The following is a 253,214-nucleotide window of genomic DNA, read 5'->3' on the forward strand; positions in this document are numbered from 1 at the left end:
GAAGGGGGGGAGTGAGGAAGAGGGTGTGTAACAGGGTATTAGGGAGGAAGGGCACAATATGAAGGAAGTAAATGTGATTTAGTGATTTAGTGTCTGTGTGGGTGCTTACCTGTGCTCTGTGTGGTGGGCTCATTCGCAGGCAGGTAGTCTTCATCATATGAGTCATCATTGGACTCGTCGCCATCCACGGAGGACCAGGCCCTCAGCTTAGCCTCTGCAATGGCAAACTGCTCCGCCACACCTGCAAACACACACGGACACGCATGAGCTACACATGCACACAAGCTATGACATGATTGGCATAGTAACAAGAAGGAGCAGCAAGGCAGTGAGCCTCCACGTCATGTAGCTGATTTTAATTGGCAGGTCTGACCGAGCAACAAAGCACACGGCGCAGAATAAGAAGGGACACAGACTGTTCTCCTTTTGCAGTAAATGCTGTTCGGCAGCCATTTAGCTCGTGTACTTCAAACAGATGTCACAGAGTGTGTGACAGTGTTGTTATGCAGGTTGCATTCCTTCCAGTGCCGAGGAGACAGTGAGTTGGAAGAAGCACAAAGATGAGAGTCTAGCACTGGCTAAATGTGTTTGCCTCTCATAATAGCAGGAAAGATCCATTATTGATCAGCACTGACATTTTTATTGAAATGACAATGATATCATTTCTTTATAAAATTAGAAAATATGACACGCATGTCATGATGCATTTAATGCATACTCATGATGGCAGACGGCTGTACATGTGTGTGTGTGTGTGTGTGTGTGTGTGTGTTTGAGTTTGTTGTTGATGTGACTCAGCAAGTGCCAGAACCAGTAAGCTATAAGAACCAAGTGACCAGTCACCAGTTATCATCATCAGAAGCTGACCAATCAGAAAGCCCTTTCTCTGTTTTCCTCATCATGTCTCTGCCCACTCTCATCATACCTTTCTTACAAATGTCTTTCTTGATAAAACACTCTATCCACTCGCCTGCTCATGACTACTGTTCGATTGTCTTTCATAGTGCATACCTGCCCGTCTCTTCTTATTAGAATTTCTGTCTCCTTCGTCTCCATCACCTCATGTCTCTCTGACTCTCTTTCTCCCTGCTCAATGCTCAGTATTCGTGCATTGTCTCCCACAGAGAAAGATCGATGATCTCATTCATCTTTCACTGTAACTTGGCCCTGAGCGTCCTCACAAACACTGGCACATGTACCAGCAATAGAAATAGTGTGGGCTGCTCTTTACTTGTCCTTTCAAAGTCTTTTTATAATTCCTTTAGGCAAGCATTAAATACAAGCTACAATAATAAAAGAACTTTAATAAGAAAAGTAAACATTTAGTTCAGATCAATAAAAATAGTATTTCACAAAATATCTATAAGGTAAAAAATACCTTATATGTGTTTAACTAAAAACAAAAATATAAAGTAAAATGAACTATAAGAAAACAAACTATAAATAAGTTAAAGAAAATGAGTACAAAATTATATAAAATATTATTCATTATTTATTCATAATGAGAATTATTAAATGTTATAATTACATTTATTATTAATTATCTAATTAATTATAATTTGTCTTTTGAAAATCTGAATATAATTCAAGATGCTAAAGTAAATTGACAACAGGAAAGTAAAACAAATTATTAATTATTAAATGTAGTTTAAAAACTACAATTTACATTCATTTGTAGCAAAATAGTGTAATGGAGGGTACCACAGGGTAGCATTACAATAGGTGAAGCACTTTACAACGTAGCATAGCACTGGGTAACGTAGCACAGAGTAACATAACGTAACAAGGAACAATAGCATAGTGTAAAATAACATAGTATAGCGTAGCATAGCATAGCATAACGTGCAATGTGTAGCGTGATAAAGCATAACATAACGGAATATAGCATAACAAAGAATAATAGCATAGAGCATAGCGTACATAGTATAGTATAGCGTAACCTGACATAGCATAACCTTTCATAATGTAACTTCACCTCGTTGGCGTAATATAAATCTGGCCATGCAGCTACAGTGCTGGCAACAGAAACTGGTCTGGACTCACTGTAATGAACACATACATAGTTTGCCACATTCTTCAATGATATTATATGGGGCGATCGTGGCTCAAGAGTTGGGAGTTCACCTTGTAATCGGAAGGTTGCCGGTTCGAGCCCCGGCTTGGATAGTCTCGGTCGTTGTGTCCTTGGGCAAGACACTTCACCCGTTGCCTACTGATGGTGGTCAGAGGGCCCGGTGGCGCCAGTGTCCGGCAGCCTCGCCTCTGTCAGTGCGCCCCAGGGTGGCTGTGGCTACAATGTAGCTTGCCATCACCAGTGTGTGAATGTGTGTGTGAATGTGTGTGTGAATGGGTGGATGACTGGATATGTAAAGCGCTTTGGGGTCCTTAGGGACTAGTAAGGCGCTATATAAATACAGGCCATTTACCATTTACCATATTCTAGGCACGTGTGAGTATGGAGATACTCTGCAGGATTACCTGCAAAGAATTCATGACTGTGTGCGTGTGTGTGTGTGTCTGAGCATGCTGGCAGAAGTCAGTCTATCGAAAGGACAACCCCAGCAGCTCTTTCAATTCTCAGCACGCCTCCTACACACATACACAGAAGTATATTCACAAACACCAGTGTGTTCTAGAGTAACTAGTTCAAATACGCACTAAGCCCACCAAATGCTCACTTAACACATTCGCACATGCCTGCTTAATGCATTAACACACTTGCTGACATTCACACAGTGTCTCCAGTCACCCACAGTAGCACCATAACAGACTACAAGGTGAAACTTGATAAACAAATAAAGAGAGTCAGCACAAGTGGCGGCTCCCTGAGATGAAGAGGAGTACAATGTGTAGTAATATCTCTCCAACAACTACCCCCACTGCTTCCAACTGTAATACAGAAACAAAGAAATGAATGAAATGATTTGAAGCTTTTATGTTTACATGCTGTTATCTACCGTTTAAAACAAAGCAAAAAAACCACTCTCTGGTATGTATTACAGTTAGCTGGCCAGGATCAACTAATACTATACAAATATAGTACTGTTTGAACTATATAAATAGTACAATATACAAAGAGTACAGGTTTAGTCCTGATAGTGTGTTGATCTTATGTATGGATATAATGCTTTTAGGTACCTCATCAATACACGTACACAAGACCATGAGATCACAAAGACAAGACGGATGAGTAAACAGTTAAAGAGGACAGAAAAAAAGAAGGCAGAACAGAGGAGGCACAGAAGAAAACCGCTCTGTTACGGTGCCACTAGCCGGGAGCAAAACCTTACTGTGCAAATTAACCTTGAGAGTCTGCATTGCAGGGAGCGAGCAAAAGAATAGAGGGAGAGTGGGCAGGAGGGGCAGGGTGAAAAAGATGGAAAAGAGGTAAGAGAAACAGAGGTCAGGGGGAGAAACATTTAAAGAACGGACAGCAAATAGGATAAGAGAATAAATACAGGGGACAAGAGTGAGTGAAAGAGTATGCAAAGATGAAGTGAGTCAGGGAAAGAAAGAGGAGACAGATGAGCTGTGGTGAGTGCGCTCTCTCTCAGAGGAACATGAGAGGAGGAGGAGAGTTAAAGACAACAAATGCTAACATGTGATCAGTGTCTGGATATCTTACCTGACCAATGACATTTGAGCCTCCTTGTATTTACACCTGGTATTAATGAGTGTTCTTGTTGTCTCAGTTTTGCCTGCTTTGTGATTACATCTCAATATTCAAATTAGGAAGGCAGGTGTGACTGGCTGTGGAAAAACAATCAGGCTGTTCCAGGAAAGCTCTACTTACCTACTCGACATAAGGAAAATAACATCTTAACCGCGGTTATGTCATTAGAGTTATCTCAGCTCGGGCTAAACTCACTCTGCATTACAAACAGCTAAAGTGCACAAAACTGTAAGCTCTTGTGTTTTGATTCAACTTTTGGAAGTCAGGGAATTTATCGCCACATTGCCCGTCTCATTATACAGCAGTGCTGTGCAGTACTGCAGCTCTTTGTTGTTCATCTGATACCAAGTAAATATGGGAGCAGCATTGACAATACCAATACAGATACAGATACTTTTAACCTATAAAGGCAGCTTATATAGCGGAGAGCAATGTGTCAGTATTTATGAGCTCAAGCTTCACTAATTTGCACATTTTAAACACATTTTAATGACCACTAAATCACTGTGATTTACTGCAATTACTGTGATTAGTACACAACAAAGTACACCTGTCATTTTATCATGCATTTTGAAAATTAGTTTTTTTGGAGACCTTGAATGTTTACATTGGGTCAACGTCTGTTGTTTAAATGTGCAATAGGCTATAAAATAAAATAGATGTGACAGTTTAACGCAATTTCAGTGAACTACAAATTGCACTTGGAGGACAGAAGCAAAGTATTAATACTAACGTGCTAGTCGTGATCTGACACCAATACCTGTGTTGGTATCAATACTATTGTTTTTCAGATCAATCCGCTCACATCCACTGTACAGTGTGGCTGATTTAATCCTGTTTGAGATCCAGCCACAAACCACTCTTCCTTCACGTGTTGCAATCAGCAATTGGTGCCGCAATGATATTATTAACGTACGTAACTCAGGCAAGAGATTAATAATAATAATGGATACTTTATTGATCCCCATGGGGAAATTACTTGTTTTTCTCTGCATTTGACCCATTCACTCAGTGAAGCAGTGGGCAGCCCACTAAGCAGGCGCCCGGGGAGCAGTGTGTAGGGACGGTACCTTGCTCAGGGGTACCTCAGGGTAGCCGTTAAGTGGATTCGAACCGCCGACCTTCCGATCATGGGGCGACCACTTTACCTACTGAGCTATCCCTGCCTTTCCCCGTGTTTACCTGATCACACTAACAGTGACGATGTTGTGTTTGACACAGCATTAGATGGAAGTGCTGGGGTGGAGGTGGGTTGCAAAAGCGCTTGCACAGGATGTAGGCTGAAGCAGCTTAAATAGCTGTGACATCTGAGTACTAACCAGCCATCAGCTGATTGGGGTTGATGTTTCTGTGAACAGGTCTTGTTTAATGCTAAATTGTACCTGCAGTGATTTATTGAAGTTCATGAGCATGCAAAACTGATATGCCGTAAATATAGTCATCATGAGTTTGCTGTTAAATTAGCCTACATTTACTCTTATTATGGTTTCTTGTGTAACTAATGCTTCATCATGACGTTTTCATATGCCCTCTTGCCTTAAGTCATTGTTTCAGTTTGTTACCAGTGCCTATGTAAAAAACACTCTCTATAACTTTTTATAATACATTATAAGAAACACAAAATCTTACCAGCAGCAAAGCGTGCCTCCTGCTCTCCTTCAGTGAGGTCAGAATAGGAGTTGAAGTCTGATTCCAGGGCCGCTGTAGTGTCTATAGGCTTGCACCAGCCTTTCCACTCTATTAGATGGGCTACTCTGCCCTGTGCCATGGCTGTAGGCTTCGTCACATGGTCCTTGACCACCTGGGAAATACCTATATGCCAAATATCAAGGATTAGACTGCAACATGACCTCGCAACGATCAGGTGTTTTCACCATGTACGATATCATGCAGCACTCACCATGCAGGGAGGATCGTGCTAACGCAGCAATCTCTTGAATAGTGAGAGCTCTTCTTGATTTTGGTAACATTTCAATGGTGTCGTCAACATTCACCTGAAACGGCAGAAAAGAAAAGAAAAGAAAAAAAATAAGAGTGAGTGAAAACTCATACAGTAGCTCAGCGTGAATGTGAGCCAGCTCTGAATACATCCTGCTATGAGTCACAGGAGAAAACACAGTGCTGCCTTTTGATAGAGAAGGAACTCCTGGATTCAGTACTACTACAAGCCTTTGTGAACTGAAGAATTTTCTCTTTACACACTTTAATCTGTGTTTTAATGAGTTGCACGCTGCACACCATCAATAATGTACAGCAGTTACTCCAAAGCTGGACTGTGCTTATGTTTAACCGACTTATGTAGCACGCAATAGCAAGTTAAATGTCCTATTTAAGCACTCTGGATGAGCATAGTGTTTGTTGAAGGGATGAAACAGAAGTTGCAGAAAAATACTTGATGCTTGGTCGCACTCACGTTAGCTTTAGTGGTTTTGCCTGCTGGCTAATTAGCAAACTAATAGTTCAGGTAACTGAGAAGATGCTTCTACAATGGAGGATTTAGCTATGCGGCTGCAAGAACGGAGATGGTTGAGGAAATGGAGCATTTCTATGTGTTTCACTCATATTTATTTACAGATTATCTCCAAACAGCTGTTACCCAAGTGAATCCCTCCAGTGGCATCAACTCTGTCAGGTAGATTTTTATTTTTTTTGACATAGTTAAAATTCTGTCTGTTTAAATGTGTGTGTGTGTGTGTGTGTGTGTGTGTGTGTGTGTGTGTGTGTGTGTGTGTGTGTGTGTGTGTGTGTGTGTGTGTAGACAGGTAATTTCCCCATAGAGAATTAAGAGAACCAGACTGAAGACAAAAGGATGGTCCCCTTCCTCCCTCCACCCCGTCCTCAGTCAAATCTGTCTGCTCTGTAAACTCAAACCACAGAGGGAGTATCGGGTGTTGACAAGTTCCTTTGTCTGCTAACTTTTTACAGCACGACCTGTACTCACGTGGGAGCACGTCAGCAGCAAGGGCTGCGTGCTGAGCTAATGCTCCCACGTTGTTACTTGATATGGGTCAACACACTTGGCTGACTGAGCAATTTGATGATTTCTTTTGTAAAAGGCTGAAGAGGATCTCAACAGGTACAGGTTGTCTCCAATCCCACTGTGACTCACAATGGAGCTGTCTGATGCTCTAGTTTCAATCATCTAAAGGAACAGCACTGGACTACTTGACCTACTATGAAAGCCATATTTCCCTTCCTTGTTGCAGTGAGTCACCAGTCTATGCAGGGTGCATCTGATGTGCAACGAACACTGGTGATGAAGTTAGCTCAACACAGGAGCTTCACCCTGACCTTGTCGTGTCAAGTCCACTTAACCGCAACAAAACAGCAGTCTGAATAAATGAACAACAAAACTATCTGTCAGAGGGGCGCTGTCACGGCAGAGGGGATCCCACACTCAAGACGTGCTAATCCTCCTGTGTTGCAGAGCTGCTCACAGATCGGAGGGAGGATAATCCGGAGGAGACGTGATACATGGCGTCAAGGAGCTCAAGAATAACATATGATGTTGGGCTTAAATTGGAAATCAGAAACGACCCACAGCTAAATATCTTATTTGCTTTCAAACAGCTGCTCTGAGAAAGTCTAACATGGGAGGATTTTATAAATCATTGGAGAAAATCCATCTCAAGAACTCATGTCTAACCCTGCCTCATGAATCTAAACTTCATTTCACAGCTTGTTTTTTTTCAGTGGAATATTCCATGATGATTTCAGGGGGATATCACTACCCCAACACGATGCGCTTTTTCTTATTCTGATAAAGAACACATGCTTTTGAAAAACATGGGTACAAGCTCTCTGCTTGAGCATGATCATGCTGACTGCCGACTCTGCTCCTCCACCGACTCTCTCCCTCCCTGCTCTCCCACTGCCCCACTGAACAGCAGAGTGAACACGAAGACATGAACCGTACTCAGAGCAGACAGGGTGCTCAAGACTGCTGTGCAGAATCTTTATTCAGTGCAACGTAGCACACATTTATATACCTCAGATATTTTAAATACAACTGACTGAGTTTTAATGTCAAAATCCTTCATTTTAAAGTTTCATGTCTGCAGGTCAGTGTACTGGCTACTGTAAGAACAACAGTGCAAATACGCACGTACACACATCACATCAGAATCCATAAAACCTCATGGTCTACTGATTGCCAGCAGCAAAGAGGCTGCTCAGGTTCACCTTTGGCTTTTAAATCATTGGTTAAGTGCTGTCTGTGTGAGCCGTGGCCTGGAGACAGCACAGAGAAAAATGCAGCGGACTCATCAGAGCAACTTGCATTATCAGTGCCTCTTTAACTGCATCACCTGAAAGCCTGCACACTGACATAAAAGCATACTGTGAGGTTTGATTCCTTTGTTTTTATTTAGTTTTTTCTTATTAAATTTTTTACAAAGATTGTCACTCCATTAAAAAAAAAAGTAGCCGTTGCCATACATATATCGAATAACTGCCACCAAAGTACATTTGCTAACACAATTTTTTTCAATCTATTTGAAATAATGGTGCCATCTGTGATTGTCTGATTTACCAGTGGAGAATCCTGTGCTCTTATTTTGAAAGTTCTGTTGCTGTTAAACCAGCTCTTCTTGTCCTGCTGGGCTTGTTATTGCGGTGGCCCTGGATATCTTTCAGCTCCTCCGTCAGGATCTGGGATTCCAACTCCACCATCTTGGACTGCAGTTTGTGAAAGGAGTTCTTCTTTGCCTGTGCTGAGAGCTGGAGGACCACTCTTACCAGAACCTGCAGCAGGTCTAAAAGTGGTTCACAGGGCAGAACTAGGGCTACCGCTGACAGCTGCAGTACAAGATGGTGGAATTGAACCCATTATCTGTCACAAAATACTTGGGAATTCAATTTTTTGCAGAGGAGAGCCTTACAAATGGTATTGTTTATTCACCACAAATAGAATCTAAATCTGTGGGGAAACACTGGAATGTGCTGCATTTGCTATTGTACCTGTGATTAAGAACCTAAAGTGGATTATTAGGCTTACCTGTTTCACTGGTCTGCAGTGACACAGCCACAGAATAACATAAAACAATGCCCCAGGTTTTCCAATAAGCCTGGCAGAGAAGCATTTTACAGCCATAGCTTCTGTTTTATGGGCTAATTGAGGTCACGTCACAGCAGAAATCTAACTTGTACCATTGTACTGGCCAACTGAGTCAATTACCCTGTTCTTGTTTACCAAATGTCAACCCCTTCTTCTGCCACCCATACATGACAAAAAAAAGTTGAGAATTCAAGCCCTCAGAGCTGTTAGTGGAACAGAGCGCTGTGGCTTCTGCTTCCACTTGTGGAAAAGAACCTGAATATTTTGACACGCCACGTTTCTACCGTCTTCCTCTTTTCTCACCCTCTCTCTGTCTGTTAACTTTTCCACAATGGGAACATTTCTATGGCAACCAGTCACCGTGGAACAATTCCTCCCGGCGTGTCTGCGTGCGTGATTCACCAATGATGTCACACACTCAGAACACCAACCGACAGCCAGATTAGAGACTCTCACACTTGGCGTCCTGCTTTCTTTTTACAGTAGACGCTGTAGCATTAAATAGAAATGTAGGATGCTGAAGCAGGGTCCGTTAAATGTGAAGCATTAGAGCACTTCCTCTGTAATATAGATGTGTTGAGCTCAGCAGTCCAGCCAAGCTGTCTCTCACAGTCTCCAATGTTCAATATCAGGCCTGCCCATGAAGAGCGAGAGGCTGCATTTCGTAATGGATCACTTAGATGCCGCTAATCAGTGCCTGGCTGGCTCTATGCGACACATCTTATTCACACCCAGATGGTATCCACTGACAAAACTGGGCAAGGTGGATTCATCATCACTCTTGTCATCTCTCAGCCAATTATGAGCCTGCTAACTCTCACTGCTGTTGCATTAAGTAGCTTGCTGTAGCTGAACCCCTTCTTCGTTCCTTATAGGAATCTTTTAAATAGGTCAAAGCATCGGGGTCACATAGATTAGTAGATTCACATTCAAGATGATATTTGCAAAACTTCTCAGAGAGAGCCGCTGGACTCACCCAAATTCCACTTACCTCCTTTTTTTAAAATATATGCCTGCCACACAAGGGCATCCCCCAAGGCTTTTTAGTTCTGCGAGAGAGCATGTCAAGCCGTGAGTCCACCTGTATTTTCAATTTTCAGATCAGAAATACAGATTAAAATGTGCAAATGTGTTCATCTTGGCTTGGGAATTCGAATGAACATCCAGGCAGATGCTCCAGTTGGGCATATGCGGAGCAACAGCGCTCTCCTTGCACGTCACTGAGATTTCATTTAAAATTCCTAATTTGAAAGAAGTAGCCACTAATTACCCTGAATGGCTTGTAAAATCAGTTGAAAACCAGCTGGTTAGTATCAGCAACAGCTAAAAAGGAGAAAAGAAGCCCAGGTTGAAATGCACATTACAGACTTGGGTGGCTTGATTAATAAGGTAATTATCAGAGCAGGAAAGGTTGAGGAAATCATTTTCCGCTTCATGTGGGGAGATGCAGCCATATCTGATAGTTGCTTCTGCAGGTTATAATCCACCAGTTTACTTAAAACGTGGCCCAGACCATACGTGTTCAGCCACAATTGTGCTGCCAGAGGTGAGCCTTTTAAGGCAGAAGATAAAAGAATAACACGTGAACTTTTGCAGCAGCCTGCCCTTTCACCCTGTTAACAATCTGCATCAGATAACATGACTGCCTGTTAGAACAGAAATAACAAATCAGCGCGAGAAGAGAGGAGATTACTGAAATACTTAATGTCAAATATACCACCGCTACATCTTGCATGACTACATCCAAAGTAAATACAGGACCAGTACTGCTGATAGCAACACTGATACTGATAGCTTTAGTTTATGAAAGCAGCATATATAGGGGGAACAGTGTGACATTATTTATGAGATGAATCATCATTAATTTGCAAATTCCGAACACATTTTAACGACCGCTAAATCACTGTGATTGTGATTACTTTCCATAATAATAAATTAACAAGACAACTTTCAGCTTTCAGTGTATTTTGAAACTGGATTTTTGGAGACCTGGAGAGTAATGTGCCATCTCTACAGCCCTTTGGGGTTGTTTAAATGTAATATAGGCGAAATGACAGTAAACACAAAAAGATACAGTGCACGTCTGAGGTATATTTTTCCATTTCAGTCCTACTTTGTTAGTATCAGTCTGATACCAATGCCAGTACTGGTATCAATACTGTGGATATTTGGACAAATTAGGGTGAGATCCTGCTTCTGTGCACACTAGTTCACTGTTATGATTCACTGGCAGACTTGAGCCATTGTTTCTTACACCTGTGAAAATGGTCTATAATAATCTTATTATTGTCAATGCAGAACCACTTTCCAAAAGAAATTAAGGTGCCGATAAAAGCTTTTGAATCTAATTAAACACATAGGCTACATGTCCATTTTGTAGAGTAGGCCTGGTCTCTTTAAACGGCGCTGCACCCTGCTGCTACTACATTTAATGTGACATTGTCTTCATTTGAATCGCCATTAGTGCCCATTAGAAAGCACTCAGAACTGTGTTTAAATGTCTAACGTGAACTCTAGCCGAGCTATCCAACAGAAGACACTGCACGGGGTCGTTATGTCACAAAAAACTTTTTTTTTCTATGATAAAGAGAGAATTAAGGGCACCTCGCTGAAGTCCAGTGCGCCCAAAGGTGCTGTCAGTATCAGCCTGCGCGCCAAGGAGGTCCGCGTGCTCCCCAGGAGCGCTAGGTCAGACAGGGAGCTTGCCGCGCTCCAGTCCACGCGCAACGAACCGTCAACCGCCACTGTCAGGAGGAAGAGAGCCACGTGAGGATTATATCAAATGAACATGTCAGAAAACAACTCCACGCCGCATTCTTGCTCCGTAAAGCGTTGAATAGCGACATAAATAATAAGCAAAAATGTGACACTATGACAAAGGCCACAGTAACGTGGCAATAAAGTGTAATTAATGATTCGTAACGTGGTTTTTTTGTCTTCTTAGTGCACTGGAGTTTTAAGGCTTAAGCTAACCTTGTGTGTTTCAAAGTTTCAGTCACCATGCCAACGTCATGCCTCCAGAGGGACCACAGGTCGGGCGCTCAGGGGTGATGACCGTATAAGGTAATGTGGTGTTCGCGTCTCACTAACTTTGCTTTTGTTTGTTTTATCGGAAAAAAATTTAAACACCGAATTTCCCTTTAACTACCAAATTCCTAAACACGCTGCAGTAAATACAATAAAATAAAATTGAAATAACGACCAGTTTTAAAAAGTAATAACAATAAACCCGAATGTTAAATAGTACAAATTTAAATTGAGGCCTTAAAGGCGTATTTACTGTAAGTGCTTTCCTCCTTATGTAATGTATACAAGTGTTGGGCTTCTTTATTGCAGCGCATTCTGAGGCTATAGTAAGATAACAAGAGGCGGGCGGTGCATACATTTCCATGCACTTAAAGCCATGCTATGCCATGCACACGTACGGTTCTGGCGGCAGCTCGGGCCTGTTAGATGTTTCATAAAGTCGGGTCTACTTTTTCGGATGAACTGAAGCAGAGAACATAAAAAATGAAATTGATCAAATTAAAAACTAAAAAAGCAGGAACCAAGGAGCGTGTCTTCTCGTTTGTTTTGTTTCGCTTTTAAAACATTTTTTTTTTTACGTCAGCCGGCTACGTCACGAACAAACAGAGGCAAGGCTCCGACTACGTGAAGGGCAAATGTCACCAAGCAACCTTCTGGTTGCAAACGTCACGGAACCGCCCGCAGACACGTGACTGTCCGCTTGATTGGGCGCGTTTAACCTTTCCATCATCTTCCCCTCTCCGTGACCTCACAGACAGAGAGTGTGTGTATGGGGGGGGGGGGGGGGCATGTAGGACCAAAGGTGCTCGTGTGCACGCGGCGCTGCGGAACATTTCAGCACCAGGACAGCTCCCCCCAACTTTGCATCGCTCAGCGTCTGCGTCCACGTGCACGCCCCCAGCCCACTCCAATCTCTCCAAATCAGTTCTGCACAAACGCGATTAGGAGGCGGGCCTTTAAATGTCAGTGCCCAGCTCATCTTTCCGACCCTTCGCTGCAGGGGAGGCGTTTCTAGTTACTGCCCGTGAAAAGAACAACTCGCTCGATTAGTCGCCAGCGCCCATCTCAAATATTGAATCCGATATCAGTCACCGGACTTCAGCAGTTTAGCGCCCCGAGCTCATGTTGCCCACCTGCTGAATTCAATATGCGCTGTTTAATTGGGTGTGATGAGATCGGATGCCCGATCGGGGGGAGGAGGGTGGGGGTGTATTGTATCGCTGAATCTAGGCCATCTTTAGTCGATGCGAGTATTGTTCAGAGGAGTGGAAGATGCGCACGTGCGTGTGTTCTGTGTAGTTTTCAATTGAGTTCCAGACGGTCATTTGAGCCTGCGTGGAAAGCTGTGCACCCTCACTCTTTTGCATTTGACATACACATGACAGCAACGAATCACCGGAAAGCCGCTCGGCGCCTGAAACCGAGCCCCGCACGCTGAGATGTTTGTTGATCAGCTTTGCTGGCCTTTAAACCCGCACGGTTGGTTTGAGCGACATTGCACAGACACTCACAAATGCGTTTTGCTTTCAAGCTTGCATTGGGAACGTCGCGCGTGTCAGATCAAGGCTGCGGTTTAAGTCGTGGCTGTGGATCAGAAATGCATGGAAGAAAAAACAGATCCACAGACACTGGTGATAAGGACGTTTACGGTCTAAAGTTTTTGGACCACTTAAAGCCCATGCGCACTTCTTACCTTACATTTATACTGCGAGACAGCCTTTTCTCTAACAATACAGCCTCAGGTATCAGTAGATTTCTATTAGAGTTTTAAAATACCACAGATAATAAAGTAACTAAAGCTTTAAATTAATGATGTAAACAGACTAACATATAAATACATGTAACTCACATTAACACTGTACGTGACTGTACCACGTTACATTCCACCACTGGAAGCACTAGTCCTCTCAGTGCTTCCGTGAAGTGGGCACTGGAAGATTAAGAGCATTTCGGCCTTTAGAAGCTCACGTTTGGAGCACGGCCATGACTGCGGGTAAGGTGGATGGGACTGGGGTCTGAATGAAAGGAAAGAGCACAGGTGGTGTAGGTTAGGGTGAAGAATAAGACTAAAAACATGTGGCGCATTTCTTATGAGGGGGGCTCACCGTTCTCCTCCGCGTGGGCCTAATTTGCTCTTTTTTAATCTTAATTAATCTTCTTCCCTTGACTGTGATCTATCTAAAAGGCAGCCTCAAGCAGTGTCTCCTCTCCCCCGTCACAGCAAACGAGCGCTGCAGTCTCGGCTTTTATTTGTATTTATCTGTTAATTGTGCTCCTAGGTCTCTGCTCGCACTCGGTCTCCTTCCTTCTCCTTCTCTCTCTCCCTCTCTTCCACCGTACTTTCCGTTGTCGTGGAAACTGTAGAAAGAGAGACCTCGACCGTGCATCTTTCCCTCTCTTTCTCTTCGCCTCTCTGGTGTCTTCGGGCTCTCTGACAGACTTATGAGCCCATCAACACAATTAGGTCAAGACCGGTGTGATGTCACACACGTTTATCCACAGTGTGAATGTGAGATGTGAGAGGCAAACAGGTGGCTGCTGCCTTAGCTGCACTCTTTGCTGGATGTGCGGGAACACCGTACCTGTGTGAGGGGTAATGGGACCGGAGAGGGGTGGGGGGGGGGGGGGGGGGGGGGGCATGTCATGTCAGTACGCACTCCGCGACAAGTGGACAAGGGGACATCAAATGACGGGGGGGGTGACCATTTCCACTGCTAATCATCTGAGTGCAGCAGATGAAAGAAAGCGGGGTTTAAACGGCTTTTTGTAACATCTGAATCACGAGGAGGAAAAACAACCACCGCGTCTGTTTACGTGTGGAGAATCGAGATCGATCAAGAATCGATGGTTGGATAGGTGGTGGGTTCGGATTTAAATTAATGGCTACAGAGTGGGAAACCCAGTTGGATAAATACACAAAGGTGGTGGCGGGCTGGAGGGCATCAGAGGTCGGGGGCACAGAGAACCGGGGGGCCCTGGGCAGCATTTAGCCGCCAGGCGAGCGGATGGGAGACACTTGCGGCAAAGGTGTAAACAAGCGTGAGAGCAGAATAGATGTGGAGGAAACAGGGAGCTTGTTTCTTGGCAACAAGCAAATGACCCGCCGCTGCATATGTGCCCCAAGATGGACTGATCCTGAGTTCCTTTCTTTCTTTAGAGAGAAATTTTGACTTTAATACCAAGAAGAAAATCACCCTGATTCCAGTAAACAAGCTGCCTTTTAAATCAAGAATTTTTCTTCAAGGTGGCGTGTGCGATCGCATGTATTCAAGAGAAAAGAAAAGCCATCCTACCTTACAACTGAACTGGCTCAGCGCGGTCAGAACCATCTTGTCCAGATGAGACTTTGGATCAGAGGAAATTAAAGTTAAATTAAAAAGAAACGCCGTTTCTTCCTCGATGGTGTCAAGAGCACCTCTGCTTGTCTTCTCTATCTCTGACTGGCGTGCTCACCCAAAAGCTTCTTGCAACTCTCGTAGCATCGCGATGTTTAGGCTGCAGATTCTAGCCCCCCACCCCCCATCCAAAACACGCACACACACACACACACACACACACACACACACACACACACACACACACACACACACACACACACAGAAACGCAGTCCTGCGCTCACACGCGCCATTAACCTCTGATAGAGTTGAAATTCCAGCCATGTAAAGCGCTCTGTGTGCACACTGAAGCTCCTTTACTGGCGTGCATATGACTCAGCAGCAATATCATATGCCTCCGCGACTCGGGCACAGCATGCTGTGCGTATACAAGCACCGCACCGGTCGGAAATTCGCTCTGTACCTGCGAGAGGCTGCAGCAAAAACATAAGCGTAAGAAAAAACAAATAAAAATAATAAGCAGGCTTCATTCAGCGTGCTTTCTTTGTCTCTTTCTTTGTTTTTTGAATGAAAGCAAATTCAAAATCTTTCTTACCAACTGGCGCTTTGGAGCTGATACAGCCCATATTTGCAGCTTCATGTAGAACCGCAAGCTATTACATGTGTTCCCCCCTAACAGTCGCGGAGCGTACCTCACTTATCTCTGACTCTCCTCCTTCGGAGGCTCCGCTGGGTTCCGGTACGAGGCGGCAGCGCACTGCTGTGCTCACACCGCTGCAGCGACGCCGAGGGCGGGGGGGAGTCCGGCCATCACTTCCTCTCCCTGCTTTCACTTTCTTCTGTTTTTAACTTGCTTCAAATCCACACACATAAAGTCTTTGTGCAGCTTTGCTGTTGCTTTCTTCTTTTCCTTCTTCTTCTTCTTCTTTATCACTTGAGTCTCTTAGACGAGCTCTACGTCACCTGTCGCAGGGTCGGGTCCTGAGGTTCAGCACCACAGAGGGCGGACAGCGCTCTGTCTGGCGGCAGCGGCATGGGTTTCAGTCCCAGCCCGGCAGCTGTGAGGGTCGAGTTCTCTCGGCTCGGTCACTGCCACGCCACGCTGTCAAAACAGATTCCCGCGCGTCACAGAACGAACCTTGGGAGGCACACACATTGATAGAAAAATCCCACGCTCGGCCGCTTATATACGGCCAAATCTGAGTTTCCGCCTTCGAAGTAGAAGCGGAATGAGACGTGATTGGCTGGTGTCACCTTACATGCCAGCCAACATGAGGGAGGAAGAGAGGGAGGAGTTAGCAGCGCGCACACAGGAGGAGGAAGGTGTCAGATGAGGATTTCATGTCTCGTCGTCTGTGGAAGAAGCACGATGGCAAATCTGGAACGTGTTGCATATGTCATCAGGTCTAAATAGGGAACGCGCACAGTGTGAAGCCTGGCGCAGGTTGTGATGTTACGAGAGCGACAAAAACCCACTTTTCCACCGACAGTCGTGGGGTTGGAAAGGTCGCGTTGGGTCTGTATGACCACAGACTGCATGTTGGTGTAGCAATGCAAACGTCCAATAACAGTAGCTATTTAAAAAAAAAAAAAAGCATGCAAGCAAATGGACAACTTTCCCGCACAGTCTGGCACGTTTCCGAACATCAGACCCACTTTCCTATACGCACAGCGCGCAGTGGTCCAGCTGCAGGCTCTCTGTGACCTCCAGCTTCACGCATCCAAATGTAGGCAAGATGTCAAAGAAAGAAAAAAGCCTGACATTTGTGCTCGTGCATCCTCAATCCCAGTTACCCGTTATAGAATCGTGCATGGGCAGAGAGAGTGACTAGAGCAGGAGAAAGGCATGTTGTGACCTATTTGTAAGCGACCCAAACCTGTCTCCAAGCGAGCAGGTTGGCGCTCAAGCATCTTCCCTTCCAATTTTCTCTTAACGCCCACCAGGACTCTAAACATAGACCCAGAGCTGCTGACCCACGAGGCCGCTCTACCTCCTGTTACCTCATATGGAGGAACAGCTCCATCATGGAGCTCTTTGAAATTCGTTTTCTATCCATCCCCCCCGAAAAAACGCCATGAAGAACGTCATGTAGAGATATTATCCACTGGATCCTTTATTTATTTATTTTTTACATGAAGGTAACTTAAAGGCTATTATCTATAAACTACATAAATGTATCCTGTAAATCAGCACTCCTTTCCAGTTATTTTGTCAAATAGGGGCACATGGGAAATCAGGAAATTGAATCAGGAATAAATGCCTAAATAAAAACTAAATACATAAACAAAGAAACTTGGACCTGGTTGAAAATAAAAGTAGTTATTTTAATTATTGGTTATTTCAATGGTGGCTGGATCTCATCTCTCCATGAGCATGGATTAGGAAGCATAAGGTGGTCACAGACCACACAATTAAACTATGGAGCAAAATGCAGACTGATTTCAAGTGTAAATACTCCTCATTCTGCCAAAAAAATGTAAGTAAAATATCTATGATGGATACATGATACATATTATGGATCAGCCACTGGACACCTCGAGCTCCGGCTTTACCTGCAACCCTGCCCCTCATATGCAGGCATGAAGGAAATGTTAGTTCTCTGTGTCTGGAACATGTGGAACTCCGACAGCTTTAGGAAAAGTCGCTGAGACATTTACTTTGTCACTCAGTTGGAGCTGTGCAGGAATACAGCCTGACTGTATGCTTCACACAGATCCCACGGGAGCATGTCCAATATGAGCTGTGTGCCTAAAAAGGCGCGACGGACACATGAGTGAATGGCTCGGTGTCATCATGAGAACATCATGGCTAAAAATGACCAACTTGTTATACAGTAAACACAAAGAAAGTGAATGAGAAACATCAAAGCATGATGCCTTAACATGTGCGGCATGTGTCACTTTACTCATCACAGAGTCAAACCGTGGGAGGACCGCCATTAGTCACACGGGCCTTTTTTTCCTTTTTCTTTTTTGCCTTTCTTTCTGCACGTGCACAGTCTTCTCGTGTTGTGTTATTTTTTACAGTTTGAACCGCAGAAGACTGCAATCTTCTGCACCCACTCTCCCCGCAGTGCAGCCCTCATCTCATAACACACACCGAAAAAGTTGCGGCAAATCCATACAGTGTGATGGGCCCTGTGCCTACTGTAGCTAGTGCTCTAGCGCCACCGAAAGGACGGCTGGTACACAGGCAGCTGTGGGAGCTGTAGGAGTGCGGTGAGAGCCTGTTGCGCAGTACAGTATGTGTGACTGCAGAGCAGTCCTGAACAGCTTGCGTGTCTCCTTTTCGTATGAGAACTAGTATCAGAAAAGTTAAACAGTTAGGAAACATGCAAGGAATAAATGCAAGCATGTGTTAGAGATGTTTAAACTGATTAAAATGGACAAAGTGTTGTACAGACAAGGCTGCTCTTTTCATTGAAGCATGTGAAAACACAACTTGACACATTTTAGATATAAAAATGAAGATTCAGAGTAAAGAAAAACAGGCATTCCAATCACATTTATTGTTGTTTTAATACCTGTTGTTTAGACATCTGTGATAGAAGCGGCAAAATGTCACTAAGAAGTTGGAGATTTTACAGTGTTTTTGCAGGCTATTGCAATCGTCACGTTTCCCTCTTTGATCAAAATGATCTGGATGATCAAGCGCATTCCACCTTTAAAAAAGGGGGAAAAAACTAGGGCGTGAACAGGATATCCATTCTGTTAAAAGAAGTGATCGTTTGTGCTGTGATCAGACAGAGAATGCCTGTTTAGAGAGAGCAGCCCCCTCAGCTGAAGAAAAATGTAGCCATCCTTTTCTTCAGAGAGCCCACGACAGCACGCAGAACACAAGGCGAGTGATGAAACAGAAGCTTTCTGCCAGCTTCAGGCTCTTGGGGCTGCAGATAAGAAGGAGATCTTGATAAAAAAGCTCAGCAGATTTAGTCTCATGCAGTAAAATGAGGACGAGACGGCATTGTAGAGCTTTGTAGAGCTGCCTGGCTGATTAAATGAAAAGCAGAGAAATGACCAAGAGACAGTTCTTATGTCCCAGGTTCTTGTTGCTGCTGTCTCAAGCTGTCCCATCCCCTACTGGGGGCTTTATATGAGAACCACTAAGCTCTGGAGAAACAGAGGATCTTTGATTATGTTGTGTTCTATTGATTATGGTGATATTGTTCATATGCATTCTTCTGCCACCACCTTAAAGCGTCTTGTTGTATATTCCAGTGCACAGTTTCATCACACGTGATGTCCCTTAATGTGAAAAGGTGGAGTGGTCCTCCTTAACAAAGAGCAGGGAGCAGCAGTATAACAACTTTTTCTTTTTGCTGTCACCACCACAAACAGCCAGGTTATCTCTGTTCTCTGCTTACATTTAAATACAGTGCAGCGTCAGACCACAGCTTACTGTAACATAGGTCTTAGAAAAACACAGGTTTTCACATTCTGTGTTGCTTACCAGTTGAACAAGCCAAAAACTTATGAAGTCCCATCTTCTGATTACATAATCCCTTTATGTAATCTGATTACATAAAGTGTTATCTGAATGTTTCTGCAATCACACTTGCACAGCTTCTAATTCTGAAAATATATCATAATGATTGTTTGTGCATTATATGTTTCTCTGCCTGTCCATCCATCCATCCATCCATCCATCTTCTTTTGCTTATCCAGGTCATGGGGGCAGCAGCCTAAGCAGATAAGCCCAGACCCCCAGCCACCTCCTCCAGCTTGTCTGGGGGAACACCAAGGCTTTCCCAGGCCAGCCGAGAGATATTATCTCTCCAACTTGTCCTGGGTCTGCCCTGGGGCCTCCTCCTGGTGGGACATACCCGGAACATCTCACCCAGGAGGTGCCCAGGAGGCAACCGTGTCAGCTCGTGACCATGGGTGAGGGTAGGGATGTAGACTGACCGGTAAATCGAGAGCTTTTTTTTTGCACTCAGCTCTCTCTTCACCACAGCAGACCGGTGCAGCGTCCACATAACTGCACCCGCAACACCAATCCATCTGTCACGCCTAGAAATTCTGTCCATAAAGAAATTCTGTCTGCCCCTTGTCCTTAGACTTTATATGTTTGTTTTGTGTTGTGTATGTTTGTGTACATGGGTTTATTCTTAAGATATAAACTGCAAATCTCAATGTAAGTACATGCTGAAGATAGGGACACACTCATATGTCAGTTGAATATCAATGCTGGATGAAGTTTTCTTGGTTTTCCTGCTATGAAAGTGGGATAAAGAACAGCAGAAAGTGCTGGTGCTGGAGCCTGTTCCAGCGGTCACAGGATGACCAGCAGGGTACATCTTGGACAGGTCACCAGAACCAGTTTAAATTAGGTACCAAACTATAATTTTAGGTTTGATGCTGTGTAGCTTCATGCTGCTTTGCAGCCAAAAATATCAGAAACAGCATGAACCTTTGTTATAAGGCACAATGGATCCATGCTTTCGTGTTTTTAGGTCAACCACAGCACGTTCAGAGTCACTTAAATCAATTTTTTGCTGGAGCCTATCCCTGCTACCATAGATGAGAGCCAGGGTACACCCTGGACAAGCTGCCAGCCTGTCACAGGGCTAAAACATAGAGACAACATTCACATCTATGGGCAATTTAGAATCACCAATTAACCCACAAACCCCCCTAAATGTATTTGTTAGGTGTACCTAACAAAATCAATGGTGAGTGTATGTGTGCAGAAGGAATAATGGGTACAAATCAGAGCCAAACCATTAAATAAGTCTAAATTTTCATCACATCTAATGTTTATATAGAGTATTGGCACACATTAATCATTACATATGATATCAGAGAATGTATGTTGCAAAAGGAGATATTGTCCCTGTTTGCCATGTCCTTTCTACTCATTAATAAACCTCACTTCCAGACAAAAGACAAAACGCTTCGTCTTGCATCGCCTCTCAAGCTGTTGAGCTTCTCTCCACCATATGATCTGCAAATGACTTTAATGAACGTGTGGAAAAGATGAGAGCAGGCCCGTCATCTAAAACAATGATGATGGCCTCAGGCCAGTCTAAATGAGTACAGGGAGAGTCAAAATCAGGTTCCACAAACTCCTAACCCCAACAGATGTCCAAAATAATTACTGCAATCTGTCTCCCAAGGATAAAAATAGGTGATCTTTACATATTTTGCAATATTAATGGACCGCTGTAGTAATGTCATCAAACCAACCCACCTCAAACCTCAATTAGCACTGCGGATGTTAGAGAGGATCAAAGGAAGAAGGAGGCATTTTCAGACTTGTCTCCTAACTGGTTATAAAATTAGTTATGAACTGGAATAATAGGCCTATACAGTAACAGGATTCTTTGGTGACTTAATGGGTAAATATGAAGACATATAAGAATATACAGCGCTAAGTAATTATCTTATGTTTAAATTCATATCCAGTACCACCAAGATAGACATCTTTGTGGTCTTCAAATAATTTTGTGACTCTACAGCAGCCAAGCAATACAAAAAACTATCTCCACCCACAGGAAGGACAAGAAACCTTAAAACACTTAACAACAAAGCCCGGTGTTCTGGGAATCCATCCTACCTGGAAAAACATCCTACCCAATGTTTCTGCACATGCGCACAACACCAAGGCCAAATTAACTACTTTTTCTCTCACCCATCCGGAATACTTCTTAAGGTTATGGTTATGGTTAGGTGTAGGGTTAGGTTTAATCGCAAGTCACCGTCAAATTACAATACGGGTAGGACGTTTTGTCAGAGTAGGATGGTTTCTCAGAACACCGGATCACAATATCACAGAGCTGGTGTGGGACTAGATGAAAAGACAGATGACACTGATGCAGTTCTCCAAGATGCTTGAGAAGCATTATGAAAATAGTTTGATGTGTTTTCATCAAACAATGTGTTTTCAAAAGTGCAGTAAACAGGACTTGTATGAAGTTAGCAAATAAAAGCTATTCATTGGGGATACTGAGCTGTTCAAAGCCAGAAACAGGAACAGACCAGAAACATTATCTCCTAGGTCTGCTTCTTCTAACTGGACATGTCTGAAACACCCAAGGCATTCAGGAGCCTTCCTATTCATAACAGCTCGCACTAACGTACAGTGACCAGATAGCCCATAATAACAGGGAGAATACCCCATAATCACAAACTCCTCACGGGATACCGTGATAGACTGTCGAATGCTTTGTCCAACTCAAAACACATATAAACTGGTTGCGCACAATCCCACGCACCCTCAAATACATTCATCAGGAAAAAGAGCTGGATCACTCTTCCATGTTCAGGAAAACGCAATGTTCCTCTTAAATATGAGGTTCAACAAATGGACACATTTTCCTCACCAGTTCCACCAGTTCCAAGATTGATGTAGCTTCCTGATCTGAAAAGTGAAGCCAATGTGAAAGTACCTTAAACCTGCATTCTATTTAACAACCAACAGGTCCAACTCCTGCTTTTAGCAGGAGTTGGATTCTAGTAATCTGACAAAATACCCTTACTTTTTTTTTTCTATGAGGTAAGTAAATACTTAAGAGGTGGATTATGATCTCAATTTCTATTTTCAAGTCTTGTTAAACACAGTATGATGCAATTTTATGGCCCCAGTTTGAGTCAAAAAGGAGGATAAAGCACAGTGTGTTTAAGGGCAGACCTACTTTGTTACTGGCAAATGTGTCGGTCACAAAACGGCTCTTAGAGCCGAATCTTTGAAGTGAACGACGAGAGCCGTGGGGTTTATTTTTCTTTCTCTCACCCTCTCTCTCGCACTTTTTTCCCGCTTCACTCCGCACGCGAGCCTTGTGCTTTGCATTGGGAAGAGGGGAGACACACATTAGAAAGGTATAGTAATCATCCACAACTATTTTCAGTTGCAGATGATAAAGGATTCAGAAAGTTTATTCATGCAGGCCCATATGACAGAGAATATGCATCTTCTTTTAGTTTTCATATTTTAATTTATATTTAATTGTGTTGTGGTTTGCAGTGTTTTGTGTTGTTTCACTTTAAATTTGTTTAAAATGAAAAAGCTGAAAATTTAAATAGTTAATAGTTGAAATGTAAATAGTTGTTTTTTGTATTATATGATTTATTTTTTACATTTTATGTGGAGTGAATAAATAAAAGTATATTTACGGTGGTCCCTAGAGACAAAGCACCTACAAACTCCAAAACACGTATGAACTCAGAAGCACGTACAAAACACAACAGAAGTGCTCCAGGATGCTAGGCGCAGTGTTGAGCTTTTGTTACCTAGTGGCTACACAAGCCAGGAAGTACCAATGACCAGATTTGGTGTGTAATTTAAGTAGCTCTGTTTTGGAAGTTCAGTTAACGCTAGAAATGTGCTTTGGAGTTTGTACATGCTTTTTGGAGTTTGTATGTGTTTTGTCTCTAGGGGCCACTGTATATATTTATATATAAACATAGATAAATAAAACCACTTTCTTTTACATTAGTAATTCATTTTGTGCATAATTTTATATTATTGTTAATAATAAATTCATTAAAGCAACAAAACAACCTGAAGAGCCGGTTCAGAGCCGAAAGAGCTAAAAAGAGAATCACTACTGGCAAATTGCTACTACACAGCAAATTCAAAAGTGTTAAATTTTTTGGTGTTAATAGTCTCCTTGCAAAAGTAGAGTTAATTTTACTCTAAGCAGAGTCACATTCTTTTAATGTAACTCTGAGGTGTAAAATGATAGTAGTTAAAATAGAGTGTTAAAAATGAGTGTTTCTCTGTCAAATCTGGAGGTGTTAAAATGGAAACATTAACTCCTGACCTCTTAACTCTGAACTCCTACAGGGGCTATGACACCAACAGAGTAAATTCACAGACTCCGCCCCCAGCACGGCTCCAATCGAAGCTGAAGTGAAGCCGTTTCAGAACATTTTGCTCTACATATTTGAGTTGTTTGCCATCCTTGGTAAGTCACTTTTTCAAAGATTGTTTCAATTGTTATTAGCTTTTACTTCTGTGGCTCTTTGGAGTTGAGACAAAGCTGTGTGAAAGGCATTAGCCATGTTGCTCGGTGATAGCATAATATTCTGTTTTAGCTAGCTGAAAGGTATTGTTTGCGGGCAAATACCACAGCCTTGAAAAAAAGCTTGCATGTGAATTTTCAGTCAAACTTTTGGTCAAATACACCTAAAACAATGTCTAGAATGTGAAATGTTGGTATAATGGTGCTACTTGAAGCCTGAAAAAAAAAAAAAAAAAAAAAGCAGCGAGCAAACAGCAGTAGCAGACGTCCTGACTGGATTCTACGTTAGCATAGATCCCTCCAGAGTTTTGTGCACACGGTTTAGGTAAAAATGAAAAAGGTTGAGGTTTTACATTTAGTTCAGTATTACCTGTTGCCTGCGTCCTTGTCTTTTGGGAAAATACTTTACACAAGTAATGGCTCAAAGAGGATTCCTTTTTTTTTTTTTTACTGTGCTGCAATTGTTTACTGGATTATTTGTGCCATTAATTAGTGTCAACTAATTTTTATTCGATCTCCGCACAGGATATGCTTGTGAAGATGGAATATGGGGGAGAGCAGAAGTGCGTTGAAGTTCCACAAAGGGATGAATGAAGGACATGCATATTGTATTGAAGAAATAAGTGATGAGAATGCTGTTATTTGCATTTACCAGCTCACCTATGTCAGACCTTTTGATAAACAAAATTCTAATGAAAGTGAGAACATGTACACTGTTACATCTTTCAGAAAATGTTTTGAAATTGTGGTGCACAGTTCAGAATAAATGTTTTTCAAAAACCATTGCATCTTTTTAGTAAATGTTTATTTCCAAAAGAAATTTCTAGAAGTTCAGAACAGTAAAATTCCCGCTTTTTAGAATGAATTAGAAGATAACTCTTACGTAGTTAAACTAAAATACTCTTTGAGAGTTAATATATAAACTCTTAACACCAAGTGTTAAATTATCAACTCCAGACAGATTTGGTGTTTAACACTAAATCAGAGTTAACGTACCAACTCTCCAAAAAGAGTTAAATTAACACTCTCTGGTGTGGACCCATATAGACACTTTAATAGTGTTGAAATCAAATCCGACAGTGTTAATTTGGACATGATGGATTTGCTGTGTATATGAGCATGCAGCGTTCCTAGATTTCTTAGATAGCTCCACCTGTCCACTCCACTGTCGCTCATCAAACCCAAATTCATGTTAGTTAGACAGAAGCTCACTCAACAATGAGTAACATCACGGTCCATTTTTTATTTCACAGAAAGTGCTTGCAAAGTGCAAAATAACCATTTTATTTCGAGGTTTCAGTAAATACATCTATGGATCATTTGTCACAAATATGAACTTAGGTGAAAGGAACAGTTTCATATTTTTAATAGATATACGTGTTTCCTCTTTCAGCCAAGAATTAGATGAGAGAAGCTAAAGTCAGCAGAAGATTTCATTAGCTTAGCACTAAGGCTGATAGCAAGGCTAGTTTCAGTAATGTGTTTGTTTTTGTTGTTTGTTTGTTTTGTTTTAGCCTCTACACAAATTCATCTGACTCCTTTATCAAGGATGCCATTTAGCACATTTTGCCAAAATGTAGACTTGTTTCTTTAATTATGCTGCCTGTTATGATCCGTAGCACGTTTAAAAATGTGAAATATAATGCAAAAAATATCAGCTTTGTTCACTTTGTTCTTAAAGCTTTCACTCGTGTGTATGTAAATGTGGCAGAGGGATTGTTTTTCTTTGTTTTACTGTGGAAACAAGGTCAGATAATGAAGATTTGTCATTCTGATAAAGCCAAAAATGTCAACAAATGAGATCATTGGTATGTTTAAATAATTTATATCAATAAACTCTCAGCCAACTGTCTAGGAAAGGACTGCTTTATTGGTATAGCCCAGGGATTCAACAGACTGCCAGTGCAGACGCTTGATGAGCTTACATTTCATAATAATTCTTTACAGTCACTGCGGGAGTGACAGTCCTCATGTCAGTTAATGATTTCTGTGACTTGATTCACTCTGTCCGATCACAACCCTTTGCAGGCTGCAAGATAACCCTGGTGCAAGAAACCACACTAGTGCACATCCGTGTTGAAGTGTCCTTGAGCAAATCACTGAACCCATTCGCACTGTTTTATGATGCTGACCTCTGACTGCAGATCAGATCAGCAAAGAAAATGATCTTACATGAGGACTGTGATGGCCAACAGCACGCTCAGGAAGTTACCGAGCAAAGCTGCTGAGGCACTAACTGCTCTGGCCCCGTTCTTGTTATATTCAAGGGTTATGTGAACCAAAGGTGGTGTAGTTTGCCCCTCACAGTGCCTTAGGTCAGCACCCACGCAGGCAGCGTAGCCCATGGCATGGGCAATATAGTTCTGCTCGTTGACACCCTGGAAGAGGTGGGCCATGGGTCCACGGGCCAGCACTGCCACATCCTCTCCACTGTGGGTTGTTGTATCTACGGGGACAGCTGCCTGCTGGATGTAGTCTTTAGATTCTGGAGAAGATAAGGATAGAGTACAAATGATTAGTCCTTTCAAAGAACATTAGACCCCATTTACACTTAAAACTGGTTTGATGAATGATATCAGCACCTGACTGGTGCATGGTAGTAGATCTAACATAGTGAATTCTGTGAAACAACGAAGTAATGACTGGGTCTTACTGGTGTCAACATTGCGGATGTCAGGGCGTGCGCCATTAACGATTTTGTGCCCAGGTCCATTGCCGTACATGAGCGTGGTATAAGGCAACATGTCACTTGCCCACAGTGGAGATTTACCTGGAAGACACAAACATTATTTTTGATTTATCTTTCTATTTCTTTCTGCTGTTTCTTTCTGCCTCGGAGTGCTAAACAAACAAAAACACACATCATGCGCACACAAACACAAGTGCGAGGCGGGATTGCTTGATCCCAAGGGTGCTGCGGGAGGTCTAGAGCTTGTTGACGATCTCAGCGTTTCTCTCCAGATGAGCCATTAGCCTGGCGAGTCTCCCCGCTGATGAAGAGCTCAGAGTTTCAGAGTCACATTAATCACTGCTGCACTGCTGCACCGCTGGGAGGAGGAGGAAGAGGGTAGAAAAGGAAAAGGAAAGAGGGAGCGCAAAGGTGTGAAAAGCATGACACGACCACAGATCAATCAATACAGACTCTGAAGACTGATAGTGATACAGTACAGTGATAATATGACTGGTAACAACTGGAGAGAAGGAGGAGCAGCCTCCAAGCCTGAGAAACAAAGTCCCAAACAGCGGCAGCTCCTTGAAGATGAAACATTTTTTTTGTTAGAACAGTGAAACTCTCTGTCTACTCTTGGCAACTCTCTGGACAGTTTTCCTCTGGATAGGTTTTCCCTTTCCCAATTACAGATTGTAGTGAGAGTGGGTTTTTGCAGAGCTCATCCATCTGAATACTGCAGTCAGAGGCGTAGCTGTTTTGACTGACAGACGTATGGCACAGGCTGCCCTAACTTATCACTGTCTGCTGGACTTCACTTTCATAAAGAGGAGTCACTGAACTCCATTCCTCAGTGTTGTGTTGCCATCAGTACCTTTTGGGATCATCTTACTACATATTGACTTATGTGAGACCGTCCAAGAAGTTTTGCTCCAGCTTGCTTTTGCTCCAGCTTGCATACTAGTTACAGTAGACACAACACCAATGTTGGGATGATTCTAGACCTCAAATTTATCACAATCTTTGTGTGCAATTTCAGTACAACAGGCTGCATATTTCATTCCTCAGTCGACCTAAATGAAAGCAGTTTGGGAAATTTGCTGGTCTGAAGCATTCAGGTGTGCGTTACCACAACGTCATGGAGGATAGACATCAGCAATGATCTTTGAGAGATCATTTCTGCTCATCAATCTGGGTTACAAAATCATTTCTAAACTATTTGAAGTCGTTGCGGTCCTGGGTCAGTGGCCCAGTGTCTTGATTTTGTATTGTTGTTTATTAGTCTGTTTTGATTTTTGGTTCATGGTTTATGAGTCCTGGTGTTTCTGTTCTGTGTTTCTTAGCTTGTGTATTCCTCTGCTTCTCATGTCACTCTGGTCCCTGTACTCTGTGTTCCCTCCGTTCTTTGTCTGAGTTGTCTTTGAGTTGAGTCTGTGGATTTCCTGTTTTATTTTGAAGGTTTATGTCTTATGTCAGTGTTCTAGTTTCGTTTCCTCTGTCTCGTTAGCTCTAATTTCTCCCGGCTGTGTTCCCACCTGTTCCTCGTTCCCTCATGTGTATTTATAGTATGTGTGTCCTCCAGTGTTCAGCGTCGCGTCGCGTCCTCAACTTGCTGTGTGTTTTTCTTTTGTGCTCCCAGTCTCTTGTCTTTAGGTTTTCCTAGTGTTTGTTATTAGCTTTGTGTTTTCAGTTTAGGTCTGTTTTTGTGAGTTTATATTTGGAGTTTCTGCCACAGTGGAATAAAGCTGCCTCTTTTAGTTCACTGTGAGTCCAGCGTTTGGGTCCTGTTCTCCTGCCTGCACACAGCACACCATGACAGAAGTCCATCTTCTACAGTGAGAAAGATTATTCACAAGTGGAAAACATTCAAGATAGTTGTCCATTTTCCCAGGAAATTCATCCTGAGTTCAGACAGCAATCCTCACAGAAATAAAAAAAAAATAAAATAAAATAAGAAGAAAGCTCAAGAACTACATCTCACCTCTTCAGACCTTAGTATTCAAAGTTGATGACAGTACAACCAGAAAAAGACTTCATAAGTATGTCTGATTGGAAGAATTACCAGCAGAAAACCTCTTTTTAATAAAAAGAAAATGGCAGCAGCTGAGCTTTGTAAAGTTGTGTCTGAACAAACTAAAGATCTGGAACAATCTCCTTTGGACAGGTGAGATCAAAGTGGAGATGTCTGACTAACATGCACAGCACCACATTTGGAGAAAACCAAACACAGCAGGTGGAGGGGTTATGATTTCCACATGTTTTGTTTCTGGAGCTGATACATTTTTGGAAAAAATATCTACTGAGTAGATACACAGTTTAATAGTTACCACTTGAGTGATGCACCTAAAAGGGACTCAGCTACTCTTCATCTTTATTATATACATCTGTAAAAAAAAAAATTATTCTGTGGTAAGTCAAACTGTATTTTATGAAAAAAAGGACATCTTTCAGGTCTAAAACCTTAAATAAAACAGAAAAGTGAGCAAGAGGAGAGAGAGTTGAAGAGGTAAGGAGCACATAAGATCAATAGGAAAGCCCTTTAAAGGGAGATTAACTGGTGAAAGTGATTGAGAACTTAGAAGGAAAAAAGGTAGAAGAGACGGTGTCATCAGTGTTGTAGATGGTAAATGGAAGACAGAAGAGGGAGAAAGCAGGGGACTGAAATAGAAAGGCAAGCAGGAGAAAGGCTGCCAGTAATGTGTGTTTACCCTGGCTGTAATTGCAGGGAGAGACAGCAGATGAAATGTCAAGCTGCTGGTGGCAGAAGCACACTGAAGCTGTGAGGATACAGGCACTAAGAGGCATCGCGCACACACACACACACACACACAACAGGCACAAATGCTGCCGCAGGTGTCTATTGTCAGAGTGGTTAAACACACCTGGAGGGGGGAATGGAGGCACAGAGTAAAGGTTTGAGGGGGAAAACAGAAAGAATTGTGGAGAAAGCTTAACTTACTGATACACTGACGATTAAAGAAAATCCTAAATTCTTTTTAAGCATTTTTTTCAGCAGGATTTTTTTTTTTTTAGATGAATGAATTGCAGTTCTGTTAATAATTACCCAGAATGCTGTTCCCACGAAAGGGGAAGCCATTGAAGGTAAGAGGCTGAGAGTGGTCAGCCATCACTACAGTGAGAGTTTCATGCTCTTCGGTGAGTTCGAGGCCCTTAGCGATAGCACGGTCAAAAGCAACCGCCTCATGCAGGGCCATGGAGGCCCGCCCAGCATGGTGAGCCTGGTCAATACGCCCACCTGTAAACACAAGGAAGGAAGGGGTTAAACATAACGGAGAGTGATGTACTGCCTTCTGGTCTTGGTTTTAGGAGCAGAAAAATAATTGGAAAAACCAGCATAATTTTAAAAATATCTCCTACATAAAGTGGCCATAATTCCTAAACAGTTCATGTAGTACTTTTATTTAATGTATATGTGATGTATACACACAACGAAAGCATTTTTTTCAAAAAATGTATTTTCCAAAAATGCACTGGGAAACAAACAAAGTCAAAATAAAGCAATGATGATCTATGTGTGTGCCAAAAGATTGATGATCTGACCAATCTGATTGGTCAGATCTGTTTATTCCGATCCAAAATATCAGAAAAAACTAATGCCTAAATTTGTCCAGCGGTCAGTGTGAATAGCTGCATTATGAACAGGTGAATCTGAAAATTATTTTTTAAGCTCTCAATATTCACACAAATTTTACATGTGCGTTGTGCAAAGGCAGAAACCCTGGACATTAGGAGATTACAGTTTCACTGATTCCCAAGAACAGTTTGCAAAATCCACAAATCACTGGATTAAAGTCTCATCAGCATCAAACGACTTGAGCTGCACTTGCCCAGAAGACTTAAAATAAACTTTGAAAGGTTATATTTAGTCCTAATAAACATCCAAACACCTTGCAAGGAAACAGTTAACTATTATTTGAATGAGTTATACAGTCTGTATATTTTCCCCCTGGCAGCAGGTACATTTCAGAGTTGAACCTTTTCTAAAGAGAGAGTGGGTGATTTTTTTTCTGCATTAGCACATCTCCCGCTCCTGTCCTCTCCACCGGCTATATTGGAAAGTAAAGTAGACCCGGCTAATAAGTTGTGATCTCAGCGAGCTGTCAGTGATTGGGCGCACCATATGTCCACTTCTATTTATATATTTGCCTCTTATTTTTAAAGTCATTGTGAAGACACTCAGTGGCACCGTGGAGTCCCCAGGCAGCTGCCTCAGATTAAAAGAGAGATAGACAAGGAGGCCAGAGAGGCAGCCGCGTGGAACGGAAACACACCATCAGCACACACTGCGGCAAACTCATTGAGCTGTATGCAGAATCAGTGTCAACAGCAGGTACACACCGTGCTCTGAGCCAATGTTGTCACTATGGCACAAAGATCAATTTATCCCAACCAAGCTCCTATGTTGTACGCATATTAATATTTCAGCAAACAACAATTACTTAGTTATTTATATATAACTGTCACTTGGGCTGGTTGGGTATGATTATTATGCAATTTAACTGATCCTTCTATTTTTAGTCCTCTCACAGGAATTTTTTATCCAGTGTTTGTTGGATCGAGTGATGCGAATGTGTAGAAAACAGATGAAGCTGCTGTCCTCACCCTCCACTAACAGGAAGAAGCCTTTAGGGTTTTTCTGTAGGATGCGGATGGCCTTTTCTGTGGTCTCGATGATGGACGGATCCGTGCTCGGGTCCCTCTCCTCCTCGTAGCGGAGATCACCAGGTTCGAACAGAGCTGGGGAGGAGAAAGGAAAATTGCGCTATATTTATCAGTGATCAGTGGGGGTGTAGTGGCAAGGAAAGTCCTATTTTCCTCCTACTACTATTACCACTGTTTTCAGCACACAGGAACTGATTAACCACACAGCAGGAGAAAACACAAAATATAGCAGCAAGCAAGCCCTCAGTCCACAAAAAGCACAATGACTGGATCCCTACACTTCCTACACACCCTCAAATACCAAAGGTTTACTGACAGCACCTGGTACTGAAAAAATATATTGGAGCATTTTCTGAAACAGAGCTAAAACCCTGCAAACATTTCAGCTGAATCAGAGTCTACCATTTTTTCTCACTGTCTAATATTTGCTGAAAAATAGTTAAAAAATGAAAGTTGTCCCAGTGTTGAGCTGTTTTTTCAGTGTCGCCTGGATGTTCTTGCTGGACTTTTTGGTAAAGTAATATTTGGATTTGAGAATCATTTTTTAAAATCCTTTTTTCAAATGGAACAAAATGAAAAAAACAAAACAAAAACAGTGTTGATTGAGAAAAGAGTAGGAAATCCAAGAGAGAAAAGCAGAGCACAGTTGGCCCAAGTTGAAACAGTCAGTCAGAGTTTTCTTAAATCCATCATGTGATTTGGACGCACTGGCGACTGTTGACTCCAGAGGGTTAATATTATGTACACTTAGTTAACTGAGTCACTAAATTATGAAGTCGGAACACAGAAAGAAAAGCTCCTAAGGTTAAGGTATTACTTTATTATAGACCTTTTAAAGACCCTAAACAAATAATTTGGATACATAAACCGCAAATAAAAACAAACGTCCAAACTCAAAAAATAAGTGACTGATAGGTTTGTAGCTTGAACCCATCCGCTGGAACGTTGAAGGCAATATAATTACACTGCAAAGCAAGACACAAGTAGGCAAAGTTCTTCATGTTACTCGTGCACGGGAGAAAACCGGACAGACACCGCTCTCTCGTCTGACCCTATTGAGGTTACATGAATATGCATAAGTTCATTAACATATGACGTCTACACACACTTGCCTGTGTGTGTGTGTGTGTGTGTGTGTGTGTGTGTGTGTGTGTGTGTGTGTGTGTGTGTGTGTGTGTGTGTGTGTGTGGACTGCTGATCAAAGGGTCAAACATCCTTGGTCAGGAAGAGGGTAGCCTCCCCCTCACCCTAGATAGATAACACGGTGAGGAAGTCCAGCAGTTCATCTAAACAAAGAGCACTTAGACTAAAACAGACGCAACTACGTTAATCCTACCATAAAACAATAAGACACGGTACGACCTCTCATGCTCCCAAAGTGCTGTGTAATACACACAAAGTTTGCAGACTATCAAGGATCAGAACCTCTACCAATCTACAACTAATTACAAAACTCTAAGCATATATAAGTAAATATTTCTAAGCATAAATGACAATCAACAATACAAATCTAACAGTGACACACAACCATGTTGATGCCTGACTCCACCACCGCTCCATTTAATAGAAACCACGTTTCTAGTTACATGTGAAGCAACAGGGGAATGCGCGAGGGAGCAAAGGAAGGGGAAAAAGAGAAAAAAACATACCCATGAGGTAGTCAGTGGTTTCAGGGTCCACAGCGTCAAAATCTGCTTTATTCCACACATAGTGGGCAACCTGTAACACACAGGAATACATATAACCATGGAGAGTGGAAGCAGAATACCAAAAGTGGTTGTACTTGTTATTAGTCACTGCATGACTCACCGGCAAACAGAAGGAAGCCGCTTCGTGTGCAAAGTAAAGGACACTTAACTGTTCTAACTATGAAACCTGCACCAGGTTTCTGTTCTTATATGATGCAAGTAATCACGTTTCTTATGGGAAAATAGCAGAATATTCATTTTGTAATACATTCACCTCTGGTATCTTTTGGCGAATAAAGTTTAAACAAAAACTCCCTGATACCTTATAATGTTAACGGTCTCCATTACAGTCAGATGCAGACACTGATAAGATCAGTCACACAACTGGACCCTCTTTAAACATATCAGGTCAAAATAAAAATCATCCAGTCCTCAGCAGGTCTTATAATAAATACAAATTTTAACGAAAGCTTGACATATTGTACCGTTTCATTATTTATGCAACAGAAATTTAAGTCAAAAGGCCAAAAACAGTGTGTGACAAACTAAGCACACCCTCGCCAAAAATAGTAAAGTTCATGACAAAACAAGTTTGCCAGGAGAAAACCTCTTCTTTCTAAAAACAACATAGCAGCCTAGCTCAGGTTTGTAAAGCTGCATCTGTACAAACAAGACTTCTGGAACAATGTCTGTTGGTCAGATGGGACCAAAGTGGAGATTTTTCGCAGCACCGCATTTGGATAAAACCAAAAGCAGCATATCATCACCTCACACCAACTGTCAAGCATGGTGGTAGAGGGGTCATGATTTGGATTTGTGTAGCAGTAAGACCTGGGTACCTTGCAGTCATGGAGTTAATAGTGAAATCCTCTGTATACCAAAGTATTCTGCACTTGGGTTCAGTTGTTATGCAATCAATAATCACACAGTATAATATGTCATGTGTTATTGATTAACAGATGTTGTATTTATCTGCTTTTAAGATTTATATTATGTCCTGACACATAAAACTGTAAATTGAAAGAGGGTGTCCTATCTTTTTAATATGACTGTATATGTACAGGTTTTTAGGTCTTCTGATTTCACACCACATCATACTTCTTACTTCTACCTGTTATTATGAGCAGAGGTGTTTTACCTTCCCAGTTTTTAAGTTCTGCCACTCTTTGATCAGGTCACGCCCATCCTTTCTTTCACCGTTTGAAAAGTAGTCTGTGGGGTATTCAGGGTCCTTGGTACCAGTAGGGGTCATGTACTTTCTACCGCCGCCAATGATCACCTGAAAACACATGCACACACACACACACACACACACACACACACACACACACACGCGAACATTTAAATCAAATTCAGCCGTTGAAAAGTTCAATATATACTGTTAAAAACAGAAGCGTACATCAATGTCTGTGTTGTTGATGAGCTGGAATGAGATATCCGTGCAGCCGTCCGTCTTAGCAGAATCAGGCATATCGGCATCACTGTACCACGTCCTGCTGGCACTGTGGGCGTAGCTGCCTGCTGGGGTGGCGTGTTGCACCCTCGTGGTTGTTACGATGCCCACAGACTTGCCTGCAACGTAAACACAGTAGCTTCCTGCTTAACACAGGTTAACAAAAAGCACTCTGCTCCATGCTCTATGAGCAGGAAGAAAAGTCATTAGTCGTTAGTCAAAAACTTTCTCAACTCTGAATGCAAAAGTTATCTTGGTGTGAAGTCTAGTAGATACAGTACTTATTGTCCTTTTAGTACTTAATTATCCTTCATCTGACAGACATTCAAAGTTTATGATCTCAGTCTCAGTGTGATAGCTGCAAGATGAGTGATGTGACGGCAAATTATCAGACACAGATACTCATGGCTTCATGAAGTGGTGATGTGAGATTACAAATCTCTGTCATGTATCAGAGGGATCAAAGTTCTTTATGCTCACTTGGAAAAAGTGTCCTGAAACTCAAAAGTCATTAAAGACATAACAGTCTGTAATGCGCACTGTAGGCGGCAGCAAATGGTTGATTAAACAATTAGCCAATCCACAGGCAATTAATCCAAACAATTAGGACAGCTAATTGTTAGAGCAATTTTTCAAAAATGAAAGAAATATGCTTGCAGGCTGTCAAATGTGAGCACTGAGCCTCACTTTGACACTTCACCATGGGGTTTAGAGGGGAATTTTGACATAGTTTTCTAGACTTGATGAATGAATAAAATAAAACTCCAGCTAATATGTAATTTTAATTGTGCAGGGTTATTACTTAAGAGAAAAAAGCAAAGATATCAGTGAAGAAAAAGCCTCCTGTGATGCCTCAGAGTTACAGTGGGGCAAAAAAGTATTTAGTCAGCCACCGATTGTGCAAGTTCCCCCACCTAAAATGATGACAGAGGTCAGTAATTTGCACCAGAGGTACACTTCAACTGTGAGAGACAGAATGTGAAAAAAAAATCCATGAATCCACATGGTAGGATTTGTAAAGAATTTATTGGTAAATCAGGGTGGAAAATAAGTATTTGGTCAATAACAAAAATACAACTCAATACTTTGTAACATAACCTTTGTTGGCAATAACAGAGGTCAAACGTTTACTATAGGTCTTTACCAGGTTTGCACACACAGTAGCTGGTATTTTGGCCCATTCCTCCATGCAGATCTTCTCGAGAGCAGTGATGTTTTGGGGCTGTCGCCGAGCAACACGGACTTTCAACTCCCGCCACAGATTTTCTATGAGGTTGAGGTCTGGAGACTGGCTAGGCCACTCCAGGACTTTCAAATGCTTCTTAGGGAGCCACTCCTTTGTTGCCCGGGCGGTGTGTTTTGGATCATTGTCATGTTGGAAGACCCAGCCTCGTTTCATCTTCAAAGTTCTCACTGATGGAAGGAGGTTTTGGCTCAAAATCTCACGATACATGGCCCCATTCATTCTGTCCTTAACACGGATCAGTCGTCCTGTCCCCTTGGCAGAAAAACAGCCCCATAGCATGATGTTTCCACCCCCATGCTTCACAGTAGGTATGGTGTTCTTGGGATGCAACTCAGTATTCTTCTTCCTCCAAACACGACGAGTTGAGTTTATACCAAAAAGTTCTACTTTGGTTTCATCTGACCACATGACATTCTCCCAATCCTCTGCTGTATCATCCATGTGCTCTCTGGCAAACTTCAGACGGGCCTGGACATGCACTGGCTTCAGCAGCGGAACACGTCTGGCACTGCGGGATTTGATTCCCTGCCGTTGTAGTGTGTTACTGATGGTGACCTTTGTTACTTTGGTCCCAGCTCTCTGCAGGTCATTCACCAGGTCCCCCCGTGTGGTTCTTGGATCTTTGCTCACCGTTCTCATGATCATTTTGACCCCACGGGATGAGATCTTGCGTGGAGCCCCAGATCGAGGGAGATTATCAGTGGTCTTGTATGTCTTCCATTTTCTGATGATTGCTCCCACAGTTGATTTTTTCACACCAAGCTGCTTGCCTATTGTAGATTCACTCTTCCCAGTCTGGTGCAGGTCTACAATACTTTTCCTGGTGTCCTTCGAAAGCTCTTTGGTCTTGGCCATGGCGGAGTTTGGAGTCTGACTGTTTGAGGCTGTGGACAGGTGTCTTTTATACAGATGATGAGTTCAAACAGGTGCCATTCATACAGGTAACGAGTGGGGGACAGAAAAGCTTCTTACAGAAGACGTTACAGGTCTGTGAGAGCCAGAGATTTTCCTTGTTTGAGGTGACCAAATACTTATTTTCCACCCTGATTTACGAATAAATTCTTTACAAATCCTACCATGTGGATTCATGGATTTTTTTTTCACATTCTGTCTCTCACAGTTGAAGTGTACCTCTGGTGCAAATTACTGACCTCTGTCATCATTTTAAGTGGGGGAACTTGCACAATCGGTGGCTGACTAAATACTTTTTTGCCCCACTGTATCTCAAGAGGTGCCGGGCTCCAGGTGAACCTTGCTGCTAGAAACTGCGTGGAAGGACACGACCGTTTCCAAAATGTTTTTTACAACATTAAATAGAAGCGTCTTCAAAAAACTGGTTCTCTGCAACATTCGCACCTGAGCATCGGTCTTTGGCATAGCGCTGGGGTCATGGCCATGACACTCTGCCTGTGTGCGTGTCATGAGATATTTATGGATGCTGATAACACTGGAACACGATAACAGTCAAGGTGCTTTCCCGTGTAGTAGATTATGCTGTGGTGGAACCTGAGGCTGCGAGCTGCTGTTGCTCCCTGCTCCCCGGTGGCCCCTGTAATACCACTCTGACAGGGCACTGCAGCTCACAGCAGAGCGCTCAGCTGTAAAATCAGGTTTTGTTGAGGCCGTGTAAGACCTGGGGGATTTTCTTTTGACAGAAGCTAGAACCTAAATGTGACACGCAGGGCCATGTCAGGTATCTGCCTGTTCTTTGTACAAGAGTCACACAATCCCATTTGTTGCTTCAATCACGGCATCTTTTAAATTCTTATCCTCTGAGTGTCATCTGTGCAGCAATGAGTTGCACTTGTTCACATGAGCCTATTGCCATCTGCTGAATATCACCATTACCATTAGTCTGTTTTATAAATCATTTGCTCATTATTATACATCACGTAAGCATTATGGTGAAATGTTATGGGCTTTTTCGCTTTAATCTTGTGGCATCTTGTTTTTAAACATCAGTTAAATTCTCATTTAAAGGTATTTTCTTACATTTACAATCATCTGCCACTAAATGTCGTCTCCGCCGCTGAATTTCCCGTCAACAAAAAAGCTGCAGCAGTGTTTTCTGAAGCATGTCAATTGAATAAAAATGCTAATTTAAATGTTTTTATGCTCTGCTTTGCGGTTCTCATCACCCACATTTTGTCATTTTTATGCAAATGTTTCTGTTTCCATTTTTCCGCCTCTGGCATAAAAAATATGGCGTAACCTTTTTTTAATTTCACTTACAAAGCTCTGACTGGCTCAACAGTTTTTCCAATTCAAATAAGCTTCATGGAGCACAGCATAAAACTTTTTTCCCCCCCAATTATGTTTCAAACATTCAGAATAGCTAGCCATCTTATGTTTCTTTTTTTTCATTTGACACATTCAACTAACTGCAGTAAAGTAAGCTTTTTGGTATGATAATGATTAAAAACAAAGTAGTATAGTTCTGTCGTCTTTTGACTCTTTGACCCAGTTAGCATCCAAACTGCTGCATACACGTGACTATTGTTCCGCATGCTCTGATGAAGGCAAGAAGTCCAAAATATTAGCACGTTTGTTGACATGGTCAGAATAAATAGGTGAATTTTAAATTTGCCCATTTTTCCCTCAGGTTTTGTGCTACAATCTTTATACATTTGGGCATTAAAGGATGTACTAATACTCCACTACTACTGCTTGGAGTTTTAGTCTACAGATGAAAAAATTCTTTTTAAAGATTCAGTTAATGACATTTCTTGTCTTCAGTGGCTCACCAGCATCTTTGGCCCACTTCAAGATGGACGTCACCTCGTTGCCCTTCTGAGTTCTGCATACTCCGTTGCGACCCGCCGCATTCACTCCAACGATGTTCAGGTTGGTTTTCACCCCACACAGATAGGCTGTGGCTGTGGCTGCGCTGTCTGCAACCTGGAAGTCCACACTGTAGGTCTGCACAGTACACACACATACACAAAGACACATTTACCATTTAAATATTTTCAGTATTGTCTCATCAAGCTCCCTTTACTTCTAGGGTTGTGTGGTGGTGCCAGAGTAATTGGGCATCTGGAGATATTTAAAAAATGAAAGGCTTCAAAGTAATTTTCCCTCTTCTGTAGGCACGTAGAACTCTTCCTTTTGTGAGCCATGGTTTCATTGCACCCCACTGAAGTATTTGAAATTCAGTTTTCAGTGCTACTGTGCTTGAGCCATTTTTCACATCTTTATATTTATTAAAACATGTGCAAACATTTAAAATAAGGCAAGCAGCAGCACGGGCAGCACGGTGGCACGGTGGTTAGCACTGTTGCCGCACAGCAAGAAGGTCCTGAGTTCAATTCCAACATCAGGCCGGGGTCTTTCTGTGTGGAGTTTGCATGCTCTCCCCGTGTTTGCGTGGGTTCCCTCCGGGTACTCCGGCTTCCCCCCACCGTCCAAAAACATGCAGCTTGAGGGGATAGGTTAATTGGAAAATCCAAATTGCCATTGTGTGAATGTGCGAGTGAATGTGAGTGCGAATGGTTGTCTGTCCCTGTGTGTTGGCCCTGCGACAGACTGGCGACCTGTCCAGGGTGTACCCCGCCTCTCGCCCTATGACAGCTGGGATAGGCTCCAGCGCCCCCCGCGACCCTGAAAAGGATAAGCGGAAGCGAATGGATGGATGGATGGTTTTTAAAAAAACTGATGAAATTGAAATTCAATTTTTAATATGACCACCTTTATTCTTCCACACAGCCTGAACTGTCTCGGGCAAGCTTATGTTCCTTTTTCTACCAATTGTCCCACTCTGCTTCTGTAATGTTGAGTTCTGGGCTCTGTGTCATGGTGTGTTTGTCTATCCAGGTATGTTTTTACTGCATTGATAATGCGTTTGGGATTGTTATCATGCTCAAAAGTAAAGCCATTACCAATCAATCTTTATTGTATGGTATTCTATGGTAAATCACAATCTGATGGTACTCTTTTGTGCAAATAATTCGATAAATTTTGACAACACTCCCAACACCACTGGTTGAAATCCAGCCCCGTAACATAAAAGAACCTCCATTGTGTTTTACACATGGCTGTAGTCGCTGTTATACCCTCTCCTAACCTTGTTAAAATACACCACCGTAGATACTGAAGATAATTTAAATTAAAAGTTTCAAATTTGGACTCCATATCTGTTACCACTGATTTTCAGTCCAGGTCTTGTACAGGGAGTGCAGAATTATTAGGTAAATGAGTATTTTGTCCACATCATCCTCTTCATGCATGTTGTCTTACTCCAAGCTGTATAGGATCGAAAGCCTACTACCAATTAAGCATATTAGGTGATGTGCATCTCTGTAATGAGAAGGGGTGTGGTCTAATGACATCAACACCCTATATCAGGTGTGCATAATTATTAGGCAACGTCCTTTCCTTTGGCAAAATGGGTCAAAAGAAGGACTTGACAGGCTCAGAAAAGTCAAAAATAGTGAGATATCTTGCAGAGGGATGCAGCAGTCTCAAAATTGCAAAGCTTCTGAAGAGTGATCATCGAACAATCAAGCGTTTCATTCAAAATAGTCAACAGGGTCGCAAGAAGCGTGTGGAAAAACCAAGGCGCAAAATAACTGCCCATGAACTGAGAAAAGTCAAGCGTGCAGCTGCCAACATGCCACTTGCCACCAGTTTGGCCATATTTCAGAGCTGCAACATCACTGGAGTGCCCAAAAGCACAAGGTGTCCAATACTCAGAGACATGGCCAAGGTAAGAAAGGCTGAAAGACGACCACCACTGAACAAGACACACAAGCTGAAACATCAAGACTGGGCCAAGAAATATCTCAAGACTGGTTTTTCTAAGGTTTTATGGACTGATGAAATGAGAGTGAGTCTTGATGGGCCAGATGGATGGGCCCGTAGCTGGATTAGTAAAGGGCAGAGAGCTCCAGTCCGACTCAGACGCCAGTAAGGTGGAGGTGGAGTACTGGTTTGGGCTGGTATCATCAAAGATGAGCTTGTGGGGCCTTTTCGGGTTGAGGATGGAGTCAAGCTCAACTCCCAGTCCTACTGCCAGTTTCTGGAAGACACCTTCTTCAAGCAGTGGTACAGGAAGAAGTCTGCATCCTTCAAGAAAAACATGATTTTCATGCAGGACAATGCTCCATCACACGCGTCCAAGTACTCCACAGCGTGGCTGGCAAGAAAGGGTATAAAAGAAGAAAAACTAATGACATGGCCTCCTTGTTCACCTGATCTGAACCCCATTGAGAACCTGTGGTCCATCATCAAATGTGAGATTTACAAGGAGGGAAAACAGTACACCTCTCTGAACAGTGTCTGGGAGGCTGTGGTTGCTGCTGCACGCAATGTTGATGGTGAACAGATCAAAACACTGACAGAATCCATGGATGGCAGGCTTTTGAGTGTCCTTGCAAAGAAAGGTGGCTATATTGGTCGCTGATTTGTTTTTGTTTTGTTTTTGAATGTCAGAAATGTATATTTGTGAATGTGGAGATGTTATATTGGTTTCACTGGTAAAAATAAATAATTGAAATGGGTATATATTTGTTTTTTGTTAAGTTGCCTAATAATTATGCACAGTAATAGTCACCTGCACACACAGATATCCCCCTAAAATAGCTAAAACTAAAAACTACTTCCAAAAACATTCAGCTTTGATATTAATGAGTTTTTTGGGTTCATTGAGAACATGGTTGTTGTTCAATAATAAAATTATTCCTCAAAAATACAACTTGCCTAATAATTCTGCACTCCCTGTATAATTTGGCATAGCTTAACTATTTTTTCCCATTTCCCTTCCCCAAGAATGGTTTCTTCCACCCTTCCACTGAGAGCATTTCTGATGAGGCTTTAGTGAACAGTGATCATCTTAAATTAGAAACAAATGGTCCTTTAACAAGGATATTTTTCCAGTTACAGACAGAAAACAGCTGGCTTAGCTGTAGCTAAGACTAGCCATGGTTCATAGCTAGCTTTACAATTAACAGTTAAAATTCATACACTGTGGCTTGTTTTGCTATAGAATAGCCCTTTATTGCCATTGTATGTGTATATAAAATTACAGAAGAATATACAATTGTCTACTCTAGTTTCTTTTAAAGAAGTTTACGGTGCACTAATTTTCTATGGCACAATAGATGTTTGTCTGACAACAAAGGCTATTTTTTGTTTTTAATGTCCCTACACACTATTTTCCTATCCTTACCTTTCCTGTCACTGATTTTTGATCCATCTCCCTGAAATTAATATCCTCCATTTTTAAGAGGCAGAAAAGTCCCTTTTGTCACTCACGTGAAAGTCCACAGTTTGAGCAATACATGTGACAGTGTTTTCTGCTTAAGTTGTTTTATTTTTAATATGTTTTTAATATAAAATATTGTATTAGTTGATGTTATTATTTAGGGTAAGGCATTAAGTCTAACAAGTTACAGGCTTGTATTTCTGGTTAGAAGAGTTACAGCCACCTGCTAAAGGCTTTCCAAAACACGTGCTGTAGACACAAGTTCCAACTGAAATACATTAGTTTAATAATATATATTAGTTACTATGAGACCAGTCTGACATAAGGCCCCTCACACAGAAACTGTATGCCTACAGGGCTGATTGCATTCATATTCAGTACTGAAAATCTAAAATAGGGATGCCAGACTCATTTCCATTGTGACCAGTGAAATTCCTCTTTCTGTCAGTGTAAAAAAAAGTTTAATTATAGAATTAATCATTGAGATATCTTAATATAAGAAAAAGAAGTGCGATTTCAACAGGACATTTCAGTTTTTCTACATAATAAAACATTGCTGCTGCAGTAAATGAAAGAAATCTGTCACCCCAACTCTTTTGGCTTAAACTGTAAGAAATCAATGAGTAAAATTACAGAAAAACTTCTGGCAGCTCATTTAATCTTCTGTAATTATAAATCAGAAACTCTTTTTTTGATATCTCACAGAAAGAAGTGAAAAAATAGGAACTTTTCTGTTCTGTCTTTTCTTAATTTTCTTCTTTTTCTTAATCTGCTACCTAATTACTTTGGGGTAGCATAAATGGCCCATGGGCGAGGTCAGTAAAGATAAAGCGTTAAAACTAATGAAAATACACTCAAAAGTCCCAAATTCCTTTCTTTATTTTTCTAAAGCTGTGCAGCTGGGCCAGAGTCTGTGTCAGGCTGATTCTGGCCCCCGGGCCTTATGTTTGAAACCACTGATCTAAAGATAGAGGATGATGCATATACTTAAATGACTTCATCACATGTCACACTTGTTTTGGGAGCACCCATAGTTGTACTGTGGCTGACGCAGCAGCTATATGGTACCATGGGTTCCTCTTTTTATATCATAATTATGTATCGATGTGTGTGTGTGTGTGTGTGTGTGTGTGTGTGTGTGTGTGTGTGTACCTTGGCCAGCCCCACATTGGGGAAGGTGTCCATGGTCATCACTGTCTCCTCCCCTGGCTGGTTCTCCAGCTGTCCCTTGAGAATACGAGCTGCTGTGAGGGTTGTGAGTCCCATACCTGAGGCCCACAGACACAAGTTCACACACTGTAGCTTTGATAAACACAAATAACTCCCTCCTGCATCTTCTTGTATTCCTTTAAAATATTTGTTTTCTATGCTGTAAATTGGTGGCTGAGCAAACAGAGCAGACAATGGATCTATGTATATAAAAAAGTAATTCAAGCACTCTTTACTTATTCTGCTTGTTTTAACTGTTCAGCCGAGTGAGGCTGTCTAATGATATTCGTGCAAAGGATTGACAGTGTTGTGTAACCTACCATCTCCAAGGAAAAACAGGATGTTCTTGGCAACGTTGGTGTTCAGCTTCCTGTCTAGTGCTGCCTGCAGTGTCTTCCTCGCCTGTGACCTCCAGAACTCTGAGTTCTCTTCCTCAACTTAAGGCAAACACAGGAGTCAGAGTGGTGTTTAAAACATCAGTTCAAACAAAAATATGCACTCAACACAAGCACCAGCTTACCTTTTATTGAAGCTTCTCTTACATATTGGAGTTCATCTGATCTTGATGCTGGTTGCTTTCAGACAAAACTATGATATAACACTTAGCATTTCCTACTGTAGCTGGAAATTCAAAGTGTTCTCACAACTGAAGTAAGTACACTAAAATAAACCAGAGATGGAGCGGACAGCAGGAAACAGAAAAAAGCTAAATTGTACATACCATAATAATTACTCAGTAATCGCTCATTACCTTTAAATTGGAGATATATGGGCACATAGAGGGGCCTTTTAAGCAGTGCACATTCATTATATTAAAAGGGTAACTGATAACTATAGATGAAGCTGCTGCTTAAAGACAGTTTATGTCTGGAGAGTAAATGTTTGGAGCCTATATTTGTTTCATTATACAGGATGGGCCATTTATATGGATACACCATAATAACATGGGAATGGTTGGTGATATTAAAGTCCTGTTTGTGGCACATTAGTATATGTGAGGGGGCAAACTCCTCAAGATGGGTGGTGACCATGGTGGCCATTTAAAAGTCGGCCATCTTGGATACAACTTTTGTTTTTTCAATAGGAAGAGGGCCATGTGACACATCAAACTTATTGGTAATGTCACAAGAAAAACAATGGTGTGCTTGGTTTCAACGTAACTTTATTCTTTCATGAGTTATTTACAAGTTTCTCTTTGTTCACAGCCATTGACATGTTGAAGAGGTTAACACGTGAGGAGCGGATCGAAATTGTGTTGATATCTGGTGAACGAAGTAACCGGGTCATTGCAGCAGATTTCAATGCAAGACACCCTACGAGACCACCCATCTCCCATGCTACAGTTAGCAAACTGCTTGCTAAGTTTCGTGAAACTGGATGCAAGAAAACTGTCACTAATGAAGAAACATCAGTGGCTGTCCTAGCTTCATTCAGCAAGAGCTCACAGCGTAGCGCTCACCGCATGTCATTGGAGAGTGGAATTAGTCGAACATCCCCTCGGCGGATATTAGCTACTCACAAATGGCACCCTTACAAACTCCAGCTACTGCAGCATCTCAACGAGGATGACCCAGATCGGCGCACAGAATTTGCAAAATGGGCAAAACAAAAATCGGAACAGGACCCTCAGTTCACGCAGAAGAGTTTGTTCAGTGATGAGGCAAACTTTTATGTGAATAGTGAAGTTAACAAACAAAAGCACCGCTATTGGTCTGACACTAACCCACATTGGATGGATCCCTCCAAGACTGTTGGAACAACAAAAGTGATGGTTTGGTGTGGTATATGGGGACAACAATAGTGGGTCCATTCTTCATCAATGGAAACCTCAAGGCCACTGGACATTTGAAATTGCTACATGATGATGTGTTTCCCTCTTTATGCACTGAAGCTGGCACGTTCCCTGAGTTTTTCCAGCAAGATGGTGCACCACCACATTATGGGTTCCAGGTCCGAGCATTCCTAGATGAACAGTTTCCTGGAAAGTGGATTGGTCGTCGTGGGCCAGTTGAATGGCCCCCAAGCTCTCCCGATCTGACCCCCTTAGACTTTTATCTTTGGGGCCATCTGAAGGCAATTGTCTACGGTGTGAAGATACGAGATGTGCAGCACCTGAAACTACGGATACTGGATGCTTGTGCTGGCATTTCCCCTGCGGTGTTGCTATCAGTGTGTGAAGAGTGGGAGAAGAGGGTTGCATTGACAATCCAACACAATGGGTAGCGCATTGAACACATTTTATAAGTAGTCAGAAACTTGTAAATAACTCATGAAAGAATAAAGTTATGTTGAAACCAAGCACGCCATTGTTTTTCTTGTGACATTACCAATAAGTTTGATGTGTCACATGGCCCTCTTCCTATTGAAAAAACAAAAGTTGTATCCAAGATGGCCGACTTCTAAATGGCCACCATGGTCACCACCCATCTTGAGGAGTTTGCCCCCTCACATATACTAATGTGCCACAAACAGGACTTTAATATCACCAACCATTCCCATGTTATTACGGTGTATCCATATAAATGGCCCACCCTGTAGTCTAAAAACACCTTTCTTAATAAGAGTTTTATTCTCTGACTCATCCGGCTATTAAGCAATAAAGCCTATTGACTGTAGGAAACTGCCAAAACACTGATGTTTCATACAACAGTGTGTTAACAAAGCAGCACAATCAGGTTCAAGCTGAAACTTTCTCCTGGTTTGACTCAGTTTGTGCTCTTCCGTGGAGTGATTAATACATAATGTTGAGGTTTTCAAATGGCCCTCTTTTCATCAAACAAGAATACTTTGATGAATTTAGACCATTCTGGGCTTGTAATCTACTGATGCTAATGCTCCAGGTACTCAGCTAGATAAAAGTAGCAGAATAATTTTAATATGTACTATCATAATTACAGAATGGATTTTTAAAATGCTTAATCAGCCTTTTAATTGAGTATTACAATGTGTCTTTAGAACAGGAGTGAGGCTCTCTAAAAACGGGCTCCAAAGTACAGATGCAGTTAAAAAAACATAATAAACACATAATGATTATAGATCCACAATCTTAGTTATTTACAAATTTCTGATCAAGTTAATTTAGTTTGACCTTGAAATATGTTTTCCATCTAGCAACGTTCTAAACCTTTGAACTGTAGCATAATTACAGTTTTATCTAAGATGCTTTCCTACTGTGAGTGTTTATAGCGCAACATGTTCCTGCTGGAAATCAGTATCTCACTTCAGGTGTAACTTTAAACTTGGAGAAAACTTCCGCCTAAAATTCCACAGATCACAATCAAAGCCTTGTTCGGCGCATCCTGCAGAGATCACTGTGAGCAGTGTTAGAAAGAAACTCTTTCGAGACTTGAATGTGTGTTTACTGCAGTGTTTGTTCGCAGCAACAGCTGTCACACCTCACTTTAATGCTCTCTTATCTACTGCAGTACATCTCTGTATGCTGTTAAACAGTTATTCTGATACAGTAGTCCATTAATTCACAGTGATTGCTGATAACGGGGAGTTTTGCGGAACTCCATCTGCACTCAAAGTGCTGACTTGCAAAGTTTGGAAGCTCCTGTCAAAAAACAACCGGGGACCATGAAAGGAAGGGTGGAAGGTGAGACATCATTAAGAAGAAAAAAGGGAAAGTGAAAAGAGGGTAAAGACAGAGCCCAAAGGGAGAAGAGAAAGGGACTCAGAATTGGTGGATGATGGAGTTTTAAAGCTTTTAAATAGAGAAGAAGTTTGATTCTTAGGTTAAAAACGGAGAATCATACATCAAACTCAACATTTTCAGGTCACTCTGATGTTATCGTAAAAAGACCTGCAAATCTAATAGTTTGTGTAAAAGCTGCAGAGTGAAGGAATGGGGGGGGGAAAAGCCTGTGTTATGAAGAGGTGCATTTTTGCTTGTGGGTGAATTTCTGCAGCTGTAACACTGGAAGAAAAAAAATGAAGTTCTGGTCGAAGTGGCACTCAAATATCAATACTGAAAGAAAGGACAATGGGAAAACTAATACAAGGACAAGTGGTCTACTTGTTGTGTGCTACCAATAGAAGTTCTGGGTTAGGTTTTTCAAGGTTTTTGTTTAAAGGTAAAGAGCTGAAATCTGAAAGGGTTTGAACAGTGTTAAAGGTCAAAACACTGTGTACTGTTTGGTTCATCAGCATTTGAAGGCAGCAGAATGAATGTACATTTGAAACGTAAATGAAATGCAAGCTTAAGATGGAAACAGTGGAACTGGTTTTTGATTAAACGCAGGTATTGATTCACTTACAATTAAAATGAACTTCAGCTGAAACATTTAAATGAAAGCAGATGAAGTGGGCATGTCAGCTGATGTGTAAAGTCTGAACGCAGTGGAGCAGTTAATTCAGGAAATATCACTGAAGCACTGAAAGGTTTTCAGTTGAAGGTTATAGTGCTTATTGTTGATTTTGTACATGGTGAACGCAGTTGAACAGCCATTTGTAGTGTAAATGCTGAACACGATTGAAATGACATTTAAAGACTGTGTGTGTTTGGCTTGATGTGTGAGCCCTGAGGTTCGGTAAATGTAAAACAATGGAAGCATTAGATGAAGAACATGCAGAGGCTGTTATCTGTCAAGAGTTGAGGTTTTTATTCACTTTTTAAAATGTGTCTCTATGCATAGACAATGGCCAGTGGGTAGAACAGGAAGTCCTGAAGCAAATATTGATTAACCGATATACTCACTAGCTGAAGTGTTCCCACACTGGTTGCAATACAGCAAGCAGTTGCTTAAATGTAAAAGCTGAAAATCAGTCAAACTACCCTGTGACACAAAAAGACTTATGAGCTGAATGGTCAGCAAAGTGTAAGAAACTGGTAAATAAAGTGACATAGGATAAGGTTTGAGCCAGATGTGGCAAAAGTACACACATTCAGTACTTAAGTAGAAGTACAGATACTTCAGCTATTTTTATCCAAAGCTAAACATTGTGCTATATTAATGTAATAATAAAATAACATAAGTAATTTCTATTAAGTGCTCCAGTATTTATCTTTGTGTACAGGCTGTGATCAGCTGATCTGGGACACTGCTGCTCTTTGTGAATATACAAACGGATGTGAGCAGATGCATGTGAGCATGAGTTCTCCTGGCTGATTTCCATTATCTACACTGACAGTACACTGTTTATGCTGTCTTTATGCTAAACAGTATCATCATCCTAACTTCAAATTTATCTTTGCTACATTGGATGTAACCCAACTCTGGCCATCAAATCACCAATCACACACTGTTCTTTACTTTAAATCCATCACAACACAGCAAACTAACCTGTTTGTCCTGGACTAACCTGCAGAGGAGTTTCATGTCAAACACAATGTCACATGTACAGACTCAATATCTGATTTAGAAAACATCAAAGCAGAAGAAAACCCAAAACAAAACTAAAACAAGAGTGCGTTTTCCTTCTTTCCTTACCTGTAGCAATGGATGATCCAAGCACCACCAACAGAAAGAGAGCCAGGAACGACCTTCTTGTGGACGCCATGGCCACGATCGAGATGGCAGTCTGCTCCTCTAAGTCTTGAATCAACTCTTCCACTCTAATAATACCCGTTTCCAATCTAACCTGCTGTCAGTCATATTTAACAGCATGTCATAAATACATAAACACCAATCAACCTGTGGCAGCCTTATATGACCCTTTGAGTGAAAAGAAATGTGTTGTGGTTGGCATGGAGGAGAAATAAGACACAAAAAAAAACATAACAAAAATATACCTGCAGCTTAAACTACTGTAATAATGAACCTATGAATATTTGTGGTCCTTGACTAGAGGACTCATTAAGAGTAGTTTTAATGACACCATTGAATTGAGCGTATACACGGGCATTATTTATGACCCTGTGACAAAGATCAAGGAAATGCATGCGAACATACCAATCAGCAATTGAAAGTTTGTGTGTGTGTGTGTGTGTGTGTGTGTGTGTGTGTGTGTGTGTGTGTGTAATTTCTAACCATAAATGGACTGTATCTGAGAGATAATGCAACAGAGCAATACAGTTATGTAAGTGAGAAAGACAGAGTCCGCCGGGACTGAGCTGAAAGTCAGAAGCACTCAGCCATCTATTTTCCAATGAATACATTAGCAAGAAGGGATATAAGTATCGACAATCATGTTTTATTTGATTGCTTGTCCAAAATTTCCACATCACCCTTCTGAGAGAACAAGAGGTAACATGGCAACCGATGCAGAAAGCGTGTTTTGCATCTTATTCAACAGGTGCCATGCGTCACACAGGTAATTTAATCACATAATGTTCCCTGCAAGTTCACTGATTAGTCAATGAGGCATTAAGCCAAGAATGCAAACCAATTTTAATCTCCTTAATAGGAATGGAAATAAAGTTTTTCTTCTTTCCTTTTTACATTTTTTCAGTAAATGAGAGCAAATGGAGGAAAAAATGTGGAAAGGGGCGTGGCATACAGTTTGTGTGACCTTGACCGATAAGAAAGAAAAAACTAATGTGATTTTTTTTTTAAATAACATTTGAAAAAGTTTTGAAAAGTGAGTCCCAGAAATACTGGGAGCTCAGCACCAAAAGTATGAGTCAGGTATCAAAGTAGGAAAAGATGGTACACCATCAAAGCAAACAAAGTCTGTGAGGCTTCATATTTAATTAAAATATCATTACTGATGGATTCTGGTCAGAAGCCAGAAAAAGAATGAGAAATGATAGTGAAGACACACGAGACCAACAGCATGAGCACGTAAAGCCTCAAATCCGGTTATCAGGAAAAACTTTTTAGTTTTTCTATAGCTAAAATTATTTGACGATGCACAGTATGCAATAATTCCAATTTAATATTTAATGTTTATTTTTTTATTTAATATTGGCCTCTACATAACACATATTTAATGTTTTTTACATTTACAAATATTTAATGGTTGGTTATTATTAATCTCCACTTCTCTTCCACGGGATGTCTTCTATCCTGTCTTCCTCCCCTCATCTCCAACACCACAGAGATGGTGGAGGTTTCTTCCTGTCAAAAGGGAGTTTTTCTTTCCTACTGTTGCCAAACAGCTTGTTCATACTGGGTCATCTGATTGTTGAGGTTTTCTTTGTTTTCTCTCTATTATTGAATTATGAATTGAATCACATAAACAGTAATTCTGCTTGCTCTTACTCATTTCCGTGTGTTGTTAAACATAATAAATAGTCAATGCAAATCATAGTTCATGCTAAATTGAGTGATCTGAAAATGTGGAGAATAAACTGTGATGTTTTTAATGGGGATTTTATACTGTCATTTTGAAAAATATCCCAGTCCACATGAAAAAACACACAAAAAAAATGTTTTAAAGAAACAATGTCAGTGCATGCCAGAACAATAGGCATAACTACCCTGAACTTTACACCTTGTAGGAATGTTAGCCCATCAGAAACCTACAAACAATAATACAGTGGCTCTCCTTTGACCACACGTGACTTTGACATGTAAACGCAGAAACTGAACATCTTGATGCTGGAGGACGTTTTCTAAAAAGCTCTGTTTTCAGTGAGCTAAAATGCCATTTATGTTTGGACAAAAGGCCAAAATGCATTTTTTAAAAACGCTACATTTACCAGCCTGTGCAGTTATGGCCTAATTGGTCAAAAATAAATGAAGCTGTGGTAGGAAAGCTTTATTAAATGGTCATAAAACTGTAAATCTAAATAATGCTAATATCAGTCTAATACATTAACAGTGATGATATTAGGATTCAAACTTAAATCATTTTAAATGCTACATAAAAAAAGTTTCTCTCTCATCTTCACTGTTTCCCTTTTAGCTAAACCCACACACTGCTATGTAGTTTACTATGCATGTAAAACAGTTGAATAATACCTGAACTTTGAGAGGTCAGTGTACTCACAGCGATTGAGACTGTGGCTGTTTGGCCTCCCAGATTCTAAAAATGACCATAATTTAGCAAATTAGTCAGCAGGAAGGTGTTTACTGGTGTCACAGAGCCATCAAGCCAAGGGTAATTTTCAGCTATTCAATATTTAAATAAAACCTGGTGCTGGCCATTAAAAAGAATGCAGGTATAAGGGGCTTCAAGGTGCTCATTTATTTGGTATGTTTGGATTAATTGTAGCTTAATTCATTTCACTGCCAGACTTCAGGGCAATTTAATGCTTGTGTTCCACATTTTGTTCTTCTTGAATCAGTTTTATATATATATATATATATATATCATCCACTTACACTCCTGAAATTCATATTTGTAACTTTTGTAAAACATTATTAAAACATTGTTTTGTGACCTTGGCCAACCTCTGCTTCATGAGACAGCAAAAACTGACAGCACCTCTGTGAGAAAAGCAAACTGTCACAGCTGAATAGGTTGATGCGGTGCGCTGTGCAGCGAGTCCAAGACGCTGACATGTTGTCACTGACGGTGGTGGAGAGATGCGACCACACTGTGTCCTCACTGCTGTGGGTCTCTGCGGTGAGCAGGACAGCAGGCTGTTGCACACACCCACCATCTGCTGTGGAGCTATGATTCATGACGATATGATGTCAGCTCATTAGTTTACTGTTGTGTATGTGTTTGAGTTAAACTCCAATGGTACCTGTGGGGGGAAAACGGGTCATGGCAGCAATTTGTAGGATAAAGCTAGACTCAAAAAATATTTAGGAACAAAATAAGTGGAACAAAATGAATGCATTTGTAATGTATAGATGGCACCGATCCAACAGTGATTTTGGCTCTCTATTATATTTTTAAAACGTGTGTTTGTTTGTTATCTGCTGCTTGGAGACAGTTTTAGTGTTTGAGAGATTTGCAAAAGCTGGCATGGTCACTCAATATAGTGAATGTGGGGAATATACACGGTGTAATGGCGCCCTCTAGTGTATGCAATAGTGACTATTACTGAAGTTTAATGCAACTCGCTCTTCAGACTTTAAATTAAAATCAGAGATTTTAATTTAGTTCAATTTAAATTAATTTATTTATTACATATTTTGACAAGTGAAAGAAAAATAATTTTAGCATTTATTCAAGAAGAGTATGAGATATAATATTGTATATTGTACAAAAAGCATGAGGATCTAGTATGGCCCCCTTTAGCAAGATTTATGAAAGGCATTTGGTGTTGTTATTAAGCCTCTCTGATGTTCACTTTTCACAGCAAAATTCCTTCAGCTGTGATATTTCTGACTTCAAATTTCCATAAACTCCAATGACATTCCAAATCTGGTTTTGGCGCTCTACTTTTTGTTTTTGAGCCAATCACTGGTGGATTTGTTCTCTGGTGAAAGCGTTTAGGATCATTATCCTTTTACAAGGTCCACTTCAGGTTCAACCTCAGTTTTCAAGCCATTTTTAGTATCCAGTGCTGTGACCCATGGTTCCTCTCCTGAAATGCCATCTTGTGTCTGAGCCACACAGATCTTAATCCTTTGATTAAAGGGCATTATCTGTAAAGGGCTGGTTTTCCCCATATGTTTAAGTTTTGCAGAACTTTCCTGGCACGTATTTTAAATTTGTGGAACCGTGTTGTGATTGTTGATGTGTCTGCTCTGACAGCAACAGCAGCAAGAGTCATCTGGGCCTGGGTTTCGGGGTCACAGAGACTTCTGCTCTTGGGCTGAATTTGTCAGGGCAGGCTGTGCTGAACAAAGCTGCTGGAAATCTGCCCTCCATGATGATGGTGGTGTGCAATCAAGTGATATATTCCACTGCAATTAGTAATTTTTTTAAATTTAAAATCCTTGCCAGACCCCCTACCACCCCCACCAAACAAAAGGCCCAAGGGAGCTCTTTAGATCTTTGTATGATGACACCACACACTTTACTGTGGTGGATATTTGAATAGCAAGGTTCTAACTAGCAGTCCCTGGAACCTCTGATTCTAATTATCATGGCTTAAATGTACTTTTCCAAGTGATTTTGTATTTTTGCATATTTATCTTAATATTTACTTGTCCAAACATTCAAAAGACAATTTAAATACATCCTCATGATTTCTATATATGGCAAAGTATCTGAAATGAAACGTCAAAGCAGGATGAGGCCATGGAAAAATCCAAATGTGTTCCCTGTGCATTCGAATGCTGTGTTTCAGTGTAGATATTAAAAGGGCAGACAGAAAAAAGTAACAAAATCCCTTTACATAAAAAACATCATCTTTAATGTCACTTTTTTGCAGGTGTTTATTTGAAAATCAGCACTTTAGATCTGCTTATTAGACTCTTGATTCCACATACAGTTTATCTTCATATCCCCAAAACCATATTTTTCAGGGTTTACCTGCCTCCATCAAAAAGAAAGATAAAATCTTAGTAAGATTTCAAACATTCAACAGATGTGCATACAAGTGTGTCCTATAAACCTTCATTTATAATCCATTTGCAGATAAACAGGAAAATACACAGCAGATGGATTTAAGATACAGCATCACTCAGATGTAAAATCTCAAGTGAATGTCAGACTAAGATCTCGTCTCCATACAAAGCGTCACCGCCCACGTTTCCCCTGACTTTGACGTGTGTTTGGAAGTCTTAACTGCAGACAGCTCTGGTTCACATGACTGACTCAAGCCTGTGTGTCCCATCCAGTCAGCAGCACCCTCAAACGTGCTGACCCACTGTGGAAAAAATACCTTGTAATGCTGTCTAAGGGTTTTCCCTCTGGTCCAACTTTATCTAGTCACAGTACCCAGAACAAACATGCTTTGGAAGGATTACATGGTGAGGAATGATGGTGTAACAGTGGTGGAAATGTCATGTGAAAACCGGTTCCAGCTGAGCGCGATCGTGCAGCTGAGGCTGGAGATAAGGCGGTACAACCCCCTCCTCCCTACGTGAGGCGGTGTGGTGTCAGCAGGGAGACGGCGGCTCTCCTAACACGTGTTATAAGATGATACAGGTTTAAAATGAAGGCCTCACTGTGGTTACACACAGATCGACTTACAGCCTACAAAAGGTGCTGCTGTAGGTCGATTGTGTGAAGCGCTGCTGAACAGAGACCACACTGACTTAAATGAATATAAATGAATATAAAAAAGGAGGAAGAATGTGGGAACAGCACTGCTTCTTTATTTGTACAGGCAGAGTTTGCTGAGCTTACACACTCTGTTGGCCCGAGTTGCATTTAGGAGCGGTCCAGCACAACCATACCGTTCTATTTCAGGCTGATGGTGGGAGGTGGGGAAAGAAGGCTTCACTCCACTCTGCAGCTCATATTAGTGTTACAGACTGAACTGGCAGCTTTCTCACAGTATGATATACAACCCCCCCCCCCCCCCCCCCCCCCAAAAAAAAAAAAAAAACACCCCACAGGATATAGCACAGGAACAGTCACAGCTTGTGGATTACATGATGAAAAAGGCAGAGAGCAGATTCTTGCAAACAAAACAGGGGTTGTTTTTCCTCCTCTTTACCGGAAGAACTAATCTGATCTGTGTGTATTTGGACCTGAATCACAGATCCAAAGTGAACATGTTCTCTGAATGTGAGATATTGAATAATAACTTCCCCTTGCTGTAAGTGCGGGGGGGTGTTTAGGGTACCTAACAGTTTTTGACACAACCCTGATACAGTTATGTGTAAAAGTAAAAGTAAAGGGAAAAATAAAAAGTGCTCCTACAGACTTTGTGTCACAAATCGTCAAACAGTGTGTGCTTTCACTGCAACTGCAATCAGTGATAAAAAGATTTTTTTTTAATTTTATTATTATTATTAATGATGCCCATCAGACAAGTGAATAAAATAGGTTTGGCTTATCTCGACACCACATCATGTGATGTTGGGTCAGCTTCTGTAAGAAATGTCTAGCTAGTGATGATGTTTAGCTCACAGAAATATGATTTGAACAAATGTGAATATTTCTACCTGCAGATCTTTGGTACGCCCACCTCTATTCTAAGTGCAACTGCAGTTTGAGATAATAACATAGACTGTATATAAAAGATGGAAACAGCCACCATGACACCACACAGTGGTTTCTGGCCTGTGCATTTTGGCCACTCCCGTGTTGGTTTTGTGGAGCTAAAAGTAAACATATTTGCATGAGAGCATAAAGTACTAATGTTATTACATACATGCATGGTAAGCAAGTCAATGCAACACAGAGACACATACTTATTGTAGCTCACTTTTCACAGTCCTCTCTCAGTCCTCTATAGCCCGTCTCTGATTGGTGCAGAACACAGCAGAAAGGCTGACGCTCACAAACAACAACTGTTCCTGCTTCCTTTCACCAGATCTCATTGAAATTCAGAGTCCACTTTAAAATCCTATTACTAACATATTGCCTATATTGCAGAGCCACTGCTCAGATCATCTGATCAAGATCTTTTAATTGTTCCATGCTCTGATTTTAAAACCAGAGGTGATCGCACCTTAGAGGTGGTAGCGCCTGAACTTTGAAACATCCTTCCTCAGCCTGTCAGGTCGTCTGAATCTGTCATTTGTTTCAACCAACTTCTGAAAACTCTTTTCATGGTTTAGCTTTCCTTTAATCTGTCCCCCATTATTTGGGGCCATAGTTTACACCTATTTGTGCATATGTAGGAATAAGGTGTAACATGTATACATATCTTTATGTGTGGCTTTAACTGAAATTGTGAAGCACTTTGTAATGTGTAATGTTTTTTGCTATACAAATAAACACCGAAGTAAAGGACTAGGCAGTAGAAAGCAGCATTCTTTTTCAAATATTTCCAATAATGCTCCAAAAGGCACCAACAGTCCAGAGGTTCAGTTTTATTCTAATTAGCAGTGATTAGCAGGTAGCAGTTAACCATGTTGATCAGCAACCATGGCCCTAATTTTAAAACAATAACAACAATAATGTTTTTGCACCAGGTTGGAAACATGCTTATTTCTGCTTATTTCAGCCTCTATTGGCCACCACAGGACCTGCTTTTTGTCTTGATTTGTTAGACCTGGAGTTTCCTGCTGATTATTTCAAATTCTAATTCAAAACCGCTCTAATGCTTCTATACTTAATGTGTTAGTGTTTCTTGGTGAATTAATCCAGGCCAGCCCTACTTTCCGGAGATCCCCAAGAAGTCCAGCTCTTTTCAGTTTAGTGTGAACCCCCTCCCCCCACTGGAATGACAGAACAGATGTCTCCTTGGTGTTTCTGTAACCTGTGTCCTGGCCTCTAGTTACATAACTTCTCCTGCTGACCACAGCAGCATTTCTCTGAGCTGCAGACTGCATGTGACACTCTGTCTCTGAGTTACTAATGTGTAACGTTACATCTGTCCCCTGATACATGTCAGCAGGTATCCCTGGAGTTTAGAGGCTAGCTGTTAAATGATTACCTCTAGGTCATATTTCAGGTTTATATGAGCTCCATCAGTTAGTGGGTCAGGCCACATCTGCAGCCGCTGCTTAATAATTAAACAATGTAAAACATAGGGAGGGAAAAAAAACAATAAAGCAATGAATTTCATTACTTGACAAAAAAAGAAAAAAATGACTTGTTTGATGTGCCGTTTCACTGTACTATCAAAGTAAAGCTCTTCTCAGACATGGATTACATGGCGGTCTGCTAAAGTGAGACCGCCTGTCAGACACGGGCCACTCAGAAATGACAGTTTCTCATGGCTTTGATGTATCGTAACATGACTGCCTCATTTTGATACTTTAATTACTAGAGATGCCACATCCTGAAAACCATTATTGAAATGGAGTCATACACTGAAGGTCAGTCAGTGGATCAACTCTCATTACACTCGAGAAAACAGGTAACAGCTCACCTGTCTGAACTGAAGTAGTCAATGCGATTTGCTGTGGGAGACATTAATGAAGAGATATTTCTGCTGTGAATTTTTTATTTTTAGAAAGGCCTGTGTCCACCACTGCCAACTTCAAGCAGATGTTTTCGTTTGCTCTGTGAGATTTGTCCTGTAATCTTCAGGTTTTTTGTGTATAGGAAAATAAAAATCAGGTTTAACTTGAATTCCAAAGCCACTTTTTAAACAAGTAAACCTCTTCAACTGCTCCTTAATGCAAATATCTAATCAGTCAATCACATGACTTATTGTATTTAGTCATGTAAACATGTTAAAGACAACTTGTTAAAATTCAAACCAAGCACCAGAGTAAGGAAGGAAGGTGATTTCAGAGACTTTGAACTAGAGTTGTTGGTCCCAGACAGGCTGGTCTGAGTATTTCAGAAACTGGTGATCTGCTGGGATTGAGCAAATAACACTGGTTAGCATCACAGCAAGAGCAGCCTGGGTTTGAATCTATGACCTGGCCAGGGTCTCCCTGTCTGCGTGGGTTCTTTGGCTTCCTCCTACAGTCCAGAGACATGCAGTTAGTGTGATTAGGTTAACTGGTTATGTGTGAAGGGCTATTATGTGTTAGCTCTTTGGCAGACTGCCGACTTGTCTAGGGTGTACCCTGCCTCTCGCCCTATAACAGCTGAGATAGGCTCCAGCAGTCCAGAATCAAATAGGCGGAAGAAAATGGACGGATGGATGCAACAAAGGTATGCAGAAGAGCAGAACGATGGCTGCCTCTAGCAGGATAATATGACATGTCACAAACCTCAAACTGACTTCTTGAACAATGATAACAAGTTCAGTGCACCCAAAAGGCCACCAGTCACCTTTGGGGTGATTCACACTCACAGTCAACAAATCTGCAGTCACCGAGGAATGTTCCAATCACAGGATCAAAGCGGGAAAGCAGCCCTGGCCATGCCACCACCTCCCCCGGCTAAAAACCTATTCATTCCAAAGTTTTTAGTTTTCTCATGTTTCTGATTCATGACTCGTGTCTCATAATGAAGCTCAAACTCAGGAGATAAGTGTCTATAATAAAGCCCTCCGATTTATTTTTTAACCTGAAAGATACTTATTTAAAAAAAAAAAAAAAAAAAAAAAAAAAATCAAACATCAACCACTACATTTCATTTCATCAAAGTGGCAAAACAGCACCGGCCTTGCTGCCGCCTCCGGTCACAAAACCACAAGCATTTGCATTTTCCTTTTTATTTGCAACCATCTTTATTATCTCTTCCAGTTCTGGATGTGAAAAGAGGCAATTATTTTCTTTAATTAAATATCTTTTTTAATAAAGTAAAGCAGAAAAGTATTTACAATTATTCAATTAAACTGTAATCAATGACTGGGGTTGGATATCACAAGCACCTTCTGCCAGCTGAGGAGAGAAAAATATAAATACGGGGGGAAAGACTGCCACATTGTTTCAGAGGAGCAGGGGAAATAGGGGTTACATTAGCATACTTTCTTTAAAAGAAAACTATTCATCGTATATTTACAGAACTCTCCTGAAATGCATTTCCACTCATGGAAGCAAAGAAAGGCCTTAGGATTCGTACTGTTAAACTTTTCTTAAAAGTCCTTTGTCATTAAAGTGGATTTTTGTCTGTATACTTTTTCAAGTTTAAAAAAAAAACAACCAAAAAACAAAAACACCAACCGGCTTAGAACGAGGGTGAAACCATGATCCCTCGCTCTTGCTCTCCCTCTCTCGGTCCACAGTTCGTTTTTGAAGCGCAGGAAACAAGTGAAACAGACACATTAGAGGTTGGGGTGGTGGGATTGAGTTGGGCTGGGGTTTTAAAGGGTAGCATCGCTGCCACCCCTGCAAGCAGCAAAATGGTCAATGTTCATTGCCCCTCTCCTCAGTGACAACGTCCTCAGAAAGTCCACAACCGTTGCATTCACTCATGACTGAAATGTCTCTTAGATGGCTCTTTTCTTTGTAGTTTTCAATTTTTCTTACAAAAAACAAACAAAAAAAACAAACAAAAAAACCAAAAAAAAATGAAACAAACCACCCTTAATCATCCAACACTTTGAAAAGGGAAACAAAAAGCTCTACATAAGCACGTCATGTAGATCCAAACGGCGGACATGTAGCATGACATCTGTCATGTCCACATGATAAAGGGTGAATTCATCAAAAATATAGATGTGAACAGCCTTTTAAAGTCTTCTGTTATATTTTCTGTCTTTAAGCAAAATGTCTTGAGCAGTTTTGCCGTGGCCACAAAAAGCTTTCTGAAAACAACCCAAAAAATAAAAATACTGAAGGAAACAGCATCAGAGCATTCCTACAGCTTTCAACTCTTCTCAGCATTCTCTCTCTCTTTCTCTCAAATCTATTCATCTCTTTAGTTAATCCTGTGTTTGTTTCAAAAAAGACATTCGGTTGCACAGAAGAAAAACAAGAAACTGAAAACAAACAAGAAAAAAAAAAGGATCGAATGTTCGATCCATAATACAATCTCTCCCAGTTGAAGAAGTTTTTTTTCTTTATTTTTTTTTCTGTTTATGCAGAAGGATTTTGCTGATTCAGCCTCTTGTGAATCATCAACAGAACATTCGCTCTCCCCATGGGTTTGCCCAGAACTCTCATCGATTCTCCCAGCAGCCCCTAGCTGTTATCGGATTCATCCTCGGCTTCGCGGAGCCACGTGAAGAAGGCAGTGACGGACTTCAAGGCCACGCCCTTCCCCTGCTGTTCGGCGGGGTCTTTGCTGGACTCCCACTTGTAGAAGGCCTCCTCTTTGATCACGTCTTCATCGTAGAGTGTGTCGAAGAACATTCGCAGCAGATCTGATGAGTGAGGAGAGAAAGGAAATGAGGAAAATGGTGAGAAATGAGGAAATGATGCTGATCACTTTCTTAATCTTTTAAGTTGTAGCATGAAGAGAAGCAGAAATCTGAATTTCAAAGCAGTGACAAAGGACAACCTGAGCCTGAATGAGCTACTTACTGGCAGGCTGCTCCATCTGCAACATGAGGGCCTGCAGAGCATACAGAGCCTGTAGTTCCTTCTGTTCGTCCTTCAGGTATTTCTGCAGGAGCTTCGCCCTCCGTTTGATCTGCTCGCTGTCAACCTTGTAGGGATTCTCACCTGTGTAGGAAAAGTTTCAAGAATGTTCACATTTCACTCGGACTACACCCTCTAGCCTGGGATATTTTCACACACTGAGTAGCAGCAGTAAAAGGTCCCAAAGTTCAGTAATATGGTAAGAGGACTTAAAGCCCATCAGAACTGAAGTGGACCAGGAAGTCTACTAGTCTACTTAGGCTAGTGTTAATAGTGTTTAATGTGAAGAGTGCAGAATGACTCACAAATTGCTGACTGGCAAATGCAGGTCATCAGCGCTCTGACAAACATGTTGGAGGAGGTCTGCTGCTCATCCAGGTTGGCCTACAAAAAAAAAAAAAAAAAAAAAAAAAGATCACGTTTATTTACGTGTGCACAAAACTGGAAAACACCATCCAAAATACGACGACCTGTCTGAATCAGCTCTGTCAGTGCTGCGGTTACGAAAGTTGCTTTGTTGAGAAACTAACGATGACACATTTTCAGGTTCTAAAAGTCAGAACCCACATGAGTGGATCTGAAACAAACCTCAATCCAGTCAAAGATCCTCTGGTTGTCAGCCCTGTCCTGGATCAGTCTGTCCAGCTGTCTGGTCAGATCTGCAGCGCTGAGCTCCTTCTTCTTGTCCTTCTCCGACTCATCGCCCAGTGTAAACTCCACATTCTACAGAGAGAGAGAGAGAGGGGCATCATGGTCATTTTTCACGACGTTTGTCACATCACATGCTATGAGAATATTTCTTCCTTTTATCCTGCATTACATTAAATGTGATGAGAGGATTGTAACACTGCATATTGGACTGGAGGATTAGACTATTATACTACTATTATTAATGGAACTCATTTAAGATCCATGTGTGGTATTTTAAGATCACATAAACAATGATGATACCTAACATTTCTGCATTTCTTCAGCATCTGTCATTACAGTGGTAAGATACTTTTTTTCTCACTTGGATCTGTATGATGGACAATGCTGACATCCTTAATACGCTCAAAAAAACAGAATTATGTAACACTAGTTCAAGATAGATTAAAAGAATTGAAGCATGATAACCCTGTGGAGGTTTTCTTTAACTGTGAACACAAAGTCACGTCCAGATGTTTAGTAATCAGACTCCTCAGTTAAGACCTGAGCTTTAGATTCTTGCTTTTTTCCTTCGCAGTGTTGAATTACATCGAGGATAACCACAGACAGAAGGCTGTTAATGATGAAGGCAGTGAGTGAACCCTCACCTTTTCTGTCACAAACTTGTTGACGTCTACATCCTCAGGGAGGAAGTCCTTCCACTGCAGGCCTGCCTCCCTCCACATTGTACCTGCCTTTTTATGGCTCTGATGGGAGGAAAGAGATGTTTGTACACATGAATAGATCTTAATCTTGTTTTTTTCTGGGACAAAAGTTTATGTATATATGCTAGCTTTTCAAAAACACAATATGACATAATAATGATCAGCTCTTACCATTCCTTTGCAGAGTAAAGTGAGGATGTGAACCAGCAGGACTCCAGCTTTGCCCAGAGGGATCAAAGGCTTTGAGACATCCCTGAAGATACATCAGGCAACCAATGAATTAACCATCAACAAATAGAAATATCCCATTTATTCCTCATCTGAAGTGTTGAGAGACTTAGCAAGTACTATAACAAACCTGAGAAGTTCTCCCATGGGGATGCCTCCCTCTTGAAGCATGGGAGTGATTAGCTCAGCCAGGTAGAGCCAGATATGGGGGATGTCTATCGCCATGTCTTCTGCCACCTCCAGGATTTCCTTAAGCCTGAAAAAAGAAGCACAGTACACGGACATCAAAGATTATTCAAGGGTTAAGAAATACAAGAACAAGCCCAACTTGACTCAGTAGATGGAATTATTAAGCAGCATCACACCATGCTGGTAGCAACATATGGAAACTCACTGCTTTTTGGCCAGGCAGGGGGTTTTAAGATCATGAAATGCTGAAAAATATTCACAAGCCTGACGTTTCCCTGCGGGCCGCTGGTAATGTGGAGTCCTGCTGGTCCAAACTTTACCGGTTAACCCAGCACCTCCCTGGGGGTTCTGTACTCACCCTTTGTAGTACTGCTCCTTTGGTAGGATGCCGGTCTTAATGAGCTGGTGCAGCAGCAGGCCCATATGCTCCCTGGCGATCGTGCTGCGCTCCAGTGTTGACTCCAGCCCGTTTCGTACAAACACAAACAGCAGCTGAGTGCTATTTATCTCCTGCACGCACTGCAGAGCCTCCTGTGGGGACAGACAAGGACAGAAAGACAGCAGTGAATCATAAGCTCCTCTTTTATCCTCTCATGGCTTTAAGTGTAATAAATAGATGTTCAGGTGTCAACAATGCAGACTTTAGATGATGGAAATACACTGAAACCCTCACTGTGAATAAGAAGACTATTAGAGCAGCATTAATTATAAAGTGCTTTAATTGGTCCACAAAAGCACTTTGTGAATACATTTCACATAAGCAAAGGTAAAAGGTAGTTGTTGTTTTTTGTATTTAATTTTAGGTGTCCTTGCTGTGTGTGTGTGTGTTTAAAAAGCAGCATCAGTATGTACCTTCATGTCGTTGATATGGAGGTACTCCTCAATGATGGCTGTGGACTTCTTTTCCAACTCCTCCTCGGTCAAGGCAGGCTTGGTGGGGGTCTGGGGAGGTGGAGGGGTGGCAGCTTTCTCCCTCTTCGCTGTTCACAGAACAACAAAAAGAAAGAACAGCAAATCAGATTTTAAGCTACATGAAGGGAAAAAAAACAAACAGAAACATTGTTTCCACAGTTATCTTCTTGTAAATCTTCAAACTGAAGTCAACTGAATAATGAGGAGCACAGCAGTCCGGCCAACATTTTTATGTTTGGGGTGGAGTTGATTTTTCCCCCCCTAACAACAACAACAAAAAAATCTGATTATTTGAAGCTTTCAGAGAATCGTGCACTGATGACAAAAAGAGCTGCAGAAGTCATTATGCGACTTTTAAAATGCAGATTGTTATTCTTAGAGTGCAGTAGCTCTGTATGATTTCAAAAAAAAAAAAAAAAAAAAAAAAAATCATCACCATCTATCTCGTCCTCTGAAACAGACCTTTTTTAACTGATCTCATATTTCATAATAAAAAACATCAAGCAAGCTGGATACCATTAATTGCAGTTTAATTTACTGGCACTGTCCCACAGATGCTGGGAAATCTGGATTTTTTCCCCCCTGCCCTTGCAGCAATTTTTTTCATTTGGGCTGACAGATGTGCTGTTCGTCATCTTCCACCTGTTCTTTTCCTTGTGGTCTCAAATAAAGAAATAAACTTTGATTACAAACTTTTTAAAAACTTGACCCATAGCGAGTTTCTCAGAAGAAACAATATTGAAAAACGTCATTATTTCAGACTTTATTTTTAAACTGTTATCACTCCCATGGAAACACTTGCTGGCTCCCTCCTTGGACCCAACCGCTTTTTTAAAGTTTCTCCAGTCTGACTATCTCCTTCTTTTTTGCCTCAGTGGTGCAAGTGATTACTGTTTTTGGTTGGCAGAAGCAACAATGCTTTTCTGGTTAATTTAGAGCGAGTCTGCTTCACTGGCGGTAAGAGCAAAATTGGCCCATGTCATAAATAAGAACGTTTACACGCACATATTAGTAAATGAAGGCCACTGTGCTCATACCCAGAGCTATGAGTACTCTGTACATGTCCTGCAAACAACATCTCTAGAAACACTAACTACATCATGGATGTCATTTTTTCATTCATAAAAAAAAAAGTTAATCTAGGGGCATGGACCCCTAACTTTTGCAGAAAGAAGTTTAAAATGGTGTGATGATGAGCCCAGGTATCTGAAAAGGACTATTTTTTTCAAGTCTGGTCTCCTGCTGTCTGATTTCTTTATTTAGTATTGTGAAATATTTTTTAATTTAAGTTTTAAATATTTAATATTATAATGCTTAAGTTATCTCAGGCAGGCTACCATTCTCTCTGCTTCTGGCCCGTTCTCTGCTGTCTCGGTCATCCGTCATGCTCGCCACACGGCGGACTGGATCAGCAGGGCCACGCTGCTCTCTGTCCCGACTCCGCTCCTCCTTCTCCCGACTGAAACTGCGTTTAGTGACCTGGAGCTGGTTTCGATCACGGTCGTCTCGTCGCTCGAAGCGGTCGCTGCCACGATCTGAGCGGTCGAAGCGATCACTTCGTTCTCGACTCAAGCTGTTTCTGTAGAGTTCAGAAAAGAAGTCGTACAATTGTAAAATACATCTCTACACACTCACACTATGAATACTGAAAGGTTTGAGCTGGTAATGAGAATTGTGTCCCTTTGCTCACCTCTGAGGAATTCTCTTATCTGTGTCTACTGAAGAGCCTGAGGACAAAGGCTGCTGCAGGGCTGAGAACCTGTTGAGCGTGCTGGTGGCTGGTCGGCTACCCGTCTCTGAGCCTGGGGATTAAAACAGGCACACGATACAAATTAAACTTCAGTTCTGATTACCACAAATAGATAATTCTTTGATATATAAACACATTTGTGGAAAAAACCTACCAGAATCTGCAGGCTTGGCACTTGTGCCACCGCTACTGCCCTTACCCCAGCTGCCCCATGTGCCTTTACCTCCTGGGGCAAGCAGCTGATTGTTGAAGTCAAGAACAGGAGTCTGAGAAGAAAAGGCTGTCATTAGAAGTCTGATATTTTCAATTGATTGTCAAAATGTGCTCACATTGTGTGTGAGAAGAAACCCCCTCCATCTCTTACCTTAGTGATTTTGCTAAGGCGAGAGGTGTCAATAGGTCTGTTTTTAGAGATGGGCACTGTGTTCCAGCCGTCATCCTGGGGAGAGGCACCACGCCCTGGGGAGTGGGTTCCCCTACGGCCTGGAGAATGAGGGCCTCGACGACCTGGAGAGTGAGGGCCCCGACGGCCTCCACCCATCCTGCCTCCTGAGCCTCCACTGGATTCCTTCTTAGAGATGAGGGCTTGCTGCACCTTCATCTGCTCCCTGTGTTCCTCCAGCTCAGCATCTTTGTGGATCTGGTCGATGGTCTTGGGACCCTGATCGCCTCGCCGGGGCACCCAGTTATTCTGGAACAAGTACAAGACAGAATTGTGAGAATGATCGGGGGAAACAACAACAAACACACACACACACACACACAAAAAAAAACGAGGATGACTTTGAAAATGTATTCTTTTTCTGTCCATGTCACCATTGTATGAATGAACACAAAGCAGAGCTTATGTACCCTTGTCATTTTGATGAGTGTCTCTAAATCAGTCCTCTTTATAACTACAGTGTTCACAGAACAAGACAGCGAGAGAGAGTGAGATAATCATTCCAGTCGCGTTTCTGTTTTTGTCTTGAAAGGAAATAAAACATGCAGTATGTGCTTCAATTAAACTGGGCCACTACACTGACACAGAGCAGCAGATTCCAGCTTGAAAAACACTGAAAACAGCAGGTTTTGTAGGACGTTGTGGGAGGGACTGGAAGCCTAACTAAAGGACTGCAACATTCCTTCAAAAGAAAGAAGCTTCAATACCACCAGACTTAACTGGCTTCAGAAAGTTGCACGTAATTGAGATAAATTGGGGGGGAAGGGGTGACAGGAAAATTATGAGGCACACATGATGACATAACATAGGATCACTCAAATCCTGTTACTTCAATTGAGAGAAGATGAATGGATGAATGAACATGCTGCTGTTTGTTGTCCCAGCCAATGGCACAGAGTAGCTCTGTGTTTAGGAGCTGCCCTGCATTAATGAGCTGAAGAAGACTTGTTTTCTTAGCCCATGTATGAGCCTCACACTGGCCAGAGCTGAAGGACCAGTGTGGGTGTCTCTGGGCTGTGGACAGCACCATGCAGGGTCACAGACCATATGCAACAATAATGGATGAGTTATGCGTAAAACTCATCGCATTAACACGATTGCACAATTCACAGAAATATAATCACCTTAGTGAAAACATAGTCCTCAACACACACACACACACACACACACACACACACACACTACTAAGTTAATGTCTAAAGTCCTTGTGTGACAGCACAAGTGATCATTGAGTGAGCCCCCAGAATGTTAAAAGTGGTTTCTTTAAAGCTAAAGAGAAATTGCTGCCAAATTTGTGTGAATTTTGCATTTTAATGAATTTATGCTAACAAGAACCAAACAAAACAACAACACACAATTACAAAGTAAGCAGGCAATGAAGGCAGCACTAAGTAAACACCTCCTGGGTTTTCCCAGATAAAGTTACTGCTTTTGTCAGTGTCTGGTGGAGTGTAAAATCTTCATTTCCCCATCACAAAGACAGTCTGACAGCATGTAAAGCTACTGAAATGTTCTGTATAAGAGTGCAAACAAACCAATACTGATTTGAATGACTTTAGTTTTCTTTCTGATCACAACCACATGCTACAGATTTCCCACAACTGAGTGGAAAAAATGTTTATTTTGAACTGTTAGTTTCCTGAAACATGCAGCAGCTCCTAATTGGGAACCCAACAGATTTAAATATGATATATGAAATCGCATTTTCTATCATTTTATCTGATTTAATAAAAGTGCCTGTAAAATCTCAAGTGTTGCATAGTGGGTCAGGCTTTAAAAAGCTAGATCTTATTTTTGGTCTACTCAAATCATAAAATGTTATAAATAAGCATTTTTTTAAAACAACGACTCTACAACCAGAGAGATTTAGTTGGGGAAAAGGCTTAAGCTCCAAATTATATATGCAAACAGCTCATTGAGTCCATATGCGACTTTGTTATTTACCCGTCGAAGGTCCAGCACATCCTGCAACATGAAACGGATCCTGGAGGTGGTCTTCCTCTCCTTTATTATTTTCTCCATCTGATTGAAGTATTGGTCCATACGAGGCTGAAGTGGGACACAATAGTTAGGTTAAGTGCATTTTGTGTTTATCAGTCAAAATTATAGAATCTTGGTTTGTATGCATCTCGGTCATCTTTCTCCAACATGTGTGTGTTTTGTACCTTGGCCTTCTCAAAGTCAAGGTCCTTGCCAATGGTGGACAATAGTCTGCACAGGCACTCCAGAGACTCCTCGTCATGGTTTTTGAGCAGCTTGACAATGCAGTCGTGCATGATGACCTCTGTGAGCATTTTCAGCTTGAACAGCTCACCAATGAACTTGATATTACCTAGAGACCTCCTCCTGGCCTTGTCCTTAAACTCTTCTAACTCCTCAAGGAGCCGCTGCTTCTCCTCCTCCTGGGAAACAAACACAAAAAAAGGCATTCAAAACAAGTACAGTTAGATGGATCTCTGAAACCTTTCAGATGTTTAACTATTGACTTGACACATGACTTCCTTTGTGCAAATAATACTTCACAATGCAGCATACATACCACGGATGCAGCTTCCAGCTCTTTCTGCTTCTTCTCGAAAATCTCATCATCATCCTTATCCTTCTCAAACTCCTTCTGGCATCGATTTAGCAGCAGCTTACGAAAATTTACAGTGGCTCCTGGTTTATCTGGAATTTCGACTCTAAGCTGAAAAAAGCAGAGAAAGAAAACACAAGTTAAGTAAATGGCAAAAGAAGACAGGGTGCAAGCTCAGTGTTGCAGTGGCTCCTCAGTCCCTCAATCCCATCACTAATTTGAGTTCATCACTGGAGACTCAAAGACATTTGTAAACTAGCAGTACGAGGATTGACACCACTGCAAAAGCATTGTTGCATCTGCCAACCCCAGTGTCAATCTATTACAAACCATGATGTCACTTTTGTGGTGGAGTTCGGGCTTCCTGCATTGCCAACAACTACATTTCAGATCGAACAATGTTATTTAAAACAACAAAAAACATATATACATGCGCGCGCGCGCGCACACGCACACACACACGCACACACACACACACACACGCACACACACACACATAAAAAATATACATTACAGTTATCTCACTTCAGAAGTTCAATTTAAAAAAAAAAAAAAAAAAAAAAAAAAAGGTGCCCTACAATACCCCCAAGACCCACAGCAATGGTCGCTTCGCTCACTGCTTAAACATTGTCTCACAGTCACTTTTATTTATTTCAATAAGGCACAGGAAGCCACTGCTGCAGTATTCTCTTGAATGTTAGGTATCATCACCCAGACAATACTGGCACATAAGTGCTGATATTAGAGGAGAAAAGTCAGACTTGACATATCGACAAATCTCGCGGTAGAGTTTCTACCGTATACCGCTTATACCGCCCACCCCTACTCTGCTGCATAAGTTAAACATCTAAACAACAACACTTCCATTGTAAATATTCAAGCATCTATATTGGGTGAGTCATCACTTACCCCCATAAGGCAGCGGCACATGTTGGCATAGGCCACAGAGAAGTCTGGTTCAGAGATGGCCTTTTCAAAGGTGAGGTCTATGACTCCTTTCAACCGCTCTTCTGTGTCAATGGTCAGTTCTGTTACTTGTTTCATGAGCTGCTGAAACTTTTGGGGGGTCAGTTTATTGAGGATGCTGCGCACCCGTTTAAACAGCTCCTGGGTCTTGATCTGCTCTGGTTCACTCTCGTCTACCTCCTCTGCCCCACGGCTGCGAGGGCTTTTCTTCACTGAAGACTTCCACGCCTTCTCTGCTTTGTTCAGCTGCACCTCATCACTGAGTGGCATGCTGCTGATGATTTTCCTCAGTTCTTTCCTCGGCATTTGTTGAGAGCGACGTGGTCCGCCAATCCCCATGCCCATACCCGGAGACTGTAAGGGAAACATCAAAACATGATTTAATTGAAGTAATAATTCAATTGGAAAGTGCTCGGTTACACAAAGAAAAATTGAACTCACTGGTCCTCTGCTTCCTCCTCCCATGCTGGGCCTGCCAAGGTTGGCAAAGGAGGGCGTGAAGTCAGGGCCGCAGTTCATTCCTGGAAGGCGACTGGGGTCGAGTTGTCGCAGAGGTGTTTTATTAGCCTGAAAAGACAGAAAGCAGGATGGGAACTTAATTACAATTTCCACTACTATGTGATCTAGACATGTTTTTTTAGTCTTATTTCACTTAGACTAGACTTTAGGGTAAGTCTTTGCACCTTGTCCAGGACAACATCACTGATGGCTGGTAGGCCCTCAGGTTTGTTCATACTGGCTGAGATGAACTGGAATCCCAGAAGAAACTCACGGTCATATTTCTTCTTCTCTTCTGTGTTTATTGGCATCCATTGTTCTGAAACAAACAGAAAATAGAAGATGTCTTCTTGTTAAAAGACATTTCACAACATATGAGAGGAGGAAGGTAGACCACTCAATGAATAAATTCTGTCAAGTTTCAGACACCCACCCTCTTTGTACTGATACTTCTTGTCAGTGGCAGTCGGCTTGAGAGGATCCGGCTGAATATTCTCAGCATCCAGCTTGTCCTCCTTGTCCTCCCAGGTTAAGTCTGCCTCCTCTTGGGCAGGAGGAGCAGTGGCAGGGGGCTGGGGCTCTGGTGCTGGGACTGGCTCAGGCTCTGGTGCAACCACCTTTTGCTGCTTAGTCAGAAAAATCAGTTTGGAATTTAGGAAGCTCATAAATATGAGCTTCATTAAGACATTACAGTAGAAATCAGCAACTGCAGTTCGTCTTATGTCCCTGGAAAGGGTTGATGACTAGTTTCTTTTTCAGCTTCAGTGGGTATGGAGTAATTTCAGATTAGTTACAACAGGCAAGAAAAGTATGAGAATGAATGAACAAATACATCATCGATCAGATACCTCCTTAAAGGCATCCAGGAGGTCTCCCACAGCCTCCTTTTTGTTTAGATCCTTCATTTTTCTTTTTTTCTTTGGCACAGACACAGCAGCTAGAGAAAGAAAGACAGGCAGCCTCAGATGAGCTCAAAAATACCGCATCTGACAGAAAATCTAAGGATGACTCAATTCTCAGTTTGTAGAAAGCAGAAACAAATGACTAAAATAAATCAAACTTGGGGAAGTGACTAACCTTGCATAGTAGTTTCTACAGGAGCAGAGGTGACCGTCTGTGGGGGAGGAGGAGGAGTGTCTTCCCTCTCCTCTGCTGTAGGAGGGGGAGGAGTGGGCACCTTTTCTGGGGTGTTGTCAGCTATTGAAACGGTCTCTGTAGGAGAAGAAGTCTCTTCCTTGGTGCTAGACTGGGGCACTGGAGTGTCTTCCTTAACATCCAGAGTGGCTGCAGGAACAGTTTCTGGAACCTCAGGCTGGGCAGGTGCAGCCTGAGGTGGTTCCGCTTCTTGAGCACAGGGTGCAGGGGTTGAATGTTTAACAGGTGGAGGTATGGCTTCTAGATATAGTCCTGCCTGAGCGACGTTTGCAGATGTCTGTATTATCGGCTGCTGACTGACATCTGGTTCAGCTATGGGGCTGTCGTCACGTTCAGCTGTGTTGACGGCAGGCGCTTCGGGGTCTTGAGGGGCTGGGAGCGGCAGCCCGTTGGGTAGTCGGAGCTCCTCAGGCTGTGCAATTGGAGACTCCAGAGGGTCCTCTAGGTGACTTGGTGGTAACGTGACCGACAGCCTTTCAGGTTCCAACTCGGCCACACCATTAGTGGAGGAAGGAGGAGTTTGGGGTGTGTCTACTGACGTCACATTCTCTTCTGCTTTAGTCTCCTCTTCCTTTGCCACCTCCTCTTTCGCCTCTGGTGCTTTATTGTCAACTTTGTTCAGTGCAGCAGAGGTGGGGACAGGATCAGGAAGGGGTGCAGGATAGGCAGGTATCTCAGGTGCTGACTGGGGAGGGGGTGTAGGTTCCTTGTGAGATGGAGGCGCATCCATCACATCTGGAACAGGAGGGCTCGGTGCAAGTGCAGAAATAGTGTTAATAGGCGTGTTCTCAGCTTCTGACAGAGGAGCAGGTAACGGGGTCTTAGTGTTCGTATCAGAGGTTTTAGCCTCTGTAGGGATGGAGTCGCCTTTGTGAAGTTCAGGGGTCTTTGCCACAGGTGGAGGTGTAGGTTTCCTTCTGTCATCTGGAGGGTCAAAAGTCAGAAAAAAAAATGACACAGTTATACAGTCCACATTCATGGTTTTACAATCAACACTGAATACATCGTTTCTGAAAACCTATAAACCGATATTCATCCACAGCCACGGGTCACCTTTGTGAGGATAATAAAGGTTTTTATGTTATATATCTACACCTCATTCAACCCCCTTCCCAAAATAAACCAGCTTCCCTGTTTTCCTACACTTGGGCGAGCCACTCAGGGATGTTAACAACTTATTTTAACTATGTTTAAATCCAGCAGAGAGAATGGCACCAAGCAGCATGGATTTACTAGGAAAATTCTCATCACTCTTAATTTGAAAGTGGTGCTTGATAGCAGTTGTGTGCACTTCCATACAGATAACCCTACTTAACCTTAGGTGGGAAAATTACAAAAAAAAAAAAAGTTCTGTTTTAAAGAAAAGACAAAAAAAAAAAAACCCCAGCACATGCGATGCTGACTGCTCAAGATTCACCAAGATACTTGTTGTTCACCACAGGGCTCCTCGATGTAGCTGCACACACAGACTAAAATATGTACAAACAACTGAACAGTGAAAATGAAATGCGTTTCAACTAAGAACTGCTTATGCCCACAGGCTGTGATTTAACATGCCTTATACCCACATAGATGGCTTGTTTCATGAATCAAGTTTGGTCCCCAGTTACTTTGGATATCTTGTCAAAGTAAAGAAACATTATGTCATACATAGCACAGGCTCTATCTTTCCTTTCTCCTAGCTTCTTTAAACAGTTATTGCTGTTTACTGGTAGAAGTCAATCTTAACAATTAAGTAATCACAAGATGAAAACATTAACTGGAATCATTTCATTTTATAGGTGAATTTAAGACCTATTCAAAGTAAAGAATGGTTATGAAAGTACAAACGGCTAAGCAGGATGCATACAAATAACAGTTATAAAATTTGTAGTAAGTAAAATATGTATCGACTGTGTTCAAGACTGCATGTGCCACTCACCTGGTCTAACCAGTGCTGGTGTAGTAGCAGCTGGGACACTCTCACCGTTGGCCTGGGTCAATGACGTACTTTCTGATCCAGATGTCTGGTGGGAGACATACACACAAACTGAAAGGTGAGCTTACAATTGAGGTTAACACATTTTTTTCCCATTTGACTATGGGGGGTAAAAAGGAAAAGAAAAAACAGGCTAAAATCCCAGCTGGTTTTAAAAGCCACGTGTCAAAGTGCCAGTCAGTTTAATTTTGACAGATTGTAGTGTATCACATTGGAAATGGCAATCAGCATTCTTTCCAAGCAGTAACATATGGACAGAGCATGTGAGTCAATTCTAGTCCTTTCTGTTTTATTTAATCTTAAGTTAAATAAAGCAGAAAGTATTTTTTCTATATTTTAATATGGACCCCAGAAAGCAGTAGTTGTCAGGTAATGTCACTTTCAAGTGTATGAGTTTTATAAAAAGCGAACAGTGTGCTTGTATGGCCGCTCTCCTGAGTACTGTTAGTTAAGAATGTGGCTCTGTGGCTCACCTGAGGTGGGGTTGGGGTGGAGCCACTACGGCCCCCTGACATAATCTCTTCTGTGATGTCTCGACCTCCTTGGTTTGGGTCTCTTATTCTGATCTGTGGGGGAAAGAAAGTAGATGAGCTACTGGTGTAAGTAAAAAGAACAAAAGATGAGGGTAAGGGACAGCAGGTAAATAACACAGACAACACTTTAGTTGAAACTAATTTCAAATGAAGAATAAAGGCAGGGGGAAAAAAACCTGCTTCCCATGGTGTAGTGCCTACATTCGTCTTTTTTCACAGTCCTCCCTTTAGCTCTTATTCACTAGCTTGCCTCATTGAATGAAAGCTACATTTCTTCACTGAGGCACACAAAATCCAAACTCTAACCACCATGCAAATTCCTCTGCTGCCCAACTGAATGTGCTTCAGCCTCTGAGTCACCAGAAAAGCTGTCTGACTGAGCGTGAATTAAATTAAGCCAACTTGAAGCTAAACAGCGAAACAAAATTCCACTGCTGCTTTAAGCCGTTGTTGTTGAAAAAGCCTGCTCACATGAAGGCAAAACACAATCAGATGTGACAACAGAATGCATTCCTGTGTACACACTGCACTCTTCTTATATGTTACAAACACGTGTTTTCTCAGTCACACAAAGTAACAATGAATTCAGGAGTCCAAATGCTGCTAACTTCAGTGACACAGGCCATTCCTAGAAAAGGATTAAACCGTTTGTAACACTTTTGCACTCTGACCTACTTTTGATAGTATTAGCTCAACCATGCTGACCTTTACCTGATTCAGCCTGCTTGCAACTCCTCTCCCAGAGTGCTACAAACCCCAGTGGGCCTCTATCATCCGAGGGCTGGAGTAACAGATCTGGCTGGCTTAGGGCTGGACTTTAAACCCCCACCAAAAAAAAAAAAAAAAAAACCAGGACAGTGGGTGGATAACAAGTAGCTCCTTCTCAACTTAGCTCCCACAATAGAAATCCAGCACGAGACAGAAGAGCTATACGGAAGACAGAGCAGGGCTGGGCCTGACTCTCAGTACGCTGGCTCACGACTTGACCGTTTCTCATATGCTAAACAGAAGAGGGAAAAAAAGGATAAAGCAACTGGCCTTGTAACGCTTTGGAATGTGCAAACCCCCGCCCACAGAAACTAACAAACAGTTAAAGGGGCCAGAGTGTGAAGGAGGGGCAATGGCAGGGAGAATGGGAGGGTTTCCAGGAACAAAAAGTTGTCAAATGAACAAGGGTTACCATAAGAAACTCCCCGTTTCCTCAATCTCTCTCCCTCGCTGTTCAGTCATCCTGCACACTCTGTTCAAGTTGGACTTTTTTCTGACTTTTGAGAGCAGAAAAGAAAATGTAGAATTGGAGCAGGAAGGGGGGGTGGGGTGCCACAGCAGCAGAGGAAGGCTGACTGTTTAGCCCTTCCGGCTCAAACGGGGGAGGAGACTGGTGGCCACGTGGAGCTGAGCTATGTGCTGACATGTCCTCCACCCCCCACCCCGCTGAACACTCTTTGACGTGGGGTGATAGTGAGAGCACACAAACAGGGGAGTAGAGAAAAAAAAAGGCATTTAGTTCTTGCAAGTCAGCTGGTATCCGATTTTTGGATGGAGACACCACTAGCAACAAACACTTTAAAAAGCTACAAACCCAGACACATACACACACACACACCACTACCTCTGTGTGAAGCTGCCTTTATCCATTCACAGTAGAACCTAATTTCTGTCAATGTGCCCTGTACAAGACACCAAATCTCTTGGTGCTCCTTTAAAGCACATCACTCCCGAAACTCAAGGAATGCAAGTCTTGTAGTGTGCACATGCGCACACACACAAACCCCACCTCTTTATATTAACAGCCAAAGCACAATGTAATGTAATTACAAGCAGATATTTTGTGTGATATCACCAATGACATTTATCATCTTGCAACCAGAGCTTCACATTTTGTGTGTCTCATAGATCACGTACAGTGGATCACTCACTTTTCAGACTGAGAAAAGCAGCAGGTTACACTGTTCAGTCATATGTAAGCATTACTGCAGATGTCTCAGATGTAAAAGGATGGTGACACTAGAGGGGCTTGAGTTCACAGAGACCTACCACATACCAGGCGAGGGCCATATTAGAGCACAGGGGGAACACTAGACATTCTGTTAAATCAGGGAATACATTGTACAGCAGCTCAGCTATGCAAAATAAGAAGTTGAAGACAAGTTTATTAATATCTTTTTCAATCAGTAAATTGAATTCAGTGTCCCAATTCAAGCCTTAATCATAAGAAACAACAAGGATGTTTCTGTATCCCATTGCATTGTGTTGAAACTGGATTACAATGACACACATACTTGCTCATAATGCTACAATATGTCTCCAGTGACCATAAATTATCCATCTATAAATCGTGCAAAAGCTGCAATAATACACTTTAGCTGACCAATACTTCTAATATAATAATATAATATCATGAAATCAAAAGGGCAACAACATTTTTTACTCATCTCAAATCCAGTTGCAAGACACCACCTTCATTATCAAGGACCTTCATTGGTAATGATGAATATGAAGCTTTCAATAACTTTAGCACATGGTTAAGTTCCCATGTCTTTAAAGCAGGGATTATACATGGGTCTGTTCGGGTCCCAGTGATTTAAATGATATCATCGCATGTGTGAGGGTCTGAGTAGACGTCTAAGTACCTGCTTGTTTTTTTGACTGCGCAGACACTCGTCCGTGTCCGTAACTGAGCATAATATCTACAGTTAATATCTATTTTTATAACAGCCACAACTTTTTTATAAAGTTGTGGCTGTTTTTTTTTTAAAGTAATATGTAGTTTTTAGTATGATGATAACATAAATCAGACGGTCATGAATGTCTATACTGTGAACATGTTACCAGCTGCAACAAGATCGTCAGGGTGTGACCACCTCCCTCTTCAGCATTTCAGAAATCATTCATAATTTTCTTGTTAGGATTGTTTGAGTGCTGTGTTCACTTTTTTATATAGTGTCTCCTCTTTGATAACTTCCAAGGATTGTTTTTTGCTAATAACATATGGTTATTTAAGATTATGTTAAGTCTGTCTAGAGAGACGTGGTGATTTTGCATAAAAGCAAATGTAATTGAGGATACACACAAGTCATAAGCAGGTAAAACACATATCCTGTATCACATGCATCTCAAAGCAGCACAGAGAGTTTGAAGTGTGGCACATTTTTGAATTAGGAATGCTGACTGTACCTGTTTGCGTTCCCGTTTGGTAGGGATGTGCTGGGCAGGCTGAGGGGGTGGCTGTGGTTGTTGAGGTGCAGGATTCATAATCACAGGTCCTGCCTGGACCGAGGGGGTGAACTGTGGCTGTGCAGGGTAGTAGGCCCCTGCTGTGAATCACAGACAGAAGAATGTAAACCAAGTCATATTGACTTAACATAAACACATCAACTTAAAACACATACCACTTAAATAAATACCTTGCTTCTGGTTACCAGATACTTTTTTGTATATTTTAAGAGAGTTTTAATTTTTGCTTTCATTTCAGATTCATTTCAATTAGTGTCAAGAGTGAGTTTGCTCACTTCAGTTTAACTATGAATGTTTAAACATGAATGTTTTAAAGCTTCCTCAGGCTGATTGTGTTGACCAATTTAACTGAACTTGTAGCCCTTTTCCCCTAGTACCTCCTTGCTCGCCTTGCCTTGACTTTTTTGGGGATTTCTGAAACACCAATTAGGTGGTAGTACCTGGTACCAGGTACTTTTTTTAGTACCTACTCGGCCGGGGTTCTAAGTGATCTGACGTGATCTAAAAAATGTGATGTCAGACTGCATGCCACTGATTAGCTAGTTAGTGGTGTCACACGATGTGTGATGAGAACGTCTCCTTCACAAAAATCAAAACCATCATTTTTCAAACCCAGCAATGATGGAAACGGCTACACAAAAAAACCACTGTGGTCTGAGAGTCTGTCAAAAAAAGACATACACCAAGCAGCAGGAACACCATCGCCTCGGTGTCTCCATTGGTGTGGTATCCGTGTAGCATACAAATGATGTCACAAGCTACACTGGTATAGCAACGCCATGCACATTAGGTGGTAGTCGATCGTAATGGAAAATGACCAAAATTACACCTATTTTTTGCAAGGATGCCATAACAACAATTACAGTTTTCAACTAATTTTCAACAAATCCATTTTCCCCAATAGCAGAAAAATGATTTTGTATAAAACGAATTAAGGAAAATTAAAAATTCTAACAACTCAAAAACATGATAAATGACTTATTCATGTAATGTAATATTAGGGTGAAATATTATATTTCAGCACTTAAAAAAGGGCAGATGTCTTAAACTCTTGCAGCTCCTTATTTTATGACTTTATTATCGTCAAGTATCAGGTGATTTTAATTACTTATTTTCCTTGGAATAAATAATTCAATTAAGTTCTTTCAGTAGAAATTTGCTGGAATAGAAACAACTGCCTAAAATCAGCATTTCACCAAATGCAACAGTTAAGCAAACATGGTACCAAGAAGAACGCCAAGTAGATTTTCAGACCATGACACAGCAGTCTGCTGTGTCAGCTCTGCATTGGTGATCTCATAAGGAATTAAATACTTATCACATTCACAAACTTGCCAAGAAAGCTGCTGCCAGTGTGACACCCTCCTAAAGAGCAAGCAAACGCTTTTCGCATACCTGGTCAATAATGTCAACAAGACAAAACCACTCAGTGACATTACCTGGCCGTGTAACTGGCCTCAGCTACAGTTCAAAATCAGGTGTAGCCCACTTTTACAAGAATTAGACTAAAAAAAACAAGAAGAAACCCCCCCCCAACTCTAAACTGAAGAGGCCTCTTATTCAGGTTGGGAGTAGCTAGCTCCTGCTCTGCTTCTCTCCCCTGCTGCATGCATTACAGTCTAACTCACATTACTGAGTCTGCATTGTTGCCCAGAAGCAGCACAGCCTAAATATAGTCAAAAACCCACACCGGCTGGGGGAAGACTGCGTGCGACATGGAAAGGGAGGGAAGAAAGTGAGCGAGAGAAGGACAGAGAGAGGGAGAAGGTTCATAAAAGCAGAAAGCCAGAAGGCGGAATGAGACTTGGACAGTATCCCAATACTGTAAATAAGAAACCTGAGATATGACTCAAAGCACAAAAGTTTAGCATAAGAGGGGGATGGGGGGCTGCAAAGAGACACCGTCTAGACAACACCTACCCTCAGAGTCCTCCTGCTCTCGAGAACCAAGGTTGCCCATGTTGAACTGCTGCAGAATGTAAAGACTGTACAGAAATACAATTTAGAGGGGGTTTTCTCTTTAAACCCCCTCTCTAACTTTCTTCCCTGTCCTCTCTACAGGTGCCCTCTCAGAATGACTTCTTTTAGTCCTCAGCCCTCCCTCTTCCAGCGTGTCTCCATTTTGCTCCTCCCTCTGACCTTGCTGATTCCTCCCCACCTCCCTCCCTCCTCTTGAGTATAGTGGCAGACAAACTAAACTGTGCCATTCCAAGTGGCTCTGACTTCCCTGAAGACTCCTCTATCTCTCCACCACAGGCATGTTATCTGATCTTTGGTTAACACATAAGAGTCAAACGGATTTGGTGTGTGTGTGTGTGTGTGTGTGTGTGTGTGTGTGTGTGTGTGTGTGTGTGTGTGTGTGTGTGTGTGTGTGTGTGTGTGTGTGTGTGTGTGTAGGGCTGTTTCTATGTATGTGTGTTTTAAGAAACACTCCACCACATAGATGGCTGCAAGGAGGCAAAATTATATTCTGGGATTATAACTATGATGAGCATAGAGCTTAAGAGGGCAAAAATTATTTAAAAAAAAAAAAAAAAAAAAAAAAAGCATTACTTCCACACATGAATCCATTTCTTGGCTCAAGACATCTTCATGAAGCAAGCAGCAGTGAAGTCAAGGTCCTCAGCAACCAGGTTTAAAGAGCCATGTCTTACAGTCACTAGACAGTTATTTTATGTCATGTGCCATCTGATTTCACGACATGCCAAGGGACTGTCAGAATGACTGATGCAACAGACACGCAGGAGATTATTTATTCATAATAAATAATTATGCCTGCTGAATTCATAATAAACATGAAATCAGCAGGCTCAACAGCCACACAGCTCATTCCTATGAGCTGTAGCCCTGCTGTGGTGCAGACTGACACTTAAATGCACTTTTATGTGCCATCTCAGTCAACAGTACAGAATGGGAAGTGTTTCTGTTAGGGTCAAACTATCTGGGTTTGTACAAGACGTGGGAGGGTTCAGTATTCAGACCACACATTTAAGTATTGTAAAGATTCACTCATCACTAAAACTCCACAGAAGTTTACAATCTAGTAAAGCATTGTCAGACTGTTTGGGCAAACGAAAATGATCCTGTTCAAACTCCTATAGAAGAGCTGCTATAGAAGCTGTATATGCCAGCGGTCTCCAACCTTTTTTGCACCACGGACCGGTTTGTGCCCAACAATATTTTCACGGACCGGCCTTTAAGGTGTCGCGGATAAATACAACAAAATAAAACTAGTACCGGTACCGAAAAAAAGAAGATTTATTCATAACACACGTGAAAAGACCCAGGAAAACAGAGTTAACGATAAAAACGATAACAAAATAACGCTGAAAACCGATAAAAACCCTGAAAACCATACATTTCACACCTGAGCCTCAACTCTCGCGGCCTGGTACCAAATGACTCACGGACCGGTCATTTGGTACCGGGGGTTGGGGACCGCTGGTATAGGCCTTTGATGTGTGTGATTAGGGAGGTTCTGAAGAGGTTACAAGTCCACAGGGCAAACACAAAACACAATTATGCTAACATGTTAACATCCCCACCTATAGTATCTTCAGAATTCCTAAATAGCCAAGAGGAAGCCAGAGAACCTGAAGAAAACCCATGTGTAAACCTTGTATATACTCATTCACTGTATATAAAGGTCTGTCTGTCTTTTTTTTTTTGCACAGTTGAGGAGCGTATCAGGTCACATTTCACTGCATGTTATACCTGTATAACCATGCACGCGACAAATAAAGAGTCTTGAAATCTTGGAGAACATGGAAGCCTCACACAGAAAGCCTCTGGTCGGCCAGGAAGTTTTGACTCCGTTTTCTTGTTGTCAGGCAATACAAAAACCTGCTACACCACCCTGTGCTACCACTGACACAGGGAGGTGTAGGAATACAGTTAAACTATAAGAATATGTTTGAACTTGCTGATATCATTCAAGACTACATCGACATGTCAAATCCTGAACGGACACTAGAATTCATTCTCTTGTCTGTAATCTGAAGTTTGAGATTAGTGTATTCTCCTGATTAAATTTTTCTCATGACCAGTAAAGTTACTTTGGATTGCTCCTTTAATCAAAAGGGGGACAAAACCCCAAAGGTATGTGTGCCTACTACCAGAACCGATCAAGGGATTGTTTGCTTGTTAGGCCAATGTGTACAAACTGTCCATAAAACAAATCTAACCATTTAAGGCCACTCATACTAAAAAGATCTTATCCTGAAAATGCATGTTAACAGTAGCAAAACTCACACAGAATAAATAACACTGGCACATTTTCCACACTGACTTCTCTTATAAGCAAAGACATGAATGTAATGGCCTGTTTACGGTCACCGTACTGGTTGTATCACACACCAAATGTGACAAGACCACTGTCCCGCCATAATTTATAGTGATGCCAAGTAGGGATGGGTATTGATAAGATTTTCACGATTCTGATTCCATTTTCGATTCTGTTTAACGATGTCTCTCTCATCATGGTCACCTAAATGCACAGTAATGGCAGATTTTGTAATAAGGCAGATCGCGCTAACATAATATGCACTATTAGTTGATTATTTACCTGCCATATTAACGGGAGAGGACGTGCAAACGTTACCGCTGCTGCTGGGTTGAGATTCACGAGTCCGGAGCGGAATTAAAAAACACGACATTCATTTAAGGTTATCACGTGTTTTGTGAGCAAATGCTTTTGCATATTCGTAGTGTTTCCTCCCTTAAATGAAATATCTACTTTGCAAGTATTGCAAGTTGCCCTGTTGTCATCTGTTCTCGTAAAGTATGACCAAACTTTTGAGCGTTTGAGCCGCTTAGGCGCCGTGTTTCCTGCCAGGTAAATGACGCTCCGCAACGTGGTGACGTCATTCGGGGCGACTGGAATCGATAAGGGAATCGTTTGCAAAAATGCCAAACAATTCCAAGGAATTGAAACAGTGGGAACAGGTTCTCAACAAGAACCGGGTTTCGATACCCATCCCTAATGCCAAGGGTGCGCCACACTTGCAGAGTGTGTGTTACCAAAAGTTTCTCCAGAAAGTCTCTGCTTTTCATGCCTTTACAACATCTTCTTCTGTGTAATTTGGAATGATCTGAGCCCTTGTTATGATATCAGGGGGAAAAAACAATATGATTATACATTCCAACACAGTGTGCCAGGCTACAAAAGTGAACAGGTCCACGACTGGCCAAAATGACATCAAAGAGTAGCTCGCAATAGCATTTGTAACACCATTTTCAGAGTGTGTTTGTTTGTTTTGTGAGGGTTACAGTGGTGGGTATAAATATGCCTTCAGTCAAACGCACACAGACTGCTGTTCAGAAAGGAACTGCAAAATATCTGAAAATATAAATTTATATATGCCAAACATGTGAATTTCCCATAAATTAATGCACAAGTCCACCAGACCTTCAGCCCTATACAGTTTAACTGTCCCATGCACAACCCAACATACACATACTCCACATTCAAGAGCAAATAGTGGAATCCTTCCTATGAGCAGTCTCATAGGAAGGATTGTGTTTTTACAGGTCTGCATTGAGGCCTCTGCATTCAGTTCAACAAAGACAACACATAGTTCAAATGCCTGGTAGGAGGAGGTCAGCAAGTTTGTTTCAGGGCATCACTAGGTTTTATGGTCCAATGACACACAGTTACCACTAGATGGAGGCACAGCACGGATGATCAGCAATAAATGTGTCCGTTGCAGCTATACTCAGTTGATGTGGAACAAAAGGACTATGAGTAAATGTAAAATGAAGACACTTTTGTGTGTATTAAATATAATCATTGAAGGCTTTTATACTGTGATATACATAAATTTTACCTCTATTGCTAAGTGCAGATTTCTAAGGATGCTGTTGTGGGCCCATTTGTACATAACCACTTTGACATGAATAGTCAGCAACTTTAAACTTTTTGGGGAATGCAGCCACACCCATCAATAGGAACACAGTGCGAGTTGTAACTGCTATTCATTAAGGTCATATGGTCCATGCTGGCTGAGAGAAGGTCATCTTTCCTGATTATTCTCTCTCCCACGGTCTGTAAAATTGTCACTGCTTTTTATAACACCTTATACTCCACTCCTGTTCATTCTCATTTCATGTTAGCCAGAAGTGTCTCGCACAAAGAGATGCATAAATAATGAGTGGGTGGCAGGGGACAAGATGAATGTAATTATTAGAAATCTCAGAAGCGTGTAGTTTATTAAGGGAAGACGGTTATTTTCTTGTAAACACTTACATGAAGACAAACACTGAAAGAGTAACAAGTCAGGATTCCTCAAAAAAAACAAAAACAAAACAAAACAAAGAAGACTTCAGCTAAAGGCTGATCACTGTGCAAGATGTGAGCAACTACTGAGGATTTAATGACATGTTACACAGCTCACTGGCTTCCTGTAAAATGTTGCATTAATTTTTAAGATTCTGCTTCTTACTTTCAAGTCTCTTGATAATCTTGCACTCTCATCTCTCTCCAACTTCTTCACATTGCCACTCCTTCCCATACTGAGATGCTCCTCCTATGCTGCTCTTACTATAACAGCTGTTTGTTTCAGCCAAGTAGCCCCGCGTCTTTCGAAGTCTTGCCCACGGCACAGTCACTACTCTGACAGTCTTACCATCTTTAAAGTCAGTCTTTAAACACATCTTTTGAAGCTTCTCTATTCCGTTTGATTTTAGTTTAAGACGTATTGACTTTCTACTATATGGTGTTTTCCTACCGTTATTTTATCTATACTTAAGATATACTTTTGTTTAATTGCTTCTAAGGGCTCCTTGAGTATGTTGAAAGGCACGTATAAATGAAATTTATTATTTTGGGTGGTGTTTTTTTCACTTAACATTTTCCTCTCCTCTCACCCTTCCTATTTAAATTTTGTTGCAACTTGTCCTTGCGTTTCATTACAAAGTGTACCATCGATCTTCATAATTGTTTTTCTCTCCAACTGATTTAGTTTGCCAAGTGTAAGAATGGTGCTTGTTACTAGGTGAGTGGCACAGATGAGACTCCAAGTAAAACCTCTTACCGTAAGTACCATATTCTGCAGGGCTTGTGCCTGGGTAATAGCCTGGGGTGCCCGTTGGGACTGGAAACTGCTGAGGTGTGGGAACGTAGGTTGGTGACCGGTACTGAGGGGGCAAACCAGAGAGCGGGTGGAAGATAGAAGAGAAGATAAATGGAGAAAAACAAAACAAAACATCATTAGATACAGATATAGATCATTAAAGTTGTAGAAGCAAAAAAAATGTGAACACTTTGGAATTACAAGGATTTCGTGCCAACCTCTAACATGGGCTAAAACTTGAATATTATAAAAACTATAAAGAATTCTGCCTTCAGTCTTTGGTTTGTTGTTCCCTCAGTGACTACAAGCAGCCTCAAACCATAATTCAATTCAATTCAATTTTATTTATATAGCGCCAAATCACAACAAAAGTCGCCTCAAGGCGCTTCATAGATACAGAGAAAAACCCAGCAATCATATGACCCCCTATGAGCAAGCACTTTGGCGACAGTGGGAAGGAAAAACTCCCTTTTAACAGGAAGAAACCTCCGGCAGAACCAGGCTCAGGGAGGGGCGGCCATCTGCTGCATAAGGATCCCTCCATGATGCTTTACAGTTGGGAGGGATCTGAATTGCAAAACTAATGTAATGAAAAAAGTAATCTGCTTTTTTGTTACTTCTCCAAATAAGCAATCCATTACCGCTGTAATGTTGCTACATTTTCCTGTTCCTTTTTCTTTCTATTTTTTGCATTTGTGCACTTGCTTTCTATTTTTGTGAAATGGGACACCGTTCGCATTTTGGAAGTATGTGTGTTACTATGTGGCTGGATTAAACTATGTGACACACAGCTTCAAAACTCTGGTGGTATGTTGAGGAGAAAATACTACATACATACTGGCTATGAAATAAGGTGAAATCAATACACTCAGGTGCTTTTCTCAGGACTTTGACATATTGGTACTCAAAAGAGGTTAGTGCATTATACAAGGCTGCCATCTTTGAAATGTAGTACGGCAGGAGACAGTTTGCCTCAGAAGTGTTCTTGTGTCTGAATATAATTGAATAATGACATTTTTTTGTCCTTAAGATGTGCAAACAGACAGAAACCAAACTGTCTTTATTTATAAATGAGAAGCACCTCTACAACCCAAGTAGCTGCAAATGGGTATCTCCAGACACCAGCACATTTTCACACATTTGGATAAGAAGACCAGACCACATTTTCTGAGTAATCAAAGTAGAAATCCTGGTAATTTCTGCAACAAAATTACAAATGCCTCTGCACCATTAACCACTTTGAGCAGTTTGAGTCACTAAGCCTGATTTTGTGGATGCAGGGTTTACAAAATGTATCTAATAAAAAAATTAATGCATTTTTAATAGAGCTAACAAACCTATATTTTCAATTTAATTCAATCTTATTTTTATAGCACCACCAAATCACAACAGTTGCCTCAATGAGCTTTATATTGTAAGATATAGACCCTACAATACAATGAAAACCTCTAGCAGAAACACACACACACACACACACACACACACACACACACACACACACACACACACACACACACACACACACACACACACACACACACACGTTGTGCCCCCTACCTGTGACTGTATGATGTAGGCAGGTCCCTGTGGCGAACTGGGAAAGGGCAACTGTTGCTGGGGGATCATCATCATTTGGGAGCCAGGGCCTGCCTGGTAGACATGGGTGGGGGTCACAGACCGAGGAGCACTGCTGGGTGGGACACCTCTTGGCCCACTGCTGGGAGGCAGGTTGGGCCTGTTGGGGTAGTAGGGCTAAGAAGATAGTAGAAAAGCAAAGGTGAAGCAAGTGTGGGTTGTGAAAAAGACAAGAAAAAATATGGTGTGATGGACCACAGAGAAGAAAGAAAAACAAAACAGGACCATTTGCTACCTCTCTGAAACCTCTGACATGAATAAATGCCCTTTGCATTATTTTATCTCTTGGACCCAGGGAAACTAGCTTGTTCAGCCTAATAATAAGCTCACAGTGTGTTTATGAATCTGTGGCTCGACTCCAACTGGAAACATATTGGCCCTGTCTGCCAGCAGAGATAAAGCAGCTAATGCTGGTTCATTCAGAGCCTCCTCATTGACATTCTGCTGATGGCCTGGGAGCTAACTGCTGTAGCTAGAAAAATGACACCAAGCCAACAAAGCACAACACTGCCAAATATTAGGCTCACACATATGCACTCCTCCAGAGGGTGAAAGAAGGGAAAAGTGGAGGGAAAAACTGTGAGGAAAGAGAAAACCTGAGTTACCTGTAGCGATCTGAAGCTTCCCTTCAGCAGCACAAGCACAGATCACACATAGACACACATTCAATAGAAGCAAGAAGAAGGTGGCAAGAGAAAGAGTGAGAAAAAGAAGGCACGAAAATCAGTTGGAGGAAAGCGCCCAGAAACCACCCGATCTTAGCTAAGCAGTGAATTAACAAGCAGCATGCAGATAAAAGGCACAACAGTGAATCCCAGTGAATCAGGCCTAGCTGCATTTCTGAAATGTTGGTGCAACATTTATGCATTTTATTATAAAGCATAACCCAAATGCAATTTAACTTTTGTCACAGTAAATTCAATATTTACTTAAAACATTAACTTCAGTTATCATCAAGTTAATTTTGCATTATTGGGCAATGTTAATTACATAAACGTAAAATAAACATAAAATGTTAAAAATATTATCATGTAGTCTCTGAATCAGGAACCACCAGTTTGTGGTCATTTTATTCCTGAAATCTTGGCCTTCTCACATGCATTAAAATGGGTGAAATTCCCCTCCCACCCTCAAGTTAGTCAGCTGTGCTGTTAGTACCTGTTGATGTATAGGCCGGGGCCCGGGGGCAAACTAGAGGAGGAGAGGCAGACAGGACAGAGATTATAGACAAAAGCTCAAACTCCATGCTTCACTCCCCACTAACAGGTTATTTCAGTTCTGTACGTTTCCAACTGGCGCTCATCATATGAAAATGGCTGTCATAGCATGTGCTTTTCTTAGCTTGCCCTATATATTTTTTTAATTATTTAATTTTTTTTACAAGGCTACATACAAAATATTATAGATCTGATATTAATGTATAAATCAAGCTGCCTTTAAGCTGATTGCATTTACTCAAATCAATCAGGGGCAGTAAGAAACAAAAGAATTTAGATCATGTAGATTAAGCTCCAATACTTCATAAGACATGTAATGAAGACCACAGTGACTGTTTACATTTCACAGAGCTGGAGGAAAGTTTGCAAACAGACATGCAGGCATTCTAAGTAGGGCTGAACGATATATCGCATTTGCGATAATATCGCGACATGATCAAGTGCAATTTTCTAACCGCAAAGGCTGCGATTATACTCTGGACATGTCCAAATTCATGGGCTGCATCCTCCTGAGGCCGCATTTGTAGACCGATTACGTCACAGCGATGTGCCGAAGGCTGTCCAAATTACTACCATATCCCAGAATTCATAGCGCGGCCCAGCCAAACTCCAGTTTCCAACAATGGCGGCCGCTACTAAGTTTTAAAATTACTCATACTAATCTTTCTGGGTCACAAAATAAACTTTTAACATATTTTCAGGCGAGAAAGTAGTTGTGTAAACATCAAATATCTGCTCGGTTTATCAAGATATCCCATATTTGCAAAAGTGCTTCGACGTTTTCAGAGGCGTCTGCTACCCACCAGCTCGACAGCTAGCCGGGAGCTCGAGGGTTACTGATGCGGCCGAGAACGGCACAACTCCCGGCACATCATTTTCAGATCACCGCGGAGTTTCGCTGCTCGGGTTAAACGTAATATATAAGTCACTTAGACAACCTAAAAATGTTATTGTTGGGCTTTTTTCAGTGTTTTGTTTGTTCGTGAGTAAATCGGTTTGGCTGAGATTAAAGTTATTAGATTAGATAAAATAAAACTTTATTAATCCCCCGGTGGGTTCCTCCTTGGTTTTCACACAGCTGACTAAACGTCAAACAGAAAACTTATTAAACAGAAGTATGAGACAGTTGAGAATTTACGCCAGTGTCTGGTTATATTTTAGATAGCAAGAAGCAGACGGCCGAGTTTATTAAACTCCACCGAGACAGCGGTGACGCAGATCAGAAGGCTAGACCGTCCAATTTCACGCCTTTAAATTTTAAAGGCGTGTTTGTGTGTGTGTTTATACAATTGCTATTATGTTTGCACTTTATGTGTAATGTTACTGACTGCAGAGATCAGTAAGATGTGTGTATTTTTTATTTATTAGTTTTATTTATTTAATATTATTTTTTAATTTAATGACTGTCTAGTAGTTCACAGATGTCGAAAAACTGAGTGTGGTAAAGCCACTGATTTTGTTTATGTATATTTCTGCAATCTGCACATTGTACTGACTTTCATTTTAATGTTTACACCAGGGTTCCTTGTCAGCACTTTATGCTCAGATGTTTGTAAGCTAAAAATAAACTATTGTGTATGTTCAAATATACTGTTGTGATTGAAGAAGTTAAATAAAAATGTCAGTCATCAATTCATGCATCACCTCATGTCATCATAACAGAGGTCTGTCTTCCAGGAAAGAACAGTTTAAAATTAATGTAATATAGTATTGGCCATACTATATGATGTATTGCTTGTCTTTGTTTAATAATACAGAAGACAAAGACCTTAAAAAATAATCGCATATCGCATCGCAATCGCAATATTGGGGCAAAAAATCGCAATTAGATTATTTTCCATAATCGTTCAGCCCTAATTCTAAGAACCCTATACGTTTAGGATAGTGCCAGTGAGTAGAAGTTTTGCAAAACTGCACAATAGCATTTTTACCCTGCGTGGTTTGTCTGGACTGATCAGATGCAAGTTAGAAATAAACAAAAATATTTGCATTGCACCACAAAAATGAACTTGTGTGGAAAGCAATGAATCCAATTTGTAAATTGTCATGCTTCTGACTAGATAATATGTTCCCTGATAGAACAGTCGTTTCTGAGGAGTGAGCAGGCCTACCTGTCGGGGTTGTGGTGTTGGGTTCATTTGTGGAGGTTGGGTGGCAAACACTACAGACGGGGGCTGCCCAGGGGGGAATGAGGCCTGCAGAAGACAGGAAGTGAGAACAACAGCAAAAGAGCTTTAAGAGAGCCAAAAAGGTGAGGCCGTAGAGTCCCACAACCGTGTAAAGGCTTTACTGTTTATATTACAGACATCTTTTCCGATTTATGTTTATGGGGTGTAGACAACTGGCAAGTAAGTACTTTATAGCTATTTTTGAGACAAAGTAAAAAACACACAAACACCAAAATAAATAAAATCACAATTAAAAATAACAGTGTTTAGCTGGATAGTTACAAAGATGCCGCAGGCTATTCTGGCCCCTGACAATATGATGGCAAGATAATAATAATAAGCTCATAGTGTGTTTATGAATCTGTGGCTCGACTCCAACTGGAGCCCATTTATAATATTCAAGTTTAAGCCATGTTAGAGGTTAGCATGATCTGAAAAAGACAGTCATAGACATCGTTCCAGTTAATTACTATGGAGGACATCAACTGCTGTGGGACTTTCCACAGTATTGTCAAAAAACACAAGACTTGCGTCTGCTGCAGCTGTCCTCTATCAGAGAACCTCTATTGTTGAGTGATCTACTTTTCATTATCTTCACAAAGCACTTGAACGACTGCCCTGTCTCTTTGAGAATACACAGTGAGAAAGAAAACCACACCCTTGTAGAGCCAATATGCAGAGTTAAGTAGCGTGGCATCTTACCTGTGAAAGGCCGGGGGAAGGGGCAGGGTGGGGAGTGGATGGGGGTCCCGTTATAGGCTGTGGTGCTTTATTCATTTCATGGAGCTCTGCATGGGGAGGCAGATGTGGACCTGTGTACAAGTCTGAAAAAAGAAATGACCAAAGGGTCAAACTGGTCTTTGGTAATTATATTACCTGCCATTTCAAAGGTCACAATGGTAACACTGTGGATTACATAGTGTATTAAAGTGGATAGCAGTTGCAGTTTACCTGAAGTCTTACATAAAAAAGTGAGAGCCTTCACTAGACTTACATTTATAAATCCTTTAAGGTCCAAGTGTCGTTACGCTGGGTATTTTTTTCCCCTAAAAGTCAAAGAGAAAGAAAAACCTTGTTTACAATGATCAGCTTGAATCACATTTTAAACTTTACAGCCACTACTTTTTAAACAGCTGCATTACAAACAGGCTGGAAAAATATATAAAGTCTACAATATCCAATTCCACACTGAATTATAAAGTATTTATCACCACCAGCACATTTGCAATGAAACATCTCTTGTTTTGGTTTAAGTACAAAGGCTGATATACTCAAAGATAAAGACAAAGAAACATAAAGCTAACAAAGCACTGAAGCCGTTTTTAACTTTAAAAGCTAGCCAGCTAACATTGTCCTCCATGCACTTTCTGTTTAATAGCACACGTTTTCTGAATGTGAAAATAGTTCAATAGCTTTCTGACTTGAAACATGTTACATTTCAATCATAGTGCTATGTAAAACTTGACTGTAAAATTAAAAATAATAATTGAAAAACAATAGCCAATAAATTGAATTTGAGCACTCGTTTACATTAAACCTGAAGTGTTATACCTCATTGTGTTGCAAGATAAATTAACCCCACTGAACAACCGCTAAGTACGCTAATATATCGTTTTAGCTAGCTCCTCTTTAGTATTAGCATTAAATACGCATATAATGATAAGCTTGACAGTTACAACAATTAAAAACACAGGTAAATGCAATGACCCACTACAGTTTTACCTTGAACAGTTCCGCGGACATCCGTGTAGTAAGTACCTTAGACACTGCATATGTTTAAGATAACATGCTAGGAGTGAGAAATAAACTGCCAGACTGTCTGCTATCAACAACAGCAGTCTTTACGTAGTAAGCATGAAGAATTCAACCAATGGCGTGTGCTGTTCCCTGTTAAAATATGCTAATTTCCCACCCCCGCCCCCCAGCGGCAGTCGTCTAACCTGTCGCTATGGACTCCCAACAGCCCTATTGGGCTTCCAGCTGTGAGGTTTGTTTTGTGGACCAAAAAAACAAAAAACAAAACCCAAAACGTATTTGTGAGTTGTCTGAATCCCCAATACTGATAAAGCAGCAGAATATTTGTGAAGGAAAAACAAAGGGGGGGGATTATTGATTGGGTGCATCCTAAATAAGTGGAGAAACTCTTCAAATGAATAAGTTTATATTAATGACAAAGAAACACTTTTGCAGATTTGTACAGTGGTCATTTAGTGACGCCACTATCACTATCAGCACTGACACCTATCTACTGTATTAGATCAATACTGCTAACCAAAGTTGAACTGTTTTAAAATTCAGGGAGCATGAATCAGCTCACACCTACCAGAACAATTCTGTGTACAACAACAGATTGCCATTGTCTATTGTTCCAACTGCTCAGTCTCTGAAATGTGCTCTCCATTTAGTCTGATCACCACATGATGATACACTCAAACAAAACAGTCACCCTGCTGACTAAATGGTCATCTCCGTATGTCATACATAGTAAGATAGTAAGATTTCTCCCTAGCTTATAGTCTTTACTAATAATAAACGCATCTGGTATTCATAGCCCAAACACTACATTATCGCTATCACTGTCGCTGACACACACACACGCTCTTTTTACTGATACACATACAGAAGTACTCACACTCTGAGGCAGCAGAATAAAAAGCCTGAGTCATGATGATTCCGGATGTTTGTTTTTTTTTCAAAGAGGAAATCATGCTACAGAAATAGTTGTTATCCAAATTCAAATTCAAATTTTATTTATCACCACTGTTTCTATGACTATAACAATACATAAATGCAAGGGGACAAAAATCTAATCAATTTCAACAAAGAGGATTTCTATACAGGCAGGTGAAATCCCTGACATTGATTGAACTATTCACACCATAGTGGAGCTACAGAGCTTTAAGGAAGGCAGCAATATAAGTGAGGAAAGAATGCAGGAGGGAGATAGGTGGCAGTTCACAGGCTCATCCATAGAAAGACTGTTAGGCTTAGCTGGGCTGGCTTGAACCAAATGCTAAGTAAACAATCTCAGGGCTAAAAGAGAGCCTAAGACTAAAAAGCTACCTACTCCAGTCATTTTGCATCACACTGAAGCCGTTTTCACACATGTGCAGCAGCCCTCAACTTTTCAGCACATCCCCAGACAAAGGTGTGAGTGAGAGGGCAAAATCTCTCTAGTATAAGATCTATTTGATTTCAGACTGTGATGTTGTGAGGAATGTCCAGGTAAAAGTCTGGTAAGATCATAGTGAGCAAGCGGCCCCGTTTCCTGACACACTCTGCCAACATCATGTCTAATACTATCACTGCATGCACCATGTCAGAAAGAGCATCTGCAGATAATGTCGTAAACCACATTATCCAACTCCAAGACTCCAAGGAACATTTTTCACAGCAGTTCAGACATTATCTGTCTATACCAACAAGCACAAAGACACAGATTACACGACTAGGAAAATAGCCATTCTCCAAATCTACAGCTCGCTTCATACCTCTGCGTTTTGCATGAAAAACGAATAACAAGCTTTATCAGATGACCATGAAGAAAATAAATTCCATTATTTGGATGCATTTCTGGTCCTCCATTTCCTTAACAATATAACATTATAGCTTTTACCAGACTATCCTATTTTAAGTAGGCAATAAGATCTCCATGGGGGAAATATGGTCTATATTGCAGTTTGAATCGTGGCTTCAAAACTGTTACAACACATGAAAGTCTCATACACTGGGTATGCAACAGTAGCATGAATTAAAATTCAGATTTTAACAGCATAGCAGCTGCTACCAGCACATGTAATTCTTTAATTATGTTGAATTACCACCGGCAGTTTAACTTCATATCTTTGTTTTCTTTCAGATAAGGGTTATGTGATAGAGGGAAGGATATGTAGATACTTAGAAGATCCAATCAAGCAGCAAACACAAACTGCACTGTTTATAACAGACTCACTTTCTGTCCACTGACATCAGTCAAGTGAGCTCAGCAGCATGTCTTAAAATTGTATATAATCCAGTAATGAATTGCTGAAATTAGTGTTCACATATTAAAATCTGAAGCACCAAAAATAAACCCGGGAATAGCCTACTGTACAAGCAAAGATCCCAGTGGTCGACCTTTCTTGCAGGAATGTGGGTTTTTTGTTTTTGGGTGGGGGTGGGGGGCAGAGGAAAGTCATCCACACCGCCACTGAACCCCACCCCATCCCCTTATAACACACAGGCCAGTCATTTGAGCTTCTCTGACATGCAGCACTGTGGAAATTTAGCCAGCACGACTGACAGGGAAACATGCTCCTTCAACGGTTACGTAAGCTTCTGCTGTCAGTAACCAAAGTTTGCTGCTAGTGAAGTTGGCTGTCATGTCTCCTATAAAGGGCGTAACCACTGTCTGTGTTTGAACACACATGATTTAGACTCCCTTTACCCAGAGAGACATTACTGTAAATCAACTGTTTACTGAACCTATAAAAAAACCAACCCCGCCCCCCCCCCCCCCCCCACCCCACCCCACCCCGAAAAAAACCCACATCTGCACTTAGAACTAGACAAACTTTCCTGCCTGGGGGAGACAGCGGTGGAAAAAACAATCAAAGATACAAGAATGCAAGTCACTTTTTCATGCCTGCAAATACTATAAACTAAACCACTCGTCTCTCAGGCTTTTGCACAAAGCCTATTTGCAAATGCACATGACCTTAGTAACTTAACTTTTGTACACATTTTATTGGCCTGACGTTTGTACCTGTCACAGTGAGTGACTGTGTAGTCTGTTGTAATAACGCAGTTCAGAAAGCTCCAGCAGTGGTAGGCTTCGTGGATCACTTTAATGCTCGACGACTATAGTTTTAATTCAGTATGCAAAGACAACAACATGCTTATTTTGCAAAGTTGTGTTTTTGTTCTGTCATTTATAGACAGGACCAACACACTTAGAAGAAATTAGGTCAATATTCAAGTTCACTGACCTAAGCAGAAAGGTAACAGGAAATAAACTCTGTCAGATTTCCTCCTGTACTGTGCTGCTTCTCCCAGAGATAGTCCACAGATTTAAAATAGCACTTACATAAAGTTAGGGCATTTACAAGAGAAACACTCAAAGCAGAGGCTTATATATTTAGAAAAGCCTCAGGACTGAGTTGAGATAGATGCAGCCACAGCAAACGACCAAACCACAACCATGCTGGTCCCCTGACCGGGAAACCAAAGGACACTGCACACTCATTGCCTAATGCTTTATTACAAGCTACTGCTGTTTTTCTAATGAGAATCATAATTTATAAAATTAACATAATTCTGTATTTGATAAAATGGTGACTGACAGGAAAGCCTTTAAAGAGGTCATAGAGCAAGGAAGCAAAGGGCTGTTTTCACAAACAATTCTCTACAAATGGACCCTTTCGTAAACATGGGAGTCACACTGTGTTGGCCATTAGAAAGGCCACAAAGTATGGAAGTGGATTTAGACCACTTCCATACTGGCTTCATTTCAGACCAGGAAGTTGCATCCGTTTTTTTTTTTTTAAATACCGTTTTTGATTAGGAGCCACAGGAAAAGCTGCATTACCACATTTTCCACAAATCTGCTCAATACAACTTGATTTATACAATCCCCATTGAAAGCTCACAGCTTTTTACCATCATCTTGTTTCTGCTTCTCCTTTCAAGGGTCGCCACAGCAGATCATCTGCCTCCATCTTACCCTATGCGTCACACTGACCAGCAACAGGTCCTCTTCCACTACATCCATCCTCCTTTGAGATCTTCCTCTTTTCCTCCTGCCAGGCAGCTCTGTATTCTACATCCTTTGTGCAGTATATCCACTATCCCTCCTGCACACATGTCCAAACCACCTCAATCTTACTCGTCGCTCTTTTTACTATTACACTTCCTTTTTTTTGTTGAAGCCCTAACCCTGCTCATACTTTTCAAGTTTATCTTATTAGACATTATAAATTTCCATTCAAGTCACTGTTTTCTCAGCCTGGTTAATAATTCCTCTGACATTTTTTTTTCTGAAGTGGAGTGAATTAAACAGTATGGATGAAACAAACAAAACAATACTTTACAGTCTGTACTCCGCTGTTGACACTGACCAATAATCATCCCATTTGAGCATCAACAGTCTGTGACAAGCAGGCATCCCACTCTGACAATGATGAACATACAATTAGAACGTAGCTGCAGTGACACAGCATCACGCCAGCACAGCCTGTCTCCTCCCTCCCCTTCTCGGTCCTGTCCCCATGTTCCTCTGGTAACATTCTGCCAAAACCCACACATGCCCAGTCTCCAGGCTTTCAAATTTCACAACAGGATGCTCGGCAGTATCCTTATGTTCGGCAAACTGTGAGTAGCTGGCTCCATGTGTTTGTCTGCTGTGAGTTTTATTCATTTCCTCCAAATAAAGCTTGTCTGAAACCACTGCATATCAAATATGAATGTTCACTGATAGAGACAAGACAGACAATAAACACCTGCCTGTATTAGCTATATAGACTGTATGCCATCTATAAGAAACAGCATCCATTTTGGACCCACACTCCCAGATAAGGTCACATGGTTGCAGTCCTTAACATCAGCCTCGTGTTTGCTGCAGTAGACGAAGTGATCATCAAAAGGTTTAAATGTGAACATACCACCAATACCAGCGTTTGACTGCCCCCCACCATATATATATGTGTGTGTGTGTGTATGTATACATATGAATGACACAGATACTGCAGAGACATTTACACCAAGCTTGTCAAGACAACGGTCTGTCCAAACTGTGAGACACTTTTGCTTTGACACAGGGGCGTGTCAAGTGTTTACGCGTGCGCCAAACACACGGCAAATTCATCTATTCCCGTGTTATTTACAGTAAACGCATATTCACGCACAATAGAAGCTGCCCTAAACATCTGCAAATACAAACCCGCTGCTGCATGTTATGCAGTTAGCCATGCTGCTAACTTTCCTAGGCCCAACCTCGATCTACCACGTGGTTTCTCCTGCTACTGGCGCGACGCACAGCCCAGCTGCCGGCTTCACGCCAGCCACACCTCAGCCGACAGCACATATGACAACCATCTATTTCACGTACGGCACAAAGCATAGACGTCCAACAACGTGCAGAGGAGGCAGCAATGAAGACAAGCGTGACACAGGTCGGATCTAAGGAGGAGAAATACTAACCCGGTCGAGCTGAGCAGGTGGCTCCTGGTTATTAGCTCGTTGGTTCAATAGCTGCTATAGCTTTAGCTATATGAGGATAAACTGCGCGGCAGTGATGCCAGTGGTGTCGTGACAGTGATGGATACTGTAACTAACCCGAATGAGTCAGACACCTCAGTTTCACTTTGCAGCCAAACATCTCGCTCAGTTCTGACAACCTACCTACGCTTACACCGGTGCAGTACAGGGGATGCCGAGAGGAAATCCCAGATTCTCGTGTGGCTTATTTCCCACTGCAGTTGACAAGTTAAAAGCACAGTGATCCATCTACTCAACCACTCAGGCTCCAAAACACATTGTCCAATTTCTCTCCATTCCTGGAATTGGAGTTGTAGCATTTGTTTTGTTCATGAAGAAAAAGACTCTTGCTCCATGTATACATCCAGATCTTTAAATCAGCTTTACATGCTTGCCCAACCCGGCACCAATCACCATCACATGGTTTCAGGTATCAAGCTCTCAGTATGCATGTTATAATACATACATTAAATGATTACAGTGATCTCTTTATGTAAAGCCGGGCAGTCAAAAAGGTGTAAAGGAGTTCTAATACTTTCAGTCGGGAGCTTGGCACTTCGGCAAAACACGCCTTCACCAGCCAAAAGTGGTTTCGCTGCTCACGTATCTTATGTAGGCTACTTTGTAGCTAACCTACAAACGGTTCAATAGCTAGCAGGAGAATTTACGTTTACCGGCGAAACAACAGAACTGTGACACGACAGTCTGTCTATCACTTTTCTTATATGATATAGTACACATAACATAATGTGTGTCCCCGAATCAAACGGGCATGTAAGCAACTTGGCTGTCTATCGAAATGCTAGCTTGCTAGCCGGACAAGCTAAAATGAAGAAAGAACACCCACGTCGCGTTAGCATGGAATGCTGGCGACCAGCTAGCTAGCTAATCCCTAAAAACACAGCAGGAACACCATCCAGCAGAAAGCACTCAATAAAGTCACAAGACACAGCCAAATCACCCCACTAAAATGTGAAAGGTAGGTCTGAACGTCCCACCAGAGTCTCCATAGAACAGAGACGTAACATTTATCTCAGATATTAAACGTTTCAATAAAGAATTTAGCTGAGGATCGTGGCGTTACCTTTCTCTCCTTGAGTCCGCGGAGCCGGACGGACGGAAAGTCTTCCCGGAAGCCGGTACCTAGTAATTCCGGCAAAATCCCATCACGTGAAAGTTTCCCAGTGATCATGTTCTGAACAATAATGCAAAATCTTTAGTCACCAGTGTTTTCTCTACTCTTCTTGTGAGTAACAGGCATCCATTGGCTTTTTCAGTGACTATAGTAGGCTGACGTTTTGACTTGGTTCAAACTATTATCATGGCTACTCTTTTATTATCACATAGCAATAAGAAAGGCATTTAAATGGAATAAATACTATAAATAATAATCTGCTTGAACTGGTGTTGGCCAGAGGGGCCGATGGCGCGATATGGCAGCCTCGCTTCTGTCAGTCTGCCCCAGGGCAGCTGTGGCTACAACTGTAGCTTGCCTCCACCAGTGTGTGAATGTGAGAGTGAATGAATAGTGGAATTATACAGCGCTTTGAGGTTCTCGAAAAGCGCTATATAAATGCAATCCATTATTATTATTATTATTATTATTATTATTGAATAGGTTTAGCAAGAGAAATAAAACATTTTGCTTCTTAATGAAAGAAAAAGAAAAAAAACACAGTCACAGCATTTCCACAAACTGGTCGACGTTTTTATTACTGATTCAACCTTGTACAGTACTGTAACAAAAACCAAAAAGAAAATCGTGATGCTGAATACACACTTTTAAATGCTTTTATTAAAATGAATTTAACAGTTGGCGGGGGAAACACATGTGATGAGGATTTTGCAGGATTTTAGTCATTCATTTGCTGATGTTGAACAGGTCCCACTTTATAAACTGGCCTCAGGTCAGTCAAACAGCTGGTTCAGTACATGTGGGAGAGATGGATCAAAATTGGAGCAATGAGGAAACCATCTTTATGTAGAGAGGATGAGGTCCCAGTATGCCCTCCCTGTGTCATACCAGTCCAATTAACCAGACCCTATCCATCCATTTTTAATGATTGCTAGAGCTGGGCTGCAGACGACAGATGAAGAAAGCCAGGCCTGTCTAGCCCTTTTCCAGCCATGCAATGAACAACTAATTATAACAACTGCCAAGAGCCATGGAGGGCTACCCTTAGAAACACGAGAAAAGGCCAGTGAGGACGGGTGCAGTCTAGGTTTCATAGTTAGGGTTCTTGCGGAGGATGACAAAGCCCTCCAGTATGGGCGTGACGGGCAGGTACTCCTCTGTGGCCAGCTCTGCCCTTTCTCCATGAGCCAGCAACACTGGCGTGGTGTGAGTCTGGAAACCTGTGATGGCCTTAGGCTTACCTGCCTGGCCCACAACATCCACAGCCTGTAGACAGGTCAGAGAAAATTGTGTTAAACAACCATGTCCATTTTTTGGCTATTAAATTACATACCATTCTCCACCACGCTTCTATTCTTAAAAAAAAAATTTTCTCTGAAGAAAAGAGCTGTTAAAGTTCTTCTTGCTTTCAGCAACTCTCAGAGAAAAAAAAAGACAGCAGAACCTGTTCAGGAGGGAATTAATTACATGGGTTAGTAGGATAGGTAATCTCATCTTTCTCTGAACACAGTTTGAAACTTTATCTGTGGTGCTTTGTGTTAGGGAGAAAAGACAGAGTCAATAAGCTCTGCAGACTTTAATTGTCTCAAATAAGTTATCCCAGGCTTTACCTGTCCAACTCTAACAGACACAGGCAGCGGTCGGAGTTCCTCATCGAATGTGACCAACATACGTGGCTGCATGGCTGCTACCAGGCCATAGAGAATGTAGTGAGATTTTCCCAGGATTACTGTAATGCACACAAGACACGAGGGGATGTTAGCACAGGAGACTCTCGGTTCAAAAAAAACTTTCAAATTACTGACTAATAATGGATGTGTGCAGCTGAGTGGGAGAAAATTAACTCACTGTTCTTGACGTCGAGGAAGGAGACGAGCACAGTGAGCAGTCCCGCCACGGCAACCTGACTCATCAGCTGCCTGTCGCTATGGTAGGGACAGAGTGTGAGTGTGCCTTTGCCCAGGTGAGTCAGACCCTGCAGAGGCAAACACAGCAAAAAGTCAATAATTACTCTAACACACACACGCAAGGCGTGCACGTACACACAAACACACACGCACTCACACACTTTTCCAAAAGTTAATTTGAGTCTTGTACAGGGTTCCTTTTGTTTTGCCACACACCTGAGCCAGTCGGACCATGAAGAGATTATTGGGATCTTTGGCGTGATATTGGGCCAGCTGCCGCAGCATGGCTGCCAGTCGGGCATTATTTGTGCCTGAGGAAATGGAAAAAATTAAGAGCTGTTAAACTTGTAAAGGGCATTGACACCGGTGGCACTCTCAGTCGAGGAGGCATTGAAAATGCCAACTAAGTAACATATACCTTCAAGCATTCTGTGAAAATTTTAGTGAGAAACTTTAGTCCAGTTAGTTTTTCGGATAGCTGGCACATTAGCGTCTTAACCAATTAGCATGGTTCTGCAGTACTGAGCAAGATAATGAACCATTCTATGCAAGCTGGGACATCTTTAACTGCTACATGACGATGTAGCAGTGTAGTTAAAGATTGAGCCACACGTTTTAGCTGGATTTACAATACAAGTTTGTTATGAATAATATGGTGAAAGGCTTGAAAAGAAAATATTTGATATCCCATGAATTGAATGCATGAATTCAACTGCACTCAATTTTAACTGCTTTCTGTATTTTTGTTCATTTTGGACCAGTTTATTATTCTACTTATAACTGAATTGACTAGGAAATTAGCTACTAGGAAAATCCCTTGGACACAGCAGCATTGTTTACAAATAGCCAGCACAGGAAGAGATCCTAGTTCTAAATTGATCTATGATCTCAGTAAACATTTCAAAACTGGGTTTTTGGTGACTAATTTGACAGTCAGTAATTTCAAGTCTTACTTAATGCAAAAAGATGCTTATTTTGTAAAAGGAGTCTCATTGTAAAATGAAAATAAAATGCACAACAAAGCAGGCTGAGGGCAAGGCAGTTTTCTGTAATTTCTTTAAGTAGTCCTCAGGAAATGTTCTCCAGGCTTCTTTAAGGCTCTGGGGAGGCCAGTCCATGACTAACAGTGTGTTTTTCTATCCAGATATGCCGCTACTGCATCAGCAGTGTGATTTGCATCATTGTCATGCTGAAAATGTATGCTGTTTCCAATCAAATGCTTTGTAGTCGGTATTGCATGGTGGATAAAAACCTGACAGTACTTTTCAGTGTTCATAATTACATCAATTTTGACAATATCTCCATCAGCACTGGCTGAAATGAAGCAACCATGACAGAGCCTCCACTGTGTTTCATAGGTGGTTGTGGATATTCACAGCTGTACCTCTCTCCTGCCCTCTTCTGTACACATTAACAATTTGAACCAAAACCTTCAAATTTAGATTCATCCCTCGATCAGACCTGTTGCCACTTTTAAGTCCAGGTCTTGTGTTATTTGGCATATCTCAGCCTTTTCTCCTTGTTCTCTTCCCTTAAGAAAGGCTTTTTGATAGCTACTCTTCCACTGAGATCATTTCTAATGACACAGATGACGTAGTAAGTGGAGGTGCCAGATGTATCTCTCAGCTCCTCTATCAATTCTTTGCTGATTTTTTCCCCTTATTTGTTAAGGACATGATTTTCAGATACTATTCATTTGCCGTAGATAGAACAAAAAATAGCAGGCTTTTAAACTATCTTTCACTTGTCCAGTTTCCAGAAATTATTTAAGGATGATAATATTTAGGATCAGATTTAGGATTGGTGTTATTAAAATAACATTCCTCTGAAAATGGTCAGGTACAAGGCCTGAACAGAAAATGAGTGAAAAAGCAGCCAATGGCCAAAGAAAACTCTTCAGAAAGCTGGAGAACTATTGCTCAAGATCATTTAAAAATATTACAAGTTTCTTTGGAAGCGAAATATCAAGAAATGAGGGGCGGCTCAATAGTTTAGCACAGTACTGTATAATGGCAACCATTGTTAGTTTTCATGATTTCATATTGTTCCTAAACTTACCACTGCCCACCATGCCCATGGCAAAGATGGAGTTGTGGGAGACCTCGGGGTCAGCATCATGGGAAAACTTGCTGAGGGTGTCCAAGATGTTCAGACGCGGGTTAGACACAGAAATGAGCGCAAGGGCCAGGGGCACCGCTCGCCTCAGGGTGGGCTCACCGTAACGCAGCTGATAAAATGCAAAGAAAGAAAATGAAAGTTCATGACAGCATAAATCAGGAATATACAGGAACAAAAACTGTGTTTCTAAATATATGAATTGCCTACTTAGGCTGTTGCACCCTTGTATACAAATGACAGAAAGGAACTCTTTAAGAATAAGAACAAGAATCAGGATAAAAGGAGGAGTGATGTGAGTGAGAAGAATCAAATGCAGAACAGAAGTCAGTGCAGACTTGATTTTTGAGAAAACATGAATTTTTCTCACAGAGATGGTGAGATAAGGTAACAAAGCATTCAGCAATGAAACTGAAAAGATTCACTGCCAGTAAAGTAGTGTAACTGACCAGGTGTCCAAATGTTCGTAGTGCCATCTCTGAGCCAATCTCCTCTCCCATGGCAATAAGGGCAATACCAAGAACAGCCACACCCTGACGGAGTAAACAAAGTATTCAAGGTTTTATTCCCCTTCCACCCATCTAGGAAAACAGATAAATAAAAAGAACTGATGTATGATTATAAGGACTACAAGTCTGTCCTTACTTGGTGGGAGCCCATGTCAGCAGCAGTCTCCTTCTTGTCTTTGTCCTTCTTGTCCTTCTTATCTTTGTCCTCCTCTTTTTCCTTCTCCTTGGCTTCATAATGCTCACTGCAGATGTGGAGAAGCTGTTGCACCTTTAGCACATTACCAGATCCTGGACAGAAGAGGAGGAAATTATAGCAGTGAAATATAACTAACACAGTACATAGGTCTGCAGTAGGTGTGTGGTAAGCCTAAAAGACTAACCTGCATATGCACAAATATCCACTAGCGTATTGGCAAAACTGCGGAAAGGTTCAGGGACAACCTGCAGAGCTGCCAGAGTCGTCTCAATTGCCTCTCCTTTCCCTAAAGCCAATGAAATGACAGCAGTTAGAGAAGCTGACCAGGAGGAAAGAAATTATCCACTAAAATAAGAAGATTTTATTCAGCACAAAATGATTCAGAAAAAGTTGTCAAACTTTGAGAAATTGTGCATTTTATTTTCCTGTGTTCTCCGCAAATGCATACCCAGGTGGTTGAGTCCCAAGCCCAAAGGCAGCCAGCGAGCATATGTGTCCTTCAACTCCTGTTCGTTCTTCTCCATGATGGTCTGGACAATGGTGGAGGTCACATCACCATTACAAGTTCCTACTGCGATCATACCACATGCCAGCGCCGTCACACCAACCACCTGAGGATTTAAGACACACAGAAATGATACTAATCTGATCCTCCTTAAGAATAGGGAGCTATATAGAAAATGTGAAGACATACCTCCATGCTGGATTTAGAGTCTCCCATGACAGGGAGAAGGAGAGACAGGACATCTTCTCTGTTGGAGCCAGCATAAGCAAGACCCAGTCTGAAAAAAAGAAGAAAAGGAGCAGGACATAATGTGATTACTTAACATTCAAAGAATATAAGACAAGATATCTCTATGGATGGTTTCTACAAGCATTCTCCTCACCCAAAGATGGCTCCTATCCTCATGATGTTACTATTGTGGAGGACGTAGTCAGACAGCAGGGCAAGAGCTGGATCACACTCATTCCTTACACCTGAGTTTACAATGCCACAGGCCAGAAGGGCACCAGACTGCACAGACAAGGATGATGCATGAGGAAAAAAACAAACAAAAAACCCCCAAAAAGTTTCACTTTATACCTCTCCCAATTCACAATAAGCCTGAGGATCACTTATGTTGTTCACAGAGTTAATTGTTAAAACCAAGTCAGTGAAGAGTGAGTTCTTTATATAACTGCCTTGCTATAAAAACAGTGCTACAGATGCATTACAAATGTCAAAACAGGACACTGATCTGTATATAAGGAAAAGTTTGACGTGTCCTCTCAAATATATCCAAACTATACCTTGATGTAGTCTTCAGAAGAGTAGAGGTATTTGTCAATCTGCGTCAGACCACCATCTACATCCCACAGCAGGATCATACCCAAGGAAGCTGCAGCGCTCAACATGCCTGAAGACAGCGGCAAATAAAATGTGCTGAAGACTGCCAGAAATGCTCACAGATATATGATTGTGAGATTGAAAAGTACCCAGTATAGCCACAGAAGCCCTCCACCTTTATATGCTGTGTGTGCTACGTGTGTTTTCTCATACCGTGGTCCTTGTTCTTGTACAGCCACTTGTTGCCATCATCTGTGAGGAGTTTATCTTGTCCAAAGGCTGCATTCACAAAGCCGTTCACAAAAGAAGAAGCCAAGTTCATCCGGGCCGAGTCCACTTGGGAGCCACTGCCTCCAAACCCTGCCACATACAGCACAAAGGTGATGGAGCGTGGGTACATTTAGCTCAACTTAACAGTAAATCACAAAACACAGATCGTATCAAACTACCTCATTTTGTCTTTAATGATGTGAATGGATTTAAAGAACCAAACACCGGCCTCTTAAAGTGAGCCAAGAGTGACAGATAGAGAGAGATATAGAGATACAAAGAGAGCAACAGAGAGAGAGAGAGAGAAGCACTTTTGCATTCAAAAAGAAGAGGATCCAGCTTTCTGTCTGGTCCACTTCAGCTCTGATGGAGATTTTTGTGAAGTAGTCACTCTTGTGAGTCATCCAGTGACGTCACTCCCATGATTGGAGTTTTTTCGGCTCAACTCAGCTTGGAACCCAAGGTGAAGAGCTACTAAAAAAAAAAAAAAAAAAAAAAAAAAAAAAAAGGTACCTGGTACTAGATACCACCACCCAGTGGAAAACCCTAAAAACTGAGTCGAATTAAGTCAAGTCAAGCTGAGTTGAGTTGCCAACTCAGTATTAGGGGAAAAGGGGTTTAAAATTTAATCTTGTCTTGCACGCCAAAAAGCCAAGGGCTGGTCCTGTTACTGTACTGTCATCACTCTGCAAGTATAGATCCTTCCACTTAAATTCTGAAGTTCATCACTGAAGGGTCATATAGTTTTTATGTCAGAAGATTTGTTACTAGAGCAGGGCGATATGACCAAAAATATTTATCACGATATACATTTGAAAATTTGCGATAACGATATAACTGACGATATAATTGACACTAGACAAAATACTTTACAACTCCACAACTTTATTAGTGCAAAAAAACCAAACAAACATCTATGTATTTTCACTTAAACAAGCAGCTGTTTTTTATGTACAATAAAGTTATATAAAAATTCAAGAGTGCAAATGCAAATTCCTCGCTGACAGTTTAACCAAAAGGCATTTCCAGTGGAAATTGGCCGACATATCCTCAGCATAACCATGTATAATATCCACAAAACTTAAAAAGAGGTTATACACACACACACAATACGGTAATATTATGTTGAAGCACAGTACGTATCACTCCGCGAGGCTCCTCCCTACGATAGCCGTAATGCTCTGACAATCCATCAAGCGGTGCGGGTTCGTAGCTTAGCAAAGTCGTACTAAAGCATTTGACAGATTTTCCAGCGCCGTGTACGACATAAAATCATTTCAAGGTCAGTAAACACAACCAGAATTCATACATAAGGCACACGGGATTATAAGGGGCACTGTCAGCTTTCAGAAAAATCAAAGGATTGATTTTAAGTGTGCCGTATTTTCCAAAAAACAAGGTAATAACGACGGCCCGCTAGCATGCTCTACCAAAAATAGTGCTTTGATGTGCATCTGATAGACGAAAGCTAAACCAGTTCCACATCACTGAAGTTGCAGCATTTTTACAAACCAATTCTGGTTCATGCGTTTCATTCAACAATCCGCTTTCGTCCTTCTCATTCTCTGTCGCCGCCATGCTTTTTCCGCCATGTGCGTATGAAAACAAAGGCACTGCGCATGCGCGTTTTACCCATATTCTATCGCGATATTTCATTTTCTTATTGTTGCCCAACATTATACTGGTATTACCATGAACGGTATGATATGGCCCAGCCCTATTTGTTACCTTCTTATTTTTCATTCTTTTTAAAGAATGAAAATGAGTATATCAGTCTTCAAATTGATATTCCACCTAACAGAATAGAAACAGTAAACCTTTTCACATGTACTCACTGTTGTTTTCCAGGTGTGTTTTGTAGATGTCATCTGGTACTTTGGGCTCCATGATATCCAACTGGGGAAGACAAGACAAGTTTGTTATTAATAAAAGTAAAAAGGACTGAGTCATTAGAGAGTGAAGCTGTGCTTAGGGTATAATCCTCCATCTCCCTTTATGAATCATAGACCATTATTCATAAAGTGCCAGTGATGAGAGTCATTTTAGGCTTTTCATTCAGTGCTTTCACCATCTATTTGTCACCTACTCCAGAGGAAATTTATTCTGCCTCTTATCCTCTTTTTACAATTTTGGCATTACATTTATCTACAGTTCATCTCAATTAAATCTTCAGCAACAACCTTTCTACAAAAAACCTTGTGTTTCCTGTTTGTATAACTGATTCCACATAGTATAGACAAACAGTTTTAATGTGGAGGGTGGTACATTGGGGCCTTTCTGGGTACCTGAATTTTGATATCAAAAACTGGGCAGCAACAAGATTAGATGTTGCTGACCATATCATCACATTACATACCGTTGTTTCTAAACCTTTGAAAAACATTTCCTCAAAGTTGTTATTAATAACTGAAGTGTTGTGCAACGCAGGCGACAAGTTGTTACATGATAGGATGGATCTAAATAAGCTGTCATGATGTGAAAACTGGGCAATCAAAACACTCAATGTTTGACTTGTAAATTGCAGCTTTTTGTTGCCATTTAAGTTTTATTTGTACAGTTTGATCAGAAGTTACCGTCACTCATAATAAGGATGAACGTCACTCATAATTTTGAACTTTGCGTCAAACTGTTTCTCCAGGGTGGAATGACAGCATGCATGTTTATTGATTTAAAGAAAAATTACTGGCTTCACAAGGTGAATTTATTTTTTGGGGTGATTTTTTTTTTAATTCATTCATTCATCGAATTTTTATGACAGTTTCATTCTAATGGAGAGAGACTGAATATGAACAAAAAAAAAATCCAGCAAAAACACATTACATTGAAGTTATAAATTGATCTGCATGTCTGAGTGATATAGGCATTTCATCCTCTCCATCCAACCAGAATTCTGGGTCTCACAGATCAGCTGTGTTTCTATGTGGTACACAGATTACAGTCAATCTATCTTTTATTGCTACAAAGCACACTTGAGCACAGAATCTATTTCTTTCATTCCAGCCTCTCCACCACCATTGGCAAGAACAAAAAGCTGTCAAAGGATGTCCGGAACAAGATTGTAGACATGCAACAGGCTGGAATGGACTACTAGACCATCAGCAACAAGTTTGGTAAGAAGGTGACAACTGTTTGAGCGATTATTCAGGTATGGAAAAAAAAAAAGACTGTCAATCACCATCAGTCTGGAGCTCCACGTAAGATCTTGCCTCATGGGTGAGTTTTACCAGAAGAAAGGTGGTGGATCAGCCCAAAACTACACAAGCTCACTAACAAGCTCGTCAAGAAAATAAGAAACTTGAAGAGGAGTGGGCCAAATTCCCTCCTGAGATATGTGCAAACCTGGAGACCAACTACAAGAAATTGCCACTGTAAATGCCAACAGGTCATGTCTTGCTTGGGGATCAAATACTTATTTCACTTAATGGCATTTTTGCTGTCGCTCTCCTTTAAAATGAAAGTACCATAACTATACTAGATTGTTCATTTCTTTCTACCTGAGCAAGCTTACAAATTCACCAGGTGATCAAAAAATTATTTTCCCCACAGTTTCCAAACATCTGACCACAGCTGTATATGCATCCTTATGAGCCAGAGTGTATCCCAGCTGTTTTAGGACTAACACATAAAGACAGACAACCATTCGCACTCACATTCACACCTAGGGCAATTCAGAGTTAACCCCACTATAAATAAAGCTGGAGTACCCAGGGAGTACGCAAACACGGGGAGAGCATTCAAACTCCACACAGAAAGACCCTGGCCTGATGGTGGAATTGAACTCAGGCTCTTCTTCCTGTGAGGCAACAGTGCTAACCACCATGCCACCCCTTATTGAACAATTCTCAATATATTTCTTAAACCTTAAAATACATTTCTTTATAACCTCCTGTCCTACCTCTCTAGCCAGGGCCAAGAAGTTGCTGTTGAGCTGCACATTTGACATGATCTCAGTCAGGTCTTCATAGTCCTCTACATCCTCATTAAGCTCCAGGAACATGCCATGACGACCCAACATGAATGCCATCTGTTTCTGGATGACTCTGGATAAAACAATAAAATTACAAGGAGTTTGTGTTTAATGCACGTTATCCACTAATATCTGACTAAATTACTTTGATATACCTTTATAGAGTTAAATATATATGCACACTCAGAAATTGTGTCAGTAAGTTTTGCACCTGTGAGAACCAACATGATCATGTTGGGTCTTTAAAGTTAAAGGCAGAACTTTAAAGTTCTTACATGTCTTTGCAGGATGTGAAGATGTTTTCGACAAGCTCCACATCATTGAGCATCAGGGCCAGGCGCAGGGCTTCTGGATAACAGTTGAACTTCCTGAAGATGTTCAAGGCACATCTCAGCAGTGCCGAGTTCTCTGGCTCAGGAACGTAACTCACACAGCTGAAGAAGTGAAGCACAAAGTTAAGAGATGCTCATATTCCAGTGAAAAATCACTAATTCATATTTATACTATACAACATGCTAAACTAAACAAGGTTTGTGTAGAATAGCTCAAACACACCTGGTGAGGTAGAGGCAGACTTTGCCGTATGCGTTTTCATCAATATAGTCCTCCAGCATGTCCAGCCTCTCAATCTCCATCAGCAGGTCACATGCCTCGTGCTCAGCATTGTGGGCCATGTTGTAGGGCACAATCTCCTTCACTAGTTTCAAAAGCGTTTCCTGCTGGGTCTTATCATTCTCCTCTACCTCCTGCCACTCTTTAGCCACCTCACCCGCAAGGTGTCTGAAAGACAGACAGAATAGTGACTCCAAACAGACTCACCAAAAAATGAGGCAAAGGAAAATAAAAATGTTTTCCACTTATTCATCAGAAGGAAAAACACAATATCTGTCAAGCTTTTGTATGAATTCCTTTCAGTATCAAATCAGACTTTTGGTGCAGACACCAAACTTAAAATGCAACTAATTAGACCTCAACCACTAATCCAAAGAAATCAGTAACTAATAATTTGGGAAGTGGTTAGTACTGACTTTTGCACTTTTCAAAAAGTTCCAAATAAGTGACAAGTTTCAGTTTCATTAGCAATCAGATGGTTACATGGAACATTCTCAATTACTAGAAAGTGAGACAGTGAAAAAGTGGAGCTACAGAGCTGCTGCAAATTCTACTGTTAAAAAATGTCAATGTTGAACAGTAAAAGCACATTATTGTGAAAGATATGTGGAGCTGTGGCTGCTCATCTCTGACTGACACATAGTGGACAGCAAAGAGGCAGTACTATGCTGAAGAACACCAGGGTGAACTGAAAGTATATTTCTAGAGCTGACAGCAGCTGTTCCTCTCACTGTAAGCAAACCAAAAAACCTTAGTGAACAGAGAGCCAATTAAGAGTCCTTTATGAAAACTTCAACATGTCTAAACATGTAAACCTGAACTCCTCAGTTAGATCATTCCAAAGCGGGGCCCTTTACTCAGCAGAAAACTTGTGGCATTCGCAGCACTCCACTGTAACATGTCTTACCTGACGTATTCATGTCCCCAGGAAGCCAGCTCTTCCTGGGAGCCCACTAGGCGGTACTTCAAACACTCCCTCTCACCGCTCATGGTCATAGCGAGCACTGATACAACATCAGCACAGAAGCGCTGCAACAACAAACATGAACACACACTGTTTAAACCCAATACTAATGTTGGATATTTTTCAAATGACCCACAATGTAATTGAGCACTTTTAACTAACCGTTCCATTTTAATCACACATTCATACAGCATTTCTATTAGGGCTGAACGATATATCGCATTTGCGATAATATCGCGACATGATCAAGTGCAATTTTCTAACCGCAAAGGCTGCGATTATACTCTGGACATGTCCAAATTCATGGGCTGCATCCTCCTGAGGCCGCATTTGTAGACCGATTACGTCACAGCGACGCGCCGAAGGCTGTCCAAATTACTACCATATCCCAGAATTCATAGCGCGGCCCAGCCAAACTCCAGTTTCCAGCAATGGCGGCCGCTACTAAGTTTTAAAATTACTCATACTAATCTTTCTGGGTCACAAAATAAACTTTTAACATATTTTCAGGCGAGAAAGTAGTTGCGTAAACATCAAATATCTGCTCGGTTTATCAAGATATCCCATATTTGCAAAAGTGCTTCGACGTTTTCAGAGGCGTCTGCTACCCACCAGCTCGACAGCTAGCCGGGAGCTCGAGGGTTACTGATGCGGCCGAGAACGGCACAACTCCCGGCACATCATTTTCAGATCACCGCGGAGTTTCGCTGCTCAGGTTAAACGTAATATATAAGTCACTTAGACAACCTAAAAATGTTATTGTTGGGCTTTTTTCAGTGTTTTGTTTGTTCGTGAGTAAATCGGTTTGGCTGAGATTAAAGTTATTAGATTAGATAAAATAAAACTTTATTAATCCCCCGGGTGGGTTCCTCCTTGGTTTTCACACAGCTGACTAAACGTCAAACAGAAAACTTATTAAACAGAAGTATGAGACAGTCGAGAATTTACGCCAGTGTCTGGTTATATTTTAGATAGCAAGAAGCAGACGGCCGAGTTTATTAAACTCCACCGAGACAGCGGTGACGCTAATCAGAACTAGACCGTCCAATTTCACGCCTTTAAACTTTAAAGGCGTGTTTGTGTGTGTGTTTATACAATTGCTATTATGTTTGCACTTTATGTGTAATGTTACTGACTGCAAAGATCAGTAAGATGTGTGTATTTTTTATTTATTAGTTTTATTTATTTAATATTATTTTTTAATTGAATGACTGTCTAGTAGTTCACAGATGTCGAAAAACTGAGTGTGGTAAAGCCACTGATTTTGTTTATTTGTTTATTTCTGCAATCTGCACATTGTACTGACTTTCATTTTAATGTTTACACCAGGGTTCCTTGTCAGCACTTTATGCTCAGATGTTTGTAAGCTAAAAATAAACTATTGTGTATGTTCAAATATACTGTTGTGATTGAAGAAGTTAAATAAAAATGTCAGTCATCAATTCATGCATCACCTCATGTCATCATAACAGAGGTCTGTCTTCCAGGAAAGAACAGTTTAAAATTAATGTAATATAGTATTGGCCATACTATATGATGTATTGCTTGTCTTTGTTTAATAATACAGAAGACAAAGACCTTAAAAAATAATCGCATATCGCATCGCAATCGCAATATTGGGGCAAAAAATCGCAATTAGATTATTTTCCATAATCGTTCAGCCCTAATTTCTATACACTTCCAAGTACTTTGTCTACCTCACATTCATGGCCAAATAACCCGTCATGCATGTCTTTGAACTGTGGGAGGAAGCTGGACAACACGGAGGAAACCCACACAGGTACAGTGAGAACAAGTAAAGGTCATCCAAAAAGCCCCAGCGGAGGCTGAACTTGTAACCCTCATGCTAACCACTCCACCACCTTTCTTTCTTGGCTCTTGACGGAGGCCGTTGCTTTTTCTCCTTCTCACTCTCTCTCCCTTGTCTTTCCTGCTTGGCTTCTCATGTCTTTTGTATAGTCTTGCCGAGAAGCCGGGGCTTGGGAGAGCCCGATTGTCCTGCGGAGACATTTACTGCCGGATACTCGATGGACGTTGCGTCGTGTGTCTGGTGACACTCTCGATGGAGGACATTGAACGACATCTACCAATTCGGAAGTTCTGTGTGATTGGAGCTGGCTTGGACCTGGCTTATCAAAGAACAAGAACCGGCTACAGCTGTTCAAAATCCCATAAGGCTGGCGGACATGATCGGCAGGGCTGTGAGTACTCAGACTGTGTTTACTGAATGGAATATGGATAAGATCTTGGAGGTGGCACTGCAACGGGAATTGAGAGACCTGGTGACTAGTGACGGACATTAGACCAACTGCAAAATTGGAGGCATCTTAATTGCCCCTTGGGGACTGTCATACATATCATTAAAAATTCTTAATGGTCTCGTGCAATGCGTCAACCTTCTTCCTCTCACATCACATTTATTTTTATATATATATATATATATATATATATATATATATATATATATATATATATATATATATATAAGGTGGCCAAGAGTCTCACCTTGTTCTCTCCAGGGGCCATGCCCTCATAGATTTCTTTGAGCTTGCCATAGTGTGGGCGCAGGAATTTCAGGGGTTTAGGTACTGAGGTCATGGAGGTGGTTGAGGAACGAATCTGTCTGCGCAGTTCTTCTAATGCAGGACGATACAGTGCTGTGTTTTCCTCCTGCAAATGTGAAAAAAAACAACAACCCAAAAATATTTTTACTTTGTAGGAATTTGTTTCATACCTCAACACACAAAGAAGTTGGAGAAATGTGAATACTCACACTCAGTCTCTCCACCATCATCTCCAAATCCTCTTGTAATTGCTTGTCTTCTTCTGACTGAAATAATATGAGGACAACATAAGAATGTCATAAATCAAATCCGTAAAAATAAAAAACATGACTCCTTAAGACCTCTCAATACTGCCGATGTTGCATATCAACACAATACATTTGCTTAATAAGTGTCAACTGTTGCCAGTCAGTGAGTATTATATAAACCGCTTGTTTTGGTGCAAGCTCAATCATTCAGTTCGGAAATCCCAAAATGTTGGGATTTCTTCCACTGAATTCAAGATACTTGAATTCAAAGTCCTGTATTCAGATTTCCAAGCAGAACTCAAGATGACATTTCTTTCTGTTAAATCTTAATAAAATCTTATAAATATTCAAGCCCATCAGTGGCGCAGGTATGTATTACTATTTACATACCACCAGGCATTGCTTAAATATGAACAGGAATGTGGTTTTCTACTTTATAATAATGATTATGTGTCTACTGAATTTGTCTAACAATGAATGTATGCCTTTTAAAGCTACTGTAACATATGGTTTACTAATAATACTATACTTTAATTGCGAGTTATATATATTTTTTCAGCATTTTTAATTTGTACACTTTTGTTAAACCCAATAGCATGTAGTATGCACATTATAACTATGAAGAAAGCAAATTTAAGTAGAGTCAAATTCTGTTTGTTTGCACAAACTTATCTAAATAAAGATGCTGAATATTCGGAATAAGAATTCGCCTGTCCACGTTTGCACTGGATTTCACTTAGCTTTCCACTAACTGTAAAATGTAAAGTCAATCTAATTAGTTCTCAGATATGATATTGCAGAATAGATGGGATTTTGCTGCGTGAGTTTCTGTGACTTCACGTTAGCTGCTGTGTCATACAGTACGTCTTCCAGTACTAGCCGAACATGCTAGCAGAGCTACATTAATGCCAGCAAAGACAGCGGACATAACAAGTAGCAAGCTAACGCTAGCATACCGGCTGATGTAGGCTAGGCTAAAATTACCTAACGGAGGTTATTAGCAGCATTTTAAAGGCCCACAACGTACTAATAAGTCAGACTGGTGACATTTCATATGCTTATTAATTGCAGTCCAGTAAATTGAAGCTCGGTAGACTATCTTAAATCCCACTAACTTTTGGCCTGCTCGACCATGTTGTCAAAGCGACAGTGACTAAGGCAAATTAACACGTCTGGCTCGATTACATTTCAATGAATGAGCAAAATGCCAAAATGTACCAATTCTTGCTCCTCTTTCTTCTCTTTATCCTTCCCCGAGGGTTGCTGGGCCTTCTCCTTGTCCTTGTCCTTCTCATCAGTCTTTTCGAGCTGCTTATTCTCTTTGTTTTTTGCCTCCTCCATGGTGGTGGCTCTGTGAACTGTTGGTTAGCAAACGGAAATGTTCAGAAAGCAGGAGAGCACCTTCTTCGCTACAGAAAATCTGTCCTGGTTTCACGTTACCGCCTCTACTGGCGGCGGGCTGTCGTGGTCGTTTGTGAGTACTTCAGGTCCCGTAAAACAGGAAACAGATACGCGAAATTTCATGGTCAAAGACACGAGAAACTGCGCTATGTCACTATTTATTGATAGCTATAAGCATGCGCCACACTGTAGACGCATAATTATTGACGTCAATTTCACAGTGTTACAGTGACCAAAAATTTGACAGAGTTTGTGTCCTTTACACACCGTTCTGTGCATTATAGGTGGCAAAACATATGAAAACAAAACCCAAACAATTTAAAAATATATTTAAGGCTTAAATAAATAAGGTTTTCAATTATATGCGAAGTTTGTAAATACACAGGCGCTGTGTGCGATTTTAAGATGAATGCTGGTATTTCCTATTTTCTGGGAGTTTTCTAAAGTAGCACAACTTGTCATATGACTTCTCTGCACTATATCACATGCCCTTCACTATTTCCTTCTTTATTAGCACTATGGCTTTTCCCACGTTCGTGGTGCTCCTTTGTCAGGTAGCCGTGTTTCTGTCTCTCTGTGTTGTTGGAGAGGGTCGCTACTCCATTTTCAGGAGGTTTAAAGAAGCACAGGACACCAAGCAGGGATCTCCGTTTGAGGAGCAATGGTTCCCACAGAAATTGGATCACTTCAACGGCGCTGACACAAGAGTGTGGAAGCAGGCAGGTCTACATGTTGGTTTATATGGACGTTTGTTTGATTTAACTGTGTGGTCTAATCTTGTGCAGTTGGACAAATGTGTCATAATGCATGCATCTGTCACGAAAGATAAAGCCTTTTTGGCTCATTTTACTGCAACCCCACTGATGTGTTTATTTTTTTTACTTTCTGAATGTCTCTCACTTTGTTGTTCCCTCTCAGAGGTACTTTATAAATGAAGCCTTCTACAGGCCTGGTGGGCCGGTGTTTCTGATGATAGGGGGAGAGGGCCCAGCAAATCCAGCATGGATGAAGGATGGCACTTGGCTCACCTACGCTGAGAAACTGGGAGCACTTTGCTTGATGCTGGAGCATCGCTTCTATGGAAAGAGTCACCCTACAGTGTATGTTTATCCCTCTCTTTATGTCCTGTTTATGAGAGAAATCTCTATGTCTGTGTGGTCATCTGTCTTGACAACTCAGTATCCAACCCTCAGCTTCACCCTGTGCAGAGGGTAACACACACGTTTGCACTGCTTCAGGTTCAGCAGGTTTAACAAAGCTATGAAAACATTTATTGCCATGAATGCATTCCTGATATTCTTGCTCTCAAGTTTAACCGTCTGCAAACCCTTACCATAACCGAAACCTAATTCTAACTTGAACGCTAAAACCAAGTCTTAACCCTCAGACAGAAGGGCTGTGACTCGTGGTTCAAAATTCACAAAGATGGCCGTACACACAGAATATTTTGATCATTTTCACTATATCATCTTTTTTTAGTTTTCCTGTGACAAATGACTCTAACAACTCAATCATGTAGCAGAAATGAGTGGCTCTCAAATCCCATGTTTAGTGTGAGTTAAAGCCGGCCTATTTTTAGAACAGGAACTCCATGATTACCCGCATGTGATAAGGTTAAGGGACATGTGTGAACTGTAGCTGAGTAAAATAACTGACTTCCTTAAATTTCAGCTCAGCATGAACAAAAATGATCAAATGCAGAAGTGAAGCAGTACTGCACACCAAATATGTTATACCAAAATAAAAAAATAATGTTGTGGGTGCAAAAACTGGTATTAAAAATGTCAGGCTTCCTTTGTTTATGCACCAGTGAGCTGTGTGCCTTTCAAGTGGTTAACTTCAGTTTGAATCTTTACACAGGAAGTTTCTGCCAGAGCAAGGTGCTCTTAAGTATGGCTAAATCACTTTGCACAGCTCTTTGCAGGTTTTCCCCAACTCTGGTTGTGCACACTGTAGGATCAGAACAAATTTACATTGAAACCACCAGCTGAATTTTCTCAGCTGGTTTTATCAGCACCACTAGATGGCAGCACTGCAGTGTGCCCGTAGCCCAGTCGCTAGATAGAACAATGTGGTTTGATACTGAATGCTTACTCTTTTCTTTTAGGGACCTCAGCACAGACAACCTGCGTTTCCTCAGCAGTCGTCAGGCGCTGGCTGACCTAGCACACTTTCGCACCATGATTGCCGAGGCCCGAGGGCTGACTGACAGGAAGTGGGTGGCGTTCGGTGGGTCCTACCCAGGCTCTCTGGCTGCTTGGTTCAGGCTCAAATACCCCCACCTGGTCCATGCCTCTGTGGCCACCAGTGCACCTGTTTATGCCACAGTCAATTTTCCAGGTAAGAAGAGACATGATGTAAAAAGCCCAAACAGTGTAACAAAGCCCTAAATAATGTTGTCTAGTCCTGATTTTAGAATGTGCCGAACTCCATTTAAAACAATCTAGGATTTGAACATGTATATGCATTCAGGAAACAAAGTGGGATTACCACATTAAGGATACGCTAAAGTGTTGTTTGTTGTGCTTCTCAGTATTACATTCAGTTTCATATAATGTATGACACACTAAAAACACACTGCAGTATCAACACCCTCACCAAACACACGAAGCATCAAATCGAACCACTCGACAAATTTTCTAGCTTCGGTCAGTGTCTCGGAACTAAAAGGCTCAGACACATCAGAGATGAGAGCTCATTCTCTATCTGTGTCTGTGTTGTATTTGGCCGTCTCCTTTGTTTTTCTCCGCAAGGCTGCAGGCTGGAATCGAGGTCAGAGGAGCTTTTGAACATGGATTTAGGCTCTTCCACCCACACATGTGCTGTCTTTAAGATGCTATCGCACACATTCATTAGAAATTCCTTTTGGATTTAGGGACATGTGAGAGACAAAACACCTGGGACCAATGGTGTACTTGCATCAGCCATCTCTTTTGTCCTGCAGTAAGTTCGTGGTTATCATTTCCAGCACAGCACAGCAGTAAGTTAGAAACTACCAGTAAGAGGTTGGCTTTCACTTAAAAAGGGGGGGAGAAAATTCCTGGATTGTGTAATGTGGAGTTTCTCCTCTGAGCTTTTAGACTTTTCATAAGCTGTGAAATTCACTCATCATTTCACTTTCAACCTCACTGAAACCCAAATAAACACTCTCAAACATTTAAATGGAACTGGGTTCACACGCTGTTTTGAAGATAAATTGGTGCCTCTAAAATGGTCCTGTGTGTTTAACCAAGAGCTTTTTTTCTTTTTTGTGTGTGTGTATTATTGTGGTCTTTTTATAGCAGCCCAGGTTTAAGTGTCCATGCACCCTCTGCCTTTTTTTTCTTTTTCTCTCTTTTTATTTTTTCTTTTTATTTTTTTTCCCCAGAATACTTGGAGGTTGTTTGGCGTTCGCTGGCCTCAGAGAACACAGAGTGCCCATTGCTAGTGAAAAAGGCTTCGGATGACCTCGTCGAACGCCTGAAAGACCCCAGAACCTATGAAAACATCACCAAAGACTTCAAGTAGGTTACATTTGCTCTCTGGAAGTGATCGTGGCTCAAGAATTGGGAGTTCGTCTTGTAATCGGAAGGTTGCCGGTTCGAGCCCTGGCTTGGACAGTCTCGGTCGTTGTGTCCTTGGGCAAGACACTTCACCCGTTGCCTACTGGTGGTGGTCAGAGGGCCTGGTGGCGCCAGTGTCCGGCAGCCTCGCCTCTGTCAGTGCGCCCCAGGGTGGCTGTGGCTACAATGTAGCTTGCCATCACCAGTGTGTGAATGGGTGGATGACTGGATATGTAAAGCGCTTTGGGGTCCTTAGGGACTAGTAAAGCGCTATATAAATACAGGCCATTTACCATCCTTCTGTTTTGTTATTTGCCGTGACCAGAGGAGCCCTTAACTTGAGGCATGTTATATAAACGGAGTGTCCAGTTTGCAGCCAATTACAGAGTAAGCCTTCCTGATCAGTCTGGCAGACCACAGCAAAGCTGACATCCCCTTACTTCTCTAGTCTGATCTTATTCACATTGAGAACCAGATGATTCTTCCAAAGTGTGTGTGTGCGTGCGTGCGCAACAAGGGTCATCTTGGGTCAGAGTCAACAGCTCCAGAAGTATTGCCTCAGTTTTCTGGATGAAGCTGGGCCGCTGGAGGGTTTCTGTGTGGTTACGCACAGAAATGTCTCACTGTATTTCCTTACATCACTTTATCATTGGGTTTATTGTTATTACTGTGGCTGTCTAAGATTTCAAGGCTTAACATTACTTAAAAAGAGTAAGTAAACAAAAACGCCTCGGCATTTACTTTTATTGGGTTATTTTCTCAGCCCTCTTATTACATTATTTTCTTTTCATTCACTTCCATTATTCTCAGTTACAAACATGAAGTCATTCTTACCCGTGCCATGTGTGCAGCCTCTGATGTTATTTTATAGCCTGTATTTGAGGTTTTTATAGTGACTGTCAGCATGATAAATAAGCAGTGTTGAATGGCGTCTTCAATGGCGTGGGCAGTTTTGCAGAACTTGTGCTGTCATGGGGACTTGCGAACCTGCCCATCTTTTTATTTCTGCTTCATGCAGACATGTCCTCATTGCAGGCAGAGGTCACAGGGGTGGTTTGGAGGCTTCCAGCTTTAAAACCGCAAAATATCAGGCAAAGCAGCGCTTGCGTCACAGCTTGAGCATGGAGGAAGTTTTGGTTCACTGCACACACAAGGGAGTTGAGTCCAATAAAATGAAAAGTGAACACTTAACTACGTACATCCACAAACGCACCTCAGTAAGGTACAATCACTGCCGTGATTACTGTCAGCTTGACAGACGGCCCTAATCATTTGCATGGATTGACTTTGAATACATGAATACTTGATTAAAAGGGAAGTCAGTTCTTTGGATTTACTTCTAGCTGCATATTATAGAAAGTAACACCCAAACACATGCTGTTGGCTAGCACTTTACTATTGTCCTCCCTTTATTTCTTTTTTTCCTCTGGTTTTTCTAATTTCTTCATATCCTTCCCTATTCCCATGTTTCTTCTCCTCCAGTTTGTGCTCCAAACTACAGATCCAGACAGACATGGACTCTGCCTATTTCCTGGAAACGCTGGCTGGCAACTTCATGAATGTGGTCCAGTACAATGAAGACAACAGGGGGTTTGAGGTGAGGGGAAAGCCAAACTGTATTGGGGGAAAGAGCCAGACATGTGGCTTCTGGAGTGCTTCTTGATATCCTCAGTCCAAAAATGATAACCATCTAATATGTTAGAAGTTGTACAGAACGAAAACACTTGTTTACAGGAAAATTTGATATTATTTTGCAGAGGGCACAGCATTTATCCCCTACTGCCCATTTTCTCTGAGCTTTCTCATTGTCATAGATCCACATAGGTCCAGTTAAGAGGAGGCTCTCCCTTTAAGGATGAGGTCGGTAAATGATGGACAGAACACATGCATAAAGATTTACACCAACATGCCTGCAGTTGACTCTGCAGGACAGGCACAGATGCATATCTGTAGCTGTTGTTCAGTAAGTACAAACGGCTTGCGTAGTGTTTGGGTGTAGCTGCTCTACAAAATGTGCCCAACCACGTATTTTTGATACCGTTTGATGTGAAAAGACATCTGATATGGAAAGAATTTTTTAATTAAGACATGATTTATGTGTACTGACTAAGCACTGAACAGGCTTTGTAGCTATCAGGGCCTGAGTTGAATGCAAGACCACTATGAGTCAGGGGTGTAACAGGGAACCGGGCAGTGTGCTGAAACATGATAAACCCTGCATTGTCTAACAGCGAGAGGCCCAGAGATGTTGCCTCGGAAGAATTTTTCCAAGGTTGCGTCGGGGACCTGTTGCTTGCTTACTGTGTCTGTGTGTTTATATAAGAAGTGGGGCCTGGCTTGTTGCTCTGCAAAGTGGAGGCCAACAGAGTAGATAACAGTGGATGGTGGGAGGGTTTGACTTGTTTTTAAATGAAAGAAGCCAGTACGGTGGTGTTTGGTGCTGGTGCTTTTTATCTGAGATTTGCTTGTTTTTTAGTGGAAATATTTCTAGCATAAGATGAAGCCCATGGTCACGATAAATGCACAGTAATGCGCAAGAATCTTAAGCCACCCCTGTATCTTTATATTTTGCTAGGGAAATGGGTCCAATGTGCAAAAATACAGTATATAAAACACAGTTTTCCCAGTGCTAATCAGCTTCAAAGTCAATATTTGGTGCTTTTTGGCACTTTTATTCTTCAGCACGGTCTGAACTTTCCTCAGCAACTTCGTGTCTTTTCTGTAAGATTTCAGGAACAGGATACAAATCCATGCAAGTGTGTGTGATCAGCATTCTGTTGTGGTACAGCAGTAAACATGTACAGCCTTTTAGTAGAAGTCCCATTGTGCATGATTTTTGTCAGTTACTTTGGTTACTGTACTTTTCACCTTTTCCTCACTTTTCTTTAAAAAAAAAAAAAAAAAAAGTGACTCCCCATCCCCTCTCTGTCCCCCTGGTGCCTGGAGGAGACGTGAGTCCGGTTACCAATAAGCTGATGTGAAAAAGTAACAAAAGAGCCTTTGGTCTCTCTGGTTTCCTGTCGCCCCAAGCTAAAGAGACGCTTATAAAAGAACTGAAGGGAGCGTCGGGCCACATAGTCCACAGTGCTAGCAGACAGGCACAGCCCACAGCTGCCTTCTCTGACACAAAGGGCAGAGAAAACTAGCAGGTTTTGGGTACCGCTGAGGAATTTGGGTAAGAACTCGGGGTGAGGTGTAACTCAAGCAGTAGAGTCACAGCAGTGGTTTTATGCTTAAGGTTGTCAATAGGGTGCTGTATAAAATGCAGAAGGACCTTATGTAACGGTACAGCTTGTAGCGCAAGTACAAATAGTTTGTTTTCCTTTTCTGTTTTTTCTTTTTTCTTACATAGAATAGGGGATGGTAATCACAGGTCACTTAGGTGTTGATTTTTTCACGTAAGCACCACTCTGATCACTGCCACCTGTTTGCTCCTGCAGCCTCACTCTGTCAAAAAGCGCTCTAATGGAAGCATTGAGACACACTGAATGTGCCATTTACCAGAGTAGTGCTGTCTCGAATTAAACACTCATCAGCACATGTCTGTGGGGAACAGGACTGCCTCCTGATACTTGCTTTACCATGAGTGCTGAAGATGTGTCCTCCTCGTTTGGCTCAATATCATTTGAGCCCTTCCTTTTTCCTTTTTAGCTAAGATGGTAGCTGCTGAGTTCAAAAACTGTAGGGTATTCCAAATTTGACTTTTGACTGCTATAAAGACACCATCCAGGTTCTGGTAGAGCTTTTGATGTAGCTTTACTTGATAATGTTAATACCCTCAGGCACTCAAAATTGCCAGTGTAATTTTAGACGGGTGTATATGTGGACCCAGAGTGCTGGACAGCAACCACTCAAAAGCCACAGTGTTTGTGCTGATCATAATGGGCATACATGGAGCAGGTCGCCACACGTGACAGAAACTGCATCAACGATGTCCACTAATTGTACACGGCTAGACTTGTGAGGACAAAGACATGAATATATTATGTGTGTTTGTCCAAAGAGAACAGGCCACTGAAAATGCAACACAGATATTTTCCTCCACAGATGTGTATCCAGACTGTAAAACATAAACTTACTGGCTTATTCTGCGGCTTAATTTTTATATGCGAAACACTACACAACTGCCAAGAGTTAACTCTCATTTGCATAAGATGAAAGGTTTAGTTAACTTTCAGCTTTCTTCTTTTGTCAAGCTGCTAGTGAGTCTCTCACCGCCTTAAATCCCAGAGTGCTCTGTGAAGACATTCTTGCATGTTGTTAGAAGATGCCTGGGGGCGAACTCTTTCTCACTTCATGCTGCTGGCCTGTGTGCCTAGGTATTCTTTGTACTATCACCTCACAATTTTTTTTTTTTTTTTTTTTTTTTTTTTTGGTCCACTACTTTGTCTAAGATTGCAATATCACAACAATTGGGTGAAGATAATATTTGTCCTTTTTAAAGGTGGAGCGCATTAGCAACAAGAGCCTTTGTTGATTAGTGTGTATTACAGGAACTGATTCACAGGATGGATTTCTTGCCAGTTGGCCTCATCTCAGTGTCACCATCTGGGAACTCTAAAATACCCTGCCCTTGTCCACATATGAAATGAATAAATATTCATGTTATGTTTTTTGAGGTTGTACAAAATATTTAAAAGGCCATCACACCGCAAGGTCCTTTCAAGAGCTGTTTTGGACCTTCTGGTAATGTCAAAGTCAAAATAATTTCTAATTCAACCTTGATCATGTGTTTTGTTTTTGGGGGTGTGTGGGATGGGAGGGGGGTTAAATGTGTTTGCTTTTCCAAACACAACTTCTCGCTCAAGTGTTGTGCCATACCAGCATGCGTTTTAGTGTTTGACAAATGCTGACCAAACTTCATCTACTTAACCACTGGAAAAACTGCCACTTTCTGTTGGGACCACCTTTTAGGATGGGGGTTAAGGATTTCCTATTCACATCCACTTATACACTCTGTATTGTATTGTAGGAGCTTAAATCTGGTCTTGCAGCTAGTTGTGACCATATTAGGGTATTCTCTCTCTGTGACTCTGTTTTTTGTTTTTTTTCACCCTCACTCTTGGCTTTATATGACAAACTAAAGCCTAAAGTTATGGCTCAGAGATTATTTCCACATCTATTTTCTTCCACTTAAATAATCCAGGGGTTGGAGCCTATCTTAGCTGTCACACAGCAGGCGGTGGGGTACACCCTGGTCAGGTGTGTGGCCTTGAGTGGTGCGGTATGGTGATAGTCCTAACAACAGCGCCACCGTCCCTCCCTGTATTTGTGCAAACACTGATTTATTTGAAACTTTGGTCAAGGGTATAATAATCCAAAGTAGCCGCTCTGAAAAATTTAAATAATATAACTGCACATCTTGCCATCAATGTTGAGAAAACAGTGTTTCTATGTCATCCTAACCATCTTCTTTTCCTTGTGGTGTGCTGTGATATGTCATTAAAGGGTGTTACTGGTACCAACATCACCATCAAGGTGCTGTGTAGTGTGATGACTGACAGCTCACTGGGAGACCCTTACGCCAGATACGCAGCTGTGGCCCGTCTCATGATGGAGACCACCTCTATGAAATGCCTGGACACTAGCTTCAGCAAATACGTCAGCGACATGACTAACACATCCTGGGATGGACCAGCTCCAATAGCAGGTGGGTGTGGACGCGTCTTCCTTGGAAGTGGTATTTGGTTTGCTCATTTTTATTTAGCTTTAGCTTGTGGTCCTTATGAAACAGATATTTCTGTACCTTGCAATTTTAGGCTGTCTTTTGTTGTTTTGTTAGTAGAGTAGTTTATTTTTGTTGTTGCACTTAAGGGAAACTGTCATGTCTCATCGTGACTTTCCACTGTCATCCAACAATAATTCAGGAGCACTGCAGTAGCCTTAGGAAATGGAATAGAACAGTCACAGGCTTGTTCTGGCATGTGGTTACTATGCTGATGGAAGGATTTGAACAACCAAAAGAAAAGGAAAAAAGCTAATTCAGGAGTATTGCTTAACTTTACTACTAAATAAATCCTGGCATAACATCCCAAAATAAGGCTGCTTTTTCTAAACGAAGTTTTCACGAGGGTTTAAAGTTCCTATATTGTATCCACTTTTTAAAAAGTTAAATTAAGCCCGACATGTGCCCCAGAATATCTTTCCAGTTCCAGCCAAAAGTGTCATACGAGTCATTCCTTTTGCCGTGGCTATGTATGCCGTCACGCTTTCTGTTTTTGTAGGTTTATATGCCAAAGCAAACGGAACACAAGTGAGCTGCTAGGTCTGAATTCAGGAGCTCAGTTCTTTTCTACTTGGAGGTGGTGCTTTTACCTGTGCTGAATCACAACTGGCTGCAAACCACAATAGCTCGTTCAGAGACTGTGTGCAGAGAAAAGAAATATTGAGTTAATCTATTCCATTTGTCGGTCTAAAGACACACTGGAGATGTATTTAAAAACAGGGAAGTGAATCTGGCACCACTGCATCCCCTTTAACACCTGTGGTTTATACTGCACATAATATGGAAGAAGAAATGCACACATGATGTTGGAGATAGATGTATGTGTGTGTGTGTAGTAAAAATAGCATTTTTGTCCAGGGTCGCATGTTTCTGTTGTCAGCTCAGACTTCATCAGTGGGAGGGGTGGAGGGTCACAGGAACAGGATGTGGTCTCTTTGAAAAGTCTTTGGGATGCGCTTTCATAAACTTCCCTGCCCACCTCTTTGTCTTGGGGCTCCAGTCAAGTTGTTTTCGGTATTTATTATAGCTGAATAACTGAAAATGAATACTTTTTTTTTTTTTTTTTTTATCAAGGTGATTTTAAGATAATTATTAGAAATGCTGGCTCTAATAACATAATGTGTATAATGCTAACAAGGAAATGAACATGCTATTCATGGGTAGATTTTTGTGTATTTCTTGACAGGGAGACAGTGGGTCTACCAGACCTGTGCTGAATTTGGATTCTACCAGAGCACTGATTCACCCAACCAGCCGTTCGCTGGCTTCCCTCTTGTGTGAGTACACCAAACATGGCCAGTAAAGCTCACACATTTAATTGCATATTCAGTTGTCATTCTTATTGGGTTTTTTTTCTTTTTCTTCCCATCCAGATATTTTCTGAAACAGTGTACAAACTTTTACAACATCAGTGCTGAGCAGGTGGCAGAGGCTGTCACACAGACCAATGAGTATTACGGTGCTTATGACATCCGCTCAAGCAGAATTGTGTTCCCCAATGGCTCCATTGACCCCTGGCATGCCTTGGGGGTCACTCAGGACATCTCAGCTGACCTACCTGCGATTTTCATCAAAGGTGAACAAAAATGATGCATAATGAATTTTTATGTTAAGTTTGTTTTACACTCTGGATACACATTTGTGGGGAGAATGTCTGTTTCAAATCATGAGATCAGCATATGTCCAAATAATCCCTGTTAACCAAAAGGTCGGGCTGCACACTGCTCTAAACATCCCTATTGTCCTTTTTTTGTTTAAATGATGTCTGTGAGAGCGGTGGTCCTGGATATGGTCATCTCAGGTATACATCTCTGGCTGTGAACACAGAAGCCACAACCACCTGCTGTTTAGATCTTCTGTTTGTGAGGGACAGCCAGTCAGAGTTTGGCTCAAAGGAACAGCAGGCTTGTAGAAGTGGAGGCCCCACATAAGATAAAGAGTTCTTTAAACTGTGAATCATGGAAACAGAGTTTAACAATATAACAGTGAAGCTGGAAGTGAGCTCCCCTTTAAGTAAACACCTTACAAACTGTACATCAGATTGCACTGATATTTTTTTTTTATTTTTTTAAACACAAGTCCACACTGAGACTGAACTATGTTTGTGGTTGCTTTACATTACATAAGCCAAACGGCTAAATCAGAGTAGAACAATGCTTTACTTGTTCAACTCCAATTTTATTTGCTGGTTAATTGTGCTTGGAAGTCTTGTTTCCATCTATATTTTTTTTCTTTTTTGTCTCTCTTGCATGCCTTATCCACTGTTTTTTCTTTCCCCGATCCAGGAACCTCTCACTGCGCCAACATGTACCCAGCCAGGAGTGACGATCCCCCACAGCTGACCCTGGCCCGTGACCACATCTCCTTACTTCTGCAGCAGTGGCTGAAGCAATGACTGAGAGCTAAATAAGCCAGCAGTGGCTTTGCAACTGAAGCGTAATACTTTCAGGTCACTGAGAGTGGGAGAAGAGTGCTTAGCTTCCTGCCAAATTTCTGGTTGATCTGAAATTCTATTTTGCACAAGAATCTTTAGGTCCAAGTTCAGGTTTTGAGCTCATAAATAAAGTTTTCTTTTTTCTTTTCTTTTTAAAAAAAAAAATTATTTCTTGTATTTGTGGGTACTTTGTTTCAAAAATGTAATCTTGCAGAATTAGAACAGTTTTTCTTAGTGAGTTTATAATGTCAGGTTTAACTCTGTTAGGCATATAATTGATTTATTAGGTTTAGTCATCGGTAGCCTGGATAATTGCTGTAGTTAATCAATTTTCGTGTGGAAAAGCTGTTTGCTTTTGGAGACAGCACTTGCTAAATCTGAACAAAATGCTTTTGGCACTGAGAAACTTCAGCTTCCCCAGAAGCCTTTAAAACATTAATCAAGCTTTCAAAACCAAGGTTATCGACCTTTCACTTCAACAGAAGAATGAGAGTCCTGTTTAAACGTGCAGCAATGAACCTGCAAAACCTTTTTAACTGGGAATTTGATGAGAAATGGCTCCACTTCATGTCTTTGTGTTCCACAAACATGCACACATCTGGTTTTGTTCAACAAAAGTTTAGTTGTGTTTGATAAGAGTGTGTTTAAAACCCAGCAGGAGAAGCGTGATTATCATCTCTAGTTTGGCCCAGAGAGAGGTGCACTGGAAACATCTCAGGCTTCAAGTTGCACAATGGGGTTGGGTGGCAGTGTTCTTACGGTATGTTGGTTTTTTTTGTTTTGTTTTTTTGCCTTTGAAGTAGATGGGTTTGGCTTAAAAATGAGTAAGAGGAGAGACGTAGGAAGACACAATTGTAGTGCACAGCTGTGGGTTCACTGACCTTCTCAGAATTCTCCCAACTCAGACAAACTGACCCACTTTGCCTAACAATGATAACAGTCCCATCTCTGCATCTGGACATGGAGGACCCTCCCCATTCCAAACACACACTCAGCAAAAGCTGTAGCTCAGAACGCAGCCCCACTGTGGGTGTCCCATGTTGTATTTTTACAGCCTTGATCTAGTTATTTACTCGAGGCTGGGAAAGGAACTTATTAAACCCAAGGTTCAACCTAAAAAATATACAAGTGAATTATAAGGTTATGTGACAGATCACTGTCCAGTGTGTCGAGGTAAACATTTATGATGTCTTTAGCAGTAATTACTCACACACTCCCCCTTAATCCCCTGTAATTCAAACCTTCAGTAACCTACTCCTAATCCTCACTTTGGCAGTAGCAGGGATGTAATTGAAACTCAGCCTCTTCTCAGGTGTGTTTAAGTGTGTGTGAGACACTTTCCAGCTGCATACACCCATCAGAAAGAAAGAAAAAAAAAATTCTCGTATGGGCATATATTTTCCAAATTCTCTGTGAAATGTAGTTTGGATAAATATAACTGGAAAAGACTAAGCAATAGTTAGTCTTAGAAATATTTAGGGACACTTTGAAAGGGTCTACGTAGTAATTGACGGTTTTTGATGATGTTGATATTCATCAGGATAAAGTGTAGGCTCTCCATAATTCTCCATTTCATATGACAAAACATCACTATTTTTGCACGTTTCATACTGCTTTTAAACATTACCACACTTCCTGATGTGTCAAGTTGGATGGCCAAGCCATCACCGGACGTAGCTTGATGAAGGTAATCATTATCTAATCTCCTTTTGCTTATCGGAGAAATGTGAGCTACAACTTTGCTAAATTATGAGGATACATCTCATTTTAAATTATGAGAGTTTAAAAACGACAATCTTTAGGGTTTTTTCTGACCTTTACTTTGAAGGTGTAGCGGACGCACATCCGTGTTTGACACAGACACGGATGTCTGTTTTATGGTCGGCTGCTCGGTTGGAAGGCGGGGTTCACAGTAGGATAAATTCTTGTTTGGAACTGCGGTGGAGTCACTAGTAGGTGTAACTTTCTACAGAGTAAGAGCTCTCTTCGTGGACTTTGGGGGTTAACTACTTGAGTTGTCGTTTGAACGGCAGCGAAAAAGCGGACTAATACCAGCTGCAATTTCACCTGCGGGACAAGTCTAATCGAAGCCCCTCGGGTTAGGTAAGGAATAGCGTTTTTTGTGTGTGTGTGTGTGTGTGTGTGTGTGTGTGTGTGGGGGGGGGGGGGGTGTTTTTGTTTTTTTAACGGAATTTTATTTTTAAGCGTCAACACACGTAGCTATTTTAATTGACTTCAAGCATTGCATCTAATTCAAAGAAATAAAATAAGAAAACATGCCCGCATCCTAGCGGGAAAATATTTTGTCGTTTTTGTTTTTTCAAAGAACCAAATGGAAGTTAATTGTCGTTCTGCATAATTGTAGTTGTGTTCACGTGACCTGTTTTGTATTGTTTTTGTTGTTTTTCTTAAAGCACTTTAAAACTGGACTGGTAGTTGTTTAAATGTTTGACGGGTGGGGGTCACCTCTATTGCACAAATTAATAAGTTAATGTTCACGCTTCCTGCGATTTCCTCACCAGATACAGTTGCGGAATATTGTGGCTGAGTGCGTCAAACTTCTGAACACGGTGTTTTATAAAAGCACTCTGGTTGATCATTTGAAAACTGCATGTTAAATCCATTTCCGTGTTTTCTCAGCAATATTATTATTATTATTAACAGCACGCCCCAGTTGGTGAATAAACGTGGCAGCTATACAACTTGCCTTAATTTATGTTCACACTGCAAATACTGCACCTCTTCAGTAAGTCCTCACCGAGAATTGAGTCTGGCTCTTGTGGCCAGTTTTAGGCTGAAGCATTTTCCCCAAAATGGTCCTAAATCTTATTTTGAGCTCAAATTAAAAGGAACGAAGGGTGCAGTTCAAGTGTTCTGGCTAGGGATAGCTTGTGATGTTTAGACACAGTGAGTAAGAGTTAGTCAGACCTTGCAACACTGGATGAATGATTTTGCTGCTTTAAGAGGGAGTAAAGGTATATGTGTTTATTCATGAGTCACAACCATCTATTATGGAAGTGGTTTAAAAAATGCATGCAGTGGTAGGTGACTTCTTCAAGTAAAATAAATGTCATCCTAATTGCCTCTCCTAATGTTTATGTAGGTGTTGCAAGTATCAAAATGAAGCACATGTCCTTATTGTGCCTCTGTGCATTGGTGGCCTTGTGCAGCCATAAGGGGGTGCTGTCCCAAGCACCATCTTATGGTGAAAGGGGCTCTGATCTCGGCATCCAGGTGTTTCAGCAAGTAGTTCATGCCAAGCCCCTGGAAAATGTGGTGCTCTCGCCTCATGGGGTGGCTTCAATCCTTGGCATGCTGTTATCTGGAGCCCACGGGGACACGAGGAAGCAAATCCTTAATGCTCTCCGTTACAAGAAAAATGGTAAGGACTATTTCAGGCTATAGATGTCTTCTGAGTCCTACAGTTTTTAGCCTAACGTATAAAAACCCTGGGTGGTGTTGAGGAACAGTTACAAGTTTACCTGGTTTGCACAGGTCCTTACAAGATGTTGAAGAAGCTGCATAAGAACTTGACGGGCAAAGCCAACCAGGACATCGTGCTGATCGCAAATGCTATGTTCAGCCAGAAGGATTTCCCCATGCAGGAGGCTTTTGTGACTTCCAACAAAGAGAACTTCCAGTGTCAGAGCAGGAGCCTGGACTTCAGCAGCCCTGATGCAGCAGCCGATGAAATTAATGAGTGGGTCAACAATAAAACCAAAGGTAACAGTGGCTGTCAATTATAGCTGTATACAGAAACTAAACTTCCATCTTTGAATGCAGTTGAGTCTCAGAGTGTAGGCATTCCTTCCCTAAAGTGGGTGCAGAAGGACTGGTTTTACCTAAGGAAGGGGAGACTTCTGCATCCATGTTTTGGACTTTTTGTATACTTGGCTACAAGGCTTATTGTCACCTACAAGATCGTTTTCCTTTTCTGCATGAACACATTGAAAATACTGCAGGACTGTTCTAAAACGTCTGACTTGTTAATGCACTAAATTTTCTGCTGTATTGATTGGTTGCCCCTACATGCTGATACAGTTTTACCTTCTCTGTCTCAAAATAAATACAAAAGACATGACGTGTTGGTTTTTAAATCAAACCTTGCTGATGGAATAATGCTCCTATGTTTATCCAGGTCACATCCCCAGCTTGATCAAAGCAGACATGCTGGATCCTGCTCTGACCCGTCTGGTCGTTGTCAACTCAATCTACTTCAAAGGCTTGTGGAAGTCTCGCTTCCAGCCTGAGAACACCAAGATAAGGACCTTCACCCGGGGCGATGGAATCGATATTAAAGTTCCAATGATGTCGCAGCTATCAATCTTTAACATAGGTGAGTGGTGATGTGAGACTAAGCATTTAAATGCGTCTAAAAGAGCAGTCAGTGTTTTAGATAAATCATGATACTAAAAAAAGGCCATATTATTCTACATTACTATCAGCCTATATTGCTTTCCACTGCAAAGCAACCTTTAGATACATTTTCGCAATAATTAGAAAGCTCTTCTGCAACATTGGCTACAGACTAGTAAAAATGAACTGGCTACTATGAATGCTTGTGCTACAAAGTCTCTCTTGGCTTATCAACCGTTACATTACTGTGGTGTGGGGTTTACAGAAGTTCAGTTTTGTCAGCACCATATATTTGTTCTATGTTACTAATGTAGTTTTATGATTTGAGAGTTCAGAATAATTCCTATTTATCATATACTGGACCTTGGTGCAGCTGCTCAGCTCATCCATTGTTGGAAACGAGCTGGTGTCCCTCTTCTCACTGCCCTTTTTAGCAAGCCTTCTTGTGATTGGAAGAAGAAAGCTCACCCACTGGTGAGTGGGGCTTCTGTGCTCACAGCCGGCACGGTGTATTTTAAGTGACCAATCTGGCGCATTTGCATCATGCAGTCAAGAATAGGAAAAAAAAAGCTGGGAAATGGCATATTTAGAGCAGCATGAGCGTTTGCCTTTCCAATTTTTATATACTATGTCCTACTTATATTACACCTTGTTGACCTTGTTTAATAGGAAAACCACTGCATCAGAGTCAGTTATTTGTCACAGAAAATAATGAAAAGCATAACTTCATCATAACATTGGGTTGGTTCACTTTTCTTTCAGTACCTGATGCTTCTCTGAACTTTACCTTGTACAGCCTTCATTGATAATAGACCTCATCTGCCATCATCTACTGCCAAATTATTGCACTTCGGGTTTATTATAATGCAGCTGCAGTCACTGCCAGTTTATGGTTCATATGCGAGTTTGTGTTGAGTTGGGTTTTTTTGTTTTGTATTTTAAGGACTTGGACATGCCACTTCTGTAGGATATTATTTAGTCCTGTGTGAAATGAAATGATACACCAGTCAGAGGTCTATATTTAGGTGACTTGTCAGAGTTGTGGTGGCCCGCGAGTGCTGTGGACAGACGCTCTTGAACTAAGGCCGTGTTAAGCTGGAAGTTACGGATATCTAACTTTCTTCAGTGTCCTAAAGTGTTTTGAGTTTAGTGTTGATAGTCTGTTGCTTGGATTATTGTCTTCAAGCTAGCAGGTGGGTCCTAAAGAGAACACTAGAATGTAGTGGTTCTGGTACAGTAATGTTTTATGGCTATGATGGCATTTACACTTACTTGGCAATCTGACTTTGTAATAGGTAGGTTGGTGTAATAAGCATATACAGCCTGAAAATGGGAGGGAGTCTTGATACCTCTGGTGTTGTACTGCTCTTATGTTATGTGCTTTGATTCAGCTCCACATTTGCTGTTCTTGTACATCATTCAAGAGTATCTACTTGCACAAAAAGGTGATACTTAAAAGCTATAAAGTGCTGTCTCAAACTTTAAGCAATGTTAATGACATATTTGAATTGAGTGAAATGCTGAAAGCTGCAAAAACTGTACCATGCATATGTCTTATGCTATACCCCCTTATTAGCTAATTTAACACAGTATTCTTACAGTTGGTGTTCTTCGTGGGTCTTTTCTGGGAGAGTATGTTTGTCCTCAGGAAGCCAGGGATTTTCTGCTTCCAGACAAAATAGAAAGTGATAACCATCACTGATTACCATTGTGGTTAAACAAAAACATTTACCCACACAAATTCAGAGTTGTTCAGTGGAAAGTCCTGGCAAAATCTGGAGTTTGGCAAATTTGCTTGTTAAAATAAAGTAAGAAAGAACTGGAGAAAAATCCCCATGGGATGAAACCTGTTTTGTCATTCTTTTTTCTTTCTTTCTTTCTTTCTTTTCTTTTCTTTTTTCTTTTCTTTTTTTTTTTTGTCACACATCAAACACTTCAGAATGTGTTCTGTTTTATTAATGTCTTTGCCTCGAATTAACCTTAAGCTGATGGATGGGTACTGGATTGAGCCCACAATGGAAATTACAGCAGCAGCTCAAAGTACATACAAACATATGCTGTAGTACTTAACTATAAACATCAAGTACTATAGCACCATACTGAAGGCCTCATAATGTGAGGTAATACAAAGTTATACATGCAACAGTAATTAAGTAAAATAATAGGTTGATGTTTTTGTTGATCTTAATTTCCTTAATTCCCCCATAAAATATTTTGAAAACCTTAACTTTCTTCCTTCTGGACCATTCAGTATAAAACGATGAGCTTCGACTGGCATTTATAATTTTCTGTGGGAGAGCAGAATTCATGTTTCTGTTAATAATGATAATTAATGGTGACTGTCTTACAGATAGTTTAACTTAAAACTCATTGATCCAGGAGAAAGTTTTGAGGGTCATCATGGTGTGCTGTGCTAAAAGGGCAATTACAGATGTGTGTGTGGCGTTCGGTACTTTTAGTGTTTACTTGTCTTTTAGATTTTATTTGTATTTGACCATTGTGTACATGGTAAACTTCATTATTACGAAAATGGTGATGGCTGGTGCAGGGTTGGTAGAAAGATAATGTGGAGGGGATGGAAGTCTGTTTTGCAGCATTCTAACTTCAGATTTTTGTATTCTGCTAGGCCTAGCCTCCACACCCCAGGGGCTCAAATACAAGGTAATTGAGCTTCCTTATCATGGCAACACCATCAGCATGCTAATCGTTCTCCCGTCTGAAGAGGACACCCCTCTGTCTCGTGTCATTCCCCACATCAGCACAGCCACAGTGCAGAGCTGGACCAAACTGATGCACATGAGGAAAGTCCGCCTGCTCATCCCAAAGTAAGGCACAAACGCACATAAATATAATGTCCCTTCAAATTTGATACATGGTGACATTGTCTGTTACGTTGTGTTCTCAGGTTTACGGCTGATGCAGAGGTGGATTTGAAGGATCCACTTTCAGCTCTGGGAATCACGAACATTTTCAGTGAGGGCAAAGCTGACTTCAGACATCTCAGTGAGTGAAAGCAGAGTCACTGCAAACCAGACGCTGACGCATGTTCTCTTGCACCGCCACAGTATTTATCCAGTCTATTTAGATATGAGCAGAGCCTGGAAGTATGAATGGATTGTTGGCTGTTTACAGAGAGTCACTGATGGCCAGTAAGGAGCTTGAATCGTAGTTGACTGTGAAATGCTGAATCACTGCTCCTCTTGTCTTGCCATTCATCATCTTCTTGAAAGTTTGGAATGAGAAGAGATGGGGATGAAGAGCTCTAGTGCCGCCCTGTGGTGTAATTGGCCAAGAGTTTGTAGGATTTTCCCTAGGAAAGTACCCCATCAGCTTTCCAGCAGATGGGGATGCTCTATTGCCATCATGTGGTGTAGCTTACAAAGGACTATAACATACTTTTATATTTATGCAATCTATGTTGCATGTGGAAGGTCTGGTTCATACAGAGAAAGCAAAGATGATTGCGTATTGTCGTTTCCTCAGGTTCGGAGCCTGTGTATGTATCCAAGGCACTCCAGAAAGCCAAAATAATCGTGAATGAAGATGGAACAAAAGCAGCAGCAGCCACTAGTGAGCATTTGTTCAGTAAGCCTCATCTTTAACTTAAAGTTTCTCCCATGTTTTAACAATGTTCTGTTTTGTGGGTTTTTTGTTTTTGTTTTTTGCTTTTGTTTAGCTGCTATTTTGTTGGCCCGTTCCTCCCCACCCTGGGTTACAGTTGACAGACCTTTTGCGTTCCTCATCAGACATAACCCGACAGGTACAGATTTTCTTCCATTTCCACCTTAAAATGCTGAAAAATGTTTGATTGTAAAGCACTGCACCGTGACGAGTTCTCCTTGCGTCTGTCTCCAGGTACCGTCCTCTTCATGGGCCAGATCAACGAGCCTTGAGCCCAGCCCCATCATCAACCATAGCATCATTTATCACAACAGGATATGCTTATACACTGCCATGTATCAGAATACAAAGTAAACATAAACACACCCCTACATATACAGAGCACACTTTGCTGAACATGTTTGTACAATGTGGATATATGATGTGATTTGTTTTAAATGTTGCTTTTTATGTTACTTATTTTCTGTATTGCATAACATGCTGTATAAAATGTATTTTGCTGACTAAATTTTCCAGTTTTAATTTTTTTGTATCCTTTTTTTGAATTAATGACATTTTTAAAAGACTTTGAATGTCAGTTGTGTATTTTCTCTTCTCTGGAGTAGGATAATCAGTTTATTTATCATGTCAGTGTTTCCGTTTCGTGTTGTAACTCCAGTCTGTATTACGTTTCACTCGTAAGTTACGGCAATATTCATGCCGTTGCAACGGTTTTGCATTTGAAATTATTCTTTCCCTCAGAGAGAAAGTCTTCTTCAAACTTTTGGGGTGAGGTGAAGGAATAAATACACATTCATAACATGAGTGATTTTTGACTGGCTTATTTTCTGTAATCCAGTTAGGGAAATAATTTTGATCTCTCTCCCCCCCCCCCCCCGCTGAATTTGTAAGTTTGCCCAAATAAATAGAAATCAAAAAAACACTTTGCATAAAAGTTATACATTTATTTGGATGTTATTGAGTGAAATAAGTATTTGATGTCCAAGCAAAACATCACTTAGTAATCGGGGGAGAAACTCTTGTTGGTGTGCACAACACTTTCTTGTAGTTGGTTACCAGGTTTGCACACATCTCATGAGGGATTTTGGTCTGCTCCTCTTTACAGAAACTCTCTAAATTCTTTAGGTTACTTAGCTGCTGCTTAGCAACTCCAAGCTTCAGCTCCCTTCACAGAATTTCTATAGGACTTAGGTCTGGAGATTGGCTGGGCCACTCCATGTACTGGTTCTTTAGCTACTCCATTGCAGCCTTGGCAGTGTGTTTCAGATCATAAGTTCTACACAAAACGAGTTGAGATCAGGAATCTCTAATGCACTGAGTGTAATCAAATCTGTGGGAGCCAGAGTTCAGGCTGGGCTGTAGGGGATGAAATACTTATTTCACTCAATGACATGCAAATCAATGCGTAACTTTCATGAATATATTTCTGGATTTTCAGTTGCTTTTCTTCACTAAAAAAATGAAAGTATCATAAGATTTGAGACTCTTCAATTCTTTTGAAATGAGCAAACTTATACATTTAGCAGGACATCAAATAATTATTTTCTCTACTATGGTAGTTTTACATGCATATCTGAATATTATGGTACTTTTTTTTTTTCAATTATAAACTCTGGCAGTCATATATTAGTAATTTAGCGGATCCATCTAGTTTTTAGTCAGCGCCACCAATGTACTTGAAAGCTTTTCATTATTGAGGGTCATGGATGGCTTGTTTATACAAGTTCCACAGGAAAAATTTTTTTTCTGTATTGGTCATGTGGGTGCCAATAAAACCCAGGGTAAAAAGTCTAAATCCTGTGTTACATAAATGAATTAAAATATATTTTACAAATTGTTAAAACCCTATATATCATTTACAATAGGACAAAGACACCAATTTTACCATATACAGTACTGTGCACACTCTACTGTATCTCCTTGCATGTCTACATGATGTCTCTGTCTTTTTTTTTCTTTTGTTTTCTTTTCCTTTTAAAAAAAAATATAGACGCAAATGGTAGCATATACAATGAGCAGCAGTGAGATTCAGTAATACGAGTATACAGAGTCGCCATCATCAACAATACACCAGAGGCTATTAAAAAGTCTTAAAAGAGCAGGTCCTGTGCTGTGATAGAATATCAAACCAGACTAGAAACGACACCGGTGTCATTATCGTGTAGAAAAGACTGCAGCTGCTGGAAGAACACTTTCTCTAACCGTTGGATAGACTGAGACTGGTCTAAAATTAGATGGTTCTGCAAGGTCAACATGTATTTCTTAATAACAGATTTGTATTGGTTTTACTCGTTTTAAGAAGGTTGTCTACGGAAGAGGATTAGGGCCACTGGGGGGAAAAAAGTGGGAACGTCTTTTTTTTTCTTCTTTTCCCGAATTCTGAATAAAAAGTCAGAATTCTGAGATTAAAGTCAGAAAAGAAGAAAAAAATAGACGTGCCCAGTGGCCTTAATCCTCTTCCGTAGGTTGTCACTGTCCCTGTCATTGAACACATATTTGTAATTGTTGGTGGCCCTATTACGTGAAAAAGTCGTTTAAACAGACGAAAGGGAATTATATGTGATTTACTTATAGTTTGGTTTAACTCAGCAATATTAGTTAGTGTCTCGTGGCACTTGGTTGCTTGTGTTGTGATCCAGCATCTTGAAAAACCAAATAGTCTCTCATACAGCATTTATAAAATTCACAGTCTGAATTCGTTGGTCGCATTCCTCACGTTATTACGGTGATCCCGACAGCGGCTCCGGGTGTCAGCTGATCCTCCTTTACTGGCGAGTAAGGAGGAAAATCAGCTGAAGGAAAACACTCCTGGCTAGTTAAAACCATGGCTGCGGAGATTCACTCGAGGCCCCAGACAGCTAGACCGGTTCTGTTGAACAAGATCGAGGGACACTCGGACGCTGTCAATGCAGCCGTTTTAATACCCAAAGAAGATGGAGTAATCACGGTTAGCGAGGACAGGTATGTTTACCAGGCAAGCTAAGTGTAGCCTAATACTAGCTAGCGGGGGCTCGGTATATTTACTGGTCTTTAGACTCATAATACCTGGTGCACTGGCTTAAGAAGGACAGAATAAAGATAATAAGCAACGTGTATCGCTTTGAGAATATATATTTTCTAGGCTTCATAATAGCTGAGGAGAACGTAGGAGGGTGTGGGGATAGAAATGCACTCAGAATCTGAGTTCAATCCGGAAAATCTCTGGATAATAGTAATGGACCTAATACGAAATGTAAAAATAAAGCTTCTTTTGTTCAGTATGTACCGTTTATTATTACTACTCGTGGCTTAATATGTGTAAAGATATTAAAACTGCTTGCAATGTTGTGCTTGCTAGCTAGCTTGCTACCGAGTACAGTAAACATTACTGTCAAAATGATGCCTTCAAGTGCTCGAGGATTTATTTGTCGAAATGGAACCCATTTTTGTAGTAATCGAAGTGGCTGTGATTTTTTTTTTAAATTTTTTTTTGTGGACATTAAATACCACACTTAGACATGTTAGATTTTAGAAAATGCATGCTTGGTCACAAGTGTTAAAAAGAGACTACATCCGCCTTCAGAGTAAAGGGAACTCAGTTAATACGAATAATGTTATACAGTACATATGAAAAGGAGAAGTTGTGGGGTGTTAAAACGGGTTCCTTCAAGAAAGCTGCACAGACGCTGTGTTTCATGTCTGTTTTTCTTTTCCTCGCAGACACGTTACTTGCTAGTAAGTGAAACTGACTGAATTCCCTTTTTAATGGAAGAAAAAGGCTGTGGGAAGCGTACTTTGACTGCACTTGAAATGAAAAGTGCTGAAGATGCAACAGTACACAAGAATTCCGCAAAGCTGCCCAGTTTCCTATGTAAATGGCACGTTTAATGACTGAGTCATAAGGTGTTACAGTGGAAAGAATCACAACCAAATCTGCATTAGAAGTGCTTTTGTTAAAATCAGGTTCCAGATGTTAGCAGGCCAAAAGAAGATCCAAGAAGTGGTTTAATGCTAAGTTTAGCTTTGAGTCACCTCTTCTAAAATGTGGTTTTATTTGTGATCTCAGTCAAGCATGAAGTCGGCATCACTTCTGGTATTAATATTACTTCTGACAGTCAGGTCTTGTTAAGGTACAGAGTACTTTCCTCCATGGAAGGTGTTAAGTTGAATGTCATAAAATACGTCCTGCACAGAATGAGAATGTCGTTGCTTGTAGTTAACTGAACACTGGAGAGTACATTAAATGTTCACCTGTGTGACATATTCCTGCAGAACCATCCGTGTGTGGCTGAAGAGAGACAGTGGTCAGTACTGGCCGAGCATCTACCATACAGTCTCCTGTAAGTAACGCTGTATCACGCTTGGGTGAGACTACTTTGAAATGTCATCAGTTACTGATTTTATTTGACATGGCTGTTTCTCCCATTAGCCACGTACTTAACTGCTGCAGAATCAAGAGTGCCACAAATGTTGTTTTTGATCACATATTCTCATATATCTTCGTGCGTTTCTTACGAGTGCATTTTTATCGCTGCTGCTTTGTAATCAGATCAGGTTGAGGTTTTTCCTGATGACAGAAGGGTTGCACTGCTCATGAACGTGTCTGTGTTGCACATTTTTGAAGTTAGAGAGACGGCGATGTTGCCAGAGAGGAATTTTAGAGGGATGACATCTACTGCTCGATTTCATCTTGATGCAATCTTTCCTGTCCTCACAACAAAAGAGGCATGAATTAATAGCAGTTGGTCTTTATGAAAGAACCTTTTTCTAATTTGAATCCTTCAATAATTTAAAGCTACAGCTGAAGTCAGAATTAAACAAATATATTCAGAAACTGCTGACAGTTATTTTCATCCATTACCCCCCTGCTCTGACTGCATTTACAGCCATATAATGAAACCCCCTGTGTGTGACGTTCCCGCTCACTGTGAATGTCTTCACTTCTTTCCAGCTCCATGCTCTTGCATGTCGTATCACCACGACAGCAGACGCATCTTCATAGGCCAGGACAATGGGGCGATTGTGGTGAGTGCAGCTAACCCAGACACGTTGGCTTCATATTTTCTTTGTTGAATCTGGCTTTAGAGGGTTTGAAGAGTTATTTAATTTGAAGTTATTTCCGTTTGTTTGCTCGAATTGCAGGAGTTTCTCATCTCCGAAGACTTCAACAAGATGAACCACGTGAAAACGTATCCAGGTGAGATCATGAGATAAGAAAATTAATAGAAGAAGTAGAGTCCAGTTTGAGTGTACGAGGCTAATCAGCGAGTTATTCGACTTAAATTAAAAGGCCTAACTCTACATGGTGGATTATTAAACCACAGATGATATCAAAATCGAAGGCAATGATGAAGTGCCTTAAAACTGCATTCTTTTTAATAGCAACCAGGGGCATTACCTGGCAGGTGAACAGGTCAAAAGGTCTTCCGGTCGTATAGAAGTCTATGGGACAACAGCCCTCAGCCTTGACTTGTGTGAAAACTTTCCTGATGATTTTATGGCCTAAATTATTCATTTCAGGTCATAATGAATAACACATTAAGTCCATTTTTAAAAATTCTGGTCATTGTAAGTTGCAGAAAGGAGGCTTATCCAGGGTATCGGCTAATGACTTGTCAAAACACACTTTGTGTGGTTTGACAGTCACAGAACAGCCACACAGGGGGAGCAGCATGCGTTTATGTGAGAGGAGCAGTGTTTGCACAAACATGTCTACTTTCTGATGAACGAGAGCAAGTACTGAACATGGAAGAGCCACTGAAACTAAAATATCGATCCTAGTATTGATTCGATACCAATATCAGCATTGGCATCAGTACTGTTGATATTTAGATTGGTTGCCCCTCCCCCCAAATAAAAAGTTGTCAAATGATTGCTACTTCACTCTGTCTGTACTTTTTACACATCCATTTCCCTTTTCAAACTTCAAAAAGCTTGTAAAAAAGAACTTGTCAGTTTCCGGTTAGTGGACACTATGACACAGCAAAGGCCCTGACTGACAGCTGGGAGGTTAATAAGTGAGGAAATGAAATTGAAAACTTTCTTGGTTGGTGCATGACTCACCTGATTAAGAGAGAAGGAAAAAGACAGTATTACAAATGTGCCATGGCTTCAGCCGGTCCGGGATGTCAACAGCCCTTAGCCTGAGTGAGTCATCTGTTGCAGAGATGCTGCAAATGAGCTGTCAAAAAGAGAACTGATGACATGTGGTTTGAAAACTACCGGTGTATTATCAAATAGCATCACCCACAAAATATTTCTTCATCGCAATAAGAAGTCAGAAGGTCAGCCCTCCACAAATGCACATTTAAACTGTGCTAATAGATCCAAGTGGAAGGCGTTTCAGAAAATTATTTTGCTTTGTAACACAGGCACCTTTAAACTGTTGTTCCACTGTGATCTTCATCTGCTGTTATACTGCCACTGTTGCTTGTTCCTGTGACTGTACCAGCAGCTATTTATCCTCCTCAGCAGGCTTGAGCCAGCACATGTCACCACTATAATGGTCCATCTGGTTTCTACCGTTCGTAGCACAATCAAGCTGCCAAGCCTGACCGGCAGCGACAGAAACCCACAGTCAGTTTAAACATACACGAGGGCTGTGAGCCATGCACAGTTTAGCATCATCACTGGCAGGCAGTGTTCATTTCCTTAGAGCTGTACACGAGAGAACATTGACCTCTTTTAACGTCCTTTATGCCAGCACGTGTTCAGTCTGCTTCTAAATTTTTGTAAAAGAATGATTTTAGAAAAATCTTTCCTCTCTGGACTTCAGTTTAATTACTTAGCAAAGTCTGTGCTCCATTTATTATGTGAGCGTGTTCACCGTGACCTGGTGAGGACATTCTTATTTGTCGTTATTAGTCATAATAGATGTAATAGCCATTACATCACCAGCACTCAAGTCACCCACAGATTACAGATTTAAGTAAGTAAGCTAGATGGATTTAGGGGATAAAAATGTTCCTCTAGTTATGCAGACAAGACAAATGCAGTAAAAAGGAATACAGACACAGGAAATACAAAATGGATAGTAACGGAGAGAATTAGTCATGTGGTCATGTGCACTTGGATTAGGCAAATATGACTCCCTTCTGAACTTTATCAGTGATGTTTTACATTTCTATCAGCCATAAAGATAATGGCAGTAATAAATGAGAAGGTTATGGCATTTTACATTCAAAAGTTCCAAGGGTTAGCTTCACTGTGACGTCTATAAAAAACACACACACAATTTAATTCCATAATTCAGGCTCAGAAGAGGAGTTTGAGACTATTTTTTATTTTATTTGTCTTTGATTTGGTAACACTGACACTTGATTATTCAGTTCTGTACATGTGAACTTTACTACTTAACAGAAGAAAACGGCAAGGCAATTATTCTGATTAGTGACATAAAGTGATTTGATTTAAAGCTGCTGTAGTCACCATATTTATTTTTTCAGTGATTTAAATAAGCACACAATGGTTATTTCACTCATCTCACCCAGGTCATTTGGAAAGATTTTTTTCCTTTTTAGAGAAGGTGTAGAAAACATCTGGAATAAAAGATCCAGAAATCTTAACCTTACCAGAAGCCCTTGAAATTGCAACACAGGTTAATGTTGTGAAAGTAGGCCATATATATTCTTATAATACCTTTCCTCTGTCCACTTTATAGTTAGTTTATGTTCTGTTGCCATTAATCAGTGCTGCTTTCAATATACTTGGAAAAACCTACACATGGGCACATAGTATGTGGGATATATTGTGATTTATTTGAATGTAGCTGTTGGCCAGTTTGAAACAATACAGTACAACAGGAGTAGTTGAGCCCCTGCTGTTTGCAAAGGCTGAGATGTTGACTGCAAATTGTTTGAAAGGATTCGTTTGTGTGGATTACAGGAACACTAAGCAGAACCTGTGATTGGATCAGGACATAAAGAGAGCAAAGTCTTCTTTTTGTCATCTACATGCATTGTTGCTCTTTAGCACTTATTATGTATTTGTTCTTTGCAGCCCACCAGAACCGCGTGTCAGATATGGTCTTCTCCCTGGAGAGTGAGTGGGTGGTGAGTACCGGCCATGATAAGAGTGTGAGCTGGATGTGCACCCAGAGTGGCAGCATGCTGGGGAGACACTACTTCACTGCCTGGGCCTCCTGCCTGCAGTATCCTTTATTCACTGAGTGTTTGTGCCGCATTTAGAGTACAGTAACATGTAAAGCCAGTTCAAGCCCTGACTCCTCGCTCAGATACGATCAAGAGACGCAGCACGCCTTCGTAGGCGACCACTCAGGACAGATCACTCTGCTGAAGCTGGAGAGGCAGACGTACTCCACCATCACTACACTGAAGGGTCATGAAGGTAAAGGCATACATGATACACACAAATGTCGCTTCCTTGATAAACAGGCACCAAATACCAACATTTATGCAGCAATTAAATACATAATTCCTGCCCTCTTTCTTGTTAGAGCTATTTTTTTTCCTACCAATTTCTCATGTGTGATGATATTCTCTCGAGGTCCTTCTTGTTTGCGACTTTTTAGGGGAGTTCTGGGTTATCTCTCATTAATATGCATCCACAAGCTTTAAGAGCATCTTGCAGTCTGGAGATCTCGGTGGATAAACGTATAGATAAATGAAGCGATAACTGTATTGACTAGATTTTCTAGTCTATATATGTCCTAAAAAACATTTAAAGTCATTCATTGTAACAGAGCTTATAGCACAATCAAAAACCACAGAGCTTTCATGTAACAGAAGTGTGGTTGAGATTTTGAAAATGTAAATCACAATCTTATAATTATTAACTTGTTAGACATCAAGGAGACCTGGATCAGGAGAAAAAATGGAAAAACGTTGGCTTATGTTGTTTTCCTATATGGTACTGTAAGGTTAGTGCTCATATATTGGGATATAAGTATTGTATTGAGCATAGAAGCTATACAGAAACTAAAACGTCAGTATCAGCTCTTATTGATTCACATTATTTAATTCGTGATACCCACTAATTTGGAAGTTATCAAATAAAAAACTTCCAAATTAGTGACTTATGGCGAACAGTTGGTGTTTTTCTTGAGCTGAATCTCTCATCAATCACTGACCGTTGGTCGCCCCAGCACCAGTACGGGAAGCTGCTCCTGGAGGTGTAAGTGACGCAGCTGCTTGCACAGAAGGAACCGCACCAGCTGTCAGTATCATACAGGCCTGGCTTCAAAATCCCCTCCAGAACTCATATCATATCACCAGGAATGTAATCTTCCTGTTCTATGACAGCTGCAGCTGGCACAAAAACAAGTTCCATTTCTCTTCCTCTCAGGAAAACTGGTCTCACACAATAGTTCACCATGTTTACATATGCTTAAAACACCAGTTTGCTATAGTGAGAGTGAGGCAGAGACGTCTCCCCGTGTAACGTAAGATGATCTGCTCCTTGAGGCGGGGAGGGGGGGGGGGGCTAAGTTAGTTCACTTTGCACAGGTAAAGACCAAACGATCAGATGACCCCCTATGAGCAAGCACTTGGCGAAAGTGGGAAGGAAAAACTCCCTTTTAACAGGAAGAAACCTCCAGCAGAACCAGACAATCAGATCCCACTGCTAGATGACAGACTAAACTGTCAGCAGCTGTTTGTGGAGCTGCATTGTTTGTGCCATCTTGTGTTTGACCTGTTGTTGCATGATGTTTTCTTTCAGTCCACTCAGAAACAATGACAAGAAACATGTCCACTCACAGCAGGCAGGTAAACGGAAAGAATGATCAACAAAGTTTAAAAAAACAGAAGTGGCGCTAACGGAAGATGTAAACACGTCATAGTTTACAGCACTACTGCTGCTGTTTGCCTTTAAGAGGCAAAATTCATCATGTCGAGTATAGCACTAAGCTGCAAAAGCCAGACCTTTGTTTCTCATTTCAACAGCAGTTTTGTTTTGGCTGGTTGATGATGATGGTGTTGGTGGAAAATGCCTTCTCACTTGCAGCTCTACAAATTCCTGTAACTGCTTGTTTTAGTTGAGGCTTGGCAGCTGCAATGTTTTCATGCTCATCAGAACCACTCAGTGGCCACTTGAGGCTTTTTAGATGGGAGAATGACTCAGTTTGTATCAAGATGCAAATGCAAACGATGATCTGTGACTCAGATGAGATTTGCAGTCAAGGGGCTCAGTGTCCTTGTAGCTGTGCCAAGAAAATGGATCGCACAACAAATTTGAACTGCCGAGACACTTGGCTGTGTGAGACAAACACTTCCCTGTGTTCTTCTTTGGGTTTTTGATAACCAGGCACTGAGTAAAATATGTGATCCTTTCAGAGCCTGTTTTTATTTATTTATTTATTTTTAGCCTCAAACATGTTGCCTGTGGTATAGCCAGGTGGAACAGGCAAATCACACGATTTTAGAAAACCTAAAAATACAAACGCTTGCATTAAACCAGTCTGAATCTTGTTACTGCTCTCTTTGATCTGCACCTGTGCTCTGGTGCTCATGGTTACACATGGTAATTGGACAGATGGTGATACATATTAATAGGTGGGCTCCAACTGTGCACAAGCCCCAAATATTTAATGGAGATTATGTTCCATTAAAATTGGAAAAGACAACATAAAGGTCAGATGTAATGTCAGAGTCATCGCTGATATTACTGGTGTTAGAAGTTGCTCTATGTGGCTTTCATTTGGCTCAATAGCACAGAAATATGTAATATGTTATAGTGGTAGTGCGTGCTTATTAGACAAAATAATTAAATTATAGCTGGAGTCATTAAGAGAGTCGTGCTGTAAAATGTTACTTGGAACTGGCTGCATTTCTCCCAGCGGGCACTGGGTGGAGCCAGCAGATCGCACCATGATCCTGTGTCCCGTTGAGCTCCTGGCAGAAGATGGAAACACGTATAATGAGTCTGTTTTCTTTTGCATCCAGGTAGTGTAGGAGCGCTGTGGTGGGACCCAGTCCAGAGGCTGCTCTTCTCAGGGGCCTCCGACCACAGTGTCATTATGTGGGACATCGGAGGCCGCAAAGGACGAACACTGCTCTTGCAGGGGCATCAGTAAGTTATAGTGTCGCTACATTCAGGCATGGGATCCCAGTTTGCTGTCATTCTGCTTTTTGTCAAAGATGTGGGAACTTCAAAGTGAGTTCGCAAAATGGGATGTTGATATGTGAACAATTCTTCAGGAATAAAACTCCACGTCCCTGTTTTTATCCTTTTCAAAGCAGTGTCTATGTGCAGTACACTCTGTAACCGCATCCTCTTGTCAAAGGCAGGTCTCGCCTAGTGTCAGTTGCAGCTTTCCCCAGGCACTGTCACCATTTTTATCTCCTGTCTTCATCCATATTTTACCACCTCCCAGGTACAGGAATTATCCACAAAGCCCATGTACACTGATGCCTATCAGAGCCAGTCTCAAAAGACCCCGTTGTTCCCTGTCAGGATTTGCAGACATTTATCTCTCAGACACCCATAAACTGAGAGTTATGACACACTACAGGTCTTAAACCCTGTTGTGGATCTGTATCTTTTTTTTCCTTATCCTGTCCTCCAGTTTACTTGTATATCAATGTCGGCCTGTTCTGCTTATTATAGGTTTCCATACACAGCTTATACTTGGCCGTGGTGCAGCCTTCAGTTCATAAACTCTGTGAAGCAAGCTGTTTTAGTTCTCTTCCTTTTCCCTCTAAGCCAACTTTCATCTGATTTGCTGGCGCTCACAAGCAAAAGGTTGAACAGCAAGTGAGGCTGTTGTCGTCGTACCCTGAGATGATCATATCCCTTGTTAGTGACATCGGTCATATACAAGAGTAGTAAAAAAGAAAATCGTTTCCACCGGTGTTTCTGTCCACCAGGTGAACACTTGTCCACTATTGTTGTAGTTGTTAAGATATGTATTGTCTTGTCTGTATCTTTGACTCCTTTAGCGAGCGCGTTCAGGCTCTGCGTTACCTCCAGTTGACCAGGCAGTTGGTGTCATGCTCCGCTGATGGAGGCATCGCAGTGTGGAACATGGACACGCAGAGAGAAGAGGTTTGAATCATAAGCCAGTTTTCTCTGTGTGCACTGTTTTAGTATTAGATTGTTGCTATCAGTGGTAAAGAGTTTAGTCGCTCCTTTGTATTTTCATCTTAGTCCTTGTGTGAATGCTCGAGTGTCTCTGTGTGTGTAATGTTAGCCTTCGAGTCTGTCTGTCTGCAGGCGCCTCAGTGGTTAGACAGCGACTCTTGTCAGAAGTGTGAGCAGCCTTTCTTCTGGAATATCAAACAGATGTGGGACACTAAGACCCTGGGACTTAGACAGGTAGGTTGCTCATGCCTGTGTCCTTAGCATTTTGATGTCCTCATTAGTCACAATGTGATATGAGCTTGTTTCCTGTGTGCAGCACCACTGCAGGAAGTGCGGCAAGGCCGTGTGTGGAAAATGTAGCTCCAAACGCTCTACGTTTCCAATCATGGGCTTTGAGTTCCCGGTGCGGGTGTGTGATGCCTGCTTTGAAACCATCAAAGAAGAAGAGTGAGTTTAATTTTGTGTAGTATTCACATTATATAACCCCTTTACCAGATTAGTGAGGGAAAGTAATGAAATGCTGTCATTGTGTGTGTAGTCGGACACCGCTGGCCACGTTCCACGAGGGGAAACACAACATCGCTCACATGGACATGGATCCATCGAGAGGCCTGATGGTCACTTGTGGAAGTGACCGCATTGTTAAGGTCAACAACAGTTCTTTGATACCAGATAATTCATGCATGTGAGCAGGCTGTGTTAAGCACAGAGCCTCTGAAGCAAAATGCAACCCAAAGCAAATCAAGCCCACAATCTAGCTTTACCTATTTTTTTTTTGTATATGAAAACATTCATATTTACAGGCAGTCCTATAAAACCTTTCAGCATTATAAAAAGCAGCATGCAAAACCTTTTTAATCTGAATTAGAGCCTTAAAAATATCATTAAAAAACTGCTTTTAATTGGACTCCTGATTTCACACATCCGCTAAAACCAGCACTACATGTGACATTGTGCAGAGCTATGTCATGTTCATCCTCCTTCCAAAACAGATCTCCGTTAAATCTGAAAAACCTTAGATCATAATCTGTGTGTAAAAGATGGAGATGGCCACCATGACGTCACCCATTGTTTCACAGACTACCTCTGAGTTTGGTATTTTGGACATCTTGATTTTATAAAACTGGACATGGCCATATGTGTATGGTAGAACTGGGAGTTATTAGCTAATGGTGGGGGTGGCTAATTAGCAAGAGCAACACATAATATACTGAACTATTAATGATTGTAATTAATATTGTATTGTTGTATTTATGGATGTATTGTATGATATGTGAATTGTTTTGCTATTGTCTCAACAGCCGAGAGAGCAGTATATATACTGTAAACCTGAGAATGACTAAATTAACAACAGATTTGATTTGGCATATGAAGAATAAGAAACCAAGCTGTAACTTAAGTAACCCCACTAATTTTGGCTATCATTGTAGAAAACGAATGATAGCTATAAATCTCTGCATTTTGCCATTAAATTATTTATATTTGGCTAAAATTAGTACCACATTATACACAACTTACTGTCATGGATGGTGTTAGCTGCCAATGGTTTTTGGTAAGCTACTAGGATTTCCACACACCTTTCGCTAGCGGTAACATTTGCAAGGCAGATGTGGTTAGCCAGCAAGCTGGGACATATCTACACTACATAAATTAAATGATTAATTGAGTTACTAGATGTTCGAGACAGTGTTCTGTTGCCAAACATAAGCAGTCCCTCTATAAATTGAATGTCTGAATAGCTTACATAAAACATGCTCTCTTCTGAGTAATGTTAGCTTACCGTTTCTTGATATTTGTTTTTATTGCATTCCAATTCTAAGCTACTGTTTACTAATGTTGCTCACTATTGATGCTGAGATTGGAAGAGAGGCATTGAGCCAAGGCACTTGAAAACATGTTTGAATTTTCAAGAAGAAAAGAAAATCCTTTAAATTTCTCTGGTTTTAGATTCTCATTAGCAAACATTTGCAACTTTTTTGTCATATGTGATGATATTAATGCAATCAAAGCTTTAGAAAGTTCATGTTTTCACTTTTTGCATATATTGTCTCAACATTTTTGAATATCTGCCTTGCTTGAAAACCTTCTAGCCTGTTGTCTTGGGTGTTGTGTACACTGTTGTGGAGTTTGTGTTGTTTCATGTTTTCCTTACTTCACATCCACATTTATCTGTCCTGACATTCTTGTTGGCTGTTTGTCTCCACAGATATGGGATATGACACAGGTGGTTGGCTGTAGCTTAGCAACAGGCTTCTCCCCACGCTGATTGGCCAAGGCCTCTACACAGTGGCCCCACTGGCCCTTCATTTGCTCCGCCCATTCTTCTAATGTCATGGAAACCCCTCTGTACAGTACAGCTCCCCTTCACGCCTGAGATCTTCAGCTGCAGCCAGGCTTCTGCTCGGTGAACGCGTGCGTGTGTGCGTGAGTGCGTGCGTGCAGCCCTCCACATTCTTTTTGCTTCTCATAACAATCTTTTCTTTAATTTCACCATCAGTCTTACATCAGACTGTGTTTGACTGATTTGATGCTCTGATCTGAAACGCCACCCTAAGCACAACGAGGGCTGTGTGCGTGTACATGTGTGCATGTGCTCTAACAGGTTCTCCTAAGAGACGAATGGTATTGATATCAGTGTTTACATTCAAGTATATCTGATTGCTTCTTTTGACAAAGGTCCTTTTTTCCTTTTTCTTTTTTCTTGGCCTTGAATTGTATGTGTTTCACTAAAATGCTGACTAGCCATTCCTGTGAAAACTTCCCTTGCTTATTAGTGTGGCCCACAAACTGCATATCACAGCATAGCATCTGTATATAGCCCTGTGTCACGTGTGTGGAGCTGGATGCTTGAAATGACTCTCTCTGTCTCTGATTTCTTTCACTAGTTGGCCTTAAATCACTCTCAGGAGGTTTTACATCAGTAGGTTGTCACTAGGCGGGGCTCTGTTGATGTCAATTTTACCTTAAATAAATGTGTAATGTGAAAATTAATAGAACAGGCGCTTCCGTGAAGGATGAAGGAAATCTCTTGATAAAATATCTCCCAGGGCATTTGATGCAGCTGCGTGACATCAGTGACCAAGCCTCCGTCTCATCGTCTCAGGTGAAGGATGGAAAAGTTGGAAACATTCATATGAACGGGCGCCGACAGCCACAAAGTCCTGTCGCCACCATTCCGAGGAGCTGCGTTACCGTTTGAGATGTGATTAGCATTAGCTTTGTAGGTTAAATTCCCTAACGTCATGCTGGTGCAAATGAGTTTTTCAAAAAGCACAGGAGCATGCCACCTCTTAGATATGCGTCGCTTTCTTTGGAAAATATTTAAAATTGTGGTGTAAAAATTGATTTCCTGCCACCACAAAGGCTCTTGGGTACTAGACAGGTACTCTAAACTAATGTAGCACTTAATGCTGACGTGCTGAATTTTTCTCCAGCTAAATCGAGGTACAGCTGAGTGCTGCCTGCGTTCCTTCAAAAGCCTTAAAGAGAGAAGGACACAAAGCCTTTTTAAATGGTTTGCCAGTGCTTATGACTGTTCACTCGCGCTCACTCTCATGCACTCATGTCATCACAAAGCTCTCGTTTCCTTTCACCCTTTCTGATTGTCCCAGATTAAACACAGATGTGCATCTGTACATTAAGGATGTCTCATAACGTTCTCAGCACTGCACTTACTTGCACAATGGTTGCTTTTTGAATTAAAGAAAACATTTTTTGGTAAGTTAATCTGTGGAAGTAACGATAGCTTAATTCCATGTAGCATCCTTGTAAATAGCGGCTAATATCCCCTCATGTCAGACTAACGCTTGCCTTATTGTAAGTGGACAAATGAACATTATGTTGGAACTCCTGATTTCAAAATGTACTCACATTCCAGTTTTTTGATTATGTAGTGTATATTTATATTTGTAGTAAAGTATTTATCAGTTATCAGTGTAAATGGATCCTTAGTTTTCTTTATTTCCCTTGTTATAAATGACAAACTAGACCTTCAGTAAAGCACATGCAAACTGGCTAATGTTGAAATGATCTGTGGTGTTGGATCATGTAGTATTTTACATGGCTACATGGATGGAGATTGATTGGTTTGGGATGATTGTTATAGCAAAATAATGTATGATTTACATGCACACAATGCTATACTTGGGGTTAGACTGATAGCTGACAATAATGTAAAGCTTTACAGGAAGGGTAATTTATTTTTAAATGTCAGCATACATATTGGGTTCTTTTGGGATTTATTTCTTCACAAAGTGGACACAGAAGCTCTGCTATAAAACATGACTTAAAATTTGTGCACTTATTAAAAAATAATATTATTAAAGCTGCGTATTTGTATTTTGTAACTGGCAGGAGCCAAGCTGAGAGGAGAAGAGTCCAAAGTTAAAAGTTTTAACATTAAAACTACGTTTGACCTGAGAGGTCAAACACATATACTTAAGGAAACACCAGCAAATAGTAAAATGTCTATTTGACATTTAGGACCAATAGAAAAATTAAAATATCACACACAAGTCAATGGAAGTCTTTTTTTTGGGGGGGGGGGGAGAATCTCACAAAACTGAACAAAAACGAAATGTTTTTAGGGACACAGTATTGTGATGGAACAGCTGCGGAAGTAAAAGGTTTGTTCTGAGAGATGCTTAAAAGAAACAAAGGGTTTATCTGTGACCTGAGGAAAAAGATGAGGGGTAGTATGTGTTTTAATCACATATTCATAAAATACTGTAGATGCATGTTTGCTTTTAGCTGTTTACTGTTAGTTTGTCACCTCCACAGCTGGTCCGTCTCCCCAAAAACACTTTTGTTGCGTTTCTTTTGTTTTTTGAGGTTGGTTTTCTATAGATTTTTTTTTTTTTTTTTACCTTTTGCACGTTTTTTTTTTTCTTCTGTTGTATTTTGTGTGCTTTTGCAGTGTTTTTCGCTTTTCCGGTGTTTTCTTAGGTTGCTGTGCCTTTTGACCTCTCAGGGCCACTGATTTATTTGTTTTACTTTCACACCAGAATGAAAAGTGAACAACACTGGCATGTTGCTGACCGTATAATCCAAACTTTATGCCCAAATGTAATTTAAACCAGCGGTCCCCAACCGTTTTTGCGCCACGGACCGGTTTATGCCCGACAATATTTTCACGGACCGGCCTTTAAGGTGTCGCGGATAAATACAACAAAATAAAACTAGTATCGGTACTGAAAAATAGAAGAGTTATTCATAACACACGTGAAAAGACCCAGGAAACAGAGTTAACGATAAAAACGATAACAAAATAACGCTGAAAACTGATAAAAACCCTGAAAACCATACATTTCACACCTGAGCCTCAATTCTCACGGCCCGGTACCGGTCCGAGGCCCGGGGGTTGGGGACCGCTGATTTAAACAACAAAAAAAAAAAAAGGGGGGGGGGGGGCTGAAGAAAATTACCCTAACTTTTGTCACAACTGCAGAAAATAGCTATAGAGACCAGATGTTTATTTCTGCTGTAAAGTTGTCCATTCCTTCACGGGGGTCTGTGAGGACAGAGCCTGCCTCAAGTAACCATTTGAAGAACTGGTTTCCTTTTTTTCAGCCTTAGGGTTTTTCTGCTTGTAATTGAGTCATTACTAATGTGATAACCTCAGTGCAGCTTAAACGTGTATTCACTTATTTCCAAGGCTGTTGTTGTTATCTGAGCCTCTGTGGTATCAGAAATGGGCAACAGCAACTGGCTGATGAGCAGTTGGTCAGTGTTGGCAGACTGTTCTTTCAGTCCTACCCCAAAGTATTGTTAGGGGAAAAAAAAAACACCACCATGATTCATTAGGGATCAACAGGGTTGATGGTCCTGCTGCTGTACAATTAGGAATCAGTGCTCTCCTTTCATTAAAGTCTCCTCCAGTCATTAATTCTTATCATGTCTTCTGTCTGTCAGAGGCACGGCAGATGGGTGTTAATAGTATGAGAAACTCCTGGATTCTTTGTTTGCAGAAATGGCGAACAAAGTAGATCTTCAACAGTGCCAGAAGCAAGCTGTTTTTTTTTTTTTCATCCTGTGGTTAATGTCTTAGTTCCTTTTCTTTCACAGTCTTGAACAGGAGTCATTTTTGTTGTTTTTAGTTCAGCAAACACTAAAATGGATGAGAGGCCACTTTAACATGTAAAACGTGACTCATATTCCACAACACCACCACCCATAATATCAAACTCTGTAAGCTGATTTCTGTCTTGACTTTTTCCTCTTTCAACTGCTTGTAAAAGACACTTGCTGTTCCAAATAAGATGTTAATATCTCCAGATAACTGTATTTTGAAATACTGTTGACAATACGGAGCTGACTTTGGTCTCTCTGTCCCCTCTGGCCAGAGCACAGAGAGAAAAATATGATGCCCAATAAAATATTTGATATCTTTCTTTGACTGTGGGTTGTTGGGTTTTTTTCTTTCCACTTGTAAGAACTGTTGAACAAACTCACAGAAAACGAGCACTGCTGTTCTTTATTCAAGCAAGCATTTACAAGAAAGTCAAGTGCAGTCACAGTAAGTAAAACAGTTTGTTTGTTTTTGGGGTTTTTTTGGGTTTTTTTTTTTTTTTTTTTTAAGGTGCTCAGCAGATATCACCAAATATAAATCTACAGATTTTATTGCATGTGTCAAGTGATGCTGCTGCACTGTGTCTAAGCTCATAAAGAGTACAGCACAATACCAGTCTGGGTTCAGCCTGAACATTACAAAAACTACACTACAGTAAAGCAAATACACAGGTTACTTACAGAGCTTTCAAACACACATGCTTACGTTGTAAGTCATCAGAACACAAGCAGGACACTGAACCCGTGGCTGGTCGTGTGTGACTTTGGTCCCATCAGATTCCCATCTGATCGACAACTTTAATAAAGTCTCAGTGACAGGTTGTGCTGTCTGTGCTTTATGAGGGATCTCCAAATCGACACAATAACTCACTTATAAAGGCATCACTATCAAACACTTCTACAATAAAGTGTTTAGTTCTTATGAAGTCCAAAAGACATAAAAAAGCTTCTTTATTCAAGTAGTAATAAAGCATTACAAATCTCGCTAATCCCTTCATCATCTGTGACTTTAGTTTGGCATTATGAGGCTGGGATTCCCAAACACATCTTAGCACTCACACTCCTACTTAAAACTAGCGGCTACAGATAGCACTGCCACTTTAAATGGGCACTGAAGATTCATTCTTACTCCATCACCTGGGGAACTTTATCTGTTCTGTTTAAAAAAAAAAAAGAAAAATCTGAGCCCAGCCTCAGTCGGTGTAAACTTGTTGCGTTAGTGTTGTACTGGTCTCCTGCCTACTTAGTGTGACTGAAACGTCTTGGCTAAGTCCTCCAGTACAGACATTAACTTTTGTTCCTCCAGAGGGGAGCTGTGGGTCCAGGCCAAAGGCAGGTGGGTGGACACCATCTTCCGGTCTGTTGCAAACAAACACACACACACACACACACACACACACACACACACACACACACACAAACAAACACTAATGTTAACATGATGGGTTGCACTTACAAAAACTGTTGTGTTGTCTAACCAATGGTTTGATTTTCATGTCAAATAAAACTGATTTCAATTGTTTATCAGGGGGAATATGAAATTAAATCAGCCTTCATATAACCTGTCGTGGAAAGTCAGCACATATCCAAACGCCAGCCTGGTCTTACCCTAAAAGTATCCTGCACCCCTTTGACTAGTGGTGCTAAACTGTTCATTGATTTGTTCATGCTTCTCCTTAAATGCACACCTTAATTTTCTCTCTGTGAGTGTACACATTCCTCTCACTGAAAGAGATAAGTGTGGCCTCCAGACACTCTTAATGCCCCCATGCCTTGCTCTTCTTTGACTCAAGCTAAAACCCATCCATCCCTTTGTTTCTGCTTCACATTCAGCTTCTTTGTCCTTTCTCTGTAGCAGCCAAAATACAATGTTGACTTCATTGGGATTTTTTTCCACTCTCATTTGTTGTGCCTCTCTTTGTTTCTTCATCAATTTACACTATATTACAGTCGCCTTGATCCTTTGGCCCTGGATAAACACAATTTATCACAGTAGACTGATGTTTGCACCTCTAATTCAAACAGGAAAGTCAGCATCAGACTGAAAAATGGCATTCCTTATGGGAGAGAGGAGTGTGTGTGTGTACGCATGTGTGTGTTGGGAGACGGTTGTGGTGGTTATGTCACGATCCCATCGACCTTCTAGTGTCTCCCAGTTCTGACCTGTGACATAAAAACAATCACAAAGGAAGTCACACTTGGATATACACCCATAATTCTGTAAAACAAATCAAAGTTTTCACTCTGTAATAGAGAAAATGCACAATTTTCCCCTCACTTGTGAACTGATCCATACTCATCACACCTACACACACAAACATGTGAGTCCAGGTGCAGAGTCTCCCACTGATAAAAGCCCAACAGGTCAGAGGGAGTCTATAGACCTGCTGGCTCCTTCTAATGGATGTGCAAGTTAACATGGGAAGTAACATGGCTATACATCTAAACATTTACACTTGTGACCACAAAGGAGAGATCGATTGCTCCTCCTCTGTCTGCACTCTGCGCTTCTTGTCACAGAGACTCAATTAGAGGCTGACAAGCTGAATGTGAGATGTGACATTGGGATAAATCATTGGAATGGCATGGAAATGTTTCTCATAGAATAGATGAATGCCATTGCAGTCAATCCATCAAATGATGCCCTCATGGATACATGAGGCCGAAAGATCATATTCTTGACTCTGGCATCTACACTGATGGAGACTGGATATTTAAAACGTAAATGTCTTGATAATGAAGGTTGGAAGAGAACCTGAAAATGGCCAACATTTATTTGTCACCCTTATTAAACAGATGTTGGCCTTGGATGCAAACCAGCGGATAACAACCTTGGAGCTTCTCTGGCATCCCTTTTTCAACCCTGGCCTCTCTAAGAGGTTCCCATGTATTGACACTATAAGAGAACACAGAAGCAATCTCCAGCATTGCTTCTTTGACCCTGGGCAAACGTGACAAAAACACAAACTGAGGTTAGAAAAGGATATTAACAGCAAATTACACTGCAAAAATTAATTAAGCTGCTCCAATAATGATCACTTTGGCTTTTGTTTTTCAATTTTCAATTAGGAAATCAATCAATAAATAAATTGGATAATAATTGTTGTTTGTAATTCTTTATAAATACATTGCTACTGTTTAGCCTCCTAGTAGACATACCTGTGTTATAAATGTGGAACTCCTCTGATTTTCAGAAAATGTGACCTCAAGTCAAGTTCACTGAGATTTTCAGTAGACGAACCATGGTATTGATTTAAAAATTCTACGCAATCACAAACTTGGGTGTCCACAGCACCCCGCCATACACCAAACTCAAAAGATTAAGAGGTGTTTTTTAGTTTTTTCATAAAGATTACAACACACAAATAACAAAAATGGCAACATTGTTATTTTTCACAATGCTATTTTGAGGTTATCTAATGTAGTGCAAAAAAACAAAATCGAACAAACCCAGATATTAATAATTAAAATAAATAAGGTATATACTACATACTATATAAAATTTTCGTGGTCCACTATGGTGTCAATGAAGAGAATGAAGGAGTTAAGTCATTTTTATATGACCAGCTACATAGCCATAGAGTGACAACATGCTTTTATGACAGCTGTGAGTCAAATGAATTTTAATGACCAGAGAGCAGAGGGAATAGGTATGGTAGTAGCAGTGCATGTGTTTGTGTGCACAGAGGGGGAAAAAAAGATTAAGATAGATAGATAGATAGATAGATAGATAGATAGATAGATAGATAGATAGATAGATAGATAGAATTTTATTTCAAACATGCAAATATAATTGAAATAACAACAGAAAAAAACAAAAAACAAAACTTAAAAATCATCAAGTTTTCATGTATATATCTATGTCTACAGAATGCGTGTGCTCGAAACTTGACATTAAAACATGTCAATCAAAAAAATTGTGGGAAAACTGATTATTTTGTACTGTTCAATAGTTTGGACATTCCTGCAAAGAAATCTGCTCTACTAAAAAGAAGCTTTTACTGACCATCAGTCATAACATTGGTTCAGGCAGGCTCAGCCACAATCATTGACAGTGAGCTAACCTCATTGCCTGTGCCAGTTGATACTCTTCTAAACATCCAAATGGCAACTATTACATTGGGAAAGGTGTTAAAACCGATTTAGCCAGCCCACAGGTGCAGCAATCCTGCAAGCCACTTTGTAACCCACCTTCACCCTGTCAGCCACAGCAGGAAATTAAGCATAATTTCCTGGTCATATGTTCTGTGCTGTGGTTTATGTGCTGCTCCTCCCACCTTAGTCTCTCCATGCATGCATGAGTGGAGAGCTCCCAGAATAGAGCCATGTCAGCAAAAATATATTTTACTGTACATATATCACAATCTTAATTGTTCTGCTATCATTGATATTCTACAGTCAACAGTAAAGAGCAGATCCTTCAGGCTGCCCCATGCCACTACAGTCCCAAACTTTTGATTTTCGTTCTTGTCCAAGATCCTGAAGAGACTAGTTCTCTCCCAGCTCCAGGCGTACTTGGACACGAACAATATTGCTGAGAAATTTCAATCTGCTTTTAAGCCATTGCATAGTACTGAAACGGCGTTGGTTAGAGTTCTTAATGATATTCTTGTAATTACTGATACTGGACGCCCTATGGTCCTAGTTTTATTGGACCTCTCTTCGGCTTTTGATATGGTGGACCATAACATCCTATTATTAAGACTTGAGCACACTGTGTTAGGTATTAGAGGCACTGCCCTTGACTGGTTTAAATCATACCTCGCTGACAGGTCCTTTTCGGTTAACTTGGGCACCTTCTCCTCTTCCTCTGCACCGGTCTGTTGCGGTGTACCTCAAGGATCAGTTTTAGGCCCTATTCTTTTCTCATTGTATTTGCTCCCTCTAGGCGCAATCTTTCAAAAATACAATATCGCCTTCCACTGTTACGCCGATGACATACAGATCTATTTTGAACTTACTGACGACCTTGCTGTGTCCCTGCACTACTTTCAAGAATGCGTGCAGGAGGTCAAAGAATGGTTCCTGAGTAATTCCCTCGTTTTAAACGATAAGAAGACTGATTGTGGTGTTCAACAGTAAAATCCCTCGTGTCCAACTTTGTGCTGCCCTGGGTCCTTTTGCTAGCTCTTCCTGTGACTATGTAAGTAACTTGAGTGTACTGCTGGATAGCTCGCTCAAACTCGATAAGCAAGTGTCTGCTGTAGTAAGATCTAGCTTCCACCAACTGCGCCTTATCTCTATTAGTCAAATAGGTCACAATCCATGACCTATTAGTCAAAAAGTCTAGGATCCAACTGATCAGACTATGGTCAAGCTTAAAATGATTATAAAGCCTATCGGCAAGTTAGGAGGGCTGAATCGTGTTGAATGCAAATGAGAAGTCAACAAATAATAATCTTGCATGAGTGTTAGGGTCCTCAAGATGCTTATACAAGAAATGCAGGAGTGTGACAACAGCATCCTCCATGCCTCTTCCTGCATTATAGGCGAACTGGAAGGGGTCAAGGTGATGTTCAGCTGACATTGAAATCTCTTTCTTAAGTATCTTCTCAAAGGTCTTCATCACTAAAGAAGTCAGAGTCACAGGTCTAAAATTATTCAGTACCTTAGGGGAACTGCCCTTAGCAGCTGGAACAATGACAGCATGTTTCCAAATCTTAGATACTGTCTGTAACTCTAAAGAAAGAGAAAAAATGTGATTAAAAAAAAAAAAATCACACTCAACTGATCAGCACAAGTTTTCAGTACCTGTCCACAGATGTTGTCAGGTCCATGACTCTTACTCTTAGTGTGTCTAAAGAGATTAGCTACACCCCTCTCATCAATACAAAATGATGTGAGAATGGCAGTCCTTTCTCTTAGTGTACTCGTTTGCATAGAACGATCAAGATTCTCAAAACGAAGATTAAATACTAACTATCTGCCAAATGTTTGTTGGAGGTAAACCCATCTAAGCAAATGTTACAGCTACCCTTCGTTTGTAGCCCTGCCAAGCTCTCTTAAGGTTATTACTACTGAGTTCTGCCTCAATCTTATTTTTGTACCTCATCTTAGGCTTCTTTATTACAACCTTCACCTCCTTCCTCCTTTATTACAACCTTCACCGCCAGCTCTGTTCTAGGATGCCCTCTGGACCCAGTGGAGGTGGTGAGTGACAGGAGAATGGCGGCTAAGCTGTCATCCCTGTTGGACAACGTCTCCCACCCCATGCAGCAGACTGTGACAGCACTGAGCAGCTCCTTCAGTGGGAGACTGCGGCACCCACGGTGTGGGACGGAGAGATTTCGCAGGTCTTTCCTCCCCACTGCTGTCAGACTCCACAACAAAGACTTTAACTGAACAAACACACACATCCATACATATGCAATAACACTAAGTGCAATAATCTTTTCTGGCATCGTTGTATTTTTACTCAGTTGTATATAGCATTCGTATTCTATTTTTATCTTATTGTATATTTTTATTCTATTTTATTCTACTGTATATAGTATATTATTTTATTCTATTCTGTACAGCTGTGTACTGTATTTATTCTTATTGTATTCTAATTTTTGCGTCATAACTTTTGCACTGTCCACTTCCTGCTGTGACAAAACAAATTTCCCACGTGTGGGACTAATAAAGGTTATCTTATCTTATCTTATCTTCCTCAATATCCTCACAGGGGAAACGTCAACCTCATTAAAAGCAATTTTCCTTTTAAGAATCAGATCCTTGATGTCTTTGGAGAGCCACGGTTTGTTATTGGGGAAAGTCTCTCTCTTAAATTCTCTAGATGGAATCACAGAGTCTTTACAAAAAGGAATGTAGCTACAAACCACATCAGTAAGTTCATCCAAGTCACAAGAGCTCTATTGAAACAAGGACCAGTCAGTGCAATCAAAACACCAGCAAAGGGCAAGAGAACTGTCTTTTGTCCAGACTTTTGACCGCTTCACACAGACCATCTCCCTCTTAATCACAGGTCTATAAGCAGGGAGGAGTTGAACAATGTTGTGATCTGAAGAACCTACTGTCGGTCCAGCCACAGACTTATATATCCCCTTAATTGGTCCGTAACACAAATCCAGCGTTTTATTATGCCTTGTAGGACAGGTGACATATTGAAATAATTTTTTCAGTGATTTCTTAAGATTACAATAGTTAGAATCACATAAAAAAAATTAAGTTAGGAGGATCCAGAGTGTTTGTGAGACTGAACAAAGGGTAGAAAATCCCCATCTTGGAAAAAAACACATGAGAAACAAATCAGGTGTCACAGGCTGGGTCTCCGACCCAGCACTCTGAGTTTTCTTTGTATTTTTTGATATGTTATTAGTTTTTGTGTTATTTCCTATTTTGCCTTTAGTTTAGGCAGTTATTGGTTATTGTTCCTGGGTTTTCTATGTTTTGGGGTTTGGTATTTATTCATCACGTATTAGGTCTGTTAAGTTGTGTTGTCATGTTTAGTTTTAGTATTTCCTGTTTTATTCTGACAATGTCATGTGTTCTCTGTTAATTGTATTTAGCTTTTCTCTCCTGGTCCTGTCATTAGGTTTATGGCTGTCAGCTGTTTCCCCATATGTTTCCACTTCCCCTGATTCACCTCATGTCTGTATTTAAGCCTTTTGTTTTCTTCATGCCATTGTCGGGTCGTCTGTTTATTCTACCCTAGTTCTAGCCTGGTTCTGTTTATTTTGACCTCAGTCTTAGTTATGGTTTTCGCCTGTTATTCATCATTAGTCTTAGTCATAGTAATTGCTGGTTATTTTCCATCACAGTTATAGTTTAGGTTTTGGTCTCAGTACCGTTTAGTGTTTTTGTTTCTTAGTGTTTTGTCAGTTTATTTTGGTTTCCTGGTTTACACTTGCCGTCATCAAATAAAGGATCACTTTTCTGCTCAAACTTTCAACTACTCGTTATCATCTGCTCTTGGGTCCTGTTTCCACACACCTCAGCGCACCCCGCCGTAACATCAGGGAAACAATCTGTTCACTCACAAGTTAAAAACAAGGTTAAAAACAAAGTTTAAAAAAAAAAAGGTGAATTTAAAAAACAACAAAACTCCCCCCACAAAGTTAGAAAACTCAATAAACGCCTGCCGTAGGCCACCACAAAAGCAGCGCCAACACGTACACCAACACCTCAGATATGTCTGAATTTCAAAGTATATGAGGTGGCAAAAGCTCAAGCAGGCAGTTGTTACCATACCATAACTTATTTATACAGCACTTTAAAAACAACACAGTGTCAGTTACCCACTGAGGCCATAGTCAGCAAATAAAAATTAGTTTTTAACCTGGATTTAAAGACCAGCACTGAAGTAGATTGCCTAATGTGAAGAGGACGAGCATTTCAAAGCTTCAGGGCCACAGTAGAGAATGCTCCTCTAAGTTTTAGCCGTGATTTAGGGACTGAGAGCAACATCTACTCAGCTGACCGGAGTTAATAAGGAGGGACATAGGGCTTCAGCAGATTGGACAAATATACAGGTGCGAGACCAGTATTTTTAAAAAAAGCTGTAAAATAATTTTAAAATAGATCCTAAATTCAATTGGAAGCCAGTTTAAGGAGGCCAGAACTGGAGTAATATGCTCAAATTTTCTTTTACCATTTAAAAACCGTGCTGCAGCATTTTGCACCAGTTGCAGGCATGGCAAAGTGTCTTGGCCATGCCCTATTAAAAGGGAGTTGCAGTAATCCAATTAAATTAATTACAATTTTAAAAATTAGAGCCATCTATGGCTTTCTTCCAGTTGTTACAGCAAGTTGCTGTCACTTTTGGTTTTATTATTATGAAAATATTATTATAAGTGCAGTATGTATGTCTAGTTTGAAGAGTGCTGTCAGACAACAACCTTTCTCTTCAAGGCCGCTAGGGACATTTTGTGAGTGTGTGTATGAAAAAGTGCATCTGTGTGTGAGTGCTCCTTGGTGGTATCTGGCACCAAAGCAGTCCCCTCCAGCTGCAATGGACACAGGCCAAATCCACACATACGCACACCCCATGCAGCACATTCATCTCACTACTGTTCAATACACAATTCAGCTGTGCTATTCTCTCTGTCTTACCAGTTTACATTCCTAAATGGAAATCTTGATCATTTATTTTGGATTTTTGTGTTCATATTAAGGGGAAAAAAGAATTTTGCACTGTAAAACATACCCTGATAGAAACGTCCACTGGGGTTTTTGACAGCAGCCTCAGAGACAGACAGCCACACCACTGTGTCGGCGCCCTGCTCTGGGGTCCGCAGGCTGTCCTTCATGGATTGATGAAAGTCTGGCATAGCATTGGCCACTGCTGGGAAACACACACACACACACACACACACACACACACACACACACACACACACACACACACACACACACACAGGTAACAGAGAGCAAATCAATTTAAATACGCACACAGATGGAATACATCTAATGCTTTTGTAAATTGTGTAAGCATTCGGATGTTACTTTATGTGAGTGTACCTGGAGTATCCACCCAGCCAGGATGCATGACGGAGAAGTGGATGTTAGTGTGAGTTTTTGCCAGCTGCTCTGTCATCACCACCTGCTGCCTCTGGAACACACATCATCAAGCACGTCTGAGTGCATCTAACATCCGTGTACTTCAATGATCGACTGTGAACGCCCGTCTTTGTCATGTGATGAACCACACCTTTAACACTGCAGGTGATACTTTTAAGTCAAATATCCAACTGCCAATCAGGGCTGAACCCAGACGTTTGCTCACTGGGTAAGTTTTCAGTTTTGAATTCTGCAATGCAAGTTTAAATTTTTAAACCACTGATATAATGTGGATCCTAAATCTATTCATAAATCATCACTTAATCATCTGTCAGCTATACCAAAGATAAATATGTTCTTTCAATATCTGATTAAAGACTGTGCTTAAAATTGTCATATTCTGATACATAGATACAATGACCAGAAGACTAATTATACTCTTCTTGTTTTCACTCATTTTCAAACTTTTCAAACTTGCTCGGTTCCTGGAGAACTCAGACAGCTGAAGGACGTTAAACCTGACCAGTCTTGTCAATTGTGACGAGTAGATGCTTCCAGTTCAGATCTTACTTTGTGCTGGGCGTAGACCATGGTGCCGTCGTAGCGGCCTCTCTCAGACTGCAGGTTTCCTGTCCTGAGCTTCTGCACCAGCATTCCACCTGATGACACTGTGATCTGAACACAGGGGAATGAGAATTAATCTGTAGACACCCCCCCCCCCCACCCCAAATATTCACAAGTTTCCTAAAACCCAATGTTACAGCTCTAAATGCTTTGTTTAGTGAGCAAAAATGTACTGAAACCAGATCACAAATACAGAAACCGAAATAAACCACACTTATCCCAAATCCTCTATTATCACTACAACTGCATTTAATCCTGCATTAAGTGTTGCCGATCTAGTATTTTATTTGTCATTGTGTTACTGCAATGTTTACTTGTGCGAATCCTTGTTCACCTATTAAATAGCCCTCATGCAACAGCTCGGACTCATTACCTGATTATTACACTGTCCAGTTATGTTGGCCAGAGCCTCATATTTTACTGACTGTTTCTGAAAACAATATACAATACTGTGCAAAACTCTTGAAACACTCCTCATTTCTTTTTGTTTTGCTTACAGGGACCGAGACATTTCCTGTCATTTTGAAAAGTGGTCTTGAGCACAAGTTCTTCAGCATTCTGAACTTTTTCTTTGGACATTGGCTACTTTTCCACACATTTTCACTCTAGGCTTTGTAGATGAGCATTTTTAGAGGAGTGTTTTTGTTGTTGTTTGTTAAGCCACTAAACAGTGAAATATGAATCTTTCAAGAAAAAAATGCTAATAACACAAGGGATGAACCAATGTAGTTGAACAGAATGATTTTAAATTGCATCTTTTGACATTTTCTTACTAGCAGCTTGTCAATTAAAAAAAATAATGTTTGCATTTTTTAATCGAATCTACAAAAAAGTACAAGTGTCCAGCGTGTCCTTAAAGAACTGAGGAAGCTAGACAAGTAGAGGACAAAAGAAGCGACAGGCCTAAAAGATGTAAAGCAGTATATTAAGTCATGTCTTTAGGAAACAGGAGAAAATAATCTAGCAAAGGTCTGATACAGGACCTGAGGAATGCATCTGGGGCTTCAGTTCACTGAAGCCTCATCAGAGGTGGTATCACAGACTGTCAAAAAGCCATTCTTAAAGAAGGGAAACTGAGGGAAAAGGCTGATGTTTCATGGTGGGATCATATTGACAGACAGTAAAACAAAGAAGAGCTTTGAATGTCCTTTAAGAAACCTGGAGAACTATTGCTTAAAACTACTTAAAGAAATTAAAAGAGAGCTTGCCAAAGAGCATTCAGGCTGAGTCCGAGAACAAAGGCAGTCATATCAAATACTAACTTTCCAGCTTGTTAGAATTTTGCACAACTGAGGCCTTATATACTTTATTTGGATGTATTCTGGCACAAGGTTCAATAAATCACCTACCTATGTCCCATTTTCCAAGCAAAATATAAAGAAAGGGGTGGTGACTCAAGACTTTTGCACAGTATTGTAGGAGTGAATACTTTATGTGGACCGACAGTGAACATGGGTTGAATGATCAGACTCACCACTCTGGGGTCCACACTCTTCTCCAGCAGTGGAATGAGACTCTTGGTGAGAATGTAAACCCCTGAAGAAGACCAAACATTGAAGTACAAATTAACTATCTTCCATTTTTCCCTTTCATCAGACTGGTCTTCATACCTCTTGTCTGATCTTTGACTCACCCAGGACATTAGTAGCAAAGCTTTTCTCAAGCCCCTCTGCATTCAGATCCCTCTGGCTCATGATGGCACCCGCATTATTGATCTAAAACATATCAATATATGATCATTCAGTGGTCGCAGTTGCCAGGACCCCCCCCCCAAAAGACTAATATGTTGCTCACCAGTACATTAAGAGACTTGTACTTCCTCTTAAAACCCTCAGCAAACTCCCAGACCTTCTTGGTCTCAGACAGGTCGAGGATATGAACATAGACCTCCTGTAATGACGCCAGACATTTAGCAGAATGAATATCAATGTCAACTCTGGTGTAAAACTAAAGGTTGTTTGTGCAAGTCTATCTTGTTGATGAAAAGAGAGTCACACTGTACTTTATTTCCAGTCTCCTTGACAATATCAGCCCTTGCCTCCTCAGCTTTGTCCTTATTCCTGCACACCATGTGGATCGTTCCACCTGTGGCAAAGATCATAACATAAATCATGGTACTAGCAATGGAAATAAGCAGTTGAATACAATGACAAGATAAAGAAGGACCTTAAAATCAACCTTTTCCTGAAAAATTGAATGAATACTACAATCTTTAAATATAAAGTGTGAAAATGTGAGAGTGAATGAATAGTGGAATTGTAAAGCACTTTGAGTGTCCAGAAAAGCGCTATATAAATGCAATCCATTATTATTATTATTATTATTATTATAAAAGTCTTTTAAGGAGCATCAATGTGCTTTGTGGCCACTATTTTGGAACTGTTTGCTTCCTTAAAACCTGCACTTGAGAGTTTTACTCGATTGTGAATGTACTTTGTTTTATTATTACTCACATACAACCCCACTTCCAGAAATTTAAGACTTTCCTCATTTTGAATTAATGACAGCAACAGTCCCCTAAAAAGGTTAGGAGAGCGCAGCAAACGGCTGGAACAGTAAGTGGTACTAAAAACAGCTGGAGGAACAGTTTGCAACTAACTAGGTTACTTGGCAACAGGTTGTTACATGATTAGGTATAAAAAAAAAGAGCATCTTAGAGACGCAATTACTCTGAAGTAGAGTTCACCAATCTGGAAAAAACTGTCTGAAAATTGAGGAAAAATTTGAGAATTATTTTCCTCAACATAAAATTCTAAAGTTAACTATCTATTCATCTCCAGTACATGATATCATAAAAAGATTCAATGAACTGGAGAGCGAGATCTCTGTCAACAAAAGCAGTGCTGGTCAAGTTACTTGAATATAGTAATTTGCTACTAATTACTGATTACTTAGGGTGACCAACTGTCCCCTTTTCCCTGGACATGTCCACTTTTCATGTTCTGTCCGGGGCTTCCGGGGGGATTTTTGAGATTCATAAAAATGTCCGGGTTTTCCTGTATTCAGAGGACCCATGTGTGTGACGCCATCCCCGAAACTGCTGCTTTGTGAGCGCTTGTTCTGCACTCATAGACGGGACAGACAGCGCGCACCAACACGCCTAATGATGTTTAAAAGATCCCAAAGCGCAAGTGCATCTTTTCAGATGAACTGCAAAAGAAATTTCTCTCGTACCGGCCATAGCTGGACTGGCCATCGGGCATTTGCGCAGTGGGCCGATGGTGATTTTTTGTTTTTACAGCCGATGGTTTTGTTGTTGTTGTTGTTTTGTAACGGTATAAACAATGAAAGGTGGTGGATTGGCCAGATGCTGACCGGTGTGTAAAAATAACTCAGTTATTTGGTGGTGTCTATGGCGGAGCTTCCACAGGGGCCAGCAGGTGGATGAGTGTCAGGTGAACTGAACTTCGGGTAAGAAGTTACGACCTGCAGTCTATCTGGGTCAGATATAAACCAAGTTCAGGTGTAGTTTATTTTTGTTGTGCTGACATTTTACAGTCAGTTACAATAACTCGTACTGCGTACTAGCTAGCATGACGGAGTTTCTATACAGCTGGGCAGGTGCTATAATGTTACTGATAGTGATATGATATCGGTTTGGATATGTGGTGAGAGGGAAACATGAAGATGAAACCAGGAGATGTCCTTACTGGATCATCAGAGCTGAACAGGTGATGGAGAAACAGGTTTGCCTTTTAGGTGACATGAATGAGTTGAAGGGAAGTTATGATCTGTTTCTGAGAGACAAATAACACCAGGATCCTTTTCTATGTAGCTGACAGCTGGTAACTGTGCAGGGGTGGGTCTAGCAAAGTTTTGCCAGGGGGCCAGGTAGGGAAAGGGGGGCTCAAAGAAATACTTTTCTTTCTTATTCTCATTTAAAATGTCTTGCTTTTAAAAAATAATTATCTGAAATGTATAGAATTCATACATATACCAACAAGACTGTGTACATCACTGTCACAACAGCGTTTGTTTTCATTCAAAGGCTTTATGGCTTATGGCTCCTATAATACCTGGTGGGCCGTTCTCTAGTCAAAATGCCCTGGTCAATTTTTTGTCCCAGTCCAGCCCTCATACCAACCCAGTACTGGTAATTTTTAATGCAGATGAGGCATTATTTCCGTACCATTATTTAATTCCAGAGGTTTTTAAGTTATTTTTTTGCACTTGTTGACTTGTAAAAGCCTATATGACATATTTTATTTCACAATTAATTAACCGCACAGAGAAGGCATTGTTTAAAGTGTCCTCTTTTTTGGAAATCAAAATATGGTCACCCTATGATTACTTCTCCAAGAAAGTAATGCCATTGCTTTACTAGTTACTTATTTTCAAAAGTAATTAGTTACTTTATTACTTAGGTACTTTATTACTTAGTTACATTTTAAAAACATGATACACAACCTGAATACGTAATAAAGCAATAGACCTTTCAGCCTAATTCTGTTTTTTCTGCAGAATCTGCAGAATCCATCATATAAAATCAAATCAAATGAAAGTCTCTTTTTAAAACTTGTTTTATTAGTTTTAAACTTTATGCACATTGCATCAAGCAAAAATTAAATTATATGCAACTGTCTTTGACTTGGAGAAATTCTTTAACCTTTAAACCTATTTTCTACATATTCCAGCATATAAAATATTTTTTTTGTGTGTTTACACTCACTCTTTCAAATAGATGCAAGTAAAACAGCAAAAAATAAATCAATCAAAGATTCAGCAGCACCAACTCCTGTCACCCTTAAGTCTTCTTTCACCTGTTTAGGAGGAGTGGGGTGGGTGGAGGTTTGCCCGGTGCTGCAGCGGTCATGTCAGTGGGGGGATCCGGGGGTTTCTTTGTGAATTTCACATTCCCTTGACACTGTGCTAGGTGCTTTCTCAGATTAGAAGTTTAATTTTTCGCTGTAGAAAGAAGTTTTCTTCCCACGCAGAGTTTACATCAGACGCTAATGTTTTTGTCACTTTTTACAGAATCAAATTCAAAGTAATGTCAGTACTTTCAAGCTTTAAACACTGCATGGTTGTACTCTCTCCCGCACTCCATATTATCCATTGTTGGTCTACACACGTCTGTTGCTGCCATGGACTTGCGTGCTTGCACGTCATTGTCACGAGACACTCTCCCAAACAATATCACGGTTTAGTAACGCAGCGTGCTTACGGGAAAGTAACAGTAATCTAATGACTTTTTGGAACAGTAATCCCTTACTTTACTTGTTACTTTAAAAAAAGTAATCAGATTCTCTGCACAAAAGACAAGACATAAAATTATTATTGGATGTTAATCCTCAGGCCCCCAAGGACTGCATTAAAAACCGACTTCATTCTTTCGTGGATATCAGTGGATCAGGAACACTTCGAGAAATCACTGTCTATGATCACAGCTCACTGGAGGTTAAAGTTCTTATCCAGACAATGTCTTTTTCAGTGAAGGCCTTGCATATTTCAGCTTGACAATGTTAAACTGCATACTGTTACAACAGCATGGCTTTATAGTAGTAGAGTGAGGGTTGTGAGCTTTCAGACCTTTTCCCAGCTGAAACATTTGGAGCATCATGAAAAGAAAACACAGTCACTACACTGTGACAATCAACTTTTATGTGGCGTGTGGCTGCCATCAAATTCAAAATCTTATTTATCTTAAAATTATGCATCAGTTTAAACAATTGATGTTTAAATATTTAACATCTGTATTTATGAGATTTGCAAACCATTACATTTTATTTTTATTTACATTTTACCCCAACGTTTGTGTGTTGTAAAACTACAAAAAAAAAATACTTGAGTGTTTTTTAGTGTTGGAATTGGAATTTTTAAAAAATGTGGAGTTGGGCCTTTTATGAATTCACAGATCCATATGGATATGCATGTTGCTTCTTTCTCTCAGCGATTTTACTATGTGTTGCTTTCCTGTCTGCCATGTTTGGGCTGATTTGTAGACAAACAGGGTCGTAGGTGTGGTACCTCTCTTGGCGATGGCCATGGCAGTGGCTTTTCCGATGCCACTGTTGGCTCCTGTTATCATAAAGGAACGTCCAGCCACAGACACCTCCAGGTCCTTCTCCACAAACCGCTTAGACGCTGATAAGAAGGCATTCCTGTAAAACATCAACACCTACAGCATTTCATATATATACCAGCTGCCTGCTTATTTGCTGCTGCCATCAGATTTAGCTCTGCCTCTGTGTTTGAGGGGTGAGTGTTTGAGATCATCCTGCTGACTGTAAATGTCCTCACAGCTTTACTGTACAGATACAATGAAGGAAAGTGTGTGCCTGGCATCGTCTCTGTCAAGGAGAGGTTTGGGATGAGAGTGATGGCGGTGACAACAGCAGTCATTTATGAGTATGCGTGTGTCTAAGCGTGTGTGCCACCAAGGACCTCAATTCCCCCCATTGTTAAGGGCGGTCAAAGTGGGGCATAAAGGGGACAGGCAGAGAGAGAATTACTGAGGTTAAATGCCTGCTCTGTTCGATGGTGTCATGCAGAGAGCTATTAGTGCAGGGTCAGAGCGGGTTGTCGGGCAGCTCTCTGGGAGAATAAGATAACACAGAACAAAGGAGAGAAGGGAAACAATCACGAAAGCACCTCTTCAAAACACTTGGCTTGCTGTGTACTGATGAGGAAAGGCATCTCGGGGCTGCAATAGATCACATAAGACTGATAAAGCTCTTAGAGCCCTGTTATTGTTCAAAAACTGAGTTATGGTCCTACAAACCTCTTGCTTAGTCACTATAAAGTGTACACTGATTCACAAATCTGTGATGTTCAGGGGTCTGTTGCTAAAACCTTCCATCTGTGATCATAAACCGCGACTTAAGTCTGCAGCCTCATTTTCACACTTTCAAATGTCAAACATCAAAATTGATCATTAAGATAATACTGTAACATAGTAATACATAGTGTGCTGTAACACTTACAGTTAATTCACAGGAATGTACATTCACTTTAACATTAGGAAGCATTTAGCAGCAGCCACCCCCTAATCTATTCATACTTTACACTGCTTTCAGTGGGCGTTTCTTACTGTCACTATGGTTTTGAGTAATTATAGTTTTGTATTTTCTTATTAGTTTTTATTTTTATTTCTTTTTAAATTCAGTTTAATTTCAGTTAGCTTCCAGAGTGTTTTTTTTGTTTCAGTTTACTTTGTATTGTTAGAAAATGCTTGGTTTTGATTATTTTTTTATTAGTTTCAGTGTTAGTTTTAGTCTTTATGAATTTATTTTATTTACACCAAATGTCAGAGGTAAGGGTTATTCAAATCAATTTAGATATTACAATATAAACAGAACTTTTTGAAAACAGTCGACACAAAAGCTCTTGCACACACCCGAAGCCTCAATAAAAACGTCCATCAAACCCTCATCAGGCAGTTTGTGATACCAAATTTTACTATATTAAACTTTAGTTAGTTTGAATGCTTTCAAAGGTCTGGTTATCATTTTTGTTTTAGTTAACTAAAAAGGTTTTATTCACATTTAAGTTGATTATAATAAGCTTGCTATAAATAGTTTACCATCAACTTTCAGTCATTCAGTTATAAGAAAAGTCTGAGTGCTGATCCTCCACACAAACACACACACTACTGAGGATGCACAGCAGGACAGTCACAGACTCTCTCCGGCTCCCACAGCGCACACACAACAGGACAAATGTCTTACCTGGTGAACTCAGTCACTCCCTTCAGGAACCAGGCGGAGTTGCGGTACAGAGACATGTTGCTGCTCTGGAAGCCTCTCGCTGTGCGCCGCTCACTTCTCCAGCTTTTACCGTGGACCAAAACCACGTGTAGCTCGTGAATAAACATTAGCGGCCGCCCAGCGGCAGCACTAAGACATTACACCAGCGGACAGTAACGCTTTACCCTAACCCTAAAAACCTCATCCCCCCAACCGGAAGACAGTAAGAGGCCTCGAGTGAAATACTCAACATAAAATATTCAAATTTCAATTCAATGTTATTTACACAAAACCCCAATAATAATTATTTCAAGGCACTTTATATTGTAGGTCTTAGTGAACCCTCTAACAGTCGGAGGACCCCCTGTGCGCAAGCACTTGGCAACAGTGGTAAGAAAAACGACAAATTAAAAGAAAAAAAAAAGATTTATCAAAAATGACAGTTTTAAGCCTAATCTTAAAAGTAGAGAGGATGTCTGTGTCACAAATCCAAATTGGGAGCTGGTACCACAACAGAGAGCTCTGAAAGCTGAAGGCTCTGTTTCCCATTTTAATAGATCACTTCCAGAGTGAAGTGATCTATTGGGGTAATACAAGACGGTGATGCTTAAAGAAATTGTAAATATACACGAAAATATAAAATAGAAATATACAATACCCCCCCCCCCCCCAAAGACATAGGTTACCAAGCAGTCATCATGAATTCCGCTAACTGATAGCTAGCAAAAAAAAAGCTAGTTCTTTCAATTTACAGTTAGGTTTAAGGTAGCCGTGTTTAAAGGGGAAAAATGTCTGATAAGTTAATAATACTGAGGAGTTACATTAGTTGATACTAAGGAGAAAAAAAATACACAACAATTATGAGACAAAAGTCTGACAAAAAAAACCCCAACTGACAGCCTGCTACAGAAACAAAGAACTATGACATTTAGCTATAAGTTAAAATGCTGATTTAAAAGGAAAATAAACTGAAATGGAAACAGAAGCCATAGTTTTAGCTTTTCTCTTATATTTGTGATTGAGTGACCCCAAACTTTGCTTGACACTGTTGCAGTATGTAACAGAGGCTGCAGCTTACATTTCCCACCAGGCTGAAGTGTACTTTATACCCCACCTGCAGCCCTCTGCCTGCTCACCTGTCTGAGTGCGCCAATCAGCAGCTGCAGAGTAGCAGGGCGCGGCTCTTGGCTGGAAGAAGGTGGGAGCGGCAAGGATTTCTGGGTAGATGAACAATGTCGCTACACTTGAGAGTGCACACGATCCTGCAGTAAGTGAGAGTACTGGGATTCTGCGATTACAGGGCTTAATTACAGGGCTACAGGGTTTCATTTGGGCGGCTTACAAAATGGTAAGTAACCTGTGCCCATAACTGGATGTACTGAGGTGGCTCTATCCGCTTATAGGCAATGAAATGCATCAAATTATTGGCTCAGTGTATCCAAATTATTGTTTGTGTGTGTTGTTTGCTTCGTTTCTTTTTTAACCTGAGATCAGCAGATTGTAGGTTATTTGGATTTGTATATTATAGCTGTATAATCAGTTAATAGCAAGAACTTCCTTGTTCAGAGGTCATGAAATCGGTAGGCATGGCCCAAACGTTTTTAAGAAGTGGAAATTAGAGGAGAAAAAATTGTGTGAGCCCTCTCCTCCTCATGTTAGGATAACTAGACTTTGGGTAAAGCCCAGATCCAGTCAGACAAGTAAATGAATGCAAATCTGTGGTGCTTGAGTTTCTTTGGTATTTACACAGCATAGAAAATAATTGCATCAGGGTTAAAAAGTGTCTGATTCAGCAAGTATTGTTCCACACATGGCTATTTTTACTCCACACGTTCTCATAGTCACCTTGTTGCAGGTAGAAGCAGTGCTTTGTGCAGCTACACCCCAGGGCAAAGAGCTTTCATTAATTGCTGTTGCACAACACAACCACTATATTTACTGTGTTATTGCACTCAAAGGTGATTTAGAGGTGTTATGTCTCCCTAATGATCTTTACACATGTCTAGTTGGCAAATGTAATTGCGGTTTGGCACAGCCACATGCAAAGGCAGGTATTACCGTTCACTGCTTCGCTCTATGTTTGTGTTTCTCTGAAAAGCTACACATTAACCACTTTTTAGCTACAAGCAATGTGTTTGCAGGGCTAAAAATGACTAAACCAAAGTCACTGTTTTCTGCTCTTCCATCCGCTTTACCTTCAGATGCGCTTTCTGTTGCTGTTCAGTCGACAGGGGAAGCTGCGACTGCAGAAATGGTTCACGCCATTAACAGACCGGGAGAAAAAGAAGGTGATCCGGGACATGACGATGCTAGTGTTGGCTCGTCCACCACGTTCCTGCAACTTTCTCCAATGGAGGGACCTCAAGATAGTTTACAAGAGGTGGCGGCACAACACACAGCTCTTTATTGCTTAATGGTTAACGTGCATGTTGCCTTTGCTCATACTTCAAAATTGCACACAGAGCGAACACACTTGTTATCAGCAGATAACGTCAAGATCTAGATAAACACACAGATCACAGATGACCTAGATTACAGGTGGGGAACACAGTCCAATAAGGAAAGATTTTTTCTATATGATGCCTTTAATGCCACATTTGTATTGAGACTGGCCTTTATGGTAAATGTTGAGAAATTCACAATAGATCCAGTAGTTATGGAAAAGAACGGACAAGAGCTGTTAAAACATCTACACATGCTGTATTTATTTGGAGGTTCTTCACCTTTCTTTTGTTTGATATGATTTCTGTCCTGGAAAGATGCAACCAATCACACTGATGTTGAAAGCACACCCTCTTTCACTTCTAAGATTTTACATATCAAGGCACATTACACGTCATTATTTACTTAACAAACACTATGCAGATTCTCTCTCTCTCTGTCGCCTGTAGCAGCAATAATTTGAAATAATGGCTTTCTGTGTGGCTTTATTAGTGTCACACATTGTTGAGGAGGATTTTGGCCCAATAACCTGCTCAACCCCTGAGCTACAACCACCCACTGCTTATCTGAATCATATAAGCTCATCTAAACTACCATAGGGTAAGAGGCAGGATACACCTTGAACAGGTCTCTAGTGTGCACCACCCCCAAACCCCACCCCTGTGCATTACAGCCATATATCGCCACTCCAGTCTTGTCTGTCAAAAGGACATTGTTTGACAAGTATTGTGGTTTGTCCAGGCAGAACTTTGCAAACCTAAGTTGTGCTGCCATGTTCTTTTTAGAGAGAAGAGGCTTTCTCCTAAAAAACCTTCCAAATAAAACATACTTGTTCTTTCTAGTATCTTTCTAATTGCATTGACCTGAACTTTGATATTTAAAGTTAAATGCCTGTAGAGTCTGAGATGTAGCGCTTGGGGTTTTTTTTTGCAGTTTCTGGCCTATCAAGACTGATGAATGGTTGCAACTTTTGTGGTCTTTGTGTCACACTTTGATAATTTATTCCTTATGGAGAGTATGCTTTCTTTACTTAGAAAGAATGCTGTGATCATCGGCTGCAGTTCTGGGGCGATCGTGGCTCAAGGCCATTCTGTTGCTATGCTTACCTATGCACTTTTTTCTTCTTGAGTGTGCCAGGTTGCTCATTTCAACACTTAAAGTGCTTCTGCTGTCTCTCTGATGGACTTGTTTGTTTTTGCTGTCCAATGATGACATGTTTCACTTGCATCTTGAGAGATTATTTGATTGCATGTCATGGCTTCGCAGCCAAAGTTCCCAAATGCAAATTTACCTTGGAACCAACTCTTTTACCTTATTCACTGGTGAAGAAACAACAAGGAAATAAACTAACACGTGTCCATGAAGCACCTTACTGGTCAGCTGTCTAGTTAACTTTAGTTAGAAAAGAAGTTGCTTCATACACTGCACAGGACCCACAAACTCCCAGGCCTCTGATAGAGGAACCAAGCTTAAATACATATATACATATTCAATTCAATTCAATTCAATTTTATTCATATAGCGCTAAATCACAACAAAAGTCGCCTCATAGATACAGAGAAAAACCCAACAATCATATGACCCCCTATGAGCAAGCACTTTGGCGACAGTGGGAAGGAAAAACTCCCTTTTAACAGGAAGAAACCTCCGGCAGAACCAGGCTCAGGGAGGGGCGGGGCCATCTGCTGCGACCGGTTGGGGTGAGAGAAGGAAGACAGGATAAAAGACATGCTGTGGAAGAGAGACAGAGGTTAATAACAGATATGATTCAATGCAGAGAGGTCTATTAACACATAGTGAGTGAGAAAGGTGACTGGAAAGGAAAAACTCAATGCATCATGGGAATCCCCCGGCAGCCTATGTCTATTGCAGCATAACTAAGGGAGGATTCAGGGCCACCTGGTCCAGCCCTAACTATATGCTTTAGCAAAAAGGAAAGTTTGAAGCCTAATCTTAAAAGTAGAGATAGTGTCTGTCTCCCGAATCCAAACTGGAAGCTGGTTCCACAGAAGAGGGGCCTGAAAACTGAAGGCTCTTCCTCCCATTCTACTTTTAAATACTCTAGGAACAACAAGTAGGCCTGCACAGCGAGAGCGAAGTGCTCTAATAGGGTGATATGGTACTACAAGGTCATTAAGATAAGATGGGGCCTGATTATTTAAGACCTTGTATGTGAAGAGCAGGATTTTCAATTCAATTCTGGATTTAACAGGAAGCCAATGAACGGAAGTGAAAACAGGAGAAATATGCTCTCTCTTTCTAGTCCCTGTCAGGACTCTTGCTGCAGCATTTTGGATCAGTTGAAGGCTTTTCAGTGAGTTTTTTGGACATCCTGATAATAATGAATTGCAGTAGTCCAGCCTGGAAGTAATAAAAGCATGAACTAGTTTTTCAGCGTCACTCTGAGACAGGATATTTCTAATTTTAGAGATGTTGCGCAAATGGAAGAACGCAGTCTTACATATTTGTTTAATATGTGCGTCCAAGGTTCCTCACAGCGTTACTGGAGGCCAAGGTAATGCCATCCAGAGTAAGAATCTGGTTAGATACCATATTTCTAAGCTTTTCAGGGCCGAGTACAATAACCTCAGTTTTTTCTGAATTAAGAAGCAGAAAGTTAGCGGCCTTCCAGGTCTTTATGTCTTTAAGACATTCCTGCAGTTTAACTAATTGGTGTGTGTTATCTGGCATCATGGACAGATAGAGCTGGGTGTCATCTGCATAGCAGTGAAAATTTATGCTATGTCTTCTAATGACGCTGCCTAAGGGAAGCATGTATAATGTAAACAGAATTGGTCCTAGCACTGAACCCTGTGGAACTCCATAATTAACCTCAGTGTGTGAAGAGGACTCTCCATTTACATGTACAAATTGGAGATCTATTAGATACATATACATATATATATTGTTGGGTCTGTGTTTCCACAAGCCCAGCTACACCCCCGAACTAAGACCTTACAAATTTAAGAAACACAATGACACATTCAACAATTAGACTTAACATATATATATGTATTTTTATATTTCACCATATTGTATTGCATTCTTGTTTTATGACAACATTGTAAAAATGATCACAATAAGCTTTTCTCTTCCTCCACTGCAGGTATGCCAGCCTGTACTTCTGTGCTGGTCTGGAGGACAAGGATAATGAGCTGCTTGCCCTCGAGGTGCTGCACAGATATGTTGAGTTGCTGGATAAATACTTTGGAAACGTAAGTAGAGTTGGATGCCATGGCCTACAACAATCCAGAGGTTGTTAAGGGGCTCTTTTTAAACATCATCCATCTTTCTCAGTTGTCCCTGCACCTCTGCTAAGATGTTCTCAATTATTTTGGCTAATAACAGCTCTGCACAGGTTGACCTAAGTCACCAGTGTTATAATGGAAGTTATGCAAGCCTCTCAAAATTCTTCTCAAATATTGAAAAGATACAGCCACCGTGTATGGACTCAAGTATGTGATTGTTGGACACCCTGACTACTGGCATTTTTTCTCACTCAGGCTAAATTGGTTCAGCTTTTTTATACATTGGGTGATGTCAGGTGGCAGGCCCTGGCTCACAGCCTGTGTTCAACTTCTGCACATAGATACAGATATGTTGAATGGAAGTTGAGTGCACTTTATGTAGCTCTATCAACTTCAGTTCAGACCCCTTGATTAGGTTAAAGGAGCTTAGTCTAAAAATCAAGTACACAGAGTAACTGTGGGTGCCTTTTTAGGTGAAACAGTGCAATGTGGGGTTTTTTTTCATGGTGAGGACAGTAAAAACTCCCTTGCTCAAGCTTGTCAGACTCCCTCTAGTGTCTGTAATCTGTCGCTGCTTCAAAACACTTTGAAGCACTCCTGATTTGACTAGACTTAGAAATCAGCTGAACCTTCTTATTTACAAAAACCAGCCAATGAGAACGAGTGGTTTGCGTTCTCAATGCAAAACACTGGGAGGTTAATTTGTTTGGGAAACAAACTGGCTTGACAACAATATATAAAAGTCTGCATATATGTATTTATTTTTCCTTGTAATTCTTTCTTTCTTTCATATATTTGCAATTTCTTTCGAAAATTTAATGAAATTTAATTGGTGGTTTCATCCACTTAATAACACTTAAATAACTAAATAAGTATCATTTAAAAAATAAACTGATAGTTAATTAAACTTGAGTTTGTAGTTTGAGAGACATAGATGTTTATTGATCGGTAAAGAGTTGATTTGTAAAACATGTATCAACATTATCTAAATGGTTACAGTCACAGCTGATGTTCATAACACATTTTTTCAGGAGTGCATACAGATGAGAGAAAAATGATCACCCACCTATGAAATTTTACGTTTTTATCAAATTGTTTTTGTAATATTTAAAATGTACATTCCATATTCCATAATAGTTATTGTGTACAACAGTATGTAATTCACAGAGTTATTTTTTGTACACACCCTAATGATTTAAGCTGATTGCAAATGATTCATTAACATTATTATCGTTTGATTGTTTATGGTAAAACAACTATTCAGTGAAGTGTTACGAGATGTATTCATTTCTCTGATCTGATGCATGCTGTGTCGTTCTTTTTCAGGTGTGTGAGCTGGACATTATTTTCAACTTCGAGAAGGCTTACTTCATCCTGGATGAATTCCTCATGGGAGGAGAGATCTTAGAAACCTCCAAACTGGCCGTGGGTGTGTCTATGGAGGAGGCCGACACACTCCAAGAGGTATATTAAGCTTTTGTCAAACATTTAGCTAGTGCAAGCTTTTCCCTGACTCTTTGAAAATTCATTCTTGTGTCACCACAGACGATGGAAGAATACATGAGCAAACCTGCCTACTGAGCCAAGAGAGGACGGCGGATGGTTCACATTTGAAAGCATGAAGCGAGATGTTTATCGCTTGGCAGTAAAGACTCTTTCAGGGTAGTGCTGTGGTCATACAACAACCACAAACCTGGTGATATTTTGACTCAGGTGTGAAGAATAGTAATGATGTTTGCATCTGTAAGTGCCTTTGAAGGCTCATATTTATTAATCTCAGGGTTTCGTGACAGGTAAGTGACTGAAATGAGCCAATATCACCTTTTTCACTTAGTATTAGTTGTTTTGTGACTTTATTAAGACCAATGCTTTGTGTGGTGGTGAGCAAATGGAGAAACACTAGACAGTAAGGAAAAAAATAAAGTCAATGCTTTATTTACCTCAGCTATGTCACATATGACCACATTTAAGAAAGAATTACCAAAAAAAACACAAGTGAATCTAAAGGATCCAACACTGGTTTTGATTGTGTGTGCGTTGAAATGTAAGGCTGGTGAGACACGTGTACTCATTAAGTGTTGTTTGAGCAACCAAGTCATCTGGAAAAAAACAAAAATAAAAACATCAAGAGAATGTCTGAACACTTACATTTCTGCTAATAAACAGGAACGGTTGTAAACCTACAGAATAACTAAAGTTGACTGCATGTTTTATTCTTCAAAATACTTTATTTTTCTTCCTTCCACCAAAACAATAGAGAATTATGTATATATATCTACAGCCTGATTTATATTCCCGGGGCAGTTTTGGCATCGCTTTCCTCAGTTTCTGGGTTCAGATAGCTCAGCAGTTTCATCATCGCCTCATTCTCTAAGCCTTGCATTTGAGCGTTACTGCCCCTGTCGTCACCCTCAGACGGTTTCTTTTCCTTTGGGCTATTATCTGAATCCATTTGATCAAAATATTCCTCCATGGCCTTTTCAAAAGAGCCTGTTGCGCTCTGACCAGCTTCCTCCCGCTTTTGACTCGCCTTGTTGTTCCTGTACGCAGGTTTGGGATACTGTGCCAGCATCTGAGCAGCTAGATATGCTGCCAGTTCATCCTCATCCACGGTGTCATCGTAGTCATCTTTGAAAGTGCTGGGAAGGCGCCTTTGCGTGGGAGTGGATTCCCCAAACACTCCCGTAGGCTGACTGTGAAGTCGTGACAGTGAGCCTCTGTGGTGCTTCTGCTTCCTGATGGGATTCTCCGCAGCTCCCAGCCCCAGGATTTTAAGGATCTCTTCCGTTCTTAGCTCCTCTGGGGTCTTTTGTGGATAAGGCAGCCGTCTGTTGTAGAATTTTTCCTGAGGAATGGTGTTTATCTTCTTTGAGGATATCTTAGAGAGCGTAGTTTCTCCTCTGGCTAAACCATTGCTCTTTTGCGACTTGTCCTGATTCGTCAAGTCTCCTGTTTTCAGCATGTCCAACAGGTCTTCGGGTGGGATCTGGTATTTTTGGGAGATCTGAATGAGTTTGTAGATGACCCGTGGATCTATGTTATCTCTGTACTGACTCTGAGCCACCATCCTCACCGCCCTCTCTCTTTCCTCTTCCTCCTCTAGCTCTCTTTTCTGCTCTTCCTCTTCCGTTTTCTCCAGCACCTTCAGGAGGTAGTAGTCCACCAGATTTCCTGCATCATCCAGATCTTTTGACCTTTTAACGGGGTACCCTTCACCATCCTCCTCATCTTCATCCGCATCAGCCCCTTCGTCATTGTTGTCGATGTAATCGAGCCCTCTGTAAGCCTCATATTTATTCTGCCTCTCCTCCTGCTCGTCTTCCTCTTCCTGTCCTTCTAGTGGACCCCAGTCTGTCAGATCCCCTCCTATATCGTCATACGCTGCATTCCTCGCATTAAACAGATCTTCATCTACATCATCCTTCTCCATGTTGTCCTCCTCATCTAAGCGTTTATGTGTGGTCTTTGGGCTGGTCAGCTTGTCAAGTTCATCAAAAACAGACTGCAGCGTGGCTAGGTTCTGAGGTGTGTACTTCTCCTCCACATTCTCATTGGTACGTTTGTATGGGCTGTCATGCTCCAGCCCCTCCTCGTCCTCTTCCTCATCCCCCTCACCTTCCTCCTCATCCTCAAACATTAAGGGCAGCTTCTTGTGAGGCGTGATGCTCTGTTGTTTCTGCTGCACGTACACCCTGTGCTTCATGTCTGTCCTCTCTGCGCTGGGACGAAGCAGAGCAGGCTTGGAGGCCTCCGTCTGCTGGAGCGTGCTGAGCACAGCCTGCAGCAGCTCTTCACTCTTATCCTCCCTTCCTTCCTCGTCCTCCTCTTCCTCATCTTTGCTCTGTGTAGGGTTGGAAGCAAGCCTCACCATGGCACGCAGCTTCTCAGCATCATCCATGTGGCCAGCATCGGCAGCTGGAGTGAGAGGAGGCTCCACATTGGTTCTTTGACGGAGGCTCTCAATGAACTCCAAGGCTTTCAGCATATCTGCGTTAGGAACCTGGTGGACATTCCTACTCTCTGATTCACTTCCACGAAGTCTATGCGCCCTCAGTGAAGCCCCATGAATGCTGGAGGAACTGAGGAAGAGAAGGAGCAAGAGGAGGTTGGCAAAACAGACAAGGAAAGGTTTGCCTGTGGCAGAGGTCTCAGGGAGTGACGACATGGTGACGCCTGTAGATGAAAGACAAAAGAAGCACATGTCAGCTCTGACCTTTACACGGTTATACCTAACAGGTTCTCAGTGGTTACCGCTCTGGCATTTCTAAAATGCCTTCTGCTGTCATTGTCAATTTAAATGTCTGCTTTGATGATAACAGCGCAAACCACAGTGACATCTTTGGCGACACTGAGTCCATTTGTTTGTCTGTGACAGGGATGACTGGTGCTCTGATGGAAACCAGGTCAAACACCTTGGAATAAATGTGAAATGTCAGGGAAGAAACTATTAAATTACTGTTAGCCTTTTACATCCGCTCTGCTCTGCTGTAGTTAGAATCAGGGAGGGCGTGGGAGCGGTGGTGGGGCTCCCACTAAATATGATTGCCCTCCTAAATGTCATCTACCCCCACCCTTAGTAGGCTACATTTACAGAAGTACTTACAGATTTAAAGATTTTGGCCTCATTCACTCCTATTTCAGACTGTATTCTACTGAATTTGGGAAACAAATACTGCACTTCATACTCCATACCATTTTTTAAATTAACAAAAAATCCTGAAGACAGACAGAAGAGTGAATTGTTTATTTTATTTTATTAACCTGACACATTTCAAGTGTATGTTAATATATTTTTTACAAAGTAAAAATACGTAGTAGCCGTGACTCTGAGTGTAAATCACCGTGCAGGTCAGACACTGTTTGTTTTCCCTCGCTGATATTTGGAGATCACACTGGAATGTGCCGCCTGTTCGCCAGCAGCGGAACAGCAGCGGGAACAGCAGCGCCTTCCAGCTCCCGTCTAAAATCTCATTAGACATCGAATTGCTGCTCTCCGTGAGTCACGGCCCTTGTTGTCAAGGTAACCCGGTAGGGCTGATGTTCCCATGGAATCTCTCCTTTAGCCCGAAAACCTCTGAACAACAATTTTTTTGCATTTTCTGACCTTTTTATTTTTCGAACTTTTAAGTCCGCACATAAATGTCAGCGTTCATTAAATCATACTTACAGAATAATTTTATTTCTTTCATTTCATTTCTCTCACTAAGACAAGAATTGTGTCTCAGTGAGAGAAATAATAAGGACATAGAGAATAACAGAGAATAATAAGAACACGAGAAAAGACCAGAAGTGCTACGGCATCACAAGCACCATATTTACGTCTCCATCGGTTCTTCAGAGCTACATTTAACTTGCTCGAACTTCAGCAAATATTATGGTTAGACTAATGTTTACATTTGCAGCACTAAAAGTTACTCTTAAAAGCCACAGAGGCTCCGAAAATAACCTGGAGCGGCGCGAGAACAAAGACACTCTGCGACCAACACAACCTCTGCTCCTCAACATCTGTAGCGGCGCATCAGGTTGGCAAAAAAACGAAGCTCTTTTTAAACGACTGAAAAGCCCGCTCTCTGTTCGCGGCGAGAAAAGAGAAAAGCGCGTGCGTTAGACGGCATGAGTACAAACAACAGATAGCTCACCTCTGGAGTTCAGTTTCTGCCGAGGGTCGGGAGTGAGCTGAGCATCTCTCTGCCTCGCGGTGCGAGTCTGGATTTCAGGACCGCGGAAAGCTCCTCGCGCTATTAGAGGAACCACCTGACTCGTGCGTCAGAGAGCCAGGAGATACGCAACACACCCACGCGCACGAGTTCACTTACATTAAAAACGCCCAGCACGCGCACGCGGGTATTTCATTTGAGGCAGCCAAACAAAAGTGCTTCTGTCTCTAAATACGGACTGAAATTAGTTCGTGCAGCCATCATCACAGCTTATAATAGAGATGCATAAAGCCCCGTATTTATAGGGCTGCCCGGGGTATCACAGAGCGCGACTCAGGCGGTGTTTGAAATTCAGTTTCCTCTGAGAAACCTTATTGTTGTTGTTCAGATGTGGTGGAGGAGGAAGACCAAGCTGTTTACACTAACTCACCTTTTGAGGGTCCATTCACCGTTAAAATCCTAAATGATAGGGACTAAATGAAATCAGAATGTATGAGTTACCGTGTGCCTGCGCTGATTATATAGTGCGCTTATAGTGTGTTTACCAACAGAAAGTGTTGAATGGCTGCTGTCATTGTGTCTCTGCTGCAGCACAGAGGGACGGAGACAGTTAAAAGTCCACCGATGACTCACATACGGACTCCGCCAAAGCCAGAGACGGGCGGGGTGACAGAGGGACTGCGGAGGTGTGTGTGTGTGTGTGTGTGAGTGTGTGTGTGAGAGAGAGAGAGAGAGAGAGAGAGAGAGAGAGAGAGAGAGAGAGAGCCGTCAACCAGCGTGCACTATGATCTCTATTTATTTTTGGCTGCCTGTCAAATCTTGTCTATTATAAATCTGTGTGTGCGTGCGTGTGTGTGCAGTGCTTGCAGTTTCATTCATAAATCCACTGCTTTGCTGCGTTTGATTTCAGTTCTGGCTATCCTCCACTGACCGGGCTGTCTGACATTCAGTGGAGCTTTTCTTGTTTTTTCGCTTTGTCACAGCTGCAGTAAAACGGTTCTCTGGGTTTTTCAGCATCCTCACAGTCCTTCCTCACAATGACTCACAAAGCCTGACACAATGTAAACAATTTAATGTGATTTAAAAAGCCCAATTCTTCTTCTTCTTTTCTTTTGGTAAAACATTTGTCAGCACTTCCATTTTCAAGCTTTTCAAAACATTATACAATCTGCTTTAAAACCCTTTTGTGTTTAAAATGTGTATGTACATGGGGTGGGAACTGATGAGTCATACAGCATCTTTTCCCATTCATTAAGGAACTTTAGAGGCTCACTGTTGTCACATTCACAACTTCTAGAAGACACTGTCAGGGCCAAGGGAGTAAAAGAGAACCAGGACAAAAGAGCTAATTTTTATCTCATGCCTCCATCCATCCATCCATCCATCCATCTTCATCCGCTTATCCGAGGTCGGGTCGCGGGGGTAGCAGCCTAAGCAAAGAGGTCCAGACCTCCCTCTCCCCAGCCACCTCCTCCAGCTTGTCCGGGGGAATACCAAGGCGTTCCCAGGCCAGCCGAGAGATATAATCTCTCCAGCGTGTCCTGGGTCTGCCCCGGGGCCTCCTCCCGGTGGGACATGCCTGGAACACCTCGCCCAGGAGGCGCCCAGGGGGCATCCTTGCCAGATGCCCGAACCACCTCAGCTGGCTCCTTTCGATGTGGAGCAGCAGCTGCTCTACTCTAAGCCCCTCCCGGATGGCCGAACTTCTCACCCTATCTCTAAGGGAGAGGCCAGCCACCCTTCGGAGGAAGCTCATTTCCGCCGCTTGTATCCGCGATCTCGTTCTTTCGGTCACTACCCACAGCTCGTGGCCATAGGTGAGGGTAGGGACGTAGATCGACCGGTAAATTGAGAGCTTCGCTTTTACACTCAGCTCCCTCTTCACCACGACTGACCGGTGCAGCGTCCGCATTACTGCAGCCGCAGCCCCAATCCGTCTGTCGATCTCCAGCTCCCTTCTCCCATCACTCGCGAACAAGACCCCGAGATACTTGAACTCCTCCACTTGGGGCAGGAACTCATCCCCGACCCGGAGTGGGCACTCCACCCTTTTCCGGCTGAGAACCATGGCCTCAGATTTGGAGGTGCTGATCCTCATTCCCGCTGCGTTACACTCGGCTGCGAACCGCTCCAGTGCGAGCTGGAGGCCCTCACCCGATGAAGCCAACAGAACCACATCATCCGCAAAAATCAGAGATGAGATTCTGAGGCCACCAAAGCGAAAGCCCTCCGCCACTTGGCTGCGCCTAGAAATCCTGTCCATAAAAATTATGAACAGAACCGGAGACAAAGGGCAGCCTTGGCGGAGCCCATCACCCACCAGGAACGAGTCCGACTTATTGCCGGCAATGCGAACCAAGCTCTTGCAACGGTTGTATAGGGATTGAATGGCCCGTAGCAATGGGCCAGACACCCCATACTCGCGCAACACCTCCCACAGGACGCCCCGAGGGACACGGTCGAATGCCTTCTCCAGGTCCACAAAACACATGTAGACTGGTTGGGCAAACTCCCATGCACCCTCAAGTATCCTCGAGAGGACAAAGAGCTGGTCCAGTGTTCCGCGACCAGGACGAAAACCGCATTGTTCCTCCTGTATCCGAGGTTCGACTAGCGGACGAACCCTCCTCTCCAGCACCCTGGCATAGACTTTCCCGGGGAGGCTGAGGAGTGTGATCCCCCTGTAGTTGGAACACACCCTCCGGTCCCCCTTCTTGAAGATGGGGACCACCACCCCGGTCTGCCAGTCCACAGGTACTGCCCCTGATCTCCACGCAACATTGCAGAGACGTGTCAACCAAGACAGCCCTACAACGTCCAGAGCCTTCAGGAACTCGGGGCGGACCTCATCGACACCAGGGGCTCTGCCACCAAGGAGTTGTTTAACTGCCTCAGTGACCTCGCCCCCGGAAATCGGTGGGTCACACCCCTCATCCCCAGACTCTGCTTCCTCCCCGGAAGACGTGTCAGTGGGATTAAGGAGGTCCTCGAAGTATTCCTTCCACCGCCCGACAATTTTCTCAGTCGACGTCAACAGCGCTCCGCCAGCACTATACACAGTGCAGGTAGAGCACCGCTTTCCCCTCCTGAGACGCCTGACGGTTTGCCAGAATCTCTTCGAGGCAGTCCGAAAGTCTTTTTCCATGGCCTCTCCGAACTCCTCCCACACCCGAGTTTTTGCTTCAGCCACTGCCCGAGCCGCATTCCGCTTGGCCTGTCGATACCTGTCGGCTGCCTCCGGAGTCCCACAGGCTAACCAAGCCCGATAGGCCTCCTTCTTCAGCCTGGTGGCTCCCTTCACCTCTGGTGTCCACCATTTGGTTCGGGGATTACCACCACGGCAGGCACCAACCACCTTGCGGCCGCAGCTCAATGCAGCAGCTTCGGCAATGGAGACGCTGAACATGGTCCATTCGGACTCAATGTCCCCAGTCTCCCTCGGAATGCTGTTGAAGCTCTGCCGGAGGTGTGCGTTGAAGATCTCGCGGACTGGGGCCTCTGCTAGACGTTCCCAGCACACCCTCACTACGCGTTTAGGTGCACCAGGTCTGTCCAGCGTCCTCCCCCGCCACCTGATCCAACTCACCACCAGGTGGTGATCAGTTGACAGCTCAGCCCCTCTCTTTACCCGAGTGTCCAGAACATATGGTCGCAGGTCTGGTGATACGATTACAAAATCGATCATCGACCTACGGCCTAGAGCATCCTGGTGCCACGTGCACTTATGGACACTCTTATGTTCGAACAGGGTGTTCGTTATGGCCAAACTGTGATTAGCACAGAAGTCCAATAACAAAGCACCGCTCGGGTTCAGATCAGGGAGGCCGTTCCTCCCAATCACGCCCCTCCAGGTCTCGCTGTCGTTACCCACGTGAGCATTGAAGTCTCCCAGCAGGACAACAGAGTCTCCAGGTGGAGCACCTTCCAGCACCCCCCCCAGGGACTCTAGGAAGGCTGGGTACTCCGAACTGCCACTCGGCGCATAAGCGCAGATGACAGTCAGGACCCGTTCCCCGACCCTAAGGCGCAGGGAACAAACCCTCTCGTCCACCGGGAAAAACCCCAACGTACCGGCAGCAAGCCGAGGGGATATAAGAATACCCACCCCAGCCCGCCGCCTCTCACCAGGGGCAACTCCAGACTGAGACAGAGTCCAGCCCCTCTCCAGGAGACTGGTTCCAGAGCCCAGACAATGCGTAGAGGTGAGCCCAACTATATCTAGCCGGTACCTCTCAACCTCACGCACCAACTCAGGCTCCTTCCCCACCAGAGAGGTGACATTCCATGTCCCTATTGCCAGTCTTGGCAGCCGGGGGTCGGTCCGCCAGGGCCTCCGCTCCTGGCCGCCACCCGGCTCACAATGCACCCGACCCCTATGGCGCCTCCTGCGGGTGGTGGGCCTGCGGGAGGATGGGCCCATGTCTCCTCTTCGGGCTGTGCCCGGCCGGGCCCCATGGACTAAGGCCCGGCCACCAGACGCTCGCCCTCGGGCACCCTCCCCGGGCCTGGCTCCAGGGCGGGGCCCCGGTAACCCTATCCCGGGCAGGGTAAACTGTTCCCTCGATATTCTTTTCATGGGGGTCTTCTGAATCGCTCTTTGTCTGGTCCCTCACCCAGGACCAGTTTGCCATGGGAGACCCTACCAGGGGGCAAAAGCCCCCAGACAACATAGCCCCTGGGATCCCTGGGACACACAAACCCCTCCACCACGATAAGGTAGCGATTCAAGGAGGAGTATCTCATGCCTCCTTCAGCCTAATTACACCCTCCCTCATGGATAACACGCACACATGCACCCATCCACACACTGTGCCACTTTTGTACTGATAAAGCCCGAGCTGTCTGACTAATTGCTTGTGGTTGTGTCCGTGGAAAGATTACTGGTAAACAGAAACCAATTACAGCTCAGTTCCGCTCCCATTTCCACCGCCTGTCCACTGAAAAAGACAAAGTGCTTTCTCAGGTCAGATGACAAGTTTCTCATTGGCAATTAGAATTTCCTTTTTTTCATACAGCTGTGTTATGTCACACTTTTTCAAAATGGTAATTTATTTATGTCGTTTGTAACGTGGTGAATGTGAAACTTTTTCAAGCACAGGATTGACTTTGCCACACTGACTTCTAGCTCAGGTTGCAGTCTCATTACACATTATGTAAAATAATTGGGCTGAGTCTTTGTTCCAGCCGTCTCTCACAAGGGCGATTAAGTTTATTCTGGCGAACAGAAACTTAAGTGAAGAGGAAGTTTAGAAGGTTCTCTTTTACTTTAGTTTGAATAAAGATGGAAAATAGTAGGCATATAATAATATATTATCACTTCTACTTCTTATTTTTAATTCTTTGATTCTAGTGACTTTACAAAACAGTTCAAAGTGATATTTATTTTTCTTATACTTGACCTTGATGCAGCCCTTCACTTCATTCACTGTCTGAAACAAGCAGCAAGTTGTATCAATTATTTTATTTTATGTTTATTTCTGTAGAGACCACTGCGCTGATTGTAACTAACCAAAAGGATCTTGAGCTGGACATGTTAAGATTATCGCTGGGAGTCACCAGAATGAAAAGGATTAGAAATGAGTACATAAAAGGAATACAGAAGGACAGCTCAGGTTGAGTAGGTTGGAGACAAAGTTAGAGAGGGAATGCTGAGATGGTTTGGACATATGCAGAGGAGGGACATATCAGACAAAGGATATAAAGATGGACTGCCACCAGGCAGGAGGAAAAAAGGAGGATCCCAGAAGAGGTTAATGGATGTAGTGAAGGAGGACATTCAGAGGGGTGGTGTGACAGAGGAGGATGCTGGTTCGGATGAGATGGAGGCAGATGGTCCACTGTGGTGACCCCCTAAAGGGAGCAGCTCAAAGCAGAAGAAAAACAGACAAGCATGTACCATGCAACATACCACAGCATTCATAGCCTAAGCTAGTTAGGTTTTTCTAACTAAAAAAAAAGCCAAAAACAAACCACTTTTCCACAAATGCTGAGTGCACAACATGATTACAACTATTACTGCTGCTTTGGGCAGTAGGTATTTATCGGTATATATAAGGTATTTAATGCTAAAATCTTAAGCTTTCACAAATGTCAAATCCTAAACATTAAAGGTGCATCAAGATATTCAGCTAGATTTTTCAAATGTAACTGAAAGTTTTTAACATTCAGCTAAGCTACTGGGACAGTCTGAGACGTACTATCTTCAAGATTTATATTTTTGGCTGACTCATCGTTGTACCTTTGCAAGTCAAGTCATTTAATAGTTCAGAAGATTAGAAAGAAATCTTGAATGGATGGAGAATTTCTTGTTTATTTGAGCTATTTATTCCTTTAACTCAATGAATGCAGTATATGGCCTTATATATTACATTACACAAGGAAACTACAGAATAACTACAATGTGTAAACTGGACAGTAAAAGACCTGGTGATGCCATCAGGCGTATGGTGGAGTGTAAAAATCAGCAATTAAAGCCAAAATGGAAAAATAAAAAGCTTTAAATTAGATTTCACAGACAGTGGGCAAAACAAAGAACCTCTGTCTGTCAGATTCTTAAATGTTGCTAAATCCTGATTGGTGTACATATGTAAGTTACATCACCTTTTGTAAGCTGAGCCCACCCCCTTCAAACAGTACAACAGGACTTAAACCGCTTCTAGAAATGAACCTAAACTGCTCTAAATGTGGCAAAAATGTTGCATTTACAGGCTCCCGCTGCTCATGTAAACCAAATGACTGAGAAAATGTGTTGAATATAGTAGGTGTGGTGTTTGTGTGTGTGCCTTATAATGTTTGAGGGCACCTCTCTTCTTTTGTGCCTTTCCTTTCTGTGCGTTTGTCTCCTGGCGACTGACCGGCTGCTCTCCATTCATTACTACTGAGGCCAGCAGCCAATAATTCAGCTCCGTAACTCAGGTTTTCAGAAGCTTGGCAGGCACAATGTAGAGAGAGCGAGCGAGAGAGGCAGAGGGAGTGGTTGTGAATGGGACTTTGACGTCAGCCTCCCCTCTCTCCGGTCGATTATGTGTGTATCTGTGTGTGTCTCTGTGTGTGAATAGGTGAGACGCATCAGTTTTTTGGTCTTTATTGAAATGCATGATGTGGCACCAGAGTGTGTTCAGAGTCTCTCCAAGGCATTTTACAACACGCAGACATACAAAATGTCCCTCACCACGTGTGTCACCTTTCTCTGAAATGATGGAAACAATGAAGTCATTGGGTTCCTGAAACAGAACGTTTACAGCCTGCACATCTGCCGGGGAGGGTTACAGGAGATTGAATGTGAGCTGCTAAAAAGGGATCAAAGGATGAAAACCCAAACCCTGACATTTTATGAAATGATCTTTTTTTTTGTGGAACAACCATTAAAAGACCCCGAGGTGCTAATTTTGAAGTGCTTCACCTAAAAGCAGCATTTACGTAACGGTCCTCAAATCCATTTTTGTGAAAAGGAGAGCCCGGCTGCCGGTAGGAAAAAAAAAGGTGCTTTATGCATCTATAGACCCATGACTCACTTGTTTACTGATGCTTTGTGCAGACAGTACATCAGAAACAATCAAAGCACTTTGGCCATTCATGAAAATCTAAATGTAATTGGCAGGATCACATGACTGACACATATACAGGCTTAAAAAAGGAAGTAAATGATACAGGATGCAGAAGAGACGTTCAGAGGCACAACTAAGAAGTTTACACAGATATTAACACCAATTGAGGCTTCATCAGTGAAATTTCACATCCCACGTTCATTAATTATTATTAGCTTACATTTCTGTATTGCATTTCAGCCAGTTGGTTTATCGTATTTCAAGAAGTCAGCAAAACAAAACTCCCTCATTCTAAGATGTTATTTCACATGGATATCTTTAATTAACAGAATTTCATGTATGTTCAAATCACATTAATCACCATGACATTAGTGGCTTCCACACAAACATGCACCTTAAATTGCCCTTGATGGCAAACATAAAACCGACAGAGAAATATAAAATGTTTTTGCTGAACCAAACTTAACAGCCTTCCCTTCATTATGCATAACTTTAAGTATAAATTTTACCCTGTCACATTTAGGAACTGTTAAATTAGACCAAAACTGTTTTTTTTTTTTTATCATCATAGACTGTATAAAAAGATGGCTGTACCAACTATGACATCCCCCTTTCGTTAGTGAGGTTGATCGTTTCCCTCCGCTGCCACGTAGAGGTTATGGAAGTAAACGTGACATGTGAGGATGTCGTCGGGTGACTTGTCAGTTTGGCTCTGATGGTGACAACAATTTACAAAATGAGCATCGTGTTTTTTTCAGTAAGACCTGAAACAACTGGTTGTACCCATATACTCTCCAAGATAATTTTTATTGAAGACATAGAAAAGGGAACACGAGGCTTTTTCTTGGTAGTCTCTTAACTGGACTTGTTGTTGTAACCATTGGAGATGCCCCTAGTGGTGATAAAAAAGAATGCACGTTACAGGAACTCCAACACTTTTCAGCATCATAATCAGAGTTCATGCAGCAACAAAAAAGGAACATTTTAGACTTAACTTAAATAGACAAATAAACAGAATAAAATCTTTTTACTCTTTTCTGTGTATTTTACCTGGAGCAGCAATCTTTATTTTGCTGCAGTTGCTCCAGGTAAAAGGAGCTAACATGCTAAATTTGGTAGTATTCTTTGAATTCGCTTGCTTGAGAGAGGCTGTGACTAGCTGAGTGGGTTTATGGTGACACACCTGAGCATTTGATTTTAGCTTTAATAATTCCCCAAACAGTTCCTATTATTTGCAATTATTTGATAATATGTTACGTTGCTGTAACATGTTATTTATTTATGATTTATTATTGTGCCTGTTTCCGGTTGTTATTGTTTCGTCGTACTGCAAGCTTAGAAATATGGTATCTAACCAGATTCTTACCCTGGATGGCATTACCTTGGCCTCCAGTAACGCTGTGAGGAACCTAGGAGTCATTTTTGACCAGGACATGTCCTTCAACACACATATTAAACAAATATGTAAGACTGCGTTCTTCCATTTGCGCAACATCTCTAAAATTAGAAATATCCTGTCTCAGAGTGACGCTGAAAAACTAGTTCATGCATTTATTACTTCCAGGCTGGACTACTGCAATTCATTATTATCAGGATGTCCAAAAAACTCCCTGAAAAGCCTTCAACTGATCCAAAATGCTGCAGCAAGAGTGCTGACAGGGACTAGAAAGAGAGAGCATATTTCTCCTGTTTTGGCTTCCCTTCATTGGCTTCCTGTTAAATCCAGAATTGAATTCAAAATCCTGCTCCTCACATACAGGGTCTTAAATAATCAGGCCCCATCTTATCTTAATGACCTTGTAGTACCATATCACCCTATTAGAGCACTTCGCTCTCGCTCTGCAGGCTTACTTGTTGTTCCTAGAGTATTTAAAAGTAGAATGGGAGGGAGAGCCTTCAGTTTTCAGGCCCCTCTTCTGTGGAACCAGCTTCCAGTTTGGATTCAGGAGACAGACACTATCTCTACTTTTAAGATTAGGCTTCAAACTTTCCTTTTTGCTAAAGCATATAGTTAGGGCCGGGCCAGGTGGCCCTGAATCCTCCCTTAGTTATGCTGCAATAGGCGTAGGCTGCCGGGGGATTCCCATGATGCATTGAGTTTTTCCTTTCCAGTCACCTTTCTCACTCACTATGTGTTAACAGACCTCTCTGCATTGAATCATATCTGTTATTAACCTCTGTCTCTCTTCCACAGCATGTCTTTTATCCTGTCTTCCTTCTCTCACCCCAACCGGTCGCAGCAGATGGCCCCGCCCCTTCCTGAGCCTGGTTCTGCCGGAGGTTTCTTCCTGTTAAAAGGGAGTTTTTCCTTCCCACTGTCGCCAAAGTGCTTGCTCATAGGGGGTCATATGATTGTTGGGTTTTTCTCTGTATCTATGAAGCGCCTTGAGGCGACTTTTGTTGTGATTTGGCGCTATATAAATAAAATTGAATTGAATTGAATTGAGATGACTTACTGTGAATTTAACTTCTCGTGGTTTCTATAAGACAATCCTCTCATTCCTTCTCCACCCCCTCACTTGTGTCTATTCTTGGCCACTTTTAATCAGTCTTGTCACAACACATCACACAGCAGCACCGCTTTACCACAGTAATAGTACATTGGTGCATGATCTTTTCTCTTTTGTATTAAGCATATCTCTTTCTTCTCCTGCTTTTCATGCCCAAGGCAACTGCTGAGACACAGACAGAGATGATGATGAAATTTATTTTAAAAAACCCCAAAAAACAGATTAGGAGTAGTTGTCTGAGGGTATTATGGACTGGATACACTGGATTACTCTGGTGCATCTTGAAGCATTATTCTCAAATTATTGCTGCAAAGTTAAACTTTTAGGTTCACTGAGCTTTCACTGAGGACAAAGAAAAAAAAACCCTCAGACTATCCACTCGTTGCTTCTGAAATACAGTGCAGAGTCATGCTGCCTTTTCACGGGGCTTTGATGCTGCTGCTTTTGAATGAGGCTTCTGCCTCATCCCTTCATCTTAAAGCCACAGAGCAGATGTTGTGTTGTGGATATGCAGGGGAATATTTATTGTTTATATCCTCTTGAAAGACAAAAATAAACCTGCCCATCCCTCCTCTTTTGCCCTGCTGGTATATCTGTGAGACAATCTTTGTGCTGTGACACATCCAAAAACAGTGGGGATACTTATAAAGGAGCATTGGGCTAAATGTGAGGCTTCTCAAATAAATTGTAATGCATTACTATGGAAAATTTATAGAGAAGCAAAAGAGGGGGGAAGAGCAGAGAGGCTGAGCTTTGACTCCTGACTGTATCTGTAGGGATAAAGTTAAAGCTCTTGTCTGAGCTCCCCGGCTTCATGGTCTGCTTGCAGGGAGTGCACCCTCTGCTCCAGGGTCGCAGCAAATACCGGTTGGACAGGCAGGTATCACATGTAGGCACACATGCAAATAAAGATGGGCATTCATCCAGAAGCACATGAAAAACCATATTAGGCTAACACAGGCTGGCACTGACAGAATCCTGTTTTAGAGAGCTAAAGCGTAAAAATAACACGCATGCAAACGTTACATTATCAGCAGGGGGAGATTAAACATTTAAAGCCAAGAAGTTGGTAGTGAGTTAAAGATGTATTGTCAAGGTCTGGGCTGGCAGACCATGTGGAGTGGAAAGTAGTGGACCCAACTTCTACATGTGTGAAATGTGCACATTTCAGACATTTGAGAGGCGAAGTGTGAAATGGACACAGTGGACCGACCTTTTTATTATACCCTGTGCCATGATTTCGGTTTGCTGCTCATTATAAACCTAGCTAACCACTTGCGTAATATGAACTAGCATGACATTGACATAGTTTGAGGAGATGGAGCTAGCTTTCAGGTCTGAAAAGTAAAACCCATTATTAAGGGTTTTTAATCTGGATTCTTCACAGTAGTCAGCAGGGGGCGACTATTCTGGTTCCTAAAAGAAGTCGAGCAGTTTAGAAGCCTATTAGAAAATAACTCTTCAGTTCCTCCGTGTGCGACCTCAGTAAACACTTTGCCAAAGAGTTTATGAACTCATTCACTAGTTTCAAGCCTGAAGCCTGAAAATACACCTCAAGTGTATTTTGTGAATGATGACTGGGTCCAGAAAGTCGGATAAACCCTGATGTGGCGGCGTAAGCTTGTGATGTTCGGTTTCAAAGCTCACAGCTCAAGGCTTCATAACCTGTTGGTGACGTAATGCTTGCTATCTTTATTTTTTCCTAAAAAGGATACAGCTTTGCAGATGATTTGCAGGAGGATAACTTGTGAGGATTTTAAGGTATTTGCTTTTCCAAAGTCAAGAAATGTATTAAGTTAGTTATTGTCAGATTTGATTGATGATTCCATCTGTGAAATTTTAACCATTAAATTTAAAGTTATTGCTTACAACACATTAACTGGAAGAGAGTCTCCAGAATAACTGCCCACATAGATTTTAGTCTTTAATCCTGTGTTTCACTGAGTCTGGGGACATTCTGAAAGAAAAAAAGAAACTCTTCTTATCAATTAATCAGATCCAAATATAGAACCATTTTATTTGTCCTCATATTTGAATTAATTATTCTGAATTTTTCATCCCACTTGTTATTGACAGCTACAATTGGTATCAATATGCCATTTATGCCAACTGACCAGACGGCCCCTGATGATGTCGTGCTCAAGTGCAGCAGGATAACTCTCAGGTGAATGATGAAAGCTGTGCTTACCATGGTTACAACTTAAAGCTGGGTTATTATGGGAAAAACAACACAGGAAGCACCACTTCTAAACCGACTAACGTAAATCCCACACAGAAACACATGAAGCTACACGACTCTTTGTGTTAGACTCATGACCAGTGGTCAAGTTACTTGAAAAAAAGTAATCAGTAACTAATTACTGATTACTTCCCCAAAAAAGTAATCCCATTACTTTACTGATTACTTATTTTCAAAAGTAATTAATTACTTAGTTACTTTTTAAAAACACGATTTACAACCTGAATAGGTGATAAAGCGATAGATCTTTCAGCCCAATTCTACTTTTTCTACATAATCCATCATACAAAATGTAATCAAATGGAAAGGTCCCTTTTTAAAACATGTTTTATTAGTTTTAATCTTTTAACTTTATGCATCAAGCAAACATTTAATTATATGCAACATTCTCTGACTGGAAGAAATTTGTTTAATATTTCAACCTATTTTCTGCACATTCCAGCACATAATTTTTTTTTGTGTGTGTTTACACTCAGTCTTTCAAATAGATGCAAGTAAAACACAGCAGAAAATAAATAAAATCAAAGACTAGCGGTCCTTTTGCTCTATTTTCACCTGTAAAGCAGGAGTTGGGTAGGCGGAGGTTTACCCTGGTGCAGGTGTGCCGCGGCGGTCAGTGGAAGAATCCGCGAGTTTCTCTGTGAGTTTCCCATTACGTCATAGCGCACTCGGTGCTTGCTCGGAAGTTTAGGGGTTTTTTTCGCTGTAAAAAGAAGTTTTCTTCCCACACACAACGGACACTAATGTTTTTGTCACTTTTTATGGAATCAAACTCAAAGTAAGGTCAGTACTTCCACACTTTAAACGCTCATACTGTCTCCCGCACTCGATATATATTATCCATTGTTGATCTGCACACAGCTGTTGTCACGAACGTCGCACTTGCTTACGTCACTGTCATGAGACATTCTCGCAAAAAAATCACGGTTTTAGTAACACAGTAACTCAGCGTTCCTACGGGAAAGTAACGGTAATCTAATTACCGTTTTTGCAATAGTAATCCCTTACTTTACTCGTTACTTGAAAAAAGTTATCGGATTACAGTAACGCGCCCATCTCTGCTCATGACAATCATAAATACAGTAATGCTGCTATAAAGTAAAGTATATTTGTAATCCTTGGGGATTCAATGCCATGGGCACAAGTAAAGAAACTACAATGTAAGAGGAGTTATTTTGACTTGTAGACCTGTTTAAAATAAACACACTAGCATGGCAGCAACACTGGCTGCTTCAACCGTGTAAAAACTGGCCAAGGTCGTAGATGTTAAATATGGTCAAAACAAATACTCAAACACAGGACACAGACTTTAAAAAAAACAAACAAAAAAAGCAAATGGAGAACTTTAATTTAAAAAAAAGACAGAAAAGGAAAAGAAAAAAAAACATCATGAAAACATCATGACAAAAGGTGGCAGCAAAAACACAAGGTGAAAATAAACAAATAAGGGAAAACATAAAATCTTTTTCCAAGAGTGCACAAGGCAATGAAGCTGCAATAAATACACTAAAGTGACTGAACACAAGGGAAACAAATGAGGGCAGGAAGAAGAAAAAAATCAAAAGAAGCAACGCAAAGAGAGTAGCATAAGACCGGAAGACACCACAACACACGGAGGGACACGCGAGGGGTGCACATGAGGTGATGCAAAAAACTCACAAAACCGTAAAACTAACAGTCAGTGGGCATGACAGTAGAAGAAAAGGCTGCAGTCATAAGCTGAATTGTGCTTCTATTTCAGCTGAACACTGGGGTTTCAGCTCTCTTCGGGGCTTGTTGCACTTCTTAACCCACAGCGTTTACAACCTCCCCTTTTCATCCCTTTTTAAAAATATGTCTCAGATGCTGTGTCGTTTGCTTCCTCTTATTGATTCTCTCAATCCCAAAGCTCCCACAGCACAGATCTACTGAATATTTTATTATGAGCGTTTTCTTTTCACAGGTCTCTTCTGTCTGCTCTACAGATGACTTAGCATACCACAGTCATAGATGGGATAAACTGTATTGGCTTGTCAAAAGAGCTTGCAAAGAAAAGCGTCTGGACTTCTTTAAGTTGCTTGAAGACGTTTCACCTCTCATCCGAGAAGCTTCTTCAGTTCTAAGGTCAAATGGTGGAGAGTCCCAGATATAAACCTAGTGGGAGTATCCCCCCACAGAGGGACAAAAGGACCCCCTAATGATCCTCTAATTGCCTGAGCCAAGGTGTGAAACTGGGTGTGGGTCCCAATCAGCCAGAGTTTCGGGTGAGTTCATTGTGAAACCTGTCCCCACCTTATCATGCAAATTCCTGAGGTCAGATGGCCCAGGATGTGAGTGGGCGTTAAGGCGTCTGGGGAGGGAACTCAAAACTGGATTATAGATGGCAGAGAGTTGGTGTCGTAAACCACCGCCTCTGTTCAAAGATGGTCGCTCACAGTGGACATAGATGGCTTCTTTCACTCCTCTTTCAAACCATCTGTCCTCTCTGTCCAAAATGTGAAAATTGGCATCCTCGAAAGAGTGTCCTTTATCCTTAAGATGCAGATGGACAGCTGAGTCTTGTCCTGTGGAGGTGGCTCTTCTGTGTTGTGCCATGCGCTTGTGAAGTGGCTGTTTGGTCTCTCCAGTGTAGAGGTCTGGGCATTCCTCGCTACCCTGTACAGCATACACCACATTGTTAAGTCTGTGTTTTGGAGTTTTGTCTTTCGGGTGAACCAGTTTTTGTCTGAGCGTGTTGCTGGGTCTGAAATGCACCGGGATGTCATGCTTGGAGAAAACTCTCCTGAGTTTCTCTGATACACCGGCTACATAGGGGATGACAATGTTGTTGCGTCTGTCCTTCTTATCCTCCCTCGCTGGTGTCCAATCTTCTTTTCTGTGCGTCTTTGCTGACTTTAAGAACGCCCATTTAGGATAGCCGCACGTTTTGAGTGCTTCCTTTACATGTGTGTGTTCCTTCTTTTTTCCTTCAGGCTTAGAGGGAACATGTTCTGCCCGTAGGGTGTAGGGTCCTAATTACTCTAAGTTTGTGTTCCAGAGGGTGATGGGAGTCAAAGAGGAGGTACTGGTCCGTGTGTCTGGGCTTCCGGTAAACTTCGATGTTGAGGTTGCCATTCTCTAGCTAGTGGGGTATACTCCCACTAGTTTTATATCTGGGACTCTCCGCCATTTGACCTTAGAACTGAAGAAGCTTCTCGGATGAGAGGTGAAACGTCTTCAAGTAACTTAAAGAAGTCCAGACGCTTTTCTTTGCAAGCTCCTTTGATTACGATGACCTGGATGACTGAGAACCTTCACAGATGTATTGGCTTGTATCAGCTGTTTTTTCTTTTTGCTCTGCTCGGCTCTTGTGTGTTTTGCACCTACAGTGCTAATAAATAATTAGACCACCTGCCATAACATTTGTTTTAATCTGTCAAAAAACTTGATTAAAACTAAATGACTGAATTCACTGAACTGAAAGCAGAAGTCAGAAATCAATCAAGCATCAAACCACTAAACGATTTTTTCTGTTGAGATATGAATGTAAATACAAAACAATACTGTGGTTCGGTGTTTTTTTCTACTTTTACAATATTACTGTAATTATATTTCTCCATTAAAAATATCTTTTTGATTAAAGAGCTTGTGCATACTTGCATACTTCTACAGAAACCTAAAAAATGATTTTGAACATGTATGGCACAAACCTTACACTGAGTGGTAGTCTAATAAATTTTTTTAAGTGCTGCCTGTAGCCTTTACCTGTGCACTGCAGGACCATTAAAATACTTGGGCTGTGTAAAGGGCAGCCTTGAAGTGTTCCCACTGATTGATGTGTTGTTGTTTTACCAAGGAACCTATACACTAAGGAAGGTCTGGAGAGAATAAACAAAGATTTGATAAACTGATTTAATAACACTGTCAATATTCGAGCAAGGAACTCTGGTCTTTATAGTATTATAAGCTCCCCACCTACAAATTCTATTCTATTCCACCTGTGACTGCTGGTCTGCTGTCACCCTTTGGGGTGAAGCTTCCTGCATCTCACCTGGGCTTTGTCTACGTGCAATCAGCAGGAGGGCTTCTTAACCCAGAGCACCAGAGCAACCTGCCAGTTTGTTATGTGCCTTCCGGCGAGGGAGTTGCTTCCGCAAATTGGACTCACCTGAGTGAACTTTCATTCTTCTGCTCTGGAAATATCTGGCTGCCTTCCCGGCCTGGTTACCTGCCCCTGCAACCTGGATTCTCTGGCTGCTGAACTGCGTCTGGATACTTCCACGAACAAACTCACTAGCAAACTCTCCTCTATTATCTTTTTCTTACTTTAAAACAGTAACTATTTCACCATCCTCTTGCAGACCCTCCCTCATTCCTCAGTTTATTTGTCACGGCTCTCCCCTCCATGACCCGGTTCCCAGGACCCCCTCTCCAGTACTAGACGCCATCTCGTCCCCACAGCCATTCCTACCCCAGATCCCCTCTCCCCTGTGATTTTCATGGTTAAATAAAGACTGTTGTAAATGGTTTTCCAGTGTGTGGGGTGTCTGCATTTGAGTCCACCCCTTGGGCAAAATGCTGGGTTTATGACAGCTCCAGTTTAGCTATATGACCATCATTGTCTTTATTTTTCTGGAGACAGATGAGACACTCATTAGTGCTACATTACAAACTAAAGAAATATTTGCATTGCACTCATCAAAACTGTTTTAATGAAAAAATGCTTTTAAAAAGACAAATCCAACAAATACAGACCAAAGGCCCAGTTTGAATTGGACCAGGTGAAGTTGATCAGCTGTAACTGTCTGCGTTGATTGAGGCAGCCACAATGCTAATTTTAATTGTTGAGAAAATTCTAGTGAGCGAGTTACAAACTTCACACGTCCTACATTTGTTATGAAGCAGCAATTTCATCGCTGAAATTTAAATTATGGGAAAATACAGGATTTTTGAAACTGCAATACCACAAGTGACCACTTTGGAAAGTTGATAGCAAGACTGAGTGTTAGCACCATATCCAGCTGTCTCAACACATCACACCACATGTTTTTGCTGTTTGTTGCAGTCTTTCCTCCAGACCTGGCTAAGACCAGCAGACTGTCATAACATATTACATTCACATACAGTGTAACATTTCCTGTTTAGCACTCAGTGTCTGAAAAGCTGCTCTCTGCTGTCATATAGGCATAACGGCTGCATGGGGATGACACTTAAACCACTCAGTAACTATCCACATTAATAATTAGAAGGTGTTGAGTCACCACAGTATGACTCAGTTGACTTAAAGAATTAAATCTGCCCTTTTCATGCATGCATGTTTTATTACACACGTGTTGCATCTTATAAAGTCATGTTTAACAGGCTTGAGAACAGCAAGGAGATGCAAACGTTTTTTTAAGTCAAGTCCTGTTTGGTTATTAAACAAATTTCTTCTATCTTAACTCTCACAGGTATTACAAGACAGCCAAGCGCACGAAAAATTTAAATATAGACATAGCAATTTAAAAATGCATGAAGAAAATACTAACAGGCAAAAGCATGATTCCTGATATGTAGGCATAATATTAATTGTGTGTATTTTATCATTATTTCTTAAAGAATTTCAACTTTAAAATGTGCATACTTTTGTTGATCCACTAAATCAAGGCTGTGGCATGACCCATCTGCCCAATTCTTGATAGGTGAGGTAATGTACAGTGTAACTCATTAATATAATTACTATTATATAATTGCTTGTAACGCACTTATGTTAAATATACTATATAGACAAAAGAACTCAACCTACTACATGTCACACCTACAGGAACTGCTTCACCATGGTAACCCATGCCATAAAGCTTCCGGTGCACCGTTTCTATGCTGATGTCTGTGAAGGTCCTCAGTCATCCAGGTTGTTGTAGTCTTAGGAACTTGGAAAGAAAAGTGTCTGGACTTCTTTAAGTTTCTTGCAGACGTTTCACCTCTCACCCAAAAAGCTTCTTCAGTTCTAAGAGGAAATGGTGGTATCCTCCTATTGATCCTCTACCTAATCACACAAGCCAAGGTGTGGGTTGCAATTAGCCAAGGTTTTGGGTGAACCCATTGTGAAACCAGCCCCACACAGGAAGACGCAGACACTAAATACAAGAGGTGAACAGGACCAAGAGGAAACAGCTGGGAGACACAGTTGACACTGATTACACAGATAAGATGTGGGAGCACGCAAAACTGAATACACTGACATATGACAAAGACCTTCAAAGTAAAACAGGAAACTCACACACATGCAGAGACACAGACTCAGAGACACGGGCTTTACACAGAGACCTGACTGAACTGGAACAGAGGGGGTACAGAACCGAAACCTAACAACTAGCAAAGCTTAACAGAATGAATAACCAGGATGAACAAGAACGTAAGACAATATTAATAAACACAAAACACAGAGTCATCAGATTCAGGACCATGACAGATGGCTTCTTTCACTTCGCTTTCAATCCATCTGTCTTCTCTGTCCAAAATGTGAACATTGGCATCCTTGAAAGAATGACCTTTGTGACCTTGAAAAACTGGGACTCTCCACCATTTGCTCTTACAACATCTTCAAGAAACTTAAAGAAGTCCAGACGCTTTTCTTTCCAAGCTCCTTAGATTTTCTGTGCTGATGTTTTTGCCAGAGGACTGAAAATCTGCAATCATTGAGTCAGCAGCATGTTGGTGACTTTTATGAATGCCGGGCTTCAGCACTCAGGGACTGAAACCTGACTGCACCTGATTTGTAGCTGTGACATGGATAGTTACTGTTAGAGAAGGAGAAGGAAAAGCTTTTCTTGAGAACTGACTTTATGAGAAAGAGTTTTGTTTAAATCTGCAGACTGAGTGAGCTTTGCTAGCCATGAGATTGTGTGCAACATTTTTTTCTTGAAAAAGATTTCATGCTTTAATTTAGGACCACACTAAGCTGATATATTTGTGTTGGGCTCAGAGACTTGCAGTCAGCAATAACCTAACCACAGGATAACAGTTCAGGGAACACACTGGTCAGTTTCAAATTCCCATAAAGCCCCATGTCACTCGGACCGCAGAGTGATTTTAATTCTAATGAAACATCAGTTCACACATTATTCAAAGCTGATCATATGATTAGCCCAGTTTCTCACTCAGTGGTCTTGTTCATGCTTTTGTTTTGGTTTATCCAGTCCCGATCCTTCTCTGTAATGGTGAGCGATGACGAATTTCTCCTTTAATTGCTGGTTAAACTCGCCCTTAGCCGAGCGGTTGCTAAGTGCCCAGAGAGAGACAGGAAACAGCATTAAGACTGCGGCTGTCTGCTGCATCCATCTGTGACAATCAGCAGGTTAGGGAGGGAGGGAGGGAGGGAGGGAGGGAGGGAGGGAGGCAGAGAGAGAGGGTGTCTGGAAGGAGAGCCAGAATGACTCATAGGTCAGATCTGTGTTAGTGAATGAGAAAGCATACGTGTGCACCTGTGTGTGCATGTGGAAGTACATCTCTCTGCATTTGCACATTATGCAAAGTTGTGCTTTTGTGTTAATTTATTTGAAGCATTCAAGTCTCTCTAACATCCTCTGGCTAAATCATTCACTAGCTACGCTTTTCAAAACAGATTAAAAAATACATCAAAGTAACTCTAAAATTGAACATTTGCTCATGTAGCTATTGAAAAGAAGACCTTATAAACTAAATGCTTCCCTCAGTTGTTGACTGCCCTAATTACCCTGAATTACCGCAAGATTATACTTTTATTTGATAAAAAATAAAAATAAAAATAAAAAGTATAGTTTAAGACTTGTGCAAAAATCATGTGTAAACAACATGTGAAGGTTTTTGTCCTCCTTTTTTGGCCAGAAAACAGAATCCAGCATTCAAACACACTTTACTCAATGACAGGTAGTCAAAAGAGCTTGCAAAGAAAAGCGTCTGGACTTCTTTAAGTTACTTGAAGACGTTTCACCTCTCATCCGAGAAGCTTCTTCAGTTCTAAGGTCAAATGGTGGAGAGTCCCAGATATAAACCTAGTGGGAGTATCCCCCCACAGAGGGACAAAAGGACCCCCTGATGATCCTCTAATCGCCTGAGCCAAGGTGTGAAACTGGGTGTGGGTCCCAATCAGCCAGAGTTTCGGGTGAGTTCATTCATTTACTCAGTTGTATATAGTATTTGTATTTGTATTCTATTTTTATCTTATTGTATATTTATTTTATTTTATTCTACTGTATATAGTATTTTATTTTATTCTATTCTGTACAGTTGTGTACTGTATTTATTCTTATTGTATTCTAATTTTTGCCTCATAACTTTTGCACTGTCCACTTCCTGCTGTGACAAAACAAATTTCCCACGTGTGGGACTAATAAAGGTTATCTTATCTTATCTTATCTTATTGTGAAACCTGGCCCCACCTTATCATGCAAATTCCTGAGGTCAGATGGCCCAGGATGTGAGTGGGCGTTAAGGCGTCTGGGGAGGGAACTCAAAACTGGATTATAGATGGCAGAGAGTTGGTGTCGTAAACCACCGCCTCTGTTCAAAGATGGTCGCTCACAGTGGACATAGATGACTTCTTTCACTCCTCTTTCAAACCATCTGTCCTCTCTGTCCAAAATGTGAACATTGGCATCCTCGAAAGAGTGTCCTTTATCCTTAAGATGCAGATGGACAGCTGAGTCTTGTCCTGTGGAGGTGGCTCTTCTGTGTTGTGCCATGCGCTTGTGAAGTGGCTGTTTGGTCTCTCCAATGTAGAGGTCTGGGCATTCCTCGCTGCACTGTACAGCATACACCACATTGTTAAGTCTGTGTTTTGGAGTTTTGTCTTTCGGGTGAACCAGTTTTTATCTGAGCGTGTTGCTGGGTCTGAAATGCACTGGGATGTCATGCTTGGGGAAAACCCTCCTGAGTTTTTCTGATACACCGGCTACATAGGGGATGACAATGTTGTTGCGTCTGTCCTTCTTATGCCAATGTTCACATTTTGGACAGAGAGGACAGATGGTTTGAAAGAGGAGTGAAAGAAGCCATCTATGTCCACTGTGAGCGACCATCTTTGAACAGAGGCGGGGGTTTACGACACCAAGTCTCTGCCATCTATAATCCAGTTTTGAGTTCCCTCCCCAGACGCCTTAACGCCCACTCACATCCTGGGCCATCTGACCTCAGGAATTTGCATGATAAGGTGGGGCCAGGTGTCACAATGAACTCACCCAAAACTCTGGCTGATTGGGACCCACACCCAGTTTCACACCTTGGCTCGGGCGATTAGAGGATCATTAGGGGGTCCTTTTGTCCCTCTGTGGGGGGAAACTCCCACTAGGTTTATATCTGGGACTCTCCACCATTTGACCTTAGAACTGAAGAAGCTTCTCGGATGAGAGGTGAAACGTCTTCAAGCAACTTAAAGAAGTCCAGACGCTTTTCTTTGCAAGCTCCTTTGACTACGATGACCTGGATGACTGAGAAACTTCACAGACATTCAATGACAGGTAAGTGATGTGGATGTGGGAAATTTGGTTTGGTTTGTTGGGCTATACTATAGAGGAGTATTTTAAAACAGCCCAGACAAACTGAAGAGATCCAGTTCCTTGATTTGGATTAGTTGAGATGAAGCTGCATTTGCTACAACACATGACAATCACATAACTTGACTTACTTGTATCTACATGGATGACTTACAAATCATCCACCCTACAGTTGTTACGTGGGGCCTCAAGTGGCCATTAGAGCAACTGCAGTTTTTAGCAGATGTGTTGGTTTTATTTTCAGCCCCGGCTTGTTTCCAACTCATAACTCTCCTGTCAGATCCGATCAAGCTCTGTTTACCTTCTAGGTTTCATAAAAAAATAATTTTATCCGTTATCTTTGTGATGTCGAAATGCTGTCACTTGCTGTATGTCTCTGTTCTGGGACTTGCACAAACAGCATAAAAGGAAGTAACATTCCATGTTCAGTCAATCACACATTTTCTTTAACGTGAGTGCTTCCTAACTACATTCTTACACATTCAGACTCTTGACATGCAGACTGGAGGAGCCAGGGATCAAACCACTAACCTTCCGATCAGTAGGTGACCTACTCTACCTCCTGAGCTACAACCACCCACTGGCTGAGCATGAGTAAACCTTCACTAGGTTGCGGATAAAGTGCACACTCACAAACCTGTCTAAGCTGCATTTGAAACATTGGCTACCATTGCAGTATAGCACGGCAACATAGCATTTGGGCCTTCTAACTCAAATAGGAAAATAGGAACATAAATAGTGCCATCATTGCCAGACCTGACACACATCTGATTGACATGCTCCCTGCCATGACACCAGTCAGTCAGAAGTGCCAGCTTGATGCCGGATCCAGGGAAGACCTGTTTTCTATGAGCCTGGGCCACATACACCAAACCACAATCAAGCCAGATATGGCATGCCATCACATAGTCAGTGCCATCTATGCCAGGCCTGGCCCATATCTCGATGACATACGTCTGCCAGAAGTCAGACAGCAGTGCCGGCTTAATACCAGATCCGGGCCAGACTTCCTTGCTATGTGGGATGCAGAGTACAGGCAGAATGTCCAAACAGCATGCTTTAATCTAATCCAATTTATCTTGTTAGATAGGTCAATAGTGGAGGAAGATGTTTTTGTCTGTATGTGTATTGGGGGGAAGGTAATCGTCTCTGCTTGCCTTTCTGTAAACGTCACTGCATGCCACTGGGATATATGCAAGGGAAGCTGAGGAACCAGGGCAGCCATTAAAGTCAATGATGTGCTGGGATGTGACCTGAGCTTGACTCCGTGGCCTGCTCAGACTGAGGTTATGTTTGATCTTTGCTGCTTAAACCTAAATAAACAGCAGTTGAAATTGAAATAGTTTAAAGATTTCAGCCCTACATGGCATTCGGTCATTTTCATGGGAGACGTTTTGGTTACTTAGCACTGGTATTGTTGGTTGTTAATGGTATATACAATTGTTAGCTGGCAGAAAGATGTTCAGAAATAGAACCCAGCAGATCAAGTGTACCTGGTGTTTTAAAATGTATTGTGAATGGTTAATTATCAAACTTCAGTATGTTGTGGGAGTGAAAAAATTTTTTGTTTTGTTTTTTTTTAATCTAGCAAAACTGTCTTAATTTTACCTGATGGTTTTTGTGTCTTTGAACATGACACATGGATAACACATCATGCTGGTTTGTAAAAGAAAAAAGAAAAAAGACCTTTAAAGTGCTCTGAATCTTTCAAAAGAGCTTCAGTCCATACAAAATGCCCACCAATGATCAGTTGCTTATTCACAATTTAGTGCAGAAATATCCCACTACTGCTTACAGCCACAGTAGCTCTATGTCTGTTGAATCAAAATGGTAAAGCACAAAGCTTCTAAAAATGGTAGCAAATTATACTGCTGTGGCCTTTGGGGTCTAAAGGGTTAACAGTTTATGGCCATGCTGAGGATGAATTATGGGGATTAACACCAAAAGCACAAGGTCAGCATCACCTAGAACATGGCCGTTATTTCAGTGGGGAGAAAGATAGATCGTCTTGTCCTGTGTAGCTGTGAAACATATGCCAATGATGGTCACACAAGGAAAGGAAAAAAGAAGAACGTGCATGAATGCCAAAAATAATATTAGGATGGTTAGTGGGTACGATATATTAGGGACAGAGTCAACATTTGGTCGTCAAAATTGACGTTAGAAGCAGAAAAATGAGCAAGCGTAAGAATTTGAGAGGTACTCTTACCCAGTGGTCTGTGATGGCTAGATGACTGGGCAAGAGCATCTCCAAAACTGCAGCTCTTGTGAGGTGTTCCCAGTCTGCAGTTGTCAGTATCTATCAACAGTAGTCCAAGGAAGGAACAGTGATGAACAAGCGACAAGGACATTGGCAGCCAAGGCTCACTGATGCATCTGAGGAGTGAAGGCTGGCACATGTAGTCTGATCCAACAGATGAGCTACTATAGCTCAAACTGTGGAAAAGGTTAAAGCTAGTTCTGCTAGAAGGGTGCCAGAATACACAGAGTATTACAGTTTGTTGCATAACTGCAGACCAGTAAGGGTATTCATGCTGACTCCTGTCCACCACTAAAAGCGAGCACAACAACAATGAACACAACGGAACAATGGAAAAAGGTGGATTTGTCTGATGAATCACATTTACTTAACTGGGGAACAGCTGGCACCACGATGCAATATGGGAAAAAGGCAAGCTTACAGACCGTGTTGTGCTGGAAAATCTTGGGTCTTGCCATACATGTAGGTGTTACACTGACACGTACCACCTACCTAAGCACTGGTGAAGACCATGTACACCCTTTCATTGAAACAGTTTCCCTGACGGCTGTAGTGTCTTTCAGCACGATTATGCACTCTGCCACAAAGCAAAAATGGTTCAGGAATGGTTCGAGGAGCATAACAATGAGTTTGAGATGTTCATTTGGCTAAATTCCCCAGATCTCAATCCAATCGAACATCTGAGGGATGTGATGGACAAACAAGTCTGTAAGTACAGGACTGGAAAGGATCTGTTGCTAACATCTTAGTCAGATATGACAGCAAACCTGCAAGGGGTCTAGCAGAGTCCATGCCTCAAAAAAGGGGGACCAACACAATATTAGCAGGTCAGAATGTTATGCCTGATTGGCTGTGACTAGTGTGTCACAGCACACACTGTAAAACACATCTCTTACAAAGGTTTGAGAAACTGGCTTCTGTTTTTGTCTTGGCTAACTGCATTCATCATGTGAATCCGCACGTCATTTGTTCAGTGCTTTGCTGGGAAGAGCAAGAGATGTTGACTTTATTGGCTGTATGGAAACACGTGTATGATCAAAAGGATATCTTCTTTTAGATTTTTAAACCTTATTTGGGGGCAAAGTTAACAGACTTTAAGGATTTTATGTTGTGCTGACCACTGAAAATAACGTTATTGCACTCACCAAAGCTGATTTAAAGAGTAGCTTCAAAACATCCTCTTAAATAACTGCCTGGTGGTGTTACAAAGATGGCTAGCGAGTGAAGAGGCTTCCTTCTAGAGAGATTTTATCCATTTCCAGAGAGGTGGGAGAATCTGTATTTGGAGCTGGACATATTAGGTAGGACCAACAGCAACAAACTCTCCCTTTTTGCAACAAAACCATTTACTCCAGGATGTCTTACAAGATAAGCCTAGCTTTCAATCCAAAAGTCATGATTTATCCTAAATAAAAAATAGCTGCTGCTGAAGAAATGACTGAAATGGGAAAAAAGTGACCTGTCTTTAAAACAAACACACATTAACTCAAGATCTGATGCTGTTTTCTAACACTGTGTGTAGATTAGTGACACTCCTCTTCTTTTTGGTTTCTGTGATCTTTCTCCTCAGGATTTAAGCACTCATGGCAGACTAACAAATATGTTCTTTCTTGGCTGTGCTCAAATCCGTTTCCTCTTTCTTGTCACCCAGAGCTGTTAAAATACTCAGCTGATATCTCTCTTCATTAGCTGTTTTAACGTGTCATTTTTTTCCTACCTGATTCCTTTACTCCAAACAGAACTGCTGCTGGAGCACACACATACAGTCTGCCAGCAGGAATTCATTGCGAAAACTGTCCAAACAACTGAATTATCTGGGGTGTATTTTGACAGAGGTTCATTGTGAATTTAATTAACTTCCTCAGCATCGGAGAACAAGTGCTGAGGCCCTGTACTTTTCATGTCATATCGTGTTGGTGCCCACACAGAGTTCGATTACCGAGAGAAAAAATGACAGCAATTATACCTAATCGCTACAGAGAGAGAGCGCGAGCGAGAGACAGAGGATGAAAGTGCCAGCGGAGGGTGTGTGTTCATGCACAGCACAGTCTGCTGAACATATTACCCTCCTTGTGACTATTACACAGTCATGTTGAACTCAATTAAAAATCGACCAGAATGCACACGTATCTGCCGATCTCATATTTCCAACCAACAAATGGATTTCAGTTTGCTCAGCTGGTATCCATGGAGACCAAAGATGGATGGATACCATCTTGAGGAGTGGCTAACGTGCGGCTAATACTGCCTCTGAGAGACTCATGACTGCAAAACACACGTGTACAACAAAACATAAAAGCATAAACTCACTGATTTGAATTTTACACTCAGTCTCACAGTTACTTGTGATTACCCAACATCAACACGTATAAATAAAAATTGTAGAAACAATTAAAAAAAACAAAAACAAAACAATCCACAATGGATTTTAAACTGTAAAGCTAATTCAAAATGAACAGCTGCAGTGACCTTCACATATCCATAACTCAGAATTTGAAAAGTCGCTTTGCAACCCACTGCCACCCCAGCGCCTAGGTCTTGTACCATTGTAAATGCTTTTGAATGTTTGTAAGCATTTATTGTCCCTTGAACTAATTTTTCTCTCTAAATTCGTAAATACCCACAGTGGTAATCCTTGTAGTGAGACTGAATCCAAACAGTTAACCTTCAGTGATTAAAACCAAAACAACAAGCTAATTGATGCTAAATTGCTCAGCACAGCTCAGGATGGCTTACTACAGAAAATCATATACTCACATTACAAATAGAAACTTAAGGGTTAACAAACTGAGTCATGTAGTTCCAAAGAACGGACAGGTGTGAAAAGTTATGCTGTCGACACAGATCCCCTGTGACTACTTCGGTGTCTGTCAGCGTAGTGACTCACAGGGCTGCTTTATTGCTTCTACGCTGTATCCTGTTATGTTGACACTTCACTATAAGCCCAGCAGTTACATAAGAGCTTCCAAGCACTGGCCTCGACACTTGGATTCATCAAAAGAAACTATTTTTTTGTCAATATCAGCGAGAATGCTGTTTAGAAAAGGGTTAACTTTGTTCAATGTCAATTCCAACAAAAGGTTGCTATCAATGCTAAGATTCTCCCTTGTGCATGGGTGTGTTTGTGCATCACACGATTAAAACTTTGGCTTTGTTTGCATTTAATGAGGCTGTAAAAGTGCAAACATCTTCTGTGACTGCAGACAGTGGAAAGTAGGACGTTGCTCAGGGTGGAGAAATGTGGAATTCAGATGGGGTTATTGTTACAAGTCAGAAAGAGAAGTTTGAGTAGCGCATAAAATGTTCTGGAATTGAAACTGGAGGATGTGGAGGGTCAAAGCAATACGTTATCAGAGGTCTTTGTGAGTAAACTCCCCAAAGACATGGTGGTGAAGATAAAGTCGACTTGCTCTCAGATAGTGGAAATTGTCTGGCTGTAGCACTTGTCACGTCTGTATTGTGCTGTGTGGGTTTTGGGAGCAGTGCCTTGGGATTTTTGCTTTGTCTTTTAAAACTGGAAAGGCATCCCTGTTCAGAAGCCATTAAAACTTCACACTCCTCAGCTCACAATCATACAAAATATCCAAAATAACAATAAAAAGGTAAAGATAGCACAGCAGCATCAGCAAACTCCTGTTAGTTTATTTTCCTTACATAAATCTTATTCATTCAGATGATTTTCACTTCACATTTTTCCATGGTTCCTCAAATTCCCCCTGCAGTGGCTTTATGTCCCACCAGGTGCAATGGACGCATTACAGAGCGCAGTCACGACGGCAATCCATTTATGACCTGTACACTTTGCATTAAACTGATTCTTCAACCCAACTCCATCCTTTGAGATCCAAATTGAAACTTATAGACTTCAAAAGTGGCTTAAAGGATCAGTTGATCCATGAAGAAAAATATTAACCTCACCTACAGCTGGAGGTTTCTTGCTCCGCTGATAGCACCACTTCTGAGACTTCTGCAGCCACACCAGCATTATGAAAGAAAATGGAACTTTCTTTGTGGTGTGAGGCATGTCAAATGAAATTTGAAACAAAGCAAGAGTTGACAGTTTTTCCTGTTAAAAGTCACTTGAAACAGGCACAAACAGCTGCATGTAATTTGATTTAAAGCTTCTTTTCCACCTCAGGCACATGTGAAATCGTTTTGCTTGATACTTTTAATTTTCAAAGTAGTAGACACACTTATAGTCACCATATGGCAGACATCTGAATATGGCAGCATACTTCTATGCTTGTGTTTTTTTTCTTGGGTCTTCCCATGATGTAGTTCACTTCAGTTCAATTCAATTATATTTATACAGCACCAAATCAAGGCCTCAAAGTTGGACCCAACATTAACGCACTATTTCCTCTTCACTCACTTTTTTCCCCACTCTCTATGTGTTTATACACTGCTTTGCATTTGATTATTAGTTAATATTCATGTCTGGCTCTCTTCCTCCCCTCACCCCTCCCCGAGCCTGGGTCTGGTGGAGGTTTCTTCCTGTTAAAAGGGAGTTTTTCTTTCCTAATGTTTCCAAGTGCTTTATAGGGGATTTTCACTCTATTATTGTAGGTTCTCTCCTCCTTGAATCGCTACCTTATCGTGGTGGAGGGGTTTGTGTGTCCCAGGGATCCCAGGGGCTATGTTGTCTGGGGGCTTTTGTCCCCTGGTAGGGTCTCCCATGGCAAATTGGTCCTGGGTGAGGGACCAGACAAAGAGCGATTCAGAAGACTCTTATGAAAAGGATATCGAGGGAACAGTTTACCCTGCCCGGAGCCAGGCCCGGGGAGGGTGCCCGAGGGCGAGCGTCTGGTGGCCGGGCCTTAGTCCATGGGGCCCGGCCGGGCACAGCCCGAAGAGGAGACATGGGCCCATCCTCCCGCAGGCCCACCACCCGCAGGAGGCGCCATAGGGGTCGGGTGCATTGTGTGCCGGGTGGCGGCCAGGAGCGGAGGCCCTGGCGGACTGACCCCCGGCTGCCAAGACTGGCAATAGGGACATGGAATGTCACCTCTCTGGTGGGGAAGGAGCCTGAGTTAGTGCGTGAGGTTGAGAGGTATATAGTCGGGCTCACCTCTACGCATGGCTTGGGCTCTGGAACCAGTCTCCTGGAGAGGGGCTGGACTCTGTCTCAGTCTGGAGTTGCCCCTGGTGAGAGGCGGCGGGCTGGGGTGGGTATTCTAATATCCCCTCGGCTTGCTGCCGGTACGTTGGGGTTTTTCCCGGTGGACGAGAGGGTTTGTTCCCTGCGCCTTAGGGTCGGGGAACGGGTCCTGGCTGTCATCTGCGCTTATGCGCCGAGTGGCAGTTCAGAGTACCCAGCCTTCTTAGAGTCCCTGGAGGGGGTGCTGGAAGGTGCTCCACCTGGAGACTCTGTTGTCCTGCTGGGAGACTTCAATTCTCACGTGGGTAACGACAGCGGGACCTGGAGGGGCGTGATTGGGAGGAACGGCCTCCCTGATCTGAACCAGAGCGGTGCTTTGTTATTGGACTTCTGTGCTAATCACAGTTTGGCCATAACGAACACCCTGTTCAAACATAAGAGTGTCCATAAGTGCACGTGGCACCAGGACGCTCTAGGCCGTAGGTTGATGATCGATTTTGTAATCGTATCACCAGACCTGCGACCATATGTTCTGGACACTCGGGTAAAGAGAGGGGCTGAGCTGTCAACTGATCACCACCTGGTGGTGAGTTGGATCAGGTGGCGGGGAGGATGCTGGACAGACCTGGTGCACCTAAACGCGTAGTGAGGGTGTGCTGGGAACGTCTAGCAGAGGCCCCAGTCCGCGAGATCTTCAACGCACACCTCCGGCAGAGCTTCAACAGCATTCCGAGGGAGACTGGGGACATTGAGTCCGAATGGATCATGTTCAGCGTCTCCATTGCCGAAGCTGCTGCATTGAGCTGCGGCCGCAAGGTGGTTGGTGCCTGCTGTGGTGATAATCCCCGAACCAAATGGTGGACACCAGAGGTAAAGGGAGCCACCAGGCTGAAGAAGGAGTCCTATCGGGCTTGGTTAGCCTGTGGGACTCCGGAGGCAGCCGACAGGTATCGACAGGCCAAGCAGAATGCGGCTCGGGCAGTGGCTGAAGCAAAAACTCGGGTGTGGGAGGAGTTCGGAGAGGACATGGAAAAGGACTTTCGGACTGCCTCGAAGAGATTCTGGCAAACTGTCAGACGTCTCAGGAGGGGAAAGCGGTGCTCTACCTGCACTGTGTATAGTGCTGGCGGAGCGCTGCTGACGTCGACTGAGAAAATTGTCAGGTGGTGGAAGGAATACTTCGAGGACCTCCTTAATCCCACTGACACGTCTTCCGAGGAGGAAGCAGAGTCTGGGGATGAGGGGAATGACCCGCCAATTTCTGGGGGCGAGGTCACTGAGGCAGTTAAACAACTCCTTGGTGGCAGAGCCCCTGGTGTTGATGAGGTCCGCCCCGAGTTCCTGAAGGCTTTGGACGTTGTAGGGCTGTCCTGGTTGACACGCCTCTACAATGTTGCGTGGAGATCAGGGGCAGTACCTGTGGACTGGCAGACCGGGGTGGTGGTCCCCATCTTTAAGAAGGGGGACCGGAGGGTGTGTTCCAACGACAGGGGGATCACACTCCTCAGCCTCCCTGGGAAAGTCTATGCCAGGGTGCTGGAAAGGAGAGTTCGTCCGCTAGTCGAACCTCGGATACAGAAGGAACAATGCGGTTTTTGTCCTGGTCGCGGAACACTGGACCAGCTCTTTATCCTCTCGAAGATACTTGAGGGTGCATGGGAGTTTGCCCAACCAGTCTACATGTGTTTTGTGGACTTGGAGAAAGCATTCGACCGTGTCCCTCGGGGTGTCCTGTGGGAGGTGTTGCGGGAGTATGGGGTGTCTGGCCCATTGCTACGGGCCATTCGATCCCTATACAACCGTTGCAAGAGCTTGGTTCGCATTGCTGGCAATAAGTCGAACTCGTTCCTGGTGGGTGATGGGCTCCGCCAGGGCTGCCCTTTGTCTCCGGTTCTGTTCATAATTTTTATGGACAGGATTTCTAGGCGCAGCCAAGTGGCGGAGGGCTTTCACTTTGGTGGCCTCAGAATCTCATCTCTGATTTTTGCGGATGATGTGGTTCTGTTGGCTTCATCGGGTAAAGGCCTCCAGCTCGCACTGGAACGGTTCGCAGCCGAGTGTGAAGCAGCGGGAATGAGGATCAGCACCTCCAAATCTGAGGCCATGGTTCTCAGCCGGAAAAGGGTGGAGTGCCCACTTCGGGTCGGGGATGAGTTCCTGCCCCAAGTGGAGGAGTTCAAGTATCTCGGGGTCTTGTTCGCGAGTGATGGGAGAAGGGAGCCGGAGATCGACAGACGGATTGGGGCTGCAGCTGCAGTAATGCGGACGCTGCACCGGTCCGTCGTGGTGAAGAGGGAGCTGAGTGTAAAAGCGAAGCTCTCAATTTACCGGTCGATCTACGTCCCTACCCTCACCTATGGCCACGAGCTGTGGGTAGTGACCGAAAGAACGAGATCGCGGATACAAGCGGCAGAAATGAGCTTCCTCCGAAGGGTGGCTGGCCTCTCCCTTAGAGATAGGGTGAGAAGTTCGGCCATCCGGGAGGGGCTCAGAGTAGAGCCGCTGCTCCTCCACATCGAAAGGAGCCAGCTGAGGTGGTTCGGGCATCTGACAAGGATGCCCCCTGGGCGCCTCCTGGGTGAGGTGTTCCAGGCATGTCCCACCGGGAGGAGGCCCCGGGGCAGACCCAGGACACGCTGGAGAGATTATATCTCTCGGCTGGCCTGGGAATGCCTTGGTATTCCCCCGGATAAGCTGGAGGAGGTGGCTGGGGAGAGGGAGGTCTGGGCCTCTTTGCTTAGGCTGCTGCCCCCGCAACCCGGCCTCGGATAAAGTGGATGACGATGGATGGATGGATGGATGTTGTAGGTTCTTTATCTTACAATATAAAGTGCCTTGAGGTGACTTGGCGCTAAATAAATAAAACTGAACTGCTACATTTTGAGTTCAGATTTACAATCCTTTAGGATTTCAGCCAGCAGCTGTCAGCTTGTGTTCACTCAAGCACCTTCCCTGAACTGTGGCATTGTGTGTAAGCCTGAGCAAACATACTGTTTCACCTGATAACACATTTCAATATTGATGTTTTTTTTCTCCAACAGTGATGTAAGGATTTTGGAAGGCTTAGTCGATGTCCTCCTCCTCACTAGGCTGTGCGTTAGTAAAAAGCTTCCCTGTGAGCTTCTGGAGAGTACAAACAAATACATTTTGACATTTAATTTTCAAATAGAAGAGAGAAGAACAGATTGTCCAAGCAGCCCTACCCTCACTGGTGGTGAGCATTACTGAAAGATTGTAATGAAAGAAATAACTGAGTCAGTAATAGGGTTGTATCTTTTGCTCAACTGTGTTTACAAGTGAGTGTAGATGTTGAAAAGATGATGCAGGCAAAGAAAAGATTAACGTGTTTTTGCAGCAATAGGCGTGGTCGTACACGACTCTTGAGCAGTGACAAAAACAGTAAATGCTCAAATGGGTTAGAAAGCATGACCTGTTGGTGACTGCAGGGCTCGTTGCTCTTCCTTTGACATTATTTTTCTTTTCTTTCTACTTTTAATTAATCTGCGCTGTGGACGCAGGAAGCTGTGAGTTAACACTTATCATTTTATGACATCTTCCCCTCATTGCTGGAGCTGCTTTGTCCCTCGCTCTATAAATAACCCAAGTGGATGAGTCATTCACTTCATTTCATTCACAGCATACTCTATGTTGAATACAAAAGAAAATTTACAAACTGTAAAATAGCCATTAAAAACTAGTGAAACACCATTTGCTCTGACTGCCACTTCAGGTCGAATGTTGCCATCATTCAGGTTATTTGTGTTCGCCTCCACAGCTCCACAGAGAATAACACCACAGAGGCAAATCAATTATTTGTCCAGACAGATGGAGGCAGCCATTTGAGGAATCTGATGGAGACTCTTTAGAGACTTCAGTTGATACGGTCTTTTGATAACAAGTAATGATGGGACTACATTTAATTATAAATTCAGAATTAAATATCTTAATACATGGTTGAAAAACCTAAATGAAGGGAGATAAAGGCCCTGGGTAATCTTTATGCTTTATTCCTTGTTTTCTCTCTGTGATAGTACAACAAACTGCCTGTGTGCATTCTAACCATGTTTGTGAACCAAAACAACGTCCCAGTAATGCAGAGTCACTCTGCAGGATTTGAGGTAACTTGCAGAGACCTTGCATTACAGACAAGATATGCAAAATATTTAATTGGAACTTGATCCATTATAAATGTATGCACTATCCAAGCACTTTATTAGAAATACTAGTACATTTGTACATATATTCATGCAATTTCCCTCAAAGATAATTGGAGGGATATAGATTAAGGTCAGAAGCTTCAATTACTGCTTACATCAGAAAGAGGTAAAAGGTTGATCTCACTAAATGTGATAAGTGTAGTTTGACTGTTGCAGACAAACTGATTTTTAATCATTTCTTTTTTTAAAACATAGGTTTCCATAAATGGTAAACAGTAAAATTTAATGTGTAGTTAAAAGTCCTTAAAAAATGAATACAAAAATTTCCATGATTTTAAAATGGTACATTTTGCCTTTTTTTTTTTTCATGGGATTTACAGCATGGTAAGACAGCTGGTCATAAAACAAAAGCACTGCAAACTGTTTTTGGGAACAATGAGAAATGACTTCATTGAACTTCAGCGGCCTCTACACAGAGGAACCAGGACCTTAATCCCAAGGAAGCACACTGGGTCTGTGAGGTATTATGGAAGTTAAATGAAATAATGGAGCAGAATCTCAAGAATATTTCGAACATCTTAAAGAACAAAAAAAAAAAAAAACAGGAAATGAAGCCAAAATTCACCACAATACTGACAATGGACAAAAAAGGAAGAACGATAATAATACGGAGACAACAATGCTTAGGTTTGCGTTCCAAACCATTCAGCTCCTTTGTTGTCTTTTCTTATTCAGAATGGAAGAGCAGGCTGATATATTTCTTAATCTTCTCAAGGTTTAGTATGCATAGCTGGCTTGTACTCTTAAACGGACTTTAATCTTCCTTGGCATTTCTCATTCTGTGTCCAGTGCTTATCACCCAGAGTCGCAGGGTGCACTTGAGTGTTGGCACCAAACACTTAAGGCTATGCTGAAAAAGTACTGCCATGACACGGGCAGAAGTTGGGATGAGGGTGTCCCCTTTGTGCTGTTTGCGATACGCGATGCTAAGCAGGAGTCCGTGGGGTTCCGCCCAGTTACCCTTGTGTTTGGCCACGATGTGTGGGGCCCACTAAAGGTGTTGAAAGAAGGGGTGTTCCAAAAACTAACGTGGCAGATTTTGTGAAGACGTGCAGGGATCGAAGGCAACATGCCACCGCATTAGCAAAAGAGGCCCTGTGTACATCCCAGGCAAGCATGAAGAAGTGGTATGACAGAAAGGCTGTGTGTGTGGACTATCTCAATGGCTTAATGGAGTGACATCTATACTATCTATGGAGAAAATAACGTATATATTAAGAAATAAAATGGACAAGTTTTGGGCTATATGGTCAAAATTCTACAACTTTCTGGAGAACTGCAACGTATAAACTGTGGACTTAACAGCCTGAAACTCTAACTTGATTTGTATATCTGCCCTTTCCTTCTGTTATGGTTTGCTTTGTTTTTGTTTCTAGAAGGAAAACAACGGATTTCGAACAAAAACAACAGAATTAGAATGACAAGAACGGAATTTGAATGAAAACACAGGAATTTGAATGAAAACAATAGAATTACAATGAAAACAAAAGAATTAGAATGAAAAGAAATGAATTAGAATGAAAAAAAAAGAATTAGAATGAAAAGAACAAAATTGAATGAAAAAACAGTATTAGAATAAAGAGAACAGAATTTGAATGAGAGCAAAAGAATTAGAATGACAAGAATTAGAATTTGAATGAAAACAGCAGAAATAGAAAGAAAACAACAGAATTTGAATGAAAAAAACAGAATTCGAATGACAAGAACGGAATTTGAAAGAAAACAACAAAATTTGAATGAAAAAACAGTATTAGAATAAAGAGAATGGAATTTGAATGAGAACAACTGAATTAGAATGACAAGAATGGAATTTGAAAGAAAAGAACAGAATTAGAAAGAAAACAACAGAATTAGAATGAAAACAACAGAATTAGAATGAAAACAACAAAATTTGAATGAAAACAACAAAATTTGAATGGCAAGAACGGAATTCGAATGAAAACAACAGAATTAGAATGACAAGAATGGAATTTGAACGAAAACACCGGAAGTTGAAAGAAAACAACAAAATTTGAATGAAAACAACAGAATTATAATGAAAAGAACATAATTTGAAAGAAAACAACAGAATTAGAATGACAAGAACAGAATTTGAATGAAAACAACAGAATTTGAATGAAAACAACAAAATTTGAATGAAAACAACAGAATTTGCATGAAAACAACAGAATTATAATGAAAAGAACATAATTTGAAAGAAAACAACAGAATTAGAATGACAAGAACAGAATTTGAATGAAAACAACAGAATTTGAAAGAAAACAACAGAATTAGAATGAAAACAACAGAATTAGAAAGAAAATAACAGAATTAGAAAGAAAATAACAGAATTAGAATGGAAACAACAGAAATAGAATGAAAAAACAGAATTCGAATGACAAGAACAGAAATAGAATGAAAACAAAGAATTTGAATGAAAAAAACTGGATTAGAAGGAAAACAACGGATTTCGAACAAAAAGATCTGAATTAGAATGACAAGAATGGAATTTGAATGAAAACAGAGGAAGTTGAAAGAAAACAACAAAATTTGAATGAAAACAACAGAATTATAATGAAAAGAACATAATTTGAAAGAAAACAACAGAATTAGAATGACAAGAACAGAATTTGAATGAAAACAACAGAATTTGAATGAAAACAACAGAATTTGAATGAAAACAACAGAAATAGAATGAAAACAACATAATTTGAATGAAAACAACAGAATTAGAATGACAAGAATGGAATTTGAATGAAAAGAACTGGATTAGAAGGAAAACAACGGATTTCGAACAAAAAGATCTGAATTAGAATGAAAAGAACTGAATTAGAATGACAAGAATGGAATTTGAATGAAAACACAGGAAGTTGAAAGAAAACAACAAAATTTGAATGAAAACAACAGAATTATAATGAAAAGAACATAATTTGAAAGAAAACAACAGAATTAGAATGACAAGAACAGAATTTGAATGAAAACAACAGAAATAGAATGAAAAGAACATAATTTGAATGAAAACAACAGAATTAGAATGACAAGAATGGAATTTGAATGAAAAGAACTGGATTAGAAGGAAAACAACGGATTTCGAACAAAAAGAACTGAATTAGAATGAAAAGAACTGAATTAGAATGACAAGAATAGAATTTGAATGAAAAAAACAGAATTATAATGAAAACAACAGAATTTGAAAGAAAACAACAGAATTAGAATGACAAGAACAGAATTTGAATGAAAACAACAGAAATAGAATGAAAACAACATAATTTGAATGAAAACAACAGAATTAGAATGACAACAACGGAATTTGAATGAAAAGAACTGGATTAGAAGGAAAACAACGGATTTTGAGCGAAAACAACAGAATTAGCATGACAAGAACGGAATTTGAATGAAAACACAGGAATTTGAATGAAAACAACAGAATTAGAATGAAAACAACAGAATTAGAATGTAAAGAACTGAATTAGAATGAAAACAACTGAATTAAAAGGAAAACAACAGAATTTGAAAGAAAACAACAGAATTCGAATGACAAGAATGGAATTTGAATGAAAACAACAGAATTAGAGTGGAGACATGGCGGGGGAGGATGCTGGACAGACCCGGTGCACCTAAACGCGTAGTGAGAGTGTGCTGGGAACGTCTAGCAGAGGCCCCAGTCCGCGAGATCTTCTTTTTTTTTTTTTTCCTCTTTTTTTTTTGTGTCCCGTTTGGATCTTTAGCCATCAGAATTGTTGTCTTAAGGCCAAGAAAGATGCCAAGCGGATTTATTTTACCAAGTGGATCATCATGGCCTTGCCATATTGGTCCATTTGATTGACCTTTATTATAATTATGAATTTATTTTATTTTCAGTTGCTACAAACGGGACAGACATGACTGGGGGATAGGACAGGGAGAAAGAATGAAAGAAAGAGAGGGAGAGAAAGAAAATCAAAGGGGAGAAGAGACGGTGAGAAGGGGGGGAAGAAAGAAAGAAAAAAACCAAACAAAAAAAACAAAACACCTGGGTCACCTGTATGGAGAAAAAAACAGAAGAGAAAGCAAACAACAAAGAGCAACATAATAAAAAAAACAGCACCATCACAATAAACTAGCTAGCAGTAAATATCAGTAGATACTAAGTAATAAACGATATTGTGCAGCACGCAAGATAGACAGCGCACAATGTGCTTTGAGGCAACAGAATTAGAATGACAAGAATGGAATTTGAAAGAAAACAACAGAATTAGAAAGAAAACAACAGAATTAGAATGAAAAGAACAGAATTTGAATGAAAACACAGGAATTGGAATGAAAACAACAGAATTAGATTGAAAACAACGGATTTTGAACGTTTTGAACGTCTAGCAGAGGCCCCAGTCCGCGAGATCTTCAACGCACACCTCCGGCAGAGCTTCAACAGCATTCCGAGGGAGACTGGGGACATTGAGTCCAAATGGACCATGTTCAGTGTCTCCATTGCCGAAGCTGCTGCATTGAGCTGCGGCCGCAAGGTGGTTGGTGCCTGACGTGGTGGTAATCCCCGAACCAAATAGTGGACACCAGAGGTAAAGGGAGCCACCAGGCTGAAGAAGGAGTCCTATCGGGCTTGGTTACAACAACGGATTTCGAACGAAAAATACAGAGTTAGAATGACAAGAACGGAATTTGAATGAAAACAAAGGAATTTGAAAGAAAACAACAAAATTTGAATGAAAACAACAGAATTAGACTGAAAACAACAGAATTTGAAAGAAAAAAACAGAATTTAAACGAAAACTCAGGAATTTGAATGAAAACAATAGAATAAGAATGAAAACCACAGAATTAGAATGAAAAGATCTGAATTAGAATGAAAACAGGAAAATTTGAAAGAAAACGACAAAATTTGAATGAAAACAACAGAATTAGAATGACAAGAACGGAATTTGAATGAAAACACAGGAATTAGATTGAAAACAACAGAATTAGAATGTAAAGAACTGAATTAGAATGAAAAGAATTGAATTAGAATGAAAGCAACAGAATTTGAAAGAAAACCACAGAATTCGAATGACAAGAACGGAATTTGAATGAAAACACCGGAAGTTGAATGAAAACAACAAAATTTGCATGAAAACCACAGAATTAGAATGACAAGAACGGAATTTGAATGAAAACAACAGAATTAGAATGAAAACCACGGAAATTGAAAGAAAACAACAGAATTTAAATGAAAAGAACTGGATTAGTTGGAAAACAATGGATTTCGAACAAAAACAACAGAATTAGGATGACAAGAACGGAATTTGAATGAAAAGAACAGAATTAGAATGACAAGAACGGAATTTGAATGAAAACAACAGAATCAGAATGAAAAGAACTGGATTAGAAGGAAAACAACGGATTTCGAACGAAAAATACAGAGTTAGAATGACAAGAACGGAATTTGAATGAAAACAAAGGAATTTGAAAGAAAACAACAAAATTTGAATGAAAACAACAGAATTAGAATGAAAACAACAGAATTTGAAAGAAAACAACAGAATTAGAATGAAAAGAACTGAATTAGAATGAAAACAGGAAAATTTGAAAGAAAACGACAAAATTTGAATGAAAACAACAGAAATAGAATAAAAACAAGATAATTTGAATGAAAACAACAGAATTAGAATGACAAGAACGGAATTTGAATAAAAACAACAGAATTCGAATGAAAACCACAGAAATTGAAAGAAAACAACAGAATTTAAATGAAAAGAACTGGATTAGTTGGAAAACAACGGATTTCGAACAAAAACAACAGAATTAGGATGACAAGAACGGAATTTGAATGAAAAGAACAGAATTCGAATGACAATAACGGAATTTGAATGAAAACAACAGAATCAGAATGAAAAGAACTGGATTAGAAGGAAAACAACGGATTTCAAACGAAAAATACAGAGTTAGAATGACAAGAACGGAATTTGAATGAAAACAAAGGAATTTGAAAGAAAACAACAAAATTTGAATGAAAACAACAGAATTAGAATGAAAACAACAGAATTTGAAAGAAAAAAACAGAATTTCAACGAAAACTCAGGAATTTGAATGAAAACAATAGAATTAGAATGAAAACCACAGAATTAGAATGAAAAGATCTGAATTAGAATGAAAACAGGAAAATTTGAAAGAAAACGACAAAATTTGAATGAAAACAACAGAAATAGAATAAAAACAAGATAATTTGAATGAAAACAACAGAATTAGAATGAAAACCACAGAATTAGAATGAAAAGATCTGAATTAGAATGAAAACAGGAAAATTTGAAAGAAAACGACAAAATTTGAATGAAAACAACAGAAATAGAATAAAAACAAGATAATTTGAATGAAAACAACAGAATTAGAATGACAAGAACGGAATTTGAATAAAAACAACAGAATTCGAATGAAAACCACAGAAATTGAAAGAAAACAACAGAATTTAAATGAAAAGAACTGGATTAGTTGGAAAACAACGGATTTCGAACAAAAACAACAGAATTAGGATGACAAGAACGGAATTTGAATGAAAAGAACAGAATTCGAATGACAATAACGGAATTTGAATGAAAACAACAGAATCAGAATGAAAAGAACTGGATTAGAAGGAAAACAACGGATTTCAAACGAAAAATACAGAGTTAGAATGACAAGAACGGAATTTGAAAGAAAACCACAGAATTCGAATGACAAGAACGGAATTTGAATAAAAACAACAAAATTTGCATGAAAACCACAGAATTAGAATGACAAGAACGGAATTTGAATAAAAACAACAGAATTCGAATGAAAACCACAGAAATTGAAAGAAAACAACAGAATTTAAATGAAAAGAACTGGATTAGTTGGAAAACAACGGATTTCGAACAAAAACAACAGAATTAGGATGACAAGAACGGAATTTGAATGAAAAGAACAGAATTCGAATGACAATAACGGAATTTGAATGAAAACAACAGAATCAGAATGAAAAGAACTGGATTAGAAGGAAAACAACGGATTTCGAACGAAAAATACAGAGTTAGAATGACAAGAACGGAATTTGAATGAAAACAAAGGAATTTGAAAGAAAACAACAAAATTTGAATGAAAACAACAGAATTAGACTGAAAACAACAGAATTTGAAAGAAAAAAACAGAATTTAAACGAAAACTCAGGAATTTGAATGAAAACAATAGAATAAGAATGAAAACCACAGAATTAGAATGAAAAGATCTGAATTAGAATGAAAACAGGAAAATTTGAAAGAAAACGACAAAATTTGAATGAAAACAACAGAATTAGAATGACAAGAACGGAATTTGAATGAAAACACAGGAATTAGATTGAAAACAACAGAATTAGAATGTAAAGAACTGAATTAGAATGAAAAGAATTGAATTAGAATGAAAGCAACAGAATTTGAAAGAAAACCACAGAATTCGAATGACAAGAACGGAATTTGAATGAAAACACCGGAAGTTGAATGAAAACAACAAAATTTGCATGAAAACCACAGAATTAGAATGACAAGAACGGAATTTGAATGAAAACAACAGAATTAGAATGAAAACCACGGAAATTGAAAGAAAACAACAGAATTTAAATGAAAAGAACTGGATTAGTTGGAAAACAATGGATTTCGAACAAAAACAACAGAATTAGGATGACAAGAACGGAATTTGAATGAAAAGAACAGAATTAGAATGACAAGAACGGAATTTGAATGAAAACAACAGAATCAGAATGAAAAGAACTGGATTAGAAGGAAAACAACGGATTTCGAACGAAAAATACAGAGTTAGAATGACAAGAACGGAATTTGAATGAAAACAAAGGAATTTGAAAGAAAACAACAAAATTTGAATGAAAACAACAGAATTAGAATGAAAACAACAGAATTTGAAAGAAAACAACAGAATTAGAATGAAAAGAACTGAATTAGAATGAAAACAGGAAAATTTGAAAGAAAACGACAAAATTTGAATGAAAACAACAGAAATAGAATAAAAACAAGATAATTTGAATGAAAACAACAGAATTAGAATGACAAGAACGGAATTTGAATAAAAACAACAGAATTCGAATGAAAACCACAGAAATTGAAAGAAAACAACAGAATTTAAATGAAAAGAACTGGATTAGTTGGAAAACAACGGATTTCGAACAAAAACAACAGAATTAGGATGACAAGAACGGAATTTGAATGAAAAGAACAGAATTCGAATGACAATAACGGAATTTGAATGAAAACAACAGAATCAGAATGAAAAGAACTGGATTAGAAGGAAAACAACGGATTTCAAACGAAAAATACAGAGTTAGAATGACAAGAACGGAATTTGAATGAAAACAAAGGAATTTGAAAGAAAACAACAAAATTTGAATGAAAACAACAGAATTAGAATGAAAACAACAGAATTTGAAAGAAAAAAACAGAATTTCAACGAAAACTCAGGAATTTGAATGAAAACAATAGAATTAGAATGAAAACCACAGAATTAGAATGAAAAGATCTGAATTAGAATGAAAACAGGAAAATTTGAAAGAAAACGACAAAATTTGAATGAAAACAACAGAAATAGAATAAAAACAAGATAATTTGAATGAAAACAACAGAATTAGAATGAAAACCACAGAATTAGAATGAAAAGATCTGAATTAGAATGAAAACAGGAAAATTTGAAAGAAAACGACAAAATTTGAATGAAAACAACAGAAATAGAATAAAAACAAGATAATTTGAATGAAAACAACAGAATTAGAATGACAAGAACGGAATTTGAATAAAAACAACAGAATTCGAATGAAAACCACAGAAATTGAAAGAAAACAACAGAATTTAAATGAAAAGAACTGGATTAGTTGGAAAACAACGGATTTCGAACAAAAACAACAGAATTAGGATGACAAGAACGGAATTTGAATGAAAAGAACAGAATTCGAATGACAATAACGGAATTTGAATGAAAACAACAGAATCAGAATGAAAAGAACTGGATTAGAAGGAAAACAACGGATTTCAAACGAAAAATACAGAGTTAGAATGACAAGAACGGAATTTGAATGAAAACAAAGGAATTTGAAAGAAAACAACAAAATTTGAATGAAAACAACAGAATTAGAATGAAAACAACAGAATTTGAAAGAAAAAAACAGAATTTCAACGAAAACTCAGGAATTTGAATGAAAAGATCTGAATTAGAATGAAAACGACAAAATTTGAAAGAAAACGACAAAATTTGAATGAAAACAACAGAAATAGAATAAAAACAAGATAATTTGAATGAAAACAACAGAATTAGAATGACAAGAACGGAATTTGAATGAAAACACAGGAATTTGAATGAAAACAACAGATATAGAATGTAAGGAACTGAATTAGAATGAAAAGAACTGAATTAGAAGGAAAAGAACAAAATTTGAATGAAAAAACAGTATTAGAATGAAAACAACAGAATTAGAATGAAAAGAACAGAATAAGAATGAAAAGAACAAAATTTGAATGAAAAAACAGTATTAGAATGAAGAGAACAGAATTTGAATGAGAACAACAGAATTAGAATGACAAGAATGGAATTTGGATGAAAACACTGGAAGTTGAAAGAAAACACAGGAATTAGAATGTAAAGAACTGAATTAGAATGAAAGCAACAGAATTTGAAAGAAAACCACAGAATTCGAATGACAAGAACAGAATTTCAATGAAAACACCGGAAGTTGAATGAAAACAACAAAATTTGCATGAAAACAACAGTATTAGAATGACAAGATCTGAATTTGAATGAAAACAACAGAAATAAAGTGAAAACAACAGAATTTGAATGAAAAGAACTGAATTAGAATGAAAACAAGAAAATTTGAAAGAAGACGACAAAATTTGAATGAAAACAACAGAAATAGAATAAAAACAAGATAATTTGAATGAAAACAACAGAATTAGATTGAAAACAACAGAATTAGAATGTAAAGAACTGAATTAGAATGAAAGCAACAGAATTTGAAAGAAAACCACAGAATTCGAATGACAAGAACGGAATTTGAATGAAAACACCGGAAGTTGAATGAAAACAACAAAATTTGCATGAAAACCACAGAATTAGAATGACAAGAACGGAATTTGAACGAAAACAACAGAATTAGAATGAAAACCACGGAAATTGAAAGAAAACAACAGAATTTATATGAAAAGAACTGGATTAGTTGGAAAACAATGGATTTCGAAAAAAACAACAGAATTAGGATGACAAGAACGGAATTTGAATGAAAACAACAGAATCAGAATGAAAAGAACTGGATTAGAAGGAAAACAACGGATTTCGAACGAAAAATACAGAGTTAGAATGACAAGAACGGAATTTGAATGAAAACAAAGGAATTTGAAAGAAAACAACAAAATTTGAATGAAAACAACAGAATTAGAATGAAAACAACAGAATTTGAAAGAAAACAACAGAATTAGAATGAAAAGAACTGAATTAGAATGAAAACAGGAAAATTTGAAAGAAAACGACAAAATTTGAATGAAAACAACAGAAATAGAATAAAAACAAGATAATTTGAATGAAAACAACAGAATTAGAATGACAAGAACGGAATTTGAATAAAAACAACAGAATTCGAATGAAAACCACAGAAATTGAAAGAAAACAACAGAATTTAAATGAAAAGAACTGGATTAGTTGGAAAACAACGGATTTCGAACAAAAACAACAGAATTAGGATGACAAGAACGGAATTTGAATGAAAAGAACAGAATTCGAATGACAATAACGGAATTTGAATGAAAACAAAGGAATTTGAAAGAAAACAACAAAATTTGAATGAAAACAACAGAATTAGAATGAAAACAACAGAATTTGAAAGAAAAAAACAGAATTTCAACGAAAACTCAGGAATTTGAATGAAAAGATCTGAATTAGAATGAAAACAGGAAAATTTGAAAGAAAACGACAAAATTTGAATGAAAACAACAGAAATAGAATAAAAACAAGATAATTTGAATGAAAACAACAGAATTAGAATGACAAGAACGGAATTTGAATGAAAACACAGGAATTTGAATGAAAACAACAGATATAGAATGTAAGGAACTGAATTAGAATGAAAAGAACTGAATTAGAAGGAAAAGAACAAAATTTGAATGAAAAAACAGTATTAGAATGAAGAGAACAGAATTTGAATGAAAACAACAGATATAGAATGTAAGGAACTGAATTAGAATGAAAAGAACTGAATTAGAAGGAAAACAACAGAATTTGAAAGAAAACCACAGAATTCGAATGAAAACAACAGAATTAGAATGAAAAGAACAGAATAAGAATGAAAAGAACAAAATTTGAATGAAAAAACAGTATTAGAATGAAGAGAACAGAATTTGAATGAGAACAACAGAATTAGAATGACAAGAATGGAATTTGGATGAAAACACTGGAAGTTGAAAGAAAACACAGGAATTAGAATGTAAAGAACTGAATTAGAATGAAAGCAACAGAATTTGAAAGAAAACCACAGAATTCGAATGACAAGAACGGAATTTGAATGAAAACACCGGAAGTTGAATGAAAACAACAAAATTTGCATGAAAACAACAGTATTAGAATGACAAGATCTGAATTTGAATGAAAACAACAGAAATAAAGTGAAAACAACAGAATTTGAATGAAAAGATCTGAATTAGAATGAAAACAAGAAAATTTGAAAGAAGACGACAAAATTTGAATGAAAACAACAGAAATAGAATAAAAACAAGATAATTTGAATGAAAACAACAGAATTAGATTGAAAACAACAGAATTAGAATGTAAAGAACTGAATTAGAATGAAAGCAACAGAATTTGAAAGAAAACCACAGAATTCGAATGACAAGAACGGAATTTGAATGAAAACACCGGAAGTTGAATGAAAACAACAAAATTTGCATGAAAACCACAGAATTAGAATGACAAGAACGGAATTTGAACGAAAACAACAGAATTAGAATGAAAACCACGGAAATTGAAAGAAAACAACAGAATTTATATGAAAAGAACTGGATTAGTTGGAAAACAATGGATTTCGAACAAAAACAACAGAATTAGGATGACAAGAACGGAATTTGAATGAAAACAACAGAATCAGAATGAAAAGAACTGGATTAGAAGGAAAACAACGGATTTCGAACGAAAAATACAGAGTTAGAATGACAAGAACGGAATTTGAATGAAAACAAAGGAATTTGAAAGAAAACAACAAAATTTGAATGAAAACAACAGAATTAGAATGAAAACAACAGAATTTGAAAGAAAAAAACAGAATTTCAACGAAAACTTAGGAATTTGAATGAAAACAATAGAATTAGAATGAAAACCACAGAATTCGAATGAAAAGATCTGAATTAGAATGAAAACAGGAAAATTTGAAAGAAAATGACAAAATTTGAATGAAAACAACAGAAATAGAATAAAAACAAGATAATTTGAATGAAAACAACAGAATTAGAATGACAAGAACGGAATTTGAATAAAAACAACAGAATTCGAATGAAAACCACAGAAATTGAAAGAAAACAACAGAATTTAAATGAAAAGAACTGGATTAGTTGGAAAACAACGGATTTCGAACAAAAACAACAGAATTAGGATGACAAGAACGGAATTTGAATGAAAAGAACAGAATTCGAATGACAATAACGGAATTTGAATGAAAACAACAGAATCAGAATGAAAAGAACTGGATTAGAAGGAAAACAACGGATTTCAAACGAAAAATACAGAGTTAGAATGACAAGAACGGAATTTGAATGAAAACAAAGGAATTTGAAAGAAAACAACAAAATTTGAATGAAAACAACAGAATTAGAATGAAAACAACAGAATTTGAAAGAAAAAAACAGAATTTCAACGAAAACTCAGGAATTTGAATGAAAAGATCTGAATTAGAATGAAAACAGGAAAATTTGAAAGAAAACGACAAAATTTGAATGAAAACAACAGAAATAGAATAAAAACAAGATAATTTGAATGAAAACAACAGAATTAGAATGACAAGAACGGAATTTGAATGAAAACACAGGAATTTGAATGAAAACAACAGATATAGAATGTAAGGAACTGAATTAGAATGAAAAGAACTGAATTAGAAGGAAAAGAACAAAATTTGAATGAAAAAACAGTATTAGAATGAAGAGAACAGAATTTGAATGAAAACAACAGATATAGAATGTAAGGAACTGAATTAGAATGAAAAGAACTGAATTAGAAGGAAAACAACAGAATTTGAAAGAAAACCACAGAATTCGAATGAAAACAACAGAATTAGAATGAAAAGAACAGAATAAGAATGAAAAGAACAAAATTTGAATGAAAAAACAGTATTAGAATGAAGAGAACAGAATTTGAATGAGAACAACAGAATTAGAATGACAAGAATGGAATTTGGATGAAAACACTGGAAGTTGAAAGAAAACACAGGAATTAGAATGTAAAGAACTGAATTAGAATGAAAGCAACAGAATTTGAAAGAAAACCACAGAATTCAAATGACAAGAACGGAATTTCAATGAAAACACCGGAAGTTGAATGAAAACAACAACATTTGCATGAAAACAACAGTATTAGAATGACAAGATCTGAATTTGAATGAAAACAACAGAAATAAAGTGAAAACAACAGAATTTGAATGAAAAGATCTGAATTAGAATGAAAACAAGAAAATTTGAAAGAAGACGACAAAATTTGAATGAAAACAACAGAAATAGAATAAAAACAAGATAATTTGAATGAAAACAACAGAATTAGATTGAAAACAACAGTATTAGAATGACAAGATCTGAATTTGAATGAAAACAACAGAAATAAAGTGAAAACAACAGAATTTGAATGAAAAGATCTGAATTAGAATGAAAACAAGAAAATTTGAAAGAAGACGACAAAATTTGAATGAAAACAACAGAAATAGAATAAAAACAAGATAATTTGAATGAAAGCAACAGAATTTGAAAGAAAACCACAGAATTCGAATGACAAGAACGGAATTTGAATGAAAACACCGGAAGTTGAATGAAAACAACAAAATTTGCATGAAAACCACAGAATTAGAATGACAAGAACGGAATTTGAACGAAAACAACAGAATTAGAATGAAAACCACGGAAATTGAAAGAAAACAACAGAATTTATATGAAAAGAACTGGATTAGTTGGAAAACAATGGATTTCGAACAAAAACAACAGAATTAGGATGACAAGAACGGAATTTGAATGAAAACAACAGAATCAGAATGAAAAGAACTGGATTAGAAGGAAAACAACGGATTTCGAACGAAAAATACAGAGTTAGAATGACAAGAACGGAATTTGAATGAAAACAAAGGAATTTGAAAGAAAACAACAAAATTTGAATGAAAACAACAGAATTAGAATGAAAACAACAGAATTTGAAAGAAAAAAACAGAATTTCAACGAAAACTCAGGAATTTGAATGAAAACAATAGAATTAGAATGAAAACCACAGAATTAGAATGAAAAGATCTGAATTAGAATGAAAACAGGAAAATTTGAAAGAAAACGACAAAATTTGAATGAAAACAACAGAAATAGAATAAAAACAAGATAATTTGAATGAAAACAACAGAATTAGAATGACAAGAACGGAATTTGAATAAAAACAACAGAATTCGAATGAAAACCACAGAAATTGAAAGAAAACAACAGAATTTAAATGAAAAGAACTGGATTAGTTGGAAAACAACGGATTTCGAACAAAAACAACAGAATTAGGATGACAAGAACGGAATTTGAATGAAAAGAACAGAATTCGAATGACAATAACGGAATTTGAATGAAAACAACAGAATCAGAATGAAAAGAACTGGATTAGAAGGAAAACAACGGATTTCAAACGAAAAATACAGAGTTAGAATGACAAGAATGGAATTTGAATGAAAACAAAGGAATTTGAAAGAAAACAACAAAATTTGAATGAAAACAACAGAATTAGAATGAAAACAACAGAATTTGAAAGAAAAAAACAGAATTTCAACGAAAACTCAGGAATTTGAATGAAAAGATCTGAATTAGAATGAAAACAGGAAAATTTGAAAGAAAACGACAAAATTTGAATGAAAACAACAGAAATAGAATAAAAACAAGATAATTTGAATGAAAACAACAGAATTAGAATGACAAGAACGGAATTTGAATGAAAACACAGGAATTTGAATGAAAACAACAGATATAGAATGTAAGGAACTGAATTAGAATGAAAAGAACTGAATTAGAAGGAAAAGAACAAAATTTGAATGAAAAAACAGTATTAGAATGAAGAGAACAGAATTTGAATGAAAACAACAGATATAGAATGTAAGGAACTGAATTAGAATGAAAAGAACTGAATTAGAAGGAAAACAACAGAATTTGAAAGAAAACCACAGAATTCGAATGAAAACAACAGAATTAGAATGAAAAGAACAGAATAAGAATGAAAAGAACAAAATTTGAATGAAAAAACAGTATTAGAATGAAGAGAACAGAATTCTGTAATTGCAAGTGACCAATCACATTGTTGTGACGTTATTCTTTGGCACGCCAAGCCATTTGTCCATTTATGAAATTCCAATGTTGCAAGGACAATATCAATTCTGCTTAGCGTTTATTAAAGGGTTAGGGTTAGGTGCAACACTTGACTATCTTAACTCATATGGCAATCTCTTTGACACAATTCTGTCTTAGGACATATTCTAAAAAAGAACAGTTCCTTCCTCTGTTCCTCCGCCACCCGCCAGATGCTTCCTGTTATTCCACTTTCTGCGCTTCAGAACAGAACATGAGCATGCCGTTTACAAGCAAAACAAGTCTATATACAGTGCATGTGTGCAGGCAGCCCATGTGTCTGTGTTTTAACCTCAGTACATGACCTCACTCAACAAAGACATTTTAGAAGTATACTTCCTGACTCCGTTTGAGTCATCTGTTACCAGGCAAACTTCAATGCAGAAGGCTGCTGAATGCACACAGGCCTTTAATATGTGGTAAATTGTACTGTAAGCATGTAGGCAACCTTTCAATAGCTGTACTTTGCTCCATTGATCAGCCAGACGTAGCGCTGCCCGTAGCTTCAAACCATTACAGTTTTTTACAGACGCTAGGACACATTTCTCAATACTTAGGTCACTTTTGCAAAACTCCTCACACAGTGAGCACAACAGAAGTCTATGTGGGCTAAACTGAGGATCAGTTATCATTGTTTTGGCACAAAATGCATTCAATGACTACATCTCTCAAATTTCATGAATTATTTTCTCAGTCAGACACAACAACTGCCAAAAATCTTTGTACGTACAGGACATTTTGCATGTACTTTGTTAGATTATTCTGTTATTATATGTTACCTTATATATGTAATCAAAATAGTTGAATTATGTTAACTGCTGTAGATCATATTATACCCTTTAACATAGAGTGTGTGATCAGTATGTAGTCTTAGTTTGCATTATACTTCTGACCTAAAAGAGTGTGAAAATCATTAGATCTATTGGATTGACCTGTATTACTCGACACTGTTGAATGTATTACACTGTTTCTTGACATTTCATACTGCTGAATCATGAAGAGAATGTTGTGTGCAGAGGACCTTGTCCAGATAATAGAAGAAACAGACCACATTCCTTTGGTGAAGAGCAGAGAGACAGGGAGCCGAGGTCATAACTTAGGCGCTGTAACAGAGAAAGAATGTGATGTTTTGGCTTTTACGACTAGCTGGGGGCCACTAGAGACTGTAAAAAGCTGAGCAACCCGTCACCATTTTGAGACATGTGCCTGACCCTCTGGTAGCATCTCTCCCGTCCGGACGTTGTAATGCTCTGACTGTTGAATTGTATGGAAATAAATGATTGTTGATTGAGCATTTATACACCGAGTATTGTCCTTCCTTCAGCCCAAAGATTCAAAGAATTGGGAGATTTCAACAACTTACATACTGTTTTCAAAACTGTTAAACTTATGGTCAAACCAATAACATAATGCAAAACTGAATAAGACAGCAAAATTCAACAGCAATATTTTATTGAAACATATTTTAAATCTAAAAATGCAGTTTAACCAGCCACAGCTGATTCTCATTGTAGATGAACATCTACACAGGTGTTACTCCTTCAATTTCATTACAAAAGGAGACAACTGCTGAATAGGTTTGTTTTGTGATGTAAACATGGACCCAGCCAGAAATGGAGAAGTGGCTGAAGGAGGAAGAAGAGTGGCTGGGAGGGGGCGAGGAATACGTATGCGTGGTGGAAGAAGAATAAGAGGAAGATCAAGAGCTGTAGTCTCAGATGAGATCAGAGCTACTGTAATTGATCATGTAGTAAATCATGGTCACTCAATGAGAGAGGCTGGTCAGAGAGTGCAGCCAAATCTGCAACGTTCTACAGTGGCATCTATTGTTAGAGTTTTCCGGCAAACCAACAGGTAACTTGTATTCTGCAGGGGCATTTGCACATTTCAGAAGTAAATAAGCTTTTGTGTAATTGTTGTTGCATTTCTGCTTGGGACTCAACGGTTACCTCACACAGGAGGGAGAGGACAGATGTTCACTGATGTGCAGGAAACTGCCATTGTTGATATGGTCATCAGAAACAATGGGATAAAACTCACTGAAATTAGACACAGAGTCTTGGCAGACAACGTTACTTTCGCAAATATTCACAGTGTAAGCATAACAACAATTTCTAGAGTCCTGAAAAAACATCAGGTCAGGATGAAACAGTTGTACACTGTGCCTTTTGAGAGGAACTCTGAACATGTCAAGCAACTCAGGAACCAGTATGTCCAGGTAAGATCACAATAAAATACAGATCTGTTTTTGAACAAAACCAAACACACACAAAGACAATTTTTACAAATTTACTACTGTAACAGCTTATATTGCCTTGTGGATTTATGTTAGAGAGTCATGGAGATTGAAGGCAGGTAAACGCACCACATTTTCATCTTTGTGGATGAGGCAGGTTTCAACTTGGCCAAAGCACGGCGACGAGGGAGGAATGTGATTGGGAAGAGAGCTACAGTGAATGTCCCGGGCCAGAGGGGGTGCCAACATCACAATGTGCGCAGCAATATCCACTGATGGACTGCTGTTACACAGACCACTAATTGGGCCATACAACACTGAACGGCTCCTTGCGTTCCTGCATGATCTCTATGGAAGGGTTGTGCTAGGTGAGGAAAGCGATGCGGAGAGAAGGAATCAGCCAACATTTATAAATGTATGGGACAATGTGGCATTTCATCACCCCCGTGCAGTCCCCGAGTGATTTGCAGCCCATCCCAGAATGGAGTTTCTTTTCCTCCCACCTCACTCTCCATTCCTCAACCCCATAGAGGAATTCTTTTCCTCATGGCGGTGGAAGGTTTACGACCATCATCCACATGATCAAATGTCCCTCCTGGATGCAATGAATGCTGGATGCCTGGCGATATCAGCAGAAGATTGCCAGGGATGGATCAGGCATGCCAGAAGATTCTTTCCTAGGTGTATTGCCCTAGATGACATAAGATGTGATGTGGATGAGAACCTGTGGCCAAATGGAGAAGACCGAGTAGATTAGCATTACTATTGTATGTGTATCAGTGGATGGTGTGTATACAAATTCTTGCATTTTGGGATTACTTAGTGCAAAAAAATAAAAATACATAAACAAATATTACAGTTTTTTCTGAATGCTTAAACCCTAACTGTGATTCCTGTAGCACAATTCCTAAAACTATTCAGACTTATAGCAAAACCACTCACTGAGTTTGCAAAACTAAAAGCACAAAAACTGCTTTGCACTCAGTTTGCAATTTTGTAACACACACTTTGCAAAACTGTAGGCACAATTCACTGCACAACACTCAATTATCAAATTTCCAACACACTCCTAGCAAAAGTATACACATGTATGGCTATCATTAACACTAATTTGCCAACTGTCTGGCACACTTTCACATGTGAAAACTTTTTTAGATAATTAGTTCACTTTGCAATCAGCCTAAGCACTATAATACAGGTAAGCTGTGTGTGCGGAGTACAATGGAGGGAGCAGAAAGAGTGAGAAGTAGAGGAGGCCGAGGAAGAGGACGTGGAGGTGAAGAAGTAGGATGAAGAGGACGACAAGGACAAGGAGGAGCAAGAGGAAGACGAGGAGGGGGGAGAGGAAGATGAGGAGGGGGGATAGGAAGGGTAGGAAGAGTAAGAAATAGAATTGCTGATGACATCAGAGCTACAATAGTGGACCATGTAATCAACCGTGGAATGACCCTGAGGGAAGCTGGCCAACGGGTTCAGCCTAACTCGAGCCGCTACACTGTAGCAAGCACCATAAGGACATCTTGAAATGAGAATCGGTGAGTACAGTCACTTCGCACAAAGATTTGTAGCACTGCCGTATGCCAATGAGAAACACACCAATACCATTGATGTAAAAATACTGAAATTGTTACTTTACAGAATTGCTAGATGACCAGATGCTGGGGGCAGAGGAAGCATGTTCACTGCAGACCAAGTAACCCATATAGTCATTATGGCGATTGCAAATAATCCTATACTTGGAAATAAACACTTGTGTTTGTTTTGATGTGTTTGAATAAACACCAGTACTTGAAGTTTGGATCCCTCTATGCTTATGGATCTATGACAGAAGTATGAGCTCAAACTGACATAGCCTACCTTGTGCACAGAGAAAGCAAAAGCCAGATGTGTTTTGTATTCATACCATCAGTGTGCAGTTGGCGCATTGTGTGCTTAGTAGATGATGGCTTGTGTGTACTGTTTGATATGGAAACACCATTTTTACGAAGGTGTGAAGAGTTAATCTAGCTGTGTTTGCTTTTGCAAGAGAACTACAATGTTTTGATGATTGGGTGACAGGTTTTCTTATTTGTGTGAAGAGTTTTGCAAAATTAGCAAATAGTTACAAAAAATGTGCTTAAGCAAATCAGAAAAAACTGTAACGAATTCTGCATGATGTCTGATTCATTCCAGTAACATATATTGAAATTATAAACAGATGTGTCCTTGTTTTACACAAGAAAACACTGTGTAATGCTACATGTTGTTAATGTTTTTTAGGTCATTGTTTTGTGGGTGACAAAGTGTGTTTGTCGGCTGTCAACCTTTGCTAGTGTTCTGGAAGAATGAGTTTATTTGAGACCTGAATAAAGTGTTTTGGTAGTTGTAGTGCATTTTGAATGTGAAATGAACTGCTTTGCCAAGCTGAAGGTCAGTTAGTACAATTGTGTGAAGAGTTTTGCAAAAGTGACCTAAGTATTGAGAAATGTGTCCTAGCGGCTGTAAAAAAAAACTGTAACTGTTCACACCTTCGTAAAAATGGTGTTTTCGTATCAAACAGTACACACAAGCCATCATCTACTAAGCACATGCGCCAACTGCACACTGATGGTATGAATACAAAACACATCTGGCTTTTGCTTTCTCTGTGTACAGATGTCAATTTGAGGTCACACTTTTGCCATAGTGTCATGTAAACATACAAGGATCCAAACTTCAAGTATTGGTGTTTATTCACACTCATCAAAACCAAGACAAAGTCAGAACACAAAATATGAATTTCACAAAAAAAAGGGAAAAAAAAAGACAATCAGCCTATATCATGTCGTCTTTCTGGGTCCGGCCACAAAATTTCGTCCACATCGCATGCGATATCCTCCAGTCCAAGGCACCGGGGAAAATATCTCCTTGAATGCCGTATCCAGGCCTGACATGATGCCTGGTCAATATCTCCACATGCCTCCTCCATTGCCTGTAAAAGGGCTACCTGTTGATGAGGATGATGGTCGTACACTTTCCAGTGCCAGGCAGAGAAGAACTCCTCGATGGGATTTAAGAATGGAGAGTATGGAGGTAGGTTGAGTGCCATGAAGGATGGGTGGTCTGTAAACCAGTTGCGGACCAAAACAGCCCTATGGAAACTAACATTGTCCTATGGTTGCATGATGGTGAACAACACCATTTTGGCTTATAGCTGCACACATGGTTATGTTACCACCACGTTGTCCTGGGACATTGATGATGGCACGGTGTCCAATAATGTTCCTGCCACGTCTCCTGGTTTTACTGAGGTTAAAACCGGCCTCATCTACAAAAAGTAGCTCATGTCCCATTGCATCTGCTTCTAGTTCCATCACTCTCTGGACAAGACAAAACAAATGCAACACATCAGGCCCATGCACAGCACTACAGTATGCACTTCCAAATTCAGAACCAATGACACTAGCTTACCTGCACATAGTCATATCGCAGTTGCTTTACACGTTCTGTGTTTCTCTCGAAGGGAACTCTGTAAATTTGCTTCATTCTTATTCTGTGGCGCGCAAGTACACGACTTAGTGTAGAAATGCTTGCACTGTGTATATTTTGAAAGATGGTGTCATCATCCATTATGCGCTGCTGTATTTCACGCAGTCTTATTGCATTATTGGCAATCACCATGTTCACTATATGGGTCTCTTGCTCTGGAGTGAACATTCTGCCTCTGCCCCCAACATCTGGACGTCTAGCAATTCTGTAAAATAACAATTTCAGTATTTTTGCATGTATGGTACTGTTGTGTTTCCCATTAGAGTATGGCAGTGCTACAAAGTACTTACCGATTCTCATTTCGAAATGTCCTAATGATGCTTGCCACAGTGTAGCGGCTCAGTTTAGGCTGAACACGTTGGCCAGCTTCCCTCAGGGTCATCCCATGGTTGATGACATGGTCCACTACTGTAGCTCTGGTGTCATCAGTTATTCTGTTTCTTACTCTTCTTACCCTTCCTCTTTCCCCTCCTCGTCCTCTTCTTGCTCCTCCACGTCCTCTTCCTCCAACTTCTTCACCTCCACGTCCTCTTCCTCCAACTTCTTCACCTCCACGTCCTCTCCCTCGGCCTCCTCTGATTCTCACTCTTCTCACTCTTACTGCTCCTTCCATTGTACTCCACATAGACAGCTTACCTGTGGCCTGTTTATAGTGCTTAGGCTGATTGCAAAGTGGACTAATTATCTAAAACAGTTTTCACATGTGAAAGTGTGCCAGACAGTTGGCAAATTAGTGTTAATGATAGCCATACATGTGTATACTTTTGCTAGGAGTGTGTTGGAAATTTGATAATTGGGTGTTGTGCAGTGAATTGTGCCTACAGTTTTGCAAAGTGTGTGTTACAAAATTGCAAACTGAGTGCAAAGCAGTTTTTGTGCTTTTAGTTTTGCAAACTCAGTGAGTGGTTTTGCTATAAGTCTGAATAGTTTTAGAAATTGTGCTACAGGAATCACAGTTAGGGTTTAAGCATTCAGAAAAAACTGTAGGAGCATTTGTCTGCCTTTTTTCTTTAGTATTCTCTCCTCCTGTTCTTGCTCTTAACCTTCCCTCTAATGAACCATCTTGTTGATTAGAGGGAAGTTTACCTGCAGAGAAGCAGAGAGTGGGTCTGCATCCATTCATCCAGGTCTGTCGTTAGCCTGTGAACCTGTGTGTCAAAGAGATTGCCATATGAGTTAAGATAGTCAAGTGTTGCACCTAACCCTAACCCTTTAATAAACGCTAAGCAGAATTGATATTGTCCTTGCAACATTGGAATTTCATAAATGGACAAATGGCTTGGCGTGCCAAAGAATAACGTCACAACAATGTGATTGGTCACTTGCAATGTTGATCCTGGAACAATATTTACTATGTTGTTCCAGGAACAACACCAACACGACGATATCAGATCATCCGTCAAGTGTTATCCATGGTTTTGGGAGGCCTGTCAGCTCATTTCTGCTTGCAACAACAGTGTCGATGCAGCACGCAGCAAGCTACCACGACTGTCAGGCCACAGGGAAATGTTTGACTTATCTCTTGTTTGTTTCGGTGTGTGGGTGTGTCTCCCTGGCCCTTTGGTTTTCTCTCTGAGGTCTTGTGCTAACAGCACAATGATTTTCACTCATGTTCCTTGCGTCCTCGATTTTTCCCAGTAGTTACCTGCATCTGCTTACCCGTTTACTATAGTCATCTTGATGTTCTAGCTGGCCTTGCCTTAGGAAACCATCCTCCTTGGAAACACACCTCGCCTGCCCACTCCACTTACCTCTGACCTCCTCACACCCATCCTACAAGAAACTTTTTAATTTATTTCTGTTTTGTTTTTTTGTTTCAGTGAAAGCCCTGAGCTAAGTCTCTGCTTTCCTTGTTTGTGAGTCTGGTAGTTCTTGCTGAAATTGGAACAACAAACTGTTGAAATTAAAGAATTACTCTTTTGCTAAAATTGAGGAACAAATCCTATTTCTCAGACTTACTCCTACATACTGCAAAGAGTAGGAGTAACCTTTAAGGACAACAATCCTGTGATTAATCACATATATGCTTCAAGCAGGAGCCAAATAAAGGAACTGAAGCTAATAATGTCATGTTGGCACATTTTTAGCTGAAAGCTGAACTCGTGAAACTACAGGCATAGAGTATGAAAAAAAGAAAAACATGAGCATTTACTTTCTAGCAGAGAGATTAAAAAACTGCAGGATGCTGTGTTTTTTGAGCTTTGCACATATTAAAAGTCAAGACATGCTTGCCTCTGCTGCTTCTGTTTTAGTTTGAACTATTTTTGCTTCCTTTTAAAAAAATCTCTACTTAAGGAAGTTTCCCTTTAGTGCTTACAGTGACACTTACCACACACAGGATTAACTGGGAATTAAGCCTCCAGCCAAACAGGGCTAAAATTCTTATGATAGGAAACTGGAACCATAGAGGACATTCACCAGAGCAGAGATCAAAAGGCTAGAACAAAAGATCCCCACATACAGCAACCACATGCAATCAATGACAAGCTTTCAAGATTGGGCTTCAAGCCCATGTGAAAGTGGAATAGATGAGCTACTGAGCGTGTTTTTTGTTTTGATGATGAAGATCTCTCAATACAGCTGAAAATTATGGGAGTTAGTGTAGTAACTCAGTTTTTTTTTAAACTATTGTAACTACTGGCAACAAAATAGTATTTGGACAGAATCACATAAGAGTATTTTTGATAACTGATGTTATAGATGTTATAGACACGCAGCTTGTGGGGATAGGTTAATTGGATAATCCAAATTGCCACTAGGTGTGAATGAATGTGAGTGCGAATGGTTGTCTGTCCCTGTGTGTTGGCCCTGTGACAGACTGGCGACCTGTCCAGGGCGTACCCCGCCTCTCGCCCTATGACAGCTGGGATAGGCTCCAGCGCCCCCCGCGACCCTGAAAAGGATAAGTGGAAGCGAATGGATGGATGGATGGATGGATGTTATAGATTAGATGTAAATCATCTTGCAGCTGGCTAGATGCTACTATAAATAGCAAAGTAATAAAAACCTTCCATCAAGTTAAAAACCGAGGGCTAATAGCAGAGAACAGAAGGCACACAGGCCGAGAGACCAGCAGCAGATTGGGCCACATAATTGTGAGTAACATCAAGAAAAACAGGCCAGAAACAGCTCCAGAGATCACACTTCTCCGACCAGTAAGAACGTGTACAGAGGGAGCGTGAAAGCCATTCACAAGCTCAAAGAAAAAAATAAAAACATATCTAGGATTAAATTAGTTAACAGACAGTGAGTTTAAGAGATACATTTTTTCAGATGGGTCCAAATTCAGCCTACATGGATCTGATGGTAGAAAGTCCTGCCAGAGGGGAAAGAATTATGTCCAAGAGAATTTGGATGCAAATTTAAAGAAATCAGCCAAAAGATTATTAAAGCAATGGGAGTGGGTCTTTCAACGGGATAATGATCCAGAGAAGACAGCTAAATACTTACAGAATATTTTACAAGGAGAAAATTAAAGTGCCGGAATACCACTGGGCAAAAAACAAAACAAACAACATAACAGTTCACTAATGTGCCACTGTGGGTGAACCCAAAACTGTGCTAGTCGAAACATGGAGCAAACTTTTATCAGCAGGTGACAGTGCTCGGCTGAATCCACAATCAGATGGCAAGACAAAGAAAAACCACCTCGATTCTCTTTTGCTGTGATCTCCAGTGAAATAACTTTTAAGCATTTAGATTTTTTTCCCCCAAATTTAAAGTGTCTCAGTTGCTTTGTACTTTTTAAGTGTGATTTGGATGTTTAAATGCTTCTGAATCCAGTCAGATTGTGTGAAAATTCAACTGGACTGAACCACACAGAAAGTTTCTTTTTGATACTGATGCTCTAATTAGCACTCATACAGTAACTTAAGACCGTCTCCAGTTTTAATATTTAATATTTAATATTTAATTCTTACTGGAGTGGTTGGCAGTGGCGTCCCATTTTTGGATAATAAAATGCTAATTACGAGATGATGAAATAATATGTAGTTATTATGTGCATCACTCAAGATGCTCCCACATGAACACATGGCTTTATTACATTCTGCACCCATGCAGATGGAAACTGTTGCTTATAATTACTTACACCATATGGCAGTTAGTACACAATGATCTGCCTCATACTAGACACCTCAAATACGGGTAACATGTCATTTAAAAGCCTCTGAGAGGCATCAGAGCTCTCCCATGCTGTATGCTATCAGCACAGTATCCACTGCAGTAAAGTCCTCTGACTCTTGGTTTTAGTGGAGACACACCAAAACAGGCAGTAACAAGCTCACAAGCAGTTGTGACGGAGCACAGCTTTCAAGAAGATAATAATGGAGATACTGGCATTGGTGTGTGGTTGTCACGGTAACAAGCCTATAGGGGCTAGCTCTTTGACTGCATATATAACAATAGTGCCTTAATTTGCCTCTTATTAGACAGGTGTGTTTAAACAGCCAGCAGAAAGCAACTTCTTCTGCCGCTGCTGTTTGAGGCAGTCTGCAGTGTGCGATTACATGGAGCCACTTTTGAAAAATAAAGCAAAATGTATCTTTTCTACACCTTGTCAGTGAACCATGACTGTGCTCATTAGTAGTGATCCAGGCAAAACTGGCAGGAAGGCGCAACACCTCCCACTGACTTAATGAAGCTTCATACACACAGCACTAACAAAGCCGTGACCAAGTATTTTCAGAACTGGGTAAGGACTTCACTGCGCCTGGCTCGATGTGTCACGTGTGACTATGTCCGTACACCCCCAGACTTTTACATGAGTCAGGCTCTTTTAGAAGAGTAACAGCTTGTGCACTGGGTGACATGGTCTGAGGGAGACATTACATATTTCTGCTGTATTTGTTTTCTTTAGGAGAGACCACAAATCTTCTTCCACTTATCCAGTCCCAGGTTGTGCTGGGACTGAAGCCTATCCTAGCTCTCACAAAGCAAAAGGCAAGCTACACCCTGGACAGGTCACCAGTCGGCCAAGGGTTAACACACAGAGATAGACAGCCATTTAGACTAACATTTACAGCCATTATGGAATCACCAGTTAACCTGCATGTCTTTGGACTGTGGGAGGAAGCCAGAGTACAGTGGGGCAAAAAAGTATTTAGTCAGCCACCGATTGTGCAAGTTCCCCCACCTAAAATGATGACAGAGGTCAGTAATTTGCACCAGAGGTACACTTCAACTGTGAGAGACAGAATGTGAAAAAAAAAAATCCATGAATCCACATGGTAGGATTTGTAAAGAATTTATTCGTAAATCAGGGTGGAAAATAAGTATTTGGTCAATAACAAAAATACAACTCAATACTTTGTAACATAACCTTTGTTGGCAATAACAGAGGTCAAACGTTTACTATAGGTCTTTACCAGGTTTGCACACACAGTAGCTGGTATTTTGGCCCATTCCTCTATGCAGATCTTCTCGAGAGCAGTGATGTTTTGGGGCTGTCGCCGAGCAACACGGACTTTCAACTCCCGCCACAGCTTTTCTATGGGGTTGAGGTCTGGAGACTGGCTAGGCCACTCCAGGACTTTCAAATGCTTCTTACGGAGCCACTCCTTTGTTGCCCGGGCGGTGTGTTTTGGATCATTGTCATGTTGGAAGACCCAGCCTCGTTTCATCTTCAAAGTTCTCACTGATGGAAGGAGGTTTTGGCTCAAAATCTCACGATACATGGCCCCATTCATTCTGTCCTTAACACGGATCAGTCGTCCTGTGCCCTTGGCAGAAAAACAGCCCCATAGCATGATGTTTCCACCCCCATGCTTCACAGTAGGTATGGTGTTCTTGGGATGCAACTCAGTATTCTTCTTCCTCCAAACACGACGAGTTGAGTTTATACCAAAAAGTTCTACTTTGGTTTCATCTGACCACATGACATTCTCCCAATCCTCTGCTGTATCATCCATGTGCTCTCTGGCAAACTTCAGACGGGCCTGGACATGCACTGGCTTCAGCAGCGGAACACGTCTGGCACTGCGGGATTTGATTCCCTGCCGTTGTAGTGTGTTACTGATGGTGACCTTTGTTACTTTGGTCCCAGCTCTCTGCAGGTCATTCACCAGGTCCCCCCGTGTGGTTCTGGGATCTTTGCTCACCGTTCTCATGATCATTCTGACCCCACGGGATGAGATCTTGCGTGGAGCCCCAGATCGAGGGAGATTATCAGTGGTCTTGTATGTCTTCCATTTTCTGATGATTGCTCCCACAGTTGATTTTTTTCACACCAAGCTGCTTGCCTATTGTAGATTCACTCTTCCCAGTCTGGTGCAGGTCTACAATACTTTTCCTGGTGTCCTTCGAAAGCTCTTTGGTCTTGGCCATGGCGGAGTTTGGAGTCTGACTGTTTGAGGCTGTGGACAGGTGTCTTTTATACAGATGATGAGTTCAAACAGGTGCCATTCATACAGGTAACGAGTGGGGGACAGAAAAGCTTCTTACAGAAGACGTTACAGGTCTGTGAGAGCCAGAGATTTTCCTTGTTTGAGGTGACCAAATACTTATTTTCCACCCTGATTTACGAATAAATTCTTTGCAAATCCTACCATGTGGATTCATGGATGTTTTTTTTCACATTCTGTCTCTCACAGTTGAAGTGTACCTCTGGTGCAAATTACTGACCTCTGTCATCATTTTAAGTGGGGGAACTTGCACAATCGGTGGCTGACCAAATACTTTTTTGCTCCACTGTATATGGAGGCAACTGTGCCCAGCCAGTGGATTTGAACCCAGGATCTTCTTTGAGGTTGGACAAGACTTCAGTCTTTTACATTTATGCCTGGATATAGATTAATAATAGGTTGTCCCAATAGACTGTATATAAAAGATGGAAGTAGCCACAGTGAGATCACCCATTTCTTTCTGGCCTCCATATTTTGATGCCTTGATATTAATATTATTGTTTTGGCTTCACTTATTTATTTGTTTGTGTGTTTTTTAATTTAACCAGAAGCAGACATATTTGGTCGAGAGGACGTTATGCTAATTTATTAGCAAATGCTAGCTAGTATCGTTAACAAGCTGTATGAGAGTTTTGCACACACAGAGAAGCCTGGTCATTAGTGCTGAATATGATAAAATAGTAGCATTTTAATCAGAAAACACAAACTTCTTGGACGTCTATACCTCACACAAAGTCAGATAATTCCATTAGAAATTTTCACAAATTTAAAAACACACCAGGAGGTCCAGTGCAGTCACTCTACAAGAATACTGATTGTCAAGGAGCGGCTGTGTGTAGGCAAGAGAGGACCCAAACGCATGGCTCAAGACACAGGGGGAAAAACTCAAAAGGCAGGTCTTTATTAACAGGAACACAAAGAGCCATACAAAACTGAACTGGGAGAAGCTAAGCCACAGGGGAGACACCAGAAAACGCACAGAACCATGAGGGACGACAAGAAACAGAACAGAGGGGGACGCTGACATAAATACACAGAAGGTAACGAGGGAAGTGGAAGCACACAGAACACAGTTGAGGACAATTACACACGACAGAGCGGGGAGGACACGAAACTGAAAATGCTGATGCCAAGACGCTGACCTTATACATAACACAGAAAGTGCACAGAGACAGCCGAGAGAGGCAGAGAGAGAGAAAACGATGTAAAGAGGAAAACACGGGACACAAGGAGTGGAAGCAAAGCACAATAACTTAAATCACTATATGCACGGTCACACAGAGGGAGACACAGACGACAACACGAGGGGAAAATCCAATTACCAATACTGAACAGAAAACCTAGGGATCTTAAGAATACAAATGAACAGAATGTCAAAACTCAAAACATCAGTTCAGAAGTCCTGGGACCATGACACTGATTGGATACAGCTTACTGTGGTTCTTCTTTCAATCAAAGCAGCTAGTCCTTAATTTTAAGCCATGTCAAACTCCCTCAAATCCTAACGCTTGCCCATTTGTCTGCTTCTAACATCAACTCTTAGGACCAAATGTTGACTTGCTCCCTGATATATCCCACCCACTAACAGGCAGTGTTTGGAAGGTTACTTTTAAAATGTATTCCACTACAGATTACAGAATACATGCCCCAAAATGTAGTTTGTAACATATTACGTTAAGTTACTCAATGTGAGTAACATATTCTGAATACTTTGGATTACTTATTATACTGCCATGCTTTTTACAACTACATGAATGTACTATTGCTGTGTGATTTATTACTATTACTGAAGACTACTTGCCACAGAGCTAAATTTTTTAGCTGGTATTAGCTGAGGTTAGTTCATAGACTGCTTTCAGAAGTGCACATGATTATTTGCAGCAAGCAGGTTGTAACAATGCTAGCTTGGTGGCGAGTAGCCTTCAGCAATCGTAATAAATCACACAGCAATAGTACATCCAAGATTCTGAAGTGGCACATAACCCAGGTAGCTACCACAACTATCACAAGGTAGTTGCCGTAGACTAACATTAGTTTTTTTAAAAAATAACTTAGTTCCAGATGTTTCTTTAGGTTGGAGGTGGAGCCTTCTGACGCTATGAGCAGCTTGGTTTCTAGCAAACAGAGTTTGCATTGAGTGGTTACATTATGCCAATCCCTTTCTTCTTTAAATATGAAATGGTGTCGGAATTTCCAAGTAAGAAATGCATTCCTGCCCGTGCACTGTTGGCTCTGTTGTGCTGGCTTTGGGTCCATTGTGTAACTGATGCCACCAACATTAACAGTACACTTACATTAGTAGGGATGGGTACCGGTATCGGTTCTGACATAAACGGTAGTAACCAGACCGAAAAGCAGCGCACATTTCGGTGCTTTATTTCGGTGCTTTTTTCTCCTGAGCTGTGATACACTTTAGATTCTAGCCAATCATTTTACGTTTCCGAGGATAGTAGGCGGGTCCAGGTACGTACGTTCTTTTAGAGCAGAGCTACAGATTAAAAATGCCGAAGGAGGACCGGTCAAATGGACCGGTCAAACATTTTCAAAATATGCAAACTCAGCAGCCTGCAACAAGTGCTTTAAGCTGATACTGTGATACTGTCAAGGAGGTAACACCTCAAATCCGATGAAACACCTGACGACGCATAGCGTTTTTTTTAAAAGCCGAGAAATGCGCCATATTTGATAGCTTGCTGCGAGACCTCACTCCGTGCACATCTACTGCGGGTGGGTTGCCAGTTATCGGACCTGGAGCAACATCCCCCAAAAACCCGAAGAACAGAGTCCTGTCCCCTAGCCCTGCCAGTGTAGCAGAAATGATGACGGATGATGATGGCAGCAGCAGCTGTTCTTCTCTGCGTGAGTAGCTTAATGTTGTTCGTGTGTAATTTACGTTGAGTAGGCTAACCACGTTATTACATTAATGCATGTAAGGTGAACTAGCAAACATCATCATAGCTACATGCGGCTGTCTTCTTGTTTGATGGCAGATACTCCCTTCACCCTGGCCAAAAAGGCTAAAATGACCAAAGAAAAAGTGGAAAACAGTTAAACATGAGAGGTTTTTGGACAAAGTTTGTGTTTTTTTTTCATTGTTTAAGCACTGCTTCCAGCCAAGAGTGATATCATATATGCCCTATAGCTGCAGAAAAGGCTAACATTGTTATCTTTTTACAAAAAAACAGCTGAACATGAGAGGTTTTTGGACAAAGTTGGTGTTCTCCATTCTTTAAGCACCAGCACCATTTCAAAAGTACCGGTTTGGCACCGGTATCGGATAAAACCTAAACGAGACCCATCCCTATACATTAGTGCCTATTATTTCGTGTTTTGTTTGTGTTTGGGAGAATGCGTGGATTTACAAAAATTAGAGAGGGGATAGCCTAACATATAAAATAGGAAAAGATCGCCGTTTAATCCATTGTTTTCAACAAAGTAACTGTATTCTAACAGTTACTCATATTTTGTATTTTAAATACGTAACGCTGGTACATGTATTCCGTTACTCCCCAACACTGCTAACAGGTACCTTCATGGAGTGCTATTCACTTCACCTGTCAGTGCTCATAATGTTAAGCCTGATTGGTGTTTATTGATGGCCCAAGTCTACAATGGCATGGACACTGATTCTCTTCCAGCTTAATATACTGAATGAATATACAAACTCTGTATTATGAAAATAATTGTCATTAACAGGCTTGATTAGCTGTGTTTTCATTTATTTTGTACTTTACAGTCTCTTCTCATTCTTGACTAGTACCGGTGTCCCTCCAGACCAGGAAGACAGATGCAAATTAGCCTTTTGGCTTAGGTTTCCATAGTAACACTTATTAGATAAAAGGTTGACTCCAGACTAATGTTTGTCAAAAGGAAAACATGACTATCCACAGTCTGAGAGAAAGAAACACATTTAACATGCAAAATCACACAACACTCACACTTATTAGCTTTCTCTTTTGAGTGAGCTGACAGGTGTGTGAGTACTTTCAGTGGATAAGAACTAAAAGAGAAAGGAAGTTAGCACACAAACAATTATTTTTACTGTGCTGCTGGAAACACTACAGAAGAACACCTCTCAGTATGACCTGAGAGCTCACTGGTTTAGTGACTGTGAGAAAGATAGTATTATTACGGTCTGCCCAGGAGAATAACTTCAAAACACAAGGCAATATGCTGAGAAGCTTTCTAAGATTAGGCACTAATGGTCTCTGAGATAAAGATCAAAAGGTCAGAATCAATACAAGAACTCCAAAGAAAGTTGTGGTTCATCAGAAGAATCTGAGTACATTTCCATCCTCGTGTTATTAGTCTGCAAGAGGCTGTGAGAACAGTTCATACAGTGTGGATTAGAGTGGCATACTGAAATGCCACGTAAGGAGACAGAGCTCCGACGCCTGACATCCTCGTGAGGTGAAAAAAGGAAGGTCAGCAGCTTTAGATTATTCACCTGTAGACTATAAGTACACAAAAATATCAGTCCATCATTAAGCTGTGAGTACTCTGTTAGACATCTAAAGCAAAGTTAACTCTCAGAGTGATTTTCTGACTAACTCTCAGCATGGCTCAAGTAATTGCTTTGGATTTGTGTTATAATTTTCTCCATCTTATTGACCTAGAAAAGATTGGGCATGCACACAGCAAAAGATCCATGAAGATTGTTCTGGTTAATCCCTCAAAAGCGGCAGATAATAGAAAAAATTACAAAAATTACATAAGTATGAAACAGTTTAGATTTTAGGATGTGAGAATTTCTTTATCGCCAGAAAAACATTAGTGGGCAGAACAATAAGTTTTAAATTCAGCACTAATCTATATAACTTTACAAAGTTGCTTTATATGAATATGTTGCAAATTAGCTTCCTATTCATATTCATAAGAGAGCATCAGTAACATAAAGAGTATTGTAATTGGGACTCTGATGGATGCCAGCTCAATATTTTACTCCAGCATCCACATGATCAAATATTCCAAAGGGAATATTTGATCATGTGGTACACTCTGTTCTCACTTTAAACATTTAAGAAAGGTGTTTGTTCTCTGTGGGTTCAAGGTTGTGGGCACTTTTCACACTATATACAATAATTTGATCCTTTGTTAATATACTACCATTGACTATAGCAGCTTTAAACCTTCAGTATTTTTTACAAGATTTGCTTTCCACTAGATAAAAAAGACCACTAGCATGATAAAGAGTTTCATATTTCTGATGACCTGACAAATCCATCCATCCATCCATCCATTTTCTTCCGCTTTATCTGGGGAGGGTCGCGGGGGCAGCAGCCTGAGCAGAGAAGCCCAGACCTCCCTCTCCCCAGCCACCTCCTCTAGCTTATCCGGGGGAACACCAAGGTGTTCCCAGGCCAGCCGAAAGATATAATCTCTCCAGGGTGTCCTGGGTCTGCCCTGGGGCCTCCTCCCGGTGGGACATGCCCAGAACACCTCACCCAGGAGGCGCCAAGGAGGAATCCCTGTCAGATGCCTGAACCACCTCAGCTGGCTCCTTTTGATGCGGAGGAGCAGCGGCTCTACTCTGACCCCTCCCGGATGGCCGAACTTCTCACCCTATCTCTAAGGGAGAGGCCAGCCACCCTTCGGAGGAAGTTCATTTCCGCCATTTGTATCCGCGATCTCGTTCTTTCGGTCACTACCCACAGCTCATGGCCATAGGTGAGGGTAGGGATGTAGATCGACTGGTGGCGCCAAGGAGGAATCCCTGTCAGATGCCCGAACCACCTCAGCTGGCTCCTTTCGATGCGGAGGAGCAGCGGCTCTACTCTGACCCCTCCCGGATGGCTGAACTTCTCACCCTATCTCTAAGGGAGAGGCCAGCCACGCTTCGGAGGAAGTTCATTTCCGCCATTTGTATCCGCGATCTCGTTCTTTCGGTCACTACCCACAGCTCGTGGCCATAGGTGAGGGTAGGGATGTAGATCGACCGGTAAATTGAGAGCTTCGCTTTCAATTTACCAATTTACCTTCACCTAGACGAACCTGTGCAGCGTCCGCATCACTGCGGCCGCAGCACCAATCCGTCTGTCGATCTCCGGCTCCCTTCTCCCATCACTCGTGAACAAGACCCCGAGATACTTGAACTTCTCCACTTGGGGCAGGAACTCATCCCCGACCCGGAGTGGGCACTCCACCGTTTTCCGGCTGAGAACCATGGCCTCAGATTTGGAGGTGCTGATCCTCATTCCCGCTGCTTCAAACTTGGTTGCAAACCATTCCAGTGCGAGCTGGAGGCCATCACCTGATGAAGCCAACAGAACCACATCATCCGCGAAAAGCAGAGATGAGATTCTGAGGCCACCGAAGTGAAAGCCCTCCGCCACTTGGCTGCGCCTAGAAATCCTGTCCATAAAAATTATGAACAGAATTGGTGACAAAGGGCAGCCCTGGCGGAGCCCATCACCCACCGGTAACGAGTCCGACTTATTGCCGGCAATGAGAACCAAGCTCTTGCAACGGTTGTATAGGGATCGAATGGCCCGTAGCAATGGGCCAGATACCCCATACTCCTGTAGCACCTCCCACAGGACACCCCGAGGGACACGGTCGAATGCCTTCTCCAAGTCCACAAAACACATATAGACTGGTTGGGCAAACTCCCATGCGCCCTCAAGTATCCTTGAGAGGATAAAAAGCTGGTCCAGTGTTCCGCGACCAGGATGAAAACCGTATTGTTCCTCCTGTATCTGAGGTTCGACCAACGGACAAACTCTCCTTTCCAGCACCCTGGCATAGACTTTCCCAGGGAGGCTGAGGAGTGTGATCCCCCTGTAGTTGGAACACACCCTCCGGTCCCTCTTCTTAAAGATGTGGACCACCACCCCGGTCTGCCAGTCCAGGGAAACTGCCCCTGATCTCCACGCAACATTGTAGAGGCGTGTCAACAAGGACAGCCCTACAACATCCAGAGCCTTCAGGAACTCGGGGTGGACCTCATCCACACCAGGGGCTCTGCCACAGCTGTTTAACTGCCTCAGTGACCTCGCCCCCGGAAATTGGCGGGTCATCCCCCTCATCCCCAGACTCTGTTTCCTCCTCAGAAGACGTGTCAGTGGGATTAAGGAAGTCCTCGAAGTATTCCTTCCACCGCCCAACAATTTTCTTAGTCGAAGTCAGCAGCGTTCCGCGAGCACTATACACAGTGCAGGTAGAGCACCGCTTTCCCCTCCTGAGACGCCTGATGGTTTGCCAGAATCTCTTTGAGGCAGTCCAAAAGTCTTTTTCCATGGCCTCTCCAAACTCCTCCCACATCCGAGTTTTTTCTTTAGCCACTGCCCGAACCGCATTCCGCTTGGCCTGTCGGTACCTGTCAGCTGCCTCCGAAGTCCCACAGGCTAACCAAGCCCGATAGGACTCCTTCTTCAGCCTGATGGCTCCCTTCACCTCTGGTGTCCACCATTTGGTTTGGGGATAACCACCACGACAGGCACCAACCACCTTGCGGCTACAGCTCAGTGCAGCAGCTTCGGCAATGGAGATGCTGAACATGGTCCATTCGGACTCAATGTCCCCAGTCTCCCTCGGAATGCTGTTGAAGCTCTGCCGGAGGTGTGCGTTGAAGATCTCACTGACTGGGGCCTCTAGGCCTTCCCAGCACACCCTCACTACATGTTTAGGTGCACCAGGTCTGTCCAGCGTCCTCCCCTGCCACCTGATCCAACTCCCAGTAGGACGACAGACTCTCCAGGTGGAGCACCTTCCAGCACCCCACCCAGGTACTCTAAGAAGGCTGGGTACTCTGAACTGCCACTCGGCCCATAAGCGCAGATGACAGTCAGGACCCGTTTTCCTGACCCTAAGGCGCAGGGAGCAAACCCTCTCATCCACCGGGAAGAACCCCAACGTACAGGCAGCAAGCCGAGGGGATATTAGAATACCCACCCCAGTTCGCCGCCTCTCACCAGGGGCAACTCCAGACTGAGACAGAGTCCAGCCCCTCTCCAGGAGACTGGTTCCAGAGCCCAAGCCATGCGTAGAGGTGAGCCCGACTATATCTAGCCGGTACCTCTCAACCTCACGCACTAACTCAGGCTCCTTCCCCACCAGAGAGGTGACATTGCATGTCCCAATTGCCAGTCTTGGTAGCCGGTGATCAGTCTGCCAGGGCCTCCGCTTCTGGCTGCCCTCAATGCACCCGAACCCTACGGTGCCTCCTGCGGGTGGTGGACCTGCGGGAGGATGGGCCCATGTCCCCTTTTAGGGCTGTGCCCGGCCGGGCCCCATGTACTAAGGCCCAGCCACCAGACGCTCGCCCTCGGGCACCCTCCCCAGGCTTGGCTCCAGAGCGTGGCCCCGGTAACCCTATCCCGGGCTGGGTAAACTGTTCCCTCGATGTTTTCCTCATAAGGGTCTTCTGAATCGCTCTTTGTCTGGTCCCTCACTCAGGGCCAATTTGCCATGGGAGACCCTACCAGGGGGCAAAAAGCCCCCGGACAACATAGCCCCTGGGATCCCTGGAACACACAAACCCCTCCACCACGATAAGGTAGCAATTCACGGAGAGGGACCTGACAAATGCAAGTTCTAAATAATTCCATTGACTAGTTTTTACCTTGCTGTTGTCTAACTTTGAGCTGTTTCCGTGACTATTTTTAGAGGTGTTTTGCTAAAAAAAAACAGCTCCTGGTGGAAATTGGGTTGATAAAGGTGCATTTACACAGGACTCACTGCTGGGTTAGACGTGTTATTTGAGGGAGCTGCAGAGCAAAGTGCGAAACTGAGTGTCTTTAAAATTTCCACCAGGATGTGTTGTGTCTCTGCCTCGTTTCTACATTATCTCAAGACCTTCAGCAGATGGATAACAGATCTAACCTGCACTTACACTCACTGCAGACCCACAGCAGGTTACAAACATGCAACTGATGTCTGTACTTTGATGAAATCTGTTTACAAGAAAGGTTTTTCATCATGTGGTCTTGATACAAAATGTAACAAGTTTTTTTCAATTCAGACACATGCTATCAGCCATTCCTCCACTGTGCTGTTCCTGTCTGCTGCTGCTGACTGGATGGCATTTCTCTGGGCAGTCGACACATTGCACACTGATCAGCGCACTGCATGAAATCACCTTAATGGTGCTACGAGTAACCCCAGCCCACTCTCTCTGTGGACCTAAGAAGAGTTGCGGGGGGGGGGGCTTATGCAGCTAATAACTACCTATGGCTTAGTTAGTATACATTGTCTCTTGATGCACGAAAAATTAGCTGCTACCTGTAAGGCGATGTAAAACATTTATTCAGACATACAGCACAATTCAAATACTTCTGCTAATCCAGCCACTTACAACACTAATGCCAATTATATTTATAGGAAATCTGAAAGAGAGAACAAAAGGAAGAGGACAAGGATGGAAAAGGGGAGAGACTATGTTGGTGGTTGGTAGTGATGGTGGTGTGCGTTTGTGTGTGTCTGTTTGTATGTGTATATGTGTGTGTGTAAAAGAGGCCTAAGGCAGGACGCAAGCTTCACCATCGACTCCCACAGGGGGACACTAATGACACACATCCTGCTTCACAGTGCAGGAGAAGCTCCATGCATCACATCTGCTTCTTATTCTTGCCCTTGTTACACTCCCTTGTTCTCTTGCTTTCCTGCCCCACTATGTCTCTCACACACACTCACACAGATGGTCTTAGATTGTGAAATAGGACAAAGGCAATTTGCAGATATTTTTCCCAGAGACACAGCAGTGCACCCTCTTTGACTTCCTGGTTGATAATAAATGAACGGTCGAATGTGTGGCTGTGGGTTGGCTGTACATCAATAATTCATGTGGGTGTTTATGTCGGAAATGCGATTTTGAACGCTTCAACAAGTCTGCATCCGTGTCAGAGTGTCTGGAGGTAAGGAAGACACACAGAAACAGAGATGTGCACAAAGGCTCCTCAATCACACTTTTGCTCTTCTTCTCATAGCAGATTCAGGGATAGCTTCTTTCCCAGAGCTATCACCGTAGTAAATAAGCACAAAAACAATTGAACCTATTCCATACCGTCACTGTCATTATATTAATGCTGCTATCCTGTATATATTGTACATACTATTGTTTGAGTACTTACGATTGTTTTTTTTGTACTTTTTATATTTTACATTTATATTTATTATTGAAACTTGCACCAAGGGAGTGGCACTCCAATTTCGTTGTACTCTGTACAATGACAATAAAGGCTATTCTATTCTATTCTATTCTATTCATTATTTAAATGTGTTGCGTTCTGAAAAGATGACCTTCGTACGCTTACAATGATAGTAACGTGTATTAGCAACTCCTCCACTAGGAATGTCTATAGTAATATAATAATACAGTTTCTTTTCTTTTTTTGGTAATTGATCACCAGAAAAGAGCCCTTTAATGTTAATGCATGGAATGGGCACTGGGGCCTGACTACAACAGCCTAAAGAGTCATATCTCAGAGACTCTGAGATATGACTCTGAGGATCTGAGCCATCCACTATTTGACCTGGATGGCTTCATTTGGATACTGAGAAGGCTTAAATTTAGATTTTACAGTGTGTGGACACAGCTGTAACCATTTGTTTACTGCCAGGCCTCAATGGCGCAAATTGGACTAACCCAAACTGGACCTGTTGGTGTTGGTAGTTTTTAATAGAATTCTTTTTTTCATAGTTGTCTGCAAGCCCTTGCTATAACTACAAGCTCAGAGGTAGCACAATTTAAGAAAGTATGATGCAGACTGGAAATGGAGAATTCTTGGCTGCTAATTCAAAGGTTGAAGGTAGGCTACATGCCTCAATTTTATGGTGGCCCTGAGAGACCAAACGCAACTTAACAAAACACCAGCAAATGCTGCACAAATACACACAAAAATGGAAGAAGTGAGACAATAACATGATGGAACAGCTGTGGAAGTGGCAGAAAACAAAACATGCAAAGGATTGAGCCACACTTTTACAGAGGAGGATTAGTCAGTGTTGTGAGGGGAAAAAAAGATGGAAGGTAATGTGTGCTGTATTCACATTATTCATATAATACTGTAGATACGTTTGCTGTTAGTCGTTTACTGCAGCTCTCAATCACTTCCTTTGTATTTTGTTAGCTTTCATGGTGCTTTTTCTACTTCTGCTGTGTTTTGTGTGCTTTTGTAGTGTTTTTCTATTTGCTGGTGTTTTCTTAAGTTGCAATGCATTTGGGCTCCCAAGGCCACTCTTCCATTTCAATTCTGTGTGGCACTTTTTAGTTTCAGTATGATTCAGAGAGTAACTAGGTCCGTGTCACTGAGGCTTTATTCCCTTGAAATTACATCATTATTATGATTGTCACTTCAAAATAGTGGACAACTTAATGTCAACTGTTTAGTGGTCACATGTTACGTCTGCAAAAACTCAATGTTCTGTGCTAATTACCCCCGACACCAGACTTTCCCATACCTATGTCTTCATGTCACCATTCCAATGCACCAAAGGTTCCACTTTCCAGGTGAGTTACCCTAAAGTCAAGTCATTTAAATAATAAGCCTGCCTAGACTTTTGAAGCCATATGACAGCACAAGTGAATTTAGGTGTGCTATGGGTCAGAGTCTTACTTTAAGTACAGTTAAATTGTGAATAAAAGATAGAAAGAGTACACTGTACACAGCCAAGCTAGCTGCTGAGGTAAGCCACAGTGGTGCTTTGAGATAAATGCTAAAATATCATGCTAATATGAGACTAACAACTGAGCTGAGCCAAGTTAGCATACTGAGCTAAGTCAGCATGCTAACTTGGACATAGTGAAAATGCAAAAAAACTAAAAACCCCAAAAACAAAAAAACCCTGATGTTTGTTATTGTATGTTTAGCATAAAGTAAATAATACAGGTAGCTATAAGCATATCTACATCCTCAAGCAAGCATAAATTTCTCATGAGAATCAAGCTGTTCAATGTTGAGGAGACATTGAAAGTGTTAATCATCCATATGGGCTTTATTTGTGCTGATGCTATGGCTAAATACCAATTACTGTGCTAGACAAAAATAATTTAAAACAAAGAAAACAAAAGAAAGCCACACTACCAAAGCATAAATCTGAAACAATTCCTGACCTCTGAGGCTGAGACTGGATACTCTGTGAGTGCTTCACTGGTTGGGATTTTATAAAAGAAGGTCAAAGCAAAAGCTCAAGGCTCTGTGCCAGTAGTCTAAATATCATGTTTAGGTCCCAAGCATAAGCATTCACTAAACAGTGTTGGTGGTGCTGAATACTTATGAAGTCAAGTGTTTCAGTTTTTATGTTGGTAATAAACTTGGATCACACTGACATTTGCATTGGGTCTGCTTTGATTCACATGAGAACTTTCAGGGGAGTGGGTACTTCTCTTGATAAGAACTAAATGTCTAATCTCCCGGGATGAGGCTGAAGACCATAAAAACTCATAAATCCATAAAACCAAATATTTAGTGTAGCTGACTTCCTGCCTTTCAGTTCACTGAAATGTATTTACAATGGTGTTAAATTGAGCATGCCAGATAAACAAAGAAGACAAACCCAGACCCTTGCCAGACACCTTGTGGGCCTATCAGGGCTGATACAGTGTCAATACATATACGTCATAAAGTCTTTACTTGTATTCCCCGTGGCCTTTGTTGGTGCTAATGTTGGTGTGATGAGTTGTCATTGCAGCTGTGAGCCTGCAGCGCTGCTGATAGCCCATGTTTGTGTGCGTGTGTTATGCTGGTGGACAGGGTTGATGATGCGGTGGAGGAAAAAAAGACACACACACACTCACATAAGAGCAAACTAAAAACTTGACATCTTTTCCCCTTCAGAGGAAAACCTTGGTGAATCATTGCTGCTGTCTGCTAGTGCTCCGTGTCAAATCACCACACGATAATGGAGGCTGATGGGTCTACAGATGCTGTCTGCGATCCCTCAGGTGGTCTGCTATGACCTTAAACCCCCACAACAATAAAAAAATATTAACAATAAATAAGG

The 253,214-nt window shown here is 41.0% G+C and overlaps 11 protein-coding genes and 1 long non-coding RNA gene across 25 annotated transcripts in view; 5 read left to right on the plus strand and 7 right to left on the minus strand.

Annotated features, from left to right (window-relative positions):
• The window catches only part of fam131ab (family with sequence similarity 131 member Ab), a 22,758-nt gene extending 6,415 nt beyond the window's left edge, over positions 1-16,343 (minus strand). The window contains exons 1-5 of one of the 6 annotated variants that reach the window (XM_085244988.1): positions 15,785-16,343; positions 11,334-11,473; positions 5,574-5,667; positions 5,303-5,485; positions 110-241 (exon numbers count right to left, since the gene is read on the minus strand). In XM_085244988.1, coding sequence (XP_085101114.1) covers positions 110-241; positions 5,303-5,485; positions 5,574-5,643 — 385 coding nt within the window. In that variant the 5' untranslated portion in view covers positions 5,644-5,667; positions 11,334-11,473; positions 15,785-16,343. Of the gene's footprint in view, positions 1-109; positions 242-5,302; positions 5,486-5,573; positions 5,668-11,333; positions 11,474-15,049; positions 15,247-15,687 lie in introns of those variants that run through there. The other 5 variants (XM_085244983.1, XM_085244989.1, XM_085244984.1 and 2 more) reach the window with 5 other exon arrangements.
• A 7,516-nt stretch (positions 16,344-23,859) lies between these two features.
• LOC146559181 (uncharacterized) lies at positions 23,860-24,838 on the plus strand. The gene is made up of 2 exons (XR_014888302.1): positions 23,860-23,998; positions 24,581-24,838. It is a non-coding gene; the product is annotated as an uncharacterized LOC146559181 (long non-coding RNA).
• A 685-nt stretch (positions 24,839-25,523) lies between these two features.
• On the minus strand, positions 25,524-48,789 carry alp3 (alkaline phosphatase 3). The gene is made up of 11 exons (XM_085244990.1): positions 48,637-48,789; positions 43,525-43,641; positions 43,148-43,263; positions 38,538-38,712; positions 34,494-34,666; positions 34,233-34,373; positions 33,056-33,125; positions 31,347-31,481; positions 29,788-29,979; positions 26,709-26,825; positions 25,524-26,540 (listed from the first exon to the last, which is right to left on the minus strand). The coding sequence occupies exons 1-11, from the start codon at positions 48,704-48,706 to the stop codon at positions 26,224-26,226; spliced, it is 1,623 nt and encodes a 540-aa protein (XP_085101116.1). The 5' UTR covers positions 48,707-48,789; the 3' UTR covers positions 25,524-26,223.
• Positions 48,790-58,219: 9,430 nt separating this feature from the next.
• LOC146559183 (eukaryotic translation initiation factor 4 gamma 1-like) lies at positions 58,220-96,236 on the minus strand. 8 transcript variants are annotated; one of them, XM_085244994.1, is made up of 33 exons: positions 96,199-96,236; positions 88,876-88,927; positions 88,584-88,705; positions 87,825-87,908; positions 85,655-85,687; positions 85,102-85,122; positions 84,419-84,613; positions 82,823-82,925; positions 75,732-75,871; positions 72,495-72,587; positions 71,965-72,049; positions 69,966-70,967; positions 69,737-69,825; positions 69,322-69,511; positions 69,074-69,207; positions 68,832-68,957; positions 68,334-68,744; positions 67,389-67,535; positions 67,015-67,251; positions 66,794-66,898; positions 64,772-65,098; positions 64,562-64,673; positions 64,348-64,459; positions 63,995-64,236; positions 62,598-62,725; positions 62,104-62,276; positions 61,687-61,812; positions 61,500-61,581; positions 61,272-61,370; positions 60,565-60,699; positions 60,282-60,360; positions 59,920-60,060; positions 58,220-59,759 (listed from the first exon to the last, which is right to left on the minus strand). In XM_085244994.1, exons 3-33 carry the CDS (start codon positions 88,656-88,658, stop codon positions 59,578-59,580), a joined length of 5,208 nt encoding a protein of 1,735 aa, XP_085101120.1. In that variant the 5' UTR covers positions 88,659-88,705; positions 88,876-88,927; positions 96,199-96,236; the 3' UTR covers positions 58,220-59,577. The 8 variants fall into 8 exon arrangements, with proteins under 8 accessions (XP_085101120.1, XP_085101119.1, XP_085101122.1 ...); XM_085244993.1 differs by having other exon boundaries at positions 69,322-69,514; XM_085244996.1 differs by lacking the exon at positions 85,102-85,122 and having other exon boundaries at positions 69,322-69,514.
• Positions 96,237-96,800: 564 nt separating this feature from the next.
• On the minus strand, positions 96,801-112,358 carry psmd2 (proteasome 26S subunit ubiquitin receptor, non-ATPase 2). Its single transcript, XM_085245001.1, has 21 exons — positions 112,147-112,358; positions 110,890-110,946; positions 110,622-110,786; positions 108,060-108,181; positions 107,096-107,320; positions 106,816-106,974; positions 106,469-106,613; positions 104,409-104,469; positions 102,517-102,663; positions 102,267-102,373; positions 101,864-101,991; positions 101,671-101,758; positions 101,425-101,587; positions 101,161-101,262; positions 100,917-101,068; positions 100,721-100,804; positions 100,215-100,383; positions 98,373-98,467; positions 98,098-98,224; positions 97,860-97,978; positions 96,801-97,515 (listed from the first exon to the last, which is right to left on the minus strand). The coding sequence occupies exons 1-21, from the start codon at positions 112,267-112,269 to the stop codon at positions 97,333-97,335; spliced, it is 2,721 nt and encodes a 906-aa protein (XP_085101127.1). The 5' UTR covers positions 112,270-112,358; the 3' UTR covers positions 96,801-97,332.
• Positions 112,359-112,799: 441 nt separating this feature from the next.
• prss59 (serine protease 59, putative) lies at positions 112,800-124,483 on the plus strand. Its single transcript, XM_085245002.1, has 9 exons — positions 112,800-113,048; positions 113,248-113,429; positions 114,437-114,669; positions 115,697-115,832; positions 117,354-117,468; positions 121,320-121,521; positions 122,783-122,873; positions 122,970-123,172; positions 123,882-124,483. The coding sequence occupies exons 1-9, from the start codon at positions 112,815-112,817 to the stop codon at positions 123,989-123,991; spliced, it is 1,506 nt and encodes a 501-aa protein (XP_085101128.1). The 5' UTR covers positions 112,800-112,814; the 3' UTR covers positions 123,992-124,483.
• A 592-nt stretch (positions 124,484-125,075) lies between these two features.
• Positions 125,076-132,811, plus strand: serpine2 (serpin peptidase inhibitor, clade E (nexin, plasminogen activator inhibitor type 1), member 2). The gene is made up of 9 exons (XM_085245003.1): positions 125,076-126,133; positions 127,134-127,412; positions 127,526-127,753; positions 128,169-128,366; positions 131,013-131,211; positions 131,292-131,389; positions 131,870-131,956; positions 132,063-132,146; positions 132,242-132,811. Exons 2-9 carry the CDS (start codon positions 127,151-127,153, stop codon positions 132,277-132,279), a joined length of 1,194 nt encoding a protein of 397 aa, XP_085101129.1. The 5' UTR covers positions 125,076-126,133; positions 127,134-127,150; the 3' UTR covers positions 132,280-132,811.
• Positions 132,812-134,745: 1,934 nt separating this feature from the next.
• wdfy1 (WD repeat and FYVE domain containing 1) lies at positions 134,746-148,349 on the plus strand. The gene is made up of 12 exons (XM_085245008.1): positions 134,746-134,968; positions 136,259-136,326; positions 136,938-137,011; positions 137,129-137,183; positions 139,985-140,135; positions 140,220-140,332; positions 142,888-143,014; positions 143,884-143,989; positions 144,158-144,259; positions 144,342-144,472; positions 144,564-144,672; positions 146,232-148,349. The coding sequence occupies exons 1-12, from the start codon at positions 134,832-134,834 to the stop codon at positions 146,289-146,291; spliced, it is 1,233 nt and encodes a 410-aa protein (XP_085101134.1). The 5' UTR covers positions 134,746-134,831; the 3' UTR covers positions 146,292-148,349.
• Positions 148,350-150,471: 2,122 nt separating this feature from the next.
• dhrs12la (dehydrogenase/reductase 12-like a) lies at positions 150,472-168,115 on the minus strand. 2 transcript variants are annotated; one of them, XM_085245009.1, is made up of 10 exons: positions 167,884-168,115; positions 166,184-166,317; positions 162,219-162,301; positions 162,011-162,106; positions 161,850-161,931; positions 161,691-161,752; positions 160,163-160,267; positions 159,554-159,644; positions 159,240-159,374; positions 150,472-151,450 (listed from the first exon to the last, which is right to left on the minus strand). In XM_085245009.1, exons 1-10 carry the CDS (start codon positions 168,027-168,029, stop codon positions 151,335-151,337), a joined length of 1,050 nt encoding a protein of 349 aa, XP_085101135.1. In that variant the 5' UTR covers positions 168,030-168,115; the 3' UTR covers positions 150,472-151,334. The 2 variants fall into 2 exon arrangements, with proteins under 2 accessions (XP_085101135.1, XP_085101136.1); XM_085245010.1 differs by having other exon boundaries at positions 159,240-159,377; positions 167,884-167,985.
• A 994-nt stretch (positions 168,116-169,109) lies between these two features.
• ap1s3a (adaptor related protein complex 1 subunit sigma 3a) lies at positions 169,110-175,491 on the plus strand. Its single transcript, XM_085245011.1, has 5 exons — positions 169,110-169,249; positions 170,103-170,281; positions 173,450-173,558; positions 174,918-175,055; positions 175,137-175,491. Exons 1-5 carry the CDS (start codon positions 169,127-169,129, stop codon positions 175,170-175,172), a joined length of 585 nt encoding a protein of 194 aa, XP_085101137.1. The 5' UTR covers positions 169,110-169,126; the 3' UTR covers positions 175,173-175,491.
• A 10-nt stretch (positions 175,492-175,501) lies between these two features.
• Positions 175,502-179,361, minus strand: scg2a (secretogranin II a). Its single transcript, XM_085245007.1, has 2 exons — positions 179,231-179,361; positions 175,502-177,764 (listed from the first exon to the last, which is right to left on the minus strand). Exon 2 carries the CDS (start codon positions 177,754-177,756, stop codon positions 175,879-175,881), a length of 1,878 nt encoding a protein of 625 aa, XP_085101133.1. The 5' UTR covers positions 177,757-177,764; positions 179,231-179,361; the 3' UTR covers positions 175,502-175,878.
• A 51,304-nt stretch (positions 179,362-230,665) lies between these two features.
• On the minus strand, positions 230,666-234,256 carry LOC146559191 (uncharacterized). The gene is made up of 5 exons (XM_085245218.1): positions 234,165-234,256; positions 233,797-234,079; positions 233,492-233,705; positions 233,333-233,448; positions 230,666-230,731 (listed from the first exon to the last, which is right to left on the minus strand). Exons 1-5 carry the CDS (start codon positions 234,254-234,256, stop codon positions 230,666-230,668), a joined length of 771 nt encoding a protein of 256 aa, XP_085101344.1.
• Positions 234,257-253,214: the final 18,958 nt, after the last annotated feature.

The sequence above is a fragment of the Mchenga conophoros genome, linkage group LG14 (assembly GCF_057382185.1).
Source record: "Mchenga conophoros isolate Kocher_MC1m ecotype Shallow Benthic linkage group LG14, M_conophoros_male_GT1.1, whole genome shotgun sequence".
In the NCBI taxonomy this organism is placed as follows: Eukaryota; Metazoa; Chordata; class Actinopteri; order Cichliformes; family Cichlidae; genus Mchenga; species Mchenga conophoros.

Bases quoted from the DNA above. Each gene is read 5' to 3' on its own strand.
- alp3 (XM_085244990.1), bottom strand. From the start codon at position 48,706: ATGGCGTCCACAAGAAGGTCGTTCCTGGCTCTCTTTCTGTTGGTGGTG. The intron at 29,980-31,346 runs GTGAGGACAGCA...TTGTGTTTACAG, and splicing joins CTTCTTCCTGTTAGTGGAGG to GTGGGCGTATTGACCAGGCT. The intron at 26,826-29,787 runs GTAATTATTAAC...TGTGTCTTCCAG, and splicing joins TCGTGGGAACAGCATTCTGG to GTAAATCTCCACTGTGGGCA.
- LOC146559183 (XM_085244991.1), bottom strand. From the start codon at position 88,658: ATGAATAAAGCACCACAGCCTATAACGGGACCCCCATCCACTCCCCAC. The intron at 69,826-69,965 runs GTTAGTCACTTC...TTCTTTCTCTAG, and splicing joins TGTAGAAACTACTATGCAAG to CTGCTGTGTCTGTGCCAAAG. The intron at 68,958-69,073 runs GTGCAAAGACTT...CTGTCTTTTCAG, and splicing joins GTGATGTTGTCCTGGACAAG to GCTAATAAAACACCTCTGCG.
- psmd2 (XM_085245001.1), bottom strand. From the start codon at position 112,269: ATGGAGGAGGCAAAAAACAAAGAGAATAAGCAGCTCGAAAAGACTGAT. The intron at 110,947-112,146 runs GTACATTTTGGC...ATATTATTTCAG, and splicing joins AGAAAGAGGAGCAAGAATTG to TCAGAAGAAGACAAGCAATT. The intron at 101,992-102,266 runs GTATAGTTTGGA...TTGTCTGTGCAG, and splicing joins CTTCTGAAGACTACATCAAG to TCTGGTGCCCTTCTGGCCTG.
- prss59 (XM_085245002.1), top strand. From the start codon at position 112,815: ATGCCCTTCACTATTTCCTTCTTTATTAGCACTATGGCTTTTCCCACG. The intron at 115,833-117,353 runs GTAGGTTACATT...CTTCTCCTCCAG, and splicing joins AACATCACCAAAGACTTCAA to TTTGTGCTCCAAACTACAGA. The intron at 121,522-122,782 runs GTGGGTGTGGAC...ATTTCTTGACAG, and splicing joins TGGACCAGCTCCAATAGCAG to GGAGACAGTGGGTCTACCAG.
- serpine2 (XM_085245003.1), top strand. From the start codon at position 127,151: ATGAAGCACATGTCCTTATTGTGCCTCTGTGCATTGGTGGCCTTGTGC. The intron at 131,957-132,062 runs GTGAGCATTTGT...GCTTTTGTTTAG, and splicing joins AAAAGCAGCAGCAGCCACTA to CTGCTATTTTGTTGGCCCGT. The intron at 132,147-132,241 runs GTACAGATTTTC...GTCTGTCTCCAG, and splicing joins CATCAGACATAACCCGACAG to GTACCGTCCTCTTCATGGGC.
- wdfy1 (XM_085245008.1), top strand. From the start codon at position 134,832: ATGGCTGCGGAGATTCACTCGAGGCCCCAGACAGCTAGACCGGTTCTG. The intron at 134,969-136,258 runs GTATGTTTACCA...ATATTCCTGCAG, and splicing joins ATCACGGTTAGCGAGGACAG to AACCATCCGTGTGTGGCTGA. The intron at 144,260-144,341 runs GTAGGTTGCTCA...TCCTGTGTGCAG, and splicing joins AGACCCTGGGACTTAGACAG to CACCACTGCAGGAAGTGCGG.
- dhrs12la (XM_085245009.1), bottom strand. From the start codon at position 168,029: ATGTTTATTCACGAGCTACACGTGGTTTTGGTCCACGGTAAAAGCTGG. The intron at 166,318-167,883 runs GTAAGACATTTG...GATGTTTTACAG, and splicing joins GGAGTGACTGAGTTCACCAG to GAATGCCTTCTTATCAGCGT. The intron at 151,451-159,239 runs GTATGTTTTACA...TGTTTGCAACAG, and splicing joins CAGTGGACGTTTCTATCAGG to ACCGGAAGATGGTGTCCACC.
- ap1s3a (XM_085245011.1), top strand. From the start codon at position 169,127: ATGAACAATGTCGCTACACTTGAGAGTGCACACGATCCTGCAGTAAGT. The intron at 173,559-174,917 runs GTAAGTAGAGTT...GTTCTTTTTCAG, and splicing joins TGGATAAATACTTTGGAAAC to GTGTGTGAGCTGGACATTAT. The intron at 175,056-175,136 runs GTATATTAAGCT...GTGTCACCACAG, and splicing joins AGGCCGACACACTCCAAGAG to ACGATGGAAGAATACATGAG.
- scg2a (XM_085245007.1), bottom strand. From the start codon at position 177,756: ATGTCGTCACTCCCTGAGACCTCTGCCACAGGCAAACCTTTCCTTGTC.
- LOC146559191 (XM_085245218.1), bottom strand. From the start codon at position 234,256: ATGACCCTGAGGGAAGCTGGCCAACGTGTTCAGCCTAAACTGAGCCGC. The intron at 233,706-233,796 runs GTAAGCTAGTGT...TGTCTTGTCCAG, and splicing joins TGCGATATGACTATGTGCAG to AGAGTGATGGAACTAGAAGC. The intron at 233,449-233,491 runs GTTAGTTTCCAT...ACTGGTTTACAG, and splicing joins TCATGCAACCATAGGACAAT to ACCACCCATCCTTCATGGCA.